Source organism: Python bivittatus, unplaced genomic scaffold (genome assembly GCF_059951505.1).
Source record: "Python bivittatus isolate LINGU-HERP-01145 unplaced genomic scaffold, Pbiv_v1 ctg000200_np1212, whole genome shotgun sequence".
NCBI classification, from domain to species: Eukaryota; Metazoa; Chordata; class Lepidosauria; order Squamata; family Pythonidae; genus Python; species Python bivittatus.
The window spans coordinates 15,041,835-15,330,192 of NW_028277040.1; the positions used below are offsets into that span (position 1 = coordinate 15,041,835).

At 38.4% G+C, this 288,358-nt stretch overlaps 4 protein-coding genes across 5 annotated transcripts; 1 reads left to right on the top strand and 3 right to left on the bottom strand.

Moving 5' to 3' along the window:
• Positions 1–17,432: 17,432 nt before the first annotated feature.
• Positions 17,433–31,387, top strand: ZSWIM2 (zinc finger SWIM-type containing 2). Of its 2 annotated transcripts, none has more exons than XM_025163540.2 (9): positions 17,433–17,767; positions 19,485–19,561; positions 20,367–20,407; positions 20,652–20,865; positions 23,500–23,751; positions 24,834–24,918; positions 26,607–26,722; positions 27,142–27,295; positions 30,176–31,387. In XM_025163540.2, the coding sequence occupies exons 1-9, from the start codon at positions 17,624–17,626 to the stop codon at positions 30,665–30,667; spliced, it is 1,575 nt and encodes a 524-aa protein (XP_025019308.2). In that variant the 5' UTR covers positions 17,433–17,623; the 3' UTR covers positions 30,668–31,387. The 2 variants fall into 2 exon arrangements, with proteins under 2 accessions (XP_025019308.2, XP_087991856.1); XM_088135730.1 differs by having other exon boundaries at positions 17,712–19,267; positions 30,176–31,385.
• Positions 31,376–77,011, bottom strand: FAM171B (family with sequence similarity 171 member B). The gene is made up of 8 exons (XM_088135729.1): positions 76,701–77,011; positions 53,192–53,425; positions 51,220–51,312; positions 48,586–48,744; positions 42,105–42,275; positions 40,835–40,951; positions 39,070–39,175; positions 31,376–38,562 (listed from the first exon to the last, which is right to left on the bottom strand). Exons 1-8 carry the CDS (start codon positions 76,888–76,890, stop codon positions 37,227–37,229), a joined length of 2,406 nt encoding a protein of 801 aa, XP_087991855.1. The 5' UTR covers positions 76,891–77,011; the 3' UTR covers positions 31,376–37,226.
• Positions 77,012–91,026: 14,015 nt separating this feature from the next.
• Positions 91,027–163,938, bottom strand: ITGAV (integrin subunit alpha V). Its single transcript, XM_007422655.4, has 30 exons — positions 163,448–163,938; positions 150,325–150,452; positions 129,205–129,296; positions 126,487–126,601; positions 124,587–124,648; positions 122,528–122,573; positions 121,255–121,380; positions 118,744–118,788; positions 117,190–117,233; positions 117,033–117,089; positions 115,359–115,411; positions 113,926–114,134; positions 112,432–112,623; positions 111,493–111,538; positions 110,650–110,751; positions 109,724–109,782; positions 108,365–108,519; positions 106,783–106,920; positions 106,131–106,198; positions 103,662–103,809; positions 102,669–102,761; positions 102,392–102,471; positions 100,548–100,628; positions 100,338–100,443; positions 98,515–98,673; positions 97,807–97,920; positions 95,425–95,538; positions 95,221–95,331; positions 94,182–94,304; positions 91,027–92,758 (listed from the first exon to the last, which is right to left on the bottom strand). Exons 1-30 carry the CDS (start codon positions 163,597–163,599, stop codon positions 92,663–92,665), a joined length of 3,114 nt encoding a protein of 1,037 aa, XP_007422717.1. The 5' UTR covers positions 163,600–163,938; the 3' UTR covers positions 91,027–92,662.
• A 20,219-nt stretch (positions 163,939–184,157) lies between these two features.
• On the bottom strand, positions 184,158–195,179 carry ZC3H15 (zinc finger CCCH-type containing 15). Its single transcript, XM_007422654.4, has 10 exons — positions 194,966–195,179; positions 190,371–190,472; positions 190,124–190,235; positions 189,873–190,025; positions 188,765–188,856; positions 187,583–187,765; positions 186,820–186,966; positions 186,592–186,693; positions 186,217–186,343; positions 184,158–184,374 (listed from the first exon to the last, which is right to left on the bottom strand). The coding sequence occupies exons 1-10, from the start codon at positions 195,044–195,046 to the stop codon at positions 184,181–184,183; spliced, it is 1,293 nt and encodes a 430-aa protein (XP_007422716.2). The 5' UTR covers positions 195,047–195,179; the 3' UTR covers positions 184,158–184,180.
• Positions 195,180–288,358: the final 93,179 nt, after the last annotated feature.

The following is a 288,358-nucleotide window of genomic DNA, read 5'->3' on the forward strand; positions in this document are numbered from 1 at the left end:
AGCTTCAGGAATAGGATGGATGATTAAGGCTCATTGAGAGGGTTCCTTTCCCCCAATGTTCCATTGCTACTGCTATTCCATCTAGTTTATTCTTAACCTATAGCTGCTTTCCCTAACTAATGTGTGGACTTCAAAAACCCCCAGGCAATATAGCCATGGCTGAGAATTTGGGTATTGAAGTTCATACATTTGGAGTGTACCTAAATTTTAGAAGGGTAGTTGACACTGATGATGGTGGCTGTCCAAAGCCTTAGGCAGAGGCCTTTCCCATTACCTGACTCTTTAAACTCAAGGGTGGGCAGCTCTTGGTCCATCAGCTACCTGTGGCTCCCAATATCATTTTTGCAGCCCCCAGAGCACCTAGAACTAAATATCCAGCCCATTAGGGGGAGAGGGGAGTGGTTGAGATATTCAGAAAGAGAAATGAGCGCTTCAGCCTTTGCTTAATCACCCATTTAACCCCTTAAAAAGGTTGACAATCATCCTGCTTTTTAAACCCATTGGGGTTTAAAAAGCAAAATGATTGCCTTAAGCTGCTGCAAGGGTCTGGAAATACCAGAGAATTCAGTGCCTCAGAAATTTCAGGTATACACACTGTGTATTCTGTGGCTCTTTCCTCAGGTGGAGTTGTATTTGTTGCATTCAAAAAAGTATTCCTAAGGAAAATACGGTCTGAGGCCATACGGTAGGACATTGCAGAGAATTGAAAGCTTTAGGAAATCCTTCTGAAGATTTATATGAGTCAGATTAAAGCCATCAAGACATGGATTTTGAATTGGTCCCAAGTGCTCCGTTCAGTTTGAGAGAAGCCCTGCTCCCAGGCAAGTCCCAGACTGGAGTATAAAATATTTTGAAAACACCATAAACGCATGAGTGAGCAAACTCCTCTGGAAAGTTCTTCAAATGAGAGTTAAGGACTTACAAAAGAACACTTTAGGGTGATAGGAATAAATGCTTTCTAGAAACAAAGGAGAACCAGTGTGTTGTAGTAGTTAAGGCACCTGGCTAGAAACTGGGAGACCATGAGTTGTAGTCCTGCCTTGGGCACAAAGCCAGCTAGGCGACTTTGGGCCAGCCCCTCTCTCTCAGCCCTGGGAAGAAGAAGGCAAGGGAGAACCATTTCCAAAATCTTGCCAAAAAACCTGCAGGGACTGGTCCCGGCAGTCACCAGGAGTCAACACCGACTCAAAGACACAAAAAGGAAAAAAACAAAAACAAAGGGCCAGGGAGTTTTAGATTTCCCCATGTGGACTTCTATAAATACCTTTTCACCTGTTTTCTTGCCAAAACTGATGATAATATTAAACATTACGATCAATTTTGTAAATGTTGGGGTAAAGCTAATAGCTCTCCCTGCATTTGGAAAGTTGTCCTCCCTCCTCTCTCTCTTTCTCTCTCTCTTTAGTCTGCCTGTTCACTCTGTGATAAATTACTATTCTTGTGCTACTGTGTAATCTTTTTCCCTACTTTCAGGAAACGGACCACCCCTGTGTTTCCTAGCCAAATTGTGAAAGGCATCAAGAAGCATTTACACATTGGCCCTTTGGGTTTGACTGCTTCCTTTTTAAACAGTTTGCCTGTGCCTCCTTTTTTCTGGCATAAGCACGTCCTGAGCCGTTTTTTTTTTTCCCAATAAGGCCTATAGTAATCCAAAAATTGTCCTGGAACTTGGAAAGAATCTGAAATACCCAAATACCCACCACAGAGGAACGGTTGGTGAGGATGACAGAATTTGCAGAGATGGCAGAATTGACTTGCCTGATGAGGGAAAAGACAACTACATTTGTCAGTGACTGGAAACCCTTTATGGACTCTTTGCTGAAAACAGAAAATAATGAACTTGTGATTTATGGGTTTGATGATTAGAAAGGGTAGAATATAGAAAGAAGGAAGCCACGATATAACAATAGAAAGAGAGGATAAAATATAAATGCATTTGTAACTGCTGTAAAGAAGATCAGAAGCCACTTCTTTATATCTTTTTCCTTTTCTTTTTCTTTCTTTTCTCTTTTATTTCTTACTTATTCCACTTATCACTTTTCTTTACTTTCCTTTTTTCTCTTTAAATTTGTATTGTTTTTACTCTGAAAAAATCTCTTCAATTAATTATTATTATTATTATTTTTTTTGTCTGCGCTCAGTCATTACTGACCCTGCAGTGACTGCTTTGGACGAGTCCTTTGCAGTTTTCAAGGCAATTGTTTCGGAAGTGGTTTGCCAGAGCCTCCTTCCTAGGGCAGAGCCCAGCTGGCGAGCACAGGAGGCGGGGTTTCCGTTGCTTCGCGCCCTTTTTCAGGCGAGCGCGGTTTCGCGCTTACCGGCAGCTGCTCCCGACTCCTTTTTGCACGGCGCCGCCAGCATTTTTCCTCCCACCGGAGTGAGAGTCCCCATTTATCTACTCACATAAGTTTTCGAACTGTTGGGTTGACAGGAACTGGGGAGGAAACAGGAGCTCACCCTGTTTAGCGCGAAGGCTGGACTCGAACCGCTGAAGCATCGACCATTTCTGGCCGGCAACTTTCAGTGTCATTAAGCCGCTGCGCCACCGCGTCCCCCGATTCAATTAATAATAATAATAATAATAATAATAATAATAATCGTCATTGTCGTCATCCTGGAACCTGACTGACAGGCGTTCCCGTGTGCCAGATACTCCCAACCTGCTTTAATTGGAAGGTATGATTAGAATGATGAGATGATGTTATGGGCATCACATAAAATAGCCATTCCCAAAATGGTTACTGTGATATGCATTGCTAGTCATGGATAAAACACCCAATACAAGAAGGGTCTCTGCCCCATGGTATCCCTACTTGCCTCCAACATCTTTTCTAATACCCCCACTTTCCCTTGGTTCTTTTTTGTGAGCAGATATCACACTCTCAGACAGGGTGTTAGGCGGCAGCCAGATAGCATTTTTATTTCTAAAAATGTTTATAAGGCCCAGAGCCATTCTTAGAAGTAAACACAATGTTGGAAGTGGGAACTTTCTTTGTAGCACACCAAATTCCCATGTAACTTTTTTTAAAGTCAGGTAGGAGAATGAGCTTGGCAAGCATCAAGAGAATCGTCCATAGTACATAGATGTTCACAGACTTCAAACTGGGGAGCCCAGTTGTAGGCATTTAGTTGGACACTGTAGGAATGAAATACTGACTTAGATAACTTAGTGATCTGCTGTAGCACAGATGTTTTTATATTCTTGCATTCTTCAAAGAAAAGTCTTCTGGTGCAAGCCAGGCTTGGGTGGGAATCAAGAGTATTGATTGAGGCCACCCAACTCTATGGCGACTCTAGGCACCATACGCTGATAAAATCATTATTGAAAACAATACAAATTAAACAATCACAGGCATCTGGAATAAGAAGGACTGTTCATTCTAAAAATAATACAGCACGCAGGACCCACCATCCTGTCTAGCCCAATGCCTGGGGGAAGGAGTTGTTTTAAGGTCTTTTTAAACATGGTCAGGGTGGGGGCCAGACGGCTCTTGGGGGAAGGGTGTTCCACAGGACAGATGCTGAGATAGAGAAGGCTTCTTTTTTTTTTTTGCTTGCAGAGGCAGCCCAGATTCTCTTTAAGTGACTTGGCATTGAATTTAGTGCAGGCCTGCCTCACAGGACTGCTATAAGAGTGACTGAAGTAACGCTTTTAAACCAAAGACCTTCAAACGCTCCTTTGCAAGTGCCACATAAATGCTTATACATAAATTTGTTGCTTAAACTTACATGCCTAGTTTAGGGGGATGGCTTTTGTATGAAGGAGAAAAGTTGAGGATCGTGACTGGCAATTAATCATAGCAGGCGGAATATCTGCTAATCTGATGCAGTGAACCAGCATCTCCACAGCTATTCCCTTCCTTTCTCTTCAACCTAAGAAGCTCTGGGCAGGCCCGTTCCAAATGCTCCTGGAAGCTTCCCTTTCCAAGCCAGAAACCAAGCCAGAATTAAACTTGCTGGGCCTCCCTCTTTGCTACGTGCAGCCTAGTTTTGCTTTATTTCGGTGAGGCCTCTGCATTAGCTAAATTGGACACTCAAATCCAAGTTCTAAAAGGCTCTTGACAGAGAACTGTTTGCTTATAGCCTGTCCATATAACACTGTCTTGCAACTGGAACTTGCCTCCATGTTAGTGCACTTCTATAGGACTGTCAGCAATGGCAATCAAAATGCATTGTGTTGCTAATCTGTCTTGTTCAGAAGTTCTTTTTTAAATAATTTTTATTGAAGAAATTTTTAACAAAGTAAAAACCATAAAAGAAAATAAAGATAATAAAGAAAAATAGTAAATAGTGAAAAAAGAAAATAAAAAAAAAAGGAAAAGAAAGATTATAAAGAAGCAGCTTCCAATCTTCTTGACAGCGGTACATTATAGGTACATTTATATTTTGACTTCTCTCTCTAAAGTTACATCATAATTTCCTTCTTTTCATAAACTACCGTTTAGTAATCTTCAAACCCATAAATCACCAGCTCATTTTTCTCTTTTTTCATCAAAAAGTCCATAAGTCCATATTGTATTTAATAATTGTATTTTATATTTGTATTATTTATGTTTTTATTGATTTTAAATTGTTTTGTTGTGAGCCGCCCAGAGTCCCTCCTTGTGGGGGAGTTGGGCGGTGATATAAATCTGACATATAAATAAAATAAATAAATAAATAAGGTGTTTCCAGTCACTAATAATGTAATAGTTGATCTTTTTCAAGTTAATTTGCCATCTCTGCTAGTTCTGTCATTTTCACCAACCAACCCTCCATTGTGGGTATTTCAGAGTCTTTCCATCTGTCCGCCTACAATAGTCTCGCAGCAATAATAACATATAAAAATAAACTTCCCTGGCTCTTTTCTAACTGACTGCCCATTAATCCCAGCAAGAAAAGTTCTGGTTTCAATTGAATGTTGATCTTTAAAATTCTTTGTATCATTATATGTATTTGAACCCAACAATCTCTGGCTTTTTTACAAGTCCACCAGGCATGATAAAAGGACCCTTCATGTTGTCCACATTTCCACCACAAATTTGAAGTATCTTTATACATTCTAGACAATTTTTCTGCAGTCATATACCAACGGTACATCATTTATAAAAATTCTCTTTTAAGTTATAACATAATGTAAATTTCAATCCTTTTAACCACATATTTCCCACTGTTCCATCAGTATATTGTGTCCAAAGTTCCTTGCCCATTTTATCATACAGTCTTTCACCTGTTCTTCCATTTCAGATTTCAATAACTGTTTTTACATGTTCATCATCTGTACATAGTTCAGCTTCAAACTCTGTCTTCTGCTGTTCAATTCCAAATGTCCTATTATCTACCTTAAATCTTTCTCTTAACTGGATATGAAAAACACTGAAAACTAAATCCCTTGAGATAGCAAAACTGATAGTTTTGATTAGAGAAAAGACTAAGTAATTTTAATGTTAATTGGAAGCCTTTTTTGGACTTTTCGCATGAAACAGAAAAAAATGAAATTAAATCAAATCATCAAATCCATACGAAATGATAGTGGACAACAGAAAAAATGAAAGTTACATTGTAAATTTAGAATAAGACTTTAATGTAAATTGATACTTATATCTGTTCTGAGAAAAGACGGAAGTCATTTTTTTGGTCTTTCTTTCTCTGTTTCTTTCTTTCTGCACATTTGACTTTGTTCTCTCCTTTTTCAGTTTGTGTTAGTTTTTATTGTTCTTATCTTAAAATCTAATAAAGTTATTCGATTTTAAGATAAGCTTTTTTGATTTCATCTTATATTCTCCATGTTCTTGTTCTAACAACTCTCAATAAGTTAATCATTTTTCTTTACCTACTGTTTCTTTTACACACTTTATAAGTTTCTCTTTTAATCTTCATTCCAGAGATTCTCTCATCTTGCCTTATCTCTCTATTCAATACTTCCAAAACTAAAATAAATAGCAATGGTGACAAGGGGCATCCTTGTCTAGTCCCTTTCTGTATCTCACAACATTTTGTTAATTCCCCATTCACAATTATCTGTGCCTTTTGTGAAGTATAAATCAATTTTACCCATTTGATAAAATTCTCACCAAAGTCCATATCCTTTAAAATTTTAAAGAAGAAAGCCCAGTTCAAATTGTCAAAGGCCTTTCCCGCATCAGGAAAAATCAATGCTGTTTGTTTTTCATTATGTTGTTCCAAGTATTCCAAAATACCCAATGCGTTTCTAATATTGTCCCACAACTGTCTTTTAGGTAAAAACCCACACTGGTCTACATGAAAAAAGTCCTGTAAAACCATCTTCATTCTCTCAGCTAAAATCATTGTAAACAACTTATAATCATGATTTAGTAATGATATCGGGTGAAGTCAAATCTTGACCTTCTTCAGGTATTAATGCTATATTAGCCTCTATCCAACTGTCCGGTACCTTTCCAGTCTGTAAAATAGAGTTCATCGTGCATTTCAATGGTTGTAGTAGTTCACTTTCAGAATGTTTGTAAGTGGTCCAGGCGCTTTCCCTATTTTGACCTTTTTTATAGCTTCACAAATTTCCCTGATTGTTATACGTCCATTCATTAATTGTTTCTGTTTTTCTGTGATCTTCGGTAAATTTTGCTTCTTTAAGTATTCATCAACGTTTGCCAGGGAAATTTCTTCTCTTTTACATAATTTAGAGTAAAATGCTTCTTGTGCTGAGACCCATGAAGGCATTTTTGGGCACAGTCTGGGTTTATATCTATTCCATATTCTCAATATGCCACTTCTAAAATAATAATTCTTAAAATCTACATTAACTTTTATTTTATCATACCACAGAACCTCAGATTGTGCTCTTCTAATTCTAAAATTCTTTTATTCCTCAGCAAAACCCACTCTTTCATCTCGACTAAGTAGTAGGCTGCAAAATACAATTTCAAATCAGGCAGTGCAATCTTTCTTTCTTTCTCTTTATGTAATAGATAAAAATCTAAATTGTGGAGATATGAAGACTGAAATGAAAAGCCAATAGAAGTTTGCATGAAACCAAAAAAAAAAGTGTTTTGTTTTGAGCTTGGAACAAAACAGCCCCACTCAAAACATTCTGTCAGAAAATAATTTTTTTAATGTAACTTTTGTTAAAAGAAAATTTTACCTAGGATTAAAAACTACAGAAACATAAAAGGAAAAATAGAAAAAAGAAAGAAATATGAAAGAAAAAAGACACAGTGAAAGATAGCAAAAGAAAAAGAGAGAGAAAAAGAAAGTTATCTAAAGAGGTGACTTCTGATTTTTACAGGAGTTACAAACATAGCAATTACCATTTCGACCCTCCCAAATTTCCTATCATGGTTCCCTTCTTCCCATAAACAAAACTTTTTAATCAATGAATCCCAAAATCGCCAATTTATTTTTAACCATTTTCAGCAAAAGAGCCCATAAAGGGTATTCTGTCAGAAAATGTTGAGTTGGCTGTGTTCCGACCAGCCCAAACTGAGAGTTCCATCAGAATAAATGTTGGAATATATCAGGTATTCTGGCCATAGGAAACAATGGGCAGATGCTGCTGTTCCCTTGTTTTTCATCCCAGGCCCACAAGAAGAGGTGGGATGGTATTCAATACTGAGTGCTACCTACCAATCAAATTTCAGAAAATTTGGCCAAGGAGTTTATTTTAAAACATTTTTTAAGCTATGAAAATAAATCCCCATCAGAAACAACGGGAACATACGTCCTCTCTCACTGACTGAAAAATCTGTTTAGAATCTGTTGCAAGAAAAGTCTCTTTCTCCCCCACCCTCCCCCCTTCTCAAGAGGAGAAAATAGACAGAGGTCGTTTTAACTTCTTTAAATAAAACATCTGACTCCTGAGCCAACAGATTTCACTGGAGAAAGAGAATACTAACCACTTTAATAAATAGGTTAAGGGTTAAATAGCACATTTCCCAGCTTGAAAATAAAAAAGCCAGGCTTAAAAATAAATAAGCAAGCCAGGCAGGCACAGATTGTATTTCTTTTCATTCTTATATCATTCTCTTAACTTTTTCATTTTAAGAAACATCTCCTTGGCTGATTTTTCCATAGTTACAGACCCCCTCCGCACCTCCCTGCCCCACTTATTTAGCAGCATCAAGCAAGTGTTTTGATCTGTTATTTTTCTTCCCCCTCTCTTTTTACTTTTTGAACCTATCTGCCTGGGGTAAACCAAGGAACAAGCATCTGTGTTATCCTTTGCTGACACCTTTGATTGCACATACTGGCTGCTGGCTATAGAAAAATAAAAGGAGGACTGCTGATGCATCTGAACTGCATGAAATATTAACACTGCGCAAAGGGCACCCGCAGATCTTTGCCTGACTTGCCTACAAAATAAAGCATAGCACAATGCATACACAGCACACCTCCCAGTCACTCACCTGTATGAAATCTAACTTTCCCTTAGCAAAATTAAACAAAACAAAGCCAACCAAGAACAGCAGCAACCAGCAGATTTACCAGGAAGGCTGGCAAACATTCACCTGTAGTCTTCTTCTGCTCTCTGACCAGAAAACAGCTTTCGTCCTCTCCGGACTCCAGTGCCATCCAGCCCACATCAGGCCCCTGCTGCTGGAATGACTAAGCTGGAACAACTCTGAGAAGAAAGCAATCCAAGCATGGAGCCCAGCACGGCCAGCACACCTGAACGATGCCTGCTCAGAGCACTCACCTTCAAAGAAACTCTCAAAGCACATGGTTTTTTCTCACACTTGGGACACTCACAGCAGCTGCTTTGAGGTTGAAATGTTTTGCACATTCTGCAATCTAGGATTTCATGGTCAAATGTGAGCCACGAATATAATGGCATCCTCTAAGCTTTAAAAGTTAAATTCACCCACATGTCTATTAGCTACAGGTAGGTATCGAATACTGTAGTTAATGAACCCCACAAAATGATCGCATTATTCAAATTCGCACTATTTGAAGTGATATTTCTATGGAAAACATGAGACTTGGTTCCAGCTTGATGGTAATAAGCAGTGACATTTTTTAAACATAATGTTTTGTATCTATATTAATGAAGTATTACAGTAAAGGATAGAAAGAATATACTCATAATTTAAATGTATGGCTAACGAAGTCACAGAGTAGTTGTAGAAAGCAAAATAAAAACAAAAAAATTCTACCAGAGATTCAGGTGTTCCAACATCTCGTCCTATTTTAGCGTTGCTATGACCATGTTCATGTCATTCAATTACATCTAATTTTTGTGCTAATGTAATAACAAGCCTCTTCTTTTTTAAACTTGTACTGCTTTCCTCTGAGGGAATCTTCCTTTTCTCCATTTTGCACACAGTGTCTAAAACCCCAACCACAACTGTGCATGCTCTAGCCTCAATTGTGCATGCACTAGCCTCACATTAACTGAATTTTGAGTCACATTAATTGCAACCTAATATCAAATTACAATTCACACTAAACTGAATATCACATTATTTGAACTCACACTAATCACGACCTACCTGTACTAACGTATTGATATTATTTCTAGGTATCCCTATCTGCCTTATGGCACGCAATGCATAGTATAAATAAGTAAATATAGAACAGAGAATGTGCCAGGTAGTTAAGAAGCCTGTGTGGTTGCAACAGTCTTGACTAGTCTAATTCATACATTCATAAATGAGAGAGAAAACTATTCCAGCTCGGATTAAAATCTTGCTGCCAAGGACTACAAAAATAGATTTCTGCTGCCCTCTTGTGACTGATTAACCACAAATGAAAATGCACTTTTCTTTTTACAGATCATACAATTCTAATTGCAGTCATCTATCCCAGTGGTTGAGGGGAGACTCTGTTTCTGTGTGTGCATGTACATGTGTGTGTATCTATATCTATATCTATATCTATTTCATATCCTGTTTTTCTGCTTACATAAGTATTCATTGTAGCTTACAATAAGTAGAACAAATTACAAATATTACAAATTTACAAATTGCAAATAAAAGTAAGATCAGTACAAAAATACTGAATCCAAAGTAAGGACCGTCACCCCCACAAAACAGTGCCGCTAAGGCCTAACCCCACCAAATGGTCCAGAAAGATACCATGGCTGTATTCCCCCCCCGTCGGCATCCATCTACTCTTACTTAGGGAAACTAATTCCCATTATCATTACTCTGTGGCATCTCTGTAACTTTAATCACATATGAATAAGCAAAATGTAGTGAGCTAGTTAAAAAAAAGTGTTAGCCATAACAATTAAGTTGCATCAGATTTGAAAATATGATGTATTATTATCTTTTCTATATTAGTGAGGAAGACATATATGTTCTCGAATGGAAGAGAATACCTCAATTTGCTTACCAGTTTCATTTGTATTAATTTCTGTGCATTATAACAGATTTTGCTTGATCCCATTAATTATGTGCCATCAAGTCAATGTCAAGTCTTAGCAAATACATTGATTTTCTCCAGGACACTCTAACCTCATCTTGGTCCTTCAGATCTTCCAATGGTGTACCCACTGACGTTGTAACTGAGTCCATCCACCTTGTTGCTGATTGTTCTCTTCTGTCCTTCCACTTTTCCCAGCATTATAGACTTCTCCAGAGAATTAAGTCTTCACATAACGCATCTAAAATACAATAATTTTAATCTGATCATTTGTGTCTTGAGTGAGAATGGATTGATTTGTTCTATGATCCATTTGTCTGTTTTCTTCGTTATTCAGGATGTTCTCAAACATATTCTCTGACACCAGAGTTCAAAAAACGTCACTACTCTTTCTATCTTAGTTCTTCAAAGACTACCTTTCACTTCCATAAAGTTCAAAGGGAAAGACTTTGCCTGCACAGTTCTGATATTTATAGATGTAATACAGACACATCCCATACTTGATCCCATACTCTATAGCATATAGTAGATTTAGTAATGTAATTCAATGCAATGTAATACAGTGCAGTATTATATAATATAGCATAATGTTAATTGTATTTTATATTTTTCTATTAATTGATAATAAATCAGTTTCTATTATTAAGACATCAGTACAACTATTCTGTCTAAATCTCAGAACATCCATACAATATCTATGGCCAAAGAGAGGTCTGCTTTAAAACAATGATTAACAAGAGGCAAAGTTGGTAAAATCACCATGTCACTAACGAAGTATCACACTTTTAAAAAATGTTTTAAATGCAAAATATTATTTTTCTATATATAACGTTCTCTTTCATTTAGATCACTAGAAGTTCACTTTAATTGCTTTTTAGTAAGTATTTCAGTAGTATACTAAGACATGGCACCTATTATTTCCATATCTTAGGGACTGAACATGCAGTATAATAAATAGTTACATGCCAGCATATATTGATCATCATTATCTGCCTGTGAACAGACAATTATATACCTCAGATTTACCAGAGAGATATAATTTAAAAATAGAAGAATATTCACATCTTAACCATGAATGCTAATTTAGGAAGAACCTCTATGCTAAAATTGATAGAAATATGCTCCTTCCCTCTCTCATCTTGCTTGATTGTTTCTCAGATTTTCCTTTCCCTTTTATTTTCAATGCTATTGACTCCAGTAACCTGTAAATGGACAGGGGAAGAACAATTTCTATTTCAAACTTTTGTTTAAGCATTCTGTGGTCATTGTGTATCTATTAAAATAGATGCACCTTTGGCCCAGTCACTCTGTCTCAGCCCAACCCACCTCACAGGGTTGTTGTTGTGGGGAAAATAGGAGGCAGAAGTATTAGGTATGTTCACCTCCTTGAGTTATATATATAAAAGAGGCGGGATAAAAATATCATCATCATCATCTCATATAGAAAAGATCATGCTTATACTAATAAACATAAAATGGACATAAACATGCCTGTTTTTCTTACTCAAAAGGTGCCACTGCTTTATCAGCTGCTTTAGTGATCGGATACATTAACGTAAAACAGTATTTTGTTCAGGTCATGCAGGAGCCTAATCAAATATGCGTCTGCTTGAAGGAATAACAGAGAGGTGCTGTGCTCTTGCCCTGTTACATATGATCCCTTCTCAAATGCTCTCAGGTATTCGCAGAAGACCTAGAAGGGAGGGTAGAAGCGGAGCCATGCTCTTTAGATCCCCACCTCTCCTTGGGCTCCTTTTCTTTCTCTGGTGAAGCAGAAGGGCTGAAAAGTGGCCACCGATGGCTGAATTCACATGCAGGGTTCCTAATCTAAGGTACAGCTTTGTACAGGCACTCAAACCAGTGTCCCTTTTCAGGTCCTCCCTCCTCCTTGGAGGGAGGGGAGGTGACCATTCAAGGAGTCCTGCCTCTCATTGCTGCTTGTTAATGATCCATATCCAATGAGGACAACTATGCTTTCTCCACCACGTACCAGCAGCCAAAGTACATTACTTGGCGCCTTTGCTGTCAAATCTTATCACACGTACATGACTGTGTCATGAGCTGAATGAATCTCAACAAGCCAGTCTTCGATTTCAAACCAACCTGACTCTCTTCCTGCATTTGTACTCCGCCAAGCACAAGGCCATGCTGGGTTTCCTGTATGGCAACGCTAATACACGTCTGGCTTCATTGCTGGCTGGTGAAATGAAGTAGAATACAGTGCCCTCTGACCTAGGGAAAGCTGCAGAATCATTATCAGATCCTTTCCAGATATTTCTGAAGGAAATAGACAATGAGGGTTGGCCCTACTTAGGAAATGTTACTTTTCTTATGTCAGTAATAATCATTTTTTAAATTGTCATTAGATAAGCATTTCTGTACACTTGAGTCTACTCCTTCCAGACAATGCACTTTGCAGAATGGGAAAATAGCAAGGCAAATACTTTATTCAGCACATTATGTACATTCTTTAAAATTATTTTGTGATGGCTTGTGTGATTTCAAGATATGAAATATATTGATTTCAACTATATGAAATACATTGTTCTTAGCAGGTATTCTGACTTTTTTTTTTTTAAGAGACTGGGAAATTCTTTGGGATTCTTAAATATACAAATGAATACCCTAAAATTTTATGATTGGGAAGGAAGGAAGGAAGGAAGGAAGGAAGGAAGGAAGGAAGGAAGGAAGGAAGGAAGGGAGAAGACACTGAAATTATTGAATGATTAGTACTGTAGATCATTTTGGAAATGTCTAAAGATAATTTATATTTGAACTGGCAATAAATATAGTATTGAAAATCAGACAGTGTATGCTACTGCATTTTGTAAACATATTGGAAATGCAAATAACTCCTCAAGCTTCTGTATTGCCCAGATGAAGAATGGTTGTGATAAAAATAAAGTAACTAGAATAGGATTCTATTTTTACTTTGTTGACTGTACAGTAGCAACTGTCAGTGTTTCCCTTGTAAGTAACCTCATAAAACTGAAATTGTTGGAGTCTTAACTACTAGGTTCCATGAAATTGGGAAGGGAGTAGGAAACTTAAACAGGATAGAGAGGTGCAATCCCTTTTTTATATTTAAATGGTTTCAGCTGCTGTGACATGAAGAATAACTTTGAAGTTCCTTCTTTCTGCTCTGTAACAGAAGCACCTTCTTTTTGTTTTGCAATCTGTAACCAAAAAAAAAAAGAAATCAAGAACATTCCATAGCAGTCTTTACTAACCCAGGTGACCTCCAGTTGTTTTGGATGTCAACTCCCAGAATTCTTAGCAACAGCTGTGGTACCTGCAGAATTCTGGGAATTGACATCCACACACCTAGAAGCACCTTGCTTCTGGAAGGTTGCAACTCCCCACCAGAGCTGTCACATAGGGAAGACCGTGGCTGTGAGTGGGGTGGGGTGGAAATGATATGTGCATCATATCATGATGTAAATGACACAATTTATGTACTTGCATCAGACATTGAGACCCAAATACTAAGCTGGCAATGACATCATGATGCTCAGGTCACCAAGTGGACATCACTGTAGTTTGTTATAGCCAGAGAATATCAATTCATGGGCAATGCAGTTGAAAAAGAGAGCGAAGAAATACATATTAAAACAGAATCAGAATGCAAATTAGTATTGTGTAGTTACATAATGCTCGGGGGAAGGGGCTGTGTGTGTGTGTGTGTGTGTGTGTGTCTGTAGTGTGTGTTTAAGATCTTGTTCCTTCTGTTATACTAATTTCTGCAAGCAGGGAGATATATTCAAGAAGACAATCTACAACATAAAGTTGGAGTCCTTGCAAAGCTGTTTTTACAAGACACTAAATTTCCTCTAATACTGAACTGACGTTGTTCATGGAATCTGATATTAATATTGATCTGGATGCTAGTAGCAAAGAACTGCCAGTGAAACCAAAGAAGCAAAATGACATTAAACACTGAGTTCTCATAGTTAATTTGACTTACTGTGGAGTCCTTGGGGTTCTCTGAGCTTGGTTGTTTTCTTGCAAACGTTTCGTGACCCGGCTGGGTAACATCTTCAGTGCTAGCCGGGTAACGAAACGTTTGCAAGAAAACAACCAAGCTCAGAGAACCCCAAGGACTCCAGTTCAACCCTGAGCTACATATATTCTCTTCTATTGATGTGACTTACTTTTCTAATTTTCCTCATTTTATGTAAATACATAAAATCATAGGTATATCAACTGAAAAGTCCTTCAGCAGTGATGCTATCAGGTGAGCACAGAACTGCAGCCTTAGTTTCCTTCCTATTCTACAAGGCAGATTAGGAATTCTCATATTCAGAGTGATTTTAAAATTAACATCATTTAATCCAAATAGCATTTTAAACAATGACAAAATATTTGCTCCTACAGTAATTTTTTCATTGTATCTATACATCCTTGCTTGTTTATTATACTCAGACTTGTATGGATGCCTTTTGTCCTCAAAAAGTTAAAATCCATTTCAATTTCCTTTGTAGTCTGTATTCTTTTAGCACCATCTATGTCATGTGTTCACCTCTGTAATTAGATTAATAATTTATTTCTAATATATCTATATGTTCCTTTTGTAAAGCTGAAAACCACTATGCCATTTCACATTGGGAGGGGGGAGGGGGAGAGACAGGGAGGGTAAAGTGAATATGAACACATATTCATATTCAACTGTAATTGCCAAACTTGCCTAAGCAGTGATCTAAATATGAAAACTGAACACTTGATGACTGGAGTGAAAATTCGATCTCTATGAAACATTTTGAAATCTGGGACTCTTAAAATACGCTAAAGGTCGACAGCAACTTGATGGCATGTAATCATCATCATTGAAAGTGTTTTCAGTTGGAACTACCAAACTGTTTTCCATGCCACTAGCAAAAATTAGATGAAACTTAGAGATATGTTTGCTATGACTTGAATTATAGGATGAGTAAACTTAAGGAATAGTTGTCTTCTCATCTTTTCCTCCCCCTACAGTCACCTGTAACTCCTGAAAAGCATCTCCAGAGGATGGAAGGTTTATGATTAGTGTTTCATTTTTGGCCAGGGTGGCGGACAGGCAATAGTGACATTGTAGCTGCAGGTGCTCTGATGAAACAGATTATCTCAACCATTTTTGCTTTGGGTTTAGAGCTAGATTTGGCACGCAGATAGTTTTGGTTGGCCTAACGGAACAGCAACACCAGAAGAAATATGGGGGAGTATAATCCTGTTGATACTTCTGGATATTTCATTAGTTGATACTGTTGTTTTGTGATAGTCATACCCTTGAGCACTAGGAAGTAAACTAAACTTGTTTAATACTATGTTAGGGGAACTCCTCTCCCATGCTATATATATGATTTTTGATTGATTAATTATGTGCCATCAAGCCGGTGTTGACTCTTAGCGACCATGTAGATAAATTTTCTCCATGAAGATCTGTCCCTAAGGTGGTCCATCAGGTCTTCCAACAGTGCACCCATTGCCACTAAGTCCATCCACCTTGCTACTGGTCATCTTCTTCCTCTCTTTTCTTCCACCTTCCCCAGCACTAGATCCTTTTCCAGAGAGCTAGATCTTTGCATAATGTATCTGAAGTAGGATAATTTGAGCCTGGTCATTTGTGCTTCAAGCGAGAACTCCAGGTTCATTTGTTTGATAAGTCATTTGTTTTTCTTGGCTATCCATGGCATTCTCAGGAGTCTTCTCAAACACCAGACTTCAAAAGCGTCAATGCTCTTTCTGTCCAACTTTTTCAAAGTCCAGCTATATGAAGCCTCTGGGAAAGACTGTTTCAAGATTTGGAGCTAGCTGTCATCATATGCTGCTGATGCACAGGTACATTTCTCCTTTCCTGTGAGCTCAGGTATAATATACATCTCCAAAATGTAAAGGACTGGTGTAGCATACAATGTTGCTAAATTCAGACAAGACAGAATTGTTACTGAAATTAAGGATTTGGAAGACATACCTGTTCTGGTGTTTCACTCTCCTCTAAGAAACAAATTTGCAGCTGGGGCTTCTCCTGGACCGAGTTCCAACAGTGAGCAGCCACGCAGCATCAGTGACAAGATAGACATTTCATCTGTTTTGTTGCTAAAGCGTGTGTATGTTGTACCTAGAGGAGTGACTTGGCTTTGGTGACTCGTGTATTCATTACCTCAAGGGTAGACTATTGGAATGTGCTCTTTGTGAGGCAGCCCTTGAAAACAGTCCAGAAATTGCAGCTGGCCCAGAATGGTGACTGGAGCTTTCAGATCTTTTCGTTTGTTACTGGTTGCCAGTGGAGCCCAATTCATGGTGCTCAAGATGAAACCTTGCAAGCCATCCAGGGCCATCAAGGGAACGGCTACTATATGATTTTTCTAATAATCATCTGAACGTTTCAAGGTCTGAAAGTATGAACCATCAATTTTCACGTAGGCAGAAGCTTGCTATCTTACACCAAAGAGTTGTCAAATTAATTATCCTATTTAATACCAGGAGTTTGGCTGAGAATTAGGAGACAGGAAGTCCAACCTGTCTGGGGAAGACTGTCTCTCCTTCCTTCTCTCTCTGTTGCGGTTAAGAGTGACAGTCATGTATAGGTCACAACAGAGAGATTCTGAACTCACTGGAGCTGTGACTGGGCCACATCCAGGCAAAAACAATTCAAACCTTGGCATCTCTCTTATCCACAAGGCCAGTTGACTGATGCTCCCTGCAAGTGCTGTGGAAGGAAACTTCCGTTCAAAATGAAGGCAGGCAGTGTAAATGTGCAAAGTGGAAACACTGATAGCGATCTGAGTCCACAATAAAGTTGATTGATTCACTGAGCTGACAAAACATCACTCCAATCACCCCAGGAATATTTAAAAAATGTATTTCTTCCTTTAGTCTGTTTTTATATGACAGGATACATTTTAAACTAATCTGCATTCTCCTATATATATGGGCGGAGGAAACAGGTAGAGCGAGCGGGAGAAAAAGGAAGACCGCGAGCGCAGATATAACACTTTTCAACAAATCAGAACTGAAGAACGAGCTGCAAACGTGGGAAACAGGCTGGAGGAGCGGGAGGGAAAGCACGTGCGGCGCCGCTTCCCGTCCCTTTGAGCCCACGCCCAGGCGCCTGTCTCCATGGGAACCGCCCGCGCACGTCCCTGCTCCCTTTCCCGTTCCTCGGAAGGGGGAGGAGGGGGCGAGCGACCGTTCTCCCTGCGGTCGCGTGAGGCCTGTCGGCCGGGCGCGCTCCTCTGCTCCCCTTTTCGCGGAGCCGGCCCCGCGCGCCAGGAGGCTCCGGTTTACAGGAGACGGTTTGGTTCCAGGGGCGGCGGCGGCGGCGTCCATGTCGCGGAGGCGCGTCTCCGCCAGCCCGGAGCTGAGTTGGCGACAGGACCAGGCGCTGGGCAGCACCATGCGCATCGTGCGGGAGCTGGGGCCCACCGCTTTCGTCCTGCAGGAGGAAGAGCAGAGGGCGGCGGAGCACAGGGTAGAAGAGGGGAGGGCAAGGCGAGGCGAGGGAGGCGGAGGGCAAAGAAGTGGCACCCTCGTTCCCGCCTCCGCGGCCCCAGGAAGGTGCGCGCGCTCGCGTGGGTGTTGACGCCATCAGATTAATTAGTTGGCTTTGCATTCTTTTCAAAAGACCGGCATTTGTCTCTTGCAAAGCGAACGAGGCTGCTTCTCCCGCTTTTAGCTTCACAGCTAATTTTGAAGCTAAACGCGTTTCCTAGCGGCATCGCTGCAACACACGAACTCTCAGATACGGTATTTAACGGGACGGAGAACGCCTCTGAGCATGTAGAAAATGCCTTTCGCTCCCCGTAGAGTTAACATCTCAGCTGTTCTTCCCTTCCCTTAGAAAAGCCTGAGTACTTAGGAGTGAAGGAAGGGACGCTCTGCCCAAACAGTACACATACTTTCTTTGCATTTAAGCATGCTAGTGTTTTCCTTTCGCATGCTCATATGTGCAGTTCATAAATCAAGTGAAATAGGGATTATATCTTCACTTTTGCTGATTTGGGGGTGGATTATAGTAGTATTGGTATTAGAGAAGGAATACTGTAATGGCCAATTCCGTTCGCACCAGTGGCACTGGTGATTTGATCTTGTTTTATTTCTTTATTGTTCTAAAGATGTTTTCTCCCCCTGGGATTTATTCCTATATTCACCAATAAGTGAGAGAATGCTGCCCTACACAACTCTCTACTGGACTTTCTGTATTGTACTTTGTAGCAAACTTGCCCGTTTCTTTTTCTTTTCCTGTGAGTTGAGGTACAGCTGACCTGTTGGGATCCCATCTCATACTATTTGTGCAACCCTTTTCCCCTTTCTGTGGATATTTACAGTTTTCTGCTGCTAGTTTTGCTTCTCCTCAGGGTCGGTACTAGTCCCACTTCTCTCTGTACTCACAAGGGACAAAGCTACAAATCTTGTGTCATAAAACTTTAGTCATGCTTCAGACTTCTCAAGTGTAGGCATAGGACTAATTTTAAAAGTAATAAAAAGAACATTCACATTTTCTCCCTTAGTCATCTTCTGGTTTCCTTACCAATGAGCAGCCTCAAGTCACATTCTGAAGTTTCCTAGTATGAGATAAAACTTAAGTGACAAAGTACCAAATACGTTCCCTACTTATAATATTAAATGATAAAATGGTTGAAAGAAAAAGGACAAATTGTCTTAATCTTCTCTGCAGTATTCACAAAGCAAAAGCGGGACATAATGAACAATGCTTTTCAAATGGAAATTTGATGTGTGTCACAACATTTCTAGTCTGGAAGGAAAATCTCCCATGTTAGAAAACTGATAAATAGCTAGTTAAAGCCTATGATTCCTAATGTGGAGTGCAGATACTAATCATTGAAGCAAACCCGTATATGTATGCATCCTCATATGGCTTTATGGAAGTGGATTGTGATGTCACTGATGGACTCCAATTGTCTTCTGTTCCAATAAATGATGGATGTTGACAGCATCATATATTTTGAAGGTATATGAATGTAAATAGATCTTCCTGAGAAATAGTTGTTACACTATTTCTAGCACTGCTATTTCTATTTTCTAGTGCTATTCCAGAGATACTGTGTAGGTAAAATATACATGATTTTAGTAAACACTGTCCATCTGCAGCATAGTTTTCATTTTTCTTCATTTTGTAAATGCTGTGGTATAATTGTTAAACATGCTTTCTGTTGCTTTGGTATAAGGTTTCCCTGGGGAACCCTCACTCATGCAGCTGCTCAGTATTTCTGAAAGAGAAGGACCTTTGTAAACATATCTGCTGGTAAATTATTTTTATTAAAATACAAAATGGGATACATTTCTTGTTCTATATTTAGTGTACATAGTTTTCTGCAGTGTCCCCTAATGTTCAGCTTTTTTAAAAATCAGATTTTTATTCTGCCATCAGAGTCGGAGGGAGGAATCAAGATAGGATAAAGTAGAGGGATAAAAGGAGAAAAGAGGATCGGAAAGGAGGGGATGCTGAAAGATGAGAAAAAGGCTCATCTGCAGGAAGAAGGTAGAGGCAAATTATAAGACTATTCTTCTAGAAAGTCCTAGGTAGATATTTTTCATTGAAAGGCAAAATGCTCAGGGGACTCACTTGGGACTCAGAGGCATTTTTGGAAATAAAGATGAAATTGAAGGTCTGGTACTTTGCAATATTCCATTTTTCTTTAATTTAAAAAAGTGGTATGGGGAATATGCATGTACCAAAAAAGGGGGTGTCTCTGTTGGAAATCCAGTTAAATCTGTATATAAGGAGAACTCCTCCTAAACATCCAACAGGGAAAAGAGGAAGGCAGCATACTGTTTCACCAAATGCAAGTGGGGGGAGGAGGGTCAAATTATTCCTCAACTTCATGTGCTATGGATTACAAGGTACAATATGAGTGACAGTTGTAGCAAACAAGCTTTACTAAATTTCATGCAGATGGAATGCAACTTTAGGGAATATAGGAAATTATACATCTGGCATCTTTGCATAATTAAGCTTATGTTTGTATGCATTTAAAATTGAAAAGCCAACTGCATTTAAATTGTAAAGTTACTGAATAATTGTATTCCATTTGCTCTTTTATTTTTAGGTTATTATTAAAAAAGTTCAAACTTCCAAGAGACCATGAATGTAGGTATAGGCTAATCTTGCTATTTTATTTCCTTTTTGGAACTCAGTACATTGAATGCTCCCTGTCTACATTCTCCATCACTCAGGTGATCATCCCATAGCTGGGCAGTGGGAAACAGATTGTTAAAGCAGCAAGGTACAGCAGGATTGCTAGGAGGGAGGGCAAGAATCTTCAACAAACAAAGTGTATGGTATATTTTAGGGCTTCATTATACATGTTAAAATTAATTTTTGTCTACTACAGATGCTTTACAGATTGGTCTGTTGGAAAGAGAAATTAACTATCTGCTTCAGAGTCCACAACTTGCCCCCCAAGTAAAAATAATTGCCCATTCTCTTAAGGAGTTCCAAACAGTTGATAATGGGTATATTAAACAAAAAAGTATTGGTGATGAGGATATATGTCCTATTTGCCAGGATATGCTGCTCAAAAAAATGCTTCCTGTCACTTACTGCAGGTGAGTCCCTGCTGGATTTAAAAAGAATAATTGCTGGGAGATTGTAACATATTTGTAATCATGCAGTTTGAATGATCATATTTTGTTAGAAAAAAAAATCAATTTGCAAGCAGATAATGCTTTTTGGGGAGCATGGCTGCCTCATTTGGATTTTTGTACTCATGTACATAATTCCACTTCGCTCTGGTAGGAGTTTTCCATGTGTCACTGGGCAAGAACTTGCAGCACTCCTCGGAATTGGCCTTGTTGGCAGACACTGCTGTGAGTTGTGCAGCAACATCTGGAGAGCCACAGGTTGATCTCTCGGTAGGCTGCTTGTTATTTGGATACTCTTTTGTTGTTCAATCGTTAAGTCGTATCCAACTCTTTGTGACCCCATGAACCATATCGCGCCAGGCCTTCCTGTCCTTCACTGCCTCCCTGAGTTTGCTCAGTTTCATGCTCATTGCTTCAGTGATGCTATCTAACCATCTCATCCTCTGCCGTCCTCTTCTCCTTTTGCCTTCAATCTTTCCCAGCATCAGGGTCTTTTCCAAAGAATCCTCTCTTCGCATTAAGTGACCAAAGTAGCTGAGCTTGAGCTTCATTATCAATCCTTCCAATGAGTAATAAGGGTTGATTTCCATTAAGATTGACTGGTTTGACCTCCTAGCAGTCCAGGGGACTCTTAAGAGTCTTCTCCAGCACCACAATTCAAAAGCATCAATTCTTTGGCGCTCAGCCTTCTTTATGGTCCAGCTCTCACAGCCATACATCACTACTGGAAAAACCATAGCTTTGACTATGCAGATCTTTGTCGGCAAGGTGATGTCTCTGCTTTTTAATATGCTGTCTAGGTTTGCCATAGCTTTCCTCCCAAGGAGCAAGCTTCTTTTAATTTCATGGCTGCAGTCTCCGTCTGCGGTGATCTTGGAGCCCAAATAAATGAAATCTGTTACTGCTTCCATTTCTACTCCTTCTATTGCCAGGACTTGATGGGTCCAGACGCCATCTGGATACTCTTAACAGCAAATTTTTGAATTGGGTACATACAGTGGTGCTTAAAAGTTTGAGAACCCTTTTGAATTTTCAATATTTCTGCCTAAATATGACCTAAAACAGATGTTCTCCACACAAGTCCTAAAACTAGATAAAGAGAACCCAGTTAAACATATGAGTCAAAAACATTATACTTGTTCATTGATTTATTGAGGCACCAAGTCAGTCTGTAGCCTTCTCAGTATAAGGAAGAAACACCTTTCCTACTCAGGTGGTTTGTCCTTTGATGTATATATGATGTTATTTTTATTGCTGGACTGCATCCCTTATCTGATCTTACTGGCAGAGCAACCGCTAGCCTCTAAAGTGCTCTCAAGGTATCTTGGCTCATTGGATAACCTTTCAGGCTCACAAATACTATCTAATACACTCTGTGAGCGTTTTAATTATACTTCTGGCAGGAATTATGGTTAGATTGTTTATATAAATAGCGATCCGTATGTGTTGGTTTTTGGTATACTATATGACCTAGTTGCTGATTCTGTTCAGATTCTAGGCTAATCTGAACTCATCACCATCAAATTGATGCTGACTGTGAAAGTCTGCATCAATATTAAAAATTGTTCCTTTTTGTCAATAAATAAGAAAAGCATTCTTCCTTTTTTATTTGGAATTCAAACTTCTAGTTTTTTCTACATTAAAAGCAGACTATGATACCTTAGCTACCTAGTACACACAAATAGAAAAAAACAGATACCTTTCAGCATCTTTGATAAAAGTGTGTTATCTCCTCTTTGCTTTTATATAGAATAAGCAGGATTTCTTATCTGAGCACATTTTGATAGTTCATGTTATAGACAACTAAAGGGCAGAGGTAAGGATGGGAATCCCTTGGTCCATGGGCTGTTTGTGACTCTGGCCCTTATTTTGTATCCTCCAGAGCCTGGTCCTGATGTACCATCACATTTTTGTTGCAGATTTTGTTTTTTGACATTTCTCTCTATCAGTTACAATGTTTTTGCAGGAGTCCTTGAGGGTTTGGGGTTTCTTCTCTTTTTAATTGTTATTGCTTTTTTGACTTGGAGATTATTTTTGCTTCACATGACTTTCACATCATGGTCCTGCTTAAATAATGTCAGTGTCCTCGGCTATTAAAAGTGTGGTTTTCTAGTGTTAAAAGATTGCCTATCCCTTTTGTAATTGATCACCTTGAATTTCATTATTTTTAGTAAGAGTTGGGTATGTACTCACAGAAAAGTATTTACTACCAGACAGTGAGATATTTTATTTATTTATTTATTTATTTTATTTATATTTTGAATTTAGACATCACCGATTTCACAAGGAAGTGGCTCTGGGTGGTTTACAATAAAACAACAAATAAATATTAATTAAAATACAATAAAAACAGTATAAAAATACAGTAAAACCAAACATATACATAAATAATATTTCCTTAATAAATGGCTTTAAAATTTAAAATAAAATGTTTTTGTAACAATTTCTCATAAATAACGATGCGTGAATTTCCATTGATAACAAATGAAAAATAATTTAATTACAGTGCAATTTTAATTTATTAAAAATAATTATTAAATTTATTTAAATATTTCAAAAAATAATTTAATTAAGAAAATTATTTCTCCTTATCTACAGGTTTGGTTGTGGCAACAACGTACATATAGTGTGTATGAAAATCTGGATTGATCATCAGCGAGAGTTAGAGAAAGATTCTTTAGTGAAGTGCCCTCTGTGTAGGGAAAATTTTGCACCACTGAAGCTTATCTTGGAAGAATTCAGAAACTGCAAAAGACTTGTGACTATAGCAGAAAAACAGAGCCTTGACAAACACCTTGGAATCCCTTGCAATAATTGCAGAGTACTACCCATCGAGGGAAATTGCTACAAGTAAGCATTTAAGGCATTTAGCTGGTTATACCTGAGCCAATTTATTTGTGGTATTTTAAACCTTTTTTTTCTACGAGGAATCAAAGATTAAACCTTTGAGATTATTATCTGCAGCCATATGTCAATTATTGGCTTAAATTTTCTTCTAAGTTTATATATGTAGATAATGCCACACTTCAGAATTTCTTCATGAAAAGTTTCTTGGTGAAAATCCTAAACTCACTGCCTAGTGAGTAAGCTCTGTGGCTTCCAGTGGGACTAGCTCCCTAGTAAAAAGATGTAACAAATCTCTAATTTATCTGTGACTATATATCTTGAATCATAGGCCTCAAATCTTATTCATGTTAATAACTTGATTTATATAGTTGGCCAGATGAGATTTCCGTTAGGAGCTGTTAAAACCTAATGTGACATTTGTAACCACTTTTCAAAAGATCTATAATAGGAAATTATTAGAGTTCCTTTAAAAATATTTAACATAAACATATTTACCTGTATAGTTAATTTTAAAAGTTAATTATATATTCATACAACAGCATACTGTATATCAAACAGTATTTTCCCTCAATGAATCAAGAGTACCACTTAAACTGGAAGGAAAAAGGACTATTGCTCCACCTAGTGTCTGTCTGAGAGTGTGTTTTTCTCAGCTTTCCTCCTTTCATCTGAAGAAAATTTATGATAGCATCCAAGAGCATGAAAAACTACTGAGGGTATTGTACTATTTCAGTACGTGATGCAAGATTGTATGAGGTATTACACTTAGTCAGGTCCTTCCATAGGTGTCCACAGTGAGCCACAGTTAGGAAAAAATGAGGCTGATGATGCCCTGCTGTAGTTGTGTTCTGATATTTGACACAAGTACAGAAGTCATGAGATTTGTGTCATGATGCCATGAGGCGGGTTTCTTCACTTCCCTCTCCCTTGCTCCCTCTGCACATTCCCTCTCCCACATTAACCTGAAGTTTTAGCTTGTTGGTCTGTTTTATTTTAAAGTAGTACATTTCTTTAAATCGAACAATAGAGTTCTAAGCAAGATTTGTATAAAGGCTGATCATTATTAATGTTAACATTATTTCAAGGTGTACTGAATGTAGCGAATACCACCTATGCCATGGATGTTTTAGAAGCTTTTGTCATCCTTCACATTCTTTTGCTTTCCGAGAGGTATAGTATAAATTCCCTCCCTTTAAAAAAAAAAACACCTAATGCAACAGTTTAAAAAGCCAACATTAGTGAAGGAAACTTAACTCTTCTTATCAGGTATGTCTTGTCTGTAAATCACTTGTATTAAAAAATGGTTTGCTGATCTTATTTTCTCTTATTTTTAAACGGTGATGAATATATTCTGTAGTCCAATGGCCAAAGTAAAGATGAAACCCTAAGCGTTTTTTTTCAATTCGATAGGCTTCACTTTGCTAGGAGTGTTTATATTTGAGTTTATGTGCATGTGAGGTGCTACAGCAAGCAAGGTTAACTTGAAGCTTTCTTCTTTTAGTTGTTTTCCTTTTCTGTGCTGTATATTAGTTTTCTTTTCAGCCAAGACCTTGGTTAATAGTTGTGATGCTTTTAACTTAACAGGTGACCCACTGACCTAATTCAATGTATTTTATATATCTCTTTGGCAGTACAACCCTTCCCAAATCTTGAGTAGAGCACCCTACCACTGGTTGTGGAGAATTCATAGCCTCTGAAGAAACCGTAGCCCTCTGAAAGAACACAGTAGGGATGAAGTGTAGCTTTTTAAAAACACAGTTTCCACAATTATCTTTCTCCATTGACCTGCTTCTTTCTCTCTAAAATGGGAGGAAATAAATTGTGGCAGTTGGTGTAGCTTTCTACAGTTCTCTGGGAAATGCAAAGTGTTAGTTGTGTAGAAATGCAGCCTCTCCAGTCATGCTTAGTAAATGCCCCCCCCCATCCCCTTCCTCCAGAAGTAACAACTGAGGAGGAAGGGGGTATCTATGTTTGATCTCTCCTTCTTGGGCAGGCTTCTCAAGAAGAACTTAAAACATCATATGGATCCCAGAATATCATCCTAAGGATTCATAAGACTAAAATTCAAAGGTCAACTCTGTACAAGTAGCTGTTTGACCTAGTTCAAAAATGTGTAAAGATATTTCAAAAAGTAGCTGGCTTTCCATCCTGAAGGCTTTAGTTGAAGAAAGCTTTGTAGAATTTATTTTCTGTTTTGTTTGGGGGGGTTTTCCCTCTTGTTTGACCTGCCTATAATACTGATAGTCTTAGTATGCCCAGGTGCAGTTTTATTTGCTCATGTATATTTTCTAAGGTTAATGTAATACTGTTGCAAATCTTCTATCAGGAATACTGAGACCCAAATAGATCCAGACTTCAGAGTCCAAGTGAAGTTTGTAACTTGCCAATACCAATCATGAATCAGAATTATTTATACACTGGATTCTGCCATCCTACTTGTACTGTTTCTTTTTCAGAGTCAGTGTTCTACTTACTAACTGTTAGCATGTGCCATCAAGTTGGTGTCAGCTCTTAGCCACCACATAGATAAACCTTCTCCAATATGAACTGTCCCCAACCTGGCCCTTTGGGTCTTTCAACAGTGCCCCCATCACCATTGTAGCTGAGTCCATCCATCTCGCTGCTGGTTGTCCTCTTCTTCTCTTTCCTTCTAAGCAAAATGTATAGCAGGGATGTGAGGAAATTAGCATTTAATCACCTTTCATTTTCAAGTTTACCACCTTGTTTTTTCTTTTGTTTTTGATGTAAGGTGAATTCATTTTTCTGCTATCAATTTTACTGAAATGATAAATGCTGATAATTCTCTTTAAGCAATATGTGCTATTGCTTAATTTCTTTACTTTATGTCTCTACTTTAGAAAAGGAATCAGAGGTGGAAATCAGTTGAACTAAAAGTTCAACTGTCAACATCAGAAGAAAACCTGAAGAGCATTAATCCAGAAGAGAAATTTAAAGAAGAAAAAAACAAGGAACAGTAAGATGAAAAATATAATGAAATTCATTTTGATGTTTTTTTTAACTAAAAGAAATTAACTTGAGAAGGGGAACCAGAAGTATGATTTAAGGAAGCAGTGATACTAATTACACATCTCTTAATACCTTTTTATTTTAATATTTTGTGGTATTTATAAAGAATTGTCATTTATATTCAGTGGGTTGCCATAGTTCCAGTGAAATGAACATCCCTGTGTTATTACTGACGTTATTAGTAACTTTTTGTCATATATAAGTTTGTGGTATTTATACGAAATCCATTAGAAAACTTTCATCTTGTGACTTCAATTTTTTCTAATTACATCAACATTGCTTGTGTTATTTCTTTGAAATAAGATTTTAAAACCACGTGGATGTGTAAACTGATATGGGATAGCTATTCTGTTACATGTCTTTCAGATTCAGCCGCATACCAGAGCAAGTATTGAACTCAATACCAAATATGGTGGTTAGGAAGTGCAGCCCCTTACTTGATCCAGGTTTACAGTGTAGACTCTGTTTGAAGATATTCTGCCTTGGTCAAGTGGCAAGAGCCTTACCATGTAATCACAAGGTAAACTGAAGATATGTTTGAGCAGGCATTTAGTTGTTTTTCTCAAACCCAATTTTGTTTCTGATGCAAGACTTTTCAAACAGTCATGAAAAACGAAGTTACTTAATGCACATGTAATATAAACTAAAGACTGCCTGCTGCTGTGACATACCTTTTTAGTTATTGGTTTGCATTCAAGTAGTCTCTGTAAACTAAGCAAGCAGAGTGTTGCATCTGGAACACTTATTTGTGAAGTCAAGAAATTCTGTTACAACCTTTGGTGGTGAAGAGTCAGGAGTCCTATCTACCACAATTCCCTTGATTTTTAGAAATAGCCCCCACAGCCACCCCAGAATATGAAGCTGCTTCATGATAAAACAGTGCCTTGTTCACAATCAGATCATACTTATAGTTTCTAAAACATTCCTTCAATGTTAATTAAGATATTGTATTGTCACAACTACATTGGGTTTTACTAAATCAAGTTTCTTCATTAAAAAAAATGTAAGAAAATTAGACTGTGCAGTGCATGGCTGAGGGTGGTTCAAGTCCACCCTCAACCATGGAAATTTACTGGATGAGTTTGGGACAGTCACACTCTTAACCCAACCTACTTCACAGAGCAGCTGTGGGCATAAAACAGAGGGTCCCATATGCCCCTCTAGGCCAGGTATGAATAATAATCATAAGTGTCTGCAGATACAGCTGTACAAAGCTGGATGTTTTTGAAGATTAGCCTGAATAGTAGCTGTTGCTTTGGAAGGGTTGTTTCTTTAATGAGCTTTATTCTTTTGCAATGCTTAATTGAGCTTCTCTTTCTCCTGTATTGTTACTTCTTGTGCTAGGTTCACTTCTATCCAGTTTTCTTCCCTCCTTTCTCTTTCCTTTCTTCCTTTCTCAGTACAAGTACCTTTTCCCGTTTCCCATTACCATCTTCCTGTTGTTTTTCCTGCAGCTTTGGTTATGAGGAGGAAGGGAAATACGTATTGGTATACTTGTATATTTTATGTAGGAGAGTGTTTTATGAGAGAGAGAAAATGGTTGGAATATGTAAATGAGGCTCAATTAAATTTGTAAATAGGATGCCTTATTTTACAGGCATTTTAAATTTTTAATTCATTTAATATATGCTTATTTTGTCCTACCTGTGCTCTTTGGGGAGAGGGGAGGGGCTTCTGGCAAGTATAAGCATACAAAAGGCACCGATGCATGTAAGCATATCGCATCTGCACATTTATAGAGTGGGGTAGCTCCAGCTTAGTTTCACTGCCTCTGGCAACTCTTAAGTTGACAAGATAGGGAAGCTGTCTACCCATCCCACTAGATCTGACAGATCAGGCACACTCCAGGTCCCCTCTGTTAAAGAACGCCATCTAATGGGGCCTTGGAAGCATGCCTTTTCTGTCACAGCACCTGCCCACCATATCCCCAATCCTGCCAGCCTTTCATAAAGTGTTGAAGACCTGGATGTGCTCCAAGCGTGGGGTTGGGAGGTTAATGGCCTGTTGAGAGGTTTTTACTGATTGTTTTTTCTGGGTTCACCCTTTGTGACCACTGTAAATTTTTACACTTTAATATTCTTTTTCATTTTTCCTTTTTCAAAACAGTTTTAAGCATGTTGCTAGCCGCCCAGAGTTGCATTCGTGAGATGGGAGACCATATAAATCAAATAAATAAGTATCATCCTTTGGGGTAAATTCAGCTGTTAATTCACTTTCCCAGAATTCATTATAAACTTGCCTATGTCTGTGTGGCTACCCTTAACATGACCAAGATTTGCTACTATCTATTTTTTCAGTTATTCTTTTCTATTCTCAGATATTTTTAGAGTTGGAAGAAGCCATTTAGATCCTCAAATCCAATCATATGCTTTGCAGTAATCCAAATCCAAGCATCCCAGACAGATGGCAATCTAGCCTCTGCTTGAACACATCCAGTGAATGGGAGCCCTTCCGAAGTGACTGGTTCCTCTTAGGAAATATTTTCTAACATTGTCACAGTCTGCCTCCCTCTAACTTAAATCCAGTATCTCGTGTCCTGCAATCAGGAGTAAGAGAAAATAGCTTCTTTCAGATATTTGTGGAATGTGGCTATATCCTGTCTCAGTTATCTTTTCTCAAGAGTGGATGACTCAGAATGGATTTGTGTTGCACCCTGTTTAGTAACTCTCTCCAGTTGAGATGAGGAAGCATAGATGAGTACTTTTTAAAGTATGGTTTTTATACCAGCTTTGTGCCCTTGCCATGCCACTCAACCCACATTTAACTAGCTTTTTGGAATACTTTATGAAGCATTTTGCTGAATCAAAGACACACTGTATCTGCAGCATTCCTACAATCTATGAAGTAAGTTAAGTAACATTACCTTCACTGAGCAACTGCTATACCAATTATTTTATTTTGAAGCCTTCTAAATAAGCTCTTTTTATCATTCTTAGTATCCTTTAGTAACCTGAGCTCATTTTGAGGTGAGCATTTTGAGCTTTTGAATACATAAAAGAACTTATATTGCTTCAAAAGAAGCAAGTCAGCAACTTCTGTAGTTTCCTAGCAATTCTAATAAACCTTAATTAACAGTTCTCTTAAATTGCATGACACAAGAGATCATATGGATGTTAGCAGACATCAGAAATGTCTCTTCAGTCATGCAATTTGTCTTAAGAACTGCATGGTTGTTCAAAGGTATTGATTTATAAGTCTATCCTATTTGAGCTGATCTATTCCTTACAATAAATTAGTGCACTTGGCCCTAATGTTTCTGAGACAGAGGTAAGTGAATCTGTCCTCTTTAGAGATAATTTGTAATACATGTATCCATTTGATGATGATTGATTCATGCAAGTTAAATGAATAATGTTGGTGGAAAATTACCAAGGCTTAATACATTATGTATTTTATTTAGTTCCATAGAAAATGCATTGACCGTTGGTTGCAGAAAGAAAACGCATGCCCTATTGATGGCCAAGTTGTATATAATCCATTAACTTGGGAGACTGCACCAAGCAAAGACAAAGTAAATCAATTAGGGTCTCAAGCAAAGAGCCTTCTTGCAAAGCAGCCTGAGCTGGAGCTTTGTATACCAGGTACTGGATTGTCTGCCAAGCAAATGAAGCCTCACCATGTCATGGAGGCATCTCAAGGTGGTTTTCAAGGAGACTGTAACAAGAAGAAAAGTTCTGCAGAGACTGAGCAGAATTTAACACTGAATGGTTTCAGCTACCCTTGCACCAGAGATTCTGGCCCTAGCTTGCTTAGCACTCAGAAACCAAGAAATTTGAAATTTTCTAGACATATAAAGGGTTTAGTCCTTGTTCCCAAAGCTCATGCTGATAAATTTACCTATAAAGTAGTTGGTACTGCTTCAAGATTATGCACAAATGGAAAGGCAGATTAAAATTGCAATGCTGTACCTTTTTTAAGTAGATTCTATTTGGATATACAAAGGATCCAGATGCTTTAGCTATTATTTAAATGTTAAGAAATTTTAAAAACTTGTGAAAGTCATTTTTACTTGGTTTGATATTCAGAAAAATGTTTACATAAAATAGTATGTTTATCGGCATTAAAAAAAAAACAAGTTTTTTGGCTCCAGTAAATTCAAATTCTTAAGTCTAAATATATGAAGTACTTTTACTAATGTGTAAAATGATGAGGGCACAACCATTTGACATTCAACTGCTTGCCCTGATTCTGCTTCTTCAGTGCATTCTTAACATGATTCATGAACTGAGGAATAAATTGTAATAAATTGGGAATAAAGAAGAATTCTACTATGGATGAACATCTGAAAAAGCTGCAGAACTTACCATAAAAACCTGCATTTGCTTAACAAAAATATTAATAAAAAGCTAAGTTATTTAAACTCTAATTTCAGCTCAAACTGTAACTAAATATTTTTGTGGAAATATTTTTCTTACTGTATCTAGTAGCTGTTTTATTGCTTCAACTCAGTTATAAGTCAATATAAATCTGAAACAAGGTTATACTAAATCTTATTTGGATCTTCAAATGTTTATGCCCTTTGAGAGATAAAGAGATGGCTAATAAAAACATTACTCTTCCTTGCTGATAGAAGTGGAATCTCCTACAGAGAGATAAATTGCTCTTGTAATGGCATTGTAATAAAGAATGTTTTATTTAAACATGAATGGTAGCCCTAGTATGAACCAGCACATAAATGTAATAGGAAACATTGCTTTTATAATATGAACAGTAAATAGCAAGTATAGCAAAATATAAACCAAACAATTTGGATGTAAGATTTCAGTGGTCTACAAACTTCGAACAAGTTGTGGAACAAATGTTTTACAAAACTGCCAGTCATACTGTTGTATTAAAAATACAGAAATCTGGTACACAGAAATATAAACATCCCTATATTAATGTAGAAACCTGATTGGAATTCCTGGGGAAGAATATTTTCCCAGTTCACTGAAAAGCCACCATTGTTGTTCCTTTATCATATTCCAGTGTTGAGTGTATAGTACCTAATCCTGTTGTTTGTTTCAGATTCATTATGTTGAGGAATGACTATACATATTTCTGGATTGCTCAAATGCTGTCATTACTAAATTTAACACTTGGGATGGTTTTAAGGAAAACTCAGAATGTGGATGAAAAGCAGAATGTAGGTTTTGAAGTGACACAGTAATCCAAGAGCTATCATGCATGTTTAAGAACTGTATGCCATATTCAGAGAGATGTTTTCTTTTATAGAGAAAAGACCTGTATATGTATAGGGTGTACAACATACAAACAGAATAGCAAAGTCACCACGATGTCCTTAAACAATGATAGAACTTGGGACAAAATAATGTCATACCTGTCATTCATTTGTCCCATTTCATGCATGAGTTGGCCTTCTAACCAAAATTGTAATTAGAACATCCACCTAGATCAACAATGGGTAGACTTCCAACTCTCAATATAATGGGTTGACCATGCATGGCTGTCAAGTCTGTTTCAACCCTTTAAATTTAGATCATTCTTTATTTCCAGGCATGTCATTCTGAAGCAGCAGCACCTCCAGATATAATCCAATGTTGCCTAACTCAATTCTTGAAGCATGGCATGTAACAATTTCTGCATGCTGCTCCTTTCAAGAGTCCCTGATACTAGTATTCACCTGTACAGCCATGTGATGAATGGCCTTAAGTCATACTCCATGAGATGTGACAACCAATTTGCTTTTTAAAACAATCAAGAATCACAAAGCTATTGGTAAGATTAATTTTTTAATTAGACTTAGCAGTGTCTTATAGTTTTATATAGTTTATACATTATAACAATCCACTAGAACTGCAGTAGTTGCACAGGCGTGAACGGCTACTCCTGGAAGAACAGAAACATGTAAAAATAAAATGAAAAGGAATAGCACTAGTATACCATAAAACAATTTTAAAATATGCCATGGGAAAGGAGTCCTTATTCTCATTATTTACAACTTAAATCTAGTAACTAATAGCTAATATCTTGGTAAGAGCCGGGCTCCAATTTCTGCAGTGGGCAGGAGTTGGACTAAATTATCTGCAAGGCACCTTCAACCTTTACATGATTCAGTGACTAGTCTTAATTAGTAATGTGAGCTTCATTTTGAAAGAAGCCATCTATTTCTTCTCTCCCTTAACACACAGCACTACAGCAGTGTAATAGTTGCAGGGCATGTGTGTGAGAAAGTCTCAGGCTAGTCTCCTACACAGCAACACTGGAAAATGGGCGATGTGCTCTTACTGGTGGGTAAAAATAACTGCATTAATAACTGAATGATACTGACAGAGGAGCAGATTTCATCCTGGCAGTGATTTTGCAATCTTAATTGCCAATTTTGTAAATCCAGAGTCTAAAATTACCTAAATAACATCACTCTATATCATATGGGGTTGGAGTTGCTGAATATTCAACAATTCCTCTATTAGCGGAGAATCTCCTAACTTTTAATAATAGATGTCGTGAAGGGTTGATTTCAGTGGTAACTTTCTATGTCTACTTCCAGATTCTGTTCCAGCCATTGCAGCTCACAAAATTGGATTTCTGATACAAACCATACTTTTAAGACTGTAATCATATGTATATTTACTTATTTAGCAGCAAGTTCAACTGAACTATCAAGAACTTCCTTCTGAATAAGCATGCATAGAACTGCTCTGTTAACATGCATGCAATACAGTAAAACTTCCAAACTGAACTGGTATGACATAGAAATACTTTTTTAAAAACCCACAAAGATTCTATATATGCTGAAGAACTATACACCAGTATATCTTAAAGTTAAGTTGAAGAATAGTGTATCACAATTGGGAAATGTACAATTATTTGACAATTCTTTTGTTAGCTTCAAAATTTGCTTAAATTTCAGCCAATAAAACTTATTTGATACAAAATTTCAAAATGCTAAAACCATCAAATACTTCAGAAATGCTGATTAGGCAATAAGGGGAGGAATACCATCAAAGTTTACGAGCCATAATTCTATCAGTGCTGTTAAAATATAAAACAGCAAAAAACATTTTTGCCTGAAAAGTATTTAATATTCCAAAATGTTTAGAATGTCTGGTGCTACTTGGATGCATGTGTCACATATGAAGGGAAAAGCACTTATTTTCTGAAACTGACTTCCAGAAATAATTTGAATATACCTTTAGGTCATGAATATATCCCCCACATACCCAGGGAGACATTTGTGCTTAGATTAAATTTGAAATATTTATCTTACTCTTTCACACACACTCTGGTAAGAACCAATAATGTAGTCAACAATTAAGGAGGTAAAGATTTTCCTGGTCTGTACCACCAAGCTGCAGAGGATAAGACAGTAAAAAATTTGAATGTAAAATGTAAACTCTATTTCAAAAAAAGCCTTTGGATATACTAATATTGTAGGATACAATGCAAAAACAGGGTAACAAGTTATGAGTTTCTCATCTCTATGCAGCCAATTAGTATTGGCCCCATTTATCTCCTAACCAAAGAGAATGCCATTTAGTCTAAGATACGTTCTGTAAGCACATATATATTTCCATGAAAATTTAAACCCACTACTGCAGACTACAAAGTATGCATTATTACACTAATCCAGTAAAAGTAACCAAAATCCTCAAGAGGTCTTTCCATGTTTCTCTCCCTGCCATCGGTTCATTCACAATGGCCTGCAAATAAGTAGAGATTCAAATCTTATCATTTGAGATAAGCCCACTAGAATATTTTACTTAAGATCATCATTTCCGTATCATTGTGCCTTCTGAAGTTCCATTTTTTTCCCACATGACAATGATGGGTTTTTTTTTTGTTCTTAAAAGCAAATCCAAAACTTAGGTGGTTGTGCAGTTCTAGACTATAACCTTTCAATACAAGTTGTATTGTTCAGAATTATTCCATTTTTTGTTCTGGCAAATCTTTTGATTTTGATTGTTACTTTCCTCCCACCTGAAGTATCAAATTTATGAAAGCCTTATTATTACTTATGTAATTCATTTCTCTGTATTATCTAACAAACAGAAAAGAGCCCTATGAAAGCATTGAAAAGATAACTCAAAAATGTTGTGAGAATATTTCTGATCCTAGATAATTCTCTGTCCATTTATAAATCTAAACTTTCTGATATTTAATGTTAGATATTTAGCAAGGTAGGATATTTTCTGTTTGCATTCTGGAAGAGTACTGCCTTGCCACAAATTGGAGCATGCTTTCTGTGTCACCTATCCATCATAAACATAGCTCCCAGGGTCCTAATTTTGTATTTATTTCAATATGAATGAGACAAATGTGTTTTGAACTGAAAAAGTAGGGTGGCTAACACTTGAACCATGATTTCAAAGGCTACAGCCTTAATCCAATAAAAATAAGCCAGTCCTCAAATGATTATGAGATGACAGATGGGAAAGGGCATATGAAAAACCTCTAGTTTGCATAAGTTTAACACGATTCTGTAGCAAGATAATTCATTTTCGGATATCTACTTTTCTCTTAGCCAAAAATGAATGATCAATAACAAATTTACTATTCAAAAAACATAAAGAGGTAATGCCTTTATCAACATTTCTTCCCTCTATATAGTTCCTCCTATTACATTTCATGCAATCAGTTCTTCTGGTAACTATTTTAACTCTACAATGAATTCTACTCCTAAGGATGGCTTTTGTCTTACAGGCCAAATCCAGTTTACGTTCAATGTATACAGAGGTGCCAACAGATAGTCCCTGAACATGTTCATAGTGCACAATCCAGTTAGGACACATGTTTAGTACTTATAGTGAATGGTAAGTCAGCTGATAAAGTACACTTGCCATGTTTGGTATAAAGAGACAATGTACAATTTTCAGGCATGAGGTTAGAAGAAATGAATTCTACTTTTGCCCTATTTGCAGAAATGGCTGATGCCATTTAGCATTTGGCCACCCTAAATGCCTATTTGTTAAGTCCTTGTACTATCCCAAAATGTGTTCACCTCCCATTTTCTACACCAATTTTTCTACTTAAAACTACTTTAGAACACATCAAATGTAATGGGTGAGCGTTTCCATGATACCATTTTGTGTTAAAACAAATTTAGGGAAGATTAAAATACAGTACAAACTTATTAACATCCTAATTGTCATCTCCACTGAAATGGTGATGGTGAAAGTTGTGCAGGGGAAAATAATAGGTTGGCTTCTAATTTCAGGTGGAGACGTATGCATTTTTAGTTTTTAACTGTGGATACTTTCACGTGAAACAAGTTCCACTGAAATCAACAGAATCTATTTCCAAGTAACTATATTTAGGGCTGTAATATGTTTATTCCACAGGTCTCCATGTTGACTCCAAAATCCATAGATGTTTCATTGAGAAAGGCTTATCTATACAAATTGGCATCATTCCCCAGTGAACTTTCCAAATTCTTCCTATTTGCATAGTATTAAACTATGGCCTTTCCCTTATTTTGCCTATCTTACAGATTTGCGCCCAGATTAGAAAATTAGGGTATAATGAAGAGGTCCCACCATCCCAATTTTTTCATTAAAAAAAATGTAAATGTGGCTAAATTTAAGTCTTAACAGAATTCAACTGGAACTATTCATAAGCAACAATTGACTTTTAAGACTTACGTCAAAGCTAGCAAAAAAGGGAGGCACATTATCAAATTGCTTAATACCATATTTCTTTTGTCTCTTTAAGGCTAGTACAGGATGCTGTTTCTGGTGGAAACATCTACAAAGGCATCTTTTTGGCCATGTTTACAATGGCACACATTGTGGGCATAAAAGGGCCAAACTCTGCCTTAATTACATTAATATAAATCCAGCTATCCTAAAAATGGAGCACAATTTGGCTCAATACAAATTGGAATGGTAGAAGTCTGCACACTTGAAATACCTTCTGGATAAGAGATCCCTAATTTTCCCTCCCCCACCATAAAAAGCTATATAGGAATTATAGTGAGGCAGGATGTTATATGAGATACGAAATACAAGATTTCAGATCAGCATTTAGATGAAAAATACCATACTACACAATATGATACCATCATCATATTATGACCATGTCCATTATCGGACACTAGTTGCAAACATAACAAGCACTTGTTATCTATGTTTTGCTCTTTTCCTGTGCCAACACAATCTGGTATCAACAGAACTTCTTCCTTGCTAGATGTCCAATTTCAGAGCAGGTAAACAAGATTCCATACTGGTTTCTTCCACAGAATGTATATGTGTCTTTACAGGCGCACCACAGAATAATTTTGCATGTATAGTTTTACAAAAATCCTGAAATTTTAACTTCTGAAAGCAAGATGAGCTGGTTTTCAAAAAACAATACTCCTTATGAAGGGATCATTTGCTCTGTGCCTTAAAAAAGGAGTCACCTAAATCTGACTGCCCCACTGAAAATGACCAGTGCAAATTTACAAGTAAGAATGACAGGAGGTAAAGTCTACAGGACACAAAACAACCAGAAGATAAGACATCACCGTAATCTTAATTTATTGGAATGAGTGGCCTCTCCTCTCTCTTCTTCCAGATGTTTGTTTTGCCTTCTCTCTTAGTTAGACGTGGTCTTCCCTGTTTCTTCACTGTGGGAGGGCTGGCCTCGTGATTTTTTGCCATGTTTTTTCTTTTAGGCACCTCTTCTATGAGCTCTTGCTCTATGATGGGGTCATTACCTCCATCTGGTATATACTTCACAGCTTGATCTTCAGGGGTAGAAACCCTGGTCCCGCATTCACTGCTACTCAGATCCAAGTCTTCTAGGTAAAGTATCTTAGAATGTTGCATGCTTTTAATGAAGGTTTTCTCCCTCTCCAATTTTCGACTTGGATTGTGCTCATTCATGTCCACACCAGAGTCTAAGCTAGTATCATTGCTCTCAGTCTTCCTGCCCTTCTTGAGATCAATGAATGAATGCCTCACTTGAGCTATTGGTTTGCCATCCAATGACACAAACCACGCTCTTGGATGTGGAGACTGTTTCCCTTTTGAAAGCTCCAGTAAGGTTTGCTCTGAAATGCCCTGAAGTTCTGATGAAAATGGTGTCATCACTACAGCTTCATTTAGTGTTCCTGGGACAGAAACCGACTCTAGCAAGCTACTAGTGTAGCGGCCCCAGTTGGCAGCTTGAGGAGACAAGCCCTGTTGCCTATCTATAGCAGCTGTTTCATCTCTGGAAGTTGGTGCCTGCAGGTGAGAGTGCACTGGCATTTTGGGCAACGTCTGGGTATAATTTTCATGACTCATAGGCTCCATCACAGGGCTATAGATTAACTGTCCTTTTCTTGGTAAAGTAGCTGACTTTGCAGCATGCAATTGCTCTTGGGCATGAAAAAGCTCAGATGTCTGAAGCATAGCACCGGGCTGACTATAGAAATGCATTAATTGTTCTGGGAGGGAAGACAGCCCGTATATTTCCTCAGACATTGGGAGATACTGATCCTGTTCTTGTGCGTTTTGAGATGGGGAAATACTTCCATTGAGATGTTTAACTGGCGGTAGATGTCTCAGTCCTGTGTTAGTTTCCAAGGACTGGGGTGAGCTCCGACACTGGGTATTTTTACCAGGGAATTGGTATGAAGTACCTTCTGTGTAAACTTTAAAACTGTCTTGGACTTGCCTCTCCTCACCTTCGGCTGAAACCCGCCTCTGGGGGCTATAAGAGGCTACTCTGGGTGAATACAACCTAGATTTGTCCTCGGATTTCAACGATCCTTTGGCGGCACCAATATGATTTATGTGAGTTGTTGAAGTTGTTTGGTCCTTTTTTAAAATGTCTAGTTTAGTTGGGCTTTTCTTTCTCTTTTTTGGATGACCACACTTATCCCTAAAAGAAGAAACAAAATGAAAAATATTTTAGTTATGCTTTGTATATCAGCTGCAGTTATGACTAGTCTGACCCCACCAGGCTTTTTTATTTATTTGTTTATAAAATTTATAAGCTTATCTTTCTTCCAAGGAAGAAAACACAGTCTATCAATCCACTTAATTTTGGATTGTACCAAATTATAATATATATACCTATATATCTTTGAACTACAGTAGTTTGGCACCACTACATCTACATATTTTTTAACTATACATTCAACAAGATTCCTTAGATTTGAAAACAGAGTATTACAGAGTATTAAAACCAGAGTATTACAGAGTATTACAAGAGCATTACAGAACGTCTAGAACAAATGAGCATTTCCTTTAAGCACAGAAAGTGGGCATAGATTGTAGCTCAATTATCTTTCAAAAGCAGAATCAACCTGAACAATTCTGTGCTTTCAAACAGTGCACACTGTAGTTGGTTGTGCCAAAAGTGCATTACCATCATCTTCCCTCTTACCTGCAATAGCAAAGCAGAACTGCAAAGAACCCAACAATGATGGTGATTGTGCCTCCTAATATGGCTGTGAGGAATACTGTGTGGTAGGCAGTGATATCTTTAGTAACTGTTGTAATGATAGAATCCATGTTTTTAATGACATAAAGAAGATGCAGAGAGATGGAGAGAGGATAATAAAAGTTACCTTTTTTATACTAGCACAGATTAAACAGTTCTATCTTTCCTTACTGTGTTCTTCCTTTACATTTTAACACTGGATCTTTCAGTAAACAAGGAGACATGGTTGCAAGCCAGCAAAAATGGAATAGAGAGGTTCACATCAGGGAGCATAAGGTCCACAATTTATTTGTCACAGAAGCAGTTTATCGGTATGCAAGAGGACCTGACATCAGTTTCATTCTGCTATCAAGTTTGAGACAGTATTGATGGGGGTTCTACCTCAGTCAAAATCATTCAAGCAGTATGCCTACTGGTAGTCCTTGGGTTACAACAGCAATTGGGACCAGAATTTTTGTTGCTAAGGGATGTGGTTGTAAAGCATCATGTCACGTGACTGCATTGCTTAGTGACAACACCAGCAGTCCCAGCTGCCATCATAACCCCAGGACTGTGCAGGTCGTTAAGTGAGAAGGGGTGGAGTCCCAGGCAAGCAGGCCAGTGGGTGAGATGTATGGGTGGGCAGGGAACTGCCGTGGGCAGGCATTACGGAGCACAGGCAGGTGTGCAGGTACTGCAGGGGTGTCATGGGCAGGCACTACAGAGCACAGAGGGTTCCTGGGTGCTGCATGTGGACGAGTGCCTTGGGCAGGAGCTACAGAGTGCAGGCAGATATGCGGGTACCATGGAGATGCCACAAACAGGTGCTACAGAGTGTGGGTGGGTGTGTGGGTGCTGCAGGGGGTGGGAATGCCATTGAGCAGACACTATGGAGCATGGGTAGGTGAAAAAATGGTGGGAGCAGGAGTGATTTGCGACCTGCTGGCTTCTCCATTGACTTTGCTGCAATGTCATAATCGTGGGCCAGGCATTGGGTGCCCGGATCGCAATCACATGACAGTGGGAACACAGTGATGGCCGGAACTCTGAGGACTGGTTGTAAGTCACTCTCATGCAGTGCTGTTGTAATTTTGAACAGTTGCTGAATGAGTGGTCATAACCCGAGGACCACCTGTATATACAGCACATTAATACTAGTAAGATACATAGGTCTGGATGATATCACTAACACAAGTAAGCCATACTGTATGCATATGCGCTTGTTCTTCCTCCTGAGAGTTTGAATTCATGTTCAAGCAAAACTTAGTATCCAGCCTGAGTACATTATAGATATGGGAGTGAGGCTAATGCCCCTAACCCTCTTGTACATTAGACTGTACAATATGTAGTGCAAATAGGATATTCCCCCATTCTAGGAACTCTTTCCTAGAGTCTTGTCAGGAACTCAATTGCCATATAAGTACTGGCTGTTTACTAATATAAATCTCTGCATGTCCTGCACACCCAATTGCACACTTACTGCAGCAACATCTGGAATATTACAAGACCCCATTTTATTATGACATAGGATCATATTTTATAAACCTAAAGAAACTCCACCTTCAAGGCAAATAAAAGGCAAATCTCCTCATCCCAATTAAATTTGGGAAGAGTTAGTATTCTGTGTCTTGTGTTCTGACTTCTAACTATATGTAAAGATTATCATGAATGTAATGAAAGTAATAAAAACTAAAACACATATAAGATAATTTCAGTTTCCCCAGTATACCTCTAGTTCCGGGCAATGGGGCTGCTATCCAATATCCCAGACTTGGAGCAGTATATGTCCATACTAGGTGATCATCCATGTTCTTTACTATTCCCAAGCCACGATTAATCCAAGCACCTGGTAAGAAAAAAATGAGATACTTTCTTTCAGACTTTCAACTAAAAACTGCTGAATCAAAAACTTTAGAGAACTCTGATGTACTCATAATGAATGGATTAGAGACAGACCCATCTAGTCCAGCATTGTCTTTCTAAAAATAATGAAATATTGCTCTAACACCTAATATTCCAGGTTATGCCTCAAAACAACTAAACATCCATTATTAAAACAGTTCCACCTTAGACCTTATGCAGGTTTTCAAAGAATGCACATACACGTACATAGTCCTTAGGTTATGACGGCAATTGGGACCGGGATTGCTGCTGCTAAGCAATGGGTCATAAAGTGCAACATCATGTGACCACATCACTTAGTGATGGCAATCCTGGCAGTCCCAGTTGCCATTGTAACCCCAAGATGTGCAGGTTGTTAAGCGGGAAGAGGCAGGAATCTCAGGTAAGGAGCAGGAGTCCCAGGTAAGGCTGTACGGGTGCTGCGGGGGTGAGGAGTGCCACGGGCAGGCCCTAGGGAGCTTGGGCAGGTTAGTAGGGGCCACAGGAAGACTGGCAGAGGCAGGTCGGCGGAGGCTCTGGGAGGGTGGGCAGAGGCTTCAGGCAGGCAAGGTGGTGCTGCGTCGAGCAGGGGATGCTACAGAGGACAATCCATAGGATCTTGTACTCCATCGTGGGCTCAAGAGAAAAAACAACAGGAGCTACTTACTGGGGCAACTTGTAATCCTTCCTGCCAGCTTCCCCACTGACTTTGCTTGTGGGACACCGGCAGGGAAGGTCGCAGATGGCAATCACATGATTTGGCTCGCTGCGGCGTCAGGCACCCGAGCGCCCAGATTGTAATCATGTAACACGGGGATGCTGTGACAGTGAGAACTTTGAGGAATGGTCATAAGTTCATTTTTTCAGCACCACCATGGTGGCTGAATGAATGGATGTAAGCCAAGGGCTACCTGTAGACTGCAATCCTGTGCTCAAAAACCGGAAATAAGGCCCCTAATTTAGCTGGACTTGCATCTGAGAAAGTATATGTGTATAATCTCAATGAGAATTTTTTTCGACTAAAGGAAGGTGACAAAAACAAAGCTTTCTTCCCATTATATATGCAATAATATTTGGTTGTAAGTTCCCAACACACTTGTCATAAAAGAAGCACTCACCAGTTTTCATATCAAAAGTCCAGGCTGAGATAGGTTCTCCTGCTTTTACATCGCTTGTCGGCAGAAGAGGTAAGGTGATATGAATAGGGCCTTCCACCTGCAGTTCTTTCCCACTTGAAAATATGTGTACGCATATTGCAGCAAGGGGAGTCAATTCAATACTTTTGAAACCTAAACATACAGAAAAAGTGATGTTAATTAAAATTCTTTGTAAGGACAGACTTAATATTTTTGAAGCAGCATCATAAAATGACTGCTACTTGAAATTCATAGAGAGATACTTTTTTCCATCCCTCATGGGCTCCTATCAAATTGCTATTATAGTTATTTAATCTGAACCTGGGAATATCCAATTCCTTTTTCTGGAATAGAGGCAACAGTGCTCCTGCATAGTTACTCGAAGTACCAGCTTTTATTTCATTTATGTTTTATAAAATTAATTTCCAACCAACAGATGTATGTATAGATCGTTAGGACTTCTGTAAAAAAAAAAAAAGTGACATTTACCATAACCCTTAAAACAAACATAAACAAGTTTAAAAACAGAATTAGTACTGTCAAGATTTTAACATCTTTCTTAAAAGAAGTAGATGGTCATCCTCTATAGTCTGTTTTTTGCTGAGCAACCCCCTTCTCCTTTCACCTGTATTTTTCTAATTATCTGGTTATCAAATTAGATTGGAGCTAAAACTAGCCCCCTAAAAGTAAAAGGAAAAAGAAGTCTGAAATGTATGTTCTCACAAGTTTCAGTTCATTGAATTTAGAAGTGAGAGCAGTATTGAACTTAACCACCAGATGGAAATAAGAACAAAACAAGCACCTACATTTCAAACTGTTTATAATTAAACATCAAAGTACATTTTAGATGATACACAACCCAAGAGAGAGATTAAGTAGTGACATATCCCATTCACCTTTCAGGAAGGATTTGGCATATGAATAATTCCTACTAAAGAATTTTCCAAGGAATATGCGCATGTGAGTACTTGCTGGTGGACGAATATAGCAAAAGGGACCAAGCTCCAGTTCTTCTGTTTTGTATGGAGTTTAATCTTTGGAGGCATTCAAAAGCCAAGCAAACAGCATTGTAGAGTGGCTAACCTCAACTGTATTTATTGAAACTGAAAGTGACTTACGACCAGTCCTCACACTTACGACCAGTGCAGAGCCCCTGTGGTCATGTGATCGGGATTCAAGTGCTTGGCAACCGCTGCACATTTACATTGGTTGCAGCATCCTGTGTCACATGATCACCATTTGCAACCTTCCCAGCTGGCTCCCAACAAGCAAAGTCAGTGGGGAAACTGGAAGTCGCAGTCACGTCTCGCTTAAAGACTGCAGATTATCTGCTTAATGACTGTGGCAAAAAAGGTCGTAAAATCAGGTGTGGTCACAATACCTCACTTAATGACTGCACCATTTAACAATGAATTTTCCAATCCCTATTGTGGTCGTAAGTCAAGAACTACCTATATATTTTATGAGATAATGTTATTTCCATTTTTGTACAAAGATTTAGTACATGAACAAATTACAGAAATGAATTTACTATACAAGACGCTCCAAGGGCTACTAAAGAACAATGTGTATTACTCAGAAGTAAGTCTGACTTAATTGACATCATATTCCTTATTTTTAAAAAATATTTTAACAAGTTCTACAGAAAGAAAAATAGTACAAAAAAACTAAATACATGAAAAGCTACAAAAGCAAAACAAACACACACAACAGCAAAGGAGGTAGCTATCTATATCCTTTACTCCTAAAGAATTTGCAAAGCTGTATACATAGAAAGTACTGTGAAAAGTAGTAACAATACAGGGAACTGCCTTCAATCAACTGTCTGCCTGAAAAGAGAAACGGAACAGGTGGATCACTGGAACTAGGTGAACACAAAACCGACACGCAGCTACAAGCCAACCATCTTCCTTTATTCTGCAGCTATTCCCTATATGCATTATTTGGGAGTGTTGTAGCTAATTAGTGAATCAGGTTACATGAAGGTGAAAAAGAATGACAGCCACATAGCAATGCCCTTCCAGCACCAAAATTATCTGCCACATGCCCTTAGGACTGAAATTGCTTTTAGGTTTTTTTTTTAATGCACATATAAATAATTGGAAAGAATACATCAGAAATTTCAGTATAATCTAGAGAGAAAAAATAGAAAAGTACACTGTTTGTTGATTCTTCAAATGCAAAAGGTGGAGGCATATATTATTTTATTTTTTTTTATAATGTTTTTTTTATTTTTACAACAAACACAAAACAAACATGAACAAACAAAAACATAAAAAGGCATAAAAAAGCATCTTCCATTTTATACCGTGTGTCAACCAGTTAAACTCGTTGGTGCCCCTTTCATAATCTTAAATTCTCATATCATCTATTCAAAATATACTTGTATACTTATCAATTAACAATTATTAATCATTCATAGCTAATCTATAAAATCATATATTGCAAAAAATTTTAACTTTCAATAGGATTAGTAATACATCTCCATCTATCTATTATATGTGTATATATATGATAATTAATATCAAATTTCTATTATAAAATTTCCTAATCTATTACATTACTATATTTTCTCATCTAATCATTAATAAAAACAAATCCCGTGTCATATAAAATTGCTTATCTTCTTACTCTAATTTCAAATCTCAATTTAACTCATCTCTGCACATTCCATAATTTTGAATAACTTCCTCCTGCATAAGTACTTTTTAATTTTTCCAATTCTTAAGAATTACAATTCTAACCAATATCAGTTACAGTATCAATTACAATTCTAACCAAGTTACAGTTCTAACCAGATTTCACTACATGTTATACAATTTTTAACTATATATCTCAGATTTATACTTTATTCCAGCGCTTGCATAATTTTGAGTTCACCCTTTTCATTCAATATCCCAAAATATCTGGCTGTTCATTCCTTTTTTCTATATTATTGGATAAGAGAAAGCAATAATAAGTGTCCTTTTGAACATTCTGCTTTTGGAAGCTTCTGTCAGTTCCGTCATTGTTGTATTCCCCTGATTTTCTCTTTAAACATCTGCAATAGTTTCTTTCAATATTGTTTTACTTCTTCTTTTTGTACATTCTCTTAGTACGATTTTCCATTATAATCTTGTATAATCTTTTTCTCACCCTCAGTGCCAAGAACAGATCTGTCTCTCTTCATTTATCAGTTGATTAACCCTTTTAATTCTCAGTTTATAGGCCTCACAATAATTCCGTTTAATGTTTCTGATTTCTTGTACTATTTCTTCCTTTTCCAATGATCCCGTTTTATGTTTAATTAAGTCCATTTTAGCTTTAATATCTTTTTTCTTTTTCTTTTTCTTTTTTTTTTTTTGAGAATTTCTGCAGCTCTTCTTCCAATTTTTTATAGTCATCCTCAATAGTTTAAAGATCTTTTTCTGCATTGTGTTTCTCGTATAGTCTATTATCTTGATAAACCTTCATTGAGTCAAAGGATTCTTTATCTTTTTTCTTGCCAAAAATAAGAGAAAAAAAGAAGCAAAAGGAGAGAAAAAAAGAAGGAAAAATAAAAAGAAAAGGAAAAGAAGGAAAAGGCTAAGCCTCTTTAAAAAAAATCCATCTGGGGGAATAAAGAGCAAAGCAGAGCTTCTAGCAGAAAAAAGAGCTACTGCCACTAATCAAGGCTCTTGTGACTGGCTCAAACTTTCCATCTTAATATTTTCAAAGTCGCTTTCAACTCCACTTTCTTGTTTATAGTTACGGATGGCACCTGTATAAACATGCACATCCCACTATCTTTTTAGAAAGCACAGGGTCTTTGAGCGTGCGTCACAATGAAAAAAAAAAAGCACTAAGTCGCGCCTCTAAATGGCAGTGCAACTTTCTTTCATTTACTTTCTCTTAACTCCACTTTCCCCATTTCAAAGTCAAAAAGATATAAATTTCTTATAACAATAAAGAAATCTTAGTAAAAAAAGGCTTAAAATAAAGAGTTATTGAGTATTAAAAAGAGAAAGCCAATCCAGTTAAAAATATATTTTTTTAAAAGAAAAACATCTTGTCAATTCCACTAAAAAGGGAAAGTTGAAAAGAAAAATTTTCTCCCCCTTCTTTTTTTTAATAGGGTTCAATCTCGCCGCTTAATCCACTTTTTTTCACTTTTAAAAATCTCTTTAAGTTACTTAAGGTGTTCTCTAAGAATAGTTGAATAGTAAAAGTCCATCTCACCCAGTTGACACCCTTCTCTTCCATCTTCCTTTGGAGCTGTCCCGGCTTTCGCAGCCATTTTTGGCTGCCTCTCCTCCGCCGGCTTCAAGAGCTTCTCCCCGGATCGATCTGGGACTTGCGGCGTCCCTGAGATCCGCGGGACGCGCCCTTTGCGTTCGCCATCTCTACGGGACGGCTTAGGTCCATCGGGACCGTCTGGGAGAGGAGATATCGGCTGCCATCCTGGGAGCCCAGGATCGCCCGCCGTATCGCCGCGACGCCAGCTCCGCCCTCCAAGGCATATATTATTAATGTTGGGTGTGTTTGCCTGCCTGCGCTGGAACATTGAATAGGACAGATGAAAAAACGAGAGAGATGTGTCTCAACTGCCCAAGATCCACATGTTAATGGTTGATACGAAACTTCATTATTAGTACTGCTCATTAATAAATTCATAATGAATTCCAGGTGTTTAACAAAGGAGACAGTACTGAACTTTCGTGAGTAGATGTGTACTCCATCTCTAAAATTCCAAGCTGTTCCTTAAAGCTTCTATTCCCAGAATTGTTGGATTGTAGGGATTCTCTGAGCTTGGTTTTTCATTTGCAAACATTTCAAGACCTGCCTAAGTAACATCTTCAGCACAGTGATCTTGGAGAAGTGAGGTATGTTGTTGAAGAAATTTTTAACAAAGTAAAAACCATAACAGAAAATAAAGATAATAAAGAAAAATAGTAAGTAGTGAAAAAATAGAAAGAGACAGAGAAAGGAAGAGAAAAAGAAAGATTTTAAAGAAGCAGCTTCCAATCTTTTTGACAGCAGTTATAGATAACATTTATATTTTGCCATCTCTCTCTCTAAAATTACATCATAATTTCCTTCTTTCCATAAGCTACCCTTTCTAATCTTCGAACCAATAAATCACAAGCTCATTCTTCTCTTTTTTCAGCAAAAAGTCCATGAGGGGTTTCCAGTCATTAATAAATATAACTGTTTGTTGTTATAACTTTATTGAATTTTTTAAAAGAACAATAAAAACTAACCAAAACTAACATTAAGAAAGAAAATTTTAAAAAATGGAAAAAGAGAAAATAATAGAAAGCAAAAGTACAGAAAAGGAAAAGAAAAAAAAAATTGATTTCCGACCCATCCCACAACAGATCTTACTAACAATATACATCAAACTTTTGCTCTACATTTACTGCATAATTTCCATTATTCCCATTAACCCATATTATTTCTAATCATCAAACACATACAACATAATTTCATTTTTCACTTTTTGGTGAGGTCAAATCTTGACCTTCTTCAGGTATTAATGCTATATTAGCCTCTATCCAACTGTCTGGTACCTTCCCAGTCTGTAAAGTAGAGTTCATCGTGTGTTTCAATGGTTGTAGTAGTTCATCTTCAGAATGTTTGTAAGTGGTCCAGGCGCTTTCCCTATTTTAACCTCTTACAGCTTTACAAATTTCCCTGATTGTTATACGTCCATTCATTAATTGTTTCTGTTTTTCTGTGATCTTCGGTAAATTTTGCTTCTTTAAGTATTCATCAACCTTTGCCACGGAAATTTCTTCTCCTTTATATAATTTAGAGTAATATTATTTTTTGCATCTTTAAATTATCAGTTGTTATGGTATTTCTATCTTGTAGTTTTAATATCATTTTTTTTCTCTTTTTCTTTCCTCAGTTTATATGCCAACCATTTCTCTGGCTTATTTGCAAATTCAAAATTCTTTTGCAAATTATTTGCAAATTCAAAATTCTTTTGTTTTGCATTATTCATTTTTACCTCCATTTCTCTTACTGTTAACAAAGACAACTGCTCTTGTTTCTTCCTTCAAATGACATATGCATCTATGATCCACTTTCAAGTTAATATACACATTATTTCTTCCCTTTTTGGTTTATCTTTCCACTGTTCTACTTATCATTTTTGTCATTTTTCCCTATTTTATTACTGATGTGTGTCTGTTTCATTAGAAAGAAAAACAACCATAAAATTTCAAGTAAGGATATGCTGCACATCAGTTGTGAAACTTTTTGCCCTTGGATCTGCAGCGCAACTGTAACATAAAGCCTATCACCATTACATGGTTTTGTCAGGTTATAGTCTCAAGGATAATGGCTCCCCATTCTGTTTAATATTTCAGTCAACCATTACTCATCTAGAAGGTTACATTCAACACCCACAATAAGGGGCTGAATACTGGCCTAGAGCTTTTAAAGGCAGATATGGTAAGAATGATAAAAACTCAGGAATTAATGATCAAGTCTGACATACCTGACTTATTTAAAAGAATTCCTGTTGTATAGAGGAAATGGTCCACTTTCAAAAACTGTTGTGGCACTGTAAGATACGCTGTTACATTAGTGATATGGTGGTTCACAGGAAGTTTAATTAAGTATTTTGGAAACTGAACACTTGGTTGAGATTTGGCATCTGAAAAATAGATAGAATTTTGAAACAGAAATTTAGCAATGCTTTGCTTAAATAATTAATCTTATCAGCAAATAAGAAACACTTTTTTTTTTTTACTCTTTCCAAGCAGTTACATATACTCGCAAATATTCTAGAAATATCCTACATGAGGGCTAACATTAGAAAAGATGGTATTATAAAAGACAAGAGATGATGCATGCAGGATCTGAGCCTTTCATCAAAATGACGAGAGCAGTGTTACACTATAGCAATCTCCACCCCTTTTGTACATACTGTATGTGTGGCATCATGATGCATGTGCAAATGGGCAAAGACTGTGTCATAATGCCCCAATACTGCTTTTGTCATTTGTCCTCTTTGAACTTCCCTGCAGATCTGTCTGGCCATACAGTATTTTGTTGCTTTTGCTGTTACAAACCAATATAGCTATTCCTCTGAAAATTAAAAAAAAATTAAATTAAATTAAAATAATAATAATAAAAATTACTTTTATAATAAAGTTATTTTTGCATATAATATTACTGACATCCATATATTACTGACATCTAAGGACAGAGCAAATTTTTGGTCTTGAGGGACTCAGGCTCACATCCCAACTCAGAAACAAATACACAGAATAATCTTGTCTCTTGGGCTCCCCACATAAGCAAAATGAAAACCATAGTACAGGGCTACTACAAACAATGGAAACTCCAAACTTTATCTGTACGCTAAATTTCCAAATTTTGTTCATAGAGTATTGCCATATATACCATTACAGGTAGTCCTCACTTATCAACAACAATTGGGACTAGCGACTCTGTCGCTAAGTGACACAATCATAAAGTGAAAAATCACATGACCACACACAACTTACAACAGCAGTTCAGCAGTTCCAGCTGTGGTTGCTAAGCAAATCACCCACAGTTGTTAAGGGCAATGTCACATGACCACAACTTGTGACTTCCTGCCAGCTTCCCCGTTGAGTTTGATTGTCAGAAGTCAGCTGTGAAGGTTGCAAATGGTGATCATGTGACTGCAGGACACTGCAACCATCGTAAGTGCATACTGGTTGCCAAGCACTTGAATCATGATCACATAACTGTGGGAATGCTGTGATGGCCACAACTATAAGGACTGGTTGTAAGTCTCCTTATTCAGCACCATTGTAACTTTGAATGGTTGCTGAATGTATGGTTAATAAGTGAGGATTACCTGTATAAACTGTAACATGGATATAATTATCCTTTTAGTCCTGCATTTGATTCAACCCCTTAGGTAGCTCAGATCAATTACAGTTTAAATTCATTACCTTCTTGTATCTTTCTTATTACTATTTAATTTTACACATCTTGACCCACACAAAAAAACTAATTCTATTTCTTACTGATGTAGAACATCAAATCTCCCCAGCGTTTAATCAAAAAGACAGATTTGCAGTATTAGTCAGGACAGAAATGTTTACTCTTCCAAAGCAGTAAAATAGTAATATGCATTTAAGTGCTGTATTCAGAGGGCATATTATCTGAGTTAGAGAGAGACGATACAAGTGCAGGATCTTGTTTCTCTCCATATCTAATGCCCATTTTCTTTTCTCTTGGGATATGGGATAAATAATAAGAACATTATTTTAAAAAATACACTGTAGAAAAAAAGAGAAGGTAGCACCAGTTAAGTCACCTGTATTTAACAAACAAGACACAAACAAGGGAACGTCAGTTGGATTTTCAGATGTTGTAAAAACAACAACACTAGCCTTATGTACTTTTTTCTCAGTGTTCGTTTTATTTTGTATCTTGCATTTTAGACAGCAAACCTGGAGGTGCTGGATTATTTTGATTTATATGCAGCGCCTCATTAACATTCCCTCATTAAATACAGGGAATGGGAAAGGAGAGGTGTTGCTAAAAATGTGTGAAGAAGGCTTTCAGTCAGCTTTTCCTTCTCTTGTGACATGTGGCATAGAGAGATCCTTCAAGAAGACAGCTCCCACCTTCAACACAAATAGATGGAACTGAGTGGCAAAACAGGACAGTAAACATCACCAGTTCTATAAGCCACTCATTGTGGGTTACCCCTGAAATGAAACAATACTATCCTTTTCTAGTGCTGAAGAGTTCCTATTCCAGAATTACATTAAATTGGGTATGATGTTGTGGTAAAGAGTGTTGGATTAGGGCTGGGGACTCTCAGGTTCCAGTCATCACTTAGCCAATTTTGTGAGTCTGTATTAGTCACTACCTCTCAGCTTTACCTCCATTACCGAGGTGTTATAAGGATAAACACTAAGGCCAGGAAAGAAGACCTGCATGTTCTGTCCAGCCAATGAATTCACTAACAGGAATTATTAAAATACTATAATACCTCTAACTCTTTGCACCTACTGCTTCCAGTCCATAATTAAAAACGCAAGCTGAAAACTGCACTCACTTCAGCACATGCTATATCTTAAGAGACAATGGTTTGCAAACCTGGGAATGTTCTGTTCTTACTTACCAGATAGTTTCCCAGTAATTAAAACTGTATCATCAAATAGCCATATATTTGCCTGGCTTTGGGGGAACAATGAAAGTGTAACAGATGAATATACTGTGGGAGATAAAATAATAAGAATATATTATTACATAAGTATATATTATAACACTATTGCCCTGGAAAGTAGTAAAACCTAGATGGAAAAAGCTATATCATCTGAAAAACAAAATGACTATATTGACTTTGAAAATGAAAGCTCAATTTCACGGACACCCGTTTAGCAGACTTTGGATTGAAGGGATCACCCTTCATTTTGGACAACACCTCCAAATAATGGATGTCTGTTGGTTGGTGCAGTCAAGAGTCAGGCAGAGGTTACTTCCCAGAGCACTGTTAAATCAAGTTTTTTCCATAATGAAGTTTTCACAGAACAATCATCATGTGAGCAAAGACCTAAATCTCTCTACAATTTTTTTATATTATTTCTATAAAGTACTCATAATCTTGACACATTTTATTTTAAAAATTATGGCAAATATAAAGATTTTTGTATAAAATATATTTGATTGTGTAGAAGATTGTATGCATGGCATTAACTACCAAAATGGAGAAAAAAAATATGGAAGTAACCTTACCTAAACCTTAGGAGTGTAGAAATACTAGTAGAAAATTGATTTTTATAGAGATTAGGATGGGATTTTTTTTCTTTTTTCTTAGCTTGGGGAGCAGGAAATAGAAGCTTAATGCCATTTTGAGCATAATTATTTATAATTTTGCTAGGCACCCTCTTTACCTTTTGGGGTAAAGGGTATATTCAGTTTTTCTTATTCAAATATGTATGTATATATGTATGTATGTATGTGTGTGTGTGTGTATATATGTATGTGTATAAAAAGAAAAGGAGCTACCAATACATATATTCCCAACAAACATACGTAACAAGAATTGTAATTTTCCATTTCATCTGGAAAATGTGTTAGTTCTTTAAAAATCTAATAAGAGTATATTCAGTGTAGAACTTTAATATTTAAAACAGTTTGACTGGATTGTTTGGTAATTATTCTATATCTGTTTCAAGACTGGGTAATGTACCTTTTCAGTTTAAATTGGGCGTAACCAATTTTAGATCTTATATGAGTAAATCTATAAGGAATACTTATGGTAATATTAGAAGTGTATGGGGGGGCATGAATATTACCCCTTTACCCTTTTATGCATGCATATCATCCCATGTTGTTAGTTGAGAAGACAAATGATTTTCAACCAAGTTTAGACCACATGATGCAACAAGGAATATAGGTCTGAAACTTAATGAAGATAGCTGACTTTGGCAGGAAAAGTGCAGCAAATGAATGCAAATTATACATAAATGGCAAAAAAAAAAAAAAAAAAAAAGCCAGAGCAAATAGATGAAATGTGTACCGCATTAGAACATTTAGTAAAGATGGAAAAATGGATGGACAAAATTTAAGCTGTGCAAAGGCTAGTAGAAAGATAGTGGGTCATATGTGGTCCGTTGTGAGGAATGAATGTTTACTAAAGAAGCAAAATGTCTGTGCATAAGAACATGCTTCTACTCATTTTATTATATGGAAATGAGGATTTGTTATGTCAGGAGAAACAAAGGTAAATTTAATGCAGTGAGAATGGATTGTGTAAGCAGCATGTGTGTTAAAAATAGAAGACTGGGTGAAGACTGAATGGGTCATGAATGCAGAAATAAATGGCTAGTATGAAAGAAATGCATTAAGTGGTTTGCTCAATGAAAATGAGGACTGAATCAGAGAACAAATATAAAAAAGGAGGGTGAATAGAAAGGAAGAGGAATATGGAGAAGGTAAAGGCTGGATGGAACTGATGAGAATCTGAAAAGCAAAGGCCACTGAGATGTTTAAAGAACAACTAGATAAATTACCTAATGGAAAGAAGAAAGTTACCAGCATTCAATTTAAAGAGAATATTTTAAAATGGGCTTGTTTATTTGCTTACTTACTTGGCATTCTCCCAGTTTTCCAAGGTAAAGGTGTTAACATATAACCATCTTTATAAGAAGCAATAGTTAAACTGAGACCTAGTTGATAGGGAACTTGTATCAATACCGCTCCATTCTTTCCAGTTAGAGTAGAATTTGTTTTAGTGTAGTTGACAAAGACTTCTACAACAGCTTGGTGTAGATACTGATGGCTGATTATATCATTAACTTGCACTTTCAGTGTAAACATAGGTCCTAAAAGAGGAGAGAGAAAGAGAGAAAGAGAGAAAGAGAGAGAGATAGTTATTTATAATTTTGCTAGGCACCCTTCTTTACTTTTTGGGGTAAAGGGTATATTCAGTTTTTCTTATTCAAATATGTATGTATGTATGTGGAGAGAGAGAGAGAGAGAGAGAGAGAGAGAGAGAGAGAGAGAAGGAAGGAAGGAAGGAAGGAAGGAAGGAAGGAAGGAAGGAAGGAAGGAAGGAAGGAAGGAAGGAAGGAAGGAAGGAAGGAAGGAAGGAAGGAAGGAAGGAAGGAAGGAAGGAAGGAAGGAAGGAAGGAAGGGCAATACCAATTATTTTAGTTATATTCCAGCATTTTTTTAAAAAGAGTGAGTCTGATTTCTTGGAGACACATTTTTGAACATCAAGGAAAGTATTTGTAGGTTTCATGGTTGAGAGAAAGTAAAACACAATTCATACTACTGGACTGCTGACACTTCTATGGAAGAATAGATCTTTGCATTCTCTTACTTGTATCCCATAAAGTGTGCACTGGTTTTGCATATCCGTAAGGATGGTTCATCCATATTCCCACCCTCAAGTGAAAAAGTGGGGAGAAAGAAGAGGAAAAACTGTGAGGTGAGCCACAGCATAGAACCAATAGCTACAAAGTTATCCCACATATTTGTGAAGTACACAGTGGAGGCAATAGTATGTATGCATTTCACTGTGCAAGATAGGTTGATTTCAGTCAAATTTCCCATTTGGCAGTTCACAGTTTTCTTGAACAAACATTCAGTTGCTCCAGTAACAATCAAAAGATTGTTTCATTTGAAGCTAAATATAACTTTTATATAATTTAGAAACTAACTTTCTGTGAAAAATTATAGAGATAAAATAATTTTTTTTGTGTACTATTCTCTATATGTTGCAAATGCACAAAGCAAGATTATTTATATCCTGAATATAAATTGCTGTATAATAGTGTTTTTAAGCCTTGTTCAGAAATGTGGAGAGGGAACCTTAAGTCCTGCTTCTCCTGGAATATTTTCTCACTGAAAATGAAATTCCCATATCCCCAAAAAACATTTCTCTTGAAGATGCCATTTCACCACAGCAACTAATGCTGTCATTCTATAGCTACTGTTTTGATTTTAAGGCATGTATTCACAAACTTTTAAAAAAGAAAGCAGTCCATTTTATTAGGGTTTTTTTACTTCTGCAAAATAGAATGCTTAAACAACATGATAGGGAAAAGGAAAAAACATCAGTTAACCATAATTCATCAAAACCACAGAAACAAAAACAAAACCTCTGTCAAACCATACATAAAAGAAAAAAGAACCACAAAAAACTAAAACCCACAGATATCTAAAACAAAGTAGCAAAAACTTCTAAATCAAAAGATTTGATGAAACAAAAGAACTTTCAGGAATGCCTGTAAAGGATTTATTAGGTTAAGTACTACAGCATCAAGGGACCACTGCTAACAAAGCCCATTTAAAGCCCGTTAAAAAAAATTTTTTGATAACGAAGGTAGAAGATAAGGAGACACCGAACAGGACTTCTGCTGACGCTTCACAACTGACATTTTCAAGCACTGGAAGAGAGTCCTCTTTGGAAAATCATGCAAGGGAGGTAGTTGTGCTTGAGGAGGGTATGGCAAAAACATTAACAAAACAATAAGAATTTATTCAAATAGGCAAAGACCATTCAGGCAACAAAGAAGTGAAAGAGATGCTCAAGAAGCATGTGGAGAATAAAGAAAAATATGCACTAGGTCCTAATGGTATCTACCCACAACTTCTTTAAAACCTCAAATATGAAATTGCTGATCCAGTAAAAATACATAACTTGTCCTGCAAATTAGGCTGCATCCCTGAGGACAGAAAGATCACTCATGTAACACCAATTTTTAAAAGGGATCCAGGGAGAACTGGGAAACTGTAGGCCAGTCAGTTTGACATTTGTTTTGACCAAATTAGTAGAAATGATAAAAAAGGAAAAAAATAATTAAACCTTTCTTAAAGAAAAACAGTATGGATTTTGCAAAAGTAAATCCTACCTTACCAACGTACTAGTTTCTTTAGAATGACCTCGGGCATATAGGTGGAAATTATCCTGTCATCATTGCCTACTTGGATTTTCAGAAAAGTTTGATAAAGATCCTCATCAAAGGCTCCTGAATAAAATCTCCAGATAATAATTACTGAAAAATAATTTGATACTTGCAAAAAATGGAGTGCCACAAATAGTGTGGGTATTTGTAATTGTGCATATTGTTTCTCGGCTTTTAAGCAGGGATTCTTTTACACATTCTTCTCATCATTAAACAAAGCAGATAAATATCTAGTAGTTAAACTAAAATAAATACATTTATATATCTATCATTTTTTTTAAACTACTAATCATATAGCTGTGGACGGTAATTTGATACCATTCATCCTTATTCCAATATTTACCACAACATGGCAATTGGAATAGTTCAGCATATTCTGATGTGAAAATAACAAATCTTGACTTTTCTATATGGAGCTGTGAAAAACAAAAATTTAGACGTGCTGAGTTAATCAGAAGCAGAAATTAATTACTGACGTGGGAGGGGAAGGAGGGGCAATTCTGGAGTTGGGAAGAAAAGATGGCTGAATCCAAAAACTAAGCTTAACTGTGGATCAGTTGGCTCTATAAATACTTCTGCTCAACAGAATTTAATTCTGGTAACCATGAATTCCATTGTTGTAACACAGTTTCTCTCAACACACAGACACACTTACACTTACATGCACACACATACATTCACACAGCCAAAAGTAAATCCCATTAAGTTGAACTATGGATCACAGCCTTAATAATGAACATATCTTACAGAGCTTGGCAATATCGCAGAGCAAGTCAACAAATTAATGTACAGATGAATCACAAGAACCTTAAAATTTCCCAAAACAGTCTTTGAAACACTGACTGCATAGATTACTAAGCTTCATAAAAAGGTAAACCAGCTTAAAGATTTGTAGTCAATACATTCCATTTGTTTTTATTCCTAATTGTAAGTTGCCTGGGAACATTAACATAGAATACCAATAGAAGAGAATATATGTAGCTCAGGGTTGAGCTATGGTGCTCTCTGAGCTTGGTTGTTGGCTTGCAGACATTTCATTATCCGACTAGGTAATATCATCAGAGCACATATTCCAAGTTATTACATTATATGTTCCTCCCCTAATTTCAGCAGTCAGTATTCTCTGGGCACAGAACATAACTCAGTTCTCATTGGTAAAAATGCTGTTATCGAAAGAATGAATTGGCAGACTCCATGACAAAATGCTGCAATGTGTCTAGAGTGTCCACATTATCTTACTCTGAGTTACAGGGTGGTTGAAAGCTGTTGCATCCAAGACAGATGACTGCTCTCTAACAGGGATTTTTCTTCTGGCATTCATTCTTGTGTAAGGCAGCTGCCATTTTTGCTATACGCTGGCAAGCACTCAGCTCTGAAGTTCAGAAATAAACTATAAGTGCTCTTTATTTATTTATTAGTGAAATCCTAGTTATTAAGGTAATCGGTAATGGGTGAATACATACTGAAAGAATATATGTTTCAAGGATCCTTAATGGAGACAGCAATGGATTGTTGGATGCTATGCATTTAGATGTGATTGATTGCCACTTGAATTCCTGTCAATGAAGGTTGGCTCACATGCTTTCTATAGTTAATGTAAGGCTCCAGTTACTTGTAGCATCAACTTCCACATGGTGTTTTGCTTACAAACAAGTTAAAGGTTTTGATGTTCCTTCAACACATGTAGAGGCAGTGCTCTCCTATAACAAGTTGTTCTTGTTTCTTAGGATAAAATAGTGCTTATATAGCAATATCACTTCTTCATTTTGTACTAACTGTATGCCATCCTCTCTATGGGTGTTCAGTACCCCTAGAGTTGAGCTTAACATCCCCAAAGAGATGAATATAAAATGAATATGAAGCTTTTGAACATATGAAGCTTTTATATGGCTGTCATATAAAAGCTTCAGTTCTACAGATATATGCCTAAAGACAAGGACTGAACTGAAAAGGAATTATTATCAATGAAACATATAGAATTGCCTAACTTTTGTTTCCCAAATCCAAAAAAGAAATGTTTTCTGAGGCCAGGACTTCCCAAAGTTTGTTTCTTCAGGGGTACTTAAGCACAATAATATTTGTTCCTTGAGCACAAATAGATTCTTGGATTTATATTTGAACTGGCCTGGGTTTCTATTATACGCACATGCATCTGAGCTTCATTGGCTCTTGGCAACCCTTTCCCTAAACTCCTATCTGCTAGTAATTTGAAATAGGAAGTGAAATGAATCCTCCTTCAGGCTGAGAGGGACACAGCCATGAAAATGATACATAATCCTTTCTTTAAAATTACTTAATTCAAAAAACATGTTTCAGATCATCTTTGAAACATTTTTAAAAAATTAACTGCAAATCATATTTGAGAAAATGTGCTCATCACTAGCACACTGTATGTCACCATTGTGTTGCTTAATCTAGAAACCAAATTTGCATTGCTATTTATTGTGAATGCTTGTTTTGCTAACTCCAGATATCAAACAAATGTCTCTTGTCACCTCACTGGAGCCAACAGAGGGGAGAACATGGCATTTAACTCCACCCACTGTGCATATTACTCTTATAGTTGGGCATTAGTGAATATAATCCAGGGTATTTCAAACTGTGTTCCATCAAATCCTAAGGTTCTGTGAGAACTTGATGGATTTTCTAGCGAGTCTAAGGACAAAATAAAGTTCAAACACAGCCAATTTTCTATCACCAGAGTTCACCTCTTAATCAGGGGTTCTGGGGACTTAAAACTCACAGGTTCTGTGGCCTCAGTAAGTTTGAAAACCTTTGCTACAGTCATTTGTTGTCAGCAAGCAGTGAGAGTAGTGAGGAGAAACACGTGGTAGGATCTTTGGTGGTGCTGCATCATCAGCTGATAAGGATAAGTACATACCATGGCAGCTGCCACTGGATAATCATCTGGAAGAACTTCAGTGGTGAGAGGGCTTGGAAAGGTGGTGGAAAACCAAGTGAGGATCTCAAAGGCTGCTGGGACGCTGTGCAATCCCAGTCAGCTTCATGAGCTGTCAGAAATGGCAGCTGCCATGGGCTGCTGCTCAGGTTGCTGGGAAGGACAGGAAGAAGACTGATAAGAGCAATGGAGTGCCATTAGAGTTGGCAGAGCCAAGGACTAGAAGGGTACCTTAAAAAGGCCACATGTTGGGTGTTGCAACCTAGAATTCTACCATTGTTCCCACTCTCTGCCAGGCTGGTGAGAAGCTGCCACTTTGCGTGGCAAGTGGCTGGCTTGCATTGGGAGGAAAGGATGGGGAGGGGTGGTTCTCCTCTGCCAAGGCCTGTCTCCTCCACCTGATACTCTTAATATCTTCTGTCACAATACAACTATGCCAGTCAGATTGTCGAAAGCTCTGGCACATCTATGAAATAAGATTAAAGGGGCCAAGTCCCTCAGAACAGCAATTCTTTTAATCTCTAACATAGAACACTGCCAGAAAGCAACAACAAAGGATTTTAGATCATGCTAAGTCTTGTCATTGAATGTCTTTCTGCATCTTTTCCATCAGGAGATACAATAGCTGTGCCTGAAGAAGGCATGCTGAGCCTGACAGTCAATAAATACTTATTCAGAGGTTAGGAAAAAAGCCTCACATATATTTAAGATCCTGATTATGGAAACCCTGGGAGTTACATCACACAAAAAATTCTCCTTTGGCAACTTTCTATGTAATTCCCAGAAGAGGCTAATCTTGCCAAAATGCTATGCCTATAAGCCCAGAAAAGCAAAAAGAGGGTCTCCCGATCTCCAGCCAGAAAATTAACTTTCTGAAAGTTTTGGGTGTTGCCGCCTAGAATTCTACCATTGTCCCCACTCTCTGGCAGGCTGGAGGACACTTTCTACATGGCTTGAGCACATTCTCTCTATAGGCTCCTTGAAAATAGTTTGCAGTTTCTTTGCTCTCTTTTCCTAAACCCTACAGTCTCCGCCTTATAAAAGGTTCAGGGGAAATATTTTAAAAATGTGTGGCAGTGTAATCCTTGAAGGCGTCTTCAAAAAAGTCTACTATCTCTGCCATTTCTTTCACATCTTGCCAACCGGTCATGATAGTAAGGATGAGAAGGGGAAGACTAGGTGAAGATGGTCATAGCCATGGCACATGCGGCCTTCCCAGTTAAGTTGCCTTCTTCTAGGGTCTTGGCCAGGGGTTGGCAAACTTTTTCTGTAAAGGGCCAGATCCCGCCCCTCCTCTGCCTCCGTGGATGTGGCTGGCAGTTCTGTAGGTCAAGGAGTGCAGAAGCCATTGGATGGTGCCAGCCCGCCAGCAAGGAGGCTGCCACTACCCAGAACCCCCTGCCCCTGGCCCCAAGAACTCAGCTGAGGCTCAGGCCTGGCACTCTGCTGCCTGCCTGTCCATTCTTAGCTCATGAGCTCTACAAAAACAGGTGGAAGGCCAGATTTGCCCCATGGGCTATAGTTTCCCAACCTGGTCCTTCTCCATCTAAATTTCTCAATCTGAAAATGCTTAACTGTGGAATAAGCAGCCAATGGGGTGCTTAAAGAACATATCTCATAAAGCATGTATTGAATCTCACCTTCTCTTCCTCAGCACTAAATCGACACAGAGAACTTTTTATTACCTTTTCAGTTCACCCTACTTCAAACATTCCTGATGTATGCTTAAGATTTATTTTCCAGAAGTTGCCTCCAATATGCATTTCCATCTCACATGTTAAGGATCTCAGAGCTCCCATGCTGAGTGATTTATTTGGTCTTAGCTGAACGAACACCATCATTTTCTATGTCTCACTCATGCTATTTCCTGCTCAGACCTATTAGGGATATGAAAGGTGCACTGACCTATAAAGAAGAAATCAGTTATGCTGAAGATACCAGCCTTCTCACTACATTAACTCAGCATGCACAGTATCGCGGAAGGCCAACAACAAAGTAGTTAATAGACTCAGCATAACCCTGTATGACAAGTCACAGGGAAGCCGTGCCTCTCTGTGTAGGTCTGTCACCGAGGCCTGGAGGTGGCGTAGCCACACAAACATAGACCTTTCCTCTAGTGAACTGATAAGCAGAAGGTGAGAGTAGGAGGTAGTTTTGTTTCTCTTAGAAAGATGTCACCACAGAAGGAGGAGGGGCTGCTCAGCTGCCATCATAGTGGAGCCTTAAAAAACAGCAACAGAGGAAACTGGGAAGAACTGACATTTGCATTTATGCGTACGATACGCGTTCCATGAATTTTATGAATTCATAATGCATACTTCAGGAAAGGAGACATCTAAACTGATTAACGTATCATTCAAATATGAATTGCAAAACTTATATGGGACTGTTTTTAACGTTTTAGTGCATAAATCCTATTTTAAACTAAAAGAATGGAACGGGAAATCGTTTTTGTTTTTTACCCCTGTCCCAGTGAAAAAGGCTATGAGCAAGTCATCATATTATGAATAAAAGGCTTTGCCCTTTCGATGGATTCCAAAAGTTAAGATTAGGTCCCTATATCACATAATGATGGCCTTTTCTAAATAAACCACAATTGGCATAGCTGTAAAGTACAATGTTTTACAGTCTATCAATCAAGTCAATATGTAACCTATTCCTGGCTTAAATCATACAATACACTATCAAAAACAGAAATTCTCATATTTTTATTTTATCTGAATTGCTTAAAATCCAAATATCATCATAATTAGTAAAAATGGAGAAATGATGGGCAACAGCTGGTGCACTCACTCTATTAATTTTCAACGTTTATTGAGGTTTACGAAAGACATAAAAGAGAACTATCCTCACCTTTGTTATTCTTGGTTACAACATATATGTTGATCCAACTTTATATTTTATATCATCTCATGCATTCAAAATCTATATCAAAAGAACAGCATTCCAGACTTCCATTCAAGTGTACTGAATAATTCTGCTAGAAACCCCTTCCTCCAGAACCCACCCCCAGTCTGCCTTCTGGAATGGTAGGGACCATCCTGGGAATTGGATCCATTTCTATGTAGCTTGCAGGTAACTGCATTTCCACATGCTTGACCCTCAAAAATGTTCTAACTGAAGTAGCCAAAACCAACTTTCAATGCAAAAACAGATTTCCCCCCCTCACATATAGTACATATTTTATATTTTACATATACTACATATTTTAAGCTATTTTAAGGAATTGTGACTAAAACAAATAATTTATCTGCAGAAGCAGCAGCAAATAAATTTATTCCAGTTCATTCAAGTCTGAACACATCTCTTGGATCAGTATGATCTACATGCTATTTGTGCAGGCTTTTACAGTTGTATAAGAGACAAATCTGATGAAACAACAGAAGCTTCTGAGCAATATTCTGAAAGCAAATTTCAAGGGCTGATAAATTGGGTTGTTTTATGCCCATCTGCTCTTTGTCTCCACTATAGCCTGCAAATTTGCAGAAAACAAGAGATGCTGAGGATATGGAACAACTAGGAAGCAAATACTGTATAGCTGTACTGGAACCACAACTATTTGCTACAGCTATTCACCATAACTAAGTACAAAATACACATTTTAGAAAATCACCTGAAGTTGGATGTGATAAAAAAAATACATAAATGTACACACATCATCTTAGGAAATTGTTGTTTCAATGGCAAAGCTTAGATTTCACATTGCTGCTTTCTTCTTTTCAAATAATCACATTCCAAATTCAGATCTTTGAGAAATATGCAACTTAGCCCAGGATTTGTTTCAAATTTCAGAACTGAACAGAACTGTCTTTTGATATAAAGTCCAAGCTCTAAATTCCTCTCCAGCAACACAGTTTGACTTCTTATCAGATGTATAATGCCAGGGATAGTGATTTTATTGTTGTTAAGCTATCAGGATTCATAAATTTTGGCTATCTTTTATAGAGCACTCTGCCTATCACTATTCCACATCTTAACACACTATTAAGTGCTTCTGTAAACAAGAGAATAATTTCATGTGTCCTTAAGCTCTAAGGCAGCTTTGTCAACATGGTTATTGTTTTTAATATTAAGGAGATTTTTAATCTTGCATTTTCATTTAGCAAAACCATCCAAGGCAGTGTACATAAATTAATAACATAATAACATTAAAAAACATAAATAAATGAACAGACAATTATTTTTTCTCTAACAACAGGCAGCCAGGAACGATCAGCCTTTAATTAACATACCCATCTCCCCAAAATTAAAAGACTGCAACAAGAACATCTTAAAAATAAAACCAGGAAGGAAGCCAGGCAGAACTTTTTGGAGAAAGCTGTTCCATGAAGCAGCCACTACTGTATTAGACAGTATTTTTTGATGCACAAAAATGCCTTAAAAGGATGAGGGTGGTCATATAGAATGGGGCCACTAAATTTTTTTGAGCTGGTGGGTAGATTTTTTTATTCTGGAACATTCCTAGGACTCACAACAGTCCTATAAACCAGATTTTAAAAAAGACAGTGGCTGACGTAAAGTCACAAAAAAAGCTTTTTGATTGAATGGAGAACTGAACCTGGGTCTCCCTAGTCCAAGTCTAGATCTTAATTACTATGCTGGCTCTCTATATTGGGCAATCCTGCTAAATGGCTATGATGAAAGGGACTATCTATTAATAAAGTGATTGTCAGGGAGGACATATCCAGTAATGTTATGCCTCCCCACCGCCGCCATAGTTCCATGTTGCCCAGGATTTACTTCTTCTTTTCTCTGGGCGTTTTACCATCATCATCATCATCATCATATTTATTTTGGTCATTGACCAATAAAAATAGATACAATAAAATGGACACAATATTACCCCTTTCATCAATAACTACTAGCAACCATTTGTGGGCGAAGCTTATACATTATGTAGCAAAATTTTGCAACTTTTAAAGAAATAGATCTGTCTTGATTATTTAACAAATAATGCAAGTAAAAATTATCGGAATGCCCGGGGAATTTAAATAAAAGAGGGGCAATCAGCTGAAAGCGAATGTCCCTATAACGCTGACAGTACAAAAGAACATGGACTGTGGTTTCAATGGCACCTGTACCACAGGGGCAGTATCGAATATCTCAAGGGATTTTGCTGTATCTTCCTTCTAGAACAGCTGCAGGGAGAGACGGGTTCTCTTTACAGATGAGCTGTTCTGTTTCTTTACGTGCGTGCATGTGCAATAAGCCACCCAGAGTCTTCTGGAATGGACAGCCATAATAAATTTAATAAATAATAACAAATATTCTGGCTTCATATCATATAAGCTTTTAAAGCTAATACTCATCCCTATCCCTTTAACTTTATATACATTGTAACATTTTGTGGCTACTATCACAAGTTATTTTTCATGTAACAAAAACTTGTATGAATATAAAGTTTACCTTTCAAAACAGATCATTATCCCAGCAATGGATAATTTATCTATTTGCACACCTACAGTGTTCTTCAAAAAGAAACCAGACCTAGACATACAAGTTAAAGTACCCTCAAATTTCTTACATCGGTAACAGAGAAAATTTACAGTCTATCCTTTATGATACATTACTAGAGGAGTCCAAAAGACTTGGAATAAAACCTCTTAATTGATTAATTTCAACTTCAAGTCCAAGGAAGCAAATTGTTTAATATTTTTAAACAATTAGATCCACTGATGCTCCATTATTAGGTTTTCCAGCTCTTTACTCCACAAGTCATAAATACAGTGTCAGTAATTTCAACTCCTAAGATTTTTTTTTCACTTTCTAATATAATTTCAAATCTGCACATTCTTCTTAAACAACTGTGGCAAGTAAACATATTAGCCTCCCATGTCAACTTCAAAGAAGCACATTCTGAATAGACTGTGTAACCTAAGATGTTCACACTCTAAATAAAATACAATTAAAAAAAACCCTAAATGATGACAACCCAACTATCATTTTATGATCACCATTTCGAGTCAATCCAATTTCAAGTTCAGGTTGGGTAGCCCATTCCTTTTTATGTGCACAAAAAGTATACTGCATTACAGGAAACAGGGATATAGATACACACCCACACAACTCTTCCACCCCATAGTCTGAACCTTGGAAGTGTGGGATTTTTGCCTTTTGGTTCCATGCTTTGTAAGATACTTTTATCCTGCTTCTTCAGCTGAAAGGACTCTAAGAGCACCACATCAAAAAGGCAAACCATAGAAATCAGCACAGTAACAAACTAGGAGGGTGATAGACAGACACATATACATACATAGGCACACACACACACACACAAATGGAGATTTAAAGATTTGAAACAATTCAGCAATTAAAATGATTCAGAGAAGACATCAAACTTTGTACCTTTGACATCTAATTACCAGGTTGAAACACCACAACCAAAAGGCTCTATTTTCAGTCACTGCCAATTCATCTCTAGGGGCTGAGAAATTGTTTTAGTAGGCAGGAGGATGTGGCAACAATTAGTCCTCTTTTCAAGCCTTGTAGGGCTATAAAGATTATGTTACTTATAGACCAGGAGACTACACTATAAATATGATGGGGGAGACTAGTAATCCACAGCATCACTTTCTGTAATCATTATCCAGGTAAAAAGGAACTCCAAGGATGATAGTACTGAAAGTCAGAGAGACTGTCAGCCCTTCAAAGTACTCCAGACAAGATGCATGAACCATGAGTACTAATACTACTTTTTGTGATGGAATGTTGTTATGAAGGCCACGCTTGGGGAGATAAGCGTTTCCTTAGCCTCCAGCAGGAGCGTGGGAAGTTTAAGAAGATGAGACTGGCACCACCCTAAGGAATTCACGGTGTTGTGGCTTGCTGGCTTGGGAACTTAGGTTCAGTTTGGAGAGATTTCTGTCTTGAGGTGGAAGCTAATAAACGCAACAGAACTGTATTTGCACTGTCTCTTGGAGTTCTTTGGGCTGAACCTGACACTTTTATTGTAAAGTTACAGTAACAGAATCGTGCAAGTCTGAAAGTATTTCTCCTTTACTTTTACTTTCCAGAAAACTAGGGAGGGTCCCTTCTGAGAGGCTTCCGATGCCCCTTTTCCTTCTGTGGGCTGAGATACCTCTTGCGTGATGGTTGTCCAGTCTGTGGCTCTTCCTCCTGTCTCCCCAGGTCATTCCCACATCCATTACAGAGACATCCAGTTTGGAATCAGCTAAGGATTAAGAGTTATAGAGAATGTGTGTGCATTACATGTAGATCCACAGTTCCCAAACTGTGTGCTGCAGTGTTCCGGGATGCTGCAGTGAATTCACAGGGTTTCCACAGGGTATTTTAACTTTGGACCTAACTACTTAATAGATGGAACTATAGGTATTTCTTTTGGCCTAGGAGCACCATTAAAAAATTACTGAGTTACAAAGGGAACCAAGAAAGTTTGGGAACCTGTGACGTAGATAACTGCATTAAACATCTTAACAAAAAACAGAGGCACTTTCAGCACTTTATCATGCATCGTAAGTACTTTTTTGAAACCTCTTTACACCATTTTAATAGCCAATGTGTTTCATTGATTTCTTAAGCAGCAATAGAAGAAAGGTGTGATGGCTAGCACAGAAGGAAAATAAAAAAGCAAATAACAAGCATATCTTCAGAACTCAGAAACAGTGACTATCAGCAAGATACTACACTTCATCTAGCGTAATTTAATTTCCTCTCACTAAAATCCTTATACTTCCTGATTCATTTAAAATTACAAAAAAGGCACTGAACACTCAATATCTCTTTGTAAAAAATAAAAGGTCCAGATGGTATGTGCTGTTTAATTGTATGAATTTCTGTGTGAAGAATATCACATTGCCCTCAACCCAGGGTTAGATTTGGTTTAGTATTCTTTGCAAAAATAACTAGCAACTACACAGCTTAATGACAATTCACCAGAAACTGGACAGTTATCTACGAATGGCACACAAACCAGCCTTTTGACATCCCTTCACTAGTTACATGCATGTAACTAGTCCAATATCTGGTATTCTTAGGGATCTGGCGTAGAGATGGGACCAATCAACTTTTCATTCTGGTAGCGCTTGTAGAGGGCATAAGGAAGAGCTATTACCAAAGGAGCAGTCAGACCAAGCAGGGATTAAGCCCTTTCCAAGAAACTAATGTGAGAAAAGATCTCATACAGGCCTCTCCCTAGACCACACAAAGATAAAGTGAGGGAGAGGAGAAGCATTTAAACTCGCAAGATTCAATTACTATAGCTGTTACAACAATAGTAGTCCTGACTTATATAGCACTGTTTTTTTAGCTAGGGCTGACAGTGCTTCAATGTGCAATGTGAGGCAGCTCTTACAAGGGGAGAAACCATAGCTTAGTGGCAGAGCATATGATTGCAACCTCTACGTTTTCAGAATTAATCCAGTTCTTATGACTGTAATTTAAAGATTTGAACTAGCAGGGGCAGGAACCACACAGGATGACATGGACCAATTATCTTAGTCTAGGCATCTTCTTCTAGTTATGGCTTTTATCTTAACGGTGGCAAACAAGTAAATAAACACATAATAGTATATTATAGATGACTTTTGACCAAAGATAAGACATATAGTAAACATTTTTTTGGGGGGGGGCTAGATTTTTGACAGTAAAACTGTTCAAACTCTAAGATTTCTACCACCACCCTGCACTATGAAAGAATTCTATGCACCACTTTTAAACCTTTCAGAGCTGGTTGAAACATTTCTGATTCCAGTACCCTAGGCAGAGATACATTATTTTCAATTCAAGTACCCTAGGCACAGATACATGACTTTTTTCCCCACAGAACCGGACAACTGCCATATAGTTCCCAGTTTAAAATGTCCCTTGGGTGACCTGACCACCTGTCAATTTTGGAGCAATGAAATGCAATCTTTAGCTGGAGCATACCAACAACTGGCTTTCCATGTGGCATGAAACACCACAGGGAACGTGATGTCAAGCAGCCATAACTTTCACTGTAGAAAAACAGAAGGTAAAGCCCTGTTCAGGAACAGTTAGGCATAAAATTCAGCTACTCCAAGAGAAATTTACATGAAAAAGAACTTAGCAGATATAACTGATTCATACACACATGTGCACGTGCGCGCATACACACACACTAAAACGTATGTATTTTCAATCCAACATCACAATTTCTGGTGTGCTGGTGCCAACACATGGCCAGAAAAACTGGCACATACTGAATCTGATCACCATACAAATACACCACCTTAGAATTGCTATTTACAATTAGAGATAACTACAAAATCCAACAAGTAAGACATCTCTAAACGTATGCCATTGCCTGACATCCTTTTTTTTTCTGTTTCAGGAATATTATGTATGAAACACCTGCTGTCAAAATAATCCAGCTCATGAAACTTAAAAGCTAAATCTACTTTAGTAAATAATATATACCTGATAAAATATTTAAACGGCAAAGTTGATATTTACATGAAAGGCAGCTCATTTGTGGAAAGTGTTTTTTTTTCCCCCCAACTTTGTTCTTCTACAAAAAATTTAATGAACAATCAATGGAGGCAAATGTGAGGACAGAGAACTAATAAGCTTCTCAGTGAGCTAAGATAAATCACCAACATTATACAACCTTTGCAGAACTGATTCTCTTGAAAAAGACTTTAACAGAAAATATTTTTTTTATGCCAAGTTATTAGTTTCAAAAACCTTAATGCTAATAAAGAAATGTGTACTGATATGTATTATCTCAACAAAAAGAAAATCAATTACTACAGAATAACAACACATAAATAATCAAGAAATCCTGCTCAATCACCTCCCCGTCTATACAGTTAAAAAAGTAGGAAGTACTCAATTCTTACATCAGCTTCCCCAGACTGACCCTATCCAAATGGCTGGCCTACAACCCATCATACCAGCTAGAATACCCAATTAGGATCAAGTATTATGGAAGTTGTCATCCAATATATATAGTAAAACCAGCAAAGTGTTGAATTTTGATGGAGACCTGGGTTCAAATCCTTCCCTTATTCATGAAACTCTTTGTGTGGATCATGTTTTATCAGAGAACAAAACAGGTTAACCCTAAAGTTCCTTAGAAATAAAAGCTAGATATAAAAGCCAAGAACCAGTTGCAACAAGAGATGTGAATCTGGCTGGAAGTTCTTGGAGCAGTTCTGATGTTAAATGGTGCTACCTAACGTGATTTTCTTCTGCCAAAATTCCTGTAGATAGAATTGTTGCATGCAAGATGACTTCATGCAAGACAACATTATGAGTTTTTTTTATTATTATTTTAAGTAGCAGGGTTTAATATTTTATTTTAATGAGCAAGCTGTAAAATATGCTAAAAGTTGACTGAAGTTGTTAAAATAAGCTGAAAGTTGATTCAAAATACCGTAGTTTTACTTTATTTAGATAGCAATCCAACACAATTCTATGTGGCAATAAACTCTGAATTCGACATATCCTACTTCTAAGTAAAGATTAAGACAGTATTTTTTCTTAGAATTATTAATAAAAAGATATGGTTCTTTATTTTAAAGCAACTACTTTCACAATTAGCTATTAACTCATGATGAAAAAAGGAGACGAAAGAAGGACAAAGATAAAATTAAAGTAATTTCAAGATTTAGCATCAGAGTGAAGTCTTCCAATGGAAGACATTCTCCTGAAACAAGGTTCCTTCACTTGCCATGTGGCAACTCCTTATAAAATCAAATAACACTTTCAATAGCAGACTGATGTGGCATAAGGGTTTATTCTTCAAAGACTTTTTAAAAAATCATGCTAGATACACTGAAGCCTTTGGACACAATTCTTTGTATCTCAGGCAGCATATTTTCTTAGATGTCAATGCCAATAACATCATTAGTATCTACAGTCAGGTCCAGAAATATTGGGACATCGACACAATTCTAACATCTTTGGCTCTATACACCACCACAATGGATTTGGAATGAAACAAACACAATGTGCGTTAACTGCAGACTGTCAGCTTTAATTTGAGGGTATGTACATCCAACTCAGGTGAATGGTGTAGGAAGTACAACAGTTTGCATATGAGCCTCCCACTTGTTAAGGGACCAAAAGTAATGGGACAATTGGCTTCTCAGCTGTTCCATGGCCAGGTGTGTGATATTCCCTCAGTACCCCAATTACAATGTGCAGATAAAAGGCCCAGAGTTCATTTCAAGTGTGTTATTTGCATGTGGAATCGGTTGCTGTCAACTCTCAAGATGAGATCCAAAGAGCTGTCACTATCAGTGAAGCAAGCCATCATTAGGCTGAAGAAACAAAACAAACCCATCAGAGAGATAGCAAGAACATTAGGCGTGGCCAAAACAACTGTTTGGAACATTCTCAAAAAGAAGGAAAGCACCGGTGAGTTCGGCAACACCAAAAGACCCGGGAGACAACGGAAAACAACTGTGGTGGATGACCGAAGAATCCTTTCCCTGGTGAAGAAAACACCCTTCACAACAGTTGGCCAGATCAAGAACACTCTCCAGGAGGTAGGTGTATGTGTGTCAAAGTCAACAATCAAAAGAAGACTTCACCAGAGTGAATACAGAGGGTTCACCACAAGATGTAAACCATTGGTGAGCCTCAAAAACAGGAAGGCCAGATTAGAGTTTGCCAAACGACATCTAAAAAAGCCTTCACAGTTCTGGAACAACATCCTATGGACAGATGAGACCAAGAGCAACTTGTACCAGAGTGATGGGAAGAGAAGAGTATGGAGAAGGAAAGGAACTGCTCATGATCCTAAGCATACCACCTCATCAGTGAAGCATGGTGGTGGTAGTGTCATGGCGTGGGCATGTATGGCTGCCAATGGAACTGGTTCTCTTGTATTTATTGATGATGTGACTGCTGACAAAAGCAGCAGGATGAATTCTGCAGTGTTTTGGGCAATATTATCTGCTCACATTCAGCCAAATGCTGCAGAACTCATTGGACGGCGCCTCACAGTACAGATGGACAATGACCCAAAGCATACTGCAAAAGCAACCAAAGAGTTTTTGAAGGGACAGAAGTGGAATGTTATGCAATGGCCAAGTCAATCACCTGACCTGAATCCCATTGAGCATGCATTTCACTTGCTGAAGACAAAACTGAAGGGAAAATGCCCCAAGAACAAGGAGGAACTGAAGACAGTTGCAGTAGAGGCCTGGCAGAGCATCACCAGGGATGAAACCCAGCGTCTGGTGATGTCTATGCGTTCCAGGCTTCAGGCTGTGATTGACTGCAACGGATTTGCAACCAACTATTAAAAAGGGAAAGTTTGATTTATGATTATTATTCTGTCCCATTACTTTTGGTCCCTTAACAAGTGGGAGGCACATATGCAAACTGTTGTACTTCCTGCACCGTTCACCTGAGTTGGATGTACATACCCTCAAATTAAAGCTGACAGTCTGCAGTTAATGCACATTGTGTTTGTTTCATTCCAAATCCATTGTGGTGGTGTATAGAGCCAAAGATGTTAGAATTGTGTCGATGTCCCAATATTTCTAGACCTGACTGTATTTCCAAATTAAGTATGGTTAGGATTGTTATCTTTCAATACATTTTAAAGCTTTCATATGTATTCTTTTTTACAATTTTTAAAACCTTCAAACTTTCTAATGTGAATGAACCTTTGCACGGCTTAGTGTGCATTCTTTTTCTCGAGCAGGGTACTTATCTTACAAAGAGCTGTATTACTGTATTTTACAATACTGAACCACATCATATTCTCCCCATTATTTCTACAGGCCTATCCTAAATTTATTATTATTTTTATATGAGTTTTGTAACACCTATTTCTTTATAGCACAAATCTCCAATTGTTCATGTTCCTTCCCTACCAATAGTCTGAGTTCATTATCCTCATCTTCTATTTCTGATCATAAAATATTTTTATGCGAGTTTAAATTACAGTAAGGTCACACAAAACCCCCACTAAAATGTATGCTGAAGCTATTCAACAAACTGAGCAGTTCAACAGCCTACAATTACCAAGTCTAATAGAAGGGGAATCAGAAAAGATGATGTGCGTGCAGCTCCTAGGTGAAAAGAGATATGTATCAAGCTGTGCTGAAGCAACCTGAGCTCCTCCCCCAACAAATATTTGGAAAGGATCACATCTATAGAAGGGTTGGACCACTATGTAGTCAGAAAACTCAAGTGGCTTAGTGTTACTAGTTGCTAGCATCATAACTCCATTTTTAAATTAAATGTTTGCAATTCTTCAGAGGCTTCAAAGAGCCTCACATGCATTATGCTGAAGTCATCATACTCAACCACTCAACAACAACAACAAAAAAATGCACAGCATGAAGCCTCAGGGCTGCGCACTACCCTCAAAAACTTTAGATGTGAACCCAGGATTGCTTCCAGCTAGTTTTTGATATGAAAGAGGAAATTTTATTTATATTTATTTAAATTCAAATTAAATTTCCTGATTCAATACTTCTTTGTCCCTCCACTATCTACTTGTGGGGGTATAGTCCACAGCATGCTATTGCAAGACTGAGGGTAGCCCTTAGCCTGAAAAACACTGTGGGTTCCTTGTCTAAGGAATTATTATAACCTCTATATTGCATATTTAGACTGAGGAAGTTTGGTCATGGCATTTCTCCTTTATTCTTAGAGTGTAAAGCACTCTCCTATTCTATAGGATCAATTCTCAGGACTAATGTCCTGAGCTGAAGATGGTGAAGAAATACAATGCCTCTAGTAAAACTATGGTTAAGGCAAGGAAGCATCCACAAACAAGGGCAGACTTATACACCCTGCCCAGCTCTCTAGCTCTTCCTCCTTAATAATGTATGAAAACACAGATGCATGTATTCTGATATTTGGTATGATAATAGACATGTTCACATGCAGAAATCCTATGCAAATAATTTTTTAAAATATTTTTTATTGAAAAAAAATTTACATGAATAAAAGAAACATGAAAAAATATAAAACAGTTAAGCAAAAATGCAGGAAAGAAAAGAAAGATATTAGAAAAAAGAAGTGACTTCCGATCTTCTTTACAGCAGTTACAAATAAGCTTATTTTCTCTCCTCCCCCTTTAAAATTTCATACATTTCCCCTCTCCCCATATCCAACCCTTTTTAATTAAGAAAAGCAAAAATCACCCAGGTAATTTTTAACTGTTTTCAGTAAAAAATATATTAAGGGTTTTCAGCCTTTTCTAAAAGTACTTATTATTTTACCCCTGATCAAACAAGTCAAATTTATATTCTTTCCTCACAATCTTCTAACAGAAGTTTCTTTGGGCAGAATTAACTTAGTTTTGAAGTATTGTTATATAATTTGGTCTCTTGTCATCTTCCTGACAGAGTACACAGGTATATCTCCTGAAACATTTTTATCTTTACATAATTTGTGTTGGTTGTGCCCATTCTGTCCGCTTCTGTACCCACATCTTCTTCTTCTCATTCCAGATTCTGTTAGAACTTCAACACCCCTCTCCTTAATGCCTTCCCCAGGTTGTCCAAAATTACATTCAGTCTCAGATGAATTTCTTCCTCTCGGTCCCAATGATGCCACATCCAGGTCATTTCTCTGGTTACTATTTCTATCTTATTTTCTGGGATCTCATTTTTTCCTCTATTTGTTTATCATTCTTTTTTTGAAGCATTCATAGCCAGAGACTTATTACAGCTGCTTCAAGGCCCCTGAAGCAGGACTGCTGGCAAGACTGAAGACAAAGCAATTCATCAATGACTTGAATACATACACACTGTATGGTATAATTTTTTTTAATCTGTTCAATCATGTCCAATTCTTGGAGACTGCCTAGACAAGCCCTTGCAGTTTTCTTGGCAAGGTTTTTCAGAAGTGGCTGCCATTGCCTCCTTCCTAGGGCTGAGAGAAAGTGACTGGCCCAAGGTCATCCAGCTGGCTTTGTCCCTAAGGCGGGACTAGAACTCACGGTCTCCTGGTTTCCAGCCTGATGCCTTAACCACTAGACCAAACTGGCTCTCATGATATAATCTATAATATTATAATCAAATGTATAATTATTACACCAAATTCTGTATCAGAATCAGTGTCCTCACATCCAGTTTTAAAAGACTCTTATCAGATAATATTTTTATTTCTAGAAAAAAAAAAATCCCTCCCACACAAGATTTCGAGCTTCTTTTACTTTTCCCAGTAAAAGATAAGACCTCTATTCTTAAACAAATTATCCTCGCACTGAACAATTTCATTTATTTATAATTTATTATAAATGTATTCATTTATTTCACCTGTGCTGGGATCCTTCTGGATTTATCTTTCCCAATATATGATATGTATTCAACCTGAGATTTTGTTGCACTGGTTCAGATCATTCACTCCCCCTGCTCCACCACAGCCCCTCATCCTGAGCTTTATCTACAAACAAGATAAAAATGAAGATCTGTTCTATAAACTGAGCAAATTTTGAACTGTTTATATAAACTGTTTTATGATTTGTCATTGTAAAATATTTGACATCCTTGTTTCAAACATGATAAAATAAACAAATAGATTTGATTCCTTCTGTTTTACCCATATTTTTCTGAAGTTTTTTAAAAGAAAAACAATAAACTTTCCATTATTTAAAATGGCAATTAGTTGGCTGAAATCCAGCATAACACAATTTTCATTATTTTCTCTCTGGAACAATAACATACAGATTTCAAAAACAATGTAGCTCAGCTAAGGATAGACAAATCAGTCTGTTCCTGGTCTGTCAGTTTCACATTCAGGCCATAATAAATTCACTGAATTTTAGTGGCACTCTACATTTTTTTAAAAAGCCCAAAAACCTAAAAATATGTGCATTTTCATGACATTTTCCACAATGTGTTTTTAATCCCCACTTTATTTTTATTCTGCTGTTGAAACAATAAATGTATTCGAAAATTCAGAAGAATGAATGACCCAAATTGTAACTATGCTCCAGTCTACATACTACCTAAGAAGTGCAAATAAGCTCAGGTTGGATAAAAATCTGGACCAAAATTATCCCCATTCTTAATCTTACTTTTAGTAATACCAGCTTCATCTAGTCATATCACTATATCTTTCACATGGATGCTGCTTAACCCTTTATAGAGTCAACATTTCTATAAAGCATAAATATATTCTTGACTCTCTCACTGAAGAGAAATTCATGCTACACTGAATTAACACTATGATGCTTAAGACATAAATAATGAGCTGCTGGAAAAAAATGACCCTATTGTTATGCTAACTTCAAGTATTCCTGATCCCAAACATTAAAAACAAGGCTTCATAATAGAACTCTGAGTACCAACTCCTTCATACCACAACTATAACGTAGGAAAATCTGCAAAGCAAGATTGATTTCAGGATCTTCTTCTGGAACATGGTACCCACCACTGGCAGGAGGGTATGCATGTGGGGAGGGCAGGAAGTGTGCACTCCTTGCTCAGCACTGAAAAACAAATGAGCTCACAGATTTGTATCAGTCATCAAAGGGGGTTAAGATAGCCTTTGCTGCCTAGATCCAAGCTTGAACTTCTAACTTCTAATATGCTTACTTTTAAGGCATATTCAATATTATGTTACAGACTAAAGACCACTTTCAAGTCACCTACAGAATATATTCCAGGGCTAAAAGGAAAACCCAACACACTATAATATCTGAAGACTTAAGAGAAAAGGAGCCAGTAAAGCACATTCTGATTAGAAAGGAAAAACAACACCTTTCTTTATCATTAAAAATTACAGGCAGCATCACAAGCCAACACTTCTCTTTTGTAAATTAAGCAGCCAAAGATGCAGTCACAGATCACTGGATATGTGCACTTCTGCCTGAATGTGTCATATGTGGCATTAATTGAGTCAATGCCAAATGAAAGCAGAAAATGGAGTTGTTTTTTAACAGCACATTCAAACAACATTTGCACTAATATGGAACTGTAAACAATATCTAGATATATATGCACGCGCACATGCAATGCGATTTTGAGATGCAGGAAATCCAAAACTCTTTTCTGCTTAAATAATGTACCCCAACCTACAAATTAGAGACATCTTGTACAAGTAAGAATAAGATATTTTCCTTTCTGTGGTTACAGGGGAATTGTGAAAGACAATCAAGTCGCCATATGCCAAAGGAGCTGCTTTCATATAAGCTTTAAAGTAGAACTGCAGCTGCTCTTCAGGAGCGATTAAACCCCATAGTGGGGAGGGAAGAGCAACCGGAGGGCTAATTCACACCTCCCGAGAGGCAAGGGAGCCGCCTCATTAAGCACACAGTGGTCAAGACCCTTCCCCAGCAACGCTATCCATGAACAACAAGCAAGCCGCACATGCAGCCTAGCGCAGTCCCATGAGGAAAGGGGAGGCTGCCAGATTTAAAGGAAAAGCTGAGGCATCAGAAGAAGGCACCTACCTACCACCTGGGGAAAAGCTGCCTGCAGGTGCAAATTGAGGGGATGGACACAACCTAAAGGGAGGGGAGGGTCTGATTAGAAAAGATAAAAGCAAGGTGGTGGATAAAGAAGAGGCAGACCACACTCTCCAGATGGAGAGTGTGGGGCAATATGTGGGGCCAGAGAAGGTTTATGCTAGCATACCATTACATACACACACCCCCATGGAAGCCAACCTCATTTCCCTACCGAGGGAAAACAAATCTTCCCTTCCTCCTCATTAAACATCTCAGAACCTTTTGATGAAGATTGCCCCCCTCCCCGCACGCGTTCTCTCTTTTTTTTAACTTAAGAAAAATCGGTTCTAGCGTCCTCGCGGTCCTCATCCATCTGAAGGAAAGTCGTGAGACGGGGCTGATGCAAAAGTGAGGGAGAAAGGGTGCAACGGGGCGGGGGGGGGGAGACGGCGGGAAAAGGAAGGGAGCTGGGGTTGCCGCAAACTCTGTGAGAAAACAAGGAGGCCCTTTACATCACTGCGGGTGGGGGATGCAGTGTTTCGGCGCAGCGGGCCCCGGGAACGAGTAGTCACTCTCTCCTTCCCTGCGAACCTCACGCCTCCAGCCTTCCAAGAGCCGGACAGAAATCCGTCGCAGCCCCCGCCATCCAAGGGAAAGCGACGTCCTCCAGGCGAAGGAGGAAGCGCCAACTGCTTCTTTCCGAGGAATAAAATGAAGAGAGAGGGAAGCCCATTCCGAGTCATAAAGCGAACGAAAGGAAAGGGGACGGCTCGCCTCTCGGCCGACTGGAAGCCGCGAGGAGGGAGGACGGGCATCCCTTGCAAGGGCCCCAGGCGTCGAAAGGGGCGCCGAGGATGCCATCGAAAGCCGCGGTGGCCCTGGCGGCGTTTGGGCCGCAGGGAGAAACGTTTGGCCACTGCCTGGCCCGAAAAGAGGACACCTACCTGGAGCAGCCATGGAGGAGGGGGAAGCCGACAGCCCAACTCGCTGCTGCCGCTGCTGAAGGCCTTCGACGGCGCCGGTGGAGGCTGCGGAGCCCGGGCGGCTCTTCAGCAGCAGCAGCAGCAGGAAAAGCGACGCGGCGGCCAATCCCACCAGCGAGGAGGTCGGCGGACGCCCGCGAACCCCCGGCATGGCGACCAGCTGGAGGGCAGCGGAGGCATATTGCGGGCGGGGAAGAGCGGCCAAAGGAGGGAGCGCGGGCTCCCGGCGGCAGCTGAGCCGCCGCGACGCGAAGGAGCGACTCCCAGCTCCCCGCCCGCGCCGGGGCAGGAGGCGGCTCCCCTACGTGCACGTGACGGAGGGGGTGGAGGCAGAAGAAGATTCGCCCGCGAAGAGCTTCTGTTCTCGACCCTCACCTGCGCGGCGCTTGCTTTCGGGAGATGCCCCATTCCGGAGGCCACCTGGTGCCTTGCAGATGGCTTGAAAGTCAACCCCCAGCTAGTTCCACACAACGCGGGATTCTGGAAGTTGTACTTCAAAATGTCTGTCTGCTGTTTGAGGCAGCCTGCTGTCACTTCTGTTGGCCTTGGCAAATATCATGTTGCTCCGCGTGCCCCTCCCTCAAGGAGCAGCAAATAGTATCCCTCCTTCCCACGCCACGGTGCATAAATGCCTAAAGCAAGTAAGGTTGGGTCCATCAAAAATCAAGCATAGAGCATCTTGATTTCATATCATTTTAACCTGGAATTCCCCTGAAACCGTAATCAATAGATCATGTCTGTCCATGTGGCTTTCATCCTAACTATCGCAGATCTGACCATTGTAAGCTCTGCCATGATGCAAAAACATAGGTCCAAGTACAGTTCCTCTTAATTTTGCAAGGGATTCACATGAAATCATCTTCAAATCAAAGATTGCATTTGTTTGCAGAGAATGAGCCACCACAATTCAACAACTGGTGACACCACTATGGCACAAAAGAACTACAGATCCATATACCCTTTGACCCACAAAAATGTATAAATTCATACAAGTTCCAGATAGCAGCTGTAACTATGGCAGCTGATGACTTTTGACATCAGTATGGCACAAAATGTGGATCGAATCCATATCAGATCCACCTGAAACCACTGTCAAAACACATCATAACCAGCTATCAGAATTACAGATCTGAGAATTCTAACACTGCTATAGTGGAAAGTGCTTAGATTTGGGACATGGATCCTCATGGATAGTTTTGATAGACTGGTTTTCTCAGTGGGCCCAAAGACACAAATCACAACTCTAATAACATTTGGTTCTAAAGTGATACACAATCAAAGTTTATTTTATTTTGGATTCACCAGAAACCACAAAAAATTACCTGATAAGGGAATAAGCTTTGCAGACAAGGAGCCAATTTAGCTTTTGCTTGCCTGATGAATCTAGATTTTTTAAAATCAACACTGTATACTTGGGCACAAAGTTTTATCAACATTGTGTACTTGGACTTTCAAAAAATCTTTCATAAAATCATTTTTCAAAGACTTCTGAATAAACTCTGCACCCATGGAATCCCTGTTTTATTTTATTATCCCCAAAACTGGGAAACAGAAGACAGGGATAAATTAACAATTTCAAATTGGAGAGGTGTTCCAAGTAAGTACTGTCAAGCATGAGCTTTTGGGGATGATTTTTAAAAATATATTTGAAAATGAGCTAGAATCAAAAGTGAGCAATGAAGTGGGTGCATTTGCTTATGATTCCATATTATTAGTAAAATAAAACAGGGATTGCAGTGAGTTCCTAAAGGAACACTTCAAACTGGGAGAATGGTTGCTTTTAGCTTGGAGCAAAAGCAGGAAAAGTAGATATGATAGATGTATATAATATCATACATATTACAGAAAATGTAGATAGAGGGTCTCCCCTGACCCTGCCCTCACAACATTAGAACTCTGGGTCATCTATTAAAAACCAATGCAAGAGATTCAGAAGCAGTAAAAGAAAGTACCTTACATAATGCATAGTTAAGCTGTGAAATTTGCTGCCATCAGATATGGTTAGGTCAGCAGCTCTGGACTAGACAAACAGGAAGAATCAGACTGTCTTGATGGCTGTTTGCTCCAGCCTGAATCACAGGCAGCGCATTTCATACGCTCGTTAGTGGTATGGGAAGAGAGCTACCACTTTCTAGTCCATGCTGGTCAACTTCCTGAATTCCTCTGACTGGACTCTCCATTTATATAACATGCTGGACTGAAACAGACCCATTTTGACACAATACAGCCAGTTTCAGGGTTTGATCACTTCCACAAAACTCAAGAGGGTCTACTTTGAAGTTGGAATGTCCTTCAGGTTTGGAACGTTCTGAGGCAGATTTTGTATGTTACAGTAGTTAAATGCAGCGGCTTGCCCTGATTGTGTGCACCCTTACAATCTTAATGACAAGATATAAGTATAAAATCATAATATTTCTTACAGACCTGCTTTTTCCAATCTGGTGCTCTCTAGATAAGGAAGTAGGAAGCCAATACTGCTGGAAAATACTGGGTTAAGGAAGATACAGTAGTTGTTGACCCTGGTCTGAAGTGCACATCATGAGGAACATTCAGTACCTGATTATTCACTGGGTTAAAGGGGCTGCAGGCTGACCTCCACCAAGAACCTCAGGTAGGCTTGATGATGATCTAGTCATCATCATCATCATCATCATCATCATCATCATCATCATCATCTGCTGCTGCTGCTGCTGCTGAAAGTCCAACTTCAAAAAATAAATAACCAATTTTTAAAAAAAGCAAATCTCTAGCCCACATATAATCCAATATGTGAAAAAATATAAGCACAGTGACCGCTGTTTGCCAATTTTAACATTCATAGGAAGCATTTGATTCTCACTTCCATGAAAGCGCAAAAAAGATTTTCCATTGAAATTATTTAGCAAAAGTGACTGTGTGTTGTTGTTGCTTTACACAAAGTAGCTCTCTTGGAGATTATGTACATATGTACAAGTATATCAGATGTTGCAGACAGGTAGGAAACTCACTATAGCTCGTTAGCTTCAGTGTTTGATCCAATCTTGAGTATTATTTTCCATTTATGCATATAAATCTCCACATATCACAATAACTTTGTTGATCCTTAAAATGGCACAAGACATATTTGTTTGATGGAAAAGACTATATGGCTACTCTTCCTCTGCAGGGTAATAAAAGCTGATTATTTTTTTCCCACTAAAATGGAGGAAAGTACCCAGCATGGAATGATGAAGATATTAAAAGTTTATTCACCATCAAACAGCAAGCATTTTATTGGTTATTTTGATTAGTATTTTGGGAATTATTTCTACAATATGTTATCAGTGGGAATCAGTCAAGATACAGAAGCTGTCAAAAAGTGATAATTATTTTCCAATCTGGCTGGGAAAAAACATCCTGATCAAAGTGATTAATTCTGTCATTTATTGGAACCTTTTGGAAATCTTAATTCACCATGATATTTCTCTCTTGACTTTCAAAAGCCATATTAAAAAAAAATACTTTAGATGGATTTCTATTTGTTTTCACTAAAGTATTTAACTAACAATTTTAGATAGTTTTCTCTTCTTTTTTCCATGAGCCAGCTTCCATGAAAACATGCCGTCTAGTATTGGGATTATTCTTGGAGAAAGCCATTTCATTGTCTGAACGTGTGTCAGGGTCAAAGAAACTTTAAGATAATTTTGTCCAGCAACTCTATAATCCATGGCATGATGATAAAACTAGAGAAGAATGTTGAAGAGGCTCATTTGAAGAGACATCCACGGCTGCCAATGGTAATGAAAGCCAAATTTAAACTCCACATCTGAAATGAATAGAAAAGGGGAAATGTTACAGTTCATATAAAAACAGTCTAATTCATCGCTTATTCCTGTATTTTGGCCATCATGTGGAAGACATCTTAAAAGGAGGCTATGTGAGAGATGCTCCATATGGTAAACTTCACATGTGGGAACTATTTACAATGTAGGCTGATAGTAGTTTCCTAGCATCAATTTCTCTTTCTCTATACATCTCGCTTACTGAATAGACTGCAATGTGCTTTTTCACCAGAATGCAGGACATATTAAAGTTTGACTCAGAAGCTTTTTAAGTTAGTGTTTCACCAACAGGACGGTCATAAATAAGTATCATTTGCAACTTAAGCAATGCTTCTACCGTAGAGCATTAAGCATTATTGATCTAGTTCAATCTTTCCTTAAAAGTTGAATCACCCAACATTCATGAGAGAACCCTTTCTCAAAACTGCTAGTATTGTAAGGAGCTGTGATGAGATATAATGGATACCATCAACATGGTCCAAAGAGCAATGAATAATCAAGCCTAGACAATGGCCTACAATAAGATACTTCAATGGATGTATATTAGAATTCACTTGAGAATGATGGACTAATGGTATAAGCATTTCTGTTAAGTCTTATTTGTCTTACACTTTGAGATTTAGGATGCCCTGAGCATGATGTTAGCCATCTGGCTATTACTCACTAATGGCTTTATAACTCAAACATTTACTCAAGCAGTATGCATCATGATTTTTTTCCTTTATTGCTCATCAGATTCCGGTAATTATAACTTCCAAGAAAAGCAGCTTTACATTTATGGAGGAACACAGTTCTATCTCAAATTATACACATGGTTATTTTAAGCTTCAATCACTGGAGCAAACAGAAAAGAAAGACAACAGTGTTACAGTTGCAGCACTCTGGGATTTTGAAAACATGTAAATCAGTATGTATACACCCTAGAGATCTGCACAGTTGTACCATCATAAACAGTGAGCTAATTTTTCACGCTTTTCCCAATTGATAATGGTCTCTTTATTGTTAAAGTATAGAACTGAAAAAACATTTGTTTTAACAAGTGGCTGCATGGATTCTAGTAGTTTCAGAAGGTGGCAGCACTATCCGACTTTGAGCTTGGAAGCTAAGAAGGGTTAGATGTGGTCAGTATCTGGATAGGAGATCACTAGAGATTACAGGACTATAGACTAGACTGGGACATTTAAAAAAAAATCAAGAGAAAGGAAATAACAAAATACTTCTGCATTAATACCAACAAAACTTCATGGATATTTCTACAAAATCACTAGGTATCAAGATCAAGTTGTAGGAGACTTCATTTTTACATGAATTTCATACTTACAACATGATTATTTATGAGGTCCTTCCTATTTTAACCCTACAACAACACTGCAAGGAAGCTTCATGAGTGAATAATCAAATCAAATCTTTATTACGGTCAAAGACCTGCATAAGGAGGGTGGGGTACAGTCAATTAAAAAGCATATAAATACATCAAAGAATAATAATAAAAACCTAAGAGATATAAAATAGAAAGTATATATCTAAAAGGAATCTAAAAGGAGGAGGAGGTGCATTAGAGGGCATAGGGGAGCATAAAAGTATATGGCAGACTGTATCAAATTACAGAGCACTCTAGTAAGACAAACTAGATGCTCATTAAGACTAGTTTATGCATCATCTGACAAGTTTTAATCACTGCTGTGCAGAACCTGGAAACATTATATGCTGTAGCAGGGTTGGTATCTGAAAGCAGCAGGGAGCTGTAGAATTGTCCTGTGTGCCCAGGGTATTTATGCAATAAGGGTGAGATGAGTCTACTACAAATGTCTCTGTAATACAGGCACTGAAAAAGCACATGTACTGTTGTTCCTTTGTGTGCAGAGTCACAGGGACATTCTATCAACCAGTAAGGAATCTTCCTACATCGGCCTTCAAGGACAGTCGAGGGGAGGGCGTGATACCATGTCAGAGTAAAGGCCCTATGGTGGCTAGGTACTTTGAGTTTAGTTTAGTATGTCATAGGAGAGGCACAGTACATCTTGGATTCACTGGCAATAAAGGTTGGAGACCTAGCTAGATCCAATAGGTGCTTTGGGTCTGCTACACACTTTTTAATGAGTGTTTTGGCCTGGTCATATCCCCCGTCGAGTAAAAGACCTGGAGGGAACTGTGGAGTCCTCGGGGTTCTCTGAGCTTGGTTGTTTTCTTGCAGATGTTTCATTACCCGACGAGGTAACATCTTCAGGGCTAGAAGGGAGTGGGGTTTGCTCTCTGTCTATATACTGTAGCTTGCCCCGTCAGTGTTGGTGGGGGAGTTGTTTTTCCTTTGGTAGTTCTAGATTATGCTGTTGTTTACTGCTTGATTGTTTGTTGGGTGCTAATCCTGGTGTTAATCCTCGCTTCTCTCGAAGCCTAACCATAACCCTAGCTAAAATTATCAGTCGGAACAGGACTTTCCCATGCATTTTGCTGGGCTCCAAAACTGAGTCCCCCTCCCTTTCCTTAGACAGCCTCTGCGAATCTAACCATCACGTTCGTTTGGGCCCTGACTTCAAGGAAGCCTAACCGTAAACCTAGTTACCATTTTTAGTCAGAATAGGGTTTTCCCATGCATTTTGCTGGGCTCCGGAACTGAGTCTGAAAGGAAAGCTGTCCCCTGAACTGCTACACTTCCTCCATCCTTTCTACTAAGAAAATCCCCCACATATTTCTTGTGCACATTACACATATTGATTGGAAGCCAGAGTGAGTGCTGTCTTTAGGAGCACGCTCTTTCATAGCTTTCTTTCTTCTCCTCTCTAATAAGAAGCAGTCAAACTCCTCTTGGTAATTAACCAGATGAAAATCCTTGCGGAAGTTCTGTAGTGTAGCTTCTCTGACAAGACAAGCAATCTGCTTTTTTGTTTGTCTTAAAAAGCCTCCCTCCCCCCCCCCCGCCTGTTATTATTCTGTACACCCTTTTCACAAGTTACTGGTTTGGATTGTACTGAATCTTCACATTGTCTCTTAAGCATTGATCTGGGTTGTTTGCTTTTGTATTGTTCCTTAGTTGATTTTTTTTTCTTTGTTCTTGTGTCTAAAGAGGCTGACAAAGTTTGAATTTGGTCTGTGGGTTGTTAAAGAAGCTTTTTTTTTTTTATTTAGTAAGGCTTTACCTTCTTTGAGCATTTTCTATTTGTTACAATATAGCCACATGTTGCTTAAGCACTTTTATATGCACGTTTTACTCCCTCAAATATTCACCCAAAATTGACCTCACGAAAGTTGATTAAGTAATGTAATGGATATTGGGAAGTGGGGGGGGGGAGTGCTCCACAGCTCCATTGGTAGCATATACACATTATTGTGCTTTGTTAAAAGATGCCATTGCTAAACAATCATTATAACCTGAAATCCACATTGTTAAGGCATGATCTAAATTGGAGCTCTGTAATGAATTTAAGCCATATATATATATAATCATATAGCCATAGAACAGCCATGTTTATCCTATTCATGAACTTTACTAGGAAACTCACGTTGCTGGCATGAAGGAATGATGGAATGTATGCTAGATGCCTTGTACAAATGAGTTCTCAACATTGTTAAGGCTGGAATGCTGGTGGGTGTAAGGAATAAAGTGACACATCATAAATTTATAAGAAAACGGGACGAGAGGTACCATTGTAACAAGCTACCCAGCTGTACCAAACACGAACTGTTCCTGGCATGTACCGTACCTGGATGAGAATGGATGGAGATGACTTAGATGAATTCTAAGTAAACAAGTTGGGTATAAAAGGAAGTATGGAAAACATACTTCCCTGGAAGTGCGAAACGACTCTTGTTGGAGCAGGGGACGCCCTGAGTCTGATTCCCAGCCCACTCTAGCACAGCCTGATCAACTGTGTTGAGAGTGAATGTGTGAATGTGTAGCCTTGTTGGGCAAGAATACTTACAGCAACTTGGATAGCCTTGTTGGGCAATTGATTATTGATACACTGTTGTTAGCCTAGTCGGGCACTTACATTTATTGCTAGCCTTGTTGGGCAATTGATTATTGATACACTGTTGTTAGCCTAGTTGGGCACTTACATTTATTGCTAGCCTTGGTGGGCATATATGTTACTGTAATACATATTACAGGAAACTAAAGAAATTGTATGTATTAATCAACTTTGATTAAACACTGATTAAACGCTTGCTTTGCTTTCTGTCCAAATAACACAAGAATAAAAGAACTAATTTTGAACTCTATTTTGAGTGGATTCAATCAATAATTTTGTAACAGCTCTAAGGATGTGTGTGTCTTTCAGTGCACTTTATCCTTAATCTAGTTTTCAATCCATTGTGGAGGGTGGATTTAACAAAAGATTTTCTCAGCTGCTTTCAACCTATAGCAGTTTACATAAAGGAATAAAGACTGACTGTCTTAACTGATCACACATCGATACTTACCTGCTTCCAGCATCCTGGAACTTCTGCCTTATTCCTGCCAAAGCCTCAGACATTTCTGCCTGCCCAACAGGCACTGTCTCTAGCTGGATTCAGGCACTTCTATTTATTTATTTTTAAAAGTTCTTCAAGCATTTCTCCAGAAAGGGAAAAGGCCTCTGATAGAAACAAGAACAGAATATATAAAAAGTAACATCTCTGATGTTTTAAGTTGTCAACAGATGGCAGCAACGATGCAATAGCAGCTCTGATGTGTTCTTTAGCACCTGTGTTTACTATTGTTCATGAAATGGAAGCCTGCACAACACCAGTTGGCTTTAAGCAATACTCCATGATTGAATCTTTTTCTGTTGAAATAGTCACTCCAACTGAAATTAATTGCTAAAAGCAGGTTGTTAAAGATGATGACTGTGTTATCCTGAATACTGTGCATCTCTGGGCCAAGAAGATGTAAACATAGTGAACTGGGAAGAGCTGATTTGTGTGATCAAGAACAAAGTGGATGACCCTGGATGGCAACAATGAGTTTCACATAAGAAAGGTTGTTGAACTGATTAGGGACAATTGGTGGATGACTTAAAGGGAAATTGCTGCCAAGCCTGGCATTTCACAGGAAAGTATGGGTCACATTATTGATGTTCTTCAATACTGAAAGGTTTGTGCAAGATGGGGTTCCTCACATGCTGGCCATAAGGATGAAAGTTTCAAGACTTGAAATTTGCCAGAAATTATTGTCATGCTATGAGAGTAAAGGTGAGGAATTTCTTCACAAAATTGTAACAGCCAATGAAACATGGACACATCATTATGACCCAGAAATGAAGCATCAGTCCATGGAATATTATCATAAAACTTTACCTGTGGGGAAAAAATTCAAAACCCAGGCATTAGCAGGAAAACTCATGGCTTCAATTTTTGAGGACACATGAAATCTATTCACATAGATTTCCTTGGATCTCACAATACTATCAGCCTAGAAAGCTGCATTGCAACCCTCAAAACTTTGAAATAACAATTGAATTTGGAAGCACAAAAAGGAAATGTTGCTGTAATAATGACAACACTAGACCTCATAACTCACAAATTTCCCAAGAGTCAGTTGCTAAGTTGAATCTCACCATCTAACCCCATGTGCCACATACTCCAGACTTGGCACCATGCAACTTCCACCTTTTCCCCAAATTGAAGGAATAGCTTGTGGGCACCTGTTTGACTCAAATGAAGATGGAAGAAAGGACTGTCAGGATCTGGTGAAGAGAAAGTGTGGAGTTCTTTCATAATGGCTTTAAGAAGCTTGCCCATCATTGACAGAAGTATGTAGGAAATGGTGATGATTATGTGGAGAAGTACATTCATGTAAGAAAAGAGCTCATTTCAAGTAGCTTATGATTCAGAAAGCTCTATTATTGAAAACCTGCTTTTTAGCAAACTTAGAAGAATTTTACAATCTAAAAGAAATGTCTTAACAGTAGACCACATGCAGGTTCTTTGGCATATTCATAAATAGCACAAAATTAATGATCACATATTAATAGTTAACATTTGCATGATTTAAGTAGCAGGTACTCCCAGTGGAACACCACCAAACACAGCTTAAAAAGGATTTCAGCCAGTTGCAAACCTGAAGATTGCCTTATGTACTAGGCAATTGCTTCCAGTTAGATGTATCCATTAAGGCTATTCTTAGGGACTAAGTCAAAAGGATTCTGTTCTTAGATACAATTATGTTTCCATTGAAAGTACATTCACAGCTAACATCATTAATATAAAAGAGCTAATTGTTCTTAGTTCATTTGGAAATGCATGTATTTGTGCAATACTGCATAATGAATTCAATTTACAGTCAGGGCCAGAAATATTGGAACAAGGATAACTGTTTTGGCATTTGGCCTCTGTACACCACAACATTGAAATTGAAAGGAAACACACCCAGATGGGAGCAAAGTCATGACTTTCAGCTGTAATTGAAGGGGTTTGACAAAAGTGGGGCACTAACCATTCAGGAAGTACAGCCAGTGGCATACACACCCACCCATCATTGGTGGCTCATAAGTAATGGAACAAACCAACATCATTACAAACATAAGGATTGCCTTTAATACCTAAATGAAAATCCTTTGCAGTCAATGACTGCCTGAAGTCTGGAACCCATGGACATGACCAAATGCTGAGTTTCTTCCCTTGAGATGCTTTGCTAGGCCTTTACTGCAGTTGCCTTCAGCTGCTGCTTATTTGTGGGTCTTTCTGCCTTCAGTCTTGTCTTCAGTAAGTGAAAAGCATGCACTATTGGGTTGAGATCAGGTGACTGACTTGGCCATTGAAGAACATCCCACTTCTTTGCCTTGAGAAACTCTTCAGTAGCTTTTGCTGTATGTTTTGGGTCATTATCCATCTGCAATATGAAGTGGCTTCCTATCAGTTGGGCAGCATTTGGCTGAATCTGAGCAGAAAGTATAGCCCTATACACTTAAGAATTCATCCTGCTGCTTTTATCAGCAGTCAGGTCATCAATAAACAGCAGTGACCTGGTTCTGTTGGCAGCCATACATGCCCATGCCATAACACTGCCTCCACATGTTTGACAGATGATGTGGTATGCTTCGGATCATGAGCTGTCCCTTTCCTTCTCCATACTTTTCTCTTCCCATCATTCTGGTGCAAGTTAATCTTGGTTTCATCAGTCCAAAGAATCTTATTCCAGAACTGGGGAGGCTTTTTTAGGTGTTTGCTGGCAAAGTCTAACCTGGCCTTTCTGTTCTTGAGCATTACCAGTGGTTTGCACCTTGTTGTGATGCCTCTGCATTTATATTCATAAAGCCATCTCTTGACTGTAGATGTTGACAATGACATGCCTACCTCCTCAAGAGCGTTCTTGATCTGGCTAGATGTTGTGAAAGGGTTCCTCTTCATCATGAGCAGAATTCTGCGGTCATCCACTTTAGTTGTCTTCCATGGTCTTCCAGGCCTTTTGCTGTTGCTGAGCTTGCCAGTTAATTCCTTCTTTTTTAGGATGTTCCAAACTGTTGTATTGGCCACTCCCAATGTTTTTGCTATCTCTCTGATGGGTTTATTTTGTTTTCTCAGCCTAATGATGGCCTCCTTCACTTGCATGGACACCTCTTTGGACCCCATATGGAGAGTGCCGCTTCATATTGCAGATGGATAATGACCCAAAAAGATACAGCAAAAGCTACCAAATGCAAATGTAACACTCAGAACCACCCCCAGGCATTTTATCTGCTTGTTTGGTCATGGGGTACCCAGGAAACAGGCCACACCTGGCCATGCAGCTACTTGTCAGCCATTCATTCCATTACTTATGAGCCACCAACGATGGGTGTGTGTGTATGCCACTGGCTGTACTTCCTGAATGGTTAGTGCCCCACTTTTGTCAGACCCCTTGAATTACAGCTGAAAGTCTTGACTTTGCTCCCATCTGGGTGTGTTTCCACAGAGGCCAAATGCCAAAAGAGTTATCCTTGTTCCAATATTTCTAGCCCTGACTGTAGCAGATTTGCACAAGACTAGACTGTTAAGAAGTCTTCCTCATTTTTTAAGTACCTTCAAAGAGCCAAAGCCCTTTTTTCATTTTCTTTAAATATAGGGAGCCTGATCTTGGTCAAAATTTGAAGGGCGGGGGGAGAGAAGATGAGTCCTTCTTACAACCGTCATCCAGTTATCTTTTCTCTGCACCTACATTTATACAGCCCCAGACTGATCTACTGATGTTTATCTATGATCTGTGACCTTTGACAGTTTGCATTGTAGATGCACGGAGGGAAGGGAGAAGTTTGATCCAGACTGGGATAGAATGAGAGGCAGAAATTTAAAGCTTTCCTACTTTCCATTTTAACACTCTGATTTAATTTTTATGCAGGGAGGAAGGGGATCCAAGTAAACAGATTGTAATGAAATCTCTAGCAGGCCCTGGGGACACACAAGAGGAAGCAGGACTGTTGCAAATGAGATACCCCAGAGGAGAGGAAAAGCATGAGAAAGACTCTCCACCTTAATTACACTACAGGTTTAGTGACTGCAATTGGTTTCAATGACTTGGTCATTAAGCAAAATGGTCACTAAGTGAACATGTGACTCAAAAAGACACTGCAAAGATCACTGGTTGATGCCATCTCACTCAAAGTTTTCTGTACAGTGTCCTGTGCCTGACCTGTTTTTTTCCCTTTTTTGCCCCCTCCCAGGATGGAGAAATTGCTTAAACAAGCTCTTTCTTCCTGAGCGGCTTTTAAGTGCTAACTGCAAGTTAATAAGGTCAGCTCTGTGACCTTAATTGGCTGATTAGAACCCTGGGGCAGCAGGCAGTTGCTGTCTGAAAGTGATCAGATCTTAATCAGTTTCATACTGAAGACTTTTGTTGTTGTATGTGTGCATATTGGTCACAAAAATGATTTTTATTACTGTTTATTACCCTTGTATTTGTAAACGGTCGTGAGGCAGTTGCCAAATGAGGACTACATGTAGGTATAAGTTGGGAGATGGTTTTGACAGAGTTTCAAGATTCTGTTATAATACCCAACTAACAATAAAGATCTTTCCAAAAATCCAAGCGGTTGTTTCCTGAGTCCGCCTGCCTCAAAAGGCTTGACACAGATTTAGAAAGACTATTTGATTATATTTTTAAAAGAGTCCAATTCATTGCATTCTTTCCTGCATTGGTCTGTACTGTACACCCAGACAAGCATAAAATGAAAACACAAACTAATTATAAAAGATAAAATGTTTTTCATTTCATGTGGCTTACCTTAATGATTTTTCCCCTTCAAAAATATTTACGCTCTGACAGCTCGGAAATCCAAGAAATCAAAAAATTAGCTACAGTAGTATGTACAAAGAATTACAGTATTACCATCAAAGAAAAAGAAGTGTTAATATGATGTGCCAAAAGATTTTGCAGCTGAAGTTTATGCCTGGAAAAAAAGGCTTCCTTCAGTACAATATTTGTAAGAAAAGTGCCACTTTGAGCCAGAAAGAAACAAATAGTTTTCTTTAATGCAAGCTTGTAACTTTAGAAGTATCAGCTGATAACTTATCTATTTATAAGGGCTATCACACATCTGATACTACAGATAGATTTCTTTCCTCATATTGCTTCCAACTCCCTGTTTTTCACTGGCACATAAATTTCACTGCTAGTCAGCAAGTGTAAAGTAATCAACAGTAGAAAAATCAATGTACATGTATAAGTGAACCAGATCCTTTATCCAACACTATTTAGATTTTGCTGTTCAGCAAAACTGCAGAAAATTATTAGGAAAACTAGTAAGATTTCTCAGTCATTGAAAGCTACATAATTTTTATCAGTGGCTGTACATATAAGTTTTGACAGCTCTTATGTGTAGAACACATTTGACTTTATAGCAACCATCAAAGGTTCTTTTATTTCTGTACTAAAGCATACCCTTACATTTTCCCAATAAAGAGGCTTATTACAATCAGATAAAAAGACAAAATGTCTAAAACCAAATCTTAGAATTCAGTTTTACAGTGGCTTTATGTGCTTGGCCTCAGTGGTCTCCATAAACAAACTCTTCATACAAGCTCCTTGCATTCTTGGTCAAGTTTCTCTACTGAGGTATATGCTTATTTGCATACAGAAAATTCTCATTAGGATCCCAGAAAATATCAAAAAGAAGTTCCATTCACTCCAAAGATCATAAAAGTGATATTTAAAGCTTGTGGGTGTTTGAAAGGGGTGTGTGGGTGGGAGGGAGCCAAGGGACAAATTATGTGATACAAACTCCATTCCTTATTTGTGTGATTTTGTGATGCAAGGACCGAAGGATGGCACTTGCATGGTGTGCTATACATATTTTGTCATTTTGGTGTCATTGTGGCTAACTACGGATGCCTGAGTTGAGGTGTTTTCTTGTCCAATATCAGCATATTTCATGCACGTTACTCCGGACAAAACCTTCTCTCTCCAGTAGTCCCATGCTTTCAGTTACTGAGAACTTTTTTTAAAAAATCCTGTCCTGAAATCCAAGCAATTTTGCCAGATGCCAGGCTTTGATGTTGCTGGCTGGAACCTAGCAAATCTAGTGCGAAAACTGTGGAATGGAAAGTGTTTGGCCATGAAATTGGGGAAGGTTGGGTGGACTCCATTCATTGTTCCTCAGCATCCTTGCTGGATCAATCAGGACTGGCTGACCACTAAAACAATCCATGCCTTTCCTTAGGTTTATAGATGGGAATGTATTTATTTACCTTAGTACATGATCTTTTGGTGACCAAGTTTGCATTTAACATTTGGGGGGAGAGGAGCTGAAAGCCACAGATCATTGGGGTCTTATCTCATATGTAAGCGGGATGGATTCTGAGAGAATGTTGGGGGTATTACTTTATTTTTTAACCGTGATATCCCTATCTGAGGGCTTAAATTACAGTTTCTATTGGATTTCCATCTCAGAATGGTAGGAAACTATGCTGTCAGTATTCATTAATCATTTCTCACAGAGAGTTGCAAAAAGGGGACTTAAAGATCACATGTAGGGCTGGGGTCTCAAATTGTCCACTATAATTTATTTACTCCTTTGTAATAAATATGAACATAGGATCCAGGATCTATTATGATTTCACTTTCTGAGATGATGATAATTTCCTTTAAAATTATTACTAAAACTGTTAATACATTTAAAGGAAATTTTAAATTTCTACTCTTATGTGAAAAGTAGAGCTGAAATCTATAATATGTATCTGATGAAGCTCTACTGGAATAGAACAGAAATCCTATTTACTAAAATCACAATGGGGTTTATTGTTTTATAATTGCTGAAGTATTTCAAGATCTACTTTTAACCAGAAATGATTCCAATCTATTTGTATTGGAGCTTGAACACAATTAAATTATACAATGTAAATAACAGGAAACTTTTGGTATAATTTATCCTGAATGTGGAATTTGGGCTACTTGACACAGATTTTTATATTTTTTTTAATGTAAAAAACCAGATGTTTGCAAAGGGTATCAGAAAATGATTGTATGAATCAGTCAATTTCATGATGCTACATAGAATTGGAAATGGGAACTGGTGAACGGGATCTATGATCTTCCATACAACCAAAGTACATCTTTCCAGATGAAAGATTCCATAAAATGGACAACTATTCCTTAAATGGAAACCACATCATAGAGATAGTGAGGTCCTCTTCTATACTGGGATTATCTCTAAATGGCCAGTTGAAGTAGATCTGTGCAGTATCTCACTCATTGCTTTGTGCCGTTCATATCTCCAACTTAGAAGAGGCAGGTCAGTTCTTCAGAAAATTGGTGAGTACCTTGGGAAAGTCCAGATAAGAAGGTTCAGGAGCAGGTCTTCAGTTAATGTCCACGTTCTCTAGACAGACATAGTTGCTACACGCTTGCAAGTGGTGGAGCAGTTCAAGTTGTACCAATAAAAAATTTAAAAACAAAACACCAACCAAGCCTCCCCTTCCTCACTTTGCCTTTTGGACCTCAGTAAGCAAAATTGTGGCACTAAAATATATTCATCAGTGCATGTGTATTAGTCACAAATGTGAATGTGATTAATATGAGGGAAACAAACATATGTCACTCTCATTTTGCAGTTAACTTTGCCATTTGCTATGCAGTCCTTGACCGTCCATCCCTCGAGGATCAAAATGCATATTTCTAAAGGAAGTTGGCAATCATTCTAAACCTTTTGGTAAAAGACACAGCTAAAACACTGCTTAAGCCTCTGAGGTCCCTTCTCCGTTTTCATGGGGTTGCAGTTGTTCTCTTTCTTGTTCTTCCTGAGGTGGCCGCACACGTTTGAAGAAACCCACCTATAATGGTGAGAAGGCATTATAATGTCAGGGTGTGGGATATAGTGCACATTAGCAAACATTACATTTCTTTTCATACAAACCTTGAGCCTAGTGAGCATGAGGGCTAATGGTATTGTATCAGGTAAGTTTGAAAGATCTGATATACTAGAATAATCCCCTCACATAGAACATGCATATTTGTATTTACTTATAAATGCCATTTTCTAACATTTCCACAGAGTACCTTCAAACAATAGTCTGAGCTGACCATGAGATCAACAGTTTTTCAATTCAATTCTCAGCTTCTTCTCAACCCTAGGAAAAACTGTAGCAAGTGGCTGTGGACAATATTTTAACATTTTAACAGGTCAATCTTATCTGCAAGTTGAAGTATTCCAACTTGGGAGCCATTTGGCTTATCTAATCTCCTTGCTGGCTACAACTGGTGATATGATGATAGACAGCATCTTAAACTGCAGCCATTACCCTTTGGGGAGCCTTCTAAAAGGTGAGGTTTCTCAACCACAAGGAGAGCCAGTCTACTTATTTCAATTCAACAAAGGCAGTGCTCTCCCAGTTAACAGTTATGGAAGTTTCAAAGATGGAATTAAGTATTTGTTCATTCTTTTTTCCCTCTGTTTATCTAATAATTTCAATTAAACTATCAAAACCACTTGTTTTTGGCAAATTCAACATACTCTGCTGAAAATTAAGACTTCATTTGTATTGCTACAACCTTTTAAAATGCCCTAAAAATGACTGGATTTTTGTCTTCTAGAATTAATTACACACACACACAATGGAGTGCAATCCCATATTGTTGTTGTTGTTCAGTTGTTAAGTCGTGTCCGACTCTTCGTGACCCCATGAACCATATCGCGCCAGGCCTTCCTGTCCTTCACTGCCTCCCTGAGTTTGCTCAGTTTCATGTTCATTGCTTCAGTGATGCTATCTAACCATCTCATCCTCTGCTGTCCCCTTCTCCTTTTGCCTTCAATCTTTCCCAGCATCAGGGTCTTTTCCAAAGAGTCCTCTCTTCGCATTAGGTGACCAAAGTATCTGAGCTTGAGCTTCATTATCAATCCTTCCAATGAGCAGTCAGGGTTGATTTCCTTTAAGATTGACTGGTTGCAATCCCATATATGCCCATCTAAAAATAAATCTCATTGAGCTCAGTGGAATTTATTCCCAAGTTAATGTGTACAGTGTTGCAGCCTTCAATGCTCCCCCTTTCCTTCAAACTCAGGAATTACTAGCTAAAAATAGACATCTATTAAACAACCTTAGTCTATTTGGGGAGCAGCATTTCTCATCACAACCCCTGAACAATACTTGCTGGGTAACAAAAGGTCTTCACAGTGGGTTAAAATAAGAAATTATTTCAAACCTTTAGTTTTGAATTTAAAGAAAATGGACAGGATTTCATTAAATACACACTTACCTTGTGCATTATAAAAACTAGAAGGGCCAACAGTAATAATCCTGCTAAGACAGCCAGTATGATTACCCATACTTGTACTGTCATAGGTGCTGGCTGAATACCCCACAAGATGTTTGTGGTAACCTAAAACGGAAAGAAATGGCAACATATTTTACTGAAAACATGGGTAAGATAAACTGGATCAGGGATATACTTTGGAACTTCATAGTAACATGGTGCAAGGTTTGTAATTACCTGGGTTTCTGATAAGCTGAACTACACATTCTGTAATGAAGGTCACAGAAGAAGGTTTTACTGGTTTATGACTGAAGATCTGTGGATGCTCTGATTCTGCTGCAGCAGAATCTGCAGAATCAAGCTCTCTAAAGCATCTCACAGGAAGAAAAAAGAACAGGTTTCTAGCCCTTAAGACTACAAGGATATGCTTGAAAGACTGAGGAACTGGAATTCAGAAGGCAGGGAGATTGAACCCAAACAAGGGGATGGAGACAGAGCCTCAGGGCTTCCTATCTCCCATCCTGCCTTCTGCCTGAGATTCTCCAGCTGAAAGCCAGGTACCCAGGGGTGTCCTAGGAAGTATATGGACACAGCAAGTATAAAGATTGAAACAGAAACCCTTTAAAGCCCAATGCTTTCTGGCTTAATTTTATTGGCTTTTATGGAACTAAATTACATACGGCCCATGTTTGCCAACTGAAGACCTGTTCCGAACTGCACTGACTTTCAAATAAGACTGTCTAGACACAGCTGGAATTTCTTTTGACTAGGAGCCTTAAGCAAGTGTTATTCTGCATGTCACGGCTGCTCCTCCTGAAACAAGGGAGTCCAAATTGGACAGTAGTCTTTACCACATCCAAAGCTCTTAACAAAGGCTCCACTTTAATAAAACACTTAAGCAGCATGTGATCAGATGGTATAAGTTTGACTACCAACTGTGTAATACTGCCTAGCAAAAACAGCAGAAGCTGAACAGATTGTTTCATTTCAGATTAATTACACTAATCAATGTCACACTACTTTTGATTATCAAACAGCTTACTATTGTAGAATTGTGGACATCTTCAGGAAAGGAAAGATTCTTGTAGGGGAACTCGATGACGCTGAAAGAAGCTGATGACTTGAGAGAATAAGAGTGGTTTTGGTTTTCTTTCTGTCATGGAAATAATTACAGAGAAATGTCATATTAGGGTTAGTTATTACTCAGGAACAGAGGGAAACTGTAGGAACAGCACTGGATACTTACATTCATGAAAGTCTGAGCCCAAAGGCGAGATTTCAAATAGAGAATTGCAGTTTTTCCCCTCTCTAGGCGACCAACTTGACAAAATATTTTTAAACAGTCTGCATTTCCACAGCCCTGGCATTTAAAAAGAAGGATGAAGGGAACAGTTGATTTTATTTACTTACTCAGTTACTCGTTAGATTTAATTCACATATTTTCCCAAGAGCTGGTGACATGAGCACACAATCAGAGCCCTCCCCCCCTTTTAATGTGCATTAATGCAAGATCCATGCAAAAAAGGGGAAGAATTTCAATGCATGATTGTGGTTGCTATCTTAACTTTTTGACCCATGGATGCTACGGTATTACTCATAAAATTATATTGTGCAGCTAGTGTGCCCTTTACTTCTTAACAAACGTACTGTGAGAAAAAAAAGATGGAAGATATAATTGTAGGAAAGTATCAGAGAATTTTAAATCGACTTTATTGGTCTCTGCACCTCTGTATTATTCAGCCTGTAAGTCAGGGTTGTAATAACAAAAAACATATTTTATAATTTTGGTTGACATCCATATGATGTGATCCTGCACATATAATACTTCATGCAAAATTAAGAGGAACAAAAGTGCCTCTTTTCACTGCTTTCTCTTTCATCATGCCTCTATAATGAAGCCCTTTTAAAAATATGGTGGCATCATTCTTGAAGTGAGAAAATAAGCTGGGAAAGAAGTCCTTAGTACATTCTTTTAAGAACTCCAGTGTTCCAAGGAATGTCTGGGAAAATGAGTTTTTGATAACGAGTTATAAACCTGGCAAATCAGTTGCAGCAGCTTGCACATCACACATCAAAGGAACACGAAGTGCAAGAAGGAGGCAGTGTTAAATCATCCCCAGTAAGGGCCATTAAGAGCCAACTTTTCCTACACTGCAGTGGCTGAGGGATTGCAAGAACATCTTCTCCATATGCATGCTATACCTCAACTTGCCATTGCTGGAGAATATACCATAGGCTAAGGAGAAATGATGAGCCGGATGCAACAGAAGTGTATCATTAATACCTGCTCCACATTAGAACATTACTCTCCTTGGTGTAAATCATATATATGATGAAGATCTAACTGCTAAATATGTACGTTTGAAAATTATATCCAACTTCTCTGAGACCGGGGAAGTGGCTTGGCATGCTTTTGGACTCAAATGTAGTAGTAGCAATGATGTGCAATTCACCTTGAGGACTTTTGTCACGAAGTTCAGGATTATGATGTAGTGATGAAACTCTTGTACTTTGACTGGGAAGACCCAGATCCAAACAAGCTACAAAGTTCATTGAGTGACTTTAAAACAACTTCTCTCAGTGGGTTCCGTATTCATGTTTAGGGTAGCAGGCTATATATCCCTCACTTCCATGCGCGCGCACACACACATACGTATTCCAAAACTCCCAAACAACTACTCCTAACTGCATGTCCCGAACTTCTCTAATTCAAGCTTGGTTCAAGGATTAACAATTTAGAGACCAATTTTCTCTTGGGTTAATGATACCGTAGTACCAAAAAAAGTATACACTAGGGCGAAATTATTTTGAACAACTTAAAACTCAAAATGTATTGCTATAAGAATGAATAACTGAGTGAAGCCAACAGTTTGCTTTCTGATCTGGGCTTCTCTGCTGTTTACAGCTTGCTGCATACTGCCTGCATATATACCATGTATTACTCTCAATTACGTCCTGGTTTTTTCTGCTGTTTCCTTGGCCCTGAATCTATTTTATATTTCTACCAGCTAAATTTTACCAGATTCTTAAGTCATTGGATTTGGTTTGATTATCCAGAGACATTCTGTTCTACTCTACTCATACCTGAGTCCTCTCTGTCTCCAAAAATAAAGGAAGGGAAATGTCAGCTAAAGATTTGGACTGTTTTGAACTTATCATATTGTATTGGACTCACATCAATACTGATATTTTAAATTATTCATTGGAAACCATCCAGACAATTTCAATTCCACTTAGAGTCTTAAAAGACTGAAATACTGTAGTTTAAAAATGCCATAGAGATAGAGATAGATAGGCAGGCAGACAGGTAAGCAAGCAGGTAGATAGATTCCCTACAACTGGCTGGCTGAGAAAAGAAGTTGTTCAATCAGTCAATGAGGTTTAGGGATGAGAGAAAAAGAGAGAGAAACTAAAGCAGAAACAGCTGTACTACCAACTTGTTCAGCAGCAGGACTTATTTTTTTGTCTTACTGTTATTTGTAGCCCAACTGTATCTTGACCAGCTAGGGCAATAAATTGATTCCAGCATTTGCTTTGCAGAAAAATTAAAATATTCCTAAACTATTGAAGCTTCTTCTAAAATATTGATAAGGTACTACTTGCAAAGCAATTAGCACATAGACTTTACCAAAGTTTGTACATCTTCCTCTGTAACACTTAGATCTCTTCGGTTGATTTGGTGATTGCGGTGATCTTCTCCATTAAGCGTTTCATTCCTTTCATCTTGCTGAGAAGTTGACACCTGTATCATCAAGGTAGGTTTGATTACTGGCACATTTCCTGGACAAACCCTAAATGCTGTTAATCCATATTTATTTGTGGATATAACAATGTGTGGTCCACTGGAATATACTGTGCCTTGCTCTCTCACCCACATACAACACTGAAGCAGCCAACGTGCTATGAGGAAGCCAGAAGAAGCACTGGGATGAATGAAATTAATACATGTACCCCCAAATTATAAACTACATCATAGAGAGTGCTGGGGAATACCTCTAAAGTTACAGAATACTTCAGGCATTAGCTGCTATGATATGGAATCCAGCTGGTTGAAGGCAGGATCCTTCATGGAAACAAAGGGTTGCCACAGTCTTTTTTAACTGTGGGCTGAAGCTTTCTTCCAGCCATTTTCATAGGTCATACCAATGTGATCACATCTGTTTGTCAACTTAGTACAAGTGGCTCTGCTATCCCTCTAAAACTGTTTAATTTTTTTTCCCACATTGATGCCAAACATGCTTTATTGTTACAATTATTGACAATAATCCTTATAGTTTAACACATAGACAGCTGGATAGCTTGATATATAGATAATCTGAACAGACTTTCCTTTTACCTTAATTTTTAGTGGGTTAATCTCCATGTCAGATGTACAGTTCATGGGTCCTTCAATTTCATATTTCATAATATACAAAAGTGTATTATTGTTGTATTTATAAGGCCACTGAAGATTGAGCATCACCTTGCTGAAGGTACTTGGACCATTGTTTCTGAGCTAATGAGGAAGTGGAAAATGAATCAATTTAATATGAACCATATTAAATGAACTGGTCAGCTTCCAAAGCAGGCTTGCACAAGTTGTGACTCAGTTAGTAAAAACAACCAGTCTCTGCATATAACAGATTCCATTAAGAACTCCATTTTACTACATGAAGCTGGTCAACAACCAGCAAGTCTCAAGACTTTTCTACATTGGAACCGTAAGCTGCTTGATTCCCATGCAAAAACTGGCTGGAAATGGAACTAGCTTAAGAAATCCCTTTCTGGATATCAACCTCTTCCTCCTCTTTCGCCATGGTGATCACCAGGCATCCTTAGCAAGGATTCCCTTGCTTTTTAATCCCTCCCACCCATCTCAGGAAAGCAAGCACCAAACATGGTCTTTGAGAACATGTGGCTTCCATCAATAGACCTTTTGTATGAGCCCCTCTCTGTTTACTCCCCCTTGTACTTGGCACTTTCCTATCTGATGCATCTACAAGTGGACTGGTAAAAAGAAAAAAGGAAATACCAGCATTTTACCATTTGTCCTTTTACTTGGGTAAGAAGGGTAAACTGGGAAAACTCTTGTCAATTTCACTTGGTTAAAAATATTTAAAAGGTCCACCTTTCAACTTTCCATCAGTAAACTTTTTTTGTTTTGTTTTGTTTTTAAAAGCCTAGCCTTTTATTATTTCAGCAATGAATTTGTTTAAAAAAACAAAAACACTCCAGCATTTCACATTCTGCCATCTCTTTCCCTTGCAATTTTTGGCTCCTTTTCTACCCATTTAATCACATCATGACCAGGTGGCTGAACAGGGCAGAAATGACAAGGAGAAATGGTCCCAGATAAACAGCTCGATGGCCCAATGATGGAATGAAGAAAAAACCCAAACCAACAGAGAGGGAAGCAGGCAGGCAGCCTGAAGCCCAAGACAAAATAGCTTGCAGGGCAGTGACCAGTGACTGGAGAGACAGAGTGTTCTTGCCACAGGGCACAGTAACCACTTGGAGGGAAATTTAATTTGCCTACTATGAAATGAAATGCAGTTGGTGAACTTAACTGCGCTACTTGTGCTGGTGCAAGTTAAAAAACACTGATCAGAGTTGCTATGGAGTTGGCCAGTTTTAGTAATCTGACAAATAAACAAACAAACAATTGATGCATAGTATAAAAGGATAAGTGAAGGTTGTCTCTTTAGTAGGCTGGGGGTGGATAGAGGATGACACTACACATTCCTCCCCCTGAGAAATGGTTAGTGCCATGTATACATGGTTGGTCATGCAGATCAGCCCACACAATATGGCAATGTATGGCCTGCATTTAGCTTAATGGGACCCAAACAGGCCTGGGATAGAGAAGGGCAGAAAGATGGCCTTGATACTGTAAATGCATGGTTACAGCAGACTGTGATATTCCATGTATTTGTTGAATGGGCCATGCTAGCTGGAGCATACTGAGGTTGAAATCCAGCACCTTCAGAGGGCAAAAAGTTGAAGGAAGAAGGAGTAAAGGGGTGCCTGAAGGGCGTGCTTGGCTTTTCCTTTGGAAACTGGTAGATCACCCACAGGGTTATCTGGTCAGCTTACTGGTGCAACAAGAGATAAAGGTGAAAAAATGCTTTCTGCATCTTCAGGATCTATGATTATTATTTACCATCCTAAGCACCCACATACCTCATAGATGTGTTGAACTAAAGGCCCTATGTCATCCTCTGTTTCTGGATTTTCCTTTGGTTGCCAGTTGGGAATTGGGAGGAAAATATGATCAGGAGAAGAGACCCTAAATTGGATGAGGAAAAAACAGGGATGATTGGACACGGTACATGGAGCACAACCCACACACCATCAAATCAAGGCAGAGGCTGTGATGGGATCAGCACTCACCCTCTGATTTCTACAGCAGCTGAAATGGCCAGGTCCACTTGATACGAGATCACTGGGCTTAGGTTGTTAAACAAATTGGAGCTGTAGAATAATGCAGTTACACAGTAAGATTCTAGTTATGAAATGCTATCAGATCGAGGAGTTTGGCTATACAAAAAAGGTACCCCTGAATGCTATTCAGGAGCTTCATTTTCCTGTTCCTTTCTGTCTTTTCTTCCATTCTTTTTAAAATGTGTACAAGTGTTCCCTCCTGCTGCTCTCATTGGGAAGGAAACAGGTCTGTTGCAATCCCATGTGGGGATGTTTCTGGGGAACAGGAAAGTGTGGAATCTGAAACCTATCCCAGACACACCCAGGAATGCTTCCTCTTTGTCTTCTTTGATACTGGAGTTCCAGAATCAGAGATGCAGTAACTTGCAGGGCATCATGCAGAACATCACAGAGGAAGTTTATAAACAGGATACTCTCCTCAGAGAAGGTAGTCTGAAAAATCCCAGGTCCCTAGATACCTACTAAGGACAACAGAATTGCTCTTCTTTTCATAGTTGTATTTGAAAGGACTGTTTTTTGGGAGGCTTTTATCTCAAACATCCCAATGTGTTAGGCTGTCTCTGTTCACATTTCATTTTCATTGGTCTTGAAGACATTCGAAATAAGAACGTAATCCATTATCTAAACTTGCTTCTTCCTCTTCCCCGCTTCTTCTTCCTCCTCCTCTAGCCACCATTTAATTGCACACAAATCAATATATTACATTTACAGCATATGCAAGCATATATGTTGAAAATTAAATCTCTGTGGTTAAAAAATAATGTATTAGCCATGCAGGCCAAACTTATGTTGCCAAAATTAGATGATTTCAGAATGTTTATTTATTCTACAGTATCTGTAAACTTTCCCAGTTTGGTGTAGAACTGTAAAATTTAGAGTCTGTAAACTACTGTATGCTGTCTGGGTAACATACAACAAAGCTAGAAAAATACAGTTTTAATTGCCTTGAAAAATGCAAGGAAGGAATGGGCCAACTGAACCTGCAGTACACTTGTACTTTGAATTGGGCTTGAGAGCTATTGGTAGCCAGTACAACCACCATAAAATAGGTGTTATTCTACTGTGACAGACTTGTCCCACCAACAGCCTAGCTGCTGTATTCTGACAGCTTCTGAAGTGACTCCAAAGCAGCCCCGCACTGAGCGTATTGCAGTAGTCCAACCATTGGTGATTCGGGTGTGAGTAATCATTGCCAGGGTATCCTGGTCTAGGTAGGGCATAAATGGGTCATGAGCTGCAACTGGGCAAAGGCCAAAGTAACCGTTAGGACTAATGTTGACTTCACTCTTTCCTGACCTCCATTACAGTCTCCTTCATCATGAATGATCCATTATCTTATTTTCACTCTCTCTTCTACTCTCCATCCCCACACTCTATACTTCATTTTTTCCTTCCTATCACTAATGAGCTATTATACCCCAAATTAAAAACATGCACTAAAATTCCTACCAGTAATACCATAGTTAATCACTTAACAGCTAGTCTGGGTGCCATCTTACAAAACGGCTTAGAACAGAGTCAACGACCAACTCTTTCAATACAAAGACCATCAAATCTATCAAGTAAAAGGACACCCTGAAATATTCCAGTTCTGATACTAACGGCCCAAAAGGCTCAAAAGGAAAGTTAATGAAATGAAATTGGAAATATATATATTTAAGAATAAAATACTAAGCTCATATATTTTAATCTCTTAACATAGGGCTATCCATATGTTAAAATATTAATAATAACAATAATTAGAAACAGTCACATTTAATAATAATAAAACACACAATGTAAATGTTCCTTACCTACGGATCTGTAGATCAAACTTGACAAAAGTATCCATCTCAGATTGTTGATGAACACTAAAATGAAGACCAGCTGAGAGCTTTAACACAAAAGAAGATATACAGATTTTAATAGGCAACATCCAGAAAGAGACTGAAGCCTGGATATTGGCTCTGAGTCAAAGCGTGATGCTGTTTTTTATAAACATTGATCTCATTCTAGCAAGCCCTATCCTATGCATAGGTTCTCCCCTTCTTTTTCCAAAGACAGCAAACAAGCAGTTGATTTCATTCTTACCTTTGTTCCTGCTTTCATAGGATTTCCAAGATCACAGACAACCAGCCGAGTTTGATTTTCAGTCTTAAATGCACATGAAAGTCTTGCAAGAGCCTGCAATGAATACCATTTTTTTCCCAAAAATAAATTGCTAAGATACAATAGTTTGTTTGGTAGACCAGGTAGTGTTTATATATAACATAATCATTATACAGTAACATATCAAATTAATTGGACCCATTTACTGGCCTTCAGAGGCAACAGAAAAAATATGCATCTGCTCTTTCTCCTGAAAGAGGGGATAAAGTCCATAGTCTAAATTATTCACTTATATTTACATTGTTTCCACAATCTCAGTCATCACTATACTTACCTCATTAGGCAAATATGTAAAATTTTGTAAATAGATGCCAATGTTGTAAATTTGGATTTAACAGACATTCAGAAGTAACAGAGACCTCTTCCCCTAAACATTCTGCTAAATGTTTAGGTTTTGCTGCAATAGCCTTTCATTATATTCTTTTTGCAGCTATCCAGGCTCCTAATATCAAAAACTCCAACATGTTACATTTCCCTTGGGTGACAATGTAAAGCAAACCAAACCAAAACCCAGTAATAGCTTTTCAAAGGCAGAAAAGCTCAAATAAATAGGTTTAGTTATGAAGCCATTACAAAACAGTTCTGGGAACTGCGGTATATCAAACGTGAGACCAATGTTTAGTGAAGTCAAGACTAAAAAAATTTGCATCCTCTGCTCAAACAGTGTAATCGGCTGGTCATCTCTTTGGGGAAGGAGGCCATGTTTCCATCTGTGTTTGGGTAACAGGCTGATCTGTTATCAGGCTGTTTACTTTTGACTATATAAGAACTAGCTCTCACACAATATACAGAAGAATAGCTGGATTGGGAATTGACCCTGGGACTTTCTGTACTGAAAGCATAAGCTGAAGCTCTGCATTACTGCTCCAATAAGTATCAGCAATAAGATCACTACTATAGTCCCATAGGACTTACCTCATTGTTGCGAACTATACCAATGAAGTCTGCCTGAGGTGGGATGGTTACAAAGAGTTCAGCTTCATAGGCTCCCTCGCCTAAGTTCTGGGTGTTGACAATTAGGGTTAATGGATTGTCATCCCCAATGTAGATTTGCTTCTGATCACTGCAAAAGACCAAGACAAAATAAAAGTGAGCCTTCTTGAACAGCGTACTTTTCCAAATATGTAAGACCTGTAGTCTAATGTCAGCTTGGAAGTAGAGTTCTTTTCAGAAGTACTTTGAAGCACAGGAACAGACTAGATTTTCATCAAATATAAATGCAAAAATCACAGGCAGTGATACAGTAAGTTCTCATACATTTGATAACAACCAGTAACAATGAGAGAAGATGAAGAGCTTTTTCTAGCTTTCTATTTCTATTAACAGGCAATTAGGTGCTTTCTGAAAGCTCCCAAAGAAGTAAAAACACAGCCATCCTTTGCTATAGAAGAGGGAATCTGAACCATGCAAGACCCCTGAATTCTGCTACTTTGAGTCATCCTAAGTTTTAAAAAAAGTGTATGATACTAGGCTTGATTGATTATGTGCCATCAAGATAGACAGGTTTGCTCCATGACGATCTGTCCCTGACCTGGTCTTTCAGGTCCTCCAGTGGTGCATCCATCGCCACTGTACTTAAGTCCATCTACAGTATCTTGCTGCTGGTCATCCTCTTCTTCTCTTTCCTTCCCCCTTTCCCAGCATTAGAGCCTTCCTTAGAGAGCTAGGTCTTTGCATAATTGAAGTAGGATAATTTGTGTCTGGTCATTTGTGACTTGAGTGAGAGCTCTGGATTGATTTGTTCAATGATCCATTGGTTTGTTTTCTTGACTGTCCACAGTATTCCCAGGAGTTGTCTCAAACACCAAAGTTCAAAAGTGTCAATACTCTTTCTGTCTGGATTCTTCAAAGTGCAACTTCCACTTCCATACAGCCTCAAGAGAATACCACTGCCTGCACTGTTCTAATCTTTGTAAGTATAGACCTATCACAGCATCTGAATATCTTCTCTACTCTATCAAAACATTACATATATGAACAGCACTATCCTCGGCTAGATAAAAGTACCCAAAGCCATCTTTATGCTTAAGAACAATTAATAAAGTTATGGAGACCACTTTTATATTACCCACAAATTCATGTTTGAGTCCCAACACATTTTGCCCCTTTCATTGTTTTTTTAAGCTAAAGCAATCTAAGATAAATGAATGTAGGTCAGAGAAATGACAGGAGGAAGACAGAGTTTAACCCTTTAATTGCCTATCATATTCCAAATTTTGCCTCTTCTCTGTATCAGTTCTTCTTCCTGCAGATTCAAGATTCCTGTTTGTGGTGGTGGTGGGGTGTGTGTGTGTGTGTATAATATGCACATTAAAAGTTACTACATGGAGAGACTACATGGAGAGGGGAAAAAAAAGATTTCAATAAAACTTGTCTCTATTGCCCTTTTCCTCTCCTTTGGCAAAATGACTTTTTAAAAAAATTGTACTTTCTTTAAATATACTTCATTGCCTACTTGCAGTTCAATCTCAAATTCATTTTATCTCTTGCATCACAACAGGTGTAGTTTACAAATACTGCAATAGTTGCACATTTGGATGATTGTACTGTGGCTTAAGAAACTAAGATACAAATAAGTTTTGGGACCAAGAATGCATTTATTTAAATTTCTCTCATTTAATTTAATTATTTAATTTAATTTAATTTAAATCATAAAGTCTCTAATTATAGTTTCTTGGACATCTAAAGCAGAAAACTATAGTTAACTCTAGCTATCTATGATTTAACATCATGACTTGTTCTGAAAATGATATATTGTCTTGTTGTTAGGAAGGCAATCAGCAGAGTTTCTCAGTATAAACAAAACAGAAAATCATATTTAAATAAAAGCTTCCTAGTTTTATTACTCATGTGAGGCAAAAGTGAAGGGGGTGTGGGCATGGGCTAAAAAGTATTTCATTTCCCACTTTAAAAAATTAAGGTATGAAATGCTGAAATGAGTCAATGTTGCCAAATTGAAGTTCGGCACTAAATCAGAGAATTCCAAACATTTCTCCATTAATTCAGCACTCTGCTAGCTTGGCAGAAATTTCCCAGACATGAATTAGCTAGATCAGAATAATTACTGCAGATAAGAATGAAGCCTCTTGTTGCAACAGATTGCCCACTGCAGTGTAGAGAATGTCAGAGACTTTATAATCTATTCTCTGGAGTTTCTTCCTCCCACACTTCCAAATTAATAGATACTTGGCTGGTTGCTTGATGGCTTGAGTGCAGCTGCCAAGACACATGAACCTAACATCTCTCTCTGGCTTGAGAACCACTGGGTCCTGCCTTGCCAATCTCAGTTTTTATGCCCTCAGCCTTTACATTTGTGTTTATTTACTCATTTGTTAATCATAGTTATATACATCTAAAATAAATCAATTCTTCATCAGAATTTACCTATCAACGGTCACTTTTAAATCTGGACGGCAGATATTGTCTTCCCCACAGTCCAAAAGAATATGAGCCTGAATTTGAGAAAAATTAAAATTAAACACAAAATACCTGACTCCTTGTTTTCGCTTTGTCAGAGTACTGATAACTGATGCAACTCACCTTCATTTTACTTTAGTGCTAAACTTAAGTAGTACTATGAAACCTTTTCTTGTGGGAATCAATTTTGCAGTAGGGAGGAGTAGCAAAATACCAACTTCGTGCTTGTAGCTTGGCTCAAGAAACAGTATTCTTCTGCTCTCCAACTCAGAAAGCAGGAACGTGATAGCCAAGAATTACTATTTCTTTTAAAAAGAGAAATCTGTGCAACTGGAGAATTTGGTCAGAAAAACTAACCCAAAGGAAAAAAAAAGTTAATATCCCTCCTTAAGAAGTCTACGATCTGGGGAAAATATAGACTTGTTAAGGATCTCCTTTTTCAGAGATCTAGAAATAGGATTATCTCAACCTCCACTCTAATACAACATGCAAAGAATAAATACATTGAAATTTTCAAAATATGTATATTTCCTAAAATAATCACATAATTAACATTTTAAAAAAAACCTTGCTGGCTCCAAAAAAAAAAAAAAGTGTATTACATCTCCCAGGTTTATACCTGTCTGCTAACGTTTGCAGGAGTGAACTGGTTGAGGATGGGCTGTAAACCAGTAGAATCCAAAGCAGTTTTGTAATCCAGTTGATATTCCATGAATATAGTAATTGGAGTAAGCTTATCTCGAAATTCAGATTCATCCTAAAAGGGAGAAAATGGGGGTTATATTTAAAATAATAATAATAATAATAATAATAATAATAATAATAATAATAATCAGAACTGCAGAATTTAGTGAATATGACTTCTATCAAATGTTGTCAGCCCTTTGAGGCAAACCAGGTCAGGAAACAGAAGTCTGACTGGAACTCTGCTTTATTGATACAAGTTCTAGTAACAGAATGTTGAAAGCTTGACTAAGTTTTCTCCTCCTTCCCTCCCTCTTATACTCTGGTGAATTAGAAAGGAGTCAATGTGAGTTATTTTGTCACCCTTTCTGTTTCCTGGGCTTAAAGTATGTCTTTGCATATGTTGTCTCTGCCTAGTTTCTCCATGGTGATTTCCATTGCTCTCTACAAAAGTCTACCACAAAGATATGCGATTGTCTGTAAGAATTGTGTTAGCCGAGTGGTAAAGAGAAAAACCATCAACTATAGAAGTTTGTCATGCTAAAGTTCCAGAGGGATTAATGAGTCAACGCACCAGTGGGATCAATGGGTAAAATGTTTCTTGTTTCTACATATTTAGTTTTCTCTGGATTGCATCACAAAAGTAGGATAACTTCAATAACATATTTAAAAGAAGATGTGGAGGCAAGCACATCTAAAAAAATAAAAATCAAGAAACTGGCCCATGCTAATAACCCGAAATCAAAACTATTTGGAATCAAGGCAATTCCTCTCCCTCCTATTATTATTATTATTATTAAGAATATTTACATAAGTAAAAAACAAATGTAAAGAAAAAAACATGAAGAAAAGAAAGAAATAAAGAGAAAGAAGAAAATGCAAATGCAAAAAAGCAAAGCGGAATAAGAAAGAAAATTAGTTAAAGAAACAAGAAAAAATAAGCAACTTCCAACCTTTTTATAAATAAACTCATTATCCCTCCTCCCACTTGGTATTACAAAAATCTCTTCAACCCCTTACTTAATTCTTTTCAATCATCAAAACTATAAATCATCACTTCACTTTTTTTTTTCCATTTTCAGCAAAAAGTCCATAAAAGGTTTCCAGTCTTTTATAAAAGTACTTGTTGTTTAATCCCTGACCAAACAGACCTGTTGTGCCATTTCTGGCAATTCTGACATCTTTACAGTCCATTCCCCCATTGTGGAAATTTCAGTGATCCTCCATTGTTGTATGGAATCAAGGCAATTCAAAAGCCAATATTTGACTCTAAACACTGGATGAAGAAATGTAACCATCCACATGGGCTATGTTCCATTTTATTTACAGCTGGACACATTTGGACATTTTGAATGGACATAGCCATTCAATTTAAAAATATAAGGAGAAAATATCTATGGTAAAGGTAAGTAATGTGCAAGTAATTAAGTTGGCTCTTGATACTGGAAACTGCTAAGGTAAACCATATGTATAAAAGAAAAACTGGATCAGGGCAAAGAACAGTTGTGCATTCTTACCCTTAAAAAAGCATCAAGTTCTTCACAACTCTTTCGACCTCCTTTGGAGACAGTCATGTTCTTTGAGTGACCAGGTTGTCTGTTGTGGAGAAACAGAGCTCGCCTTATGGCACCTTTTTGTTTAAGTTTGTCCAACAGAAGCTCCACATGGAAAGCTATCACCAAACACAAAAGCATTTTAGTAAGACAGCCTTTAGATCTGTGTGTTCCCTGCAGCAACAGCTGGTAAGGTGTTTTTCTCAGAAGTTAGAAAAGCTGTCTCTGAGAAGCATCCAAGGGAGATCCAGCACTATTCATAATGGGAGATGTGAGTTAGCAGTGGTTGCAGGAGAAGGCAAATACATTGGCAACTGCTCTTGCCCTATATGCTAGTTATCTTAGAGGGCTTTTTTAGATGTTTACTTTGAGGCCTTGTTCTCACAGTGAAATATGAGGTGTATCCTCTAGTGCAGAGGTCTCAAATTATTATGAGGGCCCCATGAGGACTAGTTCATTAGCCTAAATGCCACAACAGTAAAAACTTTTCATTAATTGAAACAAATTCTACTTATTTTTAATCATTACAGTGTACTCCATTATCTGTAGCCCTCCAGATGATGCTGAACTGCAATTTCCACCACCCACAGCAGGTTCGGCCAAGGATGAGGGATGGCGGGTTCATCATCATTATGAGGATGGTAGCCTCAAAGAGGCTATTTGAGTTGACAGCTGTTGGTGCTGGGCACCCTGCGTGACCCTCCAGATGCCTTCCTCACCTACTCTGCTCTGGTGACATATCCTAGCTGGGCTGGGGAAAGTTGACTTAGGGAGAAGAGGGGCAGTACCTGCTTGCCTTTATGTTTGTGATCCTGCCCATGTTCAGGTTGGAGTGATTGGATTAAGTACAGAAAATGAGCTAAAGGACTCCTTGTGATCTGTCAGTTTGAGAACTATGTTCCAGCGTGGACTTCATATGCACATGTGAATGTTCCCGTCTTGGCAGACATTTGCAGCAAGTATGGATGACCACAGCACTGAGCTATTTAGTGCAGTCTCAATTCCAATGTTCATGGTCTGGTAAATAATTAATCCTGAGCTTTCAATATCAGTATCAGAGGCCAGATGGATGTTGTCTGCCAGAAAGCTCATGCTGATTCTAAGTTAAGTCTGTTTCTGGCCAGCATTAAGCACAAAGCCATCACCCACATTCTAGGTAGAACTTCAGCCCAAGATCAGAATTGAGTGGTTTTGTTTATGCCTTATACTGGTGGAGCTTGGACTAGCCCTCAAAGTTTAAGGATTGACAGTTTATAGTATGAACACACAAGTGTGTTAAACTATTACCTTAGATATATAATAAAACAAATCTACAGAACTTACTGAGTTCCCTGGGGAGATTTCCTTTGCCATCAGCTTTTAAGCAGAACTTTACTTTAAAACTATTGAGGAGGAAATTAAAGAATGATTAAAACACAATAGATTTTTGGAAAAGACAGGCCAAGTTGCAAGATGTAAATCTACAAATATTGAAAGGGTACGCATTCTCATGTGCTCTCAGGTCAAACTTCCATAGCTGGGACTAGGATCCAACTCCAGTGAGATCCTTGGTTCCAAGAGTCATTGAATTTAGTTTTAAAATAATTCTTTAACATTTCTTCAATTTTCAATTATTAAATATATTCTATTACTAGATTAAATGAACTGTTCAGTAAGTAGACACTAGTTTTAGCTCAGTTTTTAATTTCAATCAACTTTGAGGAGTCTAAGATGTGTTGGATATTTGAGATAGAGAGGGGGCTCAAGAAACCTGTAATTGATTTTCACATACTTATAAATCTAATCCAAAGGGTTGGGGTGGGTATGATTAGATAAAGGAATGGGGAAATTTACACCATTCCACCGAGTACTACTTTTCTGAGTTAGCCGTCAGTTTTGTTGCAATTGTTAAAGAAAAGGCTTAGAATTCAGATTTGTGAAACTGTCCAGGATTCAAATGAGGCTTTACATCCTGCACAATGAATCTAATTCCTTTCCCATTTGGAGCAGCCTTTTACAATGTTATAAACATAAAGAAGGATTTCAGCATAGTTTCCTGCTTTAGAGTAAGGGAAACTCAGAATCAGATATAAGGAAACAATCTCTTGCGATTAAAATAATGCATTTAAATCCTGGGATAAGGCTAAGAAGCATGGTGAAAACATTCCCTCTTGCATCATTCACTTTCATCAGCTAAAGACGCTCCTGGTCCCTTCATCTGACTTACAATGTTAATTGCAAATACTTAATGTAGAATCTAGTGAACTTACCAAGAAACCTTTTGACCATTTTCTTCACAGATTTTGTTCTCTGGATTTAGAATTGTTGGGGTAACTTCTAATCCAGCATTTACGGTAATGACCGGCCGTGCCCTTTTAAAAGAACAAAGAAACAGAAAGGGGCACCTGCATGAATCAGTAGATCATAAAGGATGATGTTGTATATTATAACACTTTTGGGAAAAGGGATTTGAAGAAGAAGGTAGAAAACAGCAACAAAGAAGATCTTTTAGGCAAGAATTCTAAACAGAATTAGGCAACCAAACTAATCAAGTGGTTGGACAGCTCTGCTATGAGAATTGGGGGATTTTTTGCTTAGGTGGAAAAAAGTAACAAGTTCCACAGAGATATTGAAAATTATGCATAGAGTAGACAAGGAGAATGAGGAGAAGTTTTCTCCTACTTTCACAGTACTGGACCTTAAAGTCAGCTAATGAAGTTGAATGGGGAGAGATTCCAGGAAAATTAATATTTTCCTTCCAGCTCACAGTCAAAACTGTAGAATTCATTCCAAAAAGATACAAGAATAGCTAGCAACCTGGATGGCTTTAAAGAGAATGGGTCAAATTTATGACAGATAAAGTCACTAGTCACAATGGCTATACGTGATCTTCTGAATCAGAGACAGTGTATCTCCCAGTAAAGACTGCTAAGAAAATGTAAGTGAGAAGATGCTATTGCCCTCCCATTCTACTTATGAGCTTCCCAGAGACAAGTGGTTGTGAATGAGGCCTGGTTTCAAGCATGCATCCCATTGTAATAAGAGCTGTTTCTTTCTTCTCTAGCTGCTGACATGAACTGGGCTTCTCCACTAATATTCTCCTGGATACTTACCGGAATAATGCAACTCGGTCAACACCAAAAGCTCCTACAATCAAGTCTGGAAGTAGAAAAATATTGTATGTAGATTTTTAGATTGGACACTTGGCTACAGTTTAAAGCTTACTATCATGATCTTTAATGTTTTGCAAGTAAATAAATTAAAATAGATCTTTTTGCTGCAACCACAAGATGCTACACTGAATTCCAAAGGCAAAGATTGTTTATGGAATCCATTTCTATGGATTTTGGGAAAGTCTGCTTTAGCATTCAATTGTCAATATCAGTTATTATCTATCATTTTCTTTTCAAATATTTGCAACATACAGTACACGAAGAAGGCCTCGGTTATATTTTCTTTCCTGACTCAGGCAAAAATCAGTAGCAAATTTTAAAAAGAAAAATAAACTTTTCCTCTTAAGACAGTGTTTCTTTTCCATTTTTATTAAATTACAATATTTATTTTAAAATGAAACACCTCCAGAAATGTTACTGTGTTAGAATTCATTTTAAAATAATCAACAACAGTTGAAATGGTTTGAAGATTTTACAGAATCTGTAATTTATATAATACCTGGAATTACCACCAGAATTTAAACACAGCAGAACCCAAGAGATGTAAGAATTCTGGATTAATGAGAAGGGAGAGAATCCATTTATCCTGACTGAGATAGAAAACCAGAACCCAATGAACACTTTTCTTTCATGCTATTTTGCCACACAGCCTTGCATTGTATTATATTCAGTTGTGTCCACTAACTATAATGGAATGCAAAATAGAGTCTGAATATCCCTCAACTCTGTTCCAGAGAGTAGAGAACATTCTAGAGCAGATTTGGGGGTTATATGAGGGTGAATTGGGAATAGAGAGGAGTGAGAGGAAGATCCACTGCATATATGCAAATATATTTGCACCCCACTGAACATAAGCCGTTATCACTACTGAAATATCACCTGGGTAGCCATTTTTGTCCACATCAATAGCTCCTTTCAGTGCATATCCAAAACTTGGTGGCATTGCTTCAGAGGCCCATTGTCCTTCAAGGACCTGAGACGGCATTCCATTCAATCCTGTGGCTCTCCCATTGTAGATATAAACCAGTCCTTTCTTGTCTTCTCCACCATAAGGTGCTGCAACTGCTATGTCTACAAGCAAAATAGAAAATCTTTAGCATCTCCAAATATGAACAAGTACAGGGCTATGGAACAAAGGGCTATGGCATAACTTGGACTAACCCAATGTATATTCCAACGGGTTCTGCCATAACCCATTTGAGTCAGCAAGAGATACTGAAACCATTCAGAACAGTGGACTTCCTCTTAAACATGGATTACTGCCAATTCAATATGATAGATATATTTTCAAATCAGGAGCATACATATAGTCCTTGACCTATGACCATTCATTCAGCGACCATTTGAAGTTACGATGGCGCTGAAAGAATGGTGGTTACAACCAGGTGTTGGAGTTTCAGCCATCCCAGCACCTCTGTAATCATGTCATCGTGATCTGGGTACTTGGCAACTGGTTCACACTTATGACTGGTTGCAGTGACCTGCAATCACATGATCACCATTTGTGATCTTCCCTGACAGCTTCCCCAGAAAGTCAATGGGGAAGCTGGCAGGGAAGGTTGCAAGTTGCTGGGGTAAATCTCCCCACCCACGCACCCTCATCCAGCTCCTCTGTGCTTGCACCGCACTGGCCACTTGCGCACCCGTGTGCACCCTACCCAACCCATGCTGTGCCTCCCTCGCACCCTCTCGCACCCTCATGCACCCTCACTGGCCCTCTCTGACAACCCTGTGTACCCCCTTGCCCTCCCCACCTGGCAGCAGCCATTTACCTGCCTGCCGGCCTAGGACTTGCAACTTCCTGCCAGCTTTTCCACTGACTTTGGTTGTGGGAAACTGGGAGGAAGTTGTCTTGCCTAACGACTGGGATTCAGTTAACTATGACAACTGGGACCATAGAGATTGCTGTCGCTAAGCAATGCGGTTGTGTTTTATGACCGCATCACTTAGCGATGGAAATGCCAGTCCCAATTGCTGTCGTAAGTTGAAGATTACCTCTGTAAAGATACATTTTCAAATTCAAAGTGTAAAGAATGTTAACACTAATCCTATTAATTAAAGATGGCTCTATATAAGGTAGTACTTGATACAGAAGTATAGGCCATTCTGCAGTTAAAATAAAAATATATATTATGCTTTATGACTGCAGTACTTTTTTCAATGTTTAGTATTTTAAAAAGATACATTAACTCAAATACATCATTTGCTTGCTAGATTAGAGCAAGGCCTATCAGAGCATTCAATAAACAAAAACAGCCATCCTGAACCAAACCACAGGGTTTAATTGAGCTATAACTAAAAAAATTTAAATCCCCGCAGTGCTAAAAAGTTTAATCAATACAATAGTAACGACAACAACGACTAATATATTACCATTGAAGCCATCCTGGTCAAGGTCCCCCAAAGGGGCAACTGAACTGCCAAATCTTGCAAAGACTTCAAAGCCATTCAACTTCATGGTTGAACTTCGAAACCCTCCAGAGGCTTGTTGAAGATAAAGAGACACCTGGCCCACTTCCAGAAGCTTGCCATCTGAACCACGATCCATAAAGAGTGGGGCACCTACAAGCAAATCTGTGTAACTAAAGTTGGGGGTAGAGGCAGAGAAAGAGGGAGAGAAAGTTGTTCATTCAATACAAAGATTGCCTATGTTATCTGCATAACTGTAGCCCACTATGCTTCATGGAGTACCACAGTGACTGGGGGAAGGAGGAGAAGAAGAAGAGCCCAAGAATGCAAGGAGCTGCATATGACTGGGACTGAATCCCAGATAATATTTCTTGCAGCCAAAAGAATGATAAAGTAGGGAAGACTGAAATCATAACAAGCTTACAAGAGAATCAGTGCATCAGTGGTACTTACGCCTGAGTTCTAACATCCTTAGGACTGCACAGGGGGTATAATTCATTATGACCAAAAAAAAAAAACCCAGAGACATTTTTCAGTCATAAAAATGCAGCAGCCAGGAGTGAATGGGGAAAGAAAAAGGAAAGGAAAGAGGTAGAGGAGTAGGAGGACTAGAGAAGATAGTAGAGCTGGATGGAAGTACAGGTAGCCTTCGTTTAGTGACAATTAGGACTGGCAACTCGGTCATTAAGTAAAGCGGTTGCTAAGTGAAACCGTGACTGTGCTTATGATCTTACTTCAGCTTTCCTTTGCTTTACAGACCTTTGAAGTAAAGTTACTTTTTCATCACCATCGTAACTGCGAATAGTCGCTAAACAAGGCAGTTGCTAAGTGAAGACTACCTATAAAGGCTGATGAGAAGAGATTCAGGCTGGGGAACCTCTAGAAATACAATCAAAAGGAATAATTTCTGCACCCACAGGATTTGAAGCTCTACTATGGAGGATTCAAAAGACAATGTACTGTAAATATTCGTGGATAAGCCAAGAATGTTAGGTTCCAAAATACACCTGAAAAATTGGGATTGGCTTATCATGGCCTTAAAATCATGCAGTTTAGAAATGATGATGTAACAGTTTGCACTTTCCTGCCTCTTGCTGTGATTAAAAATTTGAGTGTCGGCTTATCTGCAGGTGATGCATTTTTCATGGTATTTTGGTTGAAATTTTGATGGTCAGCTTATCTGCGATTATATACGGTATGTGTGAAACGTTTGGAGAACTATATGAAGCAATCTTAGCAGAAGAAACCCCCCAAAGGGGGAGAGGAGAGAGAGTTAAATTTGCATGTTAATAGATTTCCATTGTTCTTTCAAACATTTTATTTTTACCTTAGGCAAGATTTTACAGAAATGGATAATTCTTCCTTTTCAGGAAGTACGAAACAAAAGCATAACTTACTGATCTCCATTGATATCTGTGGCAGCTACAGAATATCCAAAATAAGCAGCCATCTAGGTAGCAAAGTTGAACAAAAGAAATGTTGCATTAAACAAAAATAATTAGGAGTTAGAGAGCGCTTTATGCCTGATAAAAGCTTCCTTGCCATGCATATTTCAAAGATCTTATCTAGGTCGTACCCTTTTTTCCTTTGTTATTTCTGCATGTTTGTTGCCTTATTGTGAGAACAGAAAAATATAATGTTTTCTCTTATTATAGAAATCACACAGATCACATTCTAGATATTCTCTGCCCTTATCATTACTCATAGAGTTTCAATTCTAAGAGGAGTAAAGAATATTTATAAATGGTAAGGCTGGTACAGTGGAAAAGGGACTGTAGTTGAACATGGATGCCCTCAAGCAAGGTTTCTCAACTTTGCAGTGTTATGATCTCCTAAAATGATAAATGAATTGATTCCACCCTCCCCTTGGATAATGATTTAATGGGGGTTAGAGGTGGATAAGAAATATGCCATTGAGTTTCAATAATTAATTTTTAATCTATCAAAGCAAATAACTTTACAACTTTATACAAAATAAAACATTTTCATTGGAAATTAAAAATAAAAGTTAAATAAAATTTAAAACCATATTTCTAATAGGAAGGATGAACTTGTTTAGTCTCACTTAATTTCTGAAGTGTGAGTTTTATTTCTGAGACAGCCACTCTTATTTCTTGTTCCACATTTAATTTAGATGGGTCATTCTCTTTACAGCAGCAACTACAGAAAACCTTGATTTTGTTATCAGGTTGACCGGGTAGAACAGGAGTAAGTTCTGGCAAAGATCCTCCTTTGAATTTACACTCTGTCCTCCTCCTCCCCTAGCATTTGCTCACAACCCCCCAGGGCGTCATAATCCACAGCTGAAAACCCCTAAGAGCCTGGAGAAGAATAGACTGTGAGACATGATGGCTGTCTTCAAAGTGTGAAAGGTTGCCATATGGATATAGAAGAGGAGTCATTCTCTGTGGGTCAGATGAGGAGGATCAGAACAAATGGCTGGAAATTGCAAAGCTGAAGATTTTGGCTAAGCTTTAGGATAAAATACAGACATAAGAACTCGTCAACCATGGAACAGACTGCTTTAGAAGATGATGGGTTCTCTTTTGCGGGAAGAATAGCCTGATCAGCCATCTGTGAGGGATATGTTGTGTGCATCCTATACTGTAAATCCAGCAGTGAGCGGGTGATTAGATCAGATGACATATGCTTTCAAATATGTGATTGTAAGAGGTAAAAAATAATGTTTTGCCATTGACCCAGTTCAGACTAATTATTATTTTATTTTATTATTATTTTATATTATATTAGTAACATTATTTATTGCTTCTTCCATCAGCCATTCCACTGGCTAGAATCAGAAGGAGCCATTAAACTGGGAAGGCATCTTCCATCAGCTTAGCCAAGATCACCAGGCAGAACTTCTTTTCTCAGGATTGTGTTATACCATAGCCATGACGTTTGAATTTGATCATTACAGCTGGCTTATGATCATGTTTTTCATTCTAAAATATTTTTCTTTCCTACTTTGTTCTAACTTATTTTGTGTATTATTTCACCAACATTCCTATCCCGGTAAAAGATAGACATAAATATAAAAATATTTTCCTCTTATAAAAACCAAGTCGTACCTGTTCTCCAGTGAAGTTATACATGGATGCCATGGTTTCCCCATTGTAAATGGACACCTGCACAATATATATAAATAAAGTTCTGTACTGTTGCACATTTAAATGGTTGCTAAAAAAAAAATCAATTATTCAACATGATCTTATTTAAATTCCTTACCATGCCCAAAGTTTTAGCTGCTCTTGGGACGCCAGACACAAAATCTGAAAATAGAAAAGGAATTTTCAGTAACCTGCACAGATAGAATCAATGTCCTTCAGAAAGTTTTCCCATGTAGTTCACAATCCTATTCTTATTTTCACAGAGGTTTATCTTATTAATTTTATCCATTAGCTACAAGAGGACTATTTTAATTAGAATAGGATGGATTTATACTGAAGTTCCAAAGTACAAATTCCTTGAGTTCGTATAGGTTAATAAAGGTATACAAAGCAACAAAGACAATAGATATCATATACTGTCAGTAAATAATGGTAGGAAGCCTGGAAGAATCTTGCAAAAAGGGAACAAGATATATAGGTAATTCTCCTTACACACAGATTCCTTTTAAAAATGTTGTCTCCTTTTCCTTTTGCTTTGATTTTTTTCAGCCGGTTTGAGCCAATGGCATATGTCATTTCTGAATAGGTACACTATTTACTTCTTTTTCACTCCTGTGCCTACTTTATTTTTCCTCTGGAAGGTTCCCAACCTTCAAGAGGAGATTTGAAGTCTGTGAGTTCTTGGGGTTTTCTGAGCTTGGTTGTTTTCTTGCAGATGTTTTGTTACCCGCCTAGGTAACATCTTGGGGTAGAGTGCCCTTCTAGCACTGAAGATGTTACCTATCAGATAACAAAATGTCTGCAAGAAAACAACCAAGCTCAGAGAATCCCAAGAACTCCACAGTTCAACCCTGAGCCACATATATTCTCTTCTATTGATTTAAGAGGTATGATGTGGGGAAGAGACAGCGAGTCCACTTCACCAGTGATACCCATTCCACAGCTGGAGGAACACAGTTGGTGGCACACTTCCGTAGGTCCAATTCATCTGTTACCCAGGGGTACAACTGCCTTTTTGGAGTGACTTGATTCCATGTTGCTCAAACAATGTTGAACTGTAGAATTACATCATGGGGGAAATTATCTTATACTGGTATCATGCTTCTGCAGGAATCCAGTGAAGCTTTCAAAGGCAAGTACCAATTGTGCCTCCTTAAAATTTTGGGCATCAAGATAATATGGGCATCCATGGGGGAAGAAGGGAGGGGAATGATAAAACATGTGTTACATCACAACACAAATTCTGTCCCTCATATACTTGCATGGGATGTTGTGATGAAAACACAGACAAAAAAACAAGGCTTACATTGTGAGGTCAGATTTTGTCATCACCATGGCTAGCTGAGGAAGCTTCTGAGAGGCAGTATATATTGAAATGACACTAACAGTCAAAACAGTCTTCCATTTTCACAATCACTAATGTGGCTCAGAAACCTCTCACTTATATCTGCAATGAAAGCAGAAAGAATTTTCTCTGATCTTTACCCTTTCATAACCCCAAGGGCAGATACAGTAGCTGAGATAAATAGACTCAGACATGTAAAAGTTGATACAGATTTCAACAGAGGTCATCTTGATTATTCATTTCTCAGCACTTCCTCAAATCTCTTTCCTGTATTCAAAACTCATTAGTTTCTGGATTTTTTTTTTTGCAAATATGAATAAGACATACCTTCTATGCCATCACCACTGAAATCCCCTACAGCAACTGAATAACCTGTCAAGTGTGAAAATGAGAATTTCAAGAATTAATATTAATAATTCAATAATGCGTGGGAAAGTAGATATACATACCCAAAGACATTTTTACATATCTATTTTTTAAAAAGTCTGTTCATAAAGCTGCTGAAATCATTCTCACTGTTGATTAATAGGGGGTGCTATTTCTCTTGCAAAATTAGAAAAAACTGAACATATAACTGAAGAGCTAGAATTCTCTATCCAATATAGCTTAAATACAGTCTGCATTCTTTAAATAATACAGACATACAAAAGGTACAAACTTCAGAGTTGGCCACTCAGTTGATGCTTTGCATGTCCCAACGTCCATCTGATACATATGCATTACATTTACAGGTATTCCTTGGTTAATGACCATTCGTTTGGTGACCGTTGGAAGTTATGGTAGTGCTGAATGAATGGTACTTATGCCCAATCCCCAAAGTTATGTCCATTACAGTGCCCCCATGGTCACGTGATTGCCCGCATTTAAGACCTCAGGGAAATTTCAACTCTGCCCACTTGCCTATCTCCCCCTCATCTTTGCCCTTTTGTCTGCCCTGCACAGCCACACTCCTCGGTGGCGGCAGTGGCACTGGGGCTGAAATAGTGGCCTGAGGCCTTCAGCAGTCTCAGCTGGCCGCTGGCCCCCAGGCCTCTACTTCAGCCCCAGTGCCACCAGCACCAAGGAGTGCTGCATCAAGCCCCGTGCTGTGGCCAGCCACCCCAGCACCCCAGCGCAAAGCCCCAGCCACCACCACTGCCCTGTGCTCTGCCAGCCCCGCTGCCCCAGCTGTCCTTCACCATCTTCTTCCTTCTGCTGCTAAGGCATGCCCAGCCTAGACCTATGCGAGGCAGGCGCTAGCCATGCCAGGCCTTCTTCCTGAGGCCATGTGCACCCTTCTCCAAGTCACATGTAGCCTTCTCATGATGCTTTTGAAGGCATCTGAGGCCTTCAGAAGCACTGAAGCATTGCAAGAGGCAGCCGGCTGAGACTGCTGAAGATCCTGGGCCTCTCCTTCAGCCCAATGTCACTGCTATTGTCACTGCCTCCGAGCAGTGTTGCTGTGCAGAGCAGCCAAAAGGGCAGAGATGGGGGGGGGATAAGTGGGTGTGGGGAGTTCAAGAGAAGGCAGCCCCTTACCTTACCGAGGCTTGGGGCTGGGAGGGACCAAGCTGGGAATGGCTTGGATCAGTGTGGGTCCTTGCCTAACGACCGATGGATTTGGTTAATGATGGCAACTGGGACTGCTGGGATTGATCTTGCTAAGTGATGTGGTCATATGGTGTTGCGCTTTATGACCGCATTGCTTAGCAACAGAAATTCCAGTCCCAATTACCGTCGTTGACCGAGGACTACTATATAATATTTGCCGCTAAGAGACACACAAAGCCTTTTTCTTTTACATAGCAGCGTGATGAGGCTGTCTTGATTATCATAACTGAGGGCACTACTAGGAATTGGCACACTTAATAACTAATCCTGAATTTTGAAATAGTTGAAATATTTCCTTCAATCACTGTCAAACATCAAAGATTGGATAGAAGGGTAGCTAGGAAGAGTTTGCAATTGGAGTTTGAATCTGAATTTGAACAGAGAAAGCAGTAAAGAACTGGAATTGATTACTGCTGAATAACTTTTTTTTTTTGTTAAGTTTTATCTCTTTAGGAATTGGATGCAGGTTTATTGGTCATGTTACCAGCTGTATAAGTTTGCTGGTTTCCATTATGCTCTACTTGTACATTTGTAAGTTATGTATTGACAAAGACATTTCCCCTAAATCTCTCACTTCTTAGGAATGTGGGGAAGTGAACTACATAGCATTAATCTTATCCATGTATAGTTTGTGTGCATGACAGATAACAAACATAAATCCAAATGATACAAAATCCAGAAGTTAGAAACAGGTACAAAACAATTCCACTCTGCAATAAATAACTAATGGTGTATGGTGTATTTCAGTAGTAATTGTGTCTATAAAAATGTTCATATTACTGGAATTCTGAGATTCATTCCAGCTGGATTTATCTGAAAGTATCATTTTCTTAACAGAAGTCATATTGTGACCCTCTGACATCCACAAATGGATAGATGTCATTTGTGTATCAGGTCAAGACAGACAGACAGACAGACAGACAGACAGACTCTCTATATCAGCCCCTATTTTGCAACACTATCTCCTGCAGAAAATAATTTCTCTCGTTCCTACTGGGCATCACAACTTGAAGAAAGAAAGTGAAAACTCTTCTGTAAAAATATGCTAATCATATGGCACAATGTTAATTTGGCTATATTTAGAATGGTTCTTCTTTCAGAAACATCAAAAACAAACATACAACCCCCCCCCCATACTTTCACTGATTGTATTGGGAAGTTTCATCCCAGTGAGTGTTAGGATGAAGAACCCCAAGCTTGGTCTTACCACAAATATAAACAGTTCCTGTTTCAGAGTCAAGTACTCACCCAAATAACTGTCATCAAAAGTAGCACTAGCTGACCGCGTTGCTAACTGGTGGTCATATTTGGTTGTGTAGATTTTAGTGCTGTATTTTGACACAATCTCAGCCACTTGATCAGAAATTAGCTGGCCTGGAGAAAAGCAAAAGGGAATACCTTGAAATAATACAGTTCTGAGCAGATGTTTGTTGTCTCTTCATAGAATGCAATTCTATAACGTCAGTTTAGAAACTAGTCCTATTGAGTTTAGTTGGGCTTATTACTAGGTAAGTGGGAATAGGACTGTAGAGGAAAGTCAAACTGAGTCTGAGAATAAAATAACATTTTTTTGGTTCATTTCAGTAAAGAGGCATAAAGAATTTAACCAACCATATCTCGTGCCAGGCAAAAGGGGATAAAGACAGCATGATCCTAAACCACAACTGAGAGCAATTAGTAGGAAAACCTGCCCAGATTAATCTCTACAATGGTGTTCTGTTGTAGAAAAACAGCAGCCTTGCAGCATTCTACAGACAGACATATTCACTGCTGCTTTTGTAGCCAGGATCCCAATTTAACAGAACCACGAAGCATCAAAGCCTAACATGCAGATGGGCATAACTGAGTCTCTACAACTTCCCCTACCCGCCCTAATCCCAGAAAAGGCACTTCAGAATTTTGAGCAGAGCAACAGCTTGGTGTCATAGTTAAGTGTGGTGAAATCTCTAGATTGCAAAAACCAGATGACAGTTTAATGACAGTAAGAGTTTGCTGCTTCCTAGTGACCATCTGAAGTTTGGCAGCCCAGATAGTGTAACCCTATGTATAATTTGATTAAATGTAAATGTTCATTACTGTTTGAAAATTAAGCTACTTCAGGAATGTGTAGAGACCATAACCATTGTTCACATATTATACTGTATGCTTAGGCCTCTGCCCTTCAGCAGGATAATATCTTATTTTATATGGGGTTTCTGTAATACTCAAGTGCCCCAAAAAAGATATTTCTGCTTTGCAACAGGGAACCCCCCAAAGTTAATGCATTTTCCCTTCTTTCAGCTGCTTATAGTCTTATGTGGTTCAGGAATCTCATCACACACACACACACACACACACACCAGCGGAGAAAGATCAATAGGAAAAAAGGCTAAGCACTCCCATCACATCTCCATTCCAACCACTTCTAACTTGCAGATTTTTTTTTTTCTGGAAGAAAAAAATAATAATTTTTGTCTTATATCAGGCCGAGAGAAATCAAATTAGGCATGTGTCATTTAATTGATCAGATGCCTTGTTTTACCTTGCCAATAAAAGCTTCCGGGTCCTCCAAGAAGAACTCTATCTTCCTAGAGTGGAAGAGACAGAGAGAAAAAGAGATTCTTTATGGTAATATCTAAAAATATGTACCCAGACTGAGCTGAATTTGTTATAAAATTCAGTGACTGGAGATTGCCTCAGATTTCATCACTGCGTCTGATCAAAGACATACTTTTTCAGACATGTCTTGAACGTCATATAATTCCCTTCACAGAGAATCCTAGCCAGTCCAACGCTAGCATTTTTTGTTTTTATTTCCCCCCATATTGCTAACTGCATTCATATTTTGTGGTATAACTTCAACTTCCCTGTTTCCTATTTCTGCAATATTCTGTGAATCATTGAAAAAAAATTTCTAGGAAATGTTGCAAAACATATCTCATTTAAATCTCACTGCTGCCCATCGATTGAATAGATGCTGTTAGACAAAGTATTTCTTCCTCTCAATCCCCTGACTGAAAACATGGGATAATAATTCTCACCTACCATACAGAATGGTTAAGACGCTGGTGTGCCTTAGTTGTAAAGCTAAGCCATAATTTAGGGATGCGAATATGAGCTTGCTCAAGCCCAGAAGTGAGTGCCTTCTCTTTTCTGTCCTTCTCCAGGAAATATTAGGAGGCGGAAGAGATTGGAAGCATCATCTTCTAGGTTTACACCAACCAAGGCTTGCCATTAAATCCCACACAGTGTGGTCAGTGGCAGCTGTGGCAGGTACAATGATGAAAGCAGGTAGAAAGACACAAGCAGTGTTGGGATGCAAACCTCACTCCTTTTCTACAACTGTCATGATGTTGCACGCACATATGAAAGGAATGGAGCTTATAGCACAATATTGCTTTTACTGTTCTGAAAAAAGCAGCAAGCCCCTATGGACGCCTATCCTTGTGGTTGGTAAAGTTCCATCAAAGAAGTCAAGATCAGACTGGTTTCTGACACTGGCTTATTTTACCAGGTCACATTTTACTAAATTTAGTTTCTGGTTTGAACACTGCACTTATATCTGGATGCTATGATAAACAAGTAATGACTTGAACAAGCCTTGCATGTTCTAGGCTAACACATAGTTAAATTAATCACAGATGCATGCAAGCAAAAATCTTGGAAGTGCTCCTCACGGTTAGAAACAAGAAGGAAGCATGAGCCAAGGTAACATGCAGGCTCATTTATATAATCCTAAATTTGTAGGAAGCACATCCCAACCAAGCCAATCCTTCACTTAACCCTCCCAATCCCTCACTTAATCTATGCATTTACTGCATGGGAAGAAATACATTTTCTATGCTAAATATCAGGTGCAGTCCTTTGCCTAGGGCAGCTGAGATGACAGAAATTACCTCCTACTCTTTCTTTTTCTCTTTCATTTCCAGCATCTGGTTATTGAAACTCACTGCTCTACCTATGGTGGACCCATTTTCTGTTACCATAATGAAGAACGTGTGTACATACAGAGGAATATATGCGCATTGTCTGTGTGTATAATATCACAGCATTTTAAATTAAAATTTCAGAATTAAAATATTTGAAGGCTGCTTAACATATGAAAGCAAAGAGAATTTTTTAATCAAGTTCTCATCTCAGTGTAAAGGAACAGGATCCAGTGAAGGATTAACAGGGTATCTCCTTTTTAGTCAATCATTTTCTTTGCTGATTTCCTCCCATGCAGTGCTGGACAAAATAAATTATTTCATCTAGGACGGGTGGAGGCAAAAAAGACAAGAGAGGGGCTATGGCTATACCATCAAAGCCATACCATTTACACATGCATGCAATATCAATACAGGTACAAAAAGGGTGGGGCTTTGATGGCATGGTGACAAACCCATTTTGCCCTTTTTGACACTCCCCGCCCCCGGGGGGGATGCCAATGCTTCACAGCAACTTTACAAAAGTATACTTTTGAGGCCACAGGAATGAAACAATAACATGTTGCTTGTAAAGTTCCTCTGATAGATTTGACTGCCCAGGGTTGGGTTTTACAGATATTTTGCCCTTCACTGTGGAGGTCTGAGATAGGAGACATGCAGAAATAGCTTCCATACCTGGGTAAAATCAATGCTGAATCCACCTTGACAAAAGCCCTGTCCTTCAGCATCCGTGCTTGCTATGATAATAAGAAAAAATGGAAATGATTGTAAGGTTACGTAACACAAAATTGCTATGCAACAGTAGGAAAAACTGGTGTGCAAACTGAGGAGGCTATGACAGCTGCTTTGAAGGCAAGGATAAGGCAAAAAAGTTATTACTTCTGGGAAGGATGGCTTGAAGAGGGAGGAAATAATCAGCATTCTGCACTCTGGATACCTTGTAGGGTCTCACAATCTTCAGAAGAGCAGAGGAAGAGAGGGGCAGTGCTAATTCTAATCATCTCCTTTCTTTCAAAGTAGCACTGTGTTCTACTTTATTTCAGGAAAAGTCCTTAATCTTTACAGGAAATATCCCTGGAGGCTGTGGCTCTTCTGGATAGCCTCATATTAAAGGGTGCCAAGGTCTTCTTACTCTGTCTTCTTATAGAGGTTTTAGTTTTTCCACTCCCCCACATCACTGTGAGGAGCCCATAATTCAGCCTTACCTCCTCTCTATTTTTTAATCTGCAAGTACTTCTTAGGGGGAAAAAAAGACAGTGAGAGGCTATATTCAGTCCTGCAATCCCTCACTCGGACTTTAAGGTGATTCAGGCCAGTTGCAAGGTGATCACCTCATCAGCTGCTTTTGAGAATGTGTTTCAGCGTTTCATGGGTTCAAAACCTTGTACTTTCTACAGCTAAGACAAAACTGCATACTTGGCAACCTGCTAGGAGAAGCACAGCCAACAAACCATGTATTCTGTACTGCTTGACAATTACATTTCTGAACTTGAACTCAGGCCCTGAAAGCAAAATTATTAACCACCATCCCTCTTACATCAGTCGATGGGACTTCATGGGACTTTGTAAATCTTACATGGTGCAGATCTGATCTACAGGCATGCTGAACTAATGAGAAAAGGATTTGTTCTGAAATATTACAAACAGAATTAGCTTAAAATACTGCCTGTTTCAAAATATAAATGTGAAGAATATGCACACTCTAGAATGACATATTGCCCTTTTCTTCTGTATTTACAATGCAGCTACGGCCAGACATAGCAATGAGATACAGTTTGCATTTAAAACCGGAAACAAAAAGACATTTCTGTGCTGATCCCTTACAGGCCAAGAGAGAGCCCAAGAACCTTTATGATAATGGTTAATCCTCTGATTATAGAGCTTTACAAGAGAAATACTAACAATCTTTTCATTTGTATGGTCTTCTGATCTTGGCCTCTCTTTTAGTTTTGCTATTTGAATAGAAGGTTGGCTGGAAGAGATGGCCAGTAAACTCCAAGATGGTTCATTGATTTCTTTTGAATCCTAGTAGGAATGGGCCACATGTGCTGGCTCCAGTTCATACATAATTTGGATTTGTTGTATTATTTCCCCCAAATCTTCTAGCAGATCAGTTTGTTCCTGCTCATTTGGAAAAAGGGATCCATTTGAGGGCAAGTATGAAAGGACAGAGCTTGCATTATGATGTCACAATCCATGTTTTATTATTCTGGCATCATCATGGTTAGGTACAGATTGCACTACCTGTGAAATGGTAGAGATTGTGGCAGATGGGACAGAACAAGCAAATCACTGTCATCACACTCCATCACTCTCTTCCATCCATTTCCAGATTCAGAGCTTTACAGTGTTTTCTATGATATCCAACTCTAGAGTAAGTACTAAAAATATATATGATTTTTGTCCTCTCTCAATTGTTTTCCCCTTAAGGATCCATCCAAATGACTGTACAGAGATGAAGGAAAGAGACAGAAAATATGGGTGTTTAAGGCACATCCCTACAAACTGTGCATAAAATATGCATAGAAAACAGATTCTAATCTCTAATTACAACAGCAAGACATTCTCTACATACTTGACCTGCAAGGAGCGTATTCAACAGCTTTAGACCCATCATGAAGATAGCAAGTTCCCACAGGTTCTCTCTGTGCTTTCTGTTCAGTTCTCCAGTGATATAAAGGAGCACACGCCTGCAGATGAAGTATTTAGAAATCTCTTTAAAAAGGGCCATGGCCATGGAAAAAATCAAGAGAAAAGAATGGTTATGAGCAACAAGCAGCCCCTGAACAAATGGCTATAAAAAAAAACACCTATGTATTGGTGACAAGTCTATTCAGTTGAATACTGTTTCTTTATATACTGGATGCACTCTTCAAATAAGACACATTATGTGGTTTTTAAAACAACTGGGCTGGAGAAAATCCCCTCTACCCCCCCCCCCCAAAATGCATGTTAAATTTGCAATGAGTCCTACTATCAATTTGCTGGCATTGCTAAACTATGAACTTGGAGGAATCAATGTGCTATATTTTATAATTCAGTTAAGTAGTGGCTTCATGCATGTGTTCAAATGATCCAAGAAAATTCAGGGGAAACAGGTTGTACATCAGTTTTATGCTGCTGTGCAATGAAGCTTGGAGAATTTCCATGTATCTAAAAGGCAGTTTGTTCCCCACAGAGCATGACTGAGAAATAGACTCCATGATGGTGTAAAAAAGACACAGGGTTTGGTTCAATGGCAGGGCCTTCCAGGAGACAGAATCAAGTTTGGATAAGTCTCAAGGGGTAGGAAGTAACCTTCCAATGAACTCCAAATTACATATTTTCTCTCCTTCACATACATGAATGGTTGATATTCATACTTAGAAAAAGTAAAAAACAATGCATGGAAGCCTGTTTTGATTGGGTTCCTTTCCATCATAAACCTGAATGCTTAACCATCATGAACAGGGATTTTGCTGAAAGATACAAAATGTCTTTTTGGATAAAAGAGTTAGTAGAATCTTGCCATACAGAAATGATACCCATGTGGGTTACACAAGTAGCAATAAGTAAATACATTTATATACATATGAAGCATGCTGCCACAGTACATAAGACTATCATATCTGTGTACTGCATCACTGAAGTTTCCACAGGCAACAGTGTGGTTACCCCATCAACCCTACCCTTCCTGACATAAGATACAACTTTTGTCTTCAAGGTATGACATGCCCCCTTCTTTTGCCTCACAACCTTGTTTGGTTAGAAAAGCAGCAACTAGAAGAACAGGCAGACCCTAAGGCTACAAGCAAATAACTACCTCTTTTTTAATCTTACATATCCTCATATCAACTTTATGTCCTGAATCAATTAAATCTACCTACCTGCTGTATCCATCCATTCACCCACTCTATCTAGAAATTTCTAGACCACTCACTTTCATGGGGAAATTTAGGCAGTTTACAGCTGGAAAATAACAACAAACAATAACTCCATCTAGTCTAATTTAATCTGATGTAATGTAAGGCATTAGTATAATCAGTGCCCATATTAGTTCAACTTGTGAGGCCTTGCTAATGTATTGCTGGTTGGTCTGTCCTTGGTTGCCATTTTATCTTTTATTGTACATTATGCTTATTTGTTATTGCACTAGTGTTTTTAAGCTGTGTTAGCCACCCAGAGCTGCTGTTGCAAGATAGGCAGCCTTATAAATTGAAATAAATAAATATTCCCTATAGAGCAATTCAGTTTTCAAGGCTTTCCTGAAGGCCGGGGGGGAGGAGCATTCCTTATTTCAGCAGGGAGGGTGTTACAAAGAGCAAGGGCAGCCATGGAGAAGGTGTGTGATCAAGCCCTCACTCTTCGTACCTCGCACAAGATGCCTCTCCTCAGGAGTAGATGCCTCTCCTTTAGCATGCCTCTCCTCAGGAGTAGATGCCAATCTGGATGGCAAAGTGGCATCAAACCACGTGGTGCTTTAAAGGGGAAAACCAGGACTTTGAATTGGTCCCAGAAACCAACCGGTAACCATTGTAGTAACCATTGATTGGATGCTAAACTGTTGAATTTGCTACTCCCAGTTAGCAGATGGTCTGCTACACCGATCTCTGGCATTCAAACTGAGAGACAGTGTGCTCTTGACACCACCTTCTTGAGTTAGAGTTGACAGAAATAAGGATTTCAATACAAACCAATGCAAGCCAAGGCTTTATGCATGCTGGCTAGGAATTCTGGGAGTTGGTCCACATATCTTATAGCTGCTGAGGTTGAGAAACACTGGCTTAGAAACTTCAGTTTCTGTTTTCAAAGTCCTAAACATAGGTTGCTAGAGTATTCAGTGAAGTGGTCACATAATGGCATGGTTTTGCTATCTCCACTGACTGCCGATCCATCTCCAAACCTGATTTAAAATGCTGCTTTTAAACCTTAAAGCTCTAATTGACTTTGGCCCAGATTAACTGACAAAACTGTATTTATCTACTGGATTTTAAAGCCATCTATGGCTCTCTCCAAAGAAGTGACCTGTAAGAAAGAACTTTTCATATCCTTTTCAGAACGTACATTTGGATTATTGTAAAGTGATTCATTTTGGCGCAGAAGCTGAAGACTTATTTAATCTCTTAAGCATGTTATGATTGGAGTACTTTTAGAGTATTCACTACTTTGTTTTGTTGCCAGTTTTATTTTGATTTTATCATGTGCCTTTAAAACACGTTATTGTTTCCTAAATGTTTTTATTGGTTTGTATTTTATGTCTCAGTTTATATGGTGATTGTAATAGTATGCGAAAAGCCTTAAAATGAAGACTTACCAAAATTTTATTCTCTTTAGATCTCACAGATGCTCCAAACCATTGATGTGATTTGAATTCCAAAAGATCATCTACAGCAAATTCTCTGTTGCCTAGAAGACAAAATGTTTAGGCAGAATTCTATGAAAATGATCTTGGATTGTAACCACATCCTAATGAATATCAAACTTTCTGAAGGGGTTAAAGACATATTCTCAAATATCACTAGTTTTTTCATCACTTGACAAGTTGATCACTTCAAAGCGAAGTTTGTGAACTGATGTCACACATCTCAGTGCTTGAGATGATGTGACATAGCAAATGTATCTGAAGTGACTAATCTAGAAATTCACCAAGAGCACACATTCCTCAAAAGCAATATTCGCCGTTAACAGCCTGCTTGCCTACAAAGGCCTGAACCCCATCTCGTCACAGACTCTGAGACAGATCTCTCTGGGACTTGATAATGGTCATGGTCCATTAAAAAATGATTGAAGTACAAATATCCTCCTCATAAATTTGAAAGAATGAGACAGTATAATTTGTTCACCATGTCAGGTAACTAAAAAGGTGTTCCTCCCTCCCTCTCTCCCAGAACATGGAAAGAAATAGAAAGCTGCATTATATTAAATCAGGCTATTGATTAATTTAGTTCATTACCACTTAGTCTGAGGGCACTGGCACTACAGACCTTAGGACAGAATCTTTTCTGTCACTGATGACTTGATCCTTTTAATTCAAAGGTAGACAACATTTTGGAGGCTGGTAACAACTTTTCTTTACTTGTTTATCATGTAAATTTATAAGGTTGCCAAACTCACAACAACTCTGGGCACTGTACAAGTTAAAAACGCAAAACAATAAGTCAATAAAAATTCAAATATGACAATAATTAGAGGAACCATCACACCACAAAGATATTAAACACATCCTACCCAACTTAGAGCACAAGGAAAAAGCCAAGTCTTTCAAGGCTTGTTTTAAAGACAGCAGCGTTGTTTGAACCTCTGGGGGAAAATTATTCCAGAAGAAAGGCACCCAAACAGAGGAGCCATTTGTTGTTGTTGTTGTTATTGAGGGCAAGTTCACACACTCTAGAGAAATGATGAAAGATGGGCATAGCCATGTCATGTTCCCTTTCCCAGTTTCTTTTAAAATGGAATAAATCTTATTTTAAGAATTCCACTATAGTTTTCTTATGTTTTTCACCTCAGACTGATGGAAAACCATGTGCTTCCCACTGAATTTTGGTGACAGTTCTGAAATAAGAAGGGTTCTGAGGCCACAGGATGCTCCTTCCTGTTTTAATTGTAGATGCCAGTGTAAAATTAGCATGTAAATCATATTGTCCTATGAAGATCTTCTTTCAAAGGGGGTGTTTCTCAAGACTTTCTGAGCAAAATTTCTCAAATTACTAGGTAAATTATTAAAACTTTTCTTATAAATGTAACTGGTTAATTGCTCCTGTAGAAGGAAAAGAGAGGGCCAGAGAGATAGTTACCTTCTCTTTTCCCTACTCCAAAAAAGAGACCATGAATACAGGATGTACTAAGGCCAACTGGACCTGATGGTCATTCGCACTAATCTGCAGATATGAGAGTTGAGGAAGACTGCAGAGCAACCACTCTCACCTTTCGGCTTATCCCATGAGGAAGACCTTTCCATATCTGATCAAACACACTGCCTTTGATCTTATAAACCTGCTGAAAAGGTTACCTTCTACATTAAACGGACTTGCTTGATTAGTTTAATAACATCACTATGTTGAGCGACTAATTACAGTCTGAGTTCATTTTTGACTAACAACATATACACATGTGCTAACCTGCAGCAAAATAAAGTTTCACATATTTGTGCTATGAAAACATTTACATCCCTTCTTTTGGCATTCCAGGAAAGTTGCAACTTCCTTTGAAATACACAATAAGTCCAAACAAAAATTGTGCAAAAAATCAGAAGCCTAATATTTAAATTACAGACAAAGAGCGGTAGGGAGGGGACACAAACACTTCTAACTATAGAAGGGCCACATATTTAAATGGAAAGTAAGAGGCCAGTGTGATGTAGCATTTAAGATATTTAACTGCAAATGGGGTGATCTAAGTTTCAGTGTACCCTCAACCACTGAGGCTTGCTGAGTAAGGTATAAATCTCACAAAAGAATAAATGAATCAAGTCTGCAATTTCCATGCAAAGGCTCTTGTCTACTGTCATTTGCCCTGGAAAAAACAATGCTGGATCCCTCAAAGACCTGCTGCAACAGATATGCAAAGCACTGTGGATAAAATTGTATTCATACCAAATATTCACTATATATTGAGGTATCCAATATACCCTTGGGTCCAGATTTCAGCTTATATGGCCTGAAGGCATGGAAAAGACACTTGTAGCTGTCTGTCCTACTGCATGCTTGCTTAACCTCTATAGCGTGACTTGGTATTTATTATTGTGTTACCTAGAACTGGATGGGTTTTGGGGGGGGGGTCCCCTCTCGGGAATGTGTCCGCTTGGGTTTCACGTCTGGCATCAGTTTCAGCCCAGTGGGAGGGGAACTGTTATTAAGGAGACTCTTGGGGCTTTCAGAGCTGTTCTACAGATAACCAGATATGAGATCTGTGAATTTGGGCTCTAGGAAACAGATGGCATTGCTGCTGCTGCTGCTGCTGTATTGGCTTTCCTGCTGCCTAGTGACTTTCTATCTGAGCCGTGTCTCCATACTGTGAGGATTCTTTGCTTTCCAAGGACTGGACACACCACAGAGTAGCAGATCTGTACAAAATGCTTTATTGTAGCACACACCTTCCCCAACAACACCTTCCCCAACAATTGCTCTCCACCCTTCTAGGACTTGCAAGGTGATGTTGCCATGTAAATATGTCTTTAATACTCAGTCCTTTAATACTTAGTTCAAGCAAAAGTCCCAAAGTCTGTAAAGTGGCATACAACCTTCACTTCCTTCCAAATGTTCTTACTCTAATTAAGATGAAGTGCTGCTTCAGTGTGGTTGTTCTAGTTGCTACTGAACTCCCAGCAAAGCTCCAAGCTCCAGGCAAGACTCCCCCCAGGATATTCTGCTCATCATAACTTGTGGTCCTGGCAGTTAAATGATAGTCCTCTTGCTTGTTTGTAACAGCTGCCAAACTTGAGACATCACCTCCTCTTCCCTGTCTGTTTGCTTTTCACCTTTCCTCCTACACACACCTTCCCCACTCTGTCTTAATGTTTTTTTTTTTATCTAAGAGCCTGGGTGGGGTGAGGCTGCCTCTGGATGTCATATCCTTGAAAACGCCAGGGTGTGGCTCAATTATCACAGGCAGCTGGAATGCCGGCTTGGATGCTCGTGAGTAAAGGTTGAGTTAATGAATGAATGTATGAGGGAAATGGGGTGAGAAGTGTTTCTGCCTGGCTGCAGCTACTGTTCCCAAGCACAGACAGCAACCCCAACTTCACTGCCTCACACATACTGTGAAAGGTATGCTGTGGGGTGCCACAAGGCACGGCTTTGCCTTCAGTGCTACTTAATAACTATATGAAACCATTGGGAAGGTCATCAAGGGCTTTGGAGCTATGTGTCACCAATTTTTATTTTTTTTAAAGAAATGTTTAGAAAAGTTATATGGTTGCCCGTCTTAAATAAATAACTCTGGGCAGCTAACAATCAATACATAAGAGAAAAACAATGTGATAAAACCCCTACAAACAAAACAAAAATACAATTAAAAATAATAATAAAAAGAACCAAGGCATTGCATAACTAACTCATAACACAAGAACACACATATTGGTCTCTACCAGCACCCTGACCCTAAAGCCAGAGCTACAACTAAGAACTTAAATATTTCTTTCTAAGTTTAAATGAGAGCAGAGCAAGAGCAGCAACCTGATTGCTAACAGTTGGAAACAAGTCTGCAAGAAGATAGTTCAACTGTTTGAGGTCCGACCCCTTAAGTTTACCTACCATCAATCATTTGGCTCTGATTTCATTGTAAATGGGGTAGTGGAGGACATAATGGCTGTTCTATAGGACAGGTGCTGTGACTGAGAAGGCACTAATCCACCAACCTCACCATCATAGTGTGTGTGTGTATCCAGATGTAGATGACATCAGCTCTACTTCTCCATAACATGAAAATCAAGAGAGGACCAGTGTCTGGATGCAGTAATGGGGTAGATGAGAGGAACAAAGTGAGCCTGAATCCTTAAAACATGGAGACTTGATTTGGGGGGGGGGATATTTTATGAATATAAGAATTGGGTTGTTTACTTATTCTAGATGGTACTGAATTTCTTCAGAAAGAAGAGGTACATAGTTTGAGTCCTCATTGCCACTGGAGACCCAAGTGACTTCCATGATTAGGAGTACCTACTGCAACTTTCAGATGGCATAGCATTACACACTGACTTTCCTAACTACAATTCATGTGCTGATAATCTCATGTTTAGATTACTTTGCTTGCACTAAGTCCAGGAGCTGCAGGTGGTGCAGGACGTAGCAGCGAGGTTGCCGAGCGGGGCAGCAGTAAAGAACATATTTGCTGAAGATGGTTCTTGTGGCCAATTAGCTACTGAGCCCAGTTCAAGGTTTTGCTTATGACATACAAGGCTGTAAACAATTTAGGACCAGGTTAGTGGTCAGATCACCTTTGTTCTTATAGACCTGGTCAGTTACTGACACTATTAGGTAGGTTCTGCTATGTACATCAACACCCTCTGAATATCACCTGTAAATATCTGTAGACTACTTGAATATGTGAATATTTGTGTTCTCTGAGGTGGAGCATGCACTCTAAAAAACATTTCCCCCTGACAATTAGGAAGCACCTACTAAACTTACTTCGTCACCATTATGGTTCAGTAAAAGCCATAATGATGCTGCATGAATGACATAATCATACAAAAGATAAAAATTATATAAATTTCATCAATCACATCATGAAATTAATACAGATTACATCATTTGCACAACACTGTGATACAGGTGACATTACTTACTCCCCCCCCCCCAAATACTCATGGTCTTTACTCATGTAAGAAGAATGGCTTTTGCTTTTATTTTTTCTTCTCTCCTTTCTACACTTTATGAATGTTTTATATTGTTTGAATGTATTGCCTTATTATGTATTTTATTTCTATTTTTTACAATACACTACTTCAAGATGCTCTTGCATAGAAGGCATTATATACAGAAGGAAAGAAAGGTAGAAATGGAGTTTATATGACAAATGTTAGCAATGTCAGAATGTTAAAAGATTCCTGGTCCAAACTGTATTATGTTTGGAAGTAACAGTAAACATAGGATAGTCAGAAAACTGGATGACAAAATCATGCACTCTAGTCATAGGAATGCTACTAGAAAAGGTTGACTTGGAGTAATTCAGCAACTGTCTTAGAATTATCAGGACTTCTCAAACTGAACCTTTCTTGCTTTTGGACAGTGAATTAGCAGCCATTCATGAAATTGGTATAAGCTAATGCAGGCCATGCTATTTTTAAAAATCTTCAAATAATTCTATATTTACACCACCTCAAAAAACACAGACTGAAACAAGAAAGTCCACTTAAAGTTTAGTACAGATGCCCTAATATGTAATGCCTACACCGAAGAAGCTCTGCCTACCAGACTGATGGATCCTGATGGCAGGTCAGGAAGCAAAACTTAGGCACTAGACATCTCCACATGTGTAGAGAAATTCTTTACACTTTTCAGACTTTTAAAGAGTAAGAAGGCCACTTTAAACTGCTGGAAACAAACTGACAGCTAATGAAACTGATGCCATATCAATGTAATACGATTTGAATAGCCGGTTTTGATATAACTAGAACTTATATAACTGAGATAATGACTGCTTCCTCCACATAAACTGGTTTATTCTTTAAGTATGCTGGTGAAAGACACTCTGATTCCCTGCTATCACACGCTTCTCCACTGATTAAGGCAGGTGTTCAGCCCATGCTTCTGTGTGTTTGGGATTAATCTTCAGCTTGTGTCCACTCATCTATTCCCAAACTGCCTAAAGAACCTACTCAATTTCCATTCCCTGTGATTAAATAATTAAAAACATACATAGAGCTGTTTATTATCTTCATAATGATGGCATTTCAGCCCAATTTGCAGGGGCTTTCTCCTGTGGATTCATGTTGATGCTAAAAGGCAAGAAAGCCCAAGGGGGAACCTTGAGGGACTTCATAATCATCCAACCAGAAAAAAGTCAGAATGACACCAAAGTTGATGGTATTCCAAGCTATGGAAAAGTCCAAAAAAACCCTAAAAGGTCTAGAGTCTGTCTATCTCTTGAAGTAAATAATGTACCAGGACAATCACAAAAGCTTTTGCCTAAAAAGTACCCCTCAGGAAACTAATTTAAATAGTCAAGTTTTAAAAATTTATTTATCATATTTATATAGCCGCCCACCTCACACAAGGTGACTCTGGGCGGCGTACAACAACTAAAAAGAATAAATACATATTACAAATTAAAAAAAACTGTAAAAACACACAAAATAGGAGGGGATAAAATTAATACGGGAGCCATTGCAAAATGTTCATCCAAGATTGCTCTGAGAAGTTACCACCCAATCTTTAACCTTATTGAAAATGGTCAATTTGTTAATGCTGCATGATTCGAGCTCTGCTCACTCTTCTCTGGATACAATCCAATGAGTTCACTGAAATATCCCCAAGCTTTGTATTATCTATCTGGGAACTTCCTTTGGAGAGCAAGTCAGACCACCTCCAAAGATTATACCGGCACAGCTACACAATGCTCTCATTAAGCAGAGACGGCGATGATTAAAAGTCCTGTGAGTCAGCAGCTCCTCTGTTAACTCAGTAGACTGCTGGCAGTGAATCTAAACTTCTTTGTATGCTATCCACCTTGTAAGGAAATCTCTGCCTCTTTAGGCATATTATTGCTTCCTGCTGGGGAAATCCCGAAGAAATGGCTGTCTCTGCCAGCATCCAAAACAAAGAACAGCTGATTTAAAATCTTATTAGTAGTTTATACCCATGAGGTGGAGGATAGTTGAAATTCTACCACTTTATTTTCTGCATTGTCAATTGTGAAAAATTTCTTGGAAGGAACATAACTGCATTCTTGGGGCAGAAGACAAACTATTCATTTCATCAAATGTTTTTATTTTTATTTTATAAAATGTTACTTTTAATGTTCTGTTATTTTCTGTCTATTAAAAACATGTATTATGGGTTACCATAATGGTCTGAGTTTGAAACATAACCACACACACACGCACACACACTAAGCCTGCTGCATTTTAGGACTTCCACAACAGGAAATCACACCACAGAATTTTGGCAACTTGATTAGAGGAATTCCAGAAAGTCACCCTGACTTAGCTTAGTGTGTACTCATATTAGCAGGGATCACAACCAGTTGCAGACAGTTACAGATTCATATACTATCATTACCACATCTGATAATCTTTGAGATTCCATGCTTTTCTGAAGGCTCATTTCTACGCAGGTGTAAATATTTAAAACAGAACTTCAAGAATTATTTTTCATGTATCTCCAAATACAGTAACATTTCACTGCATAAATCTCAATGCAGAAAGCCAGGGACTAAGTGGAGATACAGCTGAACCCTACCTACTATAAACTAAAGATTAAGAGAATTGTCTATTACAGTAATATTTAAACTTTCCAGCTTTTAGGAAGCACTTTTCAACATTAGTTAACTTTCTGATAAACCTTTGAAAATGCACTCCCTGCCATCCCCGCTCTAGACTGCAAAAAAAATATTTTAACATATTTTAGGGCAAGGGTTGTATTCCAGATGTTCATCCAGCATCTCACCATCAGTCATGTTTCCAAGGGACTCTGGGAGTTGCAGCTCAGCAACATCTAGGGCGCCAAAGGTTGCCTAATCCTGTTCTAGGGCAAATGTTAATAAGACTGTAAGAACAATCCTGCTATTTCAGACCAGAAACTTATCTATTCCAGCCCCTCAGTTCTGAGAGGGGGCAACAGGATGTCTACGGGAAGCCCTCTCAAACAGATCATGAATGGCAATAACTATTTTTTAACTAGACAAAACTAGTCCATACCCATCAGTTTTAGAAGCCATTGATAACAATGCTCTGTTTTCATGAAGTGATACTCAAGTCTGATCTTATGTTTCACTTCTCCTGCATGTGGTCTGCTTAAGTTTCACTTCTACATGTGGCCTGAACATATCCTAGGAGAGACCATACTGTTCGTGCCTTTTCATAGCATATTGCAAGGAAAGATTGACAGGGTATAGAATCAGCCTTTTTCTAGCTAAAAAACCTCCCCAAAATGATCCCAATCTGGTGCTGCTGATCTACTGGAAGCAACTCTGATGACCTGCATAAGACGACACTTTTTACAAAAACAAATATATTAGCTAATGGGGAAAAAAAAAACCCCGCTTGGCCAATATCCCAAGGTTATACGGTTCATCTGCTGCAGCGACAAAGAATAGCATGTGTTATTGTTGCTGTCACAGCAGTTTGTTCAGAGTAGTTCAAATATTATTTAAAATGAGAGAGTCCAACATATCTAAAATGAAGATGCTTTGAGGATGGAGATTTGCATGCAACAAAGACATTTTTTATTTGTCTTTTAGCAATGTTCAACTATGTTCTTTTTTCATGTTTCACAATTTATATGGCTACCATGTTTGTCACAGCTATACAAGGCATAATCAAGGAAATACACAGACGAAAAGACAAACATACATCATTTATATTGTAAATAGAGTTTATTTAAGAAAATATGTTTAAGGTCTCACCTATTTCCAAATATATTAAATGAACTTCGAAGCAATAGCTAATGAATATGTGTGTGAGAAAAAGAACTGTTTACTAAATCATAGTATTTTGACACTCCTGCTGAAAAGTATGGGAATACAACAACAGCCGCCACCAAACATTCAGCTTGAATGGAAAATCAAAGAGGAATGTTAAAAAAACAGTGGGAAGCCCCATCACAAATGATTAGATTTTTACATTTTATGTAGATTGTTCATTTGCAGAGATCTGCATTTCTGTCAAGGAGAAAGAACAGCAGCACTTTGTTTGGAACACGTCCAACATGAGTGCTTCCAGAGGACACTGTTTAGCAGTAGCATCATCAGAAGGTACATAAAATAAGGCAATTTGACTCCCATCATGTGGAGAAAGTCACCCTTTTTGACTTTTTCCACGTGATGCCAAGAACTTAATTTTTCTAGGTAGGCTTTAATAACAGAAGTAAATATAGTTAGAATAAAAACGGATATTTTGGGGAAGAGCAAGCAAGAGTTCAGCAATTCCCATTTCAATAACCCTAATCTCTAGTCCAAAAGGAGAGTTTGTGTAGACAACCTGACTCTGTAATATGTGTTTAGAACCGTTGGGAGCTGAAGTTCAGCAATGCCTAGATGGAGTTGCCCATCCTGTGCTAGTTGTTCATGAAATGTTGTTTTGTAGATAGGCTGAGTTAGATGAATCTTGGTTTTACTAGGTGCCAAACACCGCAATAATATTATACTCGGTGATCAAGAAACAATCATTTGTTAGACAGAACAAGAGAGAGTGCTTGTAAGAATAAGTGCCTAGACTCTGGAATACCCCACATAAGAATGTTTACTTTGTCTTTTTAGTGCAGTGTATGGTTTTAATTTGGCTTTTGCAACATTTGAAAGAGGCAACCTGTGGTCTCTCCAGATGTTGCTAACCTATAACTCCCAGAAACTGCAATCAACATGGCAAATGATGAGAGGATGCTGGGAATTGTAGTTTAGTAACATCTGGAAGACCACGCCCTGACATAATCCTTCTGGCAGGTAGCAATAACATGCCTGTTTATTTTAATTTACTTATGTTTCCTGCTTGTTATTATTATGGAGACTCTCTTGTTTTGCTTTTAGACTAATTCATAATCCTTATTCTAAAACAGGAAGGAAGGAAGGAAGGAAGGAAGGAAGGAAGGAAGGAAGGAAGGAAGGAAGGAAGGAAGGAAGGAAGGAAGGAAGGAAGGAAGGAAGGAAGGAATTTCAAAATAATAAACCAACTTTTTTTATTTTATTTTTTCTTGATGAAGGTCTGAAGAAGTAAATACAGATGTAAAGGGCTCTCAAGAATGCCCACTGGAATGCTATTCCCCTGGCCAATCAGCTGCGGATTCTCTGTTTCAGTCCTGAATAATTAAGGCAGTGGCTCTCTCTCTCAATGGCATGGAAACATCAATACACGCAGTGGCCTAGTTTGCATCTGTGATTACCTTGGGCCTGGTCTTGGTAGTGAGCTGCATATCCTGCGCATGTCAGTTTCCAGGGCACACTAGTTGGGTGCTAAATTTAAGCTTTGCATAGATTATTTCTCAACAATTTTGGGTGGCGTCTTAAACTTTGCATGGTATGCAAATAGTGGCAACTATACATAATAAGCAAAAAAATGACGAACTTTTCTCCAGCATAAGCTAAATATTGAATGTGAATTAGCCTTCACTGAAAAAAAGAACGCTTCTTATTCGATAAGGTGGGCACTGGGCAAGGGCAAGTTACTGACATTTCAGGAACTCTGCCACATAGTAATGACCCCATTAAGTCATTAAAATGATTCCAGGCAACAATTGACTGGTGTACGCACAATGGCTAATAAAACAATAAAACAGCATCAGATATCCTGCATTATGGTGGGGGGTGAAAGAAAGATAGCCATTACGCCTTTGCAATTTTGCCTGATAAATGTTGGATTCAATGAGGGCCTGATTGTAATATTTCAATCAACATAAAATCAACAGAGGTGAATACGTGTAGCTCAGGGTTGAACTGTGGAGTCCTTGGGGTTCTCTGAGCTTGGTTCTTTTCTTGCAAACAGTCCTGAAGATGTTACCTAGCCGGGTAATGAAATGTTTGCAAGAAAAGAACCAAGCTCAGAGAACCCCAAGGACTCCACAACATAAAATCATAAATTCATCATTATATATCTTAGCATAGCTGAACCAAAACAAACCAAAGTGCTTTCTAACCAAATATTCTTGCTATGTTACTGCAAGCAAATGAGAGATACTCATAACTATTTTCTTCTTATGACATCATTGTCTGTTAGCAAGAATACCATTTTTGGCTCCAGCATGCAAGAGAAGACAAAACGTTGAAGCAAAAGTATGTTGAAGAAAAAATAACAGCTTTATTGAGCCAGATCAATTATTTTCTTTGGCATTACTCCAACTTTTGGCAAGGGTCGCTTTCAGTTGTTACTGAAATATGTAAGCAAAATATTGCAACTGCTTACTTCGCAAGATAACTGTAGCATCTAGTGAATCATATCATATAAAGTAGCTGCTTTTAAGCTAGATGCACAGAAGTGGACTGTAATTTCAGCTGAGCTGGGGAGGTTGTAGGAACTAAAATCAATCGTATCTAGAGAGTACCAGGTTGGAGAAGCTTGCTTGAAAAGGATTTGTCAAACATACTACATGAAGCTATTAAAATACACAGAGACTTTCTATAAATCACTTTTAAATAAGTTAAATGCTCTCCTTAATTATTTTGATCATGCTGAGATGTTGATGCTTTTATTTTCAAAGAATGACCTGATCTTTCAGTTCAAGGCTGGGCAGACTGTGGGCTCCATATGATTCCTGGCAATTTATTTTTAATTCTCCCCATATGCTAAAATTCAGTGGTAAAATAAACAATTTTCATAGCAGTTTTTAAGCAAAAAAAAAATTGAGAGGAATAGGAGAGCTGATTTGGGAGCAGGTCTGGTGGGATTAAGGGTAGAAATGAGAGTGGCTTGTCTCCCAGAGGCCTTCTGCTCCTATTCAATTTCTTAAAACAAAACAGAACAAAAACAAAACAAAACAAAAAACCAGACAAAATGGCCCTCCCCCTAAATCATTTCTGTCCTTTCTGATGATATCATCACACCATTGGAGGTGTTCCCAAACCCTTGAGAAAGTTAGGATATGAGTTGTTCCCCCATATACCTCCAACCTTGCCCACTTCTGCATTATCTTTGTATATTTATTTATGCCTTGGGAATATACAGGTAGTCCTCATGTAACAACTATTCATATAACGACAGTTCAAAATTACAATGGCCTTGGAAAAAGTGCTTTTCAGTTGCATTTATGACTGTTGCAAACTGTTGCACCCCCCGCAGTCACATGATCGCAATTTATGGCCTTTTTTACAATGGTCGTTAAGTGAATTTCAGCAAAAAACATCCATTGGGGAAGACAGATTCACTTAATGACCATGTGATTTGCTTAACAACCACATGATTTACTTAATGACTGCGGTGATTTGCTTAATGACCATTGTAGAAATGGTTGTAAAATTGGATCTGGTCATGTCATGGCTCGTTTAATGACCACCCCACTTAATGACCAATGTTCTGGTCCTTATTGTGGTTATTAAGCAGACTACCTGTAATTGAAGGATGACAGCAAAACATCCTAATAAAACATTATGTACTGGAAAGTAAATAAATCTAGCCAGATTAAGACACCACAGACATTCTTACCAATATCCTATAAAAACAATTTGGGAAATGAACCAATATTTCAAATATCTCAATTATTTTAACCAACCTTTTTTGACTTGACTAAGCAGTTTTTTACAATTTGGGGGAGAAATTTTGTCCAAGACAGCCTGAAAATTGAAGTCAACTTCATACATTAAATATGAATAAAACTTTCAAAATATTTTAGAAAAAAACTTGTTCCTGTATTCATTTTATACTTATGCCTTCTGCTATAAATTGCTTCTTAAATGTCAAGCAACTCTGATCTTAACTGTAACTATTTTTTAAGCTAAAGGTATCATTTCCTTTTTTTTCTTTTTTATGGAATCTTAATAAAATATACCAGACCAGACTATTGAACATAGGAGGATGTGTTTCTGAAAAGCCATGCATATGGTTGCATGAAGACAAGAGTTCGCAGATGGACTGTAATCTCCAGGGGATCATGAGTGAATATGAAAGGGTTGTAAATTTGGGGGGTTTGCACATAAACAGCAGGATGGTTCTCAGAATTTGCTCCTACTCTGCCTGGACAAGCCAGCTATCAGCTTGTCTAAGCAAAGCAGAGAATGAAATCCCAAGTGTGGTTTGACAGGGCTCCAACTTTGCGTGCAAGCCTCATCACTTCCATCTACGAAGCTGGATCGCTATCAGAACTTGCACCTACTCTGCCTACATTTTTGAACACCTGTCTCATAAGGAAAACTCAGATTTCAGGAATTAGATAAAATTAAGCAAGTTCATCCTTCTCTTAAAAATGATGGTTTAAATTGTATGATTTTATTGTTTATTTCCAATGAAAAGGTTTTATGTTATAAACATGCAAGGTTCTACCACTGTTTGATCTGACAGAGAGATTACAACGTAATTTTTAAAAGTAGTACAATTATTTCTTGCTCAATACCCCAGTAATAATATTTTATTTGGGGGAGGGATTGATGGAAGTTAATTTATTATTTGAAGGTGTCAAGGCACTGAAATTTTTGAGAACTTCTTCTTGAAGGAGAACCTCATGCCTAATGATTAGGGCTACAAGATCTGGGCTGCAAAAAAACTAGATGGCATCATGTAAACAAAAATCTAATTCACTGCTGCCATCTAATGATTGCCTGTGTTTTTGCAGCTGAGATTTGATACCTTGATTAGAGATTTGAAGAGGGGGAGAGGACAAGAGAAAGAAATTCAGGGGGGAAAACCTTGAAACTTTTCTGACAGTCCGAGTTATTTTAACTTAAAAGGTGGGGGTGGGGCTAAGCATTTCTTCTTGAATTTTGCCATGCCTTCTCTTTTTATTAGTTAGATTTTGATCCCTCAAGGCTTCCAGAGATTTACACACTATTCTGCTTTGAGTGGTATCAATGTTCAAGTTGAGGAGAGCATAATTCAGAATTCTGAGTAATTTAAGCCTACATAGGCTTCTCTAGACTGAATATACAATCTGGGGAAGCTTGTCTATTTCAGCAGGAGCTTTGGGGAAGGCCATAAATAAATACATAGACAAATAGACAGACACAGAGGAAGAGTTTCAGTTGAATCAGCTTTTTCTAATAATATTTAATCACAATCGTCCAATCCAGTGTGCTCTTTTAAGCCTTTTGTGGTTTTCATGTTGTAAATGTCTTCTCTGAGTCATTATATTTTCTATTTTAATTTGCTGATTATCCCCACAAGAACATGATGCCAGCTGGTTGGTAGGAAAACATTTTTATAATGAATTATAAGAAAAGGATCTTCCTGTGACTACCTTCTCCCCGTTCCCAAAACAGTACTAAACAAAACCAAATCAAACAACCTACTTTGCATTAGCTCTACCACATTTCTGTCAACTTAATCTACTTCATGATGAGGGAAAGGGAAGCAACTCCTCACCAATGTCCCCTTTCCCAGACCCCTGGCACACCTTTTCTGCATGATTACTTAACAGCGGCAGCACAGCTCCTGAGCTGGAGAAAGGTGAAAAGATGGTGCCCCTTTAAAATATGCCGCCCATTAAATGGGTCACAGAAATATCCAAGCCTGCCTGCCTGCCTGCTTGCCTGACAGTGTCATCTCTCCAACAAAGCTGTCTATTGTTGGCACTGTGTCACTGTGATCAACAGGGCTCTCAAGAGTTTGATCTGAACTGAGCTGTGTTGCCCCATAAAGGAAACCCTTATTTTAAAAGCTGATTTGCACAGGTCAAACTGGAATTGGAGCAGCAGAATTGCTTGTTCTGAATATCAGTATTCCAAAGAAGGGGAGGATTTATGGTATATGGGCACCTACCCAACCTCTGTCCTCTTAATGACAGGGACGGGAATCAACAGCATCAAAATGGCAGGTGCCCCACCCCATTTTATATGCATATGACACACGTTAAAAAGTGAGGGCATCATTTGCTCAGTTGCATCTGCCATTGTGCACCTGTGGATGCTTCGAGAAGGAGAGGAATGTCTGTTCCTCTCCTTCTGTGGTTCAGCCACAGTTTACTTAGCCACAGTTTTAGGGGATTGGGCATAGTATTAAATGGCTGGACACAGTAGCCTAAGCAGCTCTTCCAACACTATGATTCTAAGAAACAAACAGCAGCCAGGTTTTACAAATTAGAACAGCTGAGCTCATACTAGGGCTAGTTTAAGGGGATTATAGGATATCCATCTGCACTGGGCTCGAGAAAAGCAGGGGCCTTCTAAGAAGGTGCTCCTCCCACTCCCCACATCTCTTTCTCCTTGTGGTCCACTTGCTGCTGTCTGGGCCAATTACTGTTCCTGGATATGCTCCTGACTCCTTCCCTGCACTGTCTGAGTGGACAAACAAGCAGGCAACAGAGGAAGAGCAGGGCACTGATGGTGGTGGTGGCAAACCATAAAAACTTCAGACTATCTGACATAATTCTGGACATCTGGTCACCACACCCAGCCTCGGGCTGCAGTGGGCACTAAGCAGGCAAAGTGGACTGTGGAGACACAGCCCAGCTGGCAGGCAGGCCAGCACATCTTCTCCATATCCCTCAGCAAGGGCAAGCTGTCAGAACACAGTGCTTTCCTTTCTTCTCTTGGGCCATCTTGCCCACTCCCCCCTTCTTCTCTTCTCAGTCTCTACAGCAGCTCCTATCTAAACTGCCCCAAAGAAAGTAGGGGGCAAGGCCCTGCTACTAGTACGCCTGACAGCAGCAGGACAGACATTCCTCTCCTTCTCGAAGCATCCACAGGTGCACAATGGCAGATGCAACTGAGCAAATGATGCCCTCACTTTTTAACGTGTGTCATATGCATATAAAATGGGGTTGGGCACCTGCCATTTTGATGCTGTTGACTCCTGTCCCTCCAGTCCAGTTACTGCCAGCTAGGCCTGGAGACGGACAGAGCGGCAGGAGAGAATGTGTGCTGTTATTAAAAACTGTGAACAAAGGTGCAGACAGAAGTGTTCCAGTTGAGCTTGTACACCTGGACCTTTAAAAATCCAGTTAAAATCCCTCACCGCTTTAGTAAACAGTGTTGTAGGAGGTTAAGACAGGTCCCTTCATGGATCGGTAACTGGCTTGAAGACAGGAAGCAGAGGCTGGGAATAAATGCTCTACTACTTTTAAAAGTAGTGGGACTCTTATTCTGATGGATTTTTTTGCAGCTCTGTTTCTCTGTATAGCCAAATTAGAGGCAACTGTTTTGTAAAAGTGTAGAGGATAGAAAGCAAAGAAAATAGCATTTAAAACATAAATGTAGTATTTCTTTCTCTCTCTCAGCCAAGGGAAGTGTCTGTCTCTTTAAAAAAAGGACAATTTGATTTTTTTTAAAATAAAAGTAATCCATATTTAAATTTTGATTCTTTCTTTTAGATACATCTTTAATTTTTAACTTAGGTTCTATGAGTATTCCATTTTACATACACAATATTAACGTATTGTGAATATATCTTGCAGTGTTAATCTAGGACTATATGTATCACATGGTCCTTGAAACCTGGTATGGCACTGGGCCTTGCAATTTCCTTAAACTGGCCCTGGTTCATACAATATGTTAATCCCCAAACCAGCCAACTCCATTATGGCTTAGGGCAACATGTGAACTTAACAATTGTTTTTTTGGGGGGGGTGTGTGACATGGCTTTATGTTATCCAGCTTAAAGAGGAAGGTAAGAGGGAATCCATTCTTTATTTCTGCGTATTCATTTTGAAAGATACAAAAAGGAAGAAGCTTTCTTTTTAGCCTAGCCCAAATAATAAGTTACTGTGAACATAAAGGACAAAATTTCACCTGAAACAATTATTTGAAAAATGAGAATAGAAATGCTAGAAATATTCTAAATCAGGGATATTTATTTATTTGATTTTTTAAAAAACAGTGAAGACAATTTACTTTAATTCTTTTTTTCCCAGGCTCTGAGAATATGTCTGGTGATGTGATGACCTTATAGGGCAGTAGAGGCAATAGCATCTAGGATCATCCAGGGTAGGGGAAGGGAGGTGTTAATGGGTAACATAGATGTTTTGCCTTGAAAAAGGTTAAAACATTCCTATCTTTCCTGATTTTTGGTAAAGATAGCAAAACAAAACAAAAGAAAACAAAATTCCAAAAATAAACTATTTGGTCCCCAAACTGTGGTGACTCAATTTAAAAGTGAACTTGATTAGGGAAAAAACCAAGACCTGGTACAGACATATATATATCAGTACCTTATTTATTTATTTATTTATTTATTTATTTATTTATTTATTTTATTAGACACATTTATATGGCCGCCCATCTCACTAAACATGACTCTAGGCGGCGTATAACCAATAGTTAGAACAATACCACAACTATTAAAACACTTAAAAAATAAATAAAAATAAGATGAATAAGATAAATAAAAACAAGACTGCAGGAGAACTAAACACAATCCATCTAAACACAATACAAGTTGGATGACCCCGATGAATTCTGAATGCATGCCTCGGCATTTGTATGTCTTTAAGAGGCACGAAGAGTTAGCTACTTAAGATTGCTCAAGAAACATGAAAGCCATTCTTTTTACTGCTCTCCATAGCAATATAGTTGATCTCTTCCCATTCGGATCACATATAAAACAAGCTACAACTTGACTGATTCACGGATATTCCTCACTGTCAGACAGCTCCATAAGGTGGGACTGGATCAAAGGCTTGGTAGACCTGTTTCTATGTCATGAGATGAGATGAGAGCCTGTGTTCAAAAATAAATGCATGTTCTCCAGAGTGTGGGGGAAGCTGGCAGGAACCGCTTCAGCCAGAGAACCAGCATTTGTCTTACTGACATGAGGTAGAAGATGGATAATCCAAAAACCTAAGGGAGGATATTAAAATAGGGAGAAATGTTCTTCCTTTTAACAACATACAATTCTTATTTAAAAGATACCAGGTGCTGGTATATGAGAACAACAATACAGGCCCACTGAAAATCAAAAGCCGCAACGTATAACTTAAAAATACTGTAACCAGAAAACCTGTTTAAAAATAGCCTTTTCCCTTAAGTCCTCAGATTAGACATGGCTAAACAAGCCAGATGAAATTCAGCCAACGACTAAGAATACCTGCATCAAGTCACACTGGCTTAAAGGAAAATGAAATAAAAACAAAAGGCTGCCCTCATAAAAAATCTTACTAATCATCTCCTCATGATCTGTAAATGCCATTCCACGTGCTGGCTTAAAACGAGCTGCAAGAGATGGGATTCAGTAGCACAAGCAAGTCCATCATTGCAGGTGTCAAGGATAGAAATTGTATTCATCTGATTAATAGCATACAGGACAAACAGGAGTGGGTGTCCTGTAGGCCACAAATATCTTCCAAAACCCCATTTGTGGCTACTCAACATCCAAGATTATGACACTGAAATTCAGTGGCAAAATGGCCAATTTTCAGCAACATGATTTTTGTTGGTATGGCCAAAAAGAGTGGAAATGGGAGCAGGCTGTTTCTTGGAAGCAAGCAGCCATTATTTCCATTTTTAAAATGCCCAATCCCTCCCAGGTCCAAAACTGCACCAGAGAAATCCAACCATTATGCTGAATTTGGGAAGATTCATATGGAAATGGGAGCAGTTTACCTCCAAGAGTCTTCCTGCTCCCATTAACCTACCCCAAAGGCCAAAAAACACTATCACTGTTTTTCTAGTGATATCACTGCTTCACCTGAAAGTTGAATTGAGGTACATAGCCCCTCAAAGGTTGCTTGCTCCTGAAATAAACCAGCTACCCTCCAAATGGTCAATCCCAACTTACGTGGAGAGATACAGATTTGGAAATGCTGGAAGGAAGCATGAGGATGGGCTGAATGTTGGAATCCAGAAAAGAAGAGCTGTAGAATTAGAGGTCCTAAGGCTGCAGGCTACCTATCAAACCTTAGGTCCACTGAGTTGTCCTGTTTTATGTAGGAAGAGAACATTATTCTATACATGGGGGGCTGTCATAATGATGCTATTTAATTTATTCATTTAATTTGAAGTGAGCTTTGGTCCTGACCCTGCCCTTTGGTTTAGTGTGACCCATAGCATGCTCTCCAAGTTAAGTTGTGCCTCCTAAATCCTGAGCTCAGCTAACCCATTGAAAGCAGTTTTACTATATTCTGCCCAGAGTGATGCTCATGAGATGGGTGGCTATATCAATTTGATAGATAGATAGATAGATAGATAGATAGATAGATAGATAGATAGATAGATAGATAGATAGATCGAACACAACATCACACTGAACTGAAGAGATCATAACCATATCTGCCAAGCCCCAACTGGTTTAATACAATCAATCAATGAAGAAAAAGAATTTTAAAATCATAAGGATTCTAATCATTTGCTTTTTAAGTCTAATCCCCCCTGCCCCCATAATCATGCAATATTTATGTTAACCTCCAGCCAGGGATGCAATGTAATACCACATGCCTTTGTAACATGGGTGCTCATAGGGTGTGTGTGTGTGTGTGTCAAAATCTGCAAGAGGGGGTGTGTGGCAATGTGTCTGCACATACAAAAAGGACAAGCCTTTGATTGTGACATTGCACCCGCCTTTTTTAGATTTTGATCCCCTCCCAAAGACGCCATTGGTTTGTAACCATTTGCAGCAGGCCATTTTGCTCTAAACATGCACTGTTTGTTTTCAAACAAGCAACATCAGCACTAGAAATGGAGGAATAGTACATTCTCACCCTCCCCTCTTCTACTCATGATGGATTTGTGTACAAAAAACACTAATCTCTCTGACTCTGTAACTAGGGGTGAAGAATTCTTCCTTTCCCAGTGGCAAAATACTATGGTTGGAGCGCTTGGAAAACACTGTTTCCAAAACAGAGCAATCCCTTGCAAAAGACAAGTAAAAACAAATCTTGATTTGTGTGGGGGGGGGAGAGGGGGGAGTCTGGCTTAGACTCTTTAAGGAGAGTAGAAACGTCCTTGTTCCTTTTCCTGGACAGGATGTGGCCTGAAAATATTACAGGATTTCGTGGCTGCTGTCTTTTAAAACTCTCTATATGAGCTTTTCTCCTCACCATAGCCATTCCTAAGTGGTGGGAGACTCTAAAAACTGACTAATGTAAGGTGGTGGGGGCGGGGAGTGGGGGGAAGGACTGACAGAAATTGGAGATTTCATTGTACATGTGCTATGGAACTACTTCAGGAAGTCAGATTCTGACTGAGTGATAGAAAAATCTTCCTAACAGTTAAGAACAGTGGAACCAATTATATGCTTTTATTCAGATTCAGAGTATTCAGATTTATTGGATAATGGCCTAATTGCTCCTTCAAACTCTAGAATTTGAACATTCGTGGGTAACACCGAATACAAATATTTTTGGTTTCTAAATTAGGCTAAAGCGCTTTCCTCCTTCTCTTGGACATTTTAAGCTTGATTGTTTCATCTTATATCTAGTCTCTGCTTATTAATAATTCTTTTTATTCCGAACATCTAGGTTTAATTTTTGTGAACCACATGGAAAGTAATGCAAACCAAAAGACATTCTATCATAAATAAGGTAGTGGCAATTAGGTGTACTGGGTTATATCAGTATTTCCCACACAGGCACATGAAGTGTGAATATCTTAAGTGTCTATAAACATCCAATTCACAATTAGACTGGTCTGCCAAACACACAGTGTTTAAACATCTTATATATTTATTGTCAGAAACTTCAGCACTAGCAGACAGGAAGCATCAGTGAAACTGACAACAGTTCACATAGGGAATAATAAATGGTTACGGTTTGGAGGTCTGTTTTAACTTGGCTTATATATACTCTTTCATCATAAGCCTAAACTTGTCCCCTTACAGAACACAAATTCCCGTTATTTCCTCTAAGAGAAATCCTATCTCTTGGGTCTGTAGGATTCTTTAATGTCTGCCAGAAAGAACCGTAGATCAGAGGAGGGCAAGAATGGTCAGGCCAGGTCTATATGCCACCCAACAGAGTCACATCCTCCTGCAGTCCACAGGCACAGCCACTTAGTTGACTACCACAAAAATCTATTCTGTGTGTTCTAAACCATTATGCTATAGGATTCTTCAACTTCAAAGTGCCTCATACCATAAATGCCTGTAGCCAACAAAGATGCCATTATGTGATGTTAATGCCATAAAAATGGCCACAGCAATGAATCTTGGTTAAAGTATTTATTCAGATTCCAATGGATAAAAACAGATATCTATTACAATATTAGGCAATACCTGTAGCATCGAATATGACTGGCTGACAGTTTTGATTGGAATTCCAGTTACACTTAAACACCTGGCCTCCTTCCACGATCCCAGGCTGAGTAGTGTTGGCCTTTGGAGCACCAACAAGGAGAAACATCCTGCACGAAAAAACAATGGGAGAGAAATCTGATCATTTTACTTGAAACAGGCTAATATAACAGGTACCTCATGTAAATGCAGTAATAAGAGCAAAAAGAGGAGGAAAGCAAATGTAATGTAAGGGCCAAGACATTAAGGGCCAGATTTATACCAGTGACTTAGAATTTTTGATGGCCTATTTTCCTCCACCCAAACAGATTTGCTGCATACATGACTTCATCTCCAGTTGATCTATCAAGTCAGTGTAATTCACCAGCTGCATCTGAGAACCCAGCCCAAGAGAGATTTGTTAAATATCCTGTTTTGCTGCTTGACCAAGGGCTAAACTAGATGCTCAGATAAATTACATATCACTATTTCCTTTAATTTTTCTGGGAAAGGCTTGTGATACTCATCTGATTGGGACCCTCATGGGCAGGGTAGGAGACCCTGGTCCCTCTTCTTAGCCTCCTCCTCTTCTTTTTAAACTTCATTTCTCTCCTGAGGAGTTTGGATATATCAGAACTGCAGTTTTGTCCCATAAGACTTTCTGTGCCACTATCAGTATGACATCAAGAAGCAGGAATTCAGTAGTTGTTAGAAAGCATAACTAAGATGGCCACTTATACTTTGCCCCCCCCCACCTCTGAAATACATCACCCCAAAAAAGAGGACAAAAGGTGAGAGAAGAGAATGGTAGGTTTTAGACATCCAATGCATATGACAAGAATACTGGTCAACCAATCCAGATGCAACATGCAAATTTTTAAAAAAACTATGCAGATTACCCCTTCCATATTGGAATGCTAGAATACCTAGTAACTGCAACTACCTAGATACCACAGTGAGTAATAAATGGCTAGGATTTGGGTGGTCTTGCTTTGTGCATGATCAGATGCTAAATGTTGATATGTAGGTATAAACAGATATAGGTATAAAGCCCCTCTTCCTCTTACATGACATCCTAAGCAAATCATAAGTGATTGATCTTTCCAATGCAACTTTTGGCTCAGTTGTGACTAATATAGTACTTGTTTGCTTTCCAAACAAATGGAAATTAACTCCCAGAAGTCTTAGCACTAGCCATGCTGGCTAGGAAATAATAGGAACTCAAACTGACACCATGTACCTGGAGAGGGACCAGGTTGGAAAATGCTGGCTTAGAATCAAATTAAGCAAAAATAGCCCTTAGTTACACCATTGTGCCAAACAGCAATCTAGTAAATTGAGCTGCAAGACTGTGAAAGAAAAAAGGCACCAAGGACAACACTACCTGACCATTGGGTCGTTTGGGAAAACAAAATGTTTCCAGGAACCATATTTGAGTAAGCAACTGGTATCAGCTTAAGTAATGTAGCCTCGTGAGAACCAAATATTACTGAATTTGACATATCCGAGTTGTCTAGCCTTCTCACCCAGGAAATACACTTAAGCTCAAACAAAAATAAAATAAATAGCCCCAGGCACCTTTTAGCTTAAACCATGCTCTTTGTGCTAAAGGAAAGGTTCTCTGGTATTCCCCTATCAAATATTACATCTGTAAGGCATTAGGTACATTTTCCTTAATTCATATCACTGCCCATAATATTCCATAGAAACTAATATTCCAACCATTAGGTCACAAATATTTCTAATATATTTTTAATATTTTGATTTGACAAATGCAGGTCATAACAGGATTTGACAGTTTAAAATATAAAAATTTAAAAAAGGAAATTTGTGCCTTTAAGTCAATTTTGACTTCTGGTGACTGCCCGGACAAATTCCTTCTTCCTAGGGCTGAGAGAGAATGGGCCCAAAGTCACTCAGCTGGCTTTGTGCCTAAGGTAAGACTAGAACTCATAATGCCCGGGTTTCTAGAGGATCATATAAATGTGACTGTGCAACAAAAGCTAAAATTTTCAGATAATATTCTCTTGAATTACATACCTAGTACATGGAATTTGACATCCAGACAATGTAAACGGATTCTCTGTGCCCTTGCTTTGGCCAAAAGACTGATATTGCAACATTGGAAAGATAAATGTATGGCCCCATTCACTCAATGGATTGAAGACCTGACTACACTTGCCACCGATGAGTGGATTGCCTATAGACGTAGACTTTGTATGGACAAATATAATGAAACATGGGAATCATTTATACAAAATACAGCAGGTTAGGAAAAAGCATGATAGTTATATAATTATATTAGAAATACACACACACACACACACACTCTTGCATAATATTTGCATTAGATAAATATAGAATTGTAACTGTTTGTTGCAATAACATATTATTTATCAAATTTGTCACCACCCATCTCGTTGAACGACTCTATATTATACTTACATTTTTTCTTTTTTATTATTTTTTCTGTTGTATTATTTCCACATATTTTTAAGCACTTGTTATATAATTTTTGTTTTTGATAATATATGTATCTTTGTGTTTTATTCTTTTTTTTCCTTTTTGCTTTTGTTATTATTATAAAAGAAAAAAATAGTGCCTGGCTTCTACTCTGATGCTTTAACTACTGGGTCTTAAAACTGGGTCTTAAAAAAAAAAGAGCAAACAAGCAGCCAAAATACATGTCCTATCCCCATTCTAATATATGCAATGCCAGGAAACAAATGTAAATTACTCAACATATGCTTTACCCAACATAGTACAGTATGTCATGTCAGAATATTCTGCCAAGGGACAATAATGCAGGCCAACCCAAATGTTTAGGACTGGAGTGCTGCAAGCTGATGCTGAAGGATAAATCAGAGACTGTGGCATATATCAATATAAGAGGACCATATTTTCAACATGAATGAGGTTCTTTCCTTTTCTCAAGAATCTGAAGGAAGACATTTCACTGGCACCATTTCTTTTATTGTTGATGAAAATGGCATCCACATCGGTGCCATTTTCACTTGTCCTATTTTTTTTTCTTTACTATATTTTAATTTAAGACATTTTTATCCATCCTTTATGAACCTGGAACAGCTTATAAATATACATTTATTCCTCACTATTCCAGAAAGATTTTTAAAGAGTTTTTGAATATATATCCTTCCTCTGCCATGAATTAGAATAATGATATCCTACCACCATTCATTCAGCGCCATCATAACTTCGAGCAGTCGCTGGATGAATGGCCATTAAGTCCAGGACCACCTCTATTAAAACCTAAAAAAAAAAGGAAAAAAAAACACAATAAAACAAAAGAGATCAATTCAATCAGTGTTTCTTAAACCTTTTTCTCCCAGGATCCCTTTCCACTTTTAAAAATTGTGGGGGACCCCCAAAGAACTTTTGTTTGAATGGGTTATATTTATTGACATTTACCATATTAAAAATTAAAATTGACGCATTTGCTGCTGCTACCACTTCTTATGATTGTTTGATGGGATTTTAATATTGTATTATTTTTCAACATAGGCTGGCAAATAATTTTGGTTTTGAGGAACCCTGAGAGGGTCTTGAGGGACCCCCAAGGTTTCTAGGACCACACTTTAAGGAACACTGTCCTAAATAAATGCTGAATGTCCAAAACTGAAAATATGGCTTCTATTACTATGTGTGCAACTACCAAAAGAATTTCAGCCATATGCACACCTTGCTTCTTTGGACTGCTACCTTAGCTTAAATCTTGATTACTGCTTTTTTTTTTTCCTGTCTTGGTTGAAAAGTTGCTGTTATCACTGGGTGAATACTATGAGGTGTCCACTGAAGACAAAGCAACTCCTTAAAAAAAAGAAAAAGGAAAGGAAAGCAGAAAGTGAGTAAGCATGATTGGTTATGCAGCCACATCTGAAAAGGGGTAACAAAGCAGCAGCAAGAGCTAGATGGGGAGGAGAGTCGTGAATTTGAAATGGGCGGCTACATAAACTGAATAAATAAATAAATAAAATCAATCCTGAAGTACATTTGCTTCTATTATTTATTTTAGTGGCACAGTGTGATTCATCTAGCCAGATGAAAAACAGAGCATGGTGATTTAAACTAGAATGTTCAGTCAAACCAATGTCTTGCAGGGCGGTGGTCAGACCTGTAGGAAGGCCCAGCACTTCCTACTATGTCCATTACCTTTTTTTCCTAGAAGGGGAAAAAAAAATGCTCCCATTGGAAACAGTGACAGTAAACTCACTCTCATGAGCTTGAGAGCTGTTCTAAATGTTCTGTATGGTGAATGGCTGGAGATTATGGGCCTCTTTCAGAAATGTAGCTCTTCCTAGCCTAGCTACTACCCGATATTTTTTTAAGTATCATCAACACCAAGAATTCCTAATACTGGAAAAAGCCAAGAAGTGCACATCTTGTTTTAGTAATATTATTCTCATCCCACTGTAACTTTCACTAATTAATCAACAAAGGCTCATAACATTTTTTTTTAATATTCAGTTGTGGTGAGTCTAGCTTATTTTAAATATTTGTTTTCAATTCCCAGTCCTAAAAGCCAAGGGAAATGCCCACAGCAAGTACGTACAAGTAAATGAAACTAAGTGCTTGGGCTATTGCCAAATATTTTATAACTAAAGGACTCCTTTCAACCCAAGCAACCATGTTGTTATCATAAAGCAATGTGCAGTGGCTGTAATGCCTCAGACAACAGAGCTTTGGTGTCACTGTAGGAATCGGGAGTGAACCGCAAGACAAAATTCACCAGTCAATTCAGTTGCATAAGCTGTGTTGAAAAGAATGCAAAAATTGTATAAGAATGTGACAATATAACTGCCCTCAGTAATCCAGTGCCAGCGCTGCTCTTTGAAATTTCACCCCCAGATATTAAAGATGAAATGCTCGCCTACTGAATTGTTGACTCATACAGCATTACTCTCTGGCCATCTTTCAAAAACTCCTTTTGCTGGTAAAAGTGGTGGAGAGTTGCTTGGGCTGGGCATGTGAAAACTGTTCTATATTTTAATAGATCCTTTCAAGTCTTTTCAAGTGACAATCAGTTATTTGAACAAGCCTTCACTTCTTGGCCTCAGAATGCAAGGAGAATGTACCTAAAAATTTGTCTTCTAGTACTAAAAATAATTATGGAGAAAACGGTTCTAAGAGTATAGGTTTGGTGTGCCTGGGGCATAATTAAACTAAGCAACACAGTTCAAGAGAGATCTTCCATTTATATAGGGGAGCAATCACAACCCAGTAGGCAGATTAAAAGAATTTTAGTCTGCTTCTGAGGCCTTCCAAAAATCTTCTTTACGGTGAATGGTTCATCCGACTTCACAAAATGGGTCATTAATACAGCAAAGGTATTAGTACAGTACTCAGTGAGTAAAAATATGGGATGTGTGTTGATTAAAACTAGGCCAAAATAATTTGCAATCTGCCAAGCCAAAAGTAGTCCATAGAGGTCTGCCGGGTACTGGCCACTCCCCCGGCTTTGCCGTCTCAAGTGCAAAATGGAAACAACAAAAACTCTTGCAAGCCCCTGGTTTCTATATTATACCATACTGATGAGCCATGTTCAGCTTACACAGGTTCAGGATAAAAAGGTTAAACAGCAGGAGATTACGGGAAAAAGAAACATAGCGGTGAAGTCAGGACCACACAGCCAAATCACGTACCATGTTATATAATGAGGTTTTTTTGGTTCCGACTTAGTATCATATCTGAATCCAGCCACTCTGGTTTTATGAACCATTATTTAAGGCATAGTATATATGAAACCCAGCCAACTGAGGATTAGTAAACAACGGTTTGTAACAAGCCGTAATATAAGGACTGCTAAACTGAAACTCTCTTCCAACACCTGGGCAGAAGTCTCCAGCGAGTCAAAATCAAGAAACGAAAAGCATCTCAACATAGCACCAAACACCAATTTATCAAAGTTTACAACTCCGCTGCTAAACACAGCAACCGGTGCTGCTCCTTTTTCAGTGGCCCTGTACTTTCAGAAAAAAATTCACCTCACTGAACGTATTTGATTTTGACAAAGTGACTTCACATGAAATCCAACAGAAATTTTAACTCTAAAATTAGCCAATCCGGCAACCCTCTCTTAACATAACTGAAAGGCTACCACTAGCTATAAAAACTCACCTAAAAGCTAACCCGGCCATTAATAAACAATGATCCAAAATATAATGCAGACTTCACCCGTCTCTAGAGAAATTATGCCACAGAATCACCTTAATCTATAGAAATATTTTTTTAAAAAAGATTTTAGTATGGCACTATTTATTTTTGACAAATCTATACTAGCATCCTTGTTAGTTTCCTGCATTTTCCTTCCCCCTTTTAAGTCGGAACCAAAAAAAACTCATTATATAACATGGTACGTGATTTGGCTGCATGGCCCTGACTTCACCGCTATGCTTCTGTAGTTGTGAAGATTCCACCTATTTCCCAGGATTTTTCAAAGATGATCAAAGATCTGAGAATGCTTCAGCAAATTCCTTTACATAAGTTCCTAGTATACACTATTCCAGTGTTGTCCAAACTTGGGCACTTTAAGATGAGTGGACTTCAACTCCCAGAATTCCCCAGCCAGTATGGCTGGCTGGGGAATTCTAGGAGTTGAAGTCCACCCATCTTAAAGTGCCCAAGTTTGGACTACACTGCACTATTCCATGCAACTAAAGCCCTGTTCAAATCAAATTTATTTTATTTCAGTCAAATACCAGCATTAGATAACATTTAAAACTGTATGATTAGCAGCCCTACAACTATGTATACAAACTATGAGCAAGATTAAATTTATTACACAGAATTCTCAAACTTTACAAGACTAAAACCTAAGAGGAGTTATAATATAAATAAAGTCCTGTTTGAACAACATTAAATCCAAAGTATGCATCATATGATGGCTCCAAATCAGCACTTCCCACACATATCACTTAATTTGCAGGAAAAAAAACCTCTGTATTTGTAACGGCTTCCCATGTAAGCCAGGTCTCTGATAATGCAGGGTGAGGGTTCCAGGAGTAATAACACCCACACAACTAGGATTTTGTGGAATTCCATAAATTCCTTTTACAGTTCTGCCCTGGAAAATTGTTCCATGGAATTTCTCCAGAACTGTTATGGTACAGGCTATTTTATCAGCTTTCCTTTCTATTTATCTTAAGTTTTGTTGCATCATTTTATTAAACATAATATTTGTACAATATGCTCATGAATGTTTTATGGCATGAGCCAGTTTGGTGTAGAGGTGAAGGCACCAGGCTAGAAACTGGGAGACCATGAGTTCTAGTCCCTCCTTAGGCACCAAGTCAGCTGGGGAACCTTGGGACAGCCCCTCTCTCTCAGCCCTAGGGAAGAAGCAGGCAAGGGCAAACCACTTCTGAAAAACCTTGCCAAGAAAATTCAGTCCAGGCAGTCACCAGGAATGAAAAACTGACTCGAAGTCACTTAAAAAAAAAGCAAGCTTCATAGCATATTTTAAAACATATTGAGATCTTCAATTTTATGCCACCGGGTTGTCTCCAGAATTAGAGGAAGCCCATTAATATCAATGGTATTTAAATTAGTTATGAAAAATAACAATGTCTTCTATTTTACTAAAAAGCTTTATTGGGGCAGCTCTATTCCTTTCTCTCAACAATTAATGTTTGCATGTTCATATCTAAAGATAAAGGTTGTTACATTTATCTTTTTTTACAAAATAAGGTTTAATTTTGTTTATTTCTGGTGAAATGGTTCTGTCTCACAAAGATGGAAGAATGGCTGATTTCATTAGCTGCATCCCTTGATATTATATAGAAAATGGTGCTACAGGAATTGTTTTGCTGTTTGACCTTTTCAGTTGCCAGTCTGGCAGCACAGGTTTTGGGAATCTTATTTCTCTTACACACTGAGCTTAGGGAAAAATGGCAGGTGAGGTGGCCCTCTTGACAGCAGGGATGGGAGCAAGCAATATGAAGACCCCACTCCAGAAGGTTTCCTGGAGAAGAAGTGTGAAAGCCTCCAGCTTTCCATACTACTGGCTCAGCTGTGCCTCTACACCAGCTGTGTTAAAACTGAGATAATCCCATAATGTAAACTTAAGATCAACACTATATATACAGCCCCATATTTTCCATTTAAATCATGTCACATTAAGTATTAAAACTGAGCCTCATGCAAACAAGGATTCCAGCATTTCAGTGGGTCAAGTAGTTTTCAAGCTGATTCCATATAGGAACTGAATTCTTTGTTCCAGCCCGTGACCAAAACTAAAATAAATGCCCAGTGATAGGCCTGAAAGTGTGGAAAATTAAGTCCATTTTTTTTCTGAACATGTAATTGAATTTATGCTACCAAACTCTTAAAGAATGTTTCTGTGAAATACATGTAATACTGTATAAACATTTGCATAAAAGAATAAGAAAGAATAAAACAGTAAGGTCTCTTATAATATAAATGAACCTCAGAGTAAAAATCATATTATTCATGTTTATCTTACTCAAAAAAAAAAAAAAAGCAAAAAAAGAACTGGACGATTTTCTTTCTTTTGAGTCAAAACTGACACAGTCCAAATTTACCAGCTGGGAAATTTTCTAGAAATCTTTCTATTGGGATAGACAAAGGAACCAGAACAAAATCTAAAACTCCAGTCCTCAAACTTGTCAAAATTATTGTTGATACCAAATAGCATAAGTCTGATTTACTGTAATTTATAGAATAACCAGACATTATACCAAATTTGCAAATCAGTTAAATGAAACGGAAACGTCTGGGTCTATTCTGACAGTACAGTCCTATATATGTTCATTCATGTAAAAGGTCCACTGAGTTACAGATATGTGGGAATAAGATTGCAACCTAAATTAGCATTCAGCTGTAAGTATTGAGCACAATCAAAGAAAACTTTTGGGTGAGAATCAAATAAGGTATAAAAATGTACTCAATGGTCAGTATAACAACATTAAAACACACAAAAAAGTAGCTTTTCCAATATATATTTAACAAGAATGTTCCAACTGTATTAGAGACGTATGATTAAAGCGTCTTAAAAGCACTCAAGATAAAGTCCAATCTATGCTATAATGTTTAGATTTTCTATTTTCAATATTTTATGAGGGGTAAAAACACACAAATCAGTAGTATATTACCCAGAGAATTTTGATATTGGAATATACGTAAATCTATACATAATTTTAGAACATAAACTGATACAAATCTACTGGGAAAGTAAACCCACTGGGGTGGGTTCAATGGAGTTCAGATCAGGGTGGAATCCATTGCCGGCTTTCAATCTCAAATATGCTAACTGAGATTGCTTCAAAGAAGAATACAACCTTAATTGACTTTAATGAAATACACACTAATAGGGCTCTTACTAGGTTTATTATACAGTTTCAGTTGTATTTTAAACCATTTAATGATGCACTGTAGTGCTTTGTAAGCCGTTTCAAGTAAATTTGTTTCAGAAGAATGAAGCAAAAATGTTCATATACCTATAAATAAATACTCATTTAAGTAAATAACAATCCAGATAAGTAGATACTCATGTTTCTGAATGTTTTATATGCATTGTGGTTATACTGCCAAGAGATGCTGGGTAGTCAGCAGTATAACTATTTTGATAAATAAAACAAGAAACGATCAGAACAGAGCAGAGGTAGTTAGCTATTTAATAGCTAGGGGACAAACTTTTCAATATTTAGGTGGCCAAATGCTACCTTGAGGTGACCTAGTGATGTCACCTCACTACTGGATAGGGCAGAAATTTCCAGCTAGCATTTTCTGTAATTTTATGGATTTTTCAATACTTCTTTAAAGATATGGTTAACTTAATCGGTCAGTTACACCCTTTTCCTCTTCTGTTTCCTGCTGCAAATTAAGGGGGAATCCTACTCTTATGATTTGGCAGCATCATTTCTGAGGGCCAAAAAAAGTGTGTTCAAGGGCTAGATATTTTATTTATCATATTTATATGCCGCCCATCTCACAGAAATGTGACTCTGGGTGGCATGTATGGAAACGGTGGATATGGCCCCACATCCACACTCAGTACAGAGTGAAACAGAGGAACAAAGATGGGGATACAGATCTTCAGAGCTCTTGCTAAAGGTCTGGATCATGCTTTTTTGTTTGTTTTAAACACTTTCACAATACAATGTTCCTACAATAATCACTATGCATGGAATCCCCATGTTTAGAGGCATTATGCCAAAAGTGGAGGAGAAAATATTGACCAGACTGTCCTTGAAAGTTTCTCAGTGAATCCGGCTGCCAAAATGAAACCATAAAAAGCAAAGTTGTTACCCAGTGATGAAATGGCAAAACCTTCAGAGATTTTTATTAGGCATGTCTTTATTAGGACCAGCCAAACTGTCACAAAACAGCGTGCAAGCTTTTGAGCTCTCTAAGACTCCATCAGGGATTGGGGAAAGAAACAAAGACGTTGTAAAATGACCACTGAAAATGGTTGGACAGCTCATCTCAGAGCGCTTCTTAAGCACCAGTGAAGGCAATATATAGTTAATTACTTCATGTATAATTATATTTTTATCACCAGGAGCAACAGCAGGGCCAGACATTTTCTGCTTATGGAGGAAAAAGGTGGTACCGTCCTTTGCCCCCACTCCACATAAATAAGCCAACTGGATCGGTAGCTGAGTCATCTCATCATTAGGTACAATGAGGCTACTACAGAAATGGTAGCTATCTAACATTTCTCCCTCAGGACTCTCGCTATTTATTCAGATATAGAGGGATGCTATTCTTTGGTCAGCACTGAAGATTCACCTCCCAGATCTTTTAGACCATGCTTTCCTGTACCTTAGAGAGCAAAATGTTTTGACTCAGCTCCTTTATAGAGTTGAACTTTAAAGACTGGCAATGGGAGAGTATCCTGAGGTGGTGACAAGCTAACTTAAACCACCCAGGAAAGGATTTTTAGTGGAGCAAGCTCAGTTCCCCAATAGGTTTGCTGAACCCAGCCAATCTGATTTATAAACTATTGTTTATGGCTTACTGTGCTGTGTGAGCCAGGCTAATTCCATAAATCACAGCTTAATACATGTGAACCCAGCACTTATTTCTGGTATCAATGCATCTTTGGACAGAGGCCGAGTTACCCAGAGGTGACAGAATTTCAGTTTGATCTATCAAGGGAATACATGCATCTCAGCATTTTCATTTGTAATGCGCAACAGTATTTTCTGGAAATAAATATATAAAACAAAGCTAAGTCCCTTTATCTCAGTGGGATTTAAATCTAATATTGTACTTAGGACTTTTCTCCACTTGCATCTAACAATGGCACAAACGTGGCCTGGCAACATCTTTTTTCTGTCATATCCCCATGAGATATGCCTACATCCTATCCCTACCCCATGAGTAAGATGTGCTTAAATCATCCTTAGCTGTTCAGCTGTTTAAACAGTAGTTTCTTGTTATTCTGTCAAGGTCCCAGAGAATCTTCAAGGTATAGGCTTTGTCACCTATTACCTTGGAGAGAAGTCAGGTGACTGCATGACTTGAAACACAGGCAGGATAGGACTCAGCAATGGAGACAGTCAGTGTTGAGCTGGTGCTGATTTCTGTTGACTCAAAGACTGTGTCGACTCAACCATCAGGAAAAGCTCTTAGAAATGCAGCTCTAGGCTATAACTTACTCCTAGGATGCTTTGGGGGAAATTGGGTGGCAAATTTTACTGTATGACCTCACCAGCAAACTCAGCCATTGCACATAGAAACATAATCACATTCAAAATCTTACTCAGAGTTAATGCCTCCATTCCAAACACTTAACTAGAAAGAGAGTTCTATTCAAATCAAAAAAATACTCTACAGGACATAAGAAGTTAGCAGTAATTACGGAAACTAAGAAGCCCAAGGAAAATACCTCACTTATAGCTGAGGCATCCTCTCCCCCCCCCCCCCCAGCTTGGACTTTGAAACAAAGATCCAGCACTTCTAACATTTTCCCACCATGATCAAAATGAACTGCTGTCAGGTAAATTAGAACTTACTAGATGAAGTGTTTTGAGTGAGACTGATGTTCAGTGAGACACCCGCTTTATAAATTGAAAGGGGTTTTTTGACAGTTTTTGTGATTCCTGTTAAAGGGTCAGATGTTCAAGGAAGCATTGCTGAAAAGGAGTTCCACTCATGGGATATTATTTTTATTTTCAGAGACCCCTTTTCTTTTTACTAGTTTAGGAACTTATTGCTTTTATTGGGTTATAATGAAGCACAGAATGTATTATTATTTTATCAATGCAATATACCTAGGTGGATCATCTAATCTATAGTAATTACAACAATGCCCTAGCCTTAGATACAAGCATTCTTGCTTTCTCTTTCAAAACTAAGTAACTTGTACTTTAGATGTTATTGTCCTATGTCAGAGCATAAATTGTATACAAATTATTGTAGAGAAAAGGCACTCTTAAAGGTAAGACCTAAAGGCAGCATAGCAAAGCATATATAATTAACCACTCTACTTTTCCTCTACATGTTTTAAAGCATCCAATAGCTCTTCACATAAGCACAGCTATCTTCCCCAACTACAAAGAGTATTTGTTCTACCGATTGGATAAGAAGAGAATTGTGAGTTAAGACTTCAATCTACAAAAAAAAGTACTTGGATTTTACCAAATCCTCTTATCTGCGCTTCTCTGGTAGATTTCAAGGGGAGCTTGCATCCCTACACTACTGACTTGAGAGCAAGCTCCACTGAAATCGGTGGGATTACTTTTCTGCCTCTGCCCACAGAGCAGTACTTATCCTTTAGCCTGAAATACGTTCTGCTTGAACTGTAGGCGCGGATCTTAATGAAGCGTAAAAAAAGGTTAACCGGTTTGGCAAGGAGGGCACCTGGTCGGGAAATAATGGCAAGTCCAAATGCCAAGTCCCCACTGTCGGCACGCACTTGCTCGGAAGTTCCCGGCCATTCATTTCAAAGGAGGTTACTTCCAAAGCGGAGCCGTGCTCAAAACAGAGACCGAAGCGGACCCACTTCAGTTCTCTTGAAGAACTTTCCTGGGACTTGTCCCAAGAGTTTCTGGCGCCTACAGTCTGCTAATAACAAACTCTGGGAAGCAGCAGAGTTTTTAGCGTCTGCAGCGGCGCTTTGGAGACGCGACTGACAGAGACTTACGAGGAATGGTCGGGGGCGAAGAAATCCACCGCGAAGCCGAAGTAGCTGCCGTCGGAGCCGTAGTAAACAGTTGGGCTCTCCGCGTCCAGATTGAAGGCGTTCCCCGGCGCCAGCAGGCGACCCGCGAGGAGTAACAGATAAAGCGCGACCATGGTGAGCCCGGGAGAGGAGCAGTGCCCAGCTGATGCCCCGGGGACCGCGGAGGGAGGCGGGTCTTCCCGGATTTCTGATCGCCCCCGCCAATCCGGTGCCTAGCAGCAAAGCCGAAAGCGCCGCGGCAGCGCCGAGCAGATTCCGAGCAGGGGCGGTGGAGGGAAAAAAATCCGACGTCCTCTGTCGGACTGCAAAATACTCCCAGCCGGCGGGGCTCAGCACTTCCTTTTTGTTTTGTTCCCTGTTTCCCCAGAACGGGTACGAGGACGTGGGCGGAGAAATCGGAGCAGCAACCGCCTCCGCCGCCAGCCTTGCGCGGCCGATCCGCCCCCTGCGTTTGCAAAGAGAGGAGGAGGAGGAGGAGGAGGAGGAGGAGGAGGGGAGCGAAAGCGAAGGGGCGAAAAGCGTCGCGTCGCAGGCTGTGCGGCCGCCGAAAGAGGACGGGCGCGCGCTGGTGCCGGCGGGGGGTGGAGGGCAGAGCCGGCTGGGCTCACCCTGAGGAGCTACTTTCTGTGCTTTGGGTCCTTGACGCGGGCTTGACGTTGGGCGGCTTGGGGGAGTCTCCAGGACGCCTGGAGAAAGAGCTGTACCCTTTTAGACAATGCTAACGATAGGAATGCTCATAATTCGGGGTGGACGGAGTGCTGCTGGACCTGGGAATTGGAAGAGCAAGATCCTGCGCATGACCTAGGCACGCGCAGGGGAGCCTTAGCTGTCCATCTGTGAAATGGGCATGCTGGATTGGCTCGGCCGTAGGGCCCCTCGGCGATCTGTCTTTGGGGGGGAACGCTCTGCCCTCGATTCTCAGTCAACCCACAGACCAGGATAGCAGCTGGACGGCTCTTTGTTCTCCGGAGCACGATGGGGTCGACGGGTCTCCTGGCGTTGCTTATTTCGCTGTCCCTGCCCTTTCATACGACCTCCACGTGCGCAAGGCACACGCGGGAAGGCAACTGGCAAATTCGCAAGGAAATGTAGCGGTCACCTCTGCTTTCCTACGGCTCACCGTGGTGAGTTCGCTTTTGTGGCCCAACAGCTCGGGGTTAAATCGCGATCTTTGGTGAATGCAGGGGTGTGATTTTTCAAACGTCTACTTGGCGCGGTGACTCATAAGAGCAATCTGCCTCTTCATCAGTGGCTTAAACATTTACAGAGGCCAGCAAATACGTCCCGAAATGGCACCATTTTTTTATGAAGAAAGCTGCTTAGAATGTTCTCGTAATGACTTTTCTTCTAATTAACTACCCGTTATGCCTAATTCTCCACAGCAAATTATTCTTGTACTGAGATGAGGGTCCTTTTATATTTAAGTCAAAGTTGAAACTGAAAATACAATTATTATCAAGACACCCCCTCACCATTGTTTGCTAGGAAACGTGCTATGTAATATGTACCAAGTGTCCAAGAGGCCATCATACTGCCCCCAAACCAAGGCCACGCAGCTTCCCCTCACATCCCTCCTATCTTTGAGATAAGTGAGAATATGGGAATTCTCTTAATCATACTTTCCTGAGGACTAACATGAATAAATCCAATGGAGCTCAATGGAATTTACTTCTCACTCAACACAGGAAACTGCTGTAAAGCATTCCAGTCAATCCTTTGAGTAGTGCCTATTTTGATGTCCTGCAACTTTTGATAGGACAGGCAAAGGTCTCCCCCTCCCCTCAATTACATGAAATCCTTTTAACTGAAAATGCCAGGGATTTTCTACTTGTGAGGATGTGCTCTGCTTGACCCGCTAGGCTGTGCACCTCCCCAGTACTAACTGGGGCATAGTTTTCATTTAAATGAAGAAACACACCCTTATCCAACCTGGTATCCTCTATGTGTGTTGGATTGTAACTCCAATAATATCCAGTCAGGTATTGTGGGAATTCAGTACAGTAATAGTCTGTGGGATTAGGGTGTGTAGTGAAATTGTCTGGGGTGGGGTTTGCGGGTTTTGTTGTTGAAAGATAATTCCTATGTGTGGGTCATCACTTGAGCCAATTCTGAGTTGGATTATGAAGCTCTGATTTCAGGTTATTATTTAGCTCTGCAAAGCTTACCCTGAGCCAGTCACTGAGTAGTTCACACATGCTAACTATCATGTGGTTTGATTGGATTTGCCTTAATGTGTTTAACTATAGTTAAACAAACTGCTTTAATGCTGTGACAACTATTAGTGTCTCATAGGACAGTCGTAAGGATAAAGTGAGGGGAAGAGCTCTGAGCTCCTCAGAGGAAAGAGAGAATAACATATAACAAGTAAGTTTAATAGTGTATTTCAGCCCTTGAGCGATGAGTGCTCAGGTGACTTCAAACTGAATATAAATCAGTGTGATGGGGTTGGAAAAAAAAAAAAAGGCAAATGCAATTTTAGGCTGCATCAACAGAAATATATTTTCCAAATCACAATCATTCTACTTTATTCTTTGGTTAGACTCCATCTGGAGTATTGTGTTCAGTTCTGGGCACCACACTTGAAGAAGGATTCAGAGAAATTGGAACAGGTTCAAAGAAGAGCAACAAGAGTGATTAGAGAACTAGAAACTAAGTCCTGTGAAGAAAGATGGAAGGAGATAGGCGTGTTTAGTCTGGAAAAAGATGACTTGGAGGACATATGATAGCATTCTTCAAATCCCTTAGAAGTTGTCACAGAGAAAAGAAATCAGATTTTATTCTCTTTCATTCCAGAGTTCAGAACAAGGAGTAATAAATTTGAATTACAGGAGAGCTGATGCTGACTGAATTCTAGAAGAAACAGTCCTAATAGAAGAGAATATGTGTAGCTCAGGGTTGAACTGTGGAGTCCTTGGGGTTCTCTGAGCTTGGTTGTTTTCTTGCAGACGTGCACTGAAGAAGTTACCTAGCGGGTAATGAAACATCTGCAATAAAACAACCGAGCTCAGAGAACCCCAAGGACTCCACAGAAACAGTCCTAACAATTGGAGCAACTGGAACCAATTACCTAGAGAAGTGGTAGGCCTCCTTTGCTGGTTGTACACTAGCAGTGGCTAGACAGCCATCTGTTTGGCATCCTTTAGTTTGGGTTCTAGCACTGTGATTTTCTATTCTTGATGACATTCTGAAGTTCAGGCTGTGATAAATGATTTACAGTATACTCCTAGGCATGCCTACCATCCTTTGCTCTCAGTGAGACTTACTCTGAAGAGACTCAGTATAGAATTGTGGATGTGCAATATGTAGTAATACCTTTATTACTGTGACTTTATAGTCACTGATCAGCACTGTATACAATTTGTGTAAAAAGATGAAAAGACTCAAATACGTTGAACCATTTTATTTATTTCTATTAACCATCCAGAAAATGTCAAATTTCAAAACACTGTAAATACAAGTAATAGAATTTAAAAAAAATCTAAATACTTAAAACTGGTTGGCTAAATTATAACGCTACTTTGTGAACAAAATACTAAATCACTAGACTACTAAGTGAAGTGTCTATGTGTATTGTGTGTGTAAATATGTATAGGAAACATAAAATGTTATGTATTTAGAAGATCCTAAAATGGAGAGAGGGTTTTCCTGTGTAAAGCAATGGCAGTTGAAAGAAAATTTGTGACTCTCATGGAGATGTTAGGATTTTGAAGAAGAAGCAAATGCAGTCATCCTCACAACAGATGGTGTGCAGAGCTGTGAGGGTGGGGTGCAAGTTGCTGTAGAAGGGACATAGAAGGAACCTTTGGGTTAGTGTCTTAGGTTCCTCCAGGTCACAGGGGCAAAAAGGATATTGTTACATCTTCCTTCCGTTATGGTGGAGGGCAAGGCATGAAAGCGGGCTAAGGAGAGAGCTCTACAGTGTGTTGGGCAGGTAATTTTGAATAGGTAATTTGCTGACATGAAGGGCTTCCTGTTTTTATCTTGCCAGGATTGAAAGCCTAGATTGTCCTACTTTATCTGAAGAGCTGTATCAAAAACCTGCTATTAGATTGTGGTTCTAGATAGCCCTACGGCCAGGAGAGTTTGATATGAAAAGCCATGTGAATTCTGATTTTCCAGCAAAAAAAAAAAAAGAAAAGAAAATTATCTGGAAGGATCATGCTGGAAAAGTAAAGCTTGAGCCAGAAATAGAGCCAACATATTCGGATGCTAAATTCTAGCAGGAGCATCCTAGTTTCTAAGCGGATTGATGTGTGTTTGAAGTACAGCTGGGTACTCAGAAGAGAACTCCTAGGAATCTGGACTAGAAGATTTCTAAGGGCATTAGGATATTATATGCAAATAACTGTGAGCCATATAACATCTGGAAAGTGGATTTGATTTTAAAGAGTTTTGTGCAGCAGGTTTCTTCTTGCCTCTTTTAGTGTGAAAGAAGCCCATATAACCTCAGCATTCTTGTTGGCCTTGTCAGAAATATTAATTTGTGTCAGATTCCAGTTTAGAATACTAGTCTAGTCTATATTGTTTATTTGCTGTTGACATTTTGAGTTCATATAAATATTGAAAAGAAGAGGGGCCAGCAATGCTATGCATGCCTGATTACTGAAGCCTACTCTGTTCAGGGGAACTTACTGGATAGGATTGTACGCCCATCCGTATTGCATTGCATTGCATGCTACCTCAATCACTGAACCAACTGTAGGCAGCTGGCATACTAGGGTTAAAATGATAAAAGCAATATAAATAACAACACAAATAATAATAATACATTACCTGCATCAGGGAGGGCACCATATACTACATCAGTAAAGGATAGGCTACCAGGGAATAAAGTATTGTTGTTGGGTGGCCCCAAAGACTATTGTTTAACCAACAGAGGGGAAAAGTGCAAGTGAAATTTTCTGTCTTCTTTTCCCAAATAATTTGATTGAGATTCAGCGCTAGGCAATCTCCAAAGCGTTGAATATTAGGTGCCCTTTTAATTTAAGGAAATGAAGTTATATGTATGCACACAGGAGCACATTCAATGGCTTCAGGAGAAGGAGTCCCAGATGACACCAAAAAGTCTCCTTTGTTGAAGTGATATTTTTATGGACAACGAAGCCCTTCTCACATCCAGAATGGAAGAGGAACAAGGGAAGGAAAGCAAATGAACCTCTTGATGTTAGATACTGTATGTGCATTGGTAAATTTTAAATCCAAGTTGCCTGGTTTAAACATCACAGGAAATACTGATTTAAGATCCCAAGATATTATCACTAAACCTAGAAAAGGAGGAACATATGGCTTGCAACAGGATGAAAAACAAAATGTTTATAAGCCTGAGACTTGAGTTCAGAATTGGGCCACAGTGTTGTCAAATGGTCCTGTATTTATTTAAATCTGCATCAGACTTTGTGAGAAGGCTGTGTTTTGAAGAATTTACTTTCAGTTTTAACTACTGTAGTGTTTTGTCAGGCAGCCGTTTATTAGTACAGTGTTGTTCAGAGCCATATTTCTTCAATTGAGCAGAAAGCATACTAGATTTGAAAAGATTTGAAGTAATGAAGATCTGTCTTGCTCAACCCTCTCCCAGAGAAGTTTACTGTAGTTTTTCTTACTGGGTTTTCTTTCCAAACATCATTTCCCCTCCGTTGCTGGTCTTTTGATACGTGTCAGAAGAGAAGCAGAGTTCATTAAGGCAGTTGTTTTGCTGAGTCAGTGAAACCACTTCCTACTCATGTCCCACCAGATTTAGTCACCATCATGCTGGAATAGAAATCATAGAATTTACTCTAGGGGGTTCCATACACTTCTTATTAAAAACATTCTAGCAGCCTGTTTGGGTTTCAGCAAGCCATTCCTATGTGGGCATGTCTGCCCAACCTAACATTTTAAAATTCTCAGCCTGTATCCCGTGACCATGCTAAGCAATGGCTTGCTTTACTCATGGTTTTATTGATTAAATTACAGTTGGTTGGGTTCATTATAACAGGTTAAGTAAAAACCAGGCAAACACATTTTGGCTTAACACAATGTGTGAAAATAGTCATAATCATAAGAAACCTGCTGAAAATTTCAGAACACTTTATTTTTTAACTGATATTCTATCAGTGCTTTTTCTGAACTTGAATCTACCAAAAATGACTTCTAACAGTAAGCCCCAAATCTCTCATTACAGCTTAGTGAATTGTGTGAATCAGAGCTTAAAAGTGACTACATTTAAGTATACTCTGCCAGTATATCCTAATGGGTCATAACCTAATTGAAAGGGATTTTTTTAATGTAAATGTTGAATTGGCTTCTGGCAAAGGAATTGGTAGACATTACTGGTAGTCACCTGAACTACCCCATTGGGGGTGATGGGTCCCTTTATGACTTTGCCACTATACATACCACTGAGAATCTGTCCCTAATAAAGAATGGTCCTAAGCCGGGGTGAAAAAATTCAGGATTGGTGGGGACTTATGCAGCTTACCAACATCTCTTTTGCAATCCCTAAAAAACCCTCACAGTGTGGGAAGCCAGAGATTTTTGGCTATGTTGTTGCATTTTGGGAGTTTGGGTGGTGGTGGTTTAGAAGCAAACAGGCTGCCTTAAGCCTTACAGATGTGTAAGGCAACTGTTTTCCTCTTAAAACATCTAATTTTTCCTCCCTCCCATTCCCTCCTGGGTCACTTTTAGAATACAGCCTGGTGTGGCCCTCCAGCTGAGGGAAATTACATACCCCTGTCTAGACTAACAGAATAACAAATTTACTTCTAATTCTTTGCTTTTGTCTAAATTAATACTTGTAATCCTGCCTGGGTTTGGGGAGTGAGTAACTAAATCTGACAGATAAGTGACTAACAAAAAATTGCTAATACCCGTTTGAGTATGGGTAGACAAACAATTTGTGGTTAAGTGCAGCTCTTGTGAGCAACCATTTCTATATCACGGAGAAATAGTTGTAAAATCACATTTCTGGTGCTGTTTGCTCAGTGGTTCAGCATGGCTGCAAAATGAGGAGGCAACATGGTTGGAATCTGTTTCCAGACATTAAATAAAATGTGCTGAGATGTTTATATTTGCTCTGTGTTAAGTTCTGTTACCCAGCTGAAACTGGTAATTAAGGAAAGGTTTGCTGAGGCCAGACTCCTAATTGCTATAATAATTGAAAGGGACAAATTCCAGACAGGTGATTGGGTTACTTTTATTGCAGCAAAAAAAGTGAGGCTGGAATCCTACTATACTGGCTTACCTGGGAGAAATTGAGCTCCATTAATTACATCCAAGTAGATAACACAGTAGGGATTTTCATGGACCAGAGTCGACTTGATCGGATGCAGAAAGTCATTAAAAGGTACTCAGTCAAGTCATCTCTTGTCTTGCCCAGTTTGCTGCCCAGATAGAGCAGTTGCCTCCAAATTCATTTAGTTATTAAATTTGACTCTCAGTAGCTGGCAACATCATCCAGTACATTAAAATGTCTGTGGTATAGTTAATAAAATCAAGGTAAAACTTGAAAAAAGTATGCATATCACCAAGTACATGAAAAACAGCTAAAGAAATAATAGAATACATAAAATCAATGGATAAGTATATAGCAATGGTCACAACAAATAATTTCTAAATAATTCTGTTTGGAACACTTATTTATGAAATGTTAATAAAGTGGGAGCCAATTCTGTATAAAGGGGAAGAGTATTCCACAAAACAGGCACGGCAACAGGGAAGCAGCATCTGCTAGCCTTCACCCCCTTTATCTTATAAAAGTGGGGGACCACTAAAAGGTTCTCCCAGAACATCTGTGACATGTGGGTTGAGACTGGTTGGAGAAGATAGACCTGGAGATACATTGGAACCAAGCCATGTAGGGCTTTAAAGGTCAAAAAGTGTACTCGGAAGCCAATAGGAAGCCAATCCATGGCCTGGAGCACAGATTTAAAGTGCTTATGTTGGTGGATGCCAGCAAACAACCAGGGTGCTGAATTCTGGACTAGCTGAAGAGCACATTGTAGTAGTCCAAGCATAATGAGGGCATGAGTCATTGTGAGATCCTGCCACTCTAGATAAGACTAGAGCTGGTGCTCCAACTGAAGCTGGACAAAGGCCCCCTTGGCCACAGTTTCTACCTATCAATGTAGCAGTAACCATGAGTCCAGTAGTAGCTGAAAGTTGCAAATTTGCTCCTTTGGCACTAGTGCCACCTCATCTAGTGATGACAGTAGAGATGTCAGAAACCTGTGAAGGACAAACAGTAACTCAATCTGGCTTGGATTCAGCTTCAGCCACTTATACCCCATCCAGACCCTCACAGCCTCCAGAGACCAATTCAAGATGTTGACAGCATCTCCTGTGTGGCCTGGGCTAGTGTCAGTCCTTTGAGGTAGGCAAAGTCAAGAAACAGGCCCTGTTTCTCAGGACGGCATAATCTTTTGTGAAAGCTACTTCTTAACAGTTTGCTCATTATTTCCTGATTCTAAAGGCCAGGTCCACATTCCTTTACACTACCTCCCCTGTCAGAGTCACTCCCCCTCCCTTTTTTGCAGATGGGCCTGCAGCTTGCCAAGTCAATGGACATTTCTGGCAGAGAAGAGATAGATGAAGTTGGAAAGTGCCCCTTAAACTTCCCTGGTATACTTCCAGGAGTCTGGAGCAATACTGACTGTACAGCAGCTTGTGGGGCTGGTCCTGATTATGGTAAGCCTTGTCTTAATTGCTGTGCTAGCTATATAATTGTATTGTATGGGTTTGTTATTTGTGTAGGGTTTCTCTCTGCCCCATTTTATTTATTATTTATTTGTTTAATTCAATTAGATTTGATGCTGCTCAACTCCAAGCAACTTTGGGCCTCTCACAATACACTAAACAACATTAAAACAATATAATAAAAACCAACATACAACATACAACAACATACTAAAAAAGGAAAAGAGGAGCAGCATGGTAAACCCAACAAACTAAAACATCCCACCAACTTCTAACATCCAGTGAAGGGAGTTCCACCCTAGCCCAAGGCCTGGGAGAACAGCCATTTTATTACCAAACAAATCAAAGTGAGGTTATTCTGAGTTTCTTTTTAATGCTTTCCCCTTTCTCAGGATTGTGCACTCTTTTCTAAAAGTTCCCCTTAGTGGTTTGCACATGTCTTCCTCTTTCACATGGCCAGCTCTACATTCCTTCACAGGCAGTGATGTGCATCTGGGTATCATCAGCATATTGATGATACTGCGCCTCAAATCAATGGATGACCTCCCTCAGAAGCTTCATCCAGGTATTAGAAGGTGGAAGAAAGAGAACTCCCAGCACTCCACAAAGGAGAAATCGATCAGTCAATTTCTCCATTCCCACAACCATCAGCTGGAACTATCCACTAAGTAATGAGCAGAAACATTGTAAAACAATGCCTTAAATTGCCAGCATCTACCAACTGTCCAGAACAATATTGGTAGATGGTACTGAAGGCAGTTGAGGGGTCTTTAAGAACTGGGAGTGGTTAAACAGACCAGTGTTTTCTCTGTCCCATCCCTAGAACCGAATCCTGACAGTAAAGGATTGAGATAATCTAGGGAGTTCCATAGCTGAACACAGTTTTAATAAAAGGAAGTTTAGAGACCGGGCAATAGTTGGATGGGTCCAAAGACAGACTCTTAAGGAGAGGATACATCATAGCCTCTTTCAAACTGCCGGCATCACTTCCTTCCATAGTGAGGCATTGATTACCTCCCAGATCTAGCCCCTCATGGCTCCTCAGGGGCCTGAAGCTGCTGTGACAGAGGCTGGAGACAACTGAAAGAACACCCTATCTACTTTATCAGAGTTCACAGGCTAGAAGCAGGCCCAGATAACATGGTTAAACATTGCCTCAATCACCATGAAAGACGCTGTCCGTGAAGGGTCACGACTATGGTGAAGCTGAGTGATTTCATTGTCAGAGTGCTATGCCAACTGAAATGCCCAAACCCTAGTCTCAATGTTTTGCCCTTGAACATACGAGCATCCCTAGAGATTTCCCTCTGGGTCTCTCCTTCTCTCCCCCCCCCCCGCCACTCTTAAATTATGATTTTAAAAAACTTAGGCTGGGTAGACAACCATTTTTCCCCAGAAATATGTCGGCATCCAAATAGCTGGAACTTAGTTTTCATTATGCTCAGCCAAACTTTCCTTAAAAGGAAAGAGTTGAAGGGGCACAACTACCTGCCAGCCTTTATGTTGAATGTCATTTCTTTGGCAAGCTATTCAATTGTAACTAACTACACCTCCATGGAAGACATTTTTTCTACAGTAGTTTCTCAGATTTCAGAATGTGGCCCTGAATGTTAGACTCTGCAGCTTAACTGATGCATCTTTCCTTTACAGCTAGTTACGTTATTAAAGGGATGTCAAACACATCTGGAAGTGGGGATTTGCAAATGCAAAGGTGTGAATAAATGATGAGCATCAGATAATGAGATTAGGGCAGACAAGTCTGCTTGGCTCAGTACTGAGAGTGCTGTCAGCAGTAACACCCTATTCCTCAAGACCCAGTAAAGGCAAAGAAAAGGAGCAGGCAAAAACATTGCTGATGGGCACTCTGTGGTCCTGTCAAGACATATTTTGCTGGTGATGGAACTGGCAGTCCAAGTCTTAGGATCCCTTGCAAAAGAATAAGCCCCGTACCCAATGGGACAAGGTGCTCCATCAAGGCTCTCCCTCTTCTCCCACCGAACATTACCAGCTAGCAGGTAAACAATCACCAGTCACTCTTCAATGTGGCTAGGGAGGTGAGTTTTGACAGATGATCAGACTGGCAGATTTAGCCATCTGTCAAAACTTGCTTGTGGGTCCATTCAAAGGAAGTCTGAATATCAGCTGATCCCCTTTTGGACATGGGTTTAACACTATCCTAGAAGAGAGTAAATCCACATTCAAAAGTGGACAAAACAACAGTGACAGGTGGAGAAGAGTCATATCATGAAGCAGAGAGAACTCTCCATCAGCTACGCCTCCCAATCACTGGGCAGCTGCTGTTCAGGATGATCCAGATTTCTGAGCCAAGGATCAGCTCAGAATTTTTTATAGTATAGGAGTTGGTCCAATGTCAAACCCCTTTCATCAGGGCACCTTCAAGGAAGCAAGAATCACAGAGACTTCAATAAAAAGTTTTAATGCAAGAATTGGAGATAAGGTATAGAATCTTGGAAAATGTGGTAAGAACCTTCATATCAGTTTTATTACTGATTTCATTATGGTAGTCTCTCTGAAAGTTTTGAATCTCTTTATCTCAGATTTTCTGCAACCAGGACTGAGCTCTTTATTAGAAAAGCCACTTAAAACTCTGTATATGTCTGGATTTCCTACCATTGCGTTCTCAGCCTCTTCAGTCTCTCACATCTGGTTTGAAAGATCAAAGCTTCTCCACTTCTCAAAGTAGAATGGCCCCGAAAAACAGTGCCCAAGGACTGAAGACAAGAGTGTGTGTTCTTACTAGGCTAAAGTGGCTACTAGTTGCCAGTCTGATCCTTCCTTCTAAGGATCATCTGACTGTGACTCCACCTGAACAGTTGGGGAACTACGTCAGATTGCGTCCATGAAAAAAGTGCTACCACTTGTTGCTACCTGTACTAATAGCAGAACGGCTAAGGATGACTGCTGCTTCAGGTATGGATTGGGAACAAGATGAAGGCAAAATAATGAGGACAGGCAGAAGAAAAGAGGTAACTTGGGCATGTTCTAGCCATGGTTAGGTGCAAGCATGAAAAAGCCCACATAGGTGGGTTGTTGCATTTCTGAACAGTACAGGAAAACAGGATTGTGATTCATTCAAATATAAACCCCTCCACAACAATATAACGTCTAAACATACGTTTTTGCTCTATCTTGCATTTTGATGCTGCTTTGATTTACTGGACTGAAAAGAAACAATTGTGTATTGCCTGCTCTCTTTCCTTTCCTTTGTTCTAATTCTAGTAAGAATAAATGATTCATCAAAACTTCACCAAGGCAGGAATCAAAAGTCAGACTCACATGCAGTTCCATCGTCTTTGAAAATGGAACAGTGACTCTGCTCTGTTATGTTAGATCTATATCAGAACTCGTGGCCCTTAAACTTATTTTCCCTGAGGAAATGTCCAAATATGCCCAAGATACATTTAGGTGTTTTCCTGCAATTGTCTAAAAATAGTATGTAAAATAAATTAACAGTTGTGTGCCAAGAGGGGAAAATAGTGACAGATGCTTGACGTATTTGCTATATAGAACCTTTGCTTATTTACAGAAAAAAATCTGCATAAACTTGTGTGTTTATGACTTGGTAATGAAACTGGATTAAAATCTCTCTCCTGTTTGCTATTTTTAGTTTTTATTGAAAAAAGCAGTTAATACAGTATAATCAATATGAAACGTATAGATGCTGTGAGATCAAGTCCAAGCATGTACTTTTACAGTGAACAGAAAATGCTGGCTTCACTTTTTTTTAATGTTTAAGCAGGTTTCCGTTCTTGTGTCTTAACAGCTGCCAAACATGCCTAACTATGTCTCACAGGCAATATTTCCATCATTAATGCCATTTTACCAAGAGCATTATCAAATTAATACATTCTGCATAGTGTAACTTACTGCATTCATGTGTACAATTTATTTTAGAGAGAAAAGCAGATTTTTGGTTTTTTGCAATCGGAGAATACAGTGAGAGATTCATAGCAGCACATATAATGCTTACCCCAGATTTGCAAATAGTCAGTTGCCTAGTCAACTCTGGTTAAAAAAAAAAAATCAAGCTGATGTCTTGATCAAACTAACCCTCCTACCTTTTGTAGTACGATTACCATCAAATGCATATATAGGTGATTAGCTACAGAAAATGTTGATTAGTTCCTTATTTGCAAGACATATGTAACCCATTTTAGCTTTCCCCTCTTCTGTTGTATTTGGGCATGATGTACGTTAGAATAAAATGAACAAAACACATCTGATTTTTTAAAATTCAAGAAATCTTGTTCTGCTGCTGGTCTCTGTTAAAAACAAACTGAAAAAGTGATGAAAGTGTGTTAGTTAATATATTACTCTCTATTTGTTGTGAGTGAGGCTCTGTTAAAAAATATACATCCAGGGAGGCCGATAAACAGTTTATTGACAATTGGTGCTTTAAAGAGCAAGAACTTTCCTGAAACATATTGATGAGATGGGGTTAAGGCTGGGAAACATCTGACAGTAAAATTGTTTTTTAGTTCACTGGTATGCCTGGTATGTAGATTTCAGAGTTGATAAACATATTATAACCATTTGTAACTACTACTGTTTTTCCATTTCATCTTCAGTATAATTTCTGGTGTTTTCCTTCAGTTTCATGTAACAATTTTGTAGTAGATCTATTATAATAACTGCACCTTAAGCAGAATTACTTTTGTTTACATGTTGTTTCCAAAATTGCATCAGGATATGTCATATATTTTATATTGGAATATTACTCACATGTTCATTGAAATTTAGTGCCTCACGTTCATTGTGATCCTTTAGCTATTTCTGGGGAGCAGGTGTGTATATTTCTAAACAACGCTGGATTGCACCCACTTACCTTCTTTATTTTCTAAGAACGCCATTGAAGTCTCTGTGGCATTCAAGTTCATTCTTGAAATGTGCCTACCTGTTCAACACTGGAGATCCCAGTTATAAACAATGTGCCATTGATTCTGAAACTTTATTATAATAGATTGAAACTTCTTTTTCTATGTATTCTCAAACAAAAAGGCATCAAAATAAATACATTACATAAAGCACAGCAGAAAGTATTTATTCAAACTATGAATACCCTGTTTTAAGTTTGCATCCAAAATGATCAATGGACTATCTCTCTGGGTTTAGACATTCTGAACAAGCTACATTAGTGGAATCAATACCTTGGAAATTCTCTAATGTGCAATATATTTTTAATCCAAATTTTATACATAGCAGTATATGTGGACTGTTTTCAGTTTCCTCATTCTTCTCCCTCCTTTCCACAATGAATACACACAAATAATTTAGTAAAGCTGTATAAAATAAAGCCCTTACTATCAGAGCACGTATCATATGCTGAAGATCCCAGGTTCAATTATAAACCACCATAATGTATTATGGTGACAAATTGTTTATTGGCATCTGTTGTGAATCCACCTTCATGGATTTTTTTCTTAAAAGCAGCTTTAAATAATGTTGTCTGCCATATGATATAATGGGTGGGAAATATCCTTGTTTGTAAATCCTGGAAAGTTGCTGACAATCAGGTAGCCTACATTAAAGAAAATGGAATGATGCCCTGATTTGGTCCAAGTCAGCTTCCCATGAATTCAGAAGTGGACCTCCATCTGAAACATTATTTTTACAGTAAAAAAAAGTCTCCTTCACTGTCACTCCTTCTGTGATAGTGAAGCCAATATTCTCAAATCTACAATTGACTAGAATTATATGTGCCTTTAAAGGTTTTTAGCACAGACATAATTGAAATATTATTCTGTGTATTTACATAATGAATGTCCATAATAATTAGAAGTTCCTCATGAAATGTTTGCAAAGCCTTTTCATTTTTTTTTTAATCTTGATGATGTAGGAAGAAAGCAGCCATTCATTACTGTTAGCTTAAATTCTTGTAAATAACATTCTTGAGAACCTGTTCTATGCAATGAGATTTCAAGAGGTACTTTAGGCTTCATAGCAAAGCACAAACTGTTCTGAATTGTTTTAATAAAAGGTCTGCCAGCTGCCAAGTAGTAGTTGGGAGGCGGGAGTAGGTGGGGGCGGGGGACACATTGCTTCCTTGAGTAGACAGTAATAGGCCCATAGGGCTTAATATTAAGGTCTTTCATTGCACATGGGTCTTATTACTTTTTTTTTTTGGTTATCAATTAACATGCTTAAATTTTACAAGCTAGCAATGGGGATGAAGCTCTGCAAAACAGCAATGCTAGATTTCCTCCCACTCCAATTTCTAAATAACATGGAAGCAGGGGAGGAATTCTACATTCAAAGTCACTCTCTCCAGTATTTCATTAACTATTTACAACCTTTGTAACAACAGCAGCAACAAATACCTATGGGATAAATCCTCAAACTTACATTTCTTGGATTCCAGTATAATGACTAATAAGCAATAATTAAACTGAAGAAAACCTTTTGCACACCAGTGTCCACTGCACTGAAATGGCAATCAGACAAATCAGCAGGATAATGTCAACTGATCCTTTTCTTATTTGTCTACACAGATTCTGTGCTGGTTATAGAAACAAGCCCTTAGAAAATGTGAAAAATGTCGTTTTTTTACTATATTTTGTTAAAAGCATTTTTTTCCCCCTTTGTTGCAAATACAGTATGCACTATAGGCAGATTCAGCCAGAGCTCGAGCTAGCTTAGAGGGTAGAAATTTCAGGGTGAAATGAATCAGCTGTATGAAAATCATACTGTAGAAAGCATCTGCCTTATCCTATATGATGCTTTAGAATTGGTCTGCATATATACTAAGGCTTTGAGATGAAGAAGTGCTGCATGAGTCAATATTTACATAGGGTAAGCTGTTCAGGTACATGAGATTTTTTTTAACAACTTCATCACAACACTTTTTCATGGCTGTTTTCACCAATGCAACAAAATCCACTCAATCAATATGCATGAATATGGATACTGAATAGCCATTGAAGCAACATATATGTTAACAATTTAAAGCAAACATATTATCTTGAAAGCAAGTTGTGCCAATTTAGGGCCAAAGCATGTTGCTTCTCTAGATTATATGCTAGAAATATCTGGTTTGTGACATCTGTATTTTTAGGTAGAATTAGCTTTCTTTGGGTAATATATCTTTTAAGTGTGAAGAGGCTAATCAAGATTGAGATTGCAACAGAGGACAATCAAAGTTGGTACTCTCCATGCTAGGGTCCCAGTGAGGACTAGGTCCTTGGTACATACACACACACAAACATTAATTATACATTTACATTTATATTAGGCCAAATTAAATGCTAATTTAAAAAATGTAAGTAACTTTTAGAAGTATCATTAAAATGTATAAATGGAAACTTTGCCATTTTACTAATTCTAATTAACATTAGTGGTACCAAAGTGGAAACATGGATGTACAAATCACACACATATAAACATGTGTCAACAATCCCTAACAACAAACTGGAAGACAAAGGAAACATCAGAGAATGGATACAAGACATCAAAAATTAAAGATAAAGTTAGGGAAATATTTCAATAGTTTTTTGTATTACAATAAAAATCATACCACTTTGTCTTCTAACATAAAAGTCTCCCATGTATTTATTGACTATGTCAGCATTATTTGTGCTACAGAAAATAGGAAATATCCATTTCCTGTTTTAAGTTGTACAACTGACAATGAGTACTCTTACCATCAAGTGTATATTTGTATTAAGTCAGGTTTTTTGCTTAATTCTTTAGTTCATTTCTCACATCATAGCCACATAACTATTAGTATTGCAATTTATCTGAAACATCCAATGTTGTTAAGACTATAACTGACATAACAGGCCTCATTCTACAAGCTGACATTCTGGCTACGTATCAAAAAACAATTCACAATACTGAACTTGCTGACATGTGTCAATGAAAACCTCTGCCCACTCTGCTCCAGCAGAGATCCCTTTGTGTTGATCAGGTATGTGCAGAACTTATTCATCAACGTGCTTTTGTATGAAAAGATATATATCTTTCAGTTTTCAAGCACAACAGCAGCACCATTCCATACTGAAATATACTGATAGAGATCAGAACTGCCCACTTCACTGGCTAATGACCGTTATCCAGCCAAATTTGTTTGACTGCACCTTTAGTTCAAATAGCCAACCAGCTCTTGAAATCTTACTTTCTAATATGCCACTCCAGTTCATTGCTGTTGAGGGTCCTTAATCTCACAAGCATTGTATTTATTGATCAACTAGTTTTATATCATATAAAGCATATCAGGTGTATGAATACTAAAGACCTGGCTAAAAAGGAAACATTAATATTCATAACTCTTCTTGGTTCAAAGCACCATAAATGTTACATGTTGCTTAAGGATGAAATGGGCATGTATAAAATGCCCATCCTTTCACATATAGTCCCCTGTAGGGACAGCAGCTAAAAGGATAAGCAACTGCAGAAGCATATGTCCACTAGCTCTTCATAATTCCTCATAATTATATTTGTTTCACCTGCCTACACCATAAACCAGTGCATTTATGTCCATAAATAAATTTTGCTGTGTTCAAGAATCCATGATAAAGAGTGCAACTGTCATACAAGAACGGGGAAAAATTTTCAGCCACCTTGAATAACAGCTATATTATCAGGTTCACTAATTGATATCTCTTTTACCATTCTACAATAATTGTGTCAGGTGGTACATTATTTACAATTCCAATATCATGCAAAATGTATTAAGAAGGGCATATGGCACTTACCTTTCCAAAAATGTTTTCATTTTTGAAGCACTTTTCAACTTTTTTCAATTTAGCCCCTTTCCTTCTGCCCCCTATATTTTTGTATGCCAATCCTGGCGAAACATCAAATCCACACAAGCCTATAGAAGCTGAAGGTTGCTGTGGTAAGCAAGGATCTGTGGATGGGAATTCCAATCCTGCATTGACATTACAAGTTAGGACCTGAAAACATCTTTTGAAACTACATGGAAATACCATAAAAACTAATTAGATGCAAGTCAACAAATCAAATGTGAATCAAGCTTCTCTGATTGCATCTGAAGTATTTGTAGGGCTCTGCATGGTTCAAAAATGATTCAGAAGAGTGCTTTGGGCCTTGCGAGAGTACAACCCCTTCCTGTTATATACATTAAAGCACCTCAATTTGTTTCAGGCTCCTATGCGATTCTAAAAGGTACTGCTGATTTAAGAAATTCATTATAAAATGTCATCATCCCACAGGTAAAAGACCAAATCACTTGGTTAGTAAATCCCTTTACTATAAAGATACAGACCATCTCAACTCTTGACTAAACCATTTACATGCTCTCTAACTTGACAATTTGGATCTATTTCAATAGAAACTCTATTAAAACACTTGTCAAGCAATATTTCAAGGAATCCTAGGACTCATTGGAAGAGTTTTGTTCATGAAAACAGCAAATGTGACAAACATGTTCTTAACTACAACCCAGAGTTGTGTTACCCTTAATTCAAGAGCTTATTTTTCAGACTTAGGGCATTATCAAATTTAGCAAGATACTACTTACCAATTTTGGTATATTCCTTCCTAAATAATAGATACGAATTTCAGAGGCAATCACTGTTTAGTAGTCTATGAAAATCTGTTGATTAATAAGTTGTTACCATATGCAGGAACAGAGCTGAAGTGAATATTTAGATCAAAAGATGTAATACCCAAATTAAACATTTTATAATTTAATACCTGTAAAAAGCTAAAAAGCTGATTGCTCATTGGAAGGATTGATAATGAAGCTCAAGCTCAGTTACTTTGGTCACCTAATGCGAAGAGAGGACTCTTTGCAAAAGACCCTGATGCTGGGAAAGATGGAAGGCAAAAGGAGAAGAGGACGGCAGAGGATGAGATGGTTAGATAGCATCACTGAAGCAATGAGCATGAAACTGAGCAAACTCAGAGAGGCAGTGAAGGACAGGAAGGCCTGGCGCAATATGGTTCATGGGGTCATGAAGAGTTGGACACGACTTAACGACTGAACAACAACAAGAAGCAGCTAAAAAGTCACTTATTTACATTCATCCCTGTGTTATTTAGTCTACATGCCTGTTCTTTCTGGTGGATTTCATACTTCATTAAGAAATGAAAAAATCTCTAGGATTAATTCCTTTTAAACAAACAAATTAAAAGGAATCAATCCCACAGACCTTATTGTTTCTTCTTCAGAGCTTTAATTACATTTTTAAATCTTCCGGGGGGGGGGGAGCATAAATAGCTTCATTCATTACAATCAAAAAGTCAAATAACTTTCAGGAAAAAAATTGATGTATTTATATCTAATTAAGGTTTGTTTGGTGTAGCAATGCAAAAATGAACAAAACTGCAAAAATAAGTAGAACCATCATAATTCATTTTCTATAAATAACATGAATTGGCTTATTGAGTGATTTTTACATTTTGAGAGAAAGATTCTTGGAAGCTTTTTTTTTAAAGGAGAAACATTAAGATGCCCAACTACCTTAATATTCCCTTCCCCTTACAAACAGGTATGCTATAATATTTTGTGGTATTTAAAAAATACACATAAAAAAAAATAAACTGAATATAAGCTTAAGTCCATAAGTCTCTGCTGAACTGGAAAATTAAGGCAAAGAAATGAGGTATAATCTAAAAAAGGGCTGGAGGGAGAAAATGAGTGACAGAAAAAACTGGATATTTTGCATTTATGTATAACTTATACATAAGATATAAAAATAACGGCATCCTTGAAGAGCCATTTTACTATACACTATATCAGCTTTGCTTCTTTGCTTAATCCAGTTGGAAGCCAGTTGATTTTAATTTACTAGTCTATAACCTTCTATTTTACATTAGAATATCAACGAACAATGAAGAAGATAGTACATGCTACTCTGGATATGGGGCAAGGAGTTGCCTTTTACTAGCTAAAGTGAACAGTAAAATTACTTCTAATTCCCATTGTTCATAATCCTCTTTCCAAATAATGGTTTTTGGATTTGTACATAGGCTGATTTCAAGCTAGACACTAAAGACACTTTTGAAATTAATATGGAAGCCTGATTTCTAAGACACATCAAAGTTCACATTAGTTGGACAACCCTTCTCACATCATCGCTTTGCAATCAAATTTGTAAGTTTCTCAACACTGCTATAAAACAAAATGCAAAGCAAGTATTGAATGTTAATCCACCTGGCTCATACATTTTATCTAAAATGCCATTGTAATACAGTAATTCACTTTTCAATTATGTGCAACTTGTTTTTGCTTGTTTCTAGATAATAAAGAATGCAAGAGTCCTCTGCTAGGACAGGTGATTCAAAGCAGAAATCTGTCACAAAATTTACAGTACATATGCACACAAGAACAAAGTTGTGGAAATCACTGCTTATTCTGGGTTTTTGGTTTGGTTTTAGGATCAACCAAAGCAAGGAATATGCATTTGCATTCTGAATCACTATCTAGAGATTACAGCATAAACTGCATCCATCTCCAAAACTGCTTTTGTTCAAGTCTACTGCTACCTGCAAAATGTGCATATACACTAGGACCAGTATTTTCAATCAGATAGTCTTTATTTTACACTTCGGTCATTTATGTTTAATATTAAAACAGAGCCCCATACTAGTGCCACTTTATGGGTCTCTACCTTGGGCATGTTTGCTTTAGAATTTCTGACCAATTTCAGCATTTATAAGAGAACAGCCATTTCAATCTGTTATCACTTTCATTTTACAGTATGTATCTTAAACTTAAACCACTCAAGCATACTTATTACAGATGCAGTTGTGCTTTGATCTCCTCAAAGACCTGATAGCAACATTCCGCTTTATATACTGTGGAAAATTAGCTAGTCTTTTATTTTTAACTGATGTTTCATTACAATGTCACCGTATATTAAGGGAATCCTTTCAGTGTATTCCATGGATAGTTTATTATGAAACTGGTTAAGACTGAATCAGAAAAATTGGGGAAATATTTCTGCTTTAATGTTCTTTCCAGAATCACACGAGGAACCAAAAACACTCCATTTAAGAATTCTAGATAAATCGGATGACGACAGTGTTTGATTTGCTTGTTCATTCCTCTAAATCAAGTGTGTTTAGTTCTTCTTCTAGTTCTTCCAAGTCCTCACCAGTAAACAGATTTTCGTCAACAGGTACGGCATCAATTACACCATTTTCTGGGTTGCCTTCCATGTCACTGTCAGGGTCTAAATCACTTTGCTCTCCATTTTCAAGTCCACCCCCTGAAGCTTCACTTAACTTGTTGTCTGAAAAATAAAATAATTTTTATTATACATTTTTGTATATGTGTGTGCCTTCAAGTCATTGTTAACCCCTGGCAACTGCCTGGACTAGTCCCTGCAGTTTTCTTGGCAAGATTTTGGAAGTGGTTTGCCATTTCTTTCTTCCTAGGGCTGACAGAGAGTGACTGGGCCCAAGGTCACCCAGCTGGCTTTGTGCCTCAGGTGGGACTAGAACTCATGGTCTCCCAGTTTCTAGCCTGGTCCCTTAACCACTACACCAAACTGACTCTGTATTTATGCATTAATCATATCAGAACTGATGAATTAAAAAATAAAACTATCAAAGCACTATACTTGGATATAAACCTCAGAGAAATCAGGAGTCTAATACTTCATCTCCTGGACATATTTATGCATTTCAGTTCAAATGTTGTAAAAAGCTCCTTCTGAGCAGATAGATTTAGGACCTCAGCTTTATTTTCAAGTACGGGTTTTGAATTATCCACTTGGAAACAATTTTACCTTGTTTTTGCATCTATTTTTATATTTTTCAGCAATGTCTTAAAAAACATATTCTGTACTTTTTGAAAAAAAAACCTTGGATTTATATTTTTCCATGCATATAATGTTCTTTAAATTTGGTTGCTTATTTCAATTCCAGTTATTTATTTTTAAATGATGCCATTTAATTGGTGCCTAAGTTTGATGGTCTTCACTTTAATGCATTTCAGTCTATTAGTCTGTAACACCCACTGGCCTTTAAGAAACAAATACCTGTGCCAGGCTCCTTGAACTGAACCTATTGCTGCTAGGTTGGTAAATAGAAAAAACAGCCTAAGCATATTTAATAGGCCCAAATCATGGAAGCCAGCTGAATGGGCTGAAGATAGGAGAAGGGAGTATATCTTTCATAAAAAGGTGTGGAAAACATTTCATTTCAGAATCTTTTAAAACAAAACATTTTACACACCTCTATTTTCCTAGCTTTACTCTATTGTGCCCTCTGTGCAGCAGCAAGCTGGTCTTGGGGAAAGGGAGGCATAGTTTTGCAGTGCTGTATTGTGCCTATATCCCCATGACCTTGTGACCATCTAGGTTTGACTAATCCCGGTGTTATATAAGATGTACAAGAAACAAAGGGTTATCTGAAATTTTGATTTCAATGACAGCAGTATGCATCTTCTTGTTTTATCAGCATCAATGGCTATCAATAAATACATTAATGGGCAGAATACAAAAGTGCTAGTTATGACTTCTAGAGCTCTACACAGGCTATCTGACAGTATCCTATGTGAATGTGCCTGGGTCTTAAGAACTGAGGTGGGGGGTATATCCCTGCTGTGTGGACTATCTTTATTAAAAACTTGTTTAATGGGAACATGAGACATTCTTCTCAGTCACTGTTCTTAAGCTCTAGAATTCTAGTTTAGGGAGACCAAGCTAGCTCCAATGTCTCTTATTCTTCTGTTCTGCAAGTATTTTTACTTATAAAAAGGTTTTTGCTATCTGATTTATTACTGAAAGCACTTTTAATCTTGTTTTTCTGTTACTTTTTTCTCTAATGAGTTGCAAATACCTTTTTATTATAATTTTGTTAGTTAACCCACAGTCTATTTTCAGCCATTTTTTAGCGGAACAGTTGGAGACTATAGATGTAATAAAAATAAATAAGGAATAAATAAGGAATATTTTATATCAGGGTTTACAAAATATTCTCTGTGAAGAACTAAACTACCAAAACAAATCACACATGTAATAGGAGTCACATATTTTGGTATTAGCTATTAAATATAGGATAGCATTCAGAATCTAAAAATTACCAGAATCTTCACAAAACAGTGTAAAAGAGGTTCTTAAACATCTTACCATCCTTCTCAGTGGAAGCATATATGCTAAATCGTTCCAGACTAGCTACAGTAATTCCAGTCTCATCCACAGCTTTTGGAACATAAAGATTCAAGTCGATATCATTTACACGCACAAGTTCATCAACCTGAAGAGCAAGAAAAATGTTTTCCTATAATTAGGCTTCCTAATCTTGCTTATAGTAGAATCCTTAAACATTTATTCCTAAATTAATTATCCCTGTATTTAATAACGTTTATGCCCAGATGCTTGTGCACTGGACTACAACCTTGAAACAAGTGCTGACAGAGGATTTAACTAAAAGATTCTTGAATTGTGGAAGAATATTTTTTTTTTCTCAGTATCAGATACGCACTGCTCTTGCAGCTGCTTTACCTCATCTTCTCCTGTGCCTTGAATATAATGAGTGTCATCTGCTTCTTCATCATCTGCATCAACCAGTTCTGGACGGAACTCAAATACTTCACGTCCGCTGATCTAGCCACAGAGAACAGGCACAATGTTAAATAAAAAAGGAACAGTTAAAGGCAGATGAATTTCAGGACACCTTACTTTAGTAAAAACTACTGCCCTAATTTTGCTATATAAAAGAGCAGAACATACCACCAACGCTTTGCCAGCTTTAAAGTCCGCTTTCCTTCTTTCCATATCTTGTTCAGCCTTATTGATCTTTTCTTGTCTTTTTCTTTTCTTCCATGCAAGAAAAGACTCTAAAGTAATTTTAGTAACATTTGGTCCTAAGGCAGAACGCTGCAAGGTAAAAGATAATTGCTTAGCAGGCTTTTGGAAGACCATCTCTTTTTTTTTCTCTAGCACATTAAAATCTAAACCTATCATAAATCTTTTCGGCAAGGTGGTCTGCAGTTTGCTGACTGTGAGTATATGGGTCAGTCCCCTTGAATTTCTGGCTTATTTGGAACCAAATGCAGGACTTGTTTTTTAAATCATGGATTCCAGAATCTACAAGGAGTTGGAAATGTAAGGTACAAATTAAAATTAACTTAAAAAAACCCTCCACCCTTATATGCTAATCTAATATTAATTATTCCTATCCAATGAAACATACAAGCCAAATTCATTACACAAAGATATTCAGTTAAGATAAATGGGTGCCCCCTGGAGACAAGTACTAGTATTAATTTTCATATTGTCTAATGTTGCATAAATTAAAAACCTTAAATTTTAAAAGTAATCTAACAATCCTGCAACTCTATAAATATTGCTCAATAATTAAAATATAATAATTGCAATTTTATAATATCTCTAAATTTAACATTTTCAGCTATACTAATGGGAGCCTTTCATTGCCCAAATAACTGCATTCCTTCCCTCACTATATCTATTTCAGGGTAAGTAACCACATTACCTCTTTTTCTATTAGATCTTCTAAAGAAATTTCTTCTTCTTTTTCTTCCTTCTTTTTGTCCTTTTTGAGCACGAAACCAGGAGGGAGTGCATGGCGGTACATACAATTGTCTCCTCCACCAGGACAGACCCAAAACCAGCCGTATTTATTGTTTTCAATAGCATCAAGGAAATACTTGCACACCTGCATTAAACATTTAGCATGAAACTCTGTTTTCCCATACTCTATTTTATACCCACAAGAGAATGCTGCTTATTTCTGGTGACAAAATGCAAAAATGTGAATTAGCCCGTACCAATATCAAAGTAGCTTGAGGAGACAATATGGAAATGTTTGCTTTATTTCAACAGAATAAAAAGTGTCCAAACTCTTTTTTTCCTGAGTTAGAACTATCTTAATTAAAATGCAAGGTTATTTTAGATATTGGACATCAATCACTTCAGATGATGTTACCATACTTGTTATCTCATTCTCCATTTATATTAGCATAATCATAGTTACTTAGCATATATAATCCTAAATATATCTGAAATAGCTCTTTAATTTATGATTGGGAAAAGGTAGCTGGACAGTAACAGCAATGGCAAGGTGGTCTGCAGTTTGCTGATTGTGAGTACATGGGTCAGTCCCCTTGAATTTCTGGCTTATTTGGAACCAAACAGCTTGCCAAAATAGCTATATTTCCCCAAATTATTCATTTATACTGACACGAGTAAGTATCATTCCTTGAAACAGGATTTGTTTTCAATATGTAATAAGTCTCAGCCCTTCTGCATGCCTTTCAGATTACAATGAGTGTCTAAAATAAAATAGAAGCAGTTAAAATACAGTTGGAATTACATCTGGAAAACACTTATTAATACATGGTAAAATAATTTTATGTATGAGATAGTTCTTATTCTATGGATTCATTATTTCCCTGCATTTTATTATGTTTATATGCTGTTACTGTCCAGGTTAAAACACACTATACTTTTGAATTGTGGAAGTTTTGAAAAGCTTCAGCTATTATTATACTAGCCTTCCATATCACACAGTGAGTAGTACTTCAGTTCATCTTATCAACTGCTTTCTCTCCTAGATGGAGAGTATACACAACAAAATAATATATAAAATCTACATAAAGAAAATCCAATACAAGATATTTAATTAGATATTGCTATTGAAATGAAAAATACATACTATTTGCGTTTTAGGTTTTTTCTTTTCAGCCTCCCCATGCTTCTTATTCACTACTTCCTCCAGCTTTTTTTCATCCCAGTTATCCATTGTGTCTGGACAGAACAGCAAAACATTTCATGAAAAGAAATGTTTTAAGAAGAAAGCAAGCACCTTAATCACCATTAGCAAACAGAACAGACAAACAGAAAGACAAACAGAAAGATTTCATCTGCATGTTTATGAATAGTTAGGATGTAAAGAGTAATGTGAAGCAACAAGAGGAAACACTGAATGCTAAATATGAATTAGTTCATACAAAACAGGGCAATGTTATCAAAAACAATATAGAAAATGTTTGATTTGAATACTTTAGCAAGTATTCAATATCATGTAATAATATTTAGTACTTGTGTTCTAGACAGAACATGATTTAGCATTATGTTAACAAGTCATGGGTTCATGTAATGTCACTGCCCCCCCCCTTTCTAGTATGGCTGTTAGACTGGAAACTTTTCATTTTGATGAACTGCGAATCTTCAAAATGCATGAAACTGAACCGGTCACATCCTTCGTCTAGATTTAGACATAAGCACTGAACTGTGGTTGAATGAAAACAAGTCAATGTTTTTTTATCACCTCCCAAAAATATCTAATAGTAGACAAAATGCACCATCCTATACTTAACAAGGTGCACTTATAATCACACTACACTGGTTAGTGTTATTATGAAGGCTTTTATCAACAGCATGATTGCTTTTTGTTTTTTTTAGCCTACATATTATATTTCTAATATGGCCTATATGACCAGTGTGCACACCCCTTCATGTCAAGTTTATCAGCCCAATGTAAAACGAACAACAGAAGAGATAATCATAAAATATGATCGTATGGATGTTTCATTTACTGATGTTAATTAATTTTAGCACTGGATTTGTCCTGTGATCAGGTAGCCAAAGTGAAAGAAATATATTGTTAAAATGCCTCAAAAAGAGATCACACAGCTACTTATAAAGATACATGTAAGAGAAGAACACCTACCTCATAAATATTATACTTATTTATATACCCACAAAGGGACAATTTATTCCAAAAGTTACAGAAATGCACCTATTTTTCAGAAGCAACCTACCTTTCTCAAGATCTTCATCTCGCGCATCAATGTAAACACTTCTCTTTTCACACTTCCTCTCTAAAGACAAGTCATGAGAGAATTTGCACTTGTCTCCTTTTGTGCATTGCCCTTGCTTGAAGAAGGCACAGACTACGGATTTTGGATCTGCTCCTGTAAATTTTGCACACTGTTTAGTAATTTTTTTCAGATTAAATAAACAAAACCTGGGATGGAACACTAAAAAAGGCAGTTCCATCAAAGAAAATTACCTTTACTGATTTTTTGGGCAGCAACCACAGGTTTGAAAAGCTCATTCAGTTCTTGCAACTCTTTCTTCTTATCATCTTTCTTTAATTTTTTGTCAGCATCTGCTTGAGCAGCCTATTAGAGCACAATATCATTAATATATATAACAAACTATGGTTTACTATTATGTGAATAACTGTAGATATAATAAAAAACAAATCATATGATGTGCAAAGAGCAAAGAGGAAAGCCTAGTAAACATTTGCTTACCTGACGTGGGTTTTGTTGACCAAATTTAACTTGGTGGGTCACTGCCTTGATAAACTTTTGCTGTTTTGCTCCTTTCTTGTTCTTTAAGCCAAATGTTTTGTCCTAAGTTTAAAATATTAGCATGAGTGTTAGCATTACATTTTGCAAAATTCATGTAGAGCAATCCAGTGTTTGAAATCTACCCTTTGTAAGAACATAAACAGTAACAGAAAAAAATCATTTTTGCTTTATTAGAATACATTTAGGTTTTAGCATGTTCTCTTGAATAAATAGAAAAAGAATTTCTATGAGAAATGCCACTCAGAAGGAAACATGCAGACTTATTTGTCCCATATCTGTCAGTCCAATTTCTTAAAATATATATTCAATTTCTTTCCAGTCACAATGTGTGCTGGTTGTATCCATATAAATAAAATTGGTTATTGTGTTTGGACTTGGACCGTAAATAAAATTTTGAGATTTGAAATTGGTTATTTAAATAACTGAAAGATTTTAACTTCTCAAAGCCCTCCAAATTCAGGATTATGATAAACATGCTCAAGTGACAGTAAAACTGAAGTAAAATATTCTGCATACAAAGGAAACTAAAAAGAGAATGTATGAAATAGAACTGTGTGTATGTACCCAAAATTCTATCAACAGTAATAACAGATTATTAAAGTAGATGGAGCATTATAGAATTATCTATTTGAGCATAATTGGAGTGGAAACCTTTAAGCATTTTTATTTTTCCCCATATAACATAATATGCAGCGTTAAATATAGCTCTGAATAACTCTTAGATTTTTCTCTGTTATAGTTAAGCCTTAAATCTCACATTTTTGTAGCTTGCGTAGATTCAGTATTAAATGTATGCATTTTTCATTCCAAATGATTCAACAAATCCTGAAATTGTTTGGAAAAAGGAAAGATCTTTGTAACCACATTCCTGGTCAAGAGCTATTTTTGTTATAGGGCTTCTTTAAAGTGGGACTACTGCCCCTCCCACATTCTCTCAGGTAGAAACTGAGAATATTAAAAATGTAGTGCCTTTATGGAAAAAGCCATGAATTGATTGTCAACAAGATGAACTGGGTATAAACTTTCACTTTTTCTGAAAGATCCCTGTCAAAGATACATTAGACTTGGATATTACGTATGATATTCTTGTTAGGGTTGAATGTAAATGATATGAAATCTTAAGATATATGTCCCATAGTAAAGCTGAAAGAATTCTCCTTACAACTACAATTGGGACTGGAATCTCAACCATTGAGGGAAGCAGTCATTAAGTGAGATACCAAGACTGCTTCGCTCAACGACCGCAATCTGGGCACTCCTTAAGTGTCTGCTCTCTTTCTCTCTCAAATGATTGAAGATTTGAGCTCCATTACTGCAGCCTGCAGAAAGATTTCAGCTCCCCTCTGTCCTCTCCGCTTGCAAATTTCCCTACCAGCTTCCCCACTGACTTTCTGGGGCAGCCGGCAGAGAAGACTGCAAATGGTGATCACATGATCGCAGTGCACTGTAAATGCAAGCCAGTTGTCAAGCGCCCGAAATGAGGCTATGTGACTGTGGGGGGGGGGGGCACTGTGATGTTTTACAATAGCTGGAAGTGCTTTATGGTGTGTAAAGCACCCTTTCTGAGACCATTGTAACTTCGAACCATAGTTAAACGAACAGTTATTAAACAAGGACTACCTGTAGTAGCTAAAAGGATGCCATGTATCTTCAGTGCTTTCCGAAACTGTCTCTAACCCTTCTTTTGACATCAACAATCAAGTTACCCATTTCTATTTTTAGCAAGATATTATAGACTTTAAATATTATATCTCTGGTTCTAAAGAATGAGTACCAGCTAACTTCTCAAAGCCTGACAGCGGACTGTTAGCTAAACCTATCACTCTCTTGCTTTTTAAGAATGAGTTCTGTTGACATTATTGTATCCATAGCTCTCTGTAGTTTAATTATTGCTTTATCTCTGCCTTACTCTGAAGTTTAGAATTTTTGTAAATATTTTGTATACTATAATACCTTAAAGGAAATTAAGAGAGAGAGAGAAAGAAGCAAAAAAGATACCCTGGACTTTATTGTGATTAAAATGTAAGAGGAGCACATTCCTGCCAGCAAATTAATCTGGAATTATACATCAATTTTAACAAAGTAGGAAATGATTTTGTCAGATATAAAATGGTTCAAGAGCACTTTCTCTTGCCATATCCACCCAAAGAACTGCAGCAATGTGAGTTGTTCCCAAAAAGCCTGAGTATGCCAATTGATGGAAATCCTTACACTGCTTAAGATGATTATTTTAAAGATCACAGAATCACACCATCCTTTCTTCCAATGCTTCATTCCTTTTCACTGTATTCCCCCTTCCTTTACTACTCCCTCATAGAGATAAGTCACAGCCCATACTCTTTTCTTTCTTGAGTCCTTCAAACTAGTCCTTTTAACATCTTACTGCAGCTAAAACAAAACAGGTGTAATTGAAATAATTCTATATTATTTTTTTCCTCAGTAGTTTCACTGTCTCTATTTTAGATTTTAAATCCTTTAAAAAAAGGGACTTATGATATATTTTATTCCTGTGTAAGGAAGTACCATTCCTTACACAGTTCTATATAGTAACTTAATATATGTATCATGTCCATAGATTAGCTTGTTTTAATGACTCCAAGTCTAATATTTATTACTGTACTCATTTTGGTTGATTCTAATAGGATATTGGTCTCACAGACCAACACTGATATCATTGATTATTATTCTAGCAAACATTAACAGAATTCGTTTTTGCTCAAAATCCACTCCTATCAGTTTTACCCCAAGATTCAGTGACATTTTATCTGAGCTGTTGCCCCACTAACTGAAACTTTTTAGAGGCCTGATACATAATTAACTCTCCTACCATCACAGATTAGCAGTGTAAATCTTAAAACAGTTCAAAGCCATTTGGCTTCATGTGGTTATTACATAAAGGCTAGGCAAAGCTTTGAAGAGATGCTCTGTTTCAAAGATTTAGGCAAAGCTTCCCTCAAAGCTGCTTTGCAGCCCCTCCAAGTCAAACTGCTCTAGCCCAAGAGAAGACTGAGAAGAGTCTTCTTCCTTCACCACTCACCAAAGTATTGCTAGGCTGAGGTGGTCTTAGTGGAACTCTCTGCAGTGCGCAAGAAAGCCATATGGCCTGGAGCCCCTTAGGCACGTGCCAAACATCTTCCAGGAAGGGTTGCTTCAGTGCATGCTGAATCCTGCAGCACTGGTCCCAACTGTTTATAGAGCCAAGGCAAATTACTTCACAGAAATGAACTGGGTCAACTCTTTGACAAAGAGAATCATGTGGCCTCCATAGTACAAATCTATTCATGGAAGGAAATCTGTTACTTCACACAGGTCTAATTAATATACCTTTAGAGCCAACTCCAATGTGCATTCACTTGTACATAGGTATGTAACAGAACTTTAAGCATGATACTTAAATTGATGGTGTTAATTCCTTGGCATTATGTCCATATATTTGTATCTGCATTCCAGCTGTGCCCAATAATTCCTACTAACTATTAACAGAGGTTTTTAGCCTCAGCATGTAAAACTTTTTAAAAATTCTTTTTTAGTTTTTAACTTCACTGGGAAGGATTCACTGGGGCTTGTGTTTAACAATAACCCACCACCTTCCACAAATCCCTGCAATGTCAGTCAGCCAATACTGAGAGCCGGGGACACCTTGGTTCAAATACCCACTCAATCAGAGTTCACTGGGTGGCTTTGTGCAAGTCATTCTCTCTCAGCTAAGCCTACCTCACAGGATTGTCATTATAAGTACCAAATTAGGAGAGATCCCCATATATGCCACCTTTAATTCCTAAAGAAAACATGGGATATATGGACAATAAATACATAATACAAGCTGGACAGAGACTGATTCTGAGAAAGCTACCTATAATTAAGAACATTTTCATTCAGTCCAAAGTAAAGCTCCAGCATCAGTTACAGATGCCAACAGATGCCTTGCCTTCTTTACATGTCTCTTTCTTCATCACCATCCCAGGCTTCAAACTAAAACTGAAATAAGAAAACAAGGCCTCTAAAAGTTTCTTTAGTGATTAACATACAGCCTAGTGCATTTCCCTAAGGGTACCATTATTTAAAGTTACATACCTACGATTTTTTTAATCCTCATATGTAACCCACAAAAGTCCCGCAAGCCTGAGTACACTAACCAAATCTTTTTAGCTAAAGGCATGACAATAAAGATGCTGGATCTAATTTCAGTTTCAACATATACAGTGGGAGTCTCCTAAAACTGCATTTTTTCCAAGGTTTGTCTAAGGAAGGACAAACCCCCAGAAGAAGGGGCGACTTCCTCCACTCTTATTCTACTAAAAGTGGCCTAAACTCACGAAGGAGACAGGTAATTTGTGTCCGAACCACCCTCCGTCTACACTTTTCCACACGGAAACTCGGAAAATTGGCCCGTCAAGGAGAGGAGAGGCCCCGTTTCCTTTCCCCCTTCAATGCTACTTTTCCACAGGCAGGCAAGGGGGAGAGAGTGAGTGAGTACCGGGAGAAACGCGTGAAGCCTCCCTCGCTGAAGAGAAGGACTCGGGCCGGAGACTTACCTCGATTATCTTCTCCTTCTTCTTCTGATCCGCCTTTTTACTCCCCGCCGCCGCCGCCGCGGGCTGTTTCTTCGGGGGCATTTCGGGGCGGGGGAGGAGAGGGGAAGAGGCCCAGAGGGAGAGGTGCCGCTCGCTTTTGCTTAACGGCAAGCGAGAAAGCGGAGGGGCGACGACGAGCGAGTGACGAAACGAGCTGGAGGGAGGGAAAGAGGGCGGGAGGGCGGGCAGCCGGAACAAATGCCCCAGGTTTGCGACAGGCCGTCAGTGAGGAAAGCGGCAGAAACACGAGACGGAAGCGAGGCTCCGCAGCGGTGGAGGCGGCGGCGAATCGCAAACGTCCACAATGCATTTCGCGAGGGTAAAGCGAGGGGAGGGGTCGGAAACATTCGCCCTTTGTGTATTACGTCACGGAGTTCTTTCTTCCGATCGCGGGGTCAAGCGGGGAGTAGAGGGAGGCGGGGTTAGGGTGGAATTGGAAGGGCGGCGCGTGCCGAATTCACACACTCCCTTTCAAGTCGGGATCCGCGGAAAGGGATTTGCTATTGCATTCTTCCGGATTATTTTGTTGACTTCTCAACTCTAGCCCCGGGAATACCTCTGATGACTTTCTATCCAAGTCCTAGTCAGGCTCGACTTTGCCTAGCTTTTCGAAATTGGCAAGAGCATTAACTAATCCTCATTTACATCTCTACCGTGCTTACTTTCCATTCGTGTGTCGCTGTGTGTGCATCGGAGGCAGCCAACCAAATATATGCATGCATTACAGCACAGGCTTCGTGAACTTCCCTTCGTAAAGATCTCCGTCTTCGTGGAGACTGCTGCAATCTACAGTACAAGTGTATTCGCGAGGATAGTATGATTTTTGTTGTTTTGAAAGACAACCCAACACTTTAATACTTAAAATACATGCAGTGTGAATTCACATCCTTCAGACAAGTCACTTACATCACTGGGAGGATATTTTGGCTCCACAAACTGAACTCTGCTCCTGTCTGATTTATTTGGTTGTCAGCTGTTAGTTGTACTTTTTTTTGCGTAGTAACCTGACACAGGACCATGTTTTGCTTTCTTCCGAAAACTACTGTAGGAAAAAAGATTCTGTTAAGGACACAAAAGCCAAAATCCTGCGACCATCAGTAAATATAACAAGTACTAGACCCTGGCTACTGCCTGTCTTCTGTAGTTCCTGTTGATGCTAAGCAATCCATCTGGGTCCCATCGATTAAGCAATGCCCACCTGATGGGAATGGACGTTCTCTGTCCTGGTGCCTGCCCTCTGGAATGACATTCCTCCAGAGATTTATACATTCCACCTTGACCTTAGGTGAGCCTTAAGACCTGGTTCTTTTCCCAGGCTTTGAGCTAGAGTGGGAGGCAGACCCCTTGTAGGTTGTCTGAACTGTAAAATAGTGGTGGTTCTTTTTCATACTTCATTTATGTGGATTGTTTTAGTTGTTTGGTATGCTGCCCAGAGTTATCATGGAGTTGGTCTGTTTATACATTTAAATAAATGAATACTTTTCTTGAAGCACTACCATGTTGTTTCTTTTCTCTCTCTCTCTCTCCCCCCCCCCCCATCTCTGTATTTCACTTAACTTCTCTCCTTAGGGAAAAATTCAGAGATGCTGATGCTGACACTTCTGTTCTTCCTTATTCAAAAATCATATGAGGATTCTGGAATCAAGAGTAAGATGCAAAGTACAAGAGTCATTATTAGATCAAATCTTTGTATATATAAGGGAGTCAGACAGCATTTCACTTTACTTCCTTCCCTGATCAACCTGTGTAAGCACTCGCAAAGAAACTCAAACTTCCACCCTCCCAAATTGGCATCTAGGAACATCCACCCGTTGCTGTGTGCAGATCTTGAGGACTCGGTTTGGCCTTAGGCCTTCAAAAGTGCAGTATTGCAATCCTGTAAGAAAAACCAACTAATCATTAATTTTCAGTAGACTACAGTGATGTCTTTTGCAAGTAACAGGACCTAGCCAACCTTAGCTGATCTCAAAAACAACTAAGCAAAGCTAGTTAGGACTTCGATGGGAGGCTATCAGGAAATGCCAGACTCAGCTCAAAGACTTAAGAAGTTGGAAATCCAGCTCAGAAGAAAGGAATGGCCAAAGGTTTTGTGTGCTTTGTTCGGTTCTGCCAAACATCTACATGGCCATAAATCATGCTCAGTTCCAGGGATACCTTGCTTGTATTAGAAATATTTATCATTCCTCTATAAAGAGGCAAAATAAAGATTTGGCTAAGTAATACATGCCTAGCTTGTTTCTCTTTTTTAAATGTATATTTATCAAGAATTTTACATAAAGACAAATCTAAAGGAAAGGAAAGAGTCACTAGTCTGATATGGGCAGCTATATAAATTGACTCAATCAAAGAAAGAAAGAAATGCAAGAAAAAGAAAAAGAAACTATAGTTATGAAATATAATGACTTCTGATCTTCTCTTCAACAGGTATAATCCCTCCTCCCTCTTAGATGTTATACAAGTCCCTTCAGCCCTTCCGCCTTGTTTCTCTTGTGCTGGGTAGAGGTAGAGATACATGTCAAACCTACAAATCCTTTTGCAGGTATTCTGTAATCTGGATCAGTATGGCCCTGACTGTGCTGGCTTTTAAGAATCTACTTAAGACTTGGCTCTTTCTACAGGGTCTGAATTACGGTGATATGTATGTATGTATGTATCTATTAAATCTATTTTGGTGCCACCACAATTGTTGATTCCGTAGAAAAAGTTCAAGTTAAAACATCCATGATAAAAAAATAAATAAAACAACCATTAAGACAATACAATTTAAAAAAAAAATCACATAAAATATAAGTAAAAGTAGAGATGACAACATTCACATCTGGCGAAAGCTCTCTGAATCAGTTTGGCCTTGAGTTCCTGAAATACCAGCAAACAGAGAGTCAGTCTGACAGCCATGGGAAGGCTGTCCTAGTAACCACAATGTAATAGGGAAGAATACAGTTGTCTTTTTGATGTTTGGTTTTGGTACTGTTTTCAACCTTTTGTAAGCTACCCAAAATAACTGATAAGTGGGTGTCCTTAGAAATTGATGAAGTAGTAATAATGATATTTAAATAAATAACCTAGAGTAGTATGAATCTTTATGGGGGACATGGAAATCTGAACACAATAATTTAATTTGTTCAGTGTCCTGCATACGTATTAGTTTTATTAACATTTGAAAGGCAAAAACATCCCATTCATTTTATAATACAGTTGAAGATTTCAGAAAAGTTTGGGGTAATTCCAAAAGAAAATACTTTAACCTGCCTCTACTTTTTCTTCTGGAATAACTACAATGTGTGTTCAAATGAAGCTATATCTGATAATGATTAGATACCGTTTCTGGAAATTTGTAAGGTAGTTCAGATTCTTAGTTTCAAGTGAAGAAAGCAAGCCAGCCACAGCTGTTAGAACTTTTGGCAAACAGCACTTACATGTTTCCTGATATTACTACCAGCTTGAACACAGAATGAATTCTATCGGAAGAAGTCTATCCTCAGCCTTGGAATTATCATTCAAAGTATCTGACATTGAAATAAGGGAAAGTTGTGTAATCTGCTTCCATAAATTTAATTGGCCAGCAAACAGAAACTACATGAGTTATCATTCAGGGATTCATGCCTGTTTCCAGAAAGTAAGCACTAAATAGTGAACAAGATTGGAGAATTGGTGCTAAGTAAATTCTAAGAAAAAAGCAGGAGGACAGTCTAAAAGATGGGCAGAATCTCATATAAGTACCCTAACATTGAGAGTAATAAGAATGCCAGAGTCCTACCCCCCCCCCACCCCCAGTTCCCTCTGGCCCTATAGTAGTTGTTGTTGTTTAGTCGTTCAGTCGTGTCCGACTCTTCGTGACCCCATGAACCATATCACGCCAGGCCTTCCTGTCCTTCACTGCCTCCCTGAGTTTGCTCAGTTTCATGCTCATTGCTTCAGTGATGCTATCTAACCATCTCATCCTCTGCCGTCCTCTTCTCCTTTTGCCTTCAATCTTTCCCAGCATCAGGGTCTTCTCCAAAGAGATCTCTCTTCGCATTAGGTGGCCAAAATATCTGAGCTTGAGCTTCATTATCGATCCTTCCAATGAGCAATCAGGGTTGATTTCCTTTAAGATTGACTGGTTTGACCTCCTAGCAGTCCAGGGGACTCTCAAGAGTCTTCTCCAGCACCACAGTTCAAAGGCATCAATTCTTCGGCGCTCGGCCTTTTTTATGGTCCAGCTCTCACAGCCATACATTACTACTGGAAAAACCATGGCTTTGACTATGCGGATCTTTGTCGGCAAGGTCTATAGTAGTTACTGTTACTCATTGTTTCCTATTCACCTGCCCTCAGCAAGAGATTAAGCAGTGCGAGGTGTGTAAAGAAGGAGCAATAATCTTAATACTTTTTGCCCTCTCCCCTGAATAGGACTAAAATTAATCCAATTCCATTCAGATATTCAAATTAAATTGTCGGATTGGGTTGATTAAATTCACATTTCTAACTGATTTAGAAAAAGCTGCTTCTGTGCAATCACAGAAAACATCCAGAAGCACACAGATTGATTCAGAACCAGCTGTTTTGTTGATTCCAACTGATTTTCCAGTTCAGTTCTGAACATTGATTCAATTCGGAGACTCAGCTGACTTGTCTTCAGATGAAATCTTTTGCACAGCTCTGGTATTTATTACATACTGGTGCTGATAAGACAGCTTTTTGCTGGTATCATCACAACCTTTTCTCAAGCCATTCAACTTTAATTATGTAAGGGTGAGCCGACACTTCTACAGAAGGCCCTGTGAATTATGTCGAAATGGTAAAGCCACCGCAGTGTGTTGTCTTTGACTCCATTGCGATTATATGAACAGTTCGGTCGGAGTATATGGGAGAAATGACACTGTGGCTGCTCTCTTCTCACTCCTCCGATCTCATTCTTCAGTGGCTTTTTTCAAAGGCTCCAATTGGCAGATAAAATTACCGTGGCTGCTGCTGCTAACTAGAGAAGAACATCCCCAGGGTCTAGAAGGGATGGTCCACTCTCCTCCTGTGTAGAGCGCCATTATCACTATCCATGGGAAGAAACTCTTTTAACCTCATAGCCTAGGCCACTTTAGCATTTTGCAAAAGTATTGTCCTTTAGTTGCCTTTTTTGGACTAGTTATATGTGCATGAGGACTTTTTTTTTCTTAAAAAAAGATTTGCTTACATTGTCATGTTAAACTAATGTTACTTGATCTTTTTTTAACCCTTCAAACTATTTTATTTCCTTAGATCAGTGTTGTCCAAACTTGGCCACTTTAAGATGAGTGGACTTCAACTCCCAGAATTCCCCAGCCAGCCATGCTGGCTGGGGAATTCTGGGAGTTGAAGTCCACTCATCTTAAAGTGGCCAAGTTTGGATAACACTGCCTTAGATCAAGGATACTTTTGATAGCCAGGGCACCTTTAATCTGCAAGTTGTGGAAGGGGCACAAGGGATGCAATCAGTAGGACTATGGTGCAAAGTAGATGGGAATATATGTACCAGAGAAAGGGCAGGATTTTCCAATTTTTTGGTAGAGGTTATTTTTTTTTCTGTTGATTTTCAAACCCTGATGAATCTGTTTTAGCTTTTAAACTACAGAGCAGGATAAGGATTCAAGTTTTCCTGCTCCTAATCCGACTAGACCAAACTGGCTCTCTAAACTAGTTATTCACATTACTTCTTTCAAAAAAGAACGTGATGTGCTGCCCACATGCAACCTTACCTCCATTGCCAGAAAGAAGAGGTGGGTCAGTAAACTGGGAGAATGAGATTATGTACCACATCTTGCACTCTTACTAAGTGTTTCACCCATGCACACTCAAAAAAATCCCTGCTCTGTGTACTTAAGGAGGGTTGGAGCTGATTAGTGTTTGGATGAGAGATTATCAGGGTGTCCTAGAGCTATAAACTAGCCTGTGGAGTTTAAAAAAAAAAAAAAGGAAATATTTCTGTATTGTTGCCAAATAGACAACATGAATGTTGTGGTGATTGGATATTAGAACTATCACTCATGGCATGTTAATGCAGAGTACTTCCTCTCAGTTTATATTCTGGAGGGAAGGAGAAACTGAGGAGAGAGATTTGGGGGGTGTGGATGGAAGGATAGGTCTAAAGAAAAGTCCTAGCTTTAGGTAAACCTCTATCTGTCAGAGTGATAAGTTTATGAATATATATTTAGGGTTAGGGAAGGCAAAGACTGATGGCCTGTAGATAAGTTGTCACATTAAGGACAACTCTTTACAGCCTGTTTAAGTTATTGAATGAAAGTTAATTCCTTGTTTAAACATCAGCAATGTGATTGTGCTGTTCTATATCTTCCCCATGTTCCACCTAGCCATGTTATTTCTGCTATATATAAAGAAATAGATGAGAAAAAATAAATTCCAAGCCAGGTAAGGATTTGGTGGTTTCAGCAAAAGGAGTAGATCTTTATCCCTGGATTAAAAGGGATTATGCTTTAATTTTGAAGAAAAGAACAATAAGAAACAGACACCCACAACAGGAACTTATGCAGCAACTATGTCCATGAAGTTATCAGGAATTGAGCTTGAAAAGTAAGGTAGACTACTTTTTTAATGAAGTGAATGGTTGCAGGCACACAAGGGCTGAACATTTCTTCTGGATGTGCTCGTTTATGTGGTGGTGGTTGTGATGGAACATACAACCTACCTTCCACCTGAGATCTGAAGATATACAATACTCCTGGAATGCTTGATACTCCATCCTGCATTTCATAAGGTTGAAAAAAACCTCATTGGAGCTAGTTGGACATGAAGCAGTTTTCAAGTCTAGCACCAGATGGCAGTCAACATCTGTTCCTAATCTGCTCCAAGTAGCAACACAGTGTTTCAGAGCTTAAATTTAATTCCTTTTATTTCAATAACTAAAGATACAGCAATATTCAAATAATGTAACTGGAGCATAAGTATGTTGCATGGAAGGAATATATCTCATTTATTGAGAAATATTGGAGTCCTTGGGAAATTGATAAAACCTTGTGAGATATACAAAGGGACAAGACAAGGATGCCTGCTTTCACCTTTGTGACTCATCCTAGCTCTTGAGGTTTTGAATAGAGACATAAAGACAGGATGAGAGAATTGGAAAAGGAAGTATATAAACTAAGGGCATTTGCAGATGATTTGGTTTTAATTCTGGAAAACCCTATGGAAGAAATAGAGATTTTAATAGACAAATTAGGAATAATTTAATAGACAAATTAGGAATTTGGTGCATTGGCTGAATTTAAAATTAACAATAAAAATAGATATTATCAAAAAATATGAAGATGGAAGATCAAAAAAGAATTGACTGTTCAAACTAGTTTTCAAATTGAAAAAAAAGTAAAATATCTGGGTATTACTATAGCCCACAAGAATTGTATGTTATTTCAAAATAACTATGTTAAGGTTTGAAATGAAATTAAGAAGGATGCGCTAAGATGGGAAAAGTTACAATTATCATTGTTGGGGAGAATTTTGAATGTGATAAAATTAATGTATTACTTAAAATGATGTTTTTGTTTCAAATGATACCTATTTTGACAAATGATGCACCTTTTAAACAATGGCAAAAAGATGTATCTAGATTTATATGCCAAGGGAAAAACCAAGGGTTAAATATGAAATTCTCCAGGATGCAAAGGAAAGAGGAGGATTAGGATTACTGGATTTTAAATTGTACTTTGCAGCCTGCTGTTTGGTTTGGATGAAAGAATGGGTGCTGTTGAGAAATAAGAGAATTTTAGAATCAGAAGAGCATGACCTGAGGTTTGGATGGCATGGTTAGTTACGGTACAATAAAGTTAAGGTTATTATAGATTTTAAAAATCACTACATTAGAAATGCCATATTAAGAATATGAAACAGATATAAACCCAGGCTGTGCCTGAAAATGCCTATATTGGTTTCAGCACAAGAAGCATTTTATAGAAAAGAAACAGCAGGCAAATAGAAATGGTTAACATATTAAGATTTGTTCGTATATAACAGGAACATGGAGAGCTTAACATGAAGTCAAGAGAGCAATTTACTGCAGAGGGATTTATTTTCCAATGGTTTTCATAAGTACAATTAAGAGAAAGATTTAATGTAGATAAAAAGATAACTGTAAATGTAGATAAAAAGATAATGTAGATAAAAAGATAACCCTAACCCAACATAAGACAGAATTTGAAGTGGAATTATGTACAAATGTGATTACTAAAATGTATAAACTTTTGCTGAGATTTGAAACAGAAGAACAAGTTAAAGAATGCAGGATAAAACGGGCTAAGCATTTTGGTTATAATGTACAGATGGACCAATAGGACAGAATGTGGTTCAAAGGACTGAAATTCATATTGTGTTACAATTTAAGAGAGAATTTTTATAAAATGATGTTCTGCTGGTATATTACACTTGAGAAATTACCTAAGGTGTGTAAATCAATCTTGGAGATGTGGAAAACATGAAGGATCATTTTACCAGGCATGGTGGACTTATGCAAAAGCTAAAAAACATTGTATATAAATACATACACTGATCCAAAGAATTTTAAAGATTTATATTCAAATGAAATCAGAATTCTTTTTATTGGGAGTATGGATACCAATTAGAAAAGACCTAAGGAAGATTGGTTTTGTATTTGGTGACTGCAGCGAGGTTATTATATGTACAAAGATGGAAAAACACTGAAATATCCACAATGAGGAATGGACTGTGAAGATTATGGAATTAGCAGAAATAGCAAAATTGACCTGTCTGATCAACAGCTACTTCTATTAAAGACTAGAAATCTTTTATGGACTTTTTGCTGAGAATGGAAAAAAAATGATTTGGTGATTTACTGTATGTATTTGCTGATTAAAAAGGGCTGAATAATGGAAGGGAAATATGATGTAATTTTAAAGAGGGAGGAATGAAGATTTGTTTGCTTGTAACTGCTGTAAAGGAGATCTGGAGTTACTTCTTTACATACCTTTTCATTCTTGTTTCTATTTGCTTTTTCTTTCTTATACTTTTCTCACTTTTTAATTTTACTTTTTCTTTCTTTTTTTTAATTCCACCTTATATTAATTTATGTTTATCTTTTGCATCTGAAAAAATGGTTTAATAAAATTATTATTTAGAAAGAGAGAAATATTGGAGTCTTCTCACTGTAGGACTCTGGTTTTCCACTGTTTTGCCAAAGGGGTTAGCAAAATAATTTCTTTTGGTATGTCAGGTAATAGAAAAGAAAGTCTTCTTACCTGACACTCAGAAATTCAGAAATGAATAAACCTCATGCCCATCATGCAACATAAGAAGTACCTATGTCCTGCATATGGACAAGATTTTAATGAGCAATCTTCTAAAACCAATGAAGCCCAACTTCTAGATATAAAAAGCGTATTGGGAAAAGCAAAATCTAAGACAAATAAGGGAGGGCAATAGTCACAGACTCAAAATTCTAAACCAGCACAATACACTTTCTTGTCATCTCCTTGAAAAAGCTCCTGGTTCAGTGCATGTTCATCAGAGAGAGAATGGTTGGGCCTTCTGCTTGGATGTTTGTAGCCAGGCCCTTCTGGTTCCTCCCCCTTTTCTTCTCCTCAGCATTTGTCCTAGTTTTAACAAAAAGCGAGTAAGTGAAGGCCAAGTTCATTGGAGAGCCTGCCTATTTATTATTTTGTCCAGCCATGGACAATGCTCCATCTATGATGTCCTGTGTCTAGCCAGCATATCAGAATCTATGAACTAAACCTACTTTCTAATGGCTCTTGAGAGATTCTGACAATGAAGTCTGGTTTTCAGCACTTCTGCATTTGTATAATGGGATTACATGAAAGAGACTCTTTGGGAAACAAAAGCTGAATTCCATCTACTCTGTTCTCTCAGCAAAAGGCCAATTTATCAAATGTTTTAGTAAGCACTGCTGAGGCATATTAAAACTAGGGATTTGTCATGACTGTCTTCAGGCATTTTCTTAAATGCTGGGGGATCACTCAAGACAGTCCCATTCTATGCTCTCTGATCACCAGGTTTCATCCAGGAAGTCCAAAGTAGAATTGTACTTACTTTTATTTGAACACATGGACACTTCGTAATGCAATCTGGAAGTCTAATGAAGTTGGGTGCTGTGCTATTCTCATATGTGGCATTAGTTTAGACAATCTGGTTGAGCATGTGGGGGTCAGGGAAAATGGGGGAGGGGCAGTGTGCATGCCTCACTCTCTACTCACTTTCAGGCCCTCACACAATCAGGCAAACGTCTGAAAAGGGCTACTCCCTCAGAATATAGGATGTACTTCAAAAGGAGGGCATTCAGTAAAGTTCTTGATATTACTGAACTTTAATTCCCAGCCATCCCATTCAACATGGATATGAGGGCAAATGCTGGGAGTTATAGATCAGCAGTCTTTGGATCACCACATTTTTCTCTCCTGCTGAGATAGGACCCCTGCACACATGATTGGAGATCCTGCCACAAAAAGGAAGGGGGAGTCTGAGGAAATGCATAGCATCCTGGCCCATACACATATTATTTTAGTGGACATTTCTTAATTCGCTTTCCCTCTGCTTCTTTCTCTGTTTCCTGTTTTTATTCTCACAACTTTCTTGTTTGCATATTTTTTTCTTTTTTAATCCTTTGCCTCTTGTGATACTGTTTGACATCTTTACAGTAATGGGGCATATTGCTCAGGAAGGCAAGATATACAATGGAATTTAAAGAAAATGTGTGACTATTGGAAGAGAAAAGAAGTGGGGAGGGCAGAGTGCATATTTCTAAGATCACCAAAGTATTTCCAAAAATAAATTATTTTCAAATCCTCTTGTAATAGATAGATGAGAGATAGATAGATAGATAGATAGATAGATAGATAGATAGATAGATAGATAGATAATTACAAGGATAGATAATTACAAGCTCTGGAATTCCATTTTACTCCTGAATTTGGGGTTGTGATTTATTAGTTCATAGATAGGATCTTGAATTATATTAGGATTTTATATGAATAAGCACAGTGTGTGGCATTTGATTAACTAGGTAACAAATGTTTAGTAAGATGATGAAGAATGACAGGTACCCATTTGGGTTATTGCTCAAACTAATTGAAGTTGGCTATGGGCCAGTCTTTAAGCTCACTTTGGCACTTTTAAAACATATGCTGCTCCCTTCTTCCCAATATCTAGATCAGGACTCTGCAGATAATAGATGCTTCCATATTAGAGCCATTTACCTCTGCCGAGCCATTTATTTTCCCCGATGATCTGGAAGCAGAATTAAATGGAGGTTTTCTGTTATAAATATTAAATATCATCCAGCCTTCTTCTTTCTCACAGTCAAGATTCTCCTATAATCTTTGAAACAAGCAAATCTCACTCAGAAAAAGGCCTTTCCAGGGCCAATAACGTTCTCCTTGTAGATTTCATCTGTATTTTTACCTATACATTCAGATTGAGAGATCAGTGATGAAGACTCTCTTAATTACTCTCTGTGAAGCCTTTTTTAATTGCCACAATGTCACTTTCCATTTTGGACTGGGGCAAGAGGCTTAATCATCAGTTTCATTTTTTCTTATTTTTTAATAATTAGAAATTGGGAAATGGCCTAATTATTCTTATAACTGCTATCCAGGGGCAACAGAATAGTGTTTCCATATTTATCACTTTTAAGCTATAACAAACAATCAGAAAATAAACTTAGAACAATTTTGTTTGATTGCAGAGGCAACTTACAGCGTGGATTTGGTTGGCTAAGTCATGTCATAATGAAGGGGTAACTGTGCTATATAGTTTCTTGAAGTGTTATGGAGTTGTTATAATCTCTGCAGTAGGTATATTATTTTTACTTTGTTTGCAATTCTTTTGATCTTGTTATTGAGCTGTTGTGATGGTGTTGCTAGCTAAGTATGGAATACTAATTGTATGAGAGTAGGCACAGTGGCAGCCATAGTAGCTAGGCAATAAAACTGGGCTGTTGCAACTGATTCTAATCCTCAAGATAGCAGGATGGCAAAATCGTTTGCAGGAGGGAAAAATCTGCCAGATTCCATAAATTATTTCAACCAACCATTTTTGTCAGCTGGATTCAGTCTTCCTTCCCTCAAGCCTGGTAAAAAGGTCATCTTGATCTTCATGAAATGACGTTGGATAAAAATTTAGCCAAAAAAATTTAACTGGCCAAGATTCTTCTCCCATCTTTCTCTTTTGAGACTTAATTCTGCTGCTTCTCCTCATCATTTCCAAGGCATTTGACTATATTAAAGTAAAACATAGTCATAAATATTTCATTTGATCAAGATAACTTGTATGGTGAACGTACTGCTTCATTACAATTTGTCTGTACTGTAATCCAAATTTCTAAGAACTGAGGAGTCAGAGTACCATGACATGAGATTTACTACTTATTTCTATTATTGATGTGTCTTGATGAGAAGCTTTTGAAATCAGAGCTTTTCTGATTACTCCTGTGTTACAGCTTTTCTTTTTTTAGATTTGACTATTTTAAACAGGTTGTTTACATCTGTCTCGGAGTTGAAGGCAGAGGTTGCATCTCTAGTTTTCTAGACTGTGTTCTCATGGACTTGCAGGAATTGCACGTTCTTCTTCTGATATAGGCAGGCTGAGCTAGTGCTATCATTAGCTGATCTTAAATTATATGGTAATGGTTCCTGATTTTCATCAGTCAACTGATTCGAAGAAGCTACTTTTTCAGTTGCTCCAGTTAGAGCTCCTACAAGCATAGTTTTGTAAATCTTGGAGTGAAGTCGAGTGTGTGTGAGGGAGTAGCTTAATCAAGTCCCTGTGGGCTGGATAGACCAACATAGCAGGCCAGAGATTCTCCATATCTATTCTAAGGGAACTATGTGAATTATAACTCTTGAAATAGGATGGCAGATCCAAAGATGACCTATACGTGCAAATTCTGACAGCCAAGGAATGTTCAGGAAGGTGCCAATTAAGGCATGGGTATCCAGATGGGGGGAGCTAGAGCAGGCAAAGAAATTAGTGTCATGATGCAACTCTCCCCCTTTTGTACATGTCCACATATATAAGGAATGGCACTCACATCACACTCCTTTTTTTGTAGTTCTTGGAGTCTGTGGATGGCTCTGAAATGAGGTATGTGAATGATGGATATAAACCCACCCTGAAGATGTTGCCCCTGCATGGATATCTAAGGCTTTTATAAGTAGAAATGCCAAGGTGGAGAGGAACATCTGGAGCCCTTCCAACCAATAAGCCACAGCAGCACATGGGCATGGACATCACCAAAGGCCACAGCCTATTTTCTTCTTTTTGTCTCCCCTTGATATCTAGCAATGCAAAATTTGCACAGAGGTTCTCCCACTTTTTCTAACAACAACCAATAAAATAAGCAGTGTCAGAGAAGCAGAGGTTTATTTATCTCATGCCAGATATTGTGTAGTGCTAGATGGTATGAGGAGAGAGAAAGACAAGATGCTGTGAATTTCTTTTGGTCATAGCCACATATATCCTACAATCATGTTCTGAACTCATGGGTTTTGCTAGAGAAAGCCAGCTCCAAAAGTGCAGTCCTCCAGAGAAACTTCCCTTTGGGCTATTTACACTTGCCTAGCTGATCATCGTAAGATTTATAAGGAAATAATTTTATTTCTAAATTAAGCAGCAGGCATACTGTGCAATGTAATTTAAAATTGATTTCATTTTTCAGTCTAACTGAAAAGTATTAAGGATGTCAGATTGATGCATGGCATCTAATCAAAGGGAGAGTATCCTATTGCAGATTTGTATCATTAACATTTGAATGTTTTCACATGATAATAAATCCTCAGTGCTTGCAAAATTCTTTGATATTCCAATGGTAGTGATATTACTCTAGCGGCTTCATTGTGATCGTTTTAATGTGTTTTCCTTCTCAGGGCTTGTTTGAAAAGCAAATGACTGCCATTATGAACATTGCCAGCACAAAAGAAGTTTTGAAGGTGTTATGGTATCTGGATATTTATGCGTTGCTCAGAGTATAGAAAAATAATCTAAAAGCTGGATATTTGTTTAGTGAAATAATGTTTAAGTCACTTGCATGATCCAATATTTTGGTATGAATTAACTGTTTTGTGACAAGAAATACTTTCTTGGAAGATCTTTAGAAATCATGAGGGTTTTGCATCATGTTCAGCTGAACTCTGATTAATGAATTTAAGCAGGCTGGTTTAGACCAAACAGGTGATGCAGAATCCCTATGAAGCAACCAAAATCAAGCTCTGAAAGTTTTGCAAATGATCTGGCATTTCAGAATGCTTCAAAAAAATCATGTGCTGGATCTTCAAAAGTGGCTCCATAGTTTCTAGTGATTAACAAGTTTGTCTTCTAATCACAGAGGTCAACATGGCTTTTCATAAGGCAGAGATGATGGATGGTTTTTTAACTGGTACTATGTTAAACTCTATGCCACCTTTTCCACCTTTAATTAGACACTTGGTGGGATGTCAGGAATTGTACCAGCATGACCTCAACTCTCTCCCACTCTAATGGATGGGATGCAGCTGATTTCAGGAACATGAATGTACCAAAAAGAACACTGAATGCCCATTGCAATGCACTGCATCATTCTGAATGACCAGAGAAAATCATTGGGAGATGAAATTTTGGTTCTCTATCAGAGAACTTGCTTACAAATCATTTGTTTTCTGGCACAGGAACACAACTTTTGGCAGGTCTTTGGGAGGAAGGTGGGTAGCTTAAAACACCCATCCTAGTAATCCATCAGGAGTGTTCAGTGGGACACTGAATTTGGTTTTGCTAATCTGGTTGTCTCCATGACAGCTAGAAAAAAGCAGTGGGTAGCTTGGTGGGAGGAGATCAGGGAGGGAGATGATGAGAGGTAAATGCCCACATACTGTACATCTTCAACTCTCAAATTAACTTCCCATGTAGCTGTCAGAGCTAAAAAGATTGCCTATTTATGATCTAGTGGAAAATATTCCAGCATTATAGAATACTTTTGCTCAGGTTGAGGTGCAGCTTCTTATAAACTTACAGTGAACTTATTCTCTCTCTGGATCCTTGGATAACTAAAATAGCATTGCCCATGCAAAAAAGGGAGGAACCAGTATTCTCAGGAGAATCCTATCACTGAAAGACACAGAAATGGATAAATAAGGAAGAAGGCAGAGAAAAAGAAAGGGAAAAACTCCTTCCCAAAGCTGAGGACTGAACCTGCTCAATGACCATAAAATACAGACTAAGAATGGGCACTGGAAAAGTGTTGCTGTTTGTTAGACTTACAGTATATACCACATTTTCTCCAGAAGCTTAGGGAGCCATAAATAGAATTTCTTCCTCCATTCCTTCCCCACCAAAAATAATCTTGTAAGGCAAGTTGGGCTGAGAAATCTAGTCACTCAGTGAACTTCCATGAGTGAAGTTCGGCTTGAACATGGATCTCACTGTCTTATCCAACATGTTCACTGCTATATCACACTGGCTCTCACAGATGAGGGCATTTCTGCCTAGGTGGCATCTGAATAAGAACACCCTATACTGTAATGTTTTGTTACAGATTCTGATTTTTATATACAAAAAATGAAAAAGGGGTTATAGCATTCAACTGTGGAATACCTCTTTCTTCTATAACATGTATGTGACTTCCCTTTTTTTCCCTTTCCTTTTCTTTTTTTTACAAGTGAATTTGTGGCTGAGGGTCTACCTATATCCTGATTAAAAATTTGGAGGATCATTGGGGAACACAGAAATGCTTTTGGGGGCCACATATATTGCTCTAATGTTACTGATAGTGTGGGCATTATCAGACATGCCTTCAGATCTGTGTGGGAAGTTGACTGAGCACCCTCTCCCTGCTGACTAGTCCACAGTATTGCTGAGCATTTTCTATTATGCACAAAAGGTTTTGCAAAAATCTTGCAATTGTAGCAGGAAAAGGCTGGGACTGTTGGGAGAGAAAGTGACCAGTGACACTACTGACAGTTCAGACTACAGAATGAGATAAGAGGCTTCTCAGCAGAGAAAGTAGAGCCTGCAAGGAAATTGAAATTGGAAAACCTTCTGAAGGTAGGGGAGAGGTCACCTTGAAAAGATGAGAAGAAACAAATCTCAGAGTTTGGAAAAGATATAAAAGTTGTGGATAGTAAAGATGAATTATCTTTTGATACCTAGAAGAGTCTTAGGTCTTAATGGATCTGTGGAATCATAGGCTTTGTATGAATCATTGTAGGGATGTGATGGAAGAAAGGTTGCTTTGCAATGGCAGGAAGGTATTTAGAGATATCGTGAATAGTGTTGATGTAAACAAGATTTAGCTATGCTTTACTTTAATCTCATTCCTTTAGTTTTTCTTCTTTTTGCTTACTATTTTTTATTCTTACCCTGTACATGTTGTTTACCAAAAAGGGAATAGTATAATGATGTGTTTGTAGGTATAAAATAACATGAAGTTAGTTCTACCTAAAGAGCCCAGATATAGATAGATAGATAGATAGATAGATAGATAGATAGATAGATAGATGATAGATAGATAGATAGATAGATAGATAGATAGATAGATAGATAGGCCTTGTCTCTTGCTTCAGTGCTGGTGGCAGAACAAGTTCTCCTATTGCAGCTCAAGGAGGCAAACTATCTTGCCTCCTTGACTAAATGAACCATGCCTCTAATCTGGTCGATGAGTCAGGGTGAAGATCTTCACCCTGGCTGCCAGTTGTGACCAATTGTTCCCCATTTATTTTCTCAACCATCATGTACTGGATAGGTTAATAGAGAGAATACTGTATATCTCATACAGCCTCATACACCATCTCTAACACATCATTGCTTCATGCTAACTCCATCCATGGTTTATGGGGTCTGTGGATTCCAAAATATTTACGGATAAAGAGCATGTCTAGCTTCTACTTTCAAAGCAGATCTGAAATAATTTATACTCTTTGTATAGCTTGGTTTGGTTACATAATGATAAATAATGAACTATTCAATCAAAAGGTTAATAATCGTTTCTCTAAGATATACCTCCTCTCTCTCTTAACTAAGATTATTTAGAAGGTTTGAAACTGTGGATTACTTTTCAGAGTATGTTGTCATGGAATATGTCCAAAGAATATACACACCTTGTTGATCATGAAATGAATATATAATATTTTCATGAGGTGGAAATAAAGTTATTTAAATCAAAAGGATATGGTCTCTTTTTAAAAATCTCTTTATAGATAATGCCTTAACTTTGAATCTTAGATATAAAAGGGCAATTCCCAGTTCATATCTGAGCTTTTTTTTTTTTTTCCTGCTCAAGTCCAAGACTTTATGATTCAACTGGGGCAAGAGTAATCACCAGCTGTGCATTCTGCTTTAAAAGAATTTATTCAATTAATGTGTCTTACTTTAAAACACCAGTCACCACTTTCATAGCAGTCTTTCTTTTTGTTCATTTCTAGTCAGTAACATTGCTATGCCTGGACAGATTTCCATCTCTATTTCATGTGCACTATCACCATGATTTAGAATGTACATTTTATTTTTAATTTCCTGGTTATTATGGTCACTTTTACACTTTGGCCTTTTAGAATAGTACCATCCTAAAAATACCTTATGTGTTTTCCCCTCTTCGTTCCCAGTCTGTTTGGTGGAAGAGAAATTACTTTCCTTTCCTTCATGCTCCAAAGAGAACATCTTTGTTGGAATCTTATACATTGAATGTAGGACTCCACTCTTGGTGATACAGGGACTGATGCAAATATCTTCTCTTTCACTGTATGGTCACCACCTAGTAGTCTGCAGCAGCCTTCACATTCTTCCATGCTTCCATGAAATCCCAAGAGAATACATACTGTATATGACAGTAAAATGAAATAAAGCCCCAGCCCTCTCCAACATTTTGTAACATTTTAATAAATGCAGAAAAAAAGCCCCCCCAAATCCTAAAGCTGCGTGAGAACAAGGTCCAAAAATGAAACCTATGTTTGCAGAAAAAAGAAACTTGAGTCAGATTTTAGCATAATGAGAGATTGCTCTCCTGAAATTGATTGAACATGGAATGAACAGTATTGTTCTATACAGAACATGATAACAATGTTCCTGTTAGTGTTCCAGCAGTGCTTGCCAAGCACCTACATCTGTTTCTTCTTAAATAACTTCCATTTTATTCTAGAAAGTATGCTTACAGTCCCAGCCCTTAGTTTCTTAAGATTCTCCAGCTTTTGAGAGTTTAAAGCAGCTCTTTTCTTTTTGAGCTATTGACATCACTGCGCGTGGCCCTTTCATTAATCATTTCTTGAACTCTTTCCCTTCCAGCCATCGGCATTAATGAAACCAGACCTTTAATTGCACAATTCCTCTTGGCGGCCATAACTATCCACCTCCCCAATTTGCTTGTCATTTGTTTTATTCCTATACCTGAAACAGAGCAAAACCATGTTTTGTTTTTAAATCACATTTGTGCAAAAATGAAATGAGAGTTTAAAATAAATGAAAGGAAACCATCAAACAAAATAAACTATAAGCTGGTTATGGAGGGAATGCATAATAATGGCTCTGCAGCAAGGAAATAAAGGGCAAGTGATGGAGCAAGACAAGGCCGTGGGGATCACATCACTTCCTTCCAGCAGTACCAACCGCAACCATACTGTGGTCAGCCAATAGGGATAGGTTAGCATTTTAACTGGATGCCTGAGGTCTTAGGAGAAAGGGCAATCTTAAAAATAAAGGTGGGAAATACAGAAAATACAATGACTTGGTTATAAGATCATCTGGGTCCTTTCTAATAACTAAGGGAATGAGTGATAAAATAACCCCCTTTGAAACAATACATACAGTACAAAGACAATATGAAAATCTATAACCCATTAAAATAAGACAGTCCAAAGAAAAAACAAGTAAGAACAGAGGCACCAAATAACATTTTCTGAAGACACACACACACACAGACATTGGGTCCCCTAACATTCTGGCCCTAGGGCTTGGGGTAAAAGCCAAGTTTTAACAGCCTCCTGGTCAGCCAAGAAGGTCAGGGCCATCTAGAGTTGAACTTGACTCCTATGATTTCATGACAACATGCTACAATGTGCAAGCCACTGTCTTTCTGGGACACTTTTCCCCCAATTTGCCAGTATAGCCTGCAGCCCAGGAATTTTCTGGTGCTCTCTCATCCAAGTAATAAGCAGGGATAATTATGCTTAGCCTTTGGGGATTACCCAAGGTCAGCAGGTGCAAGCACGAAACTGGGCAAGTGAGTGATAAAACAAACAAACTGGAAGTCTGGAAGCAGATTATATGTAATGGATAAAGAAAATGAGCATCTAAAACAGGAATCATTTTTGGATTGATCTCCCTGTGATGTGATGGATAAAATCTGAGATGAATTGTGAACTTTTAAGGTAATTGCTACAGGAATGGAAAAGCTCATTACTGTAATTGCTTTTTCTGTGCTACTGCAAGCCAGCTCAGTTCTCATTTAAGCAAGCAAATACATGTAACAAGTACCTTGTTGACTCCTACAATGTACTTTGCTGATGCCACCCCGTAGGATGCCCCCAGCCTTGTTGGCTGCCTATAGTGTACCTCTGAAATCTGGATGTCAGGTATTAATTCTGCCTAATTATTTGCAATTGAAAACATAACCTAAGTTACCATTTAAAAACTCTTGTAGATTCCTATTTTGCATTGTGGCCATGTTCTACTTGGAGCCAGTTGGCATATTGATTTTGCTTTAAAAAAATATCTGGAAGCTGGACATCTGGCCTCATTGTCGTCATCGTCATCATCATCATCATCATCATCATCATCATCATCATCATCATCATCATCCCAGGTCCTTGGGAAGGACTCAATAGGTGGATAAAAATGCCAAATCCAGTCTAAACATCTAATTGACTGTGCAACCAACCATAATTTTTATTATTATTCAGTGGAGTAACTCAGTGGAGGAAATAACATCAAGGCAATTAACACCTGGGCAATTCCAGTCATTAGTTACACAGTTGGAATAGTGGACTGGATTCAAGCAGAACTAGAAGCCCTGGATAGGAAGACCACAAAAATAATGACAATGAATCATGCCCTTCAGCCATGCAGCGATGTTGACAGACTCTACTTACCAAGGAACATTGGTGGGCATGGAATGTTACAAGTACACCAGATAGTTGAAGAAGAAAAAAGGGCATTGGAAGAATATCTGAAGGACAGTGAAGAAGATGCACTGAAGCTAGTATACCGTAAAAGCTTACTGAATACCAAAGAAACCAAACTGGCCTACAAGAAAGACCAAATGAAGAACAGAAAAGAGACATGGCAAGGCAAAGTATTCTGTGGCCAGTACACACACACACACACACACACACACACAAATTAGTAGGCAAAGCAGTTAACAACCAGACCTGGCAATGGCTAAGAGCAGGAAAGCTGTTTCTTTGAGAGAGAGGGGCTAATTCTGGCTGCAGAAGACCAAGCCTTAAGGACAAACGCATACAAAGTCAGAATTGAGAAGACAGCAACAGACAGCAAATGCCATCTCTGCAGAGAAGCTGAAGAAACAGTGGACCACCTAGTCAGCTGCTGCAAGAAGATCACACAGACTGACTACAAACAACAGCAGGACAAAGTAGCAACAATGGTGCATTGGAATATCTGCAAGAAATACCATTTGCCTGCAAGCAAGAACTGGTGGGATCAGAAAACAGACAAAGGAATAGAAAACAAAGAAGCTAAAGTACTCTGGGACTTTAGAATTCAAACAGACAAGCACCTGCCACACAACACCCCAGACTTAACAATTGTTGATAAGAAAAACAAAAAAGTCTGGACAGTGGACATTGCAATATTTGGAGATAGAACAGCAGAATAGAAGAGAAAGAACGGGAGAAAATCACAAAACATAAAGACCTGCAAATAGAAGTAGAACGACTATGGCAAAAGAAAGCAAAGATAGTACCAATAGTAGTAGGTGCCTTGGATGCAATCCCAAAACATCTGGAGCACCACTTGAAGACCATCGGCATTGACAAAATCACCATCAGTCAATTACTAAGGGCAGCTTTACTTGGAACAGCTTACATCCTGCAATAATACCTTTAACACCATCAAACAACAACATCCACCTATCTCAGGTCCTTGGAAAGGACTTAATAGGTGCAGAAAAATGCCAAATCCAGTACATCTGGCTGATTGTGTGACCTGCAATAATTTTATATAATCAGTAAGTGTGTGTGCACAATTAATGTAGGTAATGTATATATACCAGAATCCTGAGTGGCTGATCTCAGCTCTGGACTCTAGAATACTTTTTAATTATTTATTATTAGGTTTCATATATTGGTGACAACTGAAGTCTAGTAGCAGTTTCATGGTCATTGTCAACCATGCATGAATGACTTTCATTTAGATTACTGCAAGAAGCTCCCCATGGACCTACCCTTGAAATCTGTTTGGCAATTACAGCTATGGAAAATGAAGCAGGGAGACTGTTGTTTCTTGTGAGTCCTGGGGATGTGGACAAATTGCACAAATTAAACTGGCATCCAATTGATTTCTGAGCCCAATTCAGGTTGCTATTTTTAGGCATGTCCCCACCAACAGATTGTGTTTCAGAGGGGTGCAGCACTGCCCACCCCCAAAATGGGTAAGATCATACTCCATAAATAATTTCTAATATGTCAACATAGCCAGGTGGAAATCCAAAGGATGTGTTAGACCTTATAACAAATATTTCTCTTTGGCTTCATTTCTTTGCCTTCCAGTAGATCTTTGCTGCTCCTCAAACTGCATTTGACTGTAAGTCATGTTTATTATTCCTGCCCTCTCTATCTATCACAAAACTGAAGCCATTTTCCTCCATGAAGTATGTTAATTTCAATTTTCCTGGCTACAGTGTTTCATCCCATGGATTCCTGTACTTTAAACGTGTGGCTTTCAAAACCACGTGCAGTTGCTGGAATAGCAGATTCTGTGAGAGACAAGCAGTTGTATGGTTGGAAACCTCCCTAGTGAACACAAATCTATTTTAGGTGATAAGATTATTGAGGGGATTTGAGACAGAGGGGGAAAGTCTTGTATTGACAAGAAACTTCCTCAGTAGCACAAGGGAGGGAATGCATTTACTATAAATAGGTTGCTTGGTGTGCGTGACTAATAGTTAATCTAAACCTGCCACAGAGACGTAAGAATTGTCATAAGTCCTGTATGACAGATCTGCACAGCATAGAAAGTCTGCATATGATGCTGTTTTTTAATATTAATCGTAGACTTGCCTTTTCCTCTAGGAATTAAACACATGTTAATTTATACTGCTATTTTTACAGCATGTGATTAAAAAGTTTTGTTTTAAAAAATCCATTGCCTCCCCCCCCCCCCATTGTTGATAGGAAAAAATATTTTCCATCATGATAAAACTTACTGCAAGATTTATGCAGCCCAAACCACATATATAGATGGATGCATGCACACTGAAACAGCCTTTAAATAGAATGGACATTACTAATATAACAAAAAGTATGATTAAACAAATCATATAAACCTTACAAAGAATAACATTATAAGTCATCGAAATTATTATCTTCCCAACTTCCCCATGTCAAAACATAACTTGTATAATGCAAGGCTTCATTAGCGTTTGTCTTCCTGAAAACTGCCCCAGTTACCAGCAGATGGCAGCCCCGATCCACTCTTACCAACCGAGGTTTTGGTCATGAGAAAAATATTGGTTGCACTGCAGGAAACTATTAGGCTTTTATATCTCAAGTCTAATATGCTACAGAGGTGTCATATGCAGAAATATAGTAATTAAATACATACACATCCATCACACTATTATCTTTTGGGGTAAGCAACATTATGTTAAGCATAGAAAAACAGTAAAAACAGTAGTTCAAAGAAGTTAAAGCCTGAGATGAAGAAAAGGAAACCGCTAGAAATAGTTTGCACAACATCTACATTATACTTCTCCATACATTTCTAAACTTGCAAACCATCCTTGCTTCCACCATGTCTACCCCCCACTTCATATATTGCTTTTTGTCCTTAAACTTCTCACCACTCAGTTTTTGCTGTAGTTCAGTTGTTAAGTCGTGTCCAATTCTTTGTGGCCCCTTGAACCATATCGCGCCAGGCCTTCCTAGTTTTAGGATCGCATTAATTCCATCGGGCCATGACAGTCTTCCCCTTCCTCTCAGCCCAGGCGCTCTTCTTTCACCTATTTGTTTTTCAACTGATCCTTATACATTCTCATTAAATGACCAAAACAGCTCAAAATATTTCATTTACTTGCCCCACCAACCAGGCACCAATGTCCACAGCCTCTTTCACTTCATCATTAACACCAAGCCTCCCTTCTTACACTTCTGTTGGCCCTCTGTAACCTAATTCTTTTCATTTTCTTCCAAGCAACATGCACATCATCTTTCCTTGTGTACAGTGATTGGGTGGCAATGTCCTGAATTGCTTCTGTCCCTCTTTTTTGTACGAGACCATGAGATTTATGCCAGTTTGCTACCACTGAAATGAATGGTCTCTGCATGTAAAAAAAGTTAGCAAATATTGTCATCTACCAAAAAACCCCCATTATCTTCAATAATTCTGCTGGAATTAAGTCACTCCAGTGGTGCTACCATTTTTTAAGCTGACAAATATGTTTAATGATCTCAGAAGGAAGCATGAGGCCCTAACTAGCAATATCAATCTGCTGAGTATCATAAACAAGCTTCATGCCAGACATTTCTACTGGATATTAGTGAAGTAGATGCAGCAGGAAAACATTTTGGTGGAGGAGTAAGCTGGCTTAAGGGAAGGTAGGTCAGCTTTAGACTATTGCCTAGTCCTTCAGCATCAAGCTGAAAAAGCCTCAGGACACTTGTCCCTTATTGCTGAAAGAATGGTTTAGCAGGTATGACAAAAGTAAATACCTACTTTTTTTTAATTAGAAGCTAGAGGTCACCTATCTAGGATATTATAGGAGCAGACTTCCAGCATTGATAGAAACTCAGATTAGGTTATCTATGATGGTTCTATCAGTTTTCTAGGACTGACTAGCCCAGGGAGGGCAGCCTATGAATTCCAGATGTTGCTGAAGTCAACTTCCAGCTGTAGGAGCCATAAGCATGGATAAAGAAAGCTGGAGGTTATACTTTAGATATATCAGGAATGACATAGATAGGCTATTCCTTCAGGAATTGAAAGAATTGCATAGCTGGATCAAGTCAGTATCTATCTGTATTTGGTCTCCAGCAGACCCCACACAATAAGATATATAAAATACACCCACCTGAAGCAAATACATAGATACAATTAGGAAGGCCTACAAGGCAACCATAACATGATATTCTATTTCATTCTTCTTCTGTCCATTTCTGGTGCTTCCAAAATTCTGTGCCACTGAGCATGCTCAGTGCTTCCGGAATTGTGATTTGTTATGTATGTATGTATTTATAGATTTTTCTTTTTTTCTTTGCTACATGATGGCTTGGGATTTCCCTGAGCATACTACACCCTTATTTTGTTAGTTTCACTTTGGCCAGATTGTTCTCACACATTTAGCACACTGTATGAGAAATACACTCATGAGAGAGAATTTTCTGAAATGTTGCAGCTGAAAACTCTATCACAGAATGTTTATTTCTTGGCAAACACTGTCATATGATTTAATTTTGTTGCAGTACATCAAAAATAATCTCCAGCTCTCTGTAAACATCTCCTGTCCCCAAATCCTTCATAAAGAATGTTTTTCCCTCATCACTAAAGTTTGCCAAATATTTCAAGAGTAGTTTGCTATAACAGATAACCCCTTCTTCTAATATTTTGCACTAAAATCCAAGCTGTATTTAACAAGTTCAGCTTTATATTGGTTGCTATCTTTCCTAGTTTTTCCAAATAGCCATAAGAACAAAATTTCAAGACAGCATATAATTTCCTCTAAACTTTTAAACACAGGCTCAAGAATAAGTTCCTGGAAAATTGTTATATATATTTTTATAATATATAATATTTCTAAAGCTTCTTTTTCCTTTTATTGTCAACACTCTTAATTAACTGAACTATCTTCCTCCTTCTAGCCTTCCTCTTCTATGCAGTCTTGAGAGTCTACCAAAAACAGGTTCTTAAAAACAGAAATACTAATTATTAACATTTTTATGATTTTGCAATGGAATAGAGCAATCCATTTCACATCTGGGTTATTTTCCTACCATGGTCTTATGTGTTTACTGATATGGTAGTGACCATTAATTAAATAGCACAGCATTCAGCTACCACTTTCTGACAACATTCTCATTAATTAAATTTGCACAGGAATAACTTCCTTCCTTAGCTTCATTATCCATAGAGGTACACAGATAACAGGAACCACCTTTCTTCTTGATGTTCCATCAGCTAGGCTGCTTTTTCAAAACATAAATGAAAATGGAAACTCTGGGCTGAGGTTTTTTTGCGTGCTGTCAAGCAGCCAAAAAATGCCAAGTTACGTGTGATTTGAAAGCCCCTACCAAATCTGAGCTGCTCTAACAGACGGTAGCAAATGATCAAAGTAATGAGAATTTTCGACAGAGATGATGGTTCTGCAGTGAAACAACAAAGAACAAATTAGAGAGATTGTTGTAGTCAAGAGGAGAGTTTGCTAAAGCACAAGGAGAGATTTTGCTGAAGGACCAGACAGAAAGAAGTATTATTTAAATGACACAATTTGAGTGGGCAATAGACTGCCTATGGGGAACAAATGAAAGAGAGGCATCAAAGATAAAACCAGGGCTTTGTGTCTCCTGAATAGGTTTGATGAAAGCATTGTCAATGGATATGTGGAATGTATGAGAAGAGGAGAACTTGGGAGAAAAAGGGAACTGTCTTGGACACAGTGAACTTGAGAGGTCAATAAAACAGTCAAAAATATCAGACAAGCAGTCTGATGGTAAAGAAGTAGAGTGGTGATGATCACCATATCAGAAATGGATTTGAAGCTACAGTATTTGAAGAGGTCTTTCAGAGACAAAGAGAGACAGACATTTTCTCTGTTAATTTGTCTAAACCAGTTAAATGAGTGGCTATCACTGGGACATTCTGTTCAGATACCACTTCTAGTTGCATCTTTGTCCAAATGCCTGAAAGGTTTTCAGCAACCAGTTCACTGGCTGCACTTCATCCTTGCCTTCACACCTTTGTTCTCAAACAGGAAAATAAAAATTAAGAAGTAGCTGTGAGGGACCAGATGTGACTAATCAAATGGATACAGCATTTATGCCACCATAAACATTATCTAATAAAGTTGTTTTCTGACAGCATGAGACCGACTATTACCACCTCCAACTACTGTATTATGCCAATTTTGGTATGTAGTTGCCAATTAATGTAGTTGCCTTCAGACCCATGGTCCATCTAGACCAGTCTTAGCAATGTTGACTGGAAATGGTTCTCCAGGGTTTCAGATATGAGCCTTATCTGGAGATACCAGAGATTCAACTTGGGACTTTCGGTACCCAAAGCAAGTGTTCTGCCAATGATCAATGGCTTTTCCAGATTACTAGGTCTTTATTAAATAAAAGCTTTCCACTTTTCCAGGACTGAGTTGTCTTTTCTCCTCCTTTAATGGTTCAGGAAACTCTTTGTCCTTCCAAAGACCAGAACTACATTCCTTCATCATTGTCTGCTCTCATTGGTTGCCTACTGTAGCGTACAAGACCCCAATTTTGCCTCACTCTGCTGCAGGAAGCTAGGCATAGAAGCTCTCCGGGTCAGCCTTTCTATTGTTAGCTATTCTATTCATTGTTCTTTCCTTTTTTTTATTTTAAGAGGTATGATGTGCTGCAGTGTTTTCTGCTTTGGATGCCACAATAACATGATTAACCAAAGGCATTAAGTATCTTGACATGGAGGTATATGGATGAGTGTCCCTTTCTGCTCCAACTTTAGGTAGCTAAATCTCTTAAGACAACCTTGACTGGTTGTGAACATAGTGACTCTTTTGATTCAGGCTGCCAGAACACATGAAAATAAGGATTTTGTCCTAGGAAGAAACAAAAATTAGTTGTAGACCTGGGTGATTTTTCAGTCATTTTCACAACCATTGGGGAATACTCTGGAGTGATTTAACAAATTACAGTTGATATGCTAGATCAGATTTTATATTGTCTGGCACCAACTTCAGAATAATTACAACAAATGGTTTCATTTATTTATACCTGGAAGATTGCATTTAGAGGGATCCAATGGTCAGTGGTACTTAATTTTCATCTAAGTAGCTCCAGCTGTGAAGTTACAAAGAACCTTCAAAATGACCAGATTTGCTCTAAATCTGTTCTCTGAATCTCAGCTGGCCAAGTTCAGCTGTCTGGTTAACAGGCTCATTTTTGATCTCCCGTCCCCAGAAGGCAATCTTCCTGCTGCCTTACAGTATGTAGAAAGAACAAAATACTATTGCCTGGAAAGCATATTTTATTTTCCACTAGTATAGAAGATATTTATTTTGCAGTTGAGGAGGTTCTTCCATGAACCTATATAGTATAAAAACATTGTATCTTTATGTCACACCATACATGGCCTTTTAGCATTCGAATCTCAAGCTCCAGTGAATGCTAATTCAAGCAAATGTTGTATGTTCAAAACTACAGAAATGTAGTTAATATGTGTAACAATTTCTCCTACAAGGCCATGTTTGCAAATAAATAAAAATGCACCATAATTTAATATCCAGGGCACATAATCTTGATCGGCTGTCACAGGTTTTAAAAATATGTCATAGACCAGCTCTTTCTTTTTTAAAGAATCTTCTGAGCCACCCATCTGAATGCTTCAAGAACCTGAGAAGCTGTGGTGGAAGGGGATGCATTATGTCTCATCCTGATCTCTTGCAAGGTAAGAGCAAGGAACACAGTGCTACATCGCCCTGCGCGAGGATTTCCTTGCCAAGTAAAGTGGTCTCCTTGACAAAAAAGGGAAAGGAAGAAAAAGAAAAAGAAAGAGAAGGAGGAAAGGAAGGAAGGAAGATCTTCTTTGTTTTGTGAGGATCTCTCTCTTTAATCATGTGAAAAGTGGAGGCAAGGCTACAATTATTCTCTACAATGTCACAGGTTTGAAGAAAGATTTGGGATCCAAGCAGGTATTTCCAGGCTTTCTCTTGGGCATTTACATCAGTGCTTTTCCTATTACACATCGCTGGGTAGACTGTCTTTTTCCTTGGTGAGAGTTTGGCCTGATGCATAAATAAGTGGATTTGGTTTAAAGGGAAATGGTGTGTTGTGTCAAAACAGAATCCAATGTCAATGGGTACATTATTATCAATTTCATTTGTGTCCATCTCAAAATATTACTAAAAAAAAGTACATTTAGAGATCTTATATAGAATGTTTCAAGAAACAAAAATGTAAGATTTAAGAAAGTCATGTTTAAGAAAGTCATGTTTTAAAAAAAGGTTAAGTGGGGAAAATCATGTCCAACACATGGAATTTACCTAATATCTACACTTTTTTCTATGTGACAAATCTGTGCTTGTTTTTCAGATAATTTGCAGTTCTGGGAGAATTTCCAGGAATTTGTTCAAAACTGGAGACCAGCACCTAATACCACTGAATCACAAATTAGTTTATTACAATACCAGAAGCACAAGAATGAGATTAAGGGGCAGGTATGCGACCCCTCCATATGGATTACAATATACATTTCATCAGTATAGCATTTAGTTGATTGAATTGCAAATTGTACATGTTAATAAGGTCAGAATGATGAGGTAAGGGGGGAGAGTACAATGGCTTCTCTTGAGCTGAACAACAGAGTGTAAGAACGTCTTTGTTTCTTCTCTATGTGTTATCTGGTATCTTTATTTTCCAGTACTTTTACTGTCTATTTCTGTCTGAATCAGCGTTCCTTTGAGGTTCTATGGCTCAGTTCATTTCCCTGAGAAAATATATTTGAGAAGTATACCTGATTCAGAATGATTCATATAAATGTCATATCATTGGTAAAAGCTAATTGGAGACCCTTCACCTAATACTCATTTGGTGTTTTAATAGACTGAATCATTCTTGTATTCTCTTTAATGTGAAGGAGTAAATTTCACAATTTTGGAAACATCATGAAGGGAAGCAAAAACATAAGCAGATGTTTAAGAAGGGGTGCGTATAAACCCCTTTATGCTGAAAATATATTTGTGGAGACTCTGACATACTTGATTTAGGCATGCCTGATAGCTTTTGGTCTAATATTTATATTCAACATTCATGTGAATTCATGTTAATGTGCTTTTGGGAAGAGAGATAAGATTTAAAGACAGTAATGCGATATTGAATTATATATCCCAAATTTGAAATTTATCAATGAATGAAGAACTTTGGATATATTCAGCTGATACTTGTTGGAAAGAAACCACCAATCTGGGCCCAAAATCCTGGAAATGTGTTCTCTCTAGGCCTTTATAGTGGCTCTTTATTGACATAACAGAAAGATATATCAGGATGTTCTGTGTGAGCAAGGTTTAATTCATGGTTTAAAAACTCTTCTTCTTACATCGGTAGTGGAATGGACATATGTGTTTTATTTTCTTGGTTTCCCCTACTTTTTTCCCCCTCTCTCCTTTTCCCTTTCTGATTCTGCTTTTGTTTTGGGTATGTTGTTTTGTATCTTACTGTAACTTTTCTTTCCTTTTTTCCTTTCTTCAATTTTGCAGCAATAAAAAAGAAATAAATGAAAGGGAATGAAACTTCAACTACTTTATTGAGTAAATGTACTGCAAAGACTGCCGGTTATTTCCAGTTAAAAGAATTAACTCTGATCCAATCTGTCTCTTGAGATAGAGATGATGTTAGAGCAAGGACAACCTGTGCCTAGTTTCAGCTGTTACACGAAACAGTTACCCCAGCTGTTATACCAGCCCACTTGTACTGAGATGGTCTAGCCTCAGTGCCCCTTGCTCTAATAAGCTCACAATGGGATTCTTGCAGTGCCCTCTACTCAGTGCTATGCTTGAAGATGATCCAGAAGCTGAAAATGATGCAGAAAGCAGCTGCCCAAGTTTTAAGTGGGGTGGCTACATGGATTTAAGATCATAAGAAGAAGCCCACTGGATTAGGCCATCTACTCCAGCATTCTGGGTTACTCATTGCCCAGCTTGATGCTTTGGGGGACCTCATGAACTTTGGCTGGAGAACAACAGCTCTCTTCTACTGCCAGAACCCCAGTATGCAATATTCAAGGGAAGCTGTCTTTGACTGGGGAGACAATAAAGAACCATCTTTATTTGTAGCTCCTGGCAGCTGATCCTGCATGAACTTCTCCAGTCCTCTTTAAAATCATTCTAACTGGTTGCCATTATTACAATGGCATCGTGGAGGGTTGTCATGTATGATGGATTACATATGGCATAAGCATGAGGAGAAGCGCAGAAACACAAAGGAGCAGGTAAACCAAAGACACCTGATGACCCTGGAGACAGAAGAGACAGATAAGAGAAACCAGATGGTTGTCTTTCCGTTGGTGTGAAGGGAGGCGGTATACAAGTGCACAATAAATGCCATTGTTTATGGTATATGGTGTGAGTATCTGTAATTAGACCAGGTTAGAGTCCCACTAGAAGAAAAAAATGTAGGGGTGCTGGCATAGCCATAGTAAGGTCATCCCATAGTATTATCAGATGTTACATTCCGGTTGTAAAGGTCATAATTGATTTACACTGGTTTTGTTATCACTCCTAACGTTTCTGGGGGCATATAACCCATAACCTTGCTTAGTTCAGGGCTCTTCTGCATTCTTTTGGCCAGTGATCACTGTAGCTGTGTATGCCAATAAAAGATCCTTTGTTGCATCCTACTCCAGACACCTTGGCTCCATATTTAAGTGGGCATTTTTCCTACAACAACTAGTGAAACATTTTGAAGTTTAACTATCCATTGGCAGTGGCAAATTCTTTGGTGCTGCTATCTCTTAAAAAGGTGGTGGTTCACCTGCTCCTCAAGAAGTGATCACTAGCCTCAACTGCACTGGACAATCTTTGTCCAGTATCTAACTTAGAGAAAGTGTATTATATGAACTCTTTCAGTTGGGATTCAAACCTGGTCATGGAACTGAAACAGCACTGATCATGTACATTGATTGTACTTGTAGCATATAATCTCAGAGGCAATGATGTTCCAAAGGGTGGATGCCATGGCAGAAAAGGCTCTCCTTCTCAGCCCCACCAGCCGACACTCCTTAGCCAATTGGATAGGACAGGTAGAAACAATTGGGGACAGAAGGTCACATAAGTCGCCCAGTCCCAAGCCATGAAGGGCTTTAGAGGTGACTACCAGCACCTTGAATTGCACCTGGAATTGCACCACTGAGAGCCAATGCAGATTGCAGAGCAGTGGTGTCATATGTGCCGAAGAACCAATACCATTAACTGCCTGTGCTGCTGCCTTCTGCACCAGCTGAAGCTTCTGAATGCTCTTCAAGGGCAACCCCATGTAGAGTGCATTGCAATTGTCCAGTCTGGATGTCATGGGGGACCATGAGCAGGGCCTCCCAGTCCAGGAATGGGAGCAACTGATCCACAATACCATGCCACCCACCCCCATCTCCCAGAGCCACCCCAGAAGGATACCATGATCTATGGCATTGAAGGCTGCTGAGGGGTCAAGAAGAGTAAGGATAGATGCACCACTGCCATCCTGTTCTTGCCAGAGGTCATCCAAGAGTGCTATCAATGCTATCTTTGTCCCGTACCCAGGCCTAAACCCTGACTGAAAGGGGTCCAGATAATCTGCTTCTTCCAGGATCCTCTGAAGCTGCAGCATAACCACCTTCTCTATTACCTTCCCTCCAAATGTTGTTCTCAATAATAATTTTGGTGTAATAAAAAATGGAACTTATTAAATACATTGAGAGGAAACATGTTTATTTTTACAATTAAAATGAAAATAATTGGTTAAATGTACATTTGAAATGAAATTCAATTTATTTTTCTTTCTAGCCCCATTTTTCTAGCCAGGGTGGCATTCAGGAGTTAGGTAAAGCCTGATAAAGATTGTATATACCCATTTTAGCATGTGGATAGAGAATGGTTGACAGGGCATAAGAAGAAAACTCTTTTGTGTGAATGGTGCAACAGGGGAGTCTCTCCAATTTCCCAAGCAGGAAAATCAAAAAATAAATAAAAAGCTTTCTTTAGACTGCAAAGAGGCAACTCACATTTTTGGGATCAAATCTGCTCCTAATAAAAAGGCACAAGTTTCAAATGAATAACATTGCAGAGAACATTTTATTCTTCAAAGCCCATGCTCTGTATATTTATAAAGTTCACATTATACTGCTCTTCATTCAAAAGAACTGCCCATGAGAACTGGCTACAAAAAAGTGACACTCTCAGTTGTCTACATAATACAATTAGGCAACATGGTGCCTGCAGACATCAAAATGCCTGCTGTCACCTTCTTTGGTGCTCTCCAGGCTTCTTGTCCTACTTGACTAAACACATACAGACATACACACACTTTTAATTAACAAATGAATTAAATGGGAAGTTGGCATGCTGTGGAGCAAAGGGTCAGCTTTCAGAATTTTTTTTAGAAGAAAGCCTCTTGTCTCATATAGGTCCTCTAGAAAACAATGTAGTACCTCTGTACTACCTGTTGTGTGACATACCTGGTGCCCGGCTTAATAGATGATGGGATAAAAGTCAGATAGCAGAACTATGGACAGGAAAGTAAGAAAAGACATAGCTGTCATATTTAATGGAACATGGAGTTCTGCTTAATGGAACATGGAGAGCCAGTTTGGTCTAGTGGTGAAGGCACCAGGCTAGAACGCAGGAGCCTGTGAGTTCTAGTCCCACCTGAGGCATGAAAGCCAGCTGGGTGACTTTGGGCCAGTCCCTCTCTCTTGGCCCAACTCACCTTACAGGGTTGTTGTTGTGAGGAAAATAGGAGGAGGAAGGAGTATTAGGTATGTTTGCCACCTTAAATTATTTATAAAAATAATAAAGACAGGATAAAAAAAACTAAAAAAAAAAAAATCTGGAAGCAGAGTTCTTATGGATTCCTTTTCCTTTTGTAGTCTCCAGTGTTATGGCCTACCTAAGGTATGCATTGCCTGAGAAGAAGTAGCAAATACCGTTATTCTTGTCAATGTGTAGAATATTCAAGGTTCATGAGGCAAAAAAATCCAACCACCACTTATTTTGGATAATTCTTGGCAATAAAAATACCTTCATAACAAATCAAATGGCAAAAAAAAAAAGCCATTTTTTTCATGATACCCCAAATCTACTGCCTGAGGCAACTACCTCAAACAACTGAATGGTAAAGCTTAAAATGAAAGCAGCTCTCATGGTTCAGGAGTCCTTCCAAAACTGTGGGGAGGTGGTGCAATGGGGCTAAAAGTGAAATGGGAATAGGCAAGAATGGCTAATCATTCATTTCATGAGTGGGAAGTTTTGTCTGGATCCTGGTTTCCCATTTGCATAGAAGGAACTCTTCTGCTCTTAGAGGAACAAACCTCCAAATTACCTCATGGCAATAAGGGCAGTGAAACATCAATATTCTCCACCCTTATTGCATCCACTGATTGCTGTCCAGAAGCCCTGTTTAAGGGGACCCAGTCTCTATTGGCTAGGGAGGGCCCTCAATTGAACACTGAGAAGTTTAGAGCAGATTGGACAATGTGTATTTTTGAGCTCCAGAGCAATGGTATACATGAAGATGTTGCGCTGTTTGTAAGAGGCTTAGTTTCTTAGAGTAAAGCTCCCGATTTTCTTTTGAGCTCAGTATTTATTATCACGTTCCAGAGGACAATCTCAGGTTGCAGAGAGTTCAGGGAGAAGAAATCCGAACAGTCTTAGAATCCGAACATTCTTAGTTGTCTCTGGTGTTGCTTACAGATAAGAAATGTCTGAATAAGAGTTATTTTATGATGGAACTTGAGACCACTACAGAATAAGCCAAGGTTGTTATTAGCAATGCCATAAAAATGAAGCACCATGGTGCTCCTTGTTACAATTAATTTATTGTTAGACTTATACCCTGCCTTTCTCCAGGAGCTCAAGGCAACATGACCTGGGATTGTTTTGTTTTCTTTTGTTTTCTTTTTATTCCTTGACAACAACTCAGTTAGGTCAGTTGGACTGAGAGAGTCCGGGCCCCGACTACCCAGTGAGGTTTCATGGCTGAGGGTGGCCTTGAACCTCACTTTCCCCAGCCCTTTCAATTCTTGCACTGGTACACTGCACTGTCTCTCACACTTATGGATGGTGTCTCCCCCCCCCCGCCTTCTGTGCCAACAACTTGGCAGTTTTACCATCCCAAATCAAAAGCTGTGATGTGGCTCTGGGTTTCCCTTTGCCCACAAATGGTGCCTTAGGTCTTGCTGCTCTTAAGGCACTCACTGCCTAAAGTTTCTCATGAGGAAGACCTAATAAACCGCCATAGGGGTAAAGTAGATAAGGCTGGCTTGACTAGAGTTCCTGTATGATCTCCATGGTAATTCAGGAATCTCATTCTGTTTGAACTCATTTACTATGGATCAGATGTGACTTTATGTCCATGTGTATGGACTTAAAGGATTCCTTTTAAGCAAGGCATGAGCAAAAGGCATAACCAAAAATCCTAACTTAATTATTATTCTTGTCTTTGTACAGTTCTGCACAGGGATCACTTACCTTTTAGATATATTAATGCTTAAGACTTTAACAAAATTGTTCATAGAATGGATTGGCACAGAGGCATCTACAGAGAGGGGCAAGGGGCAAGGGGCAGGGGCAAATGACATTGCTTTTGTAATTGAGATGAAAGCCTCCAATTACCCAGATGCCTATAGGCTGGCATCTTACTCTAAGCCTTTCGATGTTGGTTTGGTGGACCAGGACTTAATATTTTTCTTCTGTGGTCAAGCTGTCTGAATACAACGGCTAAGACTTTTGTTTCATCCCTAAAAATGCCTGAAACCCTTCCCAAATGGGCTTCAGTCCTGCTCACTTTGGGAACGTGGCCGTCGAGTCATAAGTTGTACACTGCTGGTTCAAAATGATGAAACATCCTATAATTAATAACCAGCCGTAAAGTCACATTAGAACAAAATGACATAAAAAGGCACAACAAAAAAAGTCATCTTAAAAATATTGTCTGTGTGCGCAAATAGCTGTAAAATTATTCATAATACCCTGTGATCTAGCAAAGTGATAGAATCTTCATCTTTCAGACTCTTGTTAGCTAATGTCACTGCATGCTTTCACACTGAGATACCTGACTAAAAAAATATACCTCTCTGCAAAATACACACTCACACATGTATGCATACTCACAAAGAATTCTACAGATGCCTGGGCTTGCCTCCTTCATCTTCCATTCTCCTTAAGGTCCATGATAGCCAATCCTGTGGGAAAAGAGTAATACTATTCCTTGTGTGTCTATTTGGCAGTAATTCCTGTGGAACTCAACAAGGCTTCTAAGCAAGTGGGCAGGAGAGCATCCTTAATTGTTCTTGGGGAAGAAGCATTATCTGTTCTTTGTGTGAAATTGAGCTTTCTATTTGAAGGCAATCATCTCTTTGTAGGACTTGCTGTGTTTGTACAACACACTGAAGTACAAACTAGCCATCTGCATTTTAACTTTGGTGTGTTGTGTCAGTCCAGCCTGTATGATGGGCTTATGATTCAATGTGTCGTAGGACCCACCAAACTGGAAGAATTGAGTAAAGTGTTGTTCAGTTAACTATGGATAAACATGGCTTATGAATCTGGCAACTCTCTGATCCAACTATGGTTCAAAGTTAAAGAGACAAAAGAAGAGACCGCAGAAAGAGGTCTTGAAGTGGGTCAGCAAGAGCATCAGGGCAGCAGCCTGAGCAGGGATGCTGATCACTGAGTCCCAATATTTCCTCAAATACAGAAATATATTTTATTTCTATTTAAATAGGTTTATTTAGAAATGTGTATTCATATATATCATTTGGCATATATTTAGCGTACTTTATTTTATATAATTCTCAACCAGCAAATGCCCTCAGTGGAGTTGACAAATATAAGAACCCAGTAACAACATAATCTTCTGCATGTGTGTAAATGTGCCCCCCACTGGGTCATCTTGGACTGAACCTTCTAATCTTTTGGCATTTCATTTTGTATTTTGATGAATGGACAACTGAGACCCTGGGCCCACAAAAGCCTTGCCTACCCCCACCCCTCTTTGACCCCTACAGCTTCTTCCAATTGTGTCTCCAAATCCTGACCAAAAGTACTTACCCTGCAACTCTTATTAAGAGGTCCTGCTTGCTTATCCAGATTTTTGTTGGCCAATCTCAAGTCAACTTTTTAAAGCCCCCAGCCCAATCTACTATTAATATAGGTGATAGGAAGAGGTATTTCTCTCAGGATTGCAGCTCCCCTCCTTCTGCACTGTGGTCCAGATAAAAATGGAATCTTCCCACATTTGCTAACACATAAATTAAAGAAACTGATGTAGTTGCTAATGACATAGCTAAGGTCAGTGATATTAGTGGGCCTCCTCTGAAAAGGATTGGACTAGCAAAGCCCAGGAACAAAAAAGTGTGATAGTTTCACATATTAAAGCTGTTTTATGTGCCTATTTGTGCATAAAGGGTCTGATTTAAATGCTACTCTCCAACTTTAAAGGGATTTTCAAACAAATTGATTCTGGTTGGATTACATTAAGTTGTCTACTGGGAAATATACCAGAATGCTACAGCTATTTTTAGAAAGCCCCCTCCTGCCCCCTAGCAACCTATTCCCTGGAAAACCATTTGATCATAAGTAGAATGGTGCTCTCGTTAAGGCCATATTTGATTTTATACACAGTGTGTGACTTTTATAAAAAATGTGTTTACATAGCAGCCTAAATCCCATTTTAATGAAAATACCAGAAAGCTTGAAGCGACAGTGTCAAGATAAAAATGAAGTGCTTGGCAATAAAATGTCTGTGTCAATAGAACATAGGAATATTACGCTTAAAAGAATTCAGAAAGGTAACTTTTCAGATAAGGGTAAGTTCCTTTATTAGAGGTACTGTCTTCAGCCTTCCAGTCTTGACGACGGTAACTTATCAGTTCCCCAGGCAGTGTGCCCAGACTGTTTTGGGTTTGGATGGTGGAAGCTGTAGGCAAACTGTGTTGGAAGGCATCAGGTGAAATATGTGCAGGGTTTCAGAAAACATTGAAGTAATCATACCATAGCTTGTGAATCGTACAGCTTCAGTATTATCCCATCTTTTTTCAGACCAATAGAAAATATTAAATCTAAGGATTGTTCCATAACGTATATTGGGCCAGTAAACAAAGAGTCTACTGAAATACATAATTCTGAATTGATTTTGCCATCATATATGCATTTCAAAATATTTTACCCTGAAATATGCAATTTATGTATGCATATTGATACAGTTTTTGAGATGAGCACAGCATTAATTAATGTAAAGAGGTATAACATTCAAAGGATTAATTCACAACATGTGGATCAAGTCAGTTCTTAGAATGAAATCCTTCTGAATTCCTATAAGGTTATACTTCCACTTATCATGCTCATGCTTTTAGACATTATATTTTAAGAAGTGTTTCATGTATTATCAATAGTAATGCATGTGCAAGCACTGTATAGTATAGTTCCCACCACCACAGGATAACACAAGACATTGTTTTACCTACTCAACTGGCAAACCTATGTTTGTTGCCTGCTGTTTAAACTCTACATACATTTGGGTGGTAATGCATTAATTACATTTTAAAAAGTGATGGCAGAAGCCAGATCCATGCTGAAGACAGCAGAGGAGGAGGAGGAGGAGGAGGAGGAAATGAGAATAAGGATTACCCAGACCTTTGAATGAAGGTCCAAGATACTTGAATCATCTCAGTGAGTCATACCAAAAATAGTTGTTTTTTTGAAAACCAACAAAAGTACTAAGGAATTATTCTGCTAAATGGGGTAGGATTTAATATTTGATCTGCTTGATCTTTACAATATAATTAATTATTCAGACTTGACAGCTCTAGGAATCTAGGCTACTTGCTGGCCAGAAATGGCTGCATTTGTCTTTTTTTTCTTTTTCTTTCAAAGCATTTCTTTTGATAAATGAAATAAATTGCTCCAACAGCCTGTTCTCTCCTCAAGTAACAAAGTGGAGTCAAGTTCTATAATGTCATCCAATTTATTTGCAAATGTTATTACTTCTTAGTTCTATTCTAGGCGTGCCAGGAGATTATAGTTACCATAAAGACAGAATTTCACCACAGATCTAGGGCTGGATCCAAAATGTGCAAGAAAAATAACTCATTGCACTATAATTTCAATCTTCAAAACTGATCTTTGAGATGGACGGACAAGGAAGAGGGGATAGGGAAGTCCTATTATACTGTAGTTGTTTATTCATGTTGCTCTGGATCCAATCTCTATAATTACAATGGTAATGCATGCACAAGCTCTTTAAAGCTGTTAAGAATCTTGCCTGATTAGTCTTCATTGTTCAAACTTCAGTTGACCAAAATTTCCATTTAATTAATTTATGAAATGCCTCATCAGAACAACAAGCTGTCTCCATTCAGATAACATTTTGATCAGCTTATTTGAAGGTTATGGATGTCTTGCCTTTATCCATCTTGAAGCAAAGGGTCTGTCTTGAGTTCTAGTTTTGGAAGCATACATGCACGCATATATAATATATATGCATAGATGTATTTGATTGAGTTCCACTGCTCTAGCTATGTTCACATAACACACTAGATCATAAAACATTGTTAACTTCCCAGAAAGTACCAAAATGCCAAGCCAAAACAAATCTCATTATAGTTTAAAGTAATGGCCTTGTTTACAAAACATACTTACACGTAATGTGGTTTGCTTTTAGCATACTATGACATATACTTAATGTAGCATATCATTACTATGTTAAAGCATAATTTGTAAAATACGGTTTATAATTTAGCATATGTGTCCCCTTTGTTAAAAGCAGAGGTGGTTCTAGGTTGAAAGTTGAAAGTTATAGGTATTAGATAGTGTTTATATTTTTTTCCACAGCAGAGAGTAGGAGCGTGGACCTCCATTTTCCACAAATAACTCTTCAGAATGAATTGAGGACCTAGCTGGCTTTAGCCGAACTAGAGTCAAGCAGGGTCAGCCATGCTTAATATGCAGATGGGGAACCATCTGGAAAGTCCAGAACTGGTAGACTAATTGGTAAGTAAAAACAAAAACAAAAAACTGGAAACTAACTATTCCATTCCGTGCAAGAAAATGGCATTGTTGCATCCACGTAAGAAACAAACAGGTTTCCTTCACTGGCAGGCTTTAGGGGACACACGTAGACTCTGGTGCCAACTTTGCAGCACAAGCATTGAAGTTCAACTGAGCAGAGAACTTTTTAACCTTTCAGAGGTGTTCATCATTAAAGGAACTACATCCCTCACAAAAGGGCAATTGAGTGGGATGTCTATTAGCCTGTTTCCTGTTCAGGTTGGTGAAACAACAACAGTATCTGATGTAGCAAATTAAACTTGTAAGAAGGCTGTTAATTATGCTTCCTTTTGAGCCTCTGTAATTGCTACACGAAGGCATTTCTTTGCATTACAATTTCCTTCTGACAACTGCTGCATTGTAATTGCAAGCTGTCATTCCTACATGTACTAGGTGATTCGGGAGTATGGGTAACGCTTGTCAGCCTTTATCTCATTGTCAAAGAATAAAGTAATGTTTTGCTGGTGCTGAAGCCACACTCCTGGAAAAGGAGGGGAAAAAAACCATAAAAACATATGACATGCTGTGCAGTTCCTTTAAACATCTCTCATTAGGAGGCTCAAAAGGTTCAGTGGAGCTTATTTTGAGGTAAGAGGGTCTAAGCGGTGGGTTTTTGAGACTGTCATAAATGTAATTCTTAGGAAGAAACAGTATCAAGATGGAAGAAAATCGCACCTATTGATCCTGCCCTCCACTCACATCATTAAGTACTAGTCACAAAATTCCTTAATTTTGTGCTGTGACATCAATTTGAAATGATTTTGCAAATTCCTTGTGGAACATCTGGTTAATAGACATATCTTTTGAGCAGTATCTATGTATGGAAGAACAGAATTGCCCTGATTGTTGACATAGATACTCTGACTGAGTTTACATATTGCATTTTGCCATAGAGTGATTTGTTCATTTGTGACCCCAATGACTGTTGTAAGCCATAGCTTACAGCTTTGAATAACCTCATGATTTATCAAATAAGCCATGGTTATTTGGCTTGACAAGCTAAGTGATCCCTCCCTAACATAATGGCCTGATTTGAATATAACTCCAAATCATAGCTTAATGTATGCATGAATATCCCTTCCTCCAAATCTTCAGAGACAGTATTCTTTTTATTTTCAAATAATCATGATTTATTGCTTCATACCAAAACTGAACTGAGTTTTATTTTATTTTTTATGAATAAATGAGTATTAAAAAGTTGTTGTGCTTGGGCTGTTGCATTGCTTGAGCAGATCATGGTTTAAATAACCACTATTTGTCCTGGTATGGATGAAATGACAAACAGAAGTTTCCTGAAAGTGGAAGCCAATATTTCCAGTCTTCTTGTAGACATGCTAGAATGGAAATGCATGAGCCTATAGCTCATTCACATAGCATTATACAATGGTCTATGGTCCAAATGCAGCTAAAATGGAAAAAATAGAAAACTACCTTAGGCCAAGTCAGGTTTGGGAATTGTAGTCTCAACCCATCTGGAGAGCACAGCACTAAGAAAGATTAATGCACCCTGGCCAGAAGGGCGTATTGGGTTTTTGGCTGGCTTCATTTTTGCTGCCTACGACCTACTACCAACTGGCTTTCAGTCCTCATCTCAGGTAAAGAGGAATAATATTCAAAGGCTGACCAAATTATTTTGGAATGTGAGGCAATCCTGCCCCCCCCCCCACATGCCTCTATTTCTTTGTCAGTACAAATATTACAATAATCTATGTAATAACTATTTGTTCTATTTCAGGAGATCTCCAACCTTTTTCAGCCAGTTATGGGATTCACATTACAAGTCCTCCCCAGCTCAACTTTGAGAGGCCAAAGTCTAAAGTACGGATATAAGCTCTGCCATCAATGTGTGGTCCTTCACTTTGTGTTTGTTATTTAGCACATTGTAAGTGAACGTACAATAGCAATGTTCACACAACATGCTTAACTAAATTAGCTACAGACCTATCAGCTGAATTCACAGAACATGCTAAATTTAGATCATTTTAACCTTCATTAGATTTGGGGGAATTTCTTTGAGGGTGGAAGCTGAAGCTAATAGAAGATTCCTAAGAATACTGTGGACAACCAAAACAACAAACCAATGGAACATCGAACAAATTGACTCAGAATTCTCACTCGAGGCTCAAATGATCCTACTTTGGACACATTATGCGAAGACCCATCTCTCTGGAAAAGGCTCTAATGCTGGGAAAGGTGGAAGGAAAGAGAAGAAGAGGATGACCAGCAGCAAGGTGGCTGGTCTCAGTTACAGTGCCGATGAGTGCACCATTGGGAGACTTGAAATAACAAGTTAGGGATAGATCATCATGGAGAAGATCTATCTATGTGGTCACTAGGAGCTGAAAACAACTTGATGGCACATAATCACTCAATCAAGTGGACTACTGCAGTGTGCTCTAAATGGGGTTGACCTTGAAGAGCATCTGGAAGTTGCAATTGGTTCAAAATGTGGTGGTGCAGGCAATTATAGGATTTTTTAAAATTTGCTCACGTTATACCATTGCTGCACAAATTGTACTGGGTCTCAATAGGCTTCCAGGAGCAATTCGTAGTGCTGTTTTTTTACCTATAAAGCCCTACCTGGCTTGAGGACAAGATACTTGAAGGACCGCCTTTCTCTGATTGTGTCTACCCATCGTATGAGATCTGGCAGGAGAGGCATGCTTTGGTCCCATCAATTAAAGAATGTCATCTTGCAGGAGCCAGGAAGCATGCCTTTTCAGTTGTGATGCCTGCCCGCCCTCCTGGACATCTTACCACCTGAGGTTGGATTGGTTCCAACTCAGCTAGCCTTTTGGAAAGGACTTATGGCCTGTCTGTTTGCCCAGGCATCAGGGTCTGGAGGTTAGTGAAGCATGAGTGGATTGCCATTATTTTGAGATTTTTTTTGTTCTTGGCTGCCATTTTTTTTCTCTTTAGATTATATGTTGTCTGTTTTTCACAGTTATTTATACTGTTGTTTTAATCCTAAAGTCTGTACACTGCCCAGAGGGGCAGCCTTATAAATAATAAACAAACGAATAAATAAATACAATCTTGTACTGGAATCTAAATTATTAAAATAATGTCTACCCACTTTTAACATATAGCAATCTGTTAAATGCTACTTAATAAGAATAACAATGCTTTCTTGATCAAAAGATCAAAGGCAGCTCACCAAGAATTGCTTTTCATTCTTAAGTGAACTTAGATTTATGTTAGCTTGATAATATTGCTTTTACAAGAATTGTTCCATTAGACATATGGATATGCCTAATAAAATAAAAGGGGGTGAGGTGGGGAGGGGAAGGAATTGGAGAAAAAGATGTATCTTATGTTCATCACAACCCCTTTTATTCTTGAGAGAAAAACAGATTCTGGTTCAGCTAGATTAAATAGCTATTGTGCCTTTCCTCCTCTGCAGCTGCTATTTAAAAAGTCAGCATTGTGCTATGAGATGGATGGAAAAGGGCTTGGAATAATACAGTAGGAGAGGAAAAGGAGTAGAGAGACAGGACAAAAGATTGAACCAAATCTTTTCTTCTTTCTTCTTCGAGTAAGAAATGGAGATTTAAAAATAAAGGGAGCAACTTAATTTTAGACTAGTCCTTAACATCAGCAACTCTATGCAACAGTTATCCTCTTTAAAAAAAAAACAACAAAAAACAAAAAACCTACCTCTCAATATACCTGATATCTGCATTTCATAAGACATGCCTTGAGTTTATGTAGTTGATGCATTTCTGGTATGACCTTCCTTTTGTGGCCCTGTGGAATGAAACGTGATGGAAGAGGTCAGTGAAGAACTGCCACAGTGAAAAAAAGAAAAAATAGACCTTGTGAAAGAAATAGAAGGAACGATGATCTCCAGTTGGATTTGATCTGAAGGGCAGCTAAATGGAAAAGAAATTTTAATGTTAAGTTAGAAAACCTCCCTGCTTTTGCTTGTATAATAAGTGCCTTTACAGTCACTATCACAGGTAACTTAGAGCTTTCTATATCTCTTGGCTGCCATGTAACAGTTGTCTGGATTTTTGCAGGCTAAATATGGGAGGCCCTACCTTTACTCACTGTGGATCTTAAAGGGCAGGTGAGGAAAGCAGTGGTTGGGTAACTATCTACACAGACAAAATATGCAAACATTAACTTATATACAGAGATGCCTGCTTAAACATAACACATTGTATAATATCATAGAAGACAAAGATCATGTGATCTGTATTTGCTTGCCTGCTGTCTAGGTATCAGCTCTAAGTCCCTTCCCATCATGTGTCTCAGATGCAGGCTGGGCCACTGAAAGGATGTCTTCCAACAGATGGCTGTTCTCCATAAAGTAGGACACAATGCCACTTTCTCATATGTCCTGCTGCATGTCAGGAGCTATCAAGACGCAGGGGAATGGTAATGTTTACAGATTTGACCTGCAAAAAATCTGGATAATCACTAGATCACAGCAAACTTGGATTGTTCTGTATCTGTTTGCAGTTGAGATCTGGTAGCCTTAGTTTAATTCCCTGGGTGACTAGATAGTTCAGATGGATTGGGCTCCTGGCCAGGATACTTTGAATCATTAAATGGTTGATTATCTCTTGAATCCATGGCGCTCCTAGAGCGTTAGAGCAAACATAGCTAAAGTCTATTGCTGAAGTCAACTAGGTAGGCTGCAACTCTGAAGAAAGGATGAGGAACTGAAGGGAGTTGCTTTCACCTATTAATCCAGGTTAGGGAGGGGGCTGTTGCTGCTGCTGGGAGGTTTCTTTCCTATTGTTTATACTTTTTGTTTTGTATACCCTTGAAAATTTTCTTCTGTTTTTCTTTCCTTTTCTGTATATTACAGCAATAAAAATAAAAAGAAAAAAGAAAGAAAGGATGAGGAATTGTAGAAACATGCCAGATACTTTCCTTAAAGGTTGGGAAGAAGGAAGTCCAGCATTGGAGAAAGCCATAAAGGAATATCTAAAAAAAGGAGGTTAAGAATAGTTGAGCTTAGAGAAAAGCATGGGAAGTTGGTTGTACTAAATAAGAACTAATGGTTTTATATTACTTATTCCTATGCAAAATAAATATGTGGGGATGTAAGATTCAGCAATATTTAATAGAAAAATATCAGCTTTTAAACTCTGTTTCATTGTTGTAAATCATTTTCCAAAATTGTTGAGCTTACCAACATTCATTCATTCATTCATTCATTCATTCATTCATTCATTCATTCATTCATTCATTCAATTTGTATAGCCACCCATCTCACATTTGTGACACTGGGCAGTTCATATGATTAAAAACAACCAATAAACAAAATACAAAAATCAGTAAAAACACAGTAAACCCCTTTGCAACCCAAATTAAAGACCCAATTTAAAAAACCAAGAAACAGAAGAAGCAGGGAAGTGAAAGTCATGAAACAATCAATATAGTCACCTGGCAAAGTCCGAACCATAAGCGGATCCCCAGGCACATTGGCACAACCATGTCTTTAGAGCCTTTCGGAAGACAAGCAGGGTCAGGGCCAATCTAACCTCAAGGGGAATGATGTTCCAAAAGGCTGGCAGAAAAGACTGTCCTTCTGGGTCCCATCAGATGACAGTCTTTAATAGACAGGACCTGTAACAGGCCTTTTCTGCCAGATTTAATGGGATTGGTAGATGTAACTGGGGAGAGGCGGTCCCTCAAATAACATTGCCACCAAATACAGACAAATGATCCAATCTGCTCATTCCATTTCTCACAATTTTTGGAGAATGATCTGTCCATTTAGCAATCAGTAATGAAGTAAAATACCAGTAACAAAACATACCAGTTTCCTTTAATAATGATATTTGGTGAGAATTTAGTATTTTTCTTCCACTGAAATACCCATTGTTGCATATCAGTTACTGTATTTAAATTCTGCATCCCTTCGATCAGTCTTTAACTTGTTCAATTTCTGAGACACATTTCATCAACAATTTAGAAATAAGGCCCAGCAAATGCTTCAAATGTTGTGTTAAAGGATTTTCAGTCAACTCTAAGCTGAGTTGTTCTGTATTTATTTATTGCCTTGATAAAATGGCAAGTCTTGTTAGCCTTTTGGGCTACACTTTCTGGATTTTATCAAATAAATGCAAAGAAGAATTACATTCATTCAATAGGGGGAGCTCTTGCTATTATATCTAAACTAGAATACAAGTCAAGCCCTTGTTTGTGGAAGGATATGTTCAAATACATGGAACTGTAAAACTGATTATCAGGCCCAACAGCACAAAATCACAGCTGGGACTTTATCTAAGTGCGTATGATTTACCTTAAATAAAGGTAAATCATACACACACATGTACGCATGCACACACAAACGCATATCTATATTTATATCTTTTATCAGTCTGGATGACAAATAGTAATAACTGCTCTAGCTGATTCTGATATATAGATAAAAATATTTAGATGATTTGGCAGCTCTAAACTCTTCCTCCCAACTGTTAGACCTAAACAAAGGACATATCAGGACATGATCAGACCAAAACCTGTCTGATTTCACTTCCCAGGCTGAATTCCCTATGATTCAACCATGTGCTATTCACTTGAGAGACATCTGATCAAATCATTCAAAGCACTGATTGCTCAGTCTAAATTTCCCTCCCAGAGTTACTTCCATATCCCCCATGGAAACCTTCCTCTTGAGTGAACCTGCTTTATCTTCAAAAGGCTGGTAGAAACTGGAGGCCTGATGCTGCTGAGGCTTCCCAGAGAATCAATGTGTAAGCATCCTTGAAAGTTAAGGTCCCTGTTACATTTTGGTAGTGAGGTGGACTAAACCTGTTCTTTGTTTTATTTGAAACTGTAAATTTTTCTGACTCCTCTTGACTGAATTCTTTATTAAAGTAGTGAATTAGGAACTGGAGGTGATTTAGCCTTTTTGCCAAGGCTGGGGAGTGGTCTTACTCATGCACCAGAATGCCGGGATGTACATATTTACTGAGTTTTTTAAGAAAAAAAATGAATATATTGGAAAGGGTGCCTACTCTTCTCTAAAGGCCTCAATTTTGGGGTGTTCAGCTGAGGTTAATTGATTGTAAATCACACGAGTGGTGGCAGCGTCTCTGCCTTATTGGAAATATATAAAAAAGGAGAGTAGGAGATAGCTGCAAGGGTGGAAGAGAAGCCCTCCACACCTAAGTTGCTGTAACTATCTTTAGGAAAATTTTAAAAAGATCCAAATAATATGGGACAAACCTCCTATTCTTATAAAAGAATTAAAAGTGCATAATAAAAATTTATTAATCTGCAAAATGAACCCAGTCTTGTAATTATTGTAAGACTTAACAATTTTCTGCTCAGTTCCATACATGTTGAGTTAGTGGGAGACCAGGTTCAGTTAGATGTACAGGCTTTTGCAAACTGTCATTCAGTTGAGCTGCTGTATGATTGAACGTATAAAGACAACTTAGGCTGACCCCAGCTTTTGCAGCAACCTAAACATGAGAAATCAGTTTTCCTTGATTCTTATGGATTAGAAATGGCACTCCATGGATGGGCTATGTGGAAGCCCACCTTCTTCTTCGTACCCCCCCCCCCAAACTTATTCTGCTGTGGTCTCCAGGCTCTGAAAATAATCCTCAACTCACAACAAGATTGTCCTATCTTGCCATAAATCAAGGATGGGACATGGCTAGACAGTTTGGCAAAATCTAAGAGTCACAGGATTCCTTCTTCACCGTATATCCATGTATGCCATTGTTTTCCTTTCTGCAGTTGTTATGCTGAGCTACTGCAGGCCAACCATGTCCTTGTTAGCACAGGTTTGAAGATGAAGCATTCCTGTTTAATGAAATGATCAAATTGTTCTCCTACTTCTCACATGATAGGTTACCGAGATCTCTCAAACTGTTGTTGGACTTGCCTTGCTTGCTCTTTGCAAGAAACTGACCCTCAACATCGAGTACCCTAAACATTGAGTACAGCTTTGCTTCTGCTAATTTAAGAGGACTCAGGTGAAATCATGGGGAAAGGAAAGACACAAGTGAACATCAAGGCAATCATGTTAGATTAAGGAATGAATGCAAGTGTTTGTTCTGACTGATGCTGAGCTGATAATGTTTTTCAACTATAAAAGTTTGATGCCTAGCAAGATTGGAGTGCAACACTCACAGTTGTTCAGCAAAATGCCAGCTAGAAAGAAAATCCCACATACGGCTTTCCTCCAATAAGCACACTTATTTTGTCCAAGGAAGATTTTCTTTTCATGTAAGAAGAAAGGAGAACTGCTGCACAGTTAGTGGTGAAGAGTATAATACTATACTGACAGAGAGTGATCTCATAATTAAACAGTTCAGTGTGGGATTAGTTAAAACAAATACACTGAATATGAAGAACAGTCTGCTTTATTGACTCACCCTTTTTGGTAAATGGGCAGTTCTAGTAACTGACCAGTAAAGAGTGTGAGCCCTTTTTGGAAAGGGAAGAACCATTTCTTAACCAACAAGATCTGCTCCATTTACACAGACATAGAAGAGCAGCTTCTTGGTTAACAGTACTAAGAATTATCTTGTTTGCAAAAGTAATGTGTGTTCTTCTTTAGTGTTATTGTTCTGTATATTTTGCATTGGGGCTGCAACCTGTTGCCCTGTCATCTCCACCTTTCATCAAAATACCTTGCTGGAATCTCCTCAAGCAAAGGGAAGAGTTCATATTCCAGGGGCATGAGGAGACTTCTCCTGCTTTTTCAGGCCTTGGCCTTTTTTTCACTCTCACAGGCTGCATCTGCCTTGGATTCCCCCACTCTAGCACCTGAGGACTGCATCCTTTCTCTAGAGATGAATTGGAAAATGTCAGTGAGCAGCATCCAGAGGTATCAAGGACATTGCTGCCTGCTGTTATTACAGAAAGAGAAGAGAAGCCTGTGCTACAGGAACTCCGGAGAGAGCTGAAGATGAAAAGTGAATGAGCTCCTAGCAACATTGGTGAAATCCTCAGAAAATGCTCCTGAGAAGGCTACAACTGATGGGCCTTGGAATGCTAGTTGCTATAATGATGGCCCTTTTTTTTCTCACTTTAAAGCTCCCTTTACCTGTTTTACCTCCTAAAGACAAATTTGCCATTTCTTCAGATGTCAGATTAGTGAAGCATGGCATACAGTTTAGTCCAGGTGTTACCAACCTGGCTGCCTTCTAAATAGGTGGATTCCAACTCCCAGAATTCTCAGCAGTGGCCATATTGAGTGAAAAAAAAATGGGAGCTGAATTCTGTTGCATTTGATGATGCCCAGTATGAAAGCTGATAGTGTTATAGATGAACCAGGGGATTATGGCTTGTTCCACAAATTATGGTCAAAACTTCATAGCTTAAAATGATGTGTGAACATAGGTATAGTTAGTGACATAGAGTTTCGAAATGTATTTTTAAAATTTAAATTAATTTAAATTAGCATATTCATCTCAGTACCTATAGTTGGCACATAGGTATTTACAGTAGGCTACATGATTTAATGTGAAAAATTATTAAATCTAGCCTATCTAGTTATCTGTTTGTTTATTCACATACAGATCCTGTTGGAGGCACAGACAGCAATAAAGGGCAATTCTCCAACCAGCCCTGATAGTTTTCATGTTGAGGGATCAGTAAGGTAGTCAAGGAATAAAACTAAACAACTAGATTCATTTGTCTGAAAGAAAATGAACACTGCAGTATACATCTACCTGAAAGTATGTGGAATGCTCTGTGGTTTGTTCATGGGCAAATCTCAGGGGTAGATAACCTATGACCATCCAAGTGTTACTCAACTAAAACTCCCAGCAGCTTCAACCAACACAACGAATGGTGAGGAATTCCAGGAGTTGAACATCAGCAAAATCTGAAGAGCTGTAGATTTCTCATCTCTACTGAATAGGATTGCAGTCATGATGCAATATGAAGTCTCAGCAAGGACATCAGCGAAAGGAAAGAAACATTAAAGGACAGACTACACTGTTTTTTCTAAAAATCTGTACACAGATATGAATTGCATTTGAATTATGAAGACAAATTAAGAAACAAACACTACACAAATTAAATGCTGCAGAAAGTAAAGTGGCTCAAAGTTTAGATGCCAACAATAGGAAGTAGAGATAAAGTCTGAGAGAGAGGTATCTGAGTCACACAGTGAGCTGGGATTTGAAAGTGTGAATAGCAATATCTTTCCCCTGAAGCCTTTATGGGCTGTCAATCTAGAGAATGCTCGCATTCTGGGTGTGATAAATGAATCTGACTCTTCATTAAAAATAAGCGTTAAGATTAGCTCCTAGCATCAATGCTCAAGTAGGTCATAGCTTCTGAATACAGAATGGTGTGAAATTCTCATTCTTTTAGGTCATCACTCGATTGTAACATTAGAACCCGAGGCAAAAGAGGACCACAGCGTATGGCTATGTAATTATTCTAACAGAGATTTATCTTCCTTTTGTTGTAGGATTTTCACTTCTGCACATACAAAGACACAGCGAAAGTATGGCACATGCTGCAGAATGTATCAACAGAAACAAAGTCAATTTTGTCCCGAGCCTTATCCTTGTCATCCTGTGTGTACACTTCAGTTGGACTTGTGGGGTAACGAAAAGAAAGTTGCAGTTGTCTCCCCAGGACCTGATTGTACTCTCCCCAAAACTCTATCAGCAGAGGCAGCTATATTTAATAAAGTAAATCTGATGCTATATGGAAACCCTCCAGTAGATATGGGTACTTTTGTTTTTAACAATGATTTTATGGATTGTTGTGAGCCACCTAGAGTCATCATATAAGATAGGCAGCCATATAAGTCCTGTAAATTAATAAACAAACAGATATATAGCATAAATGTGAGTTTACCATAAATAATGTTTTGATTATGGAAAGCAATATAAGGATTTCCCACCATTACCTCTCTTTCTCCCTTTCCCTTTCTCTGTATGTATTACTTGTTAATTAAATATTAATACATTAGATATATAATGTCCCATGTTCTGAGGGAAATTAACAAGGATTTGCATTCTTCTTGTTTCCAACAAGCTTTTTCTTGTCTTGATAATTCAACTTTCCTATTTCTTTCCCCTGCTCCTCCAAATTCCCCTCCTCCTTGTCTTCTTTCTTCTTTTTTCTTACTCAAATTACTTATTTAGAAATGCAGTGTTACAACTTTTACCTTGTTCAAAAGGGGAAAAAATATCACATCACCACATCACAGGTCTTCTTTGATTTAGAAAGAAAGCCATCTGGGACAGTGATCCATCTTGATCTCCATGTTCAGAAGTGTTGGCTTGTCCCATCTTTAGCAAAACAAAGTACCATGTCCTCTATTTATTTTTATTGATTTATACATTGATTTATATGTCTTCTCTCCTAAGATTCTAATCACCCTGTCATTAGAAGACCTTGATTAAAAGAGTCCCAGTTCAAAGTGATTGTTTATCAACAGATAATGCTATTGTGTTCTCAAGACAATTCCTGATGTATAGGCTTTATTCAGGAAGATGAAAGTTCCCATAATCTAAGAAGCAAGAAAGTTCCTTCTGATGCAGTTTAGCAGCTCAGGCTTTCCATACCCATATAAGACAACACAGCAATGGAAACCGTTCTTAAAAGCACTGGGTGTTAGAGAAGTGGGGAAATATACCAGCCATTCTGATGATAGTATAACCCAGGAAGACTGCTCTAAGTCTTCAAGAGAAAATTTTCTAGTTTTCATGTTTAAAGATTTAGGAGTATTTTTAATAAAAAAGAGCTTAGACACTTCTTATGCCATTTCCAGGGTACATGATAGTTTTGAATGCTGAATGCTGAACTATGCATCTTGCTTGATTTCTTCTCCTTTTTTTAATATATTTTGTGTGTGTGCGTGCATATATATTTGGAGACTTTGCACAAAGTCCTTTTACCAAATGGCCTCTATCAAAATATATTAGGTTTAATTCTGACCCAGTCCCAGCTTTAAATCAACTAAACTATTAATTAACCATTAAATGTTGTTTATCTCCCCTTGGATTTCAAGTTGCTTGGCAGATTGGAGAGCCTTTCTGTTGACTCTGGATTGTAGAACTAACTGGGGGTTAATTGCATGCCTGTCTTTCTGAATTAAAGGCTATGAAACGCATGGATAGAGTTTGGGTCACAGGAAAAGCTTGATGGTGGTTTTCTTCTTAAAACTAAAAGATCTATATCTGGTTTTAGTGGCACTGGTGATATGCGAACCAATAATTAGTCCTTTGAGACACTGCCACAGAGCAACGTTTTGGATTGTTGGCACATAACAGAAGAGGAACCGTGATTTAATATTCTCCAAGTGACAGCTTGTTTCTCAATTTTGTGGTAATGTCAAATTATGTAGGTAGCTGTATCCCATTTACAATAATCACTCCTTTGATTAGGGTTTACAGAGATCCAGAAAGCCATTAATTAGTCGCAAAGAGAGGTAGAAAACTTATCTCTGCTGCAATTTTAATTTTTTAAAAAAGTAGTACTGTGGTTATTTCATTCATTGTTATTACGGTGGTTATTTTATTGATTGTTAGTTGCCCAGAATCACATGTCAGTCAGGCAGTTGTATAAATCCATATAATCAATCAATCAATCAATTAATCCCACAGTTGTCTGGATTTTTGCAGCCCAGAGCCATTTGGCCTTCTCTTGATACAGCTTTCATATCAATAAATTGTAACTTGCGTCAGCACAATTAAACAACAACAACAAAAAGCTTAAAATAACTGAATTAAGCCTTTGGGAGCGTGAACTCCCATAAAATCACGTTTCTATATTTGGACAGGAGGAGCAGGATGGTGCCCTTCATTTTATTTTACTTATTTTATTTTATTTGCAAATGTCAACAATATAGAATGAAAGTGACAGTGACTAGTATAATTCTATAGCGAGATTAAAAAACAACACACACCTATCAGTACTTTCCAAAATGTAAATACATCTCTTTAATTCTTATTATTAATGTGATTGCTATCACTATATCTCTGATGCTATTAAAAGCCCATTTTAAAATCTACTTTAAAAAGTCTCGTCCTACATTTTCTTGCCAAGTTCAAAGGTAATTGTTATCACTTCAATGATTCTGTTGATAGCTATTGCCTATTCAGAAGAGACTAAGCTACAGAAAATGAATTTATACATTAGAAGGACCAATTTCCATTATATCTGGCTGCTATTAGTTAAAATACCTTGGGAAAATAGAAGCTGAAAATGTTTCAGAAAAGCAGACAGAAGTTTATGGCATTTGCAACACCTAAACTTGCTGGGAAAAAGAGAAGTACAAGTTGAAGCACAGAAACCTTGACATACTTATAAACAGTTACTAAGTAAATCAGAGCAAGATGTTCCCTTAAGATACTGAGTGAATAAGATGATCATAAAGTTGGAAGAGGTCCAATTGTTATCCCATTTTTTATCAAAATGTGGCATTATTTTCACAGATGCATTTCCCTATTCAATAGATCAGCCGGTATGATTCAGTTAAGAATCAGTGGATTCATGCTCTATTACAGAATAATAAATCCACAATATACATTAGACTGAGAATGTTTGCCTAAAAAAAGGACGAGCAACATCTGGCTCATGAACTCCAGGTAATTCCTTCCTTCCTTCCTTCCTTCCTTCCTTCCTTCCTTCCTTCCTTCCTTCCTTCCTTCCTTCCTTCCTTCCTTCCTTCCAACTAACCATCCAACCATCCATCCATCCATCCATCCATCCATCCATCCATCCATCCATTGATCGCAGTGTAAATATTTGGTTGTAATTTGGTTTGATTGGTAGACTAACTCATTATAAAGAATAAGAGCAAAATAAGATTTGGGAAAAAACAGAAAAAGGGTCCATGATTTTATCTCATTCCACCAATGACATCATAATGCCATTTTCCATCCAGGGGAGTACTAGTCTGGCAAAGTGATATGTTTGCCTGAACTCTGTCAGAAGACAGAGTTTCTCCCCAAAATAATTATTTCTGAATTGGGTGCAGTATAGAAACAGACAAAAATTCACACTTATCACTTCATCCTGAATGTGTGTCAGTACACTGCATATATAGTATCTCCTACTTGGTGGGATATGGGTAACAAGTTGTTGGTTTGGAAGGTAGTCTCAGAATAGTATAACCATGCTTGGGGTAAAACTAGGCTTTACTCCTGCATATAGCATACTTGTCAAAATGTGCCACATTTGAGTAATACTGTCCTTGCTGTTGGCAGGGAAGGCTACATGTAGCACATTGGTATGACTATGTGTAGAGAATAAAGGAGATGACCTTGAGAGAAATATGCAAGAATCATTTCATAAGCAAACAGGGCTGAAACCCTCTTTTAACACCCGAGAAGCAAGACAGCTTTCGAAATTGACTTGGGCAGGCTCATCCCTGACTCACTGGAGCCTAAGGGGAGGGGAAGTAAAGCACAATCAGGCTTGCAAGATTTTGTTATTATAGCCTATCTCCACAAAGTACAGTTTGAGTCTTCCTGGAGAGTTGATTTTCTGGTCAGGTCTACCTAAGGGGCTGACACTAAGGTTGATAACCTACTCTACACATTCTCTATCATACTAAAAAGCTTTATGTGAAAACTTTGATCAACCAAAACCATGAGAGGTGGTGGAGGTCGATATCTATGGGCTCATTTGGGGTCAGTCATGGCAAATGGAAGCTTGCAACTTGGAATGTAAAGAAGTAAAAGGTAAAGAGCATGAATTAACAAACAACATGAAAAAGAAAAATAGATGAAGGTGAAACTAAGATAAATGTAAGGACATATGTAAAAGATCTGAATAACAGGGTCAAATCTTGTGGAGTGGAGTTGATGGATACATGCAGAGATGAAGGCATGGTACTGAATACAAATATGAGTGATTGGTATGAAAATATATGTTGAGCTGGTTTGGTTATATAGAGAGACAATGTATACCGATTGAATTGCAATTCAAATACATGCAGGAAAACTGATTGGATCAAGATGAAGGGGAAGACAAAAATGTTGTGGCTGTAGAGAGCCATGGAGATGATCTTGGAGAAACTATGCAGCAGCAGTTATAAAAACATGCTTTAAATTTGGGAAATGAAGAAAACGTAAAAAAGAAACTCAAACTGGCTCCCCCTGACTCCTGGGGCATAAAAGGGAGGGAAGGGAAAACACAATCAGGCTTTCAAGAGCCTGTCTCCATGCAGAAGAGTTCCAGTAAAACTTGGAGTCCCTTTTCTGACCTGGACTACCATGAAGGGTTGATAGTAAGGGACTTGAGGAGATCCTGAAAAAAAGGGAAGTGAGAAGTTTAAAGAACAAATGCCAATGTATGAGTAACTATATGAACTTAGTGGAAGCAAGAATAGTTTGCAAGGATAGAAAAGTGTGAGAGGTATTGTGTAGCGAGCTGGTGCAAACTAGTTGCACCTATATTTCTTTTTTTTTCATCCTTATCATATGCACAAACAACACCGTTATTAACAGTTTCATACACAAGGCTAGAGGTGCATTTGCATGCTTAGATTATACTAACATCTGCCAGCAATGTGCCTCTGGATTCTACATAGGAAAAACAGGCCATACTTTGTGCAAAAGAATGAATGGACACCACTTTTACATCAGGATTAAAAATAAGGACAAAGTAATCTGAGTGCATTTTAATCTTCTGGGACATTCCATTATAGATCTTCAAGTAGAAGGTTGGAAGTTGAAACAAAGAGGTCTTCTTGAGCAGGAGGCAGCTGAGCTTGTATATATCAATGGGTTCCAGGCTGTCTCAGAGGATCTAAACAAACACAATGGGTTTTTAGCACATTACAATTGTTAACTATAAGGTACTGGTAATATGTCCCCCATAAAACCTCTGTGTGTGTGTGTGCCTGTGCATTGACACACAGACAGAATGATCCAGCCCTAAAACAGGGTGGTTTGTTACAGGAACTGATTCTCAAAAGAGTTTTCTACAAATCTCAAGGCCAGTGTAACATTTAAGTGTTGAAGAGCAGGAGGTTTCTCACCCAAGTCCCCTCCCCATGGAGCTCATTCTGTGACACTGGGATGATCATTCTCAGCCCTACCTACCTTATAAAGTCCCCTAAACCCTTTCTCACAAAAATTGTTCTCACAAAGAATGATGTCTTTGTGAGAAAAAAATTGTTCTCACAAAGAATGATGTCTTTGTGAGAACAATTTAAATTAAGAATGCTAGACTCAAACTGGAACAAGTAATTGATGTACTTCTCTTTTTGAAATGACTACTTTGTTTTTAAAATTGATTGGTTGCTAGTATTAGGTCTACTGTCTCTAGTGCAGATCTTGCAGCCTGGGCAAGCAATCCTTTAGTTTAAAGCGTGTGACAGCCTAGGATAGGGGTGGGCAATCTCTGATTTTTCAGAGGCTGCTGAGCTACTGTTCCAGGCATTCCTTTCTACTGACCATGTAGGTCAGGGCTTCTGGGAGCTGTCATTCACCAACATTTAGAGGGCCACAGGTTCCCCACCTTTGATTTAGGTGGACCAGGTTCAGGTTAATACCAACACTTTAAATTGAGCTTGGAAGGAAAATGGTCCCTAATGTAATCAGTGGAATAGACTCAAGAAGAACAATCTTCTGCACAGAACTCTTTTCTGAGTGCAAAATACCTCCCTGGGTCCTGAGAAAAATGCCACAGATAAAGAGACAGCTATGTCTGTTGAATCAAAAGCAATAGAGCCTACATTTATGGAATCTGCCACCATACTTGGGGGAGGGTAAACAAATTGGCCAGAGCAGCAAAGAAGCTGATAAATAACAAAAACCAGGATTAGGAAAATGCGGGAAAGTGCATCATGCAGTCTTGAAGTGAAAAGCAATATTACTGTCTCCTAGTTAAAAGCAAGGCATGCCAACCAATTTATGCAGATGATCCCAGTGAGTTAATTCTGAAGCAGAATCAATCGTGTTTCATTCTTCTACAGCAATTCCTGTGGGTTCAGGATGAATGTGCACAGGCAGCTGTTCTAGTTGATAGAAATTGGTTGCACAAGAATTGCTGCTCAGGCAAAAGGTCCAGACTGGAATGGCAAAGTGTAAGTAAATGCATTGCCACAGATGGAAATCATGTTGCTACTTATCAACAGCAAGAAATGAGGAGCCAAAATCATTACATGCAGCTTGCATCAATGGCGCATCTGTTCGTTTACGATATACTGCAGCTGTATAGTTCCTTTCTTCAGCTCGTGCACGGGGTGACAAAAAGTGTGCATTGTGTAGTTAAAAAGGAGTGGTCCCTATTTCCTGTTTAAAAATTGTCAATAGAATCAAAGCAATAACAATCAAAAAATCAAAACAGAATGAGATTGGAAAATACTAAACTGGATAAGGAGTCTACTGGTAACGTTATTTGTAGCCATTGAATTTGTTTTGGTAAGGTTCATCATAATGTAAATTTTCTTTGGGGAAAGGCTTCATAATAAAATTCGAAAACTTAATCTTAACTCTCTTCCGTTCTTGATTGCTGCCTGTCAATTATTAGGATTGGAAGCCGTCTTATGTTATGTGCTGTTAGATGTGAGAAAATAGGATCCTTGGGAGCTGCGTTCAAGATTTTCTTGCAGTGATAGTAAACTGAAATAAGTTAATCTATGAAGTAAAACATTTTGCTTAGAGCTTTTAGTTTAGTTGTCATCTTTTAGTTTAGCTCGCTTAGAGCTTTCTGTATTTTGTTACGATAGAAAAAAAGTAAGGCAGGAAGGTATTGCATTTTGAGGTGGTTAACATGCCTATGTTCATTGCACAATGAATAGCAGATTGAAGAATCATTTCTATTTATTTGTACACCACAAATAAATGATTCAGCATGACCTTCCTGGGATAGATGTCTTCATTAGAAAATGCAGAGCTAAAAGCAGTGTAAAGGCTACCATAGATAGTATGAAAGTGATTGGAAGGTTGGCTATGGTTCATCAGGCATAATTCTTTTAAGGTAGAACATTGAAGACATGAAGATGGAGGTCCCAGGGTGAAGGGATTTCCATTTGTCTCTCCAGGCAGAGTACCAGCTCATATGCAGAAAGACTTAGTTTAATCTGGGAAGACTCCTCAGGAAACCTTGGAAATTTGCTGCCAGTCAGTGTGTACTTTACCTGGCTTGATAGACAAAAGGTGATTTTCTAGGTTAACTTTTCCATAAGTACATTCAGGAAGCTAAAAAGTCCCCATCTTTGAGAGTACATTGTAGGGTTGGAGATGAAGCAAGGCAGGAGATGTCTATGTTGGCATAGGTCAAGCAGAGAGAGAAAGAAGTTTGATACTAATTTGCATTTGTCACAGCTTGATGTTTATCCATGAAATCAGTTCACTTACAAATTGCCTATTTACACACATATAAGTAAGTTCATGCACACGTATGTTATTTGAAGACTAAGAGAAGGATGCTTCTCTTGTACAAGCTGAAATTTCATTTCCCCATTTCCCCACTTTTTACAACAAAATGGATGTTTAGTAAGTGACACTGATAATGGCACATGCCTACCCCCAATGTAATGGCAGATGATGTGTACCCCCACTATTGTAGTCCCATTTTAACATCCCCTTCTGGAAAGAAAGACTGGCTTGCTCATTCCAAATTTGCATATCTCCAGAAGATGTCACTCTTGTTTACATCATGTACTTATCATAAAGAAATGCTGGTAACCTTCCCATGGATTCATTGTGTCTCTCCTAATCTCACTAAATTTCCTCTGGAGCTCTGTGAAAGAAAACACCTGAGTGAAACCATGTCTTTAGGCTGTCAGCCACTGGAAAATTACTACATGCACCGGACTAGGTGTCATTCACTCTGCCACCTCTTTTGTGCTACTGCAAATAGAAAATGCATGAGAATTGACAGGGAAATCTACCTAGATAAATGGCCTCATGCAAGCCTACCATCAAGCTAATCACCTAATAGCAAATCTCTTTTGCATGTGCTGAACATCTCTCATCAGTAAGCTTTTAATAGCACAGTTTTAAAGAAATTGAGCCATTGTCTCAAACAACTGCAGTTATGAAATGGCATCTCCTCAAATCAGAGATCAAGAATGAACTTTGTTTCCCCAAAGTTCAAAGATGGCTATAAGAATGAATGAGGAAGAGAAGGTAAATTTGAGCATCCTCATCAGTTCTGAATACATTTTGCTCTATAATAAAGAGGCTGTTTTATGAAATGAAACTTCTTAAGTCAGGGCACTTCAATGTAGTAGACCTTCTCCATGGAACACCCTTCTGACAGGTTATTTAGCAAGCAAATGTATGTAAATTGTCACAGGTACTGATCACAGGTACTGCTTGTCCCCATACTAAGATATAGCTTAATTCCATTGCTAAGGTCTGGGAAATAGTAGTTAATATACCTTCCCAGAATTTAGCTACAGAATTAAGGGTATGAGCCCCTTGTAGTAACCTACAAATTGACACACCATTCTAAGTTTTTCCAGAGGGATAACTATCTGGGATAGCTGATAGTAAAGAAAAGAAAAAGTGAAGACTTTTGGGAACTTTAGTCTAAGGATGCATAACTTTTCCAGGCTGGGAGTTGCACTTACAGTAGCTACTGAATGGAGTTTTGGGCATCTCACTCCAAAATGCTGTAGCTTGGGCTAGGCCAAATATTTAAATTTGATGAAACTTAAATACAGTTAGTGTGATAAATGTTCAGTCATGCATTGAATCATTTTCTTCATCATATTAAAAATGATCATTTGGAGAAGTATCTAAAGGCTTCAAATGAAGCTTTTAAAGGTCTCATATACCCAAAGTGTTTCAGGTTGTATTTACACCACCATAAATCTTTTTGGTTTATATCATCTTGAGTTTATTCATTGGCAGAACAGGATCTTCTTCTCTGGTGGCTTCTACAAAGAAGATTTAGACCTCAGCTGGTGAGAGGAGAGGCAGGAAAAATCCCACTGCAGACACACAAGTTCTCTCACTTCTGTGTATGTTATTTTATTTTATTTGTTTGTTATAATTCTATCCTGCCTTTCCTTCGGGAGCTCAAGGGAGCACACCTTTTTTCCCTATAAGGGCAATCCTATGAGGTGAGATTGTGCTGTGGGTCACCCTGTGAGCTTTTGTGGCCAAGGGTGGACTTGAACCTGGGTCTCCCCAGTGCTAGTCCAACACCTTCACCACTACACTACGCTTTCTAATCCTAGTTCTAACCCTTACTTTTTAAGATACGAGAAGAGTCTTATGGTGGTGTACTTCTATTGTATATTCTGTTTCCTAGCTTGCATTTGGAACTGAGGACCAACCACAATTCTGGTGCTGCTGGTTTGGTACTTTGGTTTGGTTTTGCTTTGATGGGAGTAAACGGAAGACAGCTTGAAATTAGGTGCACAATCAACTAGGAAGTAAATAATCTGTTTCATTTCTGCCTCAGCAGTGAGAAACAGCACAGGCTTCCGTGCCTTGTGAGAAGCAGTGGCTTTTTCTCCCTGATAATTTACATGCTTTTAAAAGTCTCTTGGCCTTTAGTCTTCATTTGCTGAAGCCACCAACAAAGTTTATTCTGAAAGGACAGGTAGGCAGACCCAAACGAGTATTCCAGGCCTCTGGACTAGCAGGCCTGCTGATCTGCGATACGTCTCCTATAACATGGGACCCTGCTGGGAAAATGACTACTACATTCCTAACTTTCTCAACGTCCAGTGAGTAACAGAAGCACTCTCAGAAAGGTGAGAAGACTAGGTGAAGAAACCTGGGTTCTTTCACCTTGGAGAAAAATGTCCTGCATTCTCCTAGGAAAGGCAACGGGGGGGGGGGAGACTGTTTTGATATAATTTTTTGGTCATTCAGTTATTGAAGAAAAGAATGTCTACAAAAATATATGCATCAAAAGAACATTAAATATGTTGAGATATTCTTGCAACCTGGAAGGTCACTTTCAGCAACTTAGATCATCCCTTTTGATGTTCCTGTTTTCTTAAATCAATAGATTCAGAGTGGAGTCTAATGATCAATAGCAGCAAGAACAGAAGGCATAGGTATGGTGAAGCTGTGGCTTCAGGAAGAGCCACTGAACCCTAAAGTAGCAGGTCACATACTATATTATAACTCATTATAGTGCATAATATATTTTTAATATAGATTACTGCTCTGATAGGTTTTGTGGAGGAAATGTATCAAGAAACAAGCAATATTTGAAATAGGGGAACATAGGGGAATGATGATACCTGCTACCAGTTAGTTTTTTTGATCAAAATAACATGTATGCATCATGTTGAAAATAATATATATGTGTATATATGCATATGTTTAGATAATATATTTAGTTAAACACAGGATTGTATTTCATGAGATTTGGAAATAGCAGTAGTAGTAGTAGTAGTAGTAGTAATAATTTTAGCATCCTGAATAAGGAGGTTTACCACCTGGATTCTAAGCTGGATTTGGGCTGGCATGCACATCCCCAATTGCATCAAGTTGCATTTGAGTAAGCAGAACTGGAGATAAATTTCCAAAAGCTCTAGTTCCTCAGTACCTTCCGAAAGAAACATATGTTGTTTCAGTTTAACTTCCAAGATGAATACATCCCATGATCTGGTGATTTCACTTGTGCTTGTGGATATCTGTTTCCCTACTGGAGATTCTGCTCCCGGGAAGCATTTTGTTTAGCCTAGTTTAGTTTTACTTGCTCCTGTGATCTCTGCTGGTGAGAAAAGCCCTTGAGTGCTGCTTTGCTGGCATGCTACTGTCACAGGAATTGCTGGGAAGCCACACTTCATAAGGCTCACTACAATGCTACCTTTACAGAGTTGCTTGGCAGTGCAGACCAGGCAACATGGTGAACAGAAGCTTTTCAGCCTTCTTGGTAGACTGATTTATGTTTTACTCGGTTTATATTCTGCTTCCACTGTAACTGACTCTGAACAGCTTACATATTCTATTCTATAAGAGAAGGTTAAAAAACATACAAAACTTTCAAAGACATTGCAGATAACTCAGCATTCTATGCCAGGGACAATAAACAAACTCAATTCAAAGAGAACAAGAAGGAACACTTTATAACACATCTGTCCCCCAAGGCCTGCTGGAAAATCCAGGTTTTAATTGCCTTTTTAAAGTCCTGCAAGGTTGCAGCCATATGAATCTCAGGGTTCTGCTGTTCCAAAGAAGGGGGCAGCAATTGAGAAGGGCCAAAGAAAAAATGAAAAGGAATCAGGTTCTAGGACTTTATTTGAAAGGACTAAAGATCAAGATTGTTAAAAGTAAAAGGAAGGAATATAAAGTTGGTTTATTTGATTAAGGTTAAAATAGCTATGTTGGTATCTCTGGTAACTCTTAATGGACTTTTGCTGATCAGGACTGAACAATGAGGCTTTAATGACTTGTTTATACATAAGAGATGGGATATGGGAACAAGAGATCATTTGTTGTATTTTAAGAGAAGGTGATAAGTTATTAAAATTGTTTATACTTGTTGTGATGAAGAGGGAAATCACTTCTTTATATATTTCTTTTCTTTTTCTTTACTATATTCTTATTTTTTTCTTTCTTTTCTATTTTTCTTTCTTTTCTTTTCTGAACTTTATTTTTCTTTTTATTCTTTTATTCTTTTAGTTTGCATTAGTTTTTCATCTTTTTAATTATAATTTTAATAACATTACTATTAAAAAAAGAAAAAGAAAAGGACCATCTCTGTGGGCCCTGACGGTGGCTTTCCCTGAGTGAAGGGACCCAAAGGCAGCCTTTTCTCCTGATCTTATCAGGCAGGCAGAACCAACGGGAAGAAAGCAGTCCTGAAGATACCCAGGGCCTCAGACCTGCTGGGCTTTTAAGCATCTTGAATCGCACCTGGAACAAACTGGTAACCAGTGTAGCTGTCAGGGTAGACATGTGATACTGTTCCTTCCCCCAATGATGTATTCACCACTGCCCTGACCCAGCTTCCTGTGGCTTTCCTGGAAGATCTCACCCACCAGGAAAGGCAGGGATCCTGGCTACAGATGGCCAAGGTGATGTCATGCAGAGCTCTCTCCACTTTCTCAGGAATAATTAGTTCAAGCTCATTTCAGATAACCTCACAAGAAGTAGACTTAGTCACTTCCATAGGACTTGCCCAGCTGGCATCCAGCTCTGAATGAATCTGAGCAATTTTATCCTCCAGGTGCTTCAAAGCCTTCTCATAGCAGCCCTGTTATGGAACTGTTCTTCTATTAATAGTTTAAAGAACAGATTTTTCTTTGTAGCACCCTGTTGGGAATAAAATATTTTGTAAATCACAAGACTAATGTACCTGCACAAAGACAGAAAACAAATCTGTGGAATGTGTGGGTGTATGATACGTGGGAGAACACTAGAAACACCCTTGTTTTTCTTTTTTGTGATGAGGAGGTAGAAAGACATTTATTAATTCATGGAAGCTCTGTAACTCGTTCACAAGTGATGCAATTTAAAGGAACAGGGGAACAGTTAGAGAAAACATCACAATTTATACTCTGCTGTCTATTGCCACCTAGCACTCAAGCAAATACTTCCACTGTGAGAAAAAAAGGAAAAGAAACTTTGCTATCTGGAGGGCCTGTTTAAAATGCTGGAGAAAGAAGGTCCATTTGAGCTACACCCTTTCCTCTCACAAAAAAAACCTAAAATAATTCTTGGGATATTATATCTTAACTGATTCGTGTTACTGGTTTAAACAAGAAGAGTTGATCCATCTGATCATTTCAAATACTGAATTTCACTGTTGATGGAGCCATTCCTATGTGCTGGATTCCAGATAACTGCTAAAAGGAAGGTTTTGCCATTTGATACTTGGAAAAATGCCTCCTACAAGTTAACTAGCTAGAGAAGAAACAAATGCCCAACCATGGATGAGAAGCAAATGCCAAACAGCATGAGTGTTCATTCCATAAATACTTAGCTTTCATGTTTAAGCTTTAATTTTTTAAACTGATTATTTGTTCTTTGACAAAGTTTTGAGTCAAGCTGTTCTATAAATGTTCATTTCCAATGAGTTTTAAGCATTTCGTTCAGCAGTTTAATAGTTACAAAATCTACAACTGGATAACTCTGTATTAGGATCAGTCAAAAGAACAAAAGGATTGCACAAGTTTTTGAGTTCTTCAGAAATCTTCATCAGGTCAAAAAATAAAATCTCCATTGCGATCAGCTTCGCTCCTAGTGATTACATGGAAGTATCCATGTAGTTTTCTTAGTAGCAATATTAATGTGGTTTGTCTTCACCTTCTTCACTTTCCACCCACCCCAGTCTAGTCTACAGCTCTGGTATTTTCTTGTGATCTTCCATCCCAGTACTAACCAGGTCCCATCTTGGTTAGCTTTTTTTAGATCAGCCAAGGTTAACTAGATAGTGCCACTTGATGTGATCCTCAGGTAGGATATTAGAAAATACAAGGGATGGGGAAGAAACAAAAAGTTGAAAAATTAGCTTCGTGAATGCTACAGCCATGATGTTTATAGCTCAGACTCAAGATAGTTTGGGTAAGCAGGATGCATTTATTAGCAGTGGGTGTAACTGGAGACCAAATCAAGAAATTGGTGGTCCCCATACCTCCTGTTCTAAAAGTGTAAGTCCTCAGCCAACAGCTTTCTTGCTGCATCAGTGGTGCAAAAATGGGTAAGGTTCAGAGTGGGTCCTATTGGAAAGTATGCTGTCTGGGTTTATCTAGGGGTTGCCAGGCTCCCATCCAAACTGTGGGACTTTTCTGTGGCAGGCATGTTTGCAGTTCACAGAGGCAAAACAAAAAACTTCTGCCTTGCGCTGTGAGGGGAAGATGGGAAGACCCCACAGCAGATGACAGGAATGTTATAGATGGATCAGCTGTCCTGGTTTCCAACCTCCTCCCTGCTCTTTTCACAATGAAACTGAAAACTTTGGACTGCTGTCACTGAAATAAATGAAGTGCCATTTTGCATCCAGTCAATAACAACAATCCTACTTTCATTTCTGTTTCATTTTGCTGAGCCTTTCTTATCTTCCTTGATGTTGCAAGGAGGAAACAAAAAACAACCTCAGGGTCAAATAGAATGGATTTGTAATTCTTAGAAACAACTTTCCTATCCTTTCCCCCTTTCTCCTCCTGAGGTACAGCTAGTATAATTTTATTCATTTAAAATTAAACTTTTATTTGTTTTACATATGCTAATTCTAACATAGCTCTACAGACCCATATTTTATGGGTGTGAAGAAGGAATGGCAACCTTTTGAGGGCCTGGCCCTTGTAATGGTGTATGAGAATGACCTTGGGAGACAGGATGAATAGCCACAGACTGGGAAACTGGCACGTAAAAGGTTTCTCAGGCCACAGAAGGAGAGAAGGGTGTGGGAAGCATTTCGGAAGGAACCCTCGGTGGTTTTCTGGAGAGTAAAAGGAAAGGAGGGGGGAAATACTTTCAGTCTTGCAAGATTCTGTTAATGTAAACTTACAATAAAGATAGAGTTAGTAGTCATGGTTGTGCTTCTTGTCTGGACTACCTCAAAGGGCTAACAGGCCTCCACTAAATGTTGGGGAGGAGGGCTTGTTGTCTATAGTGTGTGGACAATGATGCAAATGGGAAAGGCGATATCAAACACATTATAGAGAGATTCCCACCCACCCCCATGTTTTGTGGGGAGAATTGGTTTTTTAAACCCATGTTACATTAAGGGTTTTGTGTTTTGTTCTGTAAGATAGTGTCTTATGCAACACAAAGCAAGGTAACTCCAAGTCTGGGTGTCTTTATTGCTTTGTGCTAAATCTTTTGACAGTAACGAATGATAAGGCAAGCAGTTAGACAGGTAGCAATTAAGGCTTGGTGAGTTCAAAGAGTTTGTAGCTACTTTGTAATGTGAGCAGATCGCAAGCTGCTAACAGGCGGTATTCAGAGGCAGAAGCAGGGAGGTAGTCTGAAGCAGTCCAACAACATACAGCAACAAAATTCTGCAAATTGGTCCAAGAGACAAGCCAGGGATCTGAGCACAGATCAAGAGGCATGAGGGATCTGAAGCGTGATGCCACAGAATCACAGCTCTGAAGCAGGAGAGTGGTTTCCCATAAGGAGAAAGAGCAAGGAAGTTACTCTTATCTGTCCCAAGTTGCTGGCATGGCTTAATTAGGGGATATGCTGTCCTCTCCTCTTGAGATGGGCTGACTGCATTTGCTCTGCCCTCCTTAGCTGTTGGCATGTTCTCGGGCCTGGCACATCAAGATCTGGCCCCTCATTGTCTGAGTCGCTCTCCATCTGGTGTGAGTCAGCCCCCATCTGTCTCTGGGAGCTGCTTCAGCTGTGTGATGACCTGCTGGCTTTCCAAGCTGACATCATCAGGTCTGCCTCTTCAGGCTCGGAGTCAGAGGATGCCATCCCAGTTAGTAGGGAATGGCATGGCTGAAATGTAGTGGCAGGGTTGGAGCAGAGTCCAGGACCACAAAGGGGATTGGGAACTGCAGGTTGCTTTCAGCTCTTGTCCTATTGCTAACTCAGACTCAGACTCCAACGGATAGTTAAGTCTGCAGAAAGGATAATTGCAACCCGCCTGCCTTCTATAGAAGAACTATATACTGTGAGGGTCAAAAGGAGGGCAGAGAATCTATCCATCTGCAGACTCTTCCCATCCTGGATATAAACTGATCCAACTTCTTCCTTCAGGCGCTACAGAGCACCATATGTTAAAACATCTAGACATCGGAATAGTTTTTTCCCTTGTGCCATTGCTCTGTTAAATACTGCATGACTCGATATGTGCTGGACAGTGGCTTCTTCCTTTGAAAAAGTTATTTTACTGTGTAGTGTTATTGTTTATTATTTTTCTGTTGCTATCCAAATGCACTGTTGATCTTGCTGTTCGTCACCAAAGACAAATTCCTTGTATATATTTTATACTTGGTCATTAAAGTATTTTGTATTTTGTATTTTTTTTATTTTAACAGTCAACATTTCTTCTGTATAGATGGCTCTCTTAGTGCAGTCATGCATATTAGTCATGGAATTTTACAAGGAATCCAGACAATGTTATCTTCTATTTGTAAACCTCCCATCTTTCTTCACCTCTTCTACAATTTGCTTTCCAGAGAAAAGGAAAGTTAAAATTGCTTTGTCTGGTGGAAACTTTCATGGATTTTGTTGTTGTTGTTGGAAGGAAAATGATAAAAGGAGGGGGAAGGGAGGCACATGAAGATTCTTCTAAAAACAGGCAGCCCGGTATCCCAAAGTCACCTCAACTTATTACAACTTTTTGTTTTATGAAACCCCAAACAACCACAATAGCCCAAAATTATTGGCAGACTTTTCCAAAACTGTCGTGTAGGCTTTAAAATAGGCTAACTATAGTTAAAATGAAAGAAAAAGAAAATAGAAGAAAAACAAAAGAACAACAATTCCATTATCCACACGTGACTCATAGGTTTACCCATCTGGTCTTCAAAAGAAAAACAACAACAAAAAAAGCCAAATACAGCCCTCTAAAGATTTCCCGCTCACCTCTAATGGAAAGTTTCTCAATATGAAATATACTGAAGGAATTTGAGTCTGATGGTGAGTTCTGTATCCATACTCAACAATCTTTAGCAAAATGGTGTCACTTTGGTCTTAAGACTACCATACTCTTACAGGGAGAAGTGTCAAGGAACATGACTTTGCATTTTATGCAAGGTATATTTATTATTTTTTTACATTTGTATCCCACCTTTTCTTCACACAGCTCAAGGTTGCATTCATGGTTCTTCCCATTTCATCTTTGCAACGACCTTGGAAATAGGTTAAGCTGAAAGATTGTGACTGACTTCAACTCACCCAGTAACCTTCATAGCTGAGGAGGAATTTAAAGAAGGCTCTCCGTTTCTACTCTAACCATTATGTAGTATCTCTCATTCAATTTGCAGGAATTGTTTGAGTGAAGAAAACGTCTTACTATGGTTTATGTGGCTTTCATTTCACCTACAACTTTACACAATCCCAGTTTGTCAAAACAAACCTCGGAGGGTACAAAGAACTGCAAAGAGAAAGTGGAATTGATGGAAGCCAAGTCATAGTAAAACAAAATTGGTTTTTAAAATGGATCTAAAAGCAAAATTAACCAGAGTTTTAAAGATACAACTGCAGAAAAATGTCTACTCACATTTCATCTCAGTGCATTAAGGAGCAACAAAAGGTGTTAACCTTGTGGGTTAGCTTTTCCAGTTCAGGGGGATGTAGAAAGCTTCATTTTGCTAAATCTTGCTTTTGACCTGGGTTGAGTTGAAGCAGACTGCCACTTCCAGCCCACCTACTCCACAGAGTTGATGGGGTATAAAATTAAGGGAGACATTATTCAAATGTCTCCTCTAGAAAAGGTAGGACACCAATGCAAATCTTCATCATAATTCACTCCTAATCAATTTTTTAGGCTTTTGGAAGCTTAAGGTTTGTTGGTACTTTCAGGTATACTTGTGGAAAAGGTAAGTTCATAACAGACGCAGTATCTGGGTATTTCTTAGGGGCACTTCAAACAAGTAGGTTAGACATTAACAGTGTTTGTTGTAAGCCTTGGAAATCTCCTAGCATTGCCCACAGCATGGATCTGAATAGGTAACTTATTGTATGGAAGCTTCTTATTCATGCAGCCTATGTATGAAGGCTTCACACATCCTGAACCTTAAGAAAGATCTTTAAATTACGTGCCACATTCCTCTGAAGTGGGTCTTAGTACTAAGGGTTAAAAAAAATGCCCACTCCTGGAAAGGTGACAGCAACCTATTCCTGTCAGTGGAGAAAGATCCACAGGCTTTCCAATGATCCCTTTAGTTAGCCCAGATCTTTCTTGCTAAGTGGGCTAAATGTAACTTTTATAATAAGAGTGATTATTATATATAGTCAACATATGGAACAGTCCTGGAAAAGGAAATGAGAAACAGAATGTGAGAATATTATGGGGAGAGGCAAGAAATGACAAGACCAACCGACAGTGTCCAACTGAGGTGACAGCTTGACATCTATTGTTACCATTCTTGTTCAGAAGAACTGTTTCAGATGGCACTGGCTCCTGCAGTCAGTTTAATAGCCAGGCTGCATCACAAGTGCGATGATATTACAACAGCCTCCATTAGTCAACAGGGTTGGCTATGAGACCGGAACAGTCTCCTGTGACTGTTTGATAGTTGCCATTAGCAAGGATGGAAAGGTGACAGCAACTTGGCTCAGCTGTGTATTTTTCTGCCCTGAAGGAAAGTTTTTTTAAAAAAATACCAATTTAATAAATATATATATATTTTAAAGGTAGAAAGGAAGGAAAATCAGCACTATTTTATTTGCTTCTTGAAGCATTGTTGTCATTTTCTTTCCTTGAAGTTGATGGAGAATCTCATCCATGGATGGTTTTTCATACAATGACCATACTGATGTAGCCCTGAGGATGCTGGAATGGTCTAAAGAGCATTAAAGAAATACCTTTGGGGGTGGATCTCAGTGCCTCAGCTATTTATGCATTTAAACTGATCCAGAAACTTTGGTGAGAACAAGCTTTTTTATCACCTTTTAGGAAGTAGCCAGTGTGTTCCACAAAATCCTCTCTTCAGATTCCAGAAAGTTCACCCAACAGAGAAATACCCTATTAATATCCCAGTCACCCTCTGGGGGAGATGGGCAGCATACAAATTTAGTAAGTAAGTAAATAAGTAAGTAAATAAGTAAGTAAATAAAGAAGTGATAGTTAAGAAACACAATATCACCGACTTTTGCTTCCTGTCATTTGTGCTTTTTGGTAGCGAATATGCCAATTGGAAAGGTATACTTCAGTGAACCTAACTTCCATATTGGCTGATCCTATCTACAAAGACCCTTAACCCAAATCTATGGGGAAAGTTTTCAGTCTACTCCGACTGTGACCATACCACAGTGCCTTATAACCTAGAAATTGTGGATTCACAGTTCAATCCTATTTAGATTCAGTAGAACCATTCTGGGCATACGTTCTGCTCTGAATAAGGAGAGTAACCTACTTGTTTACATTCTTTCTAGCTTAACTGGAATGCAAGAGGGGAGATGTAAGTGGTATAGAGTACCTACAGTCAATTAATACAACACATATTTCTGTGTAATACATAACATTGTAAAATTACATACAAGAGGCATAATATCTGTGCTATTGAGGTATCTGCCCAGCTGATTTGAGCTGACAAGGTCGACATGCCCCGGGTTCCTTTGATTAAACGATGTCATGCAGCATCTTTGTTGCAGCATCTGCCCTCTGGAATGAGGTTCCCCCTGAGATCCAGGTGGCTCTCACCCTGCTGGCATTCTGAAGAGCCATGAAGACCTGGCTGTTCTCCCTGGTCCTTGCACTTCTCTCTTTGTCTGAGTCTGGCTCTGCTTTGTTTGCTTCCGTTATATTGTTCTGGTATATTGTAAGCCACCCATAGTTGTTTGGAGCTGGGCAGCGTAACATTGAATAAATAAATAGCCTTTCCCAATCTGGTGTCCTCCAGGTGCACCGTGTTGGGCATTCTGGGAGTTGCCATCCTATCATATTTAGGAGATGCCAGATGGAGCTGTGCCAATATGTAACTCCAAGACTCAGTTCATCAGATTGAATCTGATGATTCCAAACAATTTAGACAATTTATGTGCTTGGGCAAAAACATTGTTAAAGATCAGTTCAAAGTCTGAATCAAACTGAAACAATATGGATGTATGAATTATACTGATTTCCCAATTGGTTTAGAAGTTTAAGTTGAATTGGATCTTAAATCTAAACTGTACCAATTATTCGAGTTGAATTTTGTCAGATTTGCACTGTTCTAGGGAAGACTGCTGTACCAGAATAAACATTCCTCATGAGATATGTGACTTCTCATCCATTATGCAGAATTCTTTTTCACAGGCTGATTACAATTAAGACAAGAAAAATAGAAACAATGTCTCCAGGTCTTTATGAACTCAGTAGATAGATGGCTGGGGTGTTAGAACTGCTGGCCAAGAAAAGATTCTAATTTGTCTTCCTATTTCCAGCTAAGAAAACACACTGAAATAACATTTTTTTAGCCAATGTTCCAGGAAATTCTGAATGTGAATGCATAATGCAGGAGGATTTATACAGCAACATAATTACAGATATTGGCCCTTGATACACTAATAGTTTGCAGATATCAGAAACCTGGATTGTGGGGGTCTTACGTAACCTTATTTAAAACTATAGACAAATTGAAGAATATTAACTTCTATAGATAAGCCTTGCCTATCACATCAGGCTAACATGTCTTCAACAGAAGCTGAAGGAGCAGGTAATCAGGAGAGATACCTATTGAGTAAGCAGGATCCTAAAGAGCTTTTTAGTCTATCTTGGGCTCTTGTTGAGACATGCTATACAGTATTATATAGGGAAGCAGTTCAATGGAGAAAGTAGGCCCAGAATAACCTAAGATAAGGAATCAAAACAAGACCTTTGCTCAACAGCATGGATTTCATTTCCTTCTGATGTAATTGTTTGCACCTATCCCAACCATGTGAATATAATTTTCCCTCTCTCAAGATGATACTCTACACATCTGATAAAGGGGTTGTAGTCTTTGCTAGAATACCTGCTGTAGTGTTTAAAGATCACAAGAATCTGAGTTGTTTTTGCTGTTACTTCTAGACTACCTCTTTGAAATGCTTTTTGCATTAATAGAATTTGCTTATGGCAGTTACCAGGTGAAAAGGGCAAATAATGGGAACTGTTATTTTGTGGGGAGAGCATAGTGAATTACTTCAGCTCAAAACCATTTGAATAAATGTGAAAAGGCTTGGCACTTCTAAGAAAACATCTCAACCCTGAAGCTGCATTTGTTCAATATTACTGGGTTTCCACACACCTGGACTGGGTGTAGTAGAACATATATACTTAAAAAATCAATTAAGATTGGGCTCTAGACATAAGAGTTCAGAGATCTTCCTCCTCTTTCTCTGTTCTTCCTCCTTTAACTTGCATACCACTGTTGGTATAGCTCCTGGTGGTTATTAACAAGATTATAGATAATATAAAACATCCATGATGAAACATCAGTAAACATTTTTAAAAAATCCTTAATAATGGGATATTCTAAAAATCCACCAAGAATATATAATCTCAGATGGCATTCACTCAGTCCACAAATGCTTTTCAGAAGGACTCTAATCTTTTAGATTACTGGGGGGGTGGGAGGGAGTCTCAAATCAACCAGGAGGCCATGCCAAAGACCAGGTATTACTACCGCTGAAAAACAGCATCTCCTAGCCTCAGTCCCTGGGGTACTTCCAACAGCTTCTCCTAGGACAGTGTTGTCCAAACTTGGCCACTTTAAGATGAGTGGACTTCAACTCCCAGAATTCCCCAGCCAGCCATGCTGGCTGGGGAATTCTGGGAGGTGAAGTCCACTCATCTAGGACAACTGAACTGGCCAGATTGATTCTAACTGGAGAATGTGATTCTGAGGGTATTTAGGTACTAAAGACATATAGAGCTTTATAGCTCACAACCAGGAGTTTGAATTCCATCCAAAAGTTTATTGGAAGCCAGTGCAGGGCCCATGGCCCAGTATAATAGGTGGATCCAGCAGCATCTGGGTGAGCTGTGTTTTACAATAGCTCTATGGCTGCTGGTCTCTGGAGTTTGTTCAAAATAAAGGATAGTCCATCAAGCACAGATAAAATCTCCAACTCCCAATCATCGCCACCACCACCACCAAACTAGTCCTGACCTTCTCTTCCAACTCCTTCCTCAGTATCTCTATTCCTCATCTATGCCCTCCAATCATAATCTCCACAATCTGGACCATTCCAGTGCGCATAAACTCTCAAAAACCTACACTGAAACCCCCCATTCTGGTACCTCGGTATACAGCCCTCCACTGCCAAAAAACTCCCCACTTCAACATTCCTAAAATATTTATACAGTAGAGTCTTGTTCAACCGACCTTCGCTTATCTGACATTCCGTCTTATCCGACGGCCCTAAAAAAAACACAACACGCATAAATTGGCGATAAGAAAAGTGTGCTGCTTGTTTGCGAGCGTGAGTTGCTCCTGACAGTGCGGCGCCGCAACGCAAAAATCGATTGCAACAGGCGCAGCGGATTTTTTTTTTTTTTTACCGCACTCAATTGTTACTGTGTGTTATCCGACATTTTCGCTTATCCGATGTTCTGCCGGCCCGTTTATGTCGGATAAGCGAGATGCTACTGTAATTAAGAACTCTTACAAGGAAGCAGTCTGCACCCCAGTGCCGTAAGACCCCGCTGTATTAAAACAAGTAATCCGAATATGCCGGAATTGTGGTCCTGGTGGGAGAACTTTTCAGCAATCCATCTGTTTTCTGGCTATAGCAAAAAACCAACAGCTTTAACAGATTTTCCTAACCTGCAGAAAGCACAGTTCCTCCACTAATAACTTGCTTCAAAGTTCCCTATTATTATTTGGTCAGCTGGTTTTCTGGCTCTGTGTGCTGAAAAGCAAAGCGAGCATTTATTCAGCTTCTTTTCCCTCCTGCTGCACCACTTGGCGCATGAAATGCTCAAAGGTAGTAGAGGGCTGGTCTCTGCCCCAACCAGCTTAAATTAGAATAGCTTCTTATCCCATGCCCCTCCCTCCTACAGATTTGCCTTAATTTGGGCAGGCCGGTTTGCACGTATATGTGCCTAATTGGAAACAATCATATAATGAGCATTGGGTGGGATTCTGAGATCGGCCCCTCGTGTTGTGTGCAGAACTTGCAGGGATGTTACTGTAGCATTCCAGGCAAGTGGCTCTTCAGTCTCTGTTTAAAAATTTTCAGTGGTTTAATAGAGCCTTCTGTCCCTGCCCCTCCCCCAGGCAGCTTTTGGTCTTATTTTGCAATGAATGGCATTTTATCATGAAAAGAGGAAGTAAAGATGACAGCGTTTGCCACTAGCATTCTCACCTATAACACAATAAGAATGTGGTGGCAAGCAGGAGCTATACTGATTGATCTTAACATTTAGCTCACGTAGACTATGTATTCCTCTTGAGTCTGTTCATTATCCACACACAGGCTCAAACACAAGTGGTCTTACGTACACTGCTAAAGCGGCTGACCAGCTCCACCCAACAGCTACAGGTCTCTCAAACTACGTGAGCTACAGTGGGCCAAAGGCTATTACAGCAATCAGTAGCATATCTAACAATACTGATCCTCTATTATTCTCTCGCTTGCTGTTTGAGGACCTCCTTGGCAGTGGATTCCTGGATTTCAGCCATGAGATTCATCCCGGGTATGACAAAGTGCCCCATAAATCTTCCCTAAATGTCCATTTTAATTACTGAGTTAGGTGACTTAACACTGTTCTTTGTTTGTTTTTGTATGGGGAGGGAGGACTCAAATAAAACAGAGGCACAATAAATAGAAACGAACAGCAGCCGTCTGAATCCTATAATTCTTCAGGGAAAAAGAGAAATGTTCAAACAAGCTGTAATTGGTTCCAAAGCTACTACTCCACTCCCTGCTTTGCCTATCAGCAGAGATTCTCATAAAACACAGTTGTTACTGTTTTTCAGTTATTCTGCCCCTGTTAGTCTCTCTCAGGAAACAGACGGTGTTCCTAGAGAGCTCCCTGTTCTGATTAACCCCAGGTATGGACTGAAGAGGAGAACTGCTTTCGGCTACTTCAATACATCATCTTAATTTCCCACAATGTGTTGGAATTATACTGGACATTCTGGACCGTTGGTAGAAAAACATTTAAATGCAAGGGACCCAGGGCAGATGACAATCCATGATAGGACACCATTCTGCTATGGTCTTCCCACATCTGCCAATTAAATGCAATAAAAGTGAGTTTGCAGGTATAGTGACATTAATCATATTGCGGCATTATGCAGAGTATGGACATCTACCAGAGCCGAGGGCACCTTAGCTCTGTCCCTGGCTCATATTGTCACCCATGTGGAGGACAAACATTTTTATTGGAAGTATACTTCTCTCCATGAAGGCTGTTTAGGCAGTTGAGGACAATTTGGGTGCTCATGGAGAGCCTCCTGGGATAGAGGTAACTAGTTTCCTATGATTTACAAATGGATAGTGAGGGCATAACAGAATTTTCCCATAAACTGTCTCCTGTATATGTGTGTATGTGTGTGTTGCTTGAATAGGGCCACACTGTCATGCATTTTCCTTAATTAGACATTAAGCAGATGATGAAGAATGAAAGGAGTGGCTGCTTTTTCAGCTTCAAGGACTGTACATGTTGTAAGACATCTCTTGAACTTTATACTGTAAGGTTTATCTGGTAAGAAGCTTCGGCTGACTTTGTGGCTGGGCCTCCCTCAGAACAGAATGCCATGGTTTGGTTGGCATGACAATGCATAAAATATAGTTCATTGCTAGGAGAGATGTGAGTTTGAGAAATACAATTCTCCTATTCTCTCCATTTTGTTCTGATAACCTGGGACATTACTATCAGTGATTGCAATGTTCGGCAGAAGAGAATTTGATTTCCGAGACTCTTTGAGTTGGGGGCAGAGTAATATTGAAAGCTGCCTCAAGCTGGATTTGTTGCAGGTCAAGCTGAACTTCATCTATATGGTAAAGTTCACTTCTAACAACTGAGCGGCTGTGAGAGGCTAAAATCTAGAAACACACTAATCTGGGTTACATTTACTAAGGAAAGCAATCAAATACAGTTCCATCAAGCATGCAAAATGTGGGATCATCCTTCTATTATAAAATAAGGCCTTGTAGTATGGAAGCAGAGATAACAAGGACAGGATGTGGCTGTAAGTACTCATCATGATTCCAGAGAATCAGGAGAAGCAGCCCTTCCTGTTCATTTCCATTCTAATTGTAACTGTTACTTAGCAACTGTAATAGGTAAGATTAAAGTCTAGTCCCTGCTTCTTGAAGTTTCTGCTACACACTGTTAAAAGGAATCGTGGATGATGAACAGCTGTAGGCCCCACTGTCAGCATGTCCGCGCTGTTCTCTGTAGGAAAAGTTTTAGCACAAATTAAATATTTCCTCTTACATCTGCAGTAAAAGATAGGAAACCAGAGCAAAGGCATTCCAAACACTTTAGCTGATTTTAATAACAATCATTACTTCAATAATCCTAAAACTTTGGGATCTTGCTTGCGCTTAGTTTAAATAATGTTCGGGCTCTCTTTTTCCCTCCACCAGGTACATTCTGACATTTCACACAAAAATCAGCAAGTAGCCTTAAAGGATTATGTTAACTTTCTAGGAGTCCAGAATAGTTTGCTACAACTATTTTAAGCTTCCTGTTATCCCATGGAGGAAAGGTAAGTTCACTAGAAAAAATGCAGAGAGGAAAAGGTTTGTGAATACAATTATGCCTTGGAGAATGCTTTTACACTGTGATAGTAAGGCTGTTTTTCCCACTGTGTAAACTGCATTAATTACTAATCTATTGTGTTCAAGTAATTTATCTGTTTAGTTTATGAATGGTCCAGTTCTTAATCTTATTAGCTGAGGAAAAAAAAATTGCCCAGAAATATTATAGCTGTACGCATAGGCTCTAAACTGAAGGAGCTGCAAAACAGCACCATGGTCATTTGGCAAGGTGGAAGTTTAGAATTTTAGAATTTAGAATTTTGGAATTTATTATGTATTTGAATTTATTAGCAGCCCAACTCCAACAGACTTTGAATTCTGTAGTAATGAAGTTTTTTACCAGGACAGTGTTTCTATGTACTTGTCTCTGCTCCTCCAAATTGACTTAAAATAAACATAATAAAATGGTTCCTTTTGGGAAAGATTTTTGCGTGTCTTACAGCCTTGCTGCGTAGCATAGTTCTACTACTATAATCCTGTATGTTTCTATATAAAAACAAGCCTTACTGAATTCAATAGGATTTACTCCCAGGTGAATTCATGTACAATTTCAGTCTTTGCTTCTTATATAGGAGTGTTGAAATTGAATGGCTAACAACAAAGTGATGTAATGGTATATCCAAAGTATTCTGGACAGGAGGTAGAAGTAAGCAATTTGTAGCATCTCAGCCCCAGAGGCATGTCTTTTCAGCAACTTAGTCATGAACAGGGAAGTGCCTATTAAATATTGGATGTAATTCCTGACAGAGTAATTTCTTTTGCACGTTTCCCCCCCTATAGTTCTCATTCAGTTTGGAAAAAGATAATTTGCTTTAGAAATTCTTAGGGGTGGAACACAGTGCTGTTGCATTTTTTTTTTAGTTATGAGGGGGCCGAGGTTGTGTGTACTGTATGAATTTCCTGACTTCCACTGTAGTATCTGTCTAATGGTTAGCAGCCTCTTTGGTTTTCCATGGATAACCCATTGCATCTTATTAGTTTGTTGCATTTATATCATCACAAGCTTTTTGAAAAGGACAATCTTTTCCTAGCTCTGGCTTTGATTTTTTCCTCCTTGGATTTTAACAAATGAATCCTCTTCATGTGTCAGCTATAAATAGTTACTATTGAATTCAACAGAACTTCAACAATATTTAGTTGTAGTGTCAAACAATGAACTCTTAGTGACGTGCAGAGGTAACATAATAGTTCAATCATTAGAAATTTTACATTCTTTTGAGAAGATTGCCTTCAGCTTGAAATCAACCTTTGCTAGTCTCCTTGAAGAACCATTACATGAAATACAAACTGAAAACATTCATTGTTTCAAGGAACCTTAATTCTTACCTAAAACCACACATTTTTCAGTGGTGTGGTAATTCAATGGTAATTCAAGGCAGGCCTCTTCCCTAATCTTCCTTGAGGACTTGACCTTTTCTCCCTTGTATGGTATTAAGTGGTGGTGGCTTCTACTGAAAAAAGTTAGCTTTAATAAGAAAAGAGAGTATTATATGCTTCAAGTTAAAGCCAGAGGGAAAATGGGGGGGGGGAGACTTCCCCCATTAGACTTTTTCACTAGTGGTACTACCACTAGGGGAAAATCCTACTTTGAGAAATTGTTGGTGAACTTCTCTTCTTACAGTAAAATTCAGAGATGCCATTCTTCCCATTTCAATGTCCACAAATGTTCAGAAGGCCATTTATATTCTTTTCTCAGCCTGATGTTTATACAGACATGCTGGTGTTTAATTTTTTAAGGTGAGGAGGAACTTGATATTCCCTTAAATAATTAATAAGTTTCCCTTGGGGCATTTTCTACAAAAAGCTAATTCACAAACCTGTCATATTTTGTTTCATCTTCTAAAACTGTCCTTCAAATTTCACCTCAAATTAAAATAATGAAAAGTTCCTTACAAAAGTCTTTTTGAAGCCTTTGATATCCAGCTGTGGTAAAGTCTATGATGATCAGCGGTCCCAAGAGACTGGAAATAAAACAGGTGCCTACAGATTTTCCTACATAATGTGACACATAGAGCAAATGTTCAATAATACCATAATGGAGCTACCTCAATTCATTTTTTAAATAAAAAATGAAGTTGGGGGTTCAGGGAATGATTTTTTAAAAAAAGGTTGAGAGAAAAATACTCCTTTAAAAGCACAATTGCTTTGGAAGCAATGAGTACACATATATCAAAGCACATTAAAATAATAAAGCAGAAGTGAAAAACAAATTAGGAAAGTTCACTGATGCTTTTTTTTTTTAAATGATACTGGCTGGACGACTAAATAAAGACATTTTTGCATCACTGAATCTAATCATGTATACTTTTGATTCAGGTTTTTTTTTCCTTTCAGCATTGTATGGCTTAATGTATGCATCGTTTTGAGAGAATCAAGTCTAGATGTCAGAAAATTTATACAGTTAATTGTATAATTGTGGCAAAAAGAGTCTGTAGTACTCTCTGATTTCCACTAACAGCAGATGGAATTTAGAAAAATATCTTAAATTGTTTCAGTATAAAATGCAGTTGAGGCCCAAAACCTCTAATTAAAAAACAGCCATATTAATAGTATTTTTTTCTATTATGCAGGCACATAGATGCTCCTTCCTCAGATCTTAATTTATAATCATATCTTTTCCAACAACTTATTGACTCACTATGAACAAACTAAAATGTGCCTATCTATTTCTGCTTATATCTTTGATCCTAGCCTTTCATGTTCCCAAGATCTGCCCCCCAACCATTAAATAACAGTACCATGATTTCTTGCAAATGGGTGTGCTCAGCCACAGGTAAGAAAAGTTTTAATATTTTAAAACCTAAACCTGCAAAAAAAAAAAAAAAAAAGGAAAAAAGTTGCCGAAAAACCTTAGGTGTGAAGTGATGAAGGAAAAAACCAAAAAGTGTGCTCTGCATTTGAGAGGTGATAGCAAGACATCATTATATTTTGCAGGATATTTAAAGGACTCCACTTCCCAAAGAAGTGGGTGGCTATACTGACATGACAATTTGCTTTGAGCATCTCATAGGAACATCCATGATGTTGTACTATGTGGGTTAGGACATAATAATGTATGGTTATTTTTCTTTGTTTATTGCTTGTTTCTGTTGCACAACCCAAGAGTCACATTGTTTGAGGTGGGTGGCCCTATAAATCTGTGAAATCAGTATATAAATAAATAAAAATATATAATAAGCCACAAGCATGATTTATCAATGAATACATGGCTTACTGTAGGTAAGAAATAGTGGTTCGAGATTTATTTTAAGCTTCCTGAATCATCACCAAAGAACTTCCATGTAATGATCAAGAGAATGTCTCCAACTCAAACCTAAAGCAAATTATGGAGAAGTAGAACACATGCAGACTTTAAAACTGGGGTACAACATTTCCTCCACATGTTGTTAGAACCCAATCCTCATCAAGAAATCATCAAGGACAGTGTTGCAATCTAATAACATCTGGTGAACCACAAGTTTCTCAAGTCAAATGGTTTCACTGTCTAATTGGAATAATCCTATGTTGATGTTTACAGCACGGCCCATGGCTGGGGAAGCAGGACAAAATTCCTTTTTTCCTTTGCTTCCTGCTGCATTTCTAATCTGAATCTCTTTCACACATGCAAGCTGCCAAGCACAGAATTGTTAACTGTGCCCTGGTCCACATTTCTCTGTTCCAGTTACAGGAGAGATATCAATGGCACACACAAAAATAAAGTTTCCAACAATGGCGACCATCCAACCCCTTGTAATAACCGATATATAGGGCATTTCAGATAAGTGAGTTAGCCACCAATCAATTCTTTCCTTAGCAGCCAAATACCTGGGCTGGGATCCTCATTGGTGCCCATTTGTTCCCTAACTGCTATGAGTTATCTTTTCATTTGCCTTTCCACCATGGGTACTTATATGCTGGGCCTGAAATTTGAAGAAGGACTTCTAAGTTGTGTAAGCAGAACAAATGCTTATTTTAAGAAAGGCTTCTCAAAATATTTCAAACATTTCAGATGTGGATGGCAAATTGCATATTTTTTTGCATAATATTTCTGGCTGCCTGGATGTAAAAATTGTGTAGGGTTTATACTGTTCAAATTAAATTTCATAGTAACAAGAAATGAGTTAGGGTCTACATAGCAGTAAGATAAAAAGAAGGTGGGAGCTATCAGGGCATCTTTACCTTTTTAGAGATGTCTAACTCCAGTAAGTGTTCATGTTCCATCAACAGAGTTATATCTGTATTTTCTTATTTTTACTATATTGGAGTAATTTGAAGGATGGCATGTACTGCTCTTCAGGCATGTCATTGTTCACTCTTTCTCTACCAGCTTACCTCCAAGAAATTTCTCATTTACAATATTCATGGATGATTACTGTTACTCCTGAATTTACATTGCCTTTTCAATATTTATTTATTTGGCATACACATTGTATTCTGATCAATTGTAATTTAAATTCCTACATGATCTCGGCTACCCTGGATAAGGGAATTATTTTGGCACACCCTCTTTGCAGAAAGCATGTGTTTCATTTTCAAAGAAAAATCATGTTTCACAAGAAGAGGTTCTGAGTGAAATAACTTTTTAAAAACCCACTTGGCAGGAGAATTTTTTTTCCCTGGTAAGGTCGCTGAAGAAACTAGTCAAGCAAGAATATTTTTTAATTTAGCTTTTGCTTCTAATATGAAAATGCTTTCATGTGCGTCAGGAAAATTCATGTCCGCTTGCCTGCAGTAGATAGAGAGCTCCTTGAAGTATTTTCTTCCTCCTGTTAGATACAGGAGATGAGGACACGAGGGAAGAAATGTATCAAGCGTTTGCACCATTAATACTGGACGAATGACAAACAGAAAATTGCTGCTAAAAGACTTGGTTTCCGCATGGTTATTTATCACTGATAAAGGATAGTTTGTACAGCTTGAATGTCTGTCCAACCATCTAGAGAATACTCAGGCAGTTCTGTTTTTCTCTCATGGGGTATTTTGCTTTGATGAAGCCTTAAATGACACGTTCACTTAAAGCAACTTTGCGAAACACTGGTCTTTTACTTTTGATTTCCCCCTACCAGCTTGGACAGTGGAGAATGATCAGGAGAAAGAGAAAAGCAAAAGAAACTTACATAGCTATTAATTCTGTCCTTTTGGATTCTAACAGAGAGGAAGAATGATCCTGGGGTTAACTTGTCTGGTTGGGCCAGCAACATCATCTCTTCTGTGCATCCCTTTGCTGCAATCTTGTTTTCCTATCTGCATCTGGCTTAAAACATGAGTGGTGCATCTTTGGCCTTCCAGATGTTGTTGGAGTCCAACAGCTCAAAATGATAATCTACAGCGAAAACTGAACCAAACAAGTTTCACTATAGTTTCCTCCAGTACCTCTTGTTCTGGGGTGTGGTATTTTTTTTTTTAACAGTTTAACCAAGAATGGAAAAATCTACATAAACAAGAAGGAAGAAAAAAAGAGTAAAGAAGAGAATCAGGTAAATAAAGAATTTACAAATGTGATAAAGTTATGATTTTTCCATATTCTAAATGATTAAAAATACCCAAATAACTTTAATCCCCCAAAATCACTATTAAACTCTATACAGAATATGAATTAACAGGAAGAACAAGTAATATAGTATAGATCATATGATAAAATTATGAGATTATGAATTGAGATATGTTCTTTTTTCAAGCAAAATAAATAAAAAGGAAAAAAATGTTTTGGGGTGTTTTGGACAATAAGTCTGAGAGACATCAGTCTTCTCACTCCATGAATACCAATTCAGGCTGAGGAAGAGTTTGAAAAGGTCCATTTTCTGCATTGTCAGGTGCACTGAAATCACCTGTGTAACTTGGTGAATTGTGGTTTGTTTTTTGTTTCATTTTTGCCATTGATAGGCTCAACTCTTTGTGAGAGGAAAAGATGTCATAGTCTCCACATCTGTGGAGTAAACAGACATTTAAAGGCTTCAGATCATCTCCACCTTTTACTGGAGGAAATGCTCATCTGGAGCTATCTCAGGTGCCACAGATCCTGGGCTCTCTAATCGCCTGAAGTGCCTTACTGCCACTATAGACACATGACCATAGTTTCCTTCCAACGGTCAATCATGTTTGTAGCTGGAACTGACTGTCACACTTCTGATATTGCCAGCTGGCCCAGCACTACATGCATATGTAAATACAGCTCACCCCATGAGATGTCTGAAACAATTTTGTGCTTCTGTGGTCTTTGTATTTAATTTTTTTTTAATTATGTTTCAGAAGTATGCTACACATCCAGTGAGCTTAATTGTGTTTGCACGTGCATGTGTATGTGTGAAGAATAAAATTGGGGTTGGTGCTTCTGCCTCCTTAGGTATAAGAGCCCATTTTGTATTTCTGGGAGATCATTTGGGTGCAACAGCCAATGGTTCCTGGTGTTAAGGCTCAATAGGATTGTGTGGTTCAAGTGAGTTGGGCTTGGCAATTATGTAACTATTTATCCCATGATGACAGCTCGGGAGCCAGGACAACCACATCTTTTGGGTGTTAGATTTCCATCAGTTACCTGCTTCTGTTTGGTAGGGTATGGAGCGTGCAGGCTGCTATGAAGACACCAAATGCTTGCACTAGACTGAGGACTAATGAATTAACTGTTGTTGACAATGTTGGGCTAAGTAACCCTATATGGGACTGCTCTTGAAGGCCATCTGGAAATTACAACTGGTGCAGAATGCAGTGCCATGCGCAGTTTTGGGTGCCCCTCACTGCTGCAGGAGCTTTTTCCAGTTTTTTTTCCAAGTGCAATTCGAAGTGCTGTTAATCACCTTTAAAGCCCTACATAGCACAGGCCCAAGGTACTTATGGATGCCTCTTCCTGAGGGTATCCATCATCTCAGCTAGGTCTAACAGGGTGGGCATGCTACAGGTCCCTTCCCTGAAATGTTGCCAACTAGCAGAATCTAGGCAGCACACCTTCTCGGTAGGGTCACCCTTCCCCCTAAGATCCAGCAGGCTCCCACCTTCCTGGTCTTCCAAAAATCCATGAAGACCTGGCTTTTCCCAGAAGCCTTGGGGTGCTATGAGACTGGTGCCCAGGGAAGCTCTACAGTTTGATTAGATATGTGGGGATGTACATTTTGCTTGGAATGCCAGGAAGGGTTGATTGGTTTTTTTTTTAATGCTTTTTACTACTTTTATTGTTTTATTATTATTTGTGTGCTACCCAGATTATGCTTCATAGGATGAATGGCTCTACAGGTAGCCCTTGCTTAATGACTGCCCTGTTTAGCAATTGCTTGAAGTTATGATGGCGCTGAAAAAGAAACTTTATGATCGGTCCTCACACTTATGACCATTGCAGTGTCCCTGTGGTCACATGATTGAGATTCGGGCACTTCACAACTGGTGGGTGTTTATGACTGTTGCAGCATCCCATAGTCATATGATCACCATTTGGGCACTTCACAACTGGCTTCTGATAAGCGGAATCAATGGAGAAGCTGGCAGTAACATCACAAGTCACAGTCACATGACATCTTGTTTAATGACTGTGGCTGAGTCACTTAATGATCGCAGCAGAAGTGAGGTCATAAGTCTATCACAGTCATGTGATGTCTCGCTTAACAGCTGCGTCACTTAGTGAAGGAGTTGCTGGTCCCAATTGTGGTCATTACAAATAGTTAAATAAATAAATGAGTAGATGCACAGGGAAGGGTTAATTGTACCTTGTTAATATCCATAAGTTAGGCAGTCCCTTGGTGATTGTGAGGTTCTTAGTTCCTCCTCACCCCCCCCCGCTTTCGTGGTATGATTACATAAAATAATATCTTTTTTCCTACCTCCTTGTGAACATTGGTATTGTTTGAACTGTAAGTAAAATGTTTGTTTATATGAAGATGGTGTAATTCTTTAAGAGGGGGATTTGATTCAAGAAGGGAAGAAAAAGAAGAGGAGAGAAATGAAGATAAAAGAGCTGAGACCAGTTAAATGTAGCAATCACAATAATTTCTGCTTTTTAGCACTTCTTTTGCTGTATAGAATAACTCATACCATGGAACAGATACATTTCTTTTTCAAGCAAAAAAGTGTTCTTTTTGTCATGCTTGGGCAGGCAATGAAAATTGGAGGAGTGTTATATTAAAAAACAAGAGTCTTCATAATCCATAAACTACAGTCTCAGCTTCAGCACTTACGTTACACCTTTCTCTTAGAGATAAAACCTCAAAGGATGGAGCTAAAACATGTTTCTTAAACCAGTGGGCTGCACTATAAACGTTATGTTTTTTCGCAGGCAAGGTTACAGTAGGCAGAGATATGATTTCATGATGTCACACAAATGCTGGGGGGCAATTTTTCAGAATTTGCCCATTTTAGATGCACTCAGTCTACATTGGTTAAAGTGAAAAGCTGAACAATATCCGAAAGAGGGCAAAGGCAAACCAACTTTTTAATGCTGCCAAGAAAACTGCATAGAAGTAAAGGAGATCCTTCCTTTTTTTAAAAGCATATTAAGATGCAGAGGCCTATTACATCTCTCTTAATATATATTCCTACTAGAAACCATGCCTCCAGGTTTTAGCCATTTGTCACTGAACTTCAGTAGCACAATCTTGCCATTTGTAAGGCATTACAGATAGACCTTGGTTAGCGACTGCCTCATTTAGTGACTGTCTGCAGTTACAACGGTGATGAAAAAGTAACCTTTTGACCAATCCTCACATTTACAACCTTCGCAGGTCTGTTAAGCAAAGGAAAGCTGAAGTAAGTTCATAAGCACAGTCACAGTTTCACTTAGCAACCACTTCACTTAATGACCAAGTTGGTGGTCCCAATTTTGATAGCTAAACAAGGACTACCTGTAAAAACTTGGCTCTTCTCCCAGGCATTGGGGGATCCCATTTAGTGTGGTGGTTATCTTTTTATTTGGGATTTGCTCCATGCATGGAATGTTAATTATTTATAATTGCATTGTGGTTATTCTATTGATTGTTGGCTGACCAGATATATATTTTATACATGTATATCCCATGGATCTAAGTGCCCCCCTGTGCTGTTGCCTTCCAGAGTCTTCCATGATAGATCCTGATGGGATGTGTTGAAAATGGAACACATTGGAAATCTAAAACAGGATCCCAAATCTTGTACCAGCCTTTCCTCAGACATTGGTATTGGCCAGTCAATAACCATGGAATGGATTCCCCTGTTACTAAGTCAAGAAATTAATCACAGTCAAGAATGGGTGAGGCACTTGGTAGCTCAAGTGTTATCTCAAGATGGAAGTTCCTGGAAAGCGCTGTCCCAGTCACTACTTGTTGCTTGTCAGAACTATAGCCCTGTCCTTTGAGCAAGTATACAAAAGGACGCAAAGACCCGAGCCTCTTGAACCTTGGTGTAGACCTAAAACCCAGGAAAGTGCTACACAGCTTCCCAGAAGGTGGTCTTTGCCTTTGTGTCCTGGGTGGGCTTCTCAGGGCAGCTAGTTGGCCAGTGAGGGAAACAAGATGCTGACAGTAATTTATTTCAGAGGGCACCCCAGGCCATGGTTTGTTCAGCCATGGTGTACTGAATGATTCATAAGCATGGATTACAAACCACGGTGACTGGGTTCATCATGCATATTAGGCCCAATGCAATAGTCACATGATAGCTTAGGAGAAGATGTGAACCCAGCCACTCTTTCTTTTGCCTTCTTTATCTTTTTTTTTAAAAAGACACCAAGTAAATACCATCAACATATGCATCCCCTTTTATCAGTTACGTTTTACTAGGTTCCCTGGGTTTATTGCAAGGTGTACATGAGAGCCCAGATTTGGCATCAGGTATTTTATTCCTGTAATTTGCTTTCTCTACCTGACCGTCCCTTGCTATTTTATTTTATACAGCAAGTAATGTATCATCTTTGAAGCAGTTAACTTAAGACAAAGGAAAATGAATGCAAGTAATAAGTGATGTCTGTTTTGGAGGAGAAATGGAATTCCAGAAAGGTTTATGTTTATGATTTTTTTTTTTAGCCATTACAGGATATCAGATGGAAATACAAGCAGAGGTGATGCTGGGGAGAGCGGGCGAGAGAGTAGTTGTGCTTAATGATTGGCATTCACTTGTACCAAGAAGAGCTTGATGGAAACTTTTGCCAATATCGCACAGCATGGAAAATCAAGATCCATATTAAAATGTCTGGATGATACATTAGATAATCTAAAGTTTGTGTATTCTGGGTTAAAGGAGAATTGCCCTATTACAGGCAAAGGCAATGCAAATTGGTACAGATGAAAATGTTCAATGTTCTCATTGAAGAGGAACTTTAATGTGCTCTGCATTATTCAACCACACTAAGTATTTGTCAGCAGGGGAATTCTGACACAGTCCGGTCACGAGAAGAAAATGGAAAGTAACCTAAGCAGATAGATGAATACAAATTTTTGCAGTAAGAATGCTTTCTTCTTTGCTTGCTGTTTTATGTATTTAATTCTGCAGGAAAATATAGGCTCATATGTTTCATTTCTTGCTGTAATCATGCACATCCATTTCTTTAGCAGAAGTGGCCTGCCTCTAAGGAGGAGGACACATTAGAAGATACTGATGGCTTCTATGTCAGAGGAATGCTTCTGTTTCTCTGAGATGCTTCTAAGGTGGGTAGAGGAGAAAATCTCCCCACCACAATATTTCTGATTAAACATGGCTATCCTTTAGAAGTTGCTATGCCTCGGGTTGTTGTCAGATATGACATAACCACTACAGCAAATCATCCTGAAAACCACACCAACTTTTGCATAATTAATCTTGAATCTATTGATAAACAGAAGAATTGACAATGAATCAGGATTCTTTTTAAAAAAATCCTTCCTTCCTTCCTTCCTTCCTTCCTTCCTTCCTTCCTTCCTTCCTTCCTTCCTTCCTTCCTTCCTTCCTTCCTTCCTTCCTTCCTTCCCTCCCAGTTCAGTCAAAAAACCTGAATGTAAAATTAATATTTTTACCTTCTTGCCATTGCCCACCATCCATCCCAGAAAAATATACAATTGTACAATTGTTGTTGGTTTCCTCTGCTGTGTTTTAAAACATTTTGTATCTTAAATAGGTTTGCACCAGAAATCACTTTTATGCTGACCTGTACTGGTGGATATACTGAAATCTACCTGGCTCCTTTACCCAATCACTGTGGGTTCAATTTCTGAATGTTTCATTTCGGTGGTTGATATTGTTAAAGAACAAGTCTTTGACCTTTCTGTGACTATCTTTGCATAGACTCTGAAACATCTTTCTTCCCAAACCCAAAATGACATTTGTGCATTTAATTTGTGTTGTATTCTAGATGGCACTGCACAAAGGATAATGATGTCATAACTTCTTGGTAATTAGATTTACCAACTAGGGACACTTTTTTTTTTACAGAAATAATTTCATACTTAATAACACCACACTTTGAGTGTCTGTTTATATCTTTCCAGTTCTTCTTGTTGGAAGAAGCCTGACAGGAGCTTCCTTTCTCCTGTTATATTAACTCTGTATTCTCCAGGCTCTTGTATGCAAAATCCTTCCCTAGAAACAGTCAGCACCTGCAACATTCTCCAATTCTTGGATCACCTGGCAGCTGTTCCTTCAGTAATCTACTTTGCTCATTAATCTGTGTGCCCTCTGCAGGTGTCATAGCTCATTTCCATCTCTCCAGACATAGAAATAAGACAACTTTTTCTCACCATTCCATCATACATGAAAGAATCCCTACCATGACAGCTGAATTCAGCAATCTCGTTGAAGACATCTCCTTTGTGCCTTCATCCCCAGTGCACTTTCTCATCACTGATGCACCCATGTCTGGGAGTAACTGAACTAGGCTTGAGGCATTATGTGAGTGTCAGTCCAGACAGGAAGCACACCCAGATGGACTAATTCTACTTTATTGTAAGGTTACGTTAACAGAATCTTGCAAATCTGAAAGTACATTTCTCCTCTGTTGCCTTTACAGCCCAAGAAACTAGAGAGAGTCCCTTCTGAGATGTTTGCCAGACCCCCATTCCTTCTGCGGGTTAAGCTGCCTCTTATCTGCCCATTCCCTTGGCTGTGGATCTTACCCCTCTTTCCAAAGTCAATTCCACATACCATTACAATGAGCTTCTTCCAATGGGTAGGTGATCCAAGGCTTTTTCCATGGCCACACCATTCAGATTGTATTAGACAGTTCCATAGTGGTTTGATATGCAAGCAAGCAAGGTGGCAGAAGACCCTCCCCTCTTCTGCAACTTATACTGGTCTAGCAGTGATGGAACCATCTTTCTATATTTCTATCTTTGGGCTGACTTCTAGTTCAGCTGCACCTAGACAAATGGAAACTGAATGTTTTGGCAGTGGCCACTATGAAGTTCTGCTGTATTAAAGGAATTTGGTGCATTTAAAGGAATTTGGCGTGTTCACTGGATTCAAAATTAATAATAAAAAAACAAGATATTGACAAAAAACATGAGTATGGAAGGTCAAAAAGAAATTGATTGCAGAAATCAGTTTTCAGACTGAGAGAAAAGTAAAATAAACTGGTATTACTATGACCAATATGAACTGTATGTTATTTCAAAATAACCATGTTAAGGTATGGAATGAAATTAAGCACATGTTAAGATGGGGAAAATTACAATTGTCACTCTTGGGAAGAATTTCTGTGATAGAAATGAATGTATTACCTAGAATGATGTTTTTGCTTCAAACAATACCTATTTTAACAACTGATGTACCATTTAAACAATGGCAGAAAGATATACCTAGTTTTATATGGCAAGGGAAAAAAAAACAAAGAGTCAAATTTAAAATTCTTCAAGATGCAAATGAACGGGGGCGTGGAGGGGACTGGGACTGCCTGATTTGAAACTGTATTTTGCAGCCTGCCTTTTGGTTTGGATGAAAGGATGGGTGTTACTGAGAAATAAGAGGATTTTAAGGGCATGACCTGAGAGTTGGATGACATGGTTTTTTATGGTACGATAAAGTTAAGGTTAATGTAAATTTTAAAAATAATTATGTTAGAAGTGCCATATTGAGAATATGGAATAGATACAAACCCAGCCTGTGCCTGAAAACACCTTTGTGGCTCTCCGCACAAGAAGCATTTTATAGAAAAGAAACAGCAGGCAAAGAGAAATGGTTGACATACCATAAGTTGTTAGAATAAGAACATGGAGAAGATAAGATGAAGTCAAAAGAACAATTGACTAAAGAAGGATTTATTTTTCAATGGGTCTCATATGTACAGTTGACAGAAAGATTTAAAATAGATAAAAGGACATTTGGAACTGAACAACATAAGACCGAATTTGAGACTGAATTATGTGTTAACGGTGAACATGTAATTGTTAAAATGTATAAGATTTTATTGAGATTTGAGATACAAGAACAAGTTAAAGAGTGCATGATAAAATGGGCTAAAAACTTTGGCTATAATATACAGACGGATCAATGGGAAAATATGTGGTTGAAAGAACTGAAATTTACATTATGTTACAATTGATTTAGTTATTTTATTTTAATATAGATTTATTTATATATCAAATTTGTCACCGCCCATTGCCCAATGGTTGAAACATTTTGGTTGCAGTTGGGCTGTCTACAAGAGTTGGTTCCTCCCATGATTATGAACTCTGGGGGGAGGGGGGAGAAGAGGAAAGTGGGAAAGGCAAAAGGAAACAGAAGAATTCTGTTTTTAATCCCCAATCTTATTATGCAGATACTTTAGCATTATCCCAAGCCCCTGTCACCATTTCATGCATTTAGTAGAATCTGTTTCACAGGATTGTCATGGAGATAAGATGGGACCAAATCATGTCCAATTAACCCTTATAGAAAGTTTAGAAAGCAGATGTGATACATAAAAATACTAACATTTGCAGAGCAGTAATCTATCATAATTTGGTTTCATTTTTGCCCCCTAATTCTCTTAAATATACTGATAAAGTAAAGCGGCTCCTCTTTCAATAGCCTACTTATTCTGCTTTGCCCTGGCACTGTTGTAGTTAAGTTTAAATTGTAATTCCATAAAGAATTTCCATGAGGGGAATTAATACAGCATGTAAGGTCCTTATTACTTGTTGTTTTGCTTTTTTATTTTTAACAGACATTTACTGAACTCACTGTTGTGGCTGTGTAATTTAAAATTCACCAAGGCATTCTGGTTGCAAAATGCAGGAAGTTTTAGCAGAGAGATCAGGACCTTCCTGCATTTTATATAGCTCCTACCAAGGTGCGAACCATCACTGAGTAGTGCTTTCAGCATGACAGAAATGCAGGACAGTCCAGAAAGGGCATTTTGCCTGGAAAAATAGTGAGAAAAGGACTTTATGGCCATTTTATGGAATTAATTGGCAAATGAAGAGATAATTTGCAGCAGAGTGCAAAAAAAAAAAAAAAAGGTGCAAAAATGATTGGTAATCAAAAGAAATGTTCATTATTATTATAACTTTTTCTTTCCTCATTTGAGAGATCTTATTTGAAAGGGCGAGCTGATATGCTGAAAATTCTCATTGGGGAGCTTTGCACAAAGCACAGGAAAACAGTGTTAGGGATAGAACAGAGGAATCAAGTTGTAGGTAAGCCAGAATCTGTGGTGATGTTTCTTGCTGGCACTGTAACATGTTAATGAGATTTGCGTATTGTGGTGACCTTATTTAGGCACAGAGGAATAATTTTTTGTATGCTGCATGCAGTGTATCAATACATTCTTTTGTTATTAGGGAGCCTATTGCTTGTAGAACGTAAACCAATAGCTCATTTAGATATCTTTACTTCTCTTTTGCACTGGAATGTTCTTGAGCAGTATCTCACATTTGACAACATATTTAAAAAATGAACTCTTATGCCCTTCAGTAGCTGAATATATGGTAGACTAGTCAATGGGGTTGCCATTCCATTGTGAGGCTGTTGTGAATGTCTGCTGGAGTAGAATGATTCAGAATTGTGTTTAAAGAAAATACTTTATAAATGTTCTTTTTGTAAACCCTGAGGTTACAGAAAGCATTACAAGCATGCTTTACAAGCATGCTTAAATTAAAAATATTGAGTTATAGTCTTTTGAAAGACTTATAACTATAAGACTATAGCTTTCTCTAGCCTGAATGACCCTGTTCTAGATGAGTGGAGTGGAATGACATGCCTAGAATTCTGAATTTGTAGGCCAAGTGCAATTCCAGGGTGCTAGGTGGAGGAAATCAGCCAGAAAGCACCTCCACCTGCCCGTCCCATGGTGCTAGCTAGCCCATGATACCTTTCTATCTGGATCACACAATTTTTCATTTCATTCTTCATTCTTTCCGCAATCAACTGAGCCCTCACTAAAATTGAAAATTGAAGCCTCGTAAAATGTAACAAATAGGAAATTATTATTGTTGTTCTTGTTGTTTTAAGGAAGGGAATTGGGCCTGTGTCTTTCATTAGTTTTTTCTTAGCTCTAATCCTCCGCACGCCTGCTTCAGCCTTCCCCACTAAGCATTTTGGCTTTTCAACATCTATTGTCCCCAAGCCATAGGTACAACTGGAGGGAAAAGAAGCACAATCACTCTTGCTCACACTGATATCTGAGAGATGTTCCTGCACTTCTGGCTTTTGCAATCACTCTAAAAAATGCCTTCATTGGTGTGCAAAGGTGTTTATAATAGATAACATTAAATGCATTCAGCATGTGGTCCTTTTTTGCAAAATCAGTAACTTCCGTTGCCTGTACCCGTTCAGATTTCCTTAGAGTCATAAGTATTTTCCTGGATCTATTGATGATGCTGATGCACTTTCCATTCAGTGATGAAATTATACAGACTATAAATTTCATTGGTAAGCAGATGGAATGGAATTGCAGCCTAATCAATAGCACCGAAGTCAGTCCATACAAATTCCGATGCTGCAATTATGTCCAAAGCTGGGAATTGACATAAAACAAGATCTGTGGAGGTGTGGGCAGAGGGAGGGAGGAAGACAAAAGGCTGGACTGCAAAATGTTGTTGCCTAGTTTCTTTCTAAGAGCCAAAAATATGAAAGATGACAATTGTCAAGAAAAACACTGCTCCGTATGCACAGGAAACTCTGGTGTGTCATGAATTTAGTGATCCAGCACAAGACATTCTGCTTGCAAAGGTTCTGTGAAAAGAGCTGTGAAGACATTTCATGGAATTAATTGGCAAACTAAAGGGGGATAATTGAAAAGTTAAGACCACTTCGAAGGCGTGGTAGAACAACGTTTTTGAGCTAAACAAGAAGGAGGCTGAAAGAAGTGTATAAAAATGAGGGCTGAGCAACTTACTACAGAGACAATATTTAAAAAGATTGAATTTACTACGGAGGGAGAAAAAAAAGATGGTAGATGAAAATGGAAATGCCATCTATGATAGACAGAAAATTTAGGAAAAGAGATAGGATCCAAACTTTCTTTGATGGTGGAAAGAGAAAAAAGAACCATAGCTTATGACCTGAATATAAACCAAAGTGAGGAATGCTCATAATGAAAGGAGGTGTTGGGGATTTTTGCTTTGAGAGGGTGAAAAGCTTCATAGCTCAAGACATTCGGGAAATAGAAAAGGTCTGAGAGGAGGGTGGTGCTTCAGTTGTTAGACTATGTTACCCAATATAAACGTATAAATGAGTCACGTCTCAGTATATTAATACCAGTAAATTGTCAGTAGTATACAACGCTAATCATTATATAGTGCCATGGTATAATGACAAAGAGATTTGTTCCATTTATTTGTGAAAATAGACATGAGTGAAAAATGGAAAACATGAGATCCACCCAAAGCAGGCCCTGGAGGCACAAAGAGTGCTTAGGAAAAATGAAGATTTTGAAAATGCATACAACGCTCTGATTTTCACAACAAAAGATGCTTCCCAAAACAGGAGATGGTTCCCATATGACCTGGATGAAGCAGAGGGACCCTGGTGGAAAAGTCCTGGGGCGTGTGAGAAAAGTGTCCAGGTGAAACTGGCCAAGCTTTGATGGATTGGTTAAACCTGGTTGGAAGGTATAAAAATGGATGGGAACTGTAATCCTGTAATTTCAAGGATGCACAAAATGTTGGCGGGAGCATGGAGGTAATTGAAATGGGCAAATCAGAGAGTATGAAATGTAGTAGCAGAAAATGCATGTGCAAAAATATAGGGAGAAGGTCCCCTGCTGTAGCAGTGCTAAAAACCTCTGAGCCAAGATGGAAGATCAGAGTAATTAGAAAACATTCAAGACTCATCCATGCAGCTGCTTGAACGGGCTGGCCTCCAGTCCCTGAGGTGGTACAAACAGGTGAACAGCGTGACAAGGGCAGCAATTGGTGGCTGTCTTTCCCCATGCATTTCATTCCCACTCCTGCCTACTGGGCTGGAACAATAATCTCCATTTGCTCTCCTTAGCACTGCAATAGAACAAGATTTGGTGACAGGAGCCTGCAAATCAGGGACCAGGCACTCTACTTCCACCAGATGCTGTTATAGTCCTGCTGACAGTTTAACACTCATATTTAAAACAAAATAAATGTCCTGTGCCACCTTTCAGATTGTTTTGCTGTCAATCTTCACAGTGATCTCGCTGCTGCTGCTGCTTCCTCATACCTATTATTAAAGAGAGGTCTGGCGTTTTTTACAAGAGTGGGGAACATGGGTTAAAAATGAGCCTACATAGGACCGGACTAATGCCTGCAGAAGCCAGGTATTATATCACTTCAGCAACACAAAGCAAAGCCATTCTAAAGGGCAGTGCCCCACAACTAGGGAGAAGGAAGTGCATACATTGCAGCTGAAAGTGGCCAATAGATGCTGGGCAGATCCCAGTCCCTCACTGCGTTATCACTCCATATGTTCCTGGAATGCAAGCAATCGTCTACATGGAAAGGCTCATGTCAGGAGAAGATGGAAAACATCGCTTTAAAATTGGATCAGCTAAATATGAAATTAGGTGGTCTAAGCTGTGGGTTGGGGAGGAGATGAAGGCCACATCGTAAAGAGATGTGCTTAAAGAATGGTTAGTGAGGTATCTTCAGGTGCTGTTAGGGGACATGTAGATTAGCCCATTGTTAGGGTAATGGAAGCCTAAGGAAAAGAGAGGAACTTTGAGATAATGGGGTCTCTGGATGCAATCTCTTTTACACCAAAAGGGAAGTGATA

Bases quoted from the DNA above. Each gene is read 5' to 3' on its own strand.
- ITGAV (XM_007422655.4), bottom strand. From the start codon at position 163,599: ATGGTCGCGCTTTATCTGTTACTCCTCGCGGGTCGCCTGCTGGCGCCG. The intron at 100,629-102,391 runs GTAAGGAACATT...ATTATTCTACAG, and splicing joins TTTGATCTACAGATCCGTAG to CTCCAATTTGTTTAACAACC. The intron at 95,539-97,806 runs GTAAAGTCTATG...TTTAAATGCCAG, and splicing joins AGGAAGATGTACAAACTTTG to GGCTGTGGAAATGCAGACTG.
- ZC3H15 (XM_007422654.4), bottom strand. From the start codon at position 195,046: ATGCCCCCGAAGAAACAGCCCGCGGCGGCGGCGGCGGGGAGTAAAAAG. The intron at 190,473-194,965 runs GTAAGTCTCCGG...TTTTAAACTTAG, and splicing joins AGAAGGAGAAGATAATCGAG to GACAAAACATTTGGCTTAAA. The intron at 188,857-189,872 runs GTAGGTTGCTTC...TGTTCTGTCCAG, and splicing joins AGATGAAGATCTTGAGAAAG to ACACAATGGATAACTGGGAT.
- FAM171B (XM_088135729.1), bottom strand. From the start codon at position 76,890: ATGCCGGGGGTTCGCGGGCGTCCGCCGACCTCCTCGCTGGTGGGATTG. The intron at 40,952-42,104 runs GTGAGTGCTTCT...TTTTCTTACCAG, and splicing joins GACTTTTGATATGAAAACTG to GTGCTTGGATTAATCGTGGC. The intron at 38,563-39,069 runs GTAAGAGGGAAG...TTCTTCTTTTAG, and splicing joins GTTCTGCTTTGCTATTGCAG to GGATAAGTGTGGTCATCCAA.
- ZSWIM2 (XM_025163540.2), top strand. From the start codon at position 17,624: ATGTCGCGGAGGCGCGTCTCCGCCAGCCCGGAGCTGAGTTGGCGACAG. The intron at 20,408-20,651 runs GTAGGTATAGGC...TGTCTACTACAG, and splicing joins ACTTCCAAGAGACCATGAAT to ATGCTTTACAGATTGGTCTG. The intron at 27,296-30,175 runs GTAAACTGAAGA...TATTTTATTTAG, and splicing joins CCTTACCATGTAATCACAAG to TTCCATAGAAAATGCATTGA.